The 208531-nt window shown below is 40.5% G+C and overlaps 2 protein-coding genes across 12 annotated transcripts; one reads left to right on the top strand and one right to left on the bottom strand.

Moving 5' to 3' along the window:
• Positions 1 to 318: 318 nt before the first annotated feature.
• cadpsa (Ca2+-dependent activator protein for secretion a) lies at positions 319 to 167053 on the bottom strand. Of its 11 annotated transcripts, XM_041946607.1 has the most exons (30): positions 166703 to 167053; positions 134838 to 134951; positions 131370 to 131702; positions 109618 to 109698; positions 109281 to 109517; positions 102842 to 102963; positions 94122 to 94233; positions 93885 to 94024; positions 88729 to 88795; positions 82142 to 82250; positions 81570 to 81782; positions 70736 to 70872; positions 70085 to 70272; positions 62310 to 62411; positions 62161 to 62224; positions 61837 to 61960; positions 58335 to 58403; positions 54721 to 54827; positions 52405 to 52413; positions 49764 to 49920; positions 46138 to 46279; positions 44493 to 44627; positions 41568 to 41723; positions 40627 to 40774; positions 37501 to 37575; positions 35598 to 35681; positions 34969 to 35001; positions 31333 to 31440; positions 2866 to 2970; positions 319 to 1002 (listed from the first exon to the last, which is right to left on the bottom strand). In XM_041946607.1, exons 1-30 carry the CDS (start codon positions 167051 to 167053, stop codon positions 829 to 831), a joined length of 3996 nt encoding a protein of 1331 aa, XP_041802541.1. In that variant the 3' UTR covers positions 319 to 828. The 11 variants fall into 11 exon arrangements, with proteins under 11 accessions (XP_041802541.1, XP_041802558.1, XP_041802534.1 ...); XM_041946624.1 differs by lacking the exon at positions 58335 to 58403 and having other exon boundaries at positions 54721 to 54818; positions 61810 to 61960; XM_041946600.1 differs by lacking the exon at positions 52405 to 52413.
• Positions 167054 to 179773: 12720 nt separating this feature from the next.
• nampt2 (nicotinamide phosphoribosyltransferase 2) lies at positions 179774 to 202464 on the top strand. Its single transcript, XM_041952125.1, has 11 exons — positions 179774 to 180033; positions 188450 to 188585; positions 189104 to 189207; positions 189311 to 189439; positions 189639 to 189797; positions 190429 to 190559; positions 190900 to 191125; positions 194077 to 194196; positions 195856 to 195996; positions 196456 to 196581; positions 199219 to 202464. Exons 1-11 carry the CDS (start codon positions 179986 to 179988, stop codon positions 199378 to 199380), a joined length of 1482 nt encoding a protein of 493 aa, XP_041808059.1. The 5' UTR covers positions 179774 to 179985; the 3' UTR covers positions 199381 to 202464.
• The last annotated feature ends 6067 nt before the right edge of the window (positions 202465 to 208531 follow it).

The raw sequence follows: 208531 nt of genomic DNA, 5'->3' as shown, positions 1-208531 counted from the left end.
GAACATACAGGAGTCATTTTAGAAATATCTCATGAGTGTTTTAGTTTCAACTGTTGTTTTAGACTGGACAGTCTGACCTTAAATCAACAAGAAACAATCAGTTCTGATGCCATTTGGATCAACCACAATATGACCTCAACAGTGAAAGCTGATCATGCATAAGTTGACAGGCTGAAAAAAAAGCATATGTGCCAATTTCATTACACCACTGGGAACCACAGTACAGTGGCCTGGATCACTGGAGTGTTTCACCAGTTCTTTTCCAGCAGAACTGCCTGACGTAAAGAGAGTGCTCCATACATTGTGAAAGAGACATCTTCGTGGCAAGCAACACGAAAGTTCTCATACAAAGATTGTAGACATTTTAGGCAGCACGACATGAAGATACAACATAATGTTTTTCTTGCCTTCAAAAGATGTTAGAAGCAATTTCCTGCCTTTCTTAATCATGGTGCGTGTTCATGGTCACATATGTGCTTGTCTCACAGTCCTGTGTGTTTGGGCCTCTTTTGGATATTCTGGACATTCATTTGACACACATTTCAAGGGAAATCGATGGAACATTTGGGGAACATGGAGAATTTCAGAAGCAAGAGCATTGATAGGACAGATTTGCATCATGCAAGTGTGACACAAAAACATTCTTCTTGTATTAATTCAGACAGAAATGTGGAACTGCTACAGGAATGAAAACGAAGCAAGTAGTGGAGGGAAACAAGTTGGATGGTAGGCCAATCTGTTCTGACCAACGGAATGGTTGCATGTATTCTCAGGCAGTACACTGGTCACCCTCGAAAATACATTCTTGTAGTTTTCGGGGCTTTTGATCTAGTTATCATTGTCCTCTTCGTCACTGTCCTTCATGGAAATGCCTTGCATCCCTCCTTCCCTCACTGATGCAGTGGCTTCTTCCAAGGTCAGCCGGTTTCTCACGGTTTCATACATCTTACTGTTTAATGTGGAGTCCAGTACCCCTTGAAGGCGGAAGTCACGGTACTTTTTCTATCACAAATAAATAAAAGAATGAAAAACAGTCAGCAAAAGGCATTCTAGAAACGATTTTACAGGTCTTGTGTGATAGAGGGTGTTCTTATGTTGATGCCTTTATTCAAAAGGCACTCCTACATTTTGGGAAATGTGCATGCTACTCTGTTTCGTTGGGCTGGTTTACACATACAATGGCAATTTTTTAAAGAACATAAGGAAGTTATTAGTGTGCTACAACACATGCTGCAGTCATGTCATATCAAACAAGTCAGAGCAGGTGAATGGGAAAACCCATGCTAGCCTATCACATAAAATTGGATATCTGAAAATTTTGTATTGGCTATGATATCTCCCACTTGATAAAATATATACAAATATACAAAATACACACCAAAGAATCAGCAAAGTGATGCCAAAGTGGCTGCAAAGCGACCATTTTCAGCAGTTCAATGTAAATAAAGCCCAGTAATGCTAATTAACAAGGAGCTGCGTAGCCTACACAGTCTGTCTGGTCTCTACTGGGAGTGTAAATCTCACAAACACAATGTCTCATTTTAAGGGATATCTCCTTGAAAGGATGTGGCCTGTGAATGTGTGGCTGAACACCTCCTACTCAGACAGTCACACAACATCATTATGAACTCCTGCCCCTGACTTCAGACACAAACACTGGAGATTTTGGAATAGAAAGGCAGTGAAGAACATGATGGGTGTGTCCCCCTGACTGAGATGGTATTTTTTGGCTGCATTCAGAACGGGACAGGCTCATTGACTCATTATGACATGTATGACCTTGGCATGCAAATTTCAAGGCAGGCAAAGCCTGAAGTGTGACAGGCAGAGGAAGAACATACAAATCCCGCACAATATAAAAATGATTGCTTTCAGGAAAAACTGTTAACCAGTGATCCATTATACTTCCCACAAGTTACTTAACTCAACTCACAAGTTCAAAAGATTCAATTTTGGGTCAGATGGATCCTTCTAGACTTCCATGTGGCCTTGAAGCCGTGTGGTTGTCAGCTTTTTGGCATCATGCTACACATATTTTATACTTGGCAGCAATCTTTAGGAAGGATAGGAAATGATTAATCAAGAACGTCTATGACAGTGATTTGAGGTGACCTGTCACGATTCCAATGGTGTCATCATCATGCTGCAATATTATCACCTCACTTTGCATCACTGACTGTATCACATCCAGCTAAGATAAAGTAGGTCATGTTTCCCATTCCTTTAGGTGTACAGCTGAAATTACCTGAATGAGGGAAACATTTACTTTTTGCTCTACAGATTTCATTTTGGTGTCATATTTACTATAATAATAATAATAATAATAATAATAATAATAATAATAATAATAATAATAATTTGTATTGTTATTATTGTTATTATTATCATACTATACTGACTTTCTGAGTCAGTGATGATCCCTAAGACAGGTAGCAAAGTGGGCAGCACAGTGGATCATTGGTTAGCAGTATGGAATCGTTGCAAGAAGGTCACATTTGAGACATGAACGTGGGCAGAAAATGTTAAAAATCACATCATCTTATTTGTTTTATTTCCGGTAGCAAACAATGTGGTGTTAGATATGACGTCAGTGTATTTCTGCCACTCATAAAAGCCTCCACTCTACTAGAAAGGCCAAATAGAAAAAGTGTGACAAGTGAAACTGACAAAAACCCCATGATGTGTGTCAGCAGAGGAGGCAAATCCATTTTTGACAATAACAAAGTTCAAATTTTGTGGGAGGCAGAATTTAAATGCTATAATGCACCAGTGCAAATTAAAAGTCACTCAATTCATTGATTCATTAAAGAATCATATGACAACTTCAAGATGAGGTTTAGAAGTGTAAAAGGTAGCCGTTCTCACCTTGACAACCCTGATGAGAATCTTCAGCTGATAAACGTGGAGCTGCAGGTCCATACGATCAGTTAGCCATGTTCCTACAAGGTTCATTGTGCTCGTGTACCATTGCTGTAACAGACAAAACACACAGTGCATACCATCATCCAGTACTCATCTAATACTCAAAGTCTGTTAACTTCAGAACACACATCAGAAAGCTACTTTTTAACACTCAAAACAACAAACCTACACTGTAGAAATCAGTATCTGTAATGCATCAGCTTTGCTCATGGTGTATTTGGCAGATAAAGCAGATGATGTCATCCTTGCAGTGTATCATCATGACAGTGTTCAAGTCGATCACTGAGAGAGAAGCCGGAGGGATGAAGCTGACAAACAAACCCTCAGCAGAAAGATGTCTCCAATCTGAAGATGTTCATGTCATGTTGGTTGCATTGCCTCATCAAAGCACAAGAAAACAGCACATAGCACAGAGCAAGCACTTCTCTAGAGCAGGGGCTTGTTCTGCTGCAGTTCAGCAATGTCTTCCATGGGACCCAAGCTTAGGAAACACTTTCTCCTCTTGTCATGTGGAGCCCCATCAGATAGTCCCACAGGCTTAGGATCTATTTAAGTCTGGAGTATAGACCCCGGGAAGACCCAGCAGCCAATGAGGTGTCAATTAATGGGGATCCTAATAAAGAGTATGGCTTATGATGCTCTTGGCACACAGCAACATTTTTCTTTCGCCATGGGCACATGTCAAAGTCCGTGAAACAAATCTTTTAGGTGTCAGTTTAGCAGTATGTTCCAGGCTGTATTGCCTTTGACTGTTCTCTGATGATGAACTTATCTTTTCAGTGTTCTTCACAAACATTGTGTAATTCTGGGAAAAGAGGGCTTTCAGTACAAAGCCAGGTCTTCCTTGTTATTCACATTATTATTGATCTTTCACACACTTTGATTGTCACAGTTTGTATTGTGTTCTTACAACCACCTCTTAACAATTTTTCTTTGAACTTAGTGAAAGAGCACCCCTCCGGACTGCACTGTCAGTCTGGTTGGTGGAGCAGGAGAACAGATCTATTGAGGAGACACTAAGTGAAACTGGCATCAAAATAGCAGGTAGGCAAACAAATTAGATGTTGTCACTGTTGACTGTGAAGCCGTGAATGGATGAAAGAAATCGTGAAGAGATGACAGGCATGTGAAATGTTGAAAGAAACAACTGGAAGAGTTAGTTGGTTTCTAGAAATGCTTGTGGTATCAGAAACCTTGGTAAGATGGAGCAATGGATGGTAGAGATCTTGTGGTTTGTTGAAAGCAACTTACCATAACAGCAGTTCGTGAAGTGGTAAATTATTTTACATGAGCTGGTTTTAAGAAACTTTCTCTTCAAATAGCACGACATCTAGCACTCCTGACTATGACGGTTTAATGCACTTATTATGTCACTTTGGACAAAGACTTCTATCAAATGGACATAATGTAATGTAATGTAGTCAAATGCAATTTTACTGATCGTATATAGTCTGGCCAACATTCACATTTGTTTGTAGTCAAGCCACTGATTTAGCCATGTGTGATTTTTCATGTTTGTAGCCTGTTTCAGAAAGCCTGGCACCACAGTGCTTGTTCTATAATAAGAAATACATTTTAAGAATAAGTAATTAGGCTAAAAAAATATATTTAGTACGCCAAATATAGATTTAAAAGGGGTGTGTGAGTGTTAGGCGTGTGTGCCTATGTGTCTTATTGTTATCTATTAAGTTGACAAACTTTTAAATGTCATGTATTTGTGATTGAATGCTGAGTGGTTACAGTATTTATCTATTTGTGATCTCTGCTTTGGATCTGGTTGGCAATAAGTTTTGCAGTGCTGTATTTTTGCTGGAGAGCTTGAGGGGTGTATGTTATTAATCTGTATGACCTTTACTTTGAACATTAATCTGTTGTCTAAATTAAATGTTTTCAATTGACAATACAATGCCTGTCTTTAATTATCCATACCAAAACATGTTTTTTTCAAAACCTTCTGTAAAAAATATTTTATTATTCAACAAAAGAAGCACTACACACACACAGCAGTGTAAGAATTTTGACTAAAATAAATTTGGCTCAATAATTAGTATAATCCGTAAATATTTGATTTAGAAAAAAACAAGAATCCAAGATTATGAATCTGGCCTGGCATTTAACGACTGTTCTTCTGAATATCTTTTATTACAGAGCAGTATGAAGCGAAAGTTAGCTAATATTAACCTTTTTGCTGTGGTGTGAAGTCTAGTGTGTTTCATAATTTGTAAAATTTAATTTATAATTAGAATTAGAATTGTGACCTTGTTTAAGAAAGATGTACAGAGCCCATTTTGTAATAAATATGTTACACAAGCTCATTTTATATCAGCTAATACATGATGAGAGTTACCATCCTAAGAATAAGGAGACAAGACAGAGAATATGACAAAGCACCGAGTGCTGAGTTTCAGTTTTTGTCTTGAGAATCGATAGACACAATTCAGTCAGTGCTCATAAAGTACTGAAGTGCCAGCCCTAGTCCTGCTACCATTTACACAGGTGTTACAAGCTTCAACCTTGAAATTCCCCCACTGCTCTATTTAGACAAGCCTTCTCTAAACAGTGACCTCTGTGAGGCACAGTGGGCTCAGAGCACGGCAGCCATGCAGAAACAGAGCCGAGAGGCTGCAGATGTTTCTCTGTGGGCCCTGGCTGTTGCCAGTCTAATTGATGGATAATGATGAGTGCAGGCTGATACTAATAGAAGCCGACTGACTTTCAACAGTCAGGGTCACAGCGGAAGAGGAAGGGGGTAGCGGTGTGTGTGTGTGTGTGCTAAGGAGAAATGAGATGCCAAGGGGTAATTTCTAAGTTGTACCACATAGATTTTATTCTTGAACGTTCAGCTTTAATTCATAGTGATTCAATATGAGCTCTGTTGTCCATCAAATTTGACAAAGTATAAAGTCAAAAGTATATTCTGTTGATTGACAAATAACAAATATAGCTGAACAGTTTCTTCAACCACAATAATAATGTATTGTATAATAATGTGGGGGGGGGGGGGCAATGCAAATTGGACACAACTTTGATTTTCTGTTAGATTGGTCAGTATTGTGCCCTAGCAGCAATGCTGAGTTTCATGAACAACAAAAGAAAAATAAATAATAATGTTGAGTCATCAACATTACAACGGTGAGGCAAGGAAAGGATGGTGAGTTTGACTAAGTGGCAGTGCACTAATACCTGTTCCTATTATTCATCTTGGCTGTTGTTGTTACGGTGACCTCAGCCTGTGGTTAATACTCTGATAACTCACTCAACAAGATTTGGACTAGTTAGGTTTAGAAATGATGACAAACCTGTGCTAGAGCCAAGCACTCAATCTCATAACAACATCAAACAGACAAAGATTTCATTGGTCAGACGCTCAGTTTAGACACCTACATTTCACATGAAACAACTCAATTTCAAAGATCTTGGTGTGTAAGAGCCAATAGAACCACAAAGACTGAACTATGTCTAGCTTTCGTTCCAGTCTGGAGTACCATGTCTGGATTGAGAGATTTTCCATGCTAGAGATGAACTTGTGGATTACATCTTTGATGCCTTACTTAATCAGCCTGCAACAAAAATCATCATACGGCAACAAAATTACTTTGAATTTTTTCCCAATTTTGATTTGCCAGACCAAACACAAAAGACCAAAATCACCGTTACTGGTCTGAAACCAGTTGGGACCCTAAGAAGAGGAGAGAGCGGGTCCACATGTAGGTCAAGCTTAGTCAGTGGAGCTTGGGTGAAAGAGAAGATGGCTGTGCCGAGGCAGTGCTGGGGTGAATCAGCGAGGCGACCTGGTGCCAGCAGCTTTCTATCTGTCGCTGTGTGCCTGTGAAGGCTTCGGCGTGGCAGCAGGCCTGTGATCTCGCCCCGAGCACAACCCCCTGCCGAGAGGCCAGGCCTGGAGTGACTGATCCACTGACTGGCTGCTCTCCCTCTTTCCATCATCCACTCCTCATTCACTTCTCCTTTTTCTTTAGGCTTTGCACCGTGCCACACAGCTCCCATCTGCAGCCATTTTTGCAGCAGCCATTTTGTGTCCAATTCTGATTAACTCCTCTTCATTTGATATAAAAAGAGGCTTGACAGTTTGGTCACAGGTCTTCTTGTTGCCATGACTGGCATTTTGGAGGTCTGTCAGGGACATCTTGTGTACCACATAATGCGTGTGATTTTCATCAACTTTAAGATATTTTCAATGCCAGTTTGAATGGAATACCAGTTTCATAAAAAAAAAAAACAACAGATATCTGCAAGTTAAAATTTAAATCAAGAGAACAGGACACAAAAACTACTCAAACTGTACTGAAGACAGAAAACTAAGACAGTTTCCCTTGTTCCAGTCTGAGGACAGACTGTGTCTCCTGCGGTAAAAGCCCATTGTGTTTCTTGATTTGTGCTTTTGGTACATTAACTGACTCTTATCAGAAAGGTGCGACACCATCAGTCTGCTCAAGTCGAGCTGGGACAGGCCAGTTCACGCCGCTGCAACATTTCCCTGCAACGGGTTCATCTCATCGTCAGTCTTGTGTCTGAACCAGGTTTTAAATGAAGTCTGGAGTTTAGGATACTGTCACAATTACTGTGACCCCAGCTAGTAGTGGACATTGCTTTCCATAACACCCATATTAGCATTTTTTCAATAGCAATTTTATGGGACATATATGGTCATGTTGGTTTCAACTGTGGGTAGTGTGAAGGTAAATGAAGCGGTTTACCACACCTTTAATACTGGTTCAGAAAAGGGGTTAAACTACTGATCGAGGTTATATTTGATATACAATTTAACACCGCTTCCATCCAATCAGGAAACAGTATTTTCCAAATGCAATGGTCTAAACTCAGAATCCACCAGAAATCCATGATGAAATTGTCCTGAAAAGCCCAGAAATCGCATCAACTGAATTCTGATGCAAGACGCAGTCTCTGATGCAATCAAGGGTGATAATCCAATCCATGAATATGAGGCCAACACTTTTGTCCTTGTGGAGAGCATTATTTTCAAGTTGTCTTGGAGAGAGTCATCTTCTTAGGAAAGTAATCATAGAGATGATTCCATGCAGATGGGCTATGTGCTTGACATTGCATGTACAATCAGGTACACAGCTGTTCATTTCCCCAGCTGTTTCAACTGGCCCAGTGCTGTAGACTACAGCTCATGTGATGCATCATTCAGTTCTGAGCACCATAGTTGCTGAATTCATCCAAAATTGATATCATTCCATTTTTTTCTGGGGCCTTCAAGTCTGTCCCATTCTGCAATACATAGTCTCCACATACCAGACACAAAGTTGACTTAGATGAACAGACTTTGTTGATCACCACTGCTGAGAGGAGGAAAGCCGTACAGTATGTCATGTTAAATATTTGCTAAGTTCCAATACAGGACACTTTGGGATCTTTGTCAACTATAGTTTCTATCCTATAGTTTTAGGATAATTTCTCTCAAAGCCTGCTTTATCCTTCTCCTCTTTGATGTCCAATTCTAGCATCTTTGTAGGAGTATATCATAATTACACACTATCACTTCTAAATGAAAGTATATGTTAAAGTACTTTCCTTTTAAAACATGGAAAGGAGAGAATGTCTTTTCTCCTGAGCACTGTCTACAGGATGCAAAGCTTCCTGCCAGGCTAAATTCAGGCTCTAATATGCTTCACCAATCAGGTGGTTGAGGATGGGACTGGATGATGATGATGACGATGGGATGCAGCTGGAGAGGAAGGGGTTAGAGTTACAGGCAAGAACAATGAGTGCACAGCAACTGTTTAAGGTGGCTCTGATGACTGTATGTGCTCATATCCTCCTCTCACATGGTTTGTAAAATATAATACTCGTTGGAGTCAATTTCAGAAAGTTAGAGAATTGTTGGACAGCCCCCACATTGCTTTCCGCAATGATTATCTGGAGGGATCATTTTCTGTTCTTAAACCTTTTTCTTTGATTTTCTACAGAACAACTGACTGCATGAATTCATTTTAAAGACTTAACACTAGTCTTCCACGAGTCATTGTTTCATCTTTGCATGATTTTGTCATCATCCACACGGTACATTTCTTGGGTTTTCTGCTCATTTTACCAAGTTTCTTTTGCTGATCTGCTTTCAGTCCAATCAGAAAGGCTGGTTGACATTATCCCTCTTCCTCTCCAAATGGTGTTCTCTAGCACCAGTCAACTTCTTTGACACACAGCTATCAAAGCTTTTCAGACCAACTCTTGAAAACAGCCACATATAAAAGCCAGAGTTTGGCTTCAAACACCTGGATGAGGCAGCAGCCCTTCAGGGCAGGATTAAGATGTGGCGTCCACATGTTGATAAACTTGAAAGCTGCTTTGACGCTTTCTGAGCTTGTCAAATGAACAGTGATGGCCCCTCTTGCTTTGTTCCTCTTGGCAGGAACTAACAAAAGAAAATCATCAGAAGAGACAAATTCACCCAAGCTCTCTGTTTTAGACTGCATGGGGATCAGCAGGGGGCTAGCACTTGCTGACAGCCAAAACAAGCGTAATATGGCTCTGAATACATAATGCCATAACCCGACAGGGATCAAATCTGTGACATTCTAACGAGTTCCATCTGAAGGAAGGGTTTCCATTCCTTCAACTGGGTGATCTGTGTGTGTGCACTTGTGTGTTTTGTCACCTCATGACATGCTGGCGAACTCCTACCTATACACAGGCGACATGCACGCCCAGCACAACACAATACACACACTCCCACATACACACATATATACATCTGCTGGTCCATCCCCCTTGAAGCGAGAGCTGGGAGACAGTACGACCTCCTGCCCCCATCTGACACCAATCCCCCCCATCCGCCGAAAACCCCCACCCACCACCACACATGTACACACACACAAACCTCGCCTTGAAGCCAGCGTTCACACCCAAGTCTTCACATGGCGCTTGGCAGGGGGGCCTGCCACCAGCAGGATTTGAAGCAAAAAATGGCACATCTCTCCTTTGCTCCCTCCCCATCCACCTACTCACCTCTTTCATGACCCTTTTGCATTTATTTGCTGTGTAGTGTACTAAGAGGGAACTGACCATTTTAGATCTGAAGGGCAAACAACACGAGAAGCTTTGGTTTCACCAGAGCTGCAATGTGCCTATGTCAGCAAAAAACTTTTACTTCACTCTGAAAGCAATGCAAAGAATGACAAGCAGAAACGTGCATGATGATGTGACATACGTACATATATGTAACATATACTAATGACACTTTTTGACAGTTCAAGGTAGTAAGGAGCCACATGAACTAAAGTCAGAACTAAATCTGAAAGTCCTGCATCTACACGTTAGTTTGGTGATAGATGAAAAGTGACAGCCGCGTTTGAGGTCCACTTGTGTTTCTCTCTTGTGCTGTTTGTTTTCATCATGGTGCAACATTGCTGTACTCTCTTTGTGTTTGATGGTTATTTGTTCCTGCTTTAGAACATAAGCAAACTTATTTGAGTTGTAAACCAGTTTTGTTCACTGTGTTTGACACATCAACATTGGGTTACAGAAGAAAGCATGTGACAGATGGACGGACAACAAAGTCCAGGCCTTCATCACCATCATCTTTGTTGAATGGTCACACACAAAAGTGATGTGCAAGTAACATTTTCATAACTCTGCAGACTAATTTGCCTAATCTTTGCAGGTATTTAGACTGCGGTAGAAAAACAGACAACAAAAAATAGGACAAAGACTCCATTTACATTGTAATTGGAATGTGATCTGCCGGATCACATCTGGAGGGAATCTGGCTCACATTGTGTTCAGATCTCAGGTACTTGAAAACACAATCTGTAACAACGTGCTGGCATCTGTACACTGTTTTTATTTTTTGGTAACATAAAACAAAAGCTAAGTTTAAATTTAGAGAGAAAGCAAACACGGAGGCTGAAAGAGACTAGATCAGATCTAGTTACTGATTACATGTCTATTCTGCGCCATGAAAGCACCAAAAGATGTGTTATTCAAAACAACTGCATAAAAAATTAAATGAGTGAGCAAGCAAATGATTAAGAATTTGTAGTATACAGTGTTTAACGAAGTTTTTTTTAAGTTTTTCCTCATTCAAATACTCACAAAACTCCTCAATGGGGATAATGAGATGGTGTAAACACAAAGGCGAGATTGGATCATTGAATTTCACACATTCACACTCAAACATTCATTTGTTTGAGAATATACAGTTTAAAATATGGCATTCATGCAGGAATCAAACGATTTTAATTCCAATAATCACAAATGGAAGTGGGGTACTTTGAAATTCCTGGCTGGTGGGTGGACGTATGTAGTTAAAGGAAGGCCAACCACCCGTAAGGGCTGTGCTGAGGTCAAAAACAAGTGCCCCTCAACAGTTACACAAACATAGAGAGAAAACAGATTTAACATGCGGGCAGAGAAGGCAGAAGAGTTTGAGAAGGAGCACAGGAAGTTTTCAGCATGGGCTAGATCAAATCTGAGCGAGTAGGGTATACAAGAGTGTGAGAGCAGAGTTTTGAGGGGAACCTAAAAAATGTATAAATATTGGTAAACCCTTGGGTACCTCTGCCTGCTCTAAAGTTAAAAGACAATGCTGTCGATTAGAGGTATGATAGCATTGCCATCAAAGTGCATGTGAGTAAAAAGAGCAAAAAAGACAAGAATATTTCTGTGTACACACACACACACAAACACACACACACACACACACACACACACACACACACACGCACGCACGAACAAAAAAGCCAACTGATTTGTTAGGTCAGAGCCCTCTTTTGTGGGGCCGCTCAGGAGCTTTTGTGCTGCTGAGAGCCAGGAATGTTGGAGCTGAGGAGGGGCCTCACCACAGGGGGTACACAGGGATTACAAGCAACCAGGGACTCTGCCTCTTTCTGCCTCTGCTGCTGCTTCTGGGTGTGCATGCATGGTTGAGTATGCATGCTTCAAAATTTAGGGCTGGTTAAGAAACCATACCCCTTAAGTACTGACTGGATCATGTCAAGAGAATATTGAAAACTGTGAAATACTGAAAGTTGACATTCACTTTAGATTATAACTGTTTATTTTATTGTATATTTTCCTTGACTATTGTTCACCTGTCTGTATAAAGACAACATTAATCAGTATTATTAAAATGTATTAAAACGTTTTGTTTGTGTCTTACCACTGTACAATCTTACAAAGTAGCACTGAAGTAGTGATTCAGTATTGAAATGAAAGATACCATACTGGCACCACTACTGAATTTGAATAGTGCCATTTTTATGAGAAAAATAGTGCTTGCAGTGAAAAAAAAACTGGTGACATTTTGCTGCTCCACACTTCTTTAAGGGCTTATCTGAAGTTAATTTAGGGTGAAAATTAGAATAAAAAGGGATCATGGCTTTGGTGTGGGTAAAGGTTAAGTGTGTAGCTGAAAGGGTTAATATTACAATTCAAGGTTAAATGAAAACAGTAAATGAATGGCTTCACATATTCAAGCACAGGTTGATTTCCTGGTTGACCAAATCACCTTCCATGCTCAGAAGCAGTGGCTAATGAACTGCCCTATTTGTATGCTAATGACTCTGGATATACAGTATTAATCCTTCACTTCACTGTGAGTGGCTATGTCCTCAATGATGAAGATAAATGCAAACACTTGTTTTTCTCCTTCGAACAGCCGCTAAGAAATCGTAGAAAAAAAGACACAGAAATCGCCTGAAAATTATCAGGTTTTAAATTTTTCTTCAGTATTAAAGTAATTCAGTGATTTAGCTCAGTTACTACCTCCACAACTTAAAGCCACCATTCCACATTCATATGTATTATACAGAACGGTGAGGTGGAATAACTGCACAACACTTCCACCCGTCTGTGTAGAAGGGGCAATAGTTTCGTATGCCCGTAATATAAAGAGATTTTCAGATACAACCATTCTGAATAATGTCAACCATTTGGGGTTTTTTTTTTCAATATTTTGAAAAAAAGTATTTTCCATTATCAATACTTGTGTACATACTGATAATACTTCATGCTCCACCACTCTTTAGACCAGTCACTGAGGAAGTGGTGACATTTTTCCAGTCCTGCCACACAGGGAAGTTCTGCATCAATGCCAGGGCAGCACATTATTACTCCACTATCTGTTATGGTTTAACATATGTAGGAGGTGGCAGACACATTTTTGTACGTGCATATAACTTAGAGATCAAAAATGGTCTTGACTACTGTCCTGCATAAAGTCAGTGAAGGTTTGTTCACCATTTTTGTTGCTGAAAGATATGTAGGACAAGAATCCATTGCCTCATCACCTCGATGAATGATCTACTCCCACCAGAGAGTACTGGAATGCCTCAGTAAAGTGTCTGAGCACAGCTTAATGATAAGTAAATGCAAAATGAATAAAAGTTAGGCCCATATTCTAAATGAAGTCATTATCTCTTTCGCGGGTCCATTGCTGGTGACGACAAACAGAACTGATGGCTTTTGATTGGTGGCTTTTTTTTCATGGTCCTGCAGACATTTAGCTGACCACTTGGTGTAGATGTCTGGGCTTCTCCTCTATGCAGAAGAGATTAAAAGTCTGTATTGTCATTGCACTAATCATTACACTAAGGCCATGTATGTAAGCTGTGTGTGTGTTTCAGAGACAGACAAAGAGAGAAAGAGTGTGTGTGAGAGAGAGAAAGAGTGTGTGTGTGAGAGAGAGAGACAGAGAGAGAGAGGGAGAGAGAGAGAGAGCATGTCCTGCTGAGACCCAGCTGTGTCTGCAATTAGCAGGAGGCATGGAATGATGATTGCTGGTGCGGCAACACTAATGCCAAGTGACATGCTTCCTTGGGAAGGAGAAGGAAGGCTGCTGAGTGCCATAAAGCAACACTACTTTTTCTTTCTTTCAAACACACATGCTAACACTGGAATACACACATAGCCCACATACACACACACACAGACAAGGAAACAAATAGGGATAAGGTTGGTGTGGGTGGGGGAGCTTTAAATCTGACTGCCGGACATTATGCACTTTGAACAAAGGGCTTGTCTAATCCTACCTGCTCTGCTTTCCAGAGCACACCGCTGGCCTATTCTCGTTCTACTCACCAGCTCAGCAGAGAGGGCCCATTGATGACAACACTCAATTACCATAGTAACTCACACAGTAGGTAAGGAGCCCCTCCCTCAACCCCAATCTCAGTACCAGCACTACCAGGCCCCCATCCCTCTAAGCTCCATGCTCATGTTGTCACCCAACAGCAGGACTAAACCTGACCCTCAGAAAATACAGGAAGTTAATGGAACTCTGCATCTTGCAGTGGATGGCGTCATCCCTGAGACCAAGCCCAGATCATGTGGATAGATGCATCTTTCCTCCCTGACCTCCTATCCATACTGAGCTGACATATACAATTCTTCTGCTTACTTTACTGCCTAAATGTGACATCGCTCAAGCACAGTTAAAATGACAAGCACCAGTTTGTAAGTAGCATTTATGATCCCGAGTCAAGTCACAACTATACTAGTGCAGATGTCTGACAACAGCCAGAACGGTATCACCATCAGCTCTAGAGCACAAATAGCTTTGCAGTATGTTTATAGAAACATGTGGCAACACAACACCAGCAATAAACCAACACACAACTTTAGAATGTAGTTATGCAAAGTATTAGGATTGTGGATTTTTGCTCCTATTTGTCGAAGTGTCGTCTGACGGGAAAAGAAATGCATATTCATATTTCAAATGAGCACACTGAAAAACTTCTTGCTGCTCTTGGCTGCATCCCACTGTGGCTTTCACATGTCTGCACATCTGGCCATTCACTGTGAAAAGAGGGATTAAGTGTCTAATTTGTGCGTTCTCTTGAGCATTTTCCTATTGTTTGGTCATTGGTGTGTGGATGGCAGACATTTGGAAAATTATGGCAAAGCGTGTGTGAACTCTGTTCAAATGTATGTGTGTGTGGACAGACAAGAAAAGGGCTTTTCACTGAAGCTCACTGGTGCTCAACATCTTGTACTGGTTATTGTCATCCTCTGACTCTCTCTTTCTCTTTCTGTCCCTCGCTTTTCAATCTGTTAGAGGGGGAGGAAGGAGCAGAGGGACTCTGAAAGTAGGCCTAAAGTAAAGTTTTGGGCTCAACAAGCTCACAAGTCTCAAACTGTTTTGATTGTGCAGGTGGCACAAAAGGCGAACCACGGCTGACCATTGACCACAGTCTGAGCACAGCTGGGGCACCAACAAAACGGACTCAGTGGGCATTTCAGCCAGGCAGTTAGTTAAAAAGGAGTACTGAGGAACGGGATGGCAGTCGACCCTGGGCGTAGAATCACAGGAGAAAGGTAAATGTTTATCTCAGGTCTGAGTTTCCTTTCAGGCTGGCAATCTGGGTCCCTTACAAAACACCCGTCTCCTTCTTCCTGCAAGTGTCAGTTCAACGGACAAGAGAGACTAAATAAGGAGCAACTTCATAAAAACACAGTGGCTTGGAGAAGGGATGGGTGTATATTTGGGGCAGTGGGTGGAGGGGGTTAGGGGGCCATGTTGTGAGGAACTAAACAGTTGGAATTATGGTCAGCGACCAGTCATTGAGTAAACATACAATGAACGACAGAAAAGCTCTGTGGTGGACAATAAAAAAAGAAAAAAAGCCGCCAGCTTCAGGCCCTGAGAAAAGTGAGCCATTCTACTTACAAAGAGCCGCTTAGGGGTGGATTGAGGGAAGGAAAAAGAGGGCTAAAACACTTGTGGGCTCAGGGAACTCTATAGGGGGAGTGAAAATGGAATAAGCCAGCAAGCACTTGAGGGTCCCGCCGAGCACCTGAATGAGATAGAGGGGCGGAGAGCCAGAGGGGGGTCTGGGGAAGGTGAATGGCCTTCTTTTTGGGTCCAATTTGTCTCTTTTCACCCTGCTCGCCCTGCTCCGGCTCTGACAGATGTACAAAGAGGGAGCGGCGCTGGGCCACTCATCCACATACGCCCATGAGCAGCTGTCACTTTTGTCAGACAAGTTAATCAAACAAATGCCACCGTACCTCCCTTTTTAACAAGACGGAGGGAAAGAGGGATAGAAGGGGGCTGTAAAAGGGTGATAGAGACCCGAGAGATGACATGTGTGTCCTCGATCAATTCACCCTGCCGGCCCTCATCAATAAACCAGCAGGACCGGACAAAGGAGAAGTCTCCATTAAACTTGTATTTCCCTCCTCTCAGGATGATCATGGCTTTAGTGTCCTTAGCTGTTTCCTCCTGGCAACACAGTGCTGGGAATGCTCACAGAGGATTTAGACCCGAGGACACGGAGCAGGGAAACAAAATGCTCTCTCTCAGTAATTATTAAGGACTCTAAGCTGCTTACAGACTTCATTAAACAGAAGTGAAACCTTTTCAGAGCATGTTTTGAATAGTCACACACAGTCAATTTAACCTATACTGCTTGGCTGGCCTTTTTTTATTGTGACCTACAACTATTATTTTCTCCCTATTGGTTGTGTAATCACTTTACAGTTATTTTACTTCAACCTAAAAGAGATTATGGACTGGCATGAAAAACAACAAGACGACATCAATGCAGTATTGCAGTCATATTGTTGTGGGTGAAGGCTAAAGCTCATTTGGTCACTGTCTCTCAAAAACAGCAAACTTATCTAAAAAAAAAAAGCAGATGGCCCCCACCCAGAGCCTGGTTCTGCTCGAGGTTTCTGCCTCCTAAAAGGAAGTTCTTCCTCACCACTGTCACCAAGTGCTTGTTCATGAGGGAATTGTTGGGTTTCTGTGGATAAAGAGTTTGGTCTGTACCTGCTCTATATGGAAAGTGTCCTGAGACAACCTTAGTTGTGATTTGGCGTTATATAAATAATTAAAAAATAAAATTCAATTGAATTGAATAAAACTGAATTGAATTAAATCAAACCACTGCGAGACAAACTGCAGCTATGATGATGGCTTCTTATCAGGTATCAGCAAGACCAGTGAGAAAATGATCAGTTCATACTTTTCAGGATATTATATCAATTCAGAGTTCATCTTAATATCATGTTTTATGTCATTTATGTCAGAATTCTGTTGTGAAATCTTAATTCAAAGCAAATTCCAATAGAAAACTAATAAGATTAAAGTTTTTGAGTTTTGTCTGACACCACTTTATTTTACAGGTAGTCATGGATTTCCTGTTAGTTAGTTTATCATTGAATCAACTGACTTTTGAGCTCTAATCAAGATATACATGATATATCGTTATCAGATTCAATATCAGATTCTTCTGAAATCTTATATCATCAGATTTCAGCATTGTCACCCAGCCATTAAAACGATTATGAGCAATTTGACCATAAAAACTACTATCAGATTTACTACTGCTACATCTAATGAAATTGTGTCAATTATAATTCCATATTCTCAGTCACGTCTCAAAACACTAGCCACTACTTTTTTCATGATGGTACAACTTTATTGTATCCTCACATAAAAGAGTCATATGAGTAGATTAGAACAAGTGACAGGCTGAGGGAGTTAAGTTTGCGTGTTGCCTGAGCTCAGCGTTGATTAAACTGTTCACTTGGCGTGGCTGTGGTGCCGGAAGTTCATGACCGAAGCTTGCAAAGTGGTGAAGTGTCCTCGGACAGCAAAGTGGTATGACGGCAGCTCTATCAACTAGTCTGCTGGCATTCTCCGTCACCACAACCCCACCCCAACACACACACGTTCTCTGTCGCCACACTACCAACCCACCCACCCCACCCAACAATCTCAGATACTCCAATCTGCAGCTCAATCTGACCCCAGCCATCAGTCTGCTCTGTCAGAGCCGAACAGCAGTTGGTGAACAGAGCGAGATGGGAGCAGCAGCAGCGATTAAAAAGCGCTTTAACTTTCGTCACACAGAAGTGCAATTTTGCCACGCTTGACAATCTGATAACTACCCAAGGTCAACGGAAATACTTCAAATCAATCAATGAGCCGCACTTCTAATCCCCTCCGGGCAAAGGCAGATTAAGTGTATAATTGACCTGTGTAATCCCAGTATCCGCAACTCCAGCCCCGCAGGGGAGGGATGGGGAAAAGGGGCGGTGGCTCCAACACTCACTGGTTTTACAGCACTATCTCTGTCTTCCTCTCTCTTCCTGCTCTCCTTTCCCTGCTTCCCCCCAGACCGGCTGGCATGTTGGTTGCCTGGGCTGGGTAGAGGGGTAGTGTAATGGGGCAGGAAGCTGTGGTATATCAGTGCAGGGCTGGATTTGGCTCAGGCTAAAGACATGGCTTTTTTTAATCAATGATCCCCAGGCTGCGCCACACTAAGTCCCCCCTTCAGTATCATTTAAGCACATCTGTCTTAATCCAGGCCTCTTCAGCCACTGAAGTAAATCACAGAGGGGAGGGGGGAAGGGTGCAGAGGGACCAAATTAATTCTTCACTATTTGCTTAACACACACACACAAACACACACATCTCAAGATACCTGACAAAACATCAAACTACAGTAACAATTTTTAATGTCATTTTAAACTAATTTCACAGCCACCACACGGCTGTTAGACTGAAGTGCTCCGAAACATAATACAATTTTGCCTCAGGAGTTTAAAGTCATTGACTATTGAGTGTTTTAATACACCATATCAAAGGTGTTATCACTGACATGCCTGTCTCTTGTCATCTGACTGCATTATAGGATATAAATTACTGACTTGACAGAAGTCTATAAATGCAACTGGTTCACCAAAGTACAGAATGCAGGAGAGAAAATTCATTCTGATCACTTGTATACAGTAGACCAACCAGTTATTTGAGAGCTTCACCTTCAGACGAGGTTCCCTCTTCACCACCATCTGTTGATTTTGTGTTCCATCTTATCCTCAATCAAGAACAAGATACTTGGAAACTCAGTACTTTTTTGGTTTGAGTTACTCAGGCAGTAACTCAAACCACTGTATTCTGGCAGAACACAATGGTGTCTGACGAAGGTAACACAACCACATCATTCACAAAATCCATACTCAATCCTGAAGCTTCCATACTGGACACTCTGTCCACTCTGGCTGTGCCTTGAGATTGGGTCCATGAAAATTACAAACACAACTGGTAAAGATACACAGCCCTGCATGGTGGATCCTAATGCCCACTGAGTGACAGGAGAGAGAAGGAGTAAATTAATGGCAGCACCTGTAATCTGTTCTCAGCAAAACCTAAAACAGCCGATCAAGCAGAATGTTGTGAGCACATTAATTGTCTGCCCAATTTGTCCTGTCTACACTATAATGTAAAAAGCATTTTAAAATACACCCACTCTGGAGAATGTTTCTGAAGAAGCTCTGTTTTAATCGGGAGAGAATATGGTCTTAGTGTCGACTCAAAATGTTTTTGAACTTAATTGTTTAATATGGACGTGAGCCACATGCCAGAAAAATAAAGGCAACTTCACAACAGCAGAGGGTTTCCATGCAAGTTTAGTCATGATACCACACACACCTGCCTTCAGAGCAATTTCACAACGGCAGAAAATATAATATTAATACATTTCCATGATTGGATTACTAGTCAGGATTGTGGTTAGGAAAATAGCATAAAGTAAATCTGATTTAAACACCTAAAAGTAATACGTTCGATGCTTATGAAGGAGCAAAAATAACAAGTGGAAAGGTTTCCCACTACACTGTACGATTGGTCAGAGAAGTGGGTCAAATATCAATTAAAAATGTCCTCGGCTAGCAACCCCCCCCACTCACGAGTCTATGTCAGAACATGGGTATTAGCACTTTAATATGTCTCAGATTATTATTAATTTCTTGAGACGCTGTTGTTTGTTTAACTTTATCAGCATTAGACCATATATGGGCCTGTCGCTGTCACTCTAGACATCGAATTATCAGTGGTTTAGAAATTATGAGGCCACAGTCAAATAATCTGCTTACTCTGGCAGATATTAGAAGGCATGGCATAAATGTATGTATGTCATAGCCCCAATTAAAATGACATATAACCTTTGGCTTATTGTCTCTGGAAGAAATCCAAGTGAGATGTGTTTAAGAAACCTAAATTAACGTTCAGGCACTAAGCCTGCGTTCCATCTCCTACCTTTAACTTTCAATTTCATATTCTCTTCTAGTCAGCTGTATTCAGCTGGATGCAGCCAGACCAGACACTCTCTGTTGTTCTTTAGATGTGGCAGGGATGTGTGAAATGAAACATGCTTAAAGGACTTGATGTGTTGATGTGATTTGTAATATAATCTTCTTTATAGTCAACTATTATGGTATTGGGATACTTGATGGGGCTCTTTCATTCGACATTATGGCCCACTGAAAGATTTAAAGACTTTAATCTTGTCAACTGGCATAAAAAAAATGCGTCCAGGCAAAACATCATACAATGTCTTTCTAGACTTGAAGTAGCAAATGGATTATCTACTGTATAGACGGGTGAAAATTGTTTCCTAAGCACTTTATTGCCTTTGCGGCTGTTTATTTTTGCTAGTCTTTCATTCTTGTTTACACTTTTTTCATTGTCAGTTTTCATTTTTTTAAATCTTTTTATCATTTGTAAAATGACTGATATGAAAATTGATAAACTTGTATTGTAAACAGGTGAAAGAAGTTCAAGTTCAGGTCAATGTCATTCTTTTGTAATATTAAGTAAAATGCCTTGCTAAGAAATTGCAAACTTTACAAAAACTAATCTAAACCAACAAATCACAAGAAAATATTTCTATGTAACAAGCTGCCTTATTGTGAGCATGCATGTCTGGGACATAGGTTGTAATCCTCGCCAGGAGAAAAGGACAAAACAGATAAATAAATGAAGTCAGCAGCCCACCAAGGAAGGGGAGGGGTCGCCTAACAAAGCAAAGATTAAGAGGAGTCCATCCTGACCTTATTATAAGAATAAACCCAACACACGCACTGCCACACACACAAACTTTTCCCCCTTCAATGACAATACATACAACACTTATTCCCCAACAGGAGTTTTCAGAAGGTTCCACCAAGATTTTTTTTTCCAACTTTGTGTATCAACAAAAGATAAATTGCTAATTATTTTTTATCTTCAACATCACAATGGTATAAAATACCTGCAAGTTACATTTCAGTTAATTTTAAAGAATATATATGAACTGAGGGTATTTCAATTATACATGTTTCAGCAATTATATTTGTAAACAGGAACTTAAACACCAGTTAGTGCATTAAGTCAACACGACTGCTGTGCTGCATCACGACCCTTATGCAAGACAGATGAACAGCATTTTCTGGAGGTCCTTTTTTTACTACATCAATATAACCGTGTTCACAGAACAATTATTTTTATGATTTTCAAGATAGCTAGTCATAGTTTGGCAGGACCACATTAAAAATTCATAATCTAACAAACAAGCATGTCCAAGGCACCCTCAAAGCCTCAACGTCATCAGCCAGCATGAAACTCATGTTGCTCATTAGCGAAAAATTTAGTTTCAGATGTAAGCACCTCTACATGTCAAAGCAGGATTGACTGCATAATTTAATGATTTATCAGCCACAGTAGCACACACACACACACACACACACACACACACACACACACACACACACACACTGATGGCAAGCCATAAGCCATATCAAGGTTCAGGGAAATCTCTGCACATAAGAAGCAAGGCTGAAAGCCAACAATGAATGACAATGACCTTTGACCCTCAGGCTGCACAGCATTAAAAACCAGCAAGACTGACATGCTGACAGAGTGTTGGTGATGGGGATGTAACACAGTGGGAAACATGGCCCTGTCCAAATATTTTTTGTTTGTCATGTTTCAGTCATCAAATTCAGAGTGATTATATGTTTACAAAAAAACCAAACAATTATTTACAAAACAATCAGTCTGAACGTTAAATGTCTTATCTTTGTGCTGTAACCAATTGAATATAGGCTGGAAAGAATCTGCTAGTCAAGGCATTCTGTTTTTTCTGCTTTACAAACCATCCCAACGTTTTTTGCAATTAGACTTATATTAAAGAAACTAATTTAGGGTTCCTAGCAGTACTCTACTTTTATGGTAAAGTTTTTCTTCCTTGTGAAATATTGTATTTATTAATGTGTATACTAAACTCCATCCATCCATCCATCATGGATACTTATGTTGATGACAACATAAGTATCCACTCTAGTTTGGTTTTATAGAATAAAATGGGGACACAATGCAGGACTAAAGGCATGCAACTGAAATGAGAGATTAGTGGATGAAAAGGGTAAACTGACAAGAAAAGCACAACAGAGCTACAGAGAGCAGCCAGAGACACCTTCATCGGCCTTGGTGATGCTGCAGGGAGAACTGATACGGAATGACAACAAAGAGAAGCCAGGATGAGACAAATCCCGGTCGAAATACTCTTGTAGAGGAAAGGAGGATACATGGTAAAGCAAGGGGTCAAGATGTAGCAACATACAGCAAACATCCAGCATTGGACACCTCTCTGTCACCCTCTGTCAGGATAAACAGAGAGGAAGACAACAGGAGACGGATTACACCTCAAGGCCTCAATTCAACACAATGGTACGGACAGATAGAGGCAACTGTATACATGCCTACACTGTTCAGTCTGCAGAGTCAACCATGAACACACACAGTCAGGATGCAGAGGTGACAGCTGCATCAGTTGCAGAGGATTACACAACCTGGATGATGTCCCTGTCCCTTTCAGGGTTCTCTAGTGTACCGCACTGTTACCTGGATCTTTTTAATCTCATGGAAATGATTAAAGCTGCAGCTCATTCATTAAGCTAATTATTCCATTAATCATTTAAAGGATAATCCTGGTATAACTTAGGTTAAACCAGAACCAACTTAGGTCATATTTCTACAGTTTTAGCCATACTTTTTATGATCAATTCATAATCCCTAGATAAGTCAGGCATGACAGAGGGAAGCACCTCACTTTGAACATGGAGACCTGGGCCACCTCCTGCCAAATCTTGGGGGAAAGCTCGTGGTGAGTGTCTGGTGGGCAGGCCTTGACCTATTGGGCCTGGTCAGGCACAGCCCTGAAACAGCTATAGAGAGCCAAGGCTTTGTGAACCCACCACCAACAAGGATAGGCATTGGGGTTGGGTAGAACACCATTCAAGCAGGAGGCAAATGCAGGGACCTTGGCATGCTGAGCCTTAGCATTGTAGTCTGGTTATAGGGATGTGGAAGGTCACCTCTTTGTCATGGGTGGAACCTGAACTAGAGTTGTGGTGAAGTGGTTCCGACTAGTTGGCACTGGGTCTAAAATCAAACTCCTGGAGAGGGGCTGGACTCTCTCCTTCTCTGACATTGCCCAAGCACAACTGCATTGGAGTTCGCCTCAGAGAACTAGAGATTCAGGTATGACTATTATTTGCCTATGTACTGAACAGTAGTTTAGAGTATGAAGCCTTCTTGGAGTCTCTGGGCTGGGTCTTGGAAAGGGCACCACCCAGAACACTGCTGGGGGACTGGGGAATGCCCACATGGGCAACATTAGAGAAACCAAGAGGGGCTGACAGAAGTGATGACCTGCCCAATCTAAATCTGAGTGCTTTGTTATTGGACCATATTCAAGCACAGGATGATTCATAAGGGTAGCAAAACACCTTCGGCCAAAGATCAATGACTGACTCTGTGACTGGGGCTATGAGTCATTGGGTCGTTATATAACCAGAGTGTGTGCTGTCTCCATATTCCCAGCACACTGTCAAACATGTTTTTAGTGGGTGTTAGACTCCACCAGGGTTGCCCTGCATCCTTGATTCTGTTTGTATTCTCCGCAGAAGGAGCTGTACAATGCTGCTAGAGAGAGGGATGTTTGAACTATTTTGTGTAGACTGCTGCCATAGCGACCCAGGCCCAGGACAGCTGCAGAAAATGGATGGATGGTTGCATGGATGGATGGATGAGTGTTGTCTTCCCAGATATTAGCAATGAACATGGTATGTTATCACAACAGATAGAACCAATGGTAAACCCTCCAATATAAGATCTTTTCATTAATGCGTATAAGATAAAATTACAATAGCAGTAAGGAATTAAGGAACAAATTACTGAAAACACAGTGCCACAACAGAACAGCGTTTGGATTACTTGAAAGAGGAGACTGGATTCTGTCTGAGCCCAGCATAAAGGAAATTCCAACAAGAAGCTAAGGGCATAGACGTTTCATGATCTGTAAAGTTTAGAAAGGACTTGACTTTGGCCAGGGTTCTGAGTCAAAGAAAACATGTTTGTGCATTTCAGTTCACTTGGAGACTCAGACTCAAAGATTACCCAGAGTAATCTTTGATCTTTCCAGATTACCGTACAGACAGTATTCTTAGAGCATATAATGGGAAATTATTTACCTCAGGGGATTAGCCAGATACACCCTGATATATCCCTTCTCTTGATCAATGTAAGTACTAGATGATGGCCTAATCACTTCAGGAATTTTGGACCTATGAAGTACTTCTGCTAGTGATACATCTGACAAGAGAATGAAGCAGTGGGCACTGTGTTACGGATTGTTACAAGATGTGATGGCATACGGTATTTGAAAGTTTAGTTTTATGTACTGTGACTCAGTTTTACCTGACTGGCTGGCTGGACAGGCGTCAAAACACAGGCACCAATTGTTTTCTATATAGACCACAAGCCACACACCTTTGTGTGCATCCTATTTCACAGCGCCAACTAGTCCCAAGTCTCTAAAAAAGGAGCAATTTCGTCACTTTTGTCCCCGGAGTGACACATTTCAACAGTTGTAGCTTCTCTCCAACCACTACTTCTTCTCTTCGTTTGATGTGTCCAGTGTGTGTTATAGGCAGTGTGTTGCACTTTTATCTCTACTGTTACGACAAGAAGATTGAGCTATCATTGAGCTGTTGTTTCACAGAGCAATTCACAAGTCAGTAACTTCAGAGTTTTAATGCGTCTTTTAGAAGTAGCTGGTGAGACGAACGGTTTCTAAGTCCTGACAAAGAAAATGTGTACAGAAGCTGTGGTGGCTGTAAACATGCAAACATGGAGCCTTTTTCAATTGGGTGACTCGCTGCTAACAGCTGCTTATGATAATCCCTCCTGAAGATCAGTGCATTCAAAACCATGATACAAAGTGGTAAACGTTAAGGAACAGAGTGGACAGCGGTGTAGAAAAATAAGTCTACTGTGTGCTGTGGCGCCATGTGTAACTCATCCCACTGCAGGGATTGTTTTAGCACAGTTTGGGGAGAAATCCTCCAGTTTGACTTAAGAGGAGGCTCAGCACAGAGGCTTAGAGATTTACTGATTGTTTTGGTGTTATTTGACCTCATCTCACATAATGGAGGCAAACAGTGTCATGGGATTGTTTTACAAGTTGATTAAAGCATGAGTTGATTACAGTTTGTCAGCAATGGACAAGGAGCTTCAGGCAGCTTCACAAAGTGACTCACAAAGATGCAAAAAGACATGAATCTCCATGAGATGTTGGTAGAACAACATACACGAAATACAGGAGAAATGTAGTAATGAGTCATGTAGTTAAAACAGCATTAATATTTTTAATATTTCAATGTCTAGATACCAAATATATAAGAATACACTTAGAAAATATACAAATAATTTCCATTTGGTTAACATGATGTAGCTAGAGCAAAAATCAGGGCAACTTCTATAAATTTGCCTGCGCTATATACAAAAGTCTTCACCGTCTTGCCCCTCCACCTCTAAATGAATTTATAAAAAACAGGACTGTCAGGGGTATGAACACCAGGGCCTGCGACAGAGGAGACGTAGAGATCCCTTCCAGACGTACCACTTTTGGTAGAAATGTGTTGTCTGTCCTGGGGGGGGGACATCTGGAACAGTCTTCCCTCCACAGTAAGGGAATGTCTTACATATTCCTCTTTTAAAGGAAAGCTTAAAGACTGGTTAAAGGATGCCCAGAAGTGTGTCCATTAAGTAGACTGAGTCCACTGGATCTGGTTAAGTTGGACTGTATTAAATTGCGTGCTTGTGAATGTAATTTTGAAATGTGTATTTTGTAATTGTATTTTTATGTAATGTGTACTTCCATGTTTTTAATGTGTACTTCCATGCTGTTTTATTAGGCAACTAACATTCTGCCCAAGGACTACAGTTGCAAATAAGCTAATCAGCTATAAACTGGCACAAATGCAGCAATGTTCATCAATGTGAACTGTCCTAAATTTAAAAAATAAATAAATAAATAAAAAAGCCTTCTTTTTGGAATATTTTGTTTTACTGTTAATGTGGAATTAATGTGTAAAAATGTGAGACATTTAAGATGAAAATAAGGGGCCACAAAGTTTAACAATTCCATAGTGACTGATGCCCATGTCTGTGTTCACATCACTTTAGACCAGGGGAGGGGAACGTCTGGCCTCCGGGCTGAGACCATTTGATCCAGCCGCAAGGCAATTCATTTCTATAACTATTCAGCGAGAAAGAAAATAACATAAAATAGTAGACTAACACATTCTTTCTAGTGGTCCCTGAATGGAACACACGCGTAGTGTTGATATCAAGTTAATGCATTATGGCGATCATCAACTGGCACCCCCCCCGGGCCAAATTCAGCCCACCGAACCGTCCATAGCAGGTAAATACTGACTGGGTGTCAGAACAAAGAACAGGTCACAGATAATGTTCTGTACATCAAATAAAACATTAAGTAGGCTGTAGTGATTTCAAATCACCAACTTCTTCACATCAGGCTGGCATAGAAATGAAGGAAAACCTGACGTGGAAACTCAGTGATAGCAAGTGTCTGTGTGATTTGGCCTTCATGGTGACATCACCAAGAACCTCTGAGGAAGCTCAAGCTCCAGCCAGCTTCTCAGATCTTTGCTTTCAAATGTGAATTTGCTCAGTTCTGTTTAAGATTGACTGACCCAAACCTGGAAAACCAGCTGCGAGTAGCATCTTCATCATCACTACCATCTGACATCAGACACCTCGCCAAAGACAAGCAGTTCCAGTCAATGTAGAGTCTGATACATCTTAAAATAATTTTGTATGGCCAGGAGCGCCAAGGAGGAGCAAGGGAGGGCAAGGCCACCCTCATAAAATTGCTGGGCCCCGTCCCCCAAGTGAGCATCCCCCTCCCCCTGTTGCATGTAAGCTTCTCAGGTGCTACCAATCACCAGTAAACCCCCTGCCCTCGCAGTTCATATCTCATACGTATTTCTATCAGTCATCACACTGTAATCATTTCATTGGTTCACTCCAGCACTGCAGAAAAAGAGAGTTGCAGCACTTGATGTTGCTGCTGCACAGTCAGGTGGTTCATGTTGCTCTCAATAGCTCCAAACAAATCAGTGCTGTCAACCTGTTTGAATGGCTTCAGGCAGGACAAACAGCACATTGATTACTACATGTTATTTGACTGCACTTATATTCAATATAGCATTTTTTTCTGGGGAGTGGTGGAGAAACAGCATTAATCAGTTTTTCTGTGTTCATTTAGAGGAAAGGGAGACTGCTCCCATAATGTAGAATACATTAACAATAGTGGGAAGTAAATTATCAAGTGCTGTACTTAAATATAGCTATTTGAGTAATGTATATTAATACATCAATAGCTAAAATTCAATAATATACATTATTCTGCAATGGGTCTGCACAATGAGGACTTTTTGTATTGTAAATATGTTTTGATTTTAATACTTTTGTAATTTTACTTCAGTAAAATTTTGGGTGCAGGACTTTTACTGGTCCTCTACTTTTTCCACCACTGATTCACAGCAAGTATGTCTTAATATTTTTCTCATGCTTCTATGGTGTCAATTAGTCACAGCCAAATGTTAAGAGAGATTTACATAAACATGCACAACAGTTAATTTAAAACAAGATACTTGTGCTCAAAAAGAGGATTCATTCTCAGTGAAGAACCTTGGACCCCTAATCTGCCTCTATACATGCCAAAGAGCAGTGATTCCTAACACGTCTCTGGGGGTCATCAGGTGGATACCTCCCTTCAACAGTGTTCCCACTACTTAGTCCCACTACACCTCCAGGAGGCTAGGCGGTGAACCCGCCGTCCCAGAGTCACCCCCCCTAGTGCCAGTTCACACGGCTCACATCCATCTCCTGCTCCACTTCCCCTAATGGTGGCATGTCAGGTGGAAGACCTATGTTCCTATTCTCCTTTGAATCTGAATACGTCAACTTTAAATACTGTTCAATCTCTGATTTCGTTGCCTTAAGTTGCCCTCCTTTTTCTTGATTAAACAAAATTAAAGGGGTTCCTAAAAAATGCTGACCTTGCACATTCCTTCTTCTTTCTCTTCTCCCTAAGGCGTTCTGCCCTTCTGAGTACAGCTAACCTGCTTCTCAGTTCCTCCTGCATCATATTGATTCCCTCCCTTTCTTCTTCTGATGCCTTCTGCCACTGCTTTCTTAACTGCCTCCTTTCCTTTACTAACTTCTCTATTTCTCTTTGCCGCCTAGACTTGCCGACCTGCACCCTCTCGCCTTTCCTTTTGACAAGCACCCCAAATCTCTCTAGACCATAGGAGTCGATCACATCTCCAATTTTATCTCTCTACTACTACTACATCTCCTCTAAGCCTGCTTTATATGACTGATAAATCTCTATTAACTGCCTCCCACTCTTTACTATCATTTGCCCTCGGCCACCTAACTCTAGCTTTCTGCTCCATGCTTCTCTCCTTGGCTGGCCTGTTGACCTCAACACCAACTGCATCCCCTCTCCGTACCTCCTCCTCCCCAGTGATAGTGTTACTGATATCCTGCAAACTGTGGTTTTCTACCTGTCGCTGGACTTCATCTGACTGACTCGACTGACTTCTCAAGAAATACTGGTCGATGCGGCCACTCTGCCTTTCCACCGCTAAACACTTCCTCTTTCCCTGATGAGTTCTAAGGCCTCGGATTGATGTTATTTTCTGCCAGCCACATGGGCAAACTTTTTATCCTCTGCTGCACAACTTTTGCTCTCCTTAGTTGCCTTCACTGTCACCTGAGTACTGCTACCTCTGGCCCTAAGAGATGGGTCCGTGCCCCCATCCCTCACTGAGTCATGTATCCAAGGCATAGTCATATCCGTTATCCTGTTCATTACCATGCAATCCACCTGTGAGTCATCTTCCACCCCTGCTCTTGCTGACTCTTGGGGTATTTTCCTTATATTGGTTGTAGCTAAGTCTGGTTGTAGCAAGGCTAAGTCTTGCCACTGCTGCCATGGGTTGCTAGCCCATACCAGCACCGTGGGGTCTTTTCCCTCCTGTCAGCTGTCTTTCCAAGCAGTCACATGGTCTTTCCCTTGTTGTCAGCTGCTCTATTCACAACAGTCACTAGCCAAGCTAGTTGTGAGTTAATTTAAACACAAGATACTTGTGCTCAAAAAGAGGATCCATTCTCAGTGAAGAACCTTGGACCCCTAATTGATGTCAGCAACTGCTCAAATGAAGCTCATAAAGAAATTCAAAGAAGGTCAAAAGTGCAAAATGAAGAAGGCAACCAATTGCATTCAACAAAAGATTTTATTATATGATATATCCAGGGAGACGGTTGACAAGTGTTTTCCATGAATGGGCTGTCTTAAAGCAAACTCATTCAACCTTCTACAGTGAGAGAAAGATGGCAGAAAGCAAGCCAGGAAAAGCATACAAGTGTTTGAAATAGCCATTGTATTCTTGCACCACAACAGTGAGGACATCTGGGAACCCTGGCTGTGAGCACCAAATGAACTTTACTGCATGATGACAGCTCAAAACATCTCCCGACACAGACACATGAATCTCAGACTCAACTGCTGATCCATACAATGACCAGCAAAAACATTCAAACTACACAACCCAAGTAAGGCTACAGTTAGTTAAATTTTCTGGTGAAAGGGTTCCACTCAGAGATCCAGAGGAGACTGAGTCCTGAATCAAGTCAAGACAACTGAGAGAGATAAAGAAAGATGAAACAGTGTTAAGGTTAATACGTCTAGGACATATATTAAATACACATTAAAACTAGTGTTTGCCAAACATTTTCATGCCTGCAGTGAGGGCCATATGTATTTGGACTTCTGTTTGTGTTATTTTATCTCTGTAGTCTGTACTCCAATACAGAATCTGAAATTAAACAATGACTATAGGCTTCAAGTACAAACTCTAATCGTACATTTGTGGGTCTTTTCAGATGCATCAAGTGAATCATTTAGTAATTCTAGCTATTTAAGAGACTGCCAGTTTCAATAAATTCCTATACACTGACATAAAATGGTCAAATTTAGGACAGATTTCTTTCTTTTTTATTTTTTACAATTTGATGTCTAAATAATAACTATCCTCATACTGAAGCTGAAAGTCTACACATTAAACACATAATCTTTGTTTCATTTCAAATCCAATGTGATGAAGGACAGAGCTAAAATAACCAAAAATTGTCATTGGGCTCAGACATTGTGGACATGAGGTGTGGTTCTCAACATCAGGAACCAGAGGTCAATCCCAGGCAACATTTCAGCAGGTCCCTCTATGCATGATCACCTCTAGGCAACACCATGAGGATGGGTTTATCTCTCTAACACAGAAACAAACCATTCTGCATTTTGAGGCTCCATCACTGTGAAGATTTGCTGTAATTGAGGTGACAGGTTATCCCAGTGCTTTGAGTGACCCCACTCTACCACACATCCCAGGGGAGCATACAGGGGAATCCTTGACTTGAGTCTGCAGGGAAATACACTCATGACCACTTTATTAGGTACCCCTGTATAATCTAATGTAACCCAACACTCCAGCTCAGCCATAAAATCAGCTTCATGTTGCCTAGAATGCTCCGTTTTTTTTAAGCTGTCATAGAGGTGTTAATTCATCGTTGGTGGTTGTGTACAGAGCTGCATTATATTCAGAGGTGTTTTTAAAATTCTGCCCCCTCATGTATGTAAATATGGAGGGCAAAAAATAATTTTGTGTCCATCATCATAGCATTCATTTTAACAACAAATCTATTAACCAAAGATAAACTTTATATGCCAACAAACACCAACAACTGCAATTAGTTTGCGATAGATGTAGGCTAACTGACATCTAGTTATGGTCGCTAGTAAAGCGAAGCTCACACTAGCTAACTGCAATGACAATATATCTAGCTATTATCTTAAAATAAACATTAATTAAAGCCAACAAAAGAAAATAACATCACTGACTAGACCCACGAGAGGTCAACCAATGCATTAAAATTTCAAAAATGCAGTCATTTCATGAACTTACCAGTGAACGTGCTTGGAAAACACTGAAAATGAATGGGGCTCAGTGCTGGAACTACTCGCTGACCCACGACGAGTTACTTTCTCATTCCACAATTCCAACAGAAGTGATGCACCGCTCTTTTTCTATGGCACTGGGTACTACTGATAGGAGTGACTTGGATTTTTAAATCTTCTCCTACAGGTGATCATAGGTGGAGTGAATGAAATCTTGTCATAACTGAGCCTCCCTTTGATGGAGGAAGAGGTGCTGTGGCTTACTTACATCAAATAATCTCTCTATGTACACCTCCTCGTTGACCTTCTCCCGCAGCATGTCCTGGGAATGGCGAACAAATGTCACATAACCGTCAGCAACGTCCATCCCTGGCTTCTGCAAGGAAGGAAAAATAGGAAATGGCACTTGCTCAGCCAACTGGTGATGTGCAAAAATATTTTAATGTCCCATCCAAGGGAAACCAAATTTTCTAAATACATACAAAAACATACATTTTCCTTTGGACGATAACAATGAAAAACTACAGCAATTCAGTTCATTCACTTTGAGTATTGGGTTGAATATTTAACTCAGTGTAAACACTGTATAGCTTCAATTAAGAGCTGGAACAAACAAGATTTATTCCAGCCTTTAAATTATTTAACTAAATGATCAGTTAATATTGGTTAATGCAATATTTCAAGGAGGAATTTGCAATTTGCTTGTTTGAATTTGTTTTCACATTTTCAAATAACAGTGAAAATGCTTTGTGAACTACTGTCACAGCTGTTGATTTTTAGATGCTGTCGGAGGTGGTGGCCATATTAAAATGTTGAGAATATTGTTTTTGCATTCAAATATTATCTTGAGGATATGTAGAGACACATTTTTGGGACTATAGAGGTTATTTGTCTTTTTGGCACACTCAATGCAACAGATATAACAAGACTTAAGGGTACAATATATGTAAGAACTTGACAAAGCTTGCATTTACAGTTTACAATACAGTTTGTATTTCCAATGTGGGACTGGACTGTAACACAACTTTACAAATGAGACTATCCCAGCTTTCTCCAATGCCTGTAACAGCCTATAGACTGATTTCTACATAAAGGACCCAAAGGATGTGACATTTATGCACATGAGCACTGCCTCTCTTCTGCACCCCTACAGGGCCAACAGTGAGCAACACTAGCTAACGTTAGCTTGGAAATGGAATCAGCTAATGTCTTCAAACAACCAGCACCTACCACAACACCGAGTCCAACAAAAAAAATCCAAAGTCAAAGCTAACATTAATGCATGGTATGTGACATATTGTGATATTGTGGTTTTAGCTGGATAATTTTAGCTATCATTAGCATGCTTGCTAATTTCTGAGCTAGCTGACAGCAAAATACTGCCTTGAATGGATAACATCAATCAGTAATTTGGTAAGCTTGTGGTTTTCAAATTACTTGAGGTAACATTACTGACTAACCAGCTGATCCATGCAGCATAGCTAAATCTCAGTTAGCTGGCTATCGGTAACTTGCTTGCTTGCTAATGTTATCACTAGCAAAGGCGAGAGAATAAACAACAAGAGCTCAGAGTTTATTGTTTAAACTTTTGGGATTAAAAAAAATCCAGTTTCTCAACCTGCCTGCAGTAGTAAAGTATCTCTTTATCTACCTGATAGATTGGCACAGGATTTTGTATGGACATTCATGGTTCCCAGACAGTTAATGACTATGGTGATCCCTGATTTTTTTCTCTAGTGCCACACTGAGGATGACATTTATGGTTTTCAGTGAAATGTTTTGACAACAACTGTGTAACAGTTATACTACTAACCATTGGACGAATTGCCATGATAATTTAATATAGCGGACAAAGCATACACAATACACAATACTGCCAATTGGGAGCAACTCAAGACCTGTTCAAGGACACCTCAACACAGGGACAGGAGGAGCTGGGGACTGAGCCACAATTGATCAAAATTTTTTTCAGTTTTCATCTGGCATAATCGTCAGGTCAAAATTAATGATGTTCCTTTTGTAAAATACCTGCAAAACGGATGGCAACCCATTAGCTGTACTTTGTGTTTAGTGCTAGTGGGCAGATGTACAGTATATGCACATGCTGGAGTAAGATGGTGACAAAGGTTAACATTTGCATCAGCATGTTTGTGTTGATGCTGTGCCTAAGAAGCTGTACAGCTTCACAGAGCTACCAGCATGGCTATAGACTCTTACTCTTGTTAAGTTACATTAGGACACGAAGGTATTTATATCATTTAAGCGGAAGTCAATAAAATTAACATTCAAATTGAGATAGCTCTCTAACATACTCAGTTATTATTTGGAGAAGAGGAACGCTTGAACCTCCAAAGAAGTGTTTCATTTACAAGCATGCAGACTCAACTACAGGGCAGTTGTGCTCTTCAGTCAGCTCTTGTGGGAGAGCTGAGCTCGGCTGGGAACCAGCCCTCACAGTCTGGGCATGTGAAAGTGAACAGGGGCACTGGAGACACTCAGTTGGGCTTGAGGGAGAGAGCAGATTGTTAGGAGGCCTGCCACTCTGACATCTAAAATATTCACTGAGGACAATGCATTTGTAAACAGCACCTTAGTTCTCTTCTGTCTTCCATCAACTTATCTTACCATGTTCAAGATAACAAACGCTTTCCTTTTGATCTCAGTTTCTCAGGTTTCTCCAATTACGGATTCCTAAAGTCACTAAAGAACTCATCCTTAACTGCTACCAAACTTAGTTAACACATCTGCAACGACACTTACAATGTGTAAATGAGTGTCTTTTTTACCAGTGAATGTCTAATTTTGTACATTAAGGACACAATTAGCGTTCTGGGCTGGAAACTGCGACCCCTGCCAGTGTACACAGTGCCTCGTCACATTCACTGACAAGGCATTAATTTGAAATTTGGCATGCTGCTACGGCCGAAGTGTTGGCAGCTTATACAGATCTGATGTGTACACACACACAGATACACACACACACACAACACCACCACCACCACCACTGCCACCCTGACAGCAGAATGGGCATGTGTTGTAAAACATGGACTCACAACGTGGACTGCACAGAGCGAGGCACGAGGCATGGCTGCTTGGCCACATGCATATGTGGGGGGAGGAAACACGGGTTGGTGGAAATATGACAACTAATACCATCTGGATTATGATTCTACATGTGAAAGCATGGTCAAATATTTGTATGTGCCCAAGAAACACACACAAACACATGCATCACTAGGGAAATATAGTCATTAAAAGCAATTCAGCATCATTTTTAAATGTAAAATAGACATCTCAAATTTACTGTCAATTTCAGCCATGACACCTTTTCAACTGCAAATCACAAGAATTATTATTACTGTGTACTGACTGAACTAATACTAATCGGCTGTTCTGGTTTTCCTCCGGGTTAGTCAACTCAGAGTTCATGGTTAAACCCAGAATTTGTTAAACCTGCCGTCTGAAACAGGACCCTGGTGTTTATCATGTAAAAAAATCTCACAAACAATGCTGTTTACGTTTAGTGTTTTTAACTAAATAAACTGAGATTTGAGGATTTACAAATGTGTGTGAATACATGTCCTTCCTCATTAAACATTTAGGCCAATTTTGAAGAATATTTCAAAACCTGTATGGTTTCTTTCCATGTTTACATTGGCTAGCAGTCTTCTTTTCTGTTTTTTACTGGTACATAGCTATGTTTCTATGAGAGTTTGTGCTAGAGACCAACAAAAAAAATCAGCCAGTATTATCTTATCTAAGATATGCTAGGATTATATATATATATATATGGTTACTTTACAGTTTTTGTAGGAGACAGGGATGAATAATAATACGGTTAAGACATTCAATGAGGTGAACTTCAATAAGTATACACACAGACGAATGAATAAGTCTCACTTACAGGGACGTCCACATACTTTGAGGCAGCTTTCACCTTGACATAAAGGAAAGAGAGAAGAGAGTGAAAAAACAGCTGTAGCACCACTTTTCAGAACACACACTGCCGTGGAGGTACTGTACAGCCTAAATTAGTGCCTACTGAGCTGGCAAAAGTGCACTCATAGATTCAATAACCTGGCTTTTGTAATGTTTTGGGAAACTAGCGTAGCTATTAAGACATTTCATGAAGAATTAAAAAATGTCAAACTGTATGGAAATTAGCATTGTTTTTGTTAGATGGTGATAGAACAACTAAATCCATCCTCTAAATTCAGTCATCTTAACATGGTATCCCAAGAAGTGCCGTGAAAATGAACAATATCATCGTTTATTTAAAAAAGAAACCCAGAAGTGAAAGTGAAAACATTCAAACGTCTGTTATGATTGTTCACTACATTGTGAAACTTATTTAAAGAGGCGCAACTAATACAAGTATGGATGGTCAAATTTAAACTTGGAATATTTACAGCAGTTAAAATTTCTGGTGCACTGCTCTGGAAAATTCTCACCAACAATGAAGCTGATGAGTAATCTTCTGGAAGGTGTTGGAATAGTACTGTTGGAAGCATGTATTGTAAATATGATACTTACTGTGAAAGAAAGGAAGGAAGAGAAGAGTGTTCCCTCATCATATCTGGAGAGTTTGGCTAGCACGCTCTCTAAAATGACCACGAACTGAGAAAGAGAGAAGACAAAAGCAGCAGGGGGATTACTTTACTTATGCAAAGGGAGGCAGTGTCACAAAGTACAAATACTCCATTACACTCAAAAGTCTTGTAGTTCCTTTCTGTTGTGAGCAGTATTACTTTAATGTGTTAAATTATTGAAACATTAAAGTGTAAGCAGTATCCTGTTTTAGTGGTCATCTCTCAGTAGTTATTTTGAGTCTGAGTTATTTTGTCTCAAGAGTCTCCTTGAGTGATTTTTTTGTTGTTTTGTCTCCCTTTGTGATCATTTTGAGTGCCTTTGCAATTGTTTTGAGTCTGTTTGTGGTTGTTTTCAGCCTCTTTGAGTCCACACTTACAGATAATCTGTGTGTGAATCTTGAAGCCTCACTACTGGTGTCCCTCAGGGTTCTGTTCTGGGTCCCCACCTCTTTTTCTTCTTGCAAATCACTTGGCTCTGTTATTCACTCACATGCCTTTTCCTGTCTCAGCTATGCACATGACACTCAATTCAGTCTTTTCCCTGGTCTGAAACCCATGTGGCAGTATGAATCTCTGTATGCCTGGTTACACCACCTGAAGGTCAACTTTGACAAGACTAGCTGCTCTCTCTTCCAGGGATGGCACCTCAAGTCAATGACCTCTCCACTACCACAGCCAGGTGTCCTTCATTGCCAACATGGCGACAAGAACCCTGCAGAAACAGTCTCCACAATGTCAGAAGGATATGTTTGTCCATTCTTCACCAAGAAAGAGCTAGTAGGATCTGGTGCAGCCTTTTGTTATCTTGCACCTTCACTCCTGCAGCTTGCCCCTGGCTGGTGTGCGTGTGGTTTCCTGATATCGAGCAGTAGGTTGTTCTCTGTGGATCACTCTGCAAGATTGTTGATTTCCTCCCAAGATCAATTCTCATTGCTGTTTGTATTCTGGCTAATGATGGTCTGCAAACTTCACAACAGAGTTCTCTCCATGTTGCAGTCGAGGGTGTGCAGCATGAACAGAGTTGGAGTGAACTAAGCAAAAAGCCCTTGGCTCTGACGTTCAACACTAGGGTGGAGGAGGCATGACTGCCAATCCTGGGGTCAGTTTGCAAGGAGGTCCAGTGGCCACAGTGTTGGTAGTAGTGGCGTAGTGAAGGTCTGTGAGGACTGAGTGGAGGGCAGTGGATTTCTTTTTTATTTTTGATGTTTTTGTCCGTTCTTGATGTGCTGGAGAACCAGTTTCAAAAGCCACTTCATCAGAGTGGGGGTGAGTGCCACACAACATTAAACACTGCAGTTTAATAATGGATTATACTGGATTACATTTATATGACACTTTAGCATGATACTTGACACCTCAACCACCACCAATGTGTAGCAGTCATCTGGGTGGTGAATGGCAGCCATTTTGTACCAGAACACTCACCACACATCAGCTTTAGGTGGAGAGGGGGAGAAACATTGAGCCAGTCACACAGTGGGATAATTAGGCAGGCAGGTGGAGAGAGCCAGGTTGGAAATTTTGCCAGGACACTGTGGAACCAGCCAATAAGTGCCATGGGATCGTTTGCCACATATATTCGGTGTTGGTGGTGTTGAGGTCTCTCTCCATTCTCTCCTGATGTCTTTGCTTTGCCTCCTAGATAACAGCTTTAAGTCTCACTTTGACGCCGTAGTATGCTTCCTTGTCACCAGCTTGTGGTAGTTTTGAGTCTCTTTATAGTTGTATTGTGTCTATTTTTGGTCAGTTTGCATCTCTTTGTACTCGTTTGATTGAATTTCCAACAACAAGTGGTCATAATCGCTGCATTGTAAAAGCATTCAAATTTATATTCTACTGTTTTCTACCTTAGCAACCAGCAGAGTTGTCATCTCCTTCACCGTTTCTTCAATAAGATTGTCAATTTGGGAATGGTATTGTCTCTACAGAGGAAGAAAGAAAACATGTTACTCTTCTCATCCACACTTAATAACCCCATCACGAAGTGACATTAAAGGCAAACACTGGATTTTTTTATATTAATGTACACTACCTGCAAGAGTCAGATTTGACTATCATACTTATGATATCGCAATAACATGTTACTGATGAGCTGCAGTTATCCAAGATTTTGGAACAACATACTGTTACAAATGCTGATCATTTCACACATTATTATTTACTTGAACCTGAAACACCTAAACCAATTGGAAGATCAAGAATGTAATAAGACACACAGAGAATGTCTGTCATGATTTGAGCAGACCAGTGGTTTTCTTGTCACCATAATATGCTGACACTATCATAGGAGGAGAGCCTGAGTGCTACCAAATAGGCCAGCTAGTGCAAGAGAGAGTTCACAGAGGATGGAATGGAGGATTTACTTTGGAGTAAAAAGGACAGGGTTATGGCTTGTGTTACTTGCCCTATTGGATCCATTTCCCTGTGTTTGAAATCTTTCAGTGGCTAGTAACATGTTATCTGTTATGTCTCGTCAAATCCGTTAATGTGTTTTGTTGACAAGCGTCATGTCTTGTCTTGCACTTCCTGTTTTATTGTGAAACCTAACTCTCCTCTCGTTTCAGGCCCTTGACTTCCCAGTGTGTTTCCCGCCTGTCTGATTGTCTACCCCGCCCTAATTGTCTCCACCTGTTCATTGTTACCTCGTGTATATATAGTCCGCGTCTCCCTTTGTCCTGTGCCAGATTGTCTCGTGCCATGTCTTGTACTGCCTTGCTGTCTAGCTTTCATGATCCTTGTCTCCTGATTACCTTGTAAGTCTTGTCTGTAGTATAGAGTTATATCTTTTGTTTGATACTTTGCCTTAGTGTTTAGTCTTGCCTTGCGCCTTTTGTTTGTACTTTGTTTATCAGCCATAGTGCCTAGTTTTTCCTTGAGCCTTTTGTTTGTTACTTTTATAAATTATTCTTATTTTGAAAATCTCGCTGCTGTGTGGGTCTGCGTTCTTGAGTCCAGAAACCTTGTGCCTCCGGGCCTGTCATTATCATAACTGACAGGACGAATGGTCATAACTTGAAAGTTATTGTATAGGTAAAAATAGTTTTTAAAAAATGTCCCATGTTCCTTTTAAAGCAGGCATGCCCCAAACTAACCCTAAGGGTTGGCGTTTAGGCCAATTCATCCATATTTTAATGGATCAGTATTGGCTTAAATATATCTGAAAAGTTGGTCTCAACTTTACCATATGTACCATATTCAACAGTGTGCTGTCCACCTCAGCCTGCTACTGTTACCAAGCTGCTCTCAACAGAGCAGCATCCAGTCTCTTTAGTGTAGCATTTTGCTACATTTTATTTCATATTGTAGCAATAATTTTCGTCTAATCAGCTTAAAGGTTTTGAAACCAGACCTGCAGTATCTTGGTGAAGCAGTTTGTGAAGAATAAAGTGTGTCTAATCTTATAGCTACAGCTGATATTACAATTTGCCAGTTACATGTTAATCAGCATCACATACTGAGCATCTTTGGCACGAACATTTCTTTCTGGATGAAATTAATCTTATCTGTATACTAGGCCTAGTGTACACTGGGCAGCTGTAATTTAAGTAAATATAAGAATTGGATCAGACTAGAACATCTTCTCTGCAATGGGAGTGAATGGTGATGTGGTCCTAATTTTTATTTATTATCTTTTATGTTTGCATTGCTTTGTTTGTTTTTTCATTAGTTGACATATTTGTTTTGCAAGATATTCAACCCTTTTTGGCAAAAACGTAGTATAGTGGGCATTTATTTGCATTGCATACTACATAAATACTGTATGTAACGAATCCAACTACATTTGAACAAAGCAACGAGATCCCTCTTGTGATCAAAAGTCAGTCAAACCCCCAAATTAAATGTTCAAGGATTTCAGCAGTGTACTGTCAGGATGTGAGGGTTGGAGAGTTAGAGGGAGAGATGTTAAGGTTAACAAACACACATGTCAGCTAAGCACAACACTCATTGCTATTAGACAATTGCAACTGCTAAATGGACATGCAGATTGAATAATGTATCCATCTTTTATTTCCAGGTTTTTCTTTTTAAACACAGTTAAACATTAAACAAGTCAATTTATATGTTAGTGTGCACTGGACACACTGGTTTTTAATCTAAATGTCAGCAATTTGCTTGAAAATGTAATTGTATGAATAGACATTTTATTTTGGCCTACTTCTTGATGAATTAAATTATTAACATGATAAATACTTTTTTGTTTGTTGGTTTTAGTTGCATGTAAATTAATGCTTTATAACCATTTCCAAGACCTCCAAGGTTCATCTCTAAAGAAAGGATGGTCCAGTGAAGGCCTTTGGAACAGTTAGACCTGCTAAAGAGCTGCTGTCATAGACACTCAGAGGCAGTATTACTGCGAGGAACCCTTTTGTTTAGCCTTGTAGCACCAACAGAACAGAGAAGGACTTTGCAATAATTAATTCATCGTCAGTAATTGGCATCAGCCTTGAGATTCTGTGAAATATGAGATTTCTCACTTCTACCCCATGTATATTCAATACTATCTACACATATGCTGATGAAATCCAAACAATTCAAGTGGAGGGAGACACACAGGGAAAACTGATGACTAATTATACATTTGGGAATTGGAGGGTGAGATTTCAATTGAATTCATAGCCACACTTACCCAGTCTCTAAAAAACTTTCATAAGACAGAGAGGAGAAAAAAAAAGCAGCAGAAAAGGAGAAAGACAGAGGTGACATGGCTCATGTAAAATAATGTGTAAGTCAGAAAGATGGATTCAAGTAACAGAGAGGGGAAAAAATAACTGAAAGACTTTCCCACATTTATCTGCCAAGGCCATTCACAATAGAAACAGAAATCATTTGTTTTCATTCACATCCAACTTTTATGAGATTTAAGAGATATTGTATAATATTGAGCAGTCTATGCAGATACAGACTTTCTCCAAAACGGTGCTCCCACTCTTTTAAAGAAAATGAGTTTCAAGGACATGTTTACTGTCTTCTACCTCCTGTCCCAGGTCCATGGCACACAGCTTGGCGGACTGGGCCTTGGCATCCACCATGACATTGAACATGGTGCAGATGGACTGCGGCACGCGGAAGTCTGTGGCCCGGCTGCTCTTCTGAAGCTTGGCCTCGAATGCTGCCCGTGTCCTTTAGACAAGAAAAGGAATGTTCAGAGTTAGAGCGAGGATTTAAAAAATACTGAGTACTAGTCCCTCAACTCACCCCACTGACTGAATATAATAATAATAATAATAATAATAATAATAATAACAATAACAATAACAATAACAATAATAATAATAATAATAATAACAATAAACATTTTTATAGCGCCTTTCACACAAGAAATGAAAAACATGCTCAAAGTGCTTGCCAACAAAGAGAATAAAAAAATTGAAACCCTGAGTACTGAGAAAACAGAGACCCCACCCAGGCAAATGTTAAAAACAACAACAGCATAAACAATCTTAACATCATCAATGGTAGCTATGGACAGAAGTAGAGTAACTAAATGTACTTCAGTACACATCAGAGGAAAACAACATTTATTTGACAACTGTAGTCGTGCGTCCTTACTTTTTGAAATTTTGCATTAAAAACTATAATATGTATCTCTCTCTCTCTCTCTCTCTCTCTCTCTATATATATATATATATATATATATATATATATATATATATATATATATATATATATATATATATACGCTTCCATAATAACATTGCAGAGTTGTCCCATCCTGTCTCAAAGTGAAATATAAATCACTGGGTTCTGTTTTGCCATCTGATCATCCTCGAAATTCATGGATCTGACTCAAAGTAGACTTCCTCTATAGTATTTCATGTCTGGCATATCCATGTTGCTACTACAATTTCTACAAATGATTAGTTACTGCTATTTGCTTGCAATCGGACCCTTACATATGTAAACAGTATATTACCGTTTTACACAGGATTCGATCATGTCACTGGACATCAGCTTCAGTCGAGTCTCTAGGTGTTTGCAGAACTCCTCCTCTGGCCAGTGGAGATCTCTGATGAAGGTCTGCAGAGCATCCAGCTTCCAGAAGAGATCCTCAGATGTCCCTGAGCCATTGCTGCAGGGCCACAGGGCAGAATTTAGCATTTTGAAAACAAGAGCTCTGAAAAAGGGAAAACTGTTGGTTGTACATGAAATGCTTGAATGGCTACTTTGAATTCATGCACCAGGTAACAAAACCAACTTTTTCACTACTTTTCACTTACTGAAATGATAAAACATAATAAAAGTTATTTGGATACTCTCCTCAGATTGACCTTTGCGGACCGTGTACCATGTTCAGTGTGTAGACTGTCTGCACTTCAGCATAGTTTGTGCTGAGGGGAGGCAGGATCCTTGCTAATCCTGTTTTACACACTACACACTGAGTAAAGGTGAAAATTTATGCACCTTCCATTTTGTCATTTACATACCAAGCAATATTAGAGAGTTAGTGTGAATGTGTGGGTGCAGGATACTCATCTTTCTACAGTAGAGTGACAATTAAAGAAAACAGTACTAGAATAAAGCAGGAAAGACAAAACACTGAGTGTGCGCTCAGAAACAAATCAATGTATTTCATTTAAAATGAATAAAAACAGAAAGGAGGAAAGACAAATGATAAATGTCTAGCCATATTTCTGGCTATCTATATGGATAGATTCAGGGTTGCCACTCATTTTAAGAAATCCTTTTTCAGGATATTTTCAAACTGAAGAGGCATGTTGGTGAACGGCACTGTAGTACATTACAAAATGTTTTTATCTGCAAATAAATTCAATTCACTAATTTCCAAGAGATTTCTACTGTTTGTTTAATTCCTGCATTAAAACAACAGGTTTGTGTGGATGTGTGGAAACCCTCAGTTTGTTAATGTCAGCTGGGAAAAGTGGCTACATGTTTGGGTGAAGTGGAGGAATGCTAGGACCAGGATTAACAACAGGACTGCAGCTGCTGGGATTCTGTTACCACTGACAACATTATTAAGGCCCTTACTTCCTTCAGTAGCTCTAAACTCCACTCAGTCCCAGCAGACTGAAGCACAGTGCAGGGACAAATCCAGACACAATGGGCCCCTCCTCAACCATCCACCCCCTAAAAGTGCAAGGGCCAGGGTGCTACAACATCAGGTAACTGTGGGAAAGGCTTTGGAATGGAAACATATGAAAAGATGCAAGGTCACAACTGGAACCATCATGTCTGATGTCACGTCTCTGTATTTACAGAGTGTAAATACTTTTAGTTCTGGTGGCTGATGAAACATGTTTCCAGAGTAATTATCAGAGAATATATTAATTTAGATCTTGAGATGATTCTGAAAAGACTTGTGTCATATCCTGTGGGGTTTATGGACAGCTATAGCATTGCGACTGAGGAATCTCGATTCTGATGACATGTGTGGATTAACTTCTGGTAACCAGACAGTATATTTGGAAACAAAATAAACAGGGAGTTTTTTTATCAGTTCTAAATTACTGAACTAGTATAACTAGTAACAGCTACGGCTACAGCAACAGTGAGACAGTCACCATGTGAGAACCGTGCAAATTTATTTTCAATTGTTTTTGATGTTTGTGTGAATGAGGATATTCACTTACAGTAGGAGAAGGACGAATGCCTTGAAATCAAATTAGCTGTGGTGAAGCTGGTGGCCTGTAAAAAAGAATTGCCAGGATTTCCTTGCCAAGCGTTGTGAAGCGTACCCTGTTCTAGGTGCTGCCTTGCAAAGGGAGCAGCAGCAGGAATTCTAAGGTACAGGAATTATATTCCATAATATCTGAAGCAGAAAATCAATTTCATGAATTTGAATCTTCAAAGTCAGAATAAGTAATGTAAGGTATCATTTATTTAAAAATGTGCCATCATCAGATCCAAGTAAAAAAAGAAATAGTACTTTACAATGAGTATATATTAGCATGGTGATGTTGCATAGTAGCATTTAGCTACACACAGAAGCTAGCATGGCTGTAGACTGTTGTTTATATCTCTACAACATTAATCCACTCATGAAAAAAAAAAAAAAGATGTGTGTAGAAATTATGAAATAGTAAAGTTGCATGGCTGCTCGTCTGTAACTTCACCAAGGCAGCATGCAGAGCATATATCCTCAGTGTTAATGAAAGGTGTGATTATCTTTTAGTGGCTTGTTGGTTAGTACTTTCTGTCTCCTTGTTATGCTTTTGCATCTTTTCAGTCCATGTATAAAAATACAGATGTGGGGGTGAAAATGGTGGGGTTCAATTTCCAAGTCACTGCCTTCTCCATCGATCCACACACACCATGCCGTGACGTTGGCATAAACGTGGCTTTGTAAAACGCAACATTGGCAATAGACTACCGCAGCTATGTAGGTTGTTTAGTAATCTTTATGCATTCCTAAACCTGCCTCCACTGCTCCTGATCTTGGAAAGTGCAAATGAAACAAGTCTACCATCTCACTGATATTTTTGTCTGTGTATCCACAAGATTCCAGATGAGGGAATAGGGATGGATGTGCTGCAGTGACAGCGTCACACTCTGCAGGATGCTGCAGCGTATGAAGGAATATTACACCTTTGAGCCCTGTTGATGGTGCAGACAATGTTTCGCTTGTTTTCAAAGTGCTATAGATGATCTATCAAGTGTTTATTCAGATATTCAGAGTGGTTTTAGTGATATCACTCACATAAGCCCCACTGTCCAATGGAAGCACTGTATGTAATTCTTTAAAAAAAGCAAACAGTTTTGGATGTAGACATACAGGTAAATGACAGGTAATTCTGCTGCTTTGGGGACATATTGCCTTAGATGCCACGTTCATGCCAAGGACATGTGTGCATGTCTCAAGCTGTACAAGGCAGATACACACTCTGAATCATAATTATCTGTCATCCAGTTGGGTGGAGAAAAGCTGGGCATTTGTGGGATGTTAACACTTGGCACTGTTAGATTTGGTACTTTAGGCATTTGGAGGTTAACATTGGGCAGAGGGCTTGTTAGACTCCTGTGGAGAGAAACACAATAACAGAAGAAAAAAAAAACAGAGATTCTACGTCAAATCTGATGCAAACGAGTTAAAAAAGCAACAAACTGAACATAAGTTAAAGTCACACTTTACTAGAGATACTACTACAGATACACTCTTTGGTGTTGTTATACTCCCATTAGCACTCCTATATCCAAACTAGCTCACTGCAATTTTGAAACCCAACCATGAGAGTCCCAAATGTACATTATTTGCTTTTACTATTCTGTGACATGTAGTATATGGTTGACTGGAAAAATACTAACAGGAAGTGTGTTGATGTACACCAGAATCCAGTGCTCAGTATCGTCACTGACTAAATTAAGTCTGCTGTCTCAAACACGTACGAGAGGGACATCTGAAAAATATATCTAAAGACTCAAAAACTCAGTCAGTTGTAGAGAAGTATGGCATATTAATCATGGTGTTATTACTTGTTTGGACATATACTTTCATTCCCCTTTGGTACTTTATCAGTTTTTAAATTGTCAATTGCCTTTTCTGTGTACACTTCCAAAATATCCACCGTCCACATTAGACAGTACTGCTAGTGTCTATTACAGACCTGGAATTACAGTACAAAAGTGTAACAGCACTGTTGAAACAGCACATTGACTCTGGGGACCTGAACACACTGCAAACAATATGTTAGTATGTTCAGTTGCAGCAGAAATGAATAATGATAGAATACAAAAACAGAACAACAAAAAGACTTTTTACGACGTTTTACATGTCATGACGTGTGAAAAACCCTCAGTTTTTGTGTCCAAATTCCCAATCAACTGTCACCTGTGTTGAGTTTCTCAATTCAACCAGGTGCAGAGAGGAAATACAGGGATTGGGGGTCGATGATTGGTTTATTCCAATATTAATGTATTGCATATATTAATGTATAACAACTCTAATACAGTTTCTTCTAAAAACAATTAGATTTTTTTTCTAAATAAGTGTTGATATCTTAAAATGAGTTAAATGCTAATTCAATAAGATATTCCAATAATAAGAGTTGTGAGTCTCGGGAGCTCAGAAGGTTGATTGGTCCTCCGCCAATCAGAAGGTCAGTGGTTTGAGCCCTGGCTCCTCCAGTCTGCAGTATCTTGGGCAAGATACTGAACCCATATTGTTCCCAATGCTGTGTCATCGGTGTGTGTGTGTGTGTGTGTGTGTGTGTGTGTGTGTGTGTGTGAATGTGGCACGTGTTGTAAAGTGTCAAAGTAGAGTAGAAAAGCACTACATAAATGTAGCTCATTTACCATTCCCACCCCTTTTTTTATCCGTTTCTACAAATGCAGAATTTAAGCAGCTTTAGAGAGAAAACAGGGTCGTACCCAGTTCAGTGCAGGTTTACTTAACAAAGTGGTCAATAAGGAGGAAAACCAAAGCTAAATCTGTGCACAGATCTGCAATGAAAAAATTGCTTCATCCTACAAGAAAACACATCCCTAAAGCAGCTGAAGATGATTGGTCAAGTAAATTAAGGCATCCTTACTTGACAGGTTCCCAGGATTCCCTTTCAAAGCCTCTGTGAATGGACTGAGCAATGGAGGACTCCATCAGGTCCACATATCGCACCACCAGGGGGGCGTACAGGTCCTGCAGGTGTTTATGGAACTTCCCATTGCACAGGTTATCTGAGGGAGGGATGAGAAGGAAGAAAAAAGACATGGAGGTGACCTAAGCACATAAAAGGCTGCACCGTGCAGTTTCAGTGTTCATCAGTGTGCATCATAGACACATGTTGATGCCAACATACATAAAGAGGGTAAAGGTCAGTCTACACAGGAGGTGTTTTAGCAAAGTTTTTCACTCTGCTGTCTCTCGCAAATGTCACTGAACAGATATGTTTTTTTCTTTAATCATTATAAAGGTAGGCAGAGACAGCACATGTTTCACTCATGTTTATATGTGTAACTGTGACTCAAAGGGTTTTTTCACGGTCCTATGTGTTTACATGCATGCCGGGTTGCAAAATAAATCTGATGGGCGGTGAGACAAGCAAGAGAAAAGCCCTGTCCTAGACAGTGATAATGAATAATAGCAGGGATGTCGATCAGTGGCTCTTCATTAACAGGTATGACAAAGCAAATCCCGTTTTCAATCTTCCAATCTAAACAAAAGGTCGGAGTCTCGGGGTATTTCTAAATCTAGTCCGTCAAACACATTTCCCCCAGTCTCCCCCGGCTCCCAACTGGTAAAAAGGCAACACTGACAAAGACCACAGGAGATAAAATGGAGGCCAGTGTGTGCTAATGTGATGCCTCACGGCTCCATGCAGTGTGTCTGCTTTTCCTCTCCCTCTCTCTCTCTTTGTTTTTCTCTCCCCCTCTGAGCATGTGTGTGTTTGTGTTTGTGTGTGTTGGCATTGGAGTCAAGGTCGATGATACACAGTAGGTGCAATGTTTGTTGTGTTCCCTGATTGCCACTATCCCAATTAGCCACTTGAGCGGCTGCTGTCCACTTGGATGTGTTGTGTCCAGGAGTGTGTTCGCAGGGCTCGCCTTGGCCCAGCTACCACTGCTTTAGACCTCATTAACTCCTCGAATGGCAGTCCAACTTTGGCGCCTGTCTAGTGCTAAGGCTATTTACTGCTACATAAGTGCACCGCTGTGGGGCAACAGAGCAGATGACCTTCTGTGGAAAAGATGTCCCCATGATGATATGCTTTAGTAAAGTGCTGGTGCTTGTTACACTGTGTGAGCAGTGGGGGCTCTGCTGAGTCTGATGTTGGTATTAAAGAGGTTTTGCTAGGTGCAATGCACTCCTGCAGGGACTGCTGACATCACTGTGCTACAGAGCGCTGTGGGCTGACGCTTTGTTGGAGGATAGTCGGCACACTGGCCTGATGAGCTCCAATGTTCGTCACCTTGCGTTGGGGCACTCCACTGACTTACACATACACACAAGATGTTTACTAGTCATGAGGACTACAACTCCGCCTCTGGAAACAGTTTTATAATGTCTGCTGTGACTCTGGAGGAGCTTCGTCAAGTAATATGATGTCATGATGAGACTACAAATGTATAGCAGAGAAATGTGTTACAAACAGGAGTGGAGTTTACAAGACATGGGAGTTTACCAAGAAGTGAGGGTTTCATAAAAAAAAGCCAACCGTGCATTATGGGGAATGTAGGACGCAGTAGTTTTGAAGACTGACTGATGTCAAACTAGACTAAAAGTGAGGATATCTCAACCTCTTCTGCCGTAGTTTCAGTTCAAATACAGCAACTTCATGATGTGGGGGCAAAGGTTAACCAAACACACAAATGTATAAAGAATATTGCTACATGGTGGTACATACTTGGTGAAACTGTCAGGAAACACCATTTCTTTGCAAATGATTGCATTCTGTTTTTATTATGTTTAACACAGATTTTTCAAATCGGGTTTGTAGTCACTAGAGTGCCAAATGTTGTATGTACTCATACAATGATAATGAATGAAAAGAGTTTCCAGCAAATATTTATACCATTTTCTCCTGTTTGAGTACAGTGACCAGCTCTTGAGGAGCTTAGAATAATAATAATTTTGTCATTTGTCTTCTAAGTTTTAACATGTTGCTCTGAAATATCTGACGTCCAGCTGAATGAATGAGGCATTAGGGGCCTGTTTTTTATAGCCATTCCATTATTGCCAGCATTGTATAATTTCCTTTCCCCTGCTAACTGCTGGCTGGTGTAGCTACTTTCATTGGTATGCATTTCAATTGCCATTTTCACATAACTGACACTATGTAACAAATGAGAAGGTGACCAATTTGATGACACTAACAAGTGAGCATAACAAGCTATTTACGGTCATCTCTGTTCAGCTGAATGAGTGGACCACGCTCTGCCTTCTCCTTGACTCCCGACTGACACACTGAAAGGGGGAAGCATTCCCCGGGGACCATTAGCGCCCCGCAGACTGAGCCTGCATTGTGAGCAGTGAAGTGTTTCCTTTGCAGGACCAGGGACAGCTCCACAGTGTTCCTGCAGGCAAGTGCATGCAGTTCATTAGAGGGATTGTTGGCCGGCAGCAACCAGCATCAAGACCTGACTATTATCTTCAGTCAGACACTCTCGGCCCTGTAATCACACACACGCAGTTCAGTATGTAAAGCGCTCCAGGCCAGAAGGAGACATCTCACATTAACAGGAATGATTTCAGAGACATTTGAGAGGTGATTTAGGAAGACTGGAGAGCACAGGCAACAGCAGCTGTAAACTTTCATTATTATCATGTGGACGTCATTTAGAAACATCCAACTTTCCAAAATCGTCAAGTAGGATTGGTGGAGTTAGGGAAACACATCTCATGATGATGTTTTGGTATTAAAACTTGGATGGAAAAGCCTTCAACAGAAACTTTAGGAGTTACAACAACCTTGAACACAAAGAGCTCTTATGGAGAAACAAGGAAACATAACATTTTTTGGCTCTTTGAAATGGAGAAAGACATGTTGGGGATTAAACCCGGCTTTGTGGCAAGACCTTCCTGCTTATACTGACACATTGCATTATTCAAACTTCATGTCAGGAAAGAGAAGAGGAAGTAAGAGAACACGCTCCGGTATGTGTTGAGATCAGCCAGCTGTCAAACAAGCACACACACACACCAACACTCCACACACACATGATTGGCATGTATGTTTGCAGTTAGCTAGCAGCTACAGTATGGAGAGTCTGTAAATTAGATGTTTGTGGTAAATAAACACAGCAGTCACATTGTCACAAATGATGTGAGGTGAAAATAATTGCATTTGTGTAAACAGTACATATGTCAGTGTGTCTTTTTTAATCCTGATGCACACAGTGAGAAGATATGTTTTCATTGATGCCATGTTATGCTAATCTGACTTTCCATTCCATTCTACCCTTCATCAGGCCTACATCCTGAGTGTCTGACCGTTTCTTCACTGACAAGGCCTCTACTGGGCTTGGGGAACCTCCAGCCCCCGGCCACTGACAGTTTGATGAGGCAATTCAGAATTACAAAAAAGCAATTATTTTTTTCAGCACAAAAGAAAATATCATAAAATAGTCTGTTATTTTCTTTATCGCCCTGCCCACCCACAAGGCACAACTAAAAGGCACGTTCAGCTTCTTTGGTGAATGCTTTTGATAGCTCTTTACTCACAGTCCATTCTCAGGAAGTCATTGAGTAGCTGGAAGAGGGGGAAACTGTCCCAGCTGTCGGGCGGCTGAACTTCAAGAGCCGCATCCATGTCAGCTGAGTAGAGACACAGGAAGGTTTCTGCATGCTCCACCATCAGGTCTGACCACCACGCAAAGGCCTTCACATGGAGTATAGGAGAGACAAAGAGAGAAGACAGAATACAGAGAGTGGAAAAAAATCAAGAAGTTGAGAGTGAAAGAAAGCAGACAAATTAGAAAAAGAGAGGGTGCTTATAAGTGCTCCCAACTGGGCATGTCTTAAAGAATTTACAGTTAACAGTCTGAATCTCATTTAGCATAAAGGCTGAAGACATAATGAAACTCCACTGATCTATTGTAAAGGCTCTTGACTAGCTCTCTCAGTTTTCACCGTATGAAATCAAGTTGTTGCCTCAACGACTTCACTGCGTGATCTCCAGGGAAGGATTCTTCACAACTCACAGCAGAAAAAAGAGTGCTTGGACACGGAAAATCACACGCTCTTCTGTTGGCCCACAGCGGAAACTGCAGCAGCTCCTTGACAGGCATGGCAGGGAGGTACTTAAACACTCACCCACTGCTCCTTAACCAAGTCAATCAGAAGAAAGGAGGTGGCGAGCTGCACTGCGCTCATATCTTCCCATAAAACAGACGCAGTGGAGTGATTGTTAGGGACCAGGCTACTCTCATGCACACTGAAAACACTTGCTTTCCTCCATGCACCCCTCTTGCTGGGCCTCTTGAAAGGGACCCCTGAGGATCCATGGTGTTTGCTCATTCACATCAAGCTGTCAACACTGTAATGTGAATGTACCCATGGGCTTACGTGGTGGTGGAGGTTGGGGGATGGGGGGTGGAGGGGTGGGGGGCATGCACTTGCTGTGGGAGCTCTTAGCATTGGATAGTCGGTGTGGGATAGTTGGCAAGAAGGTACATCCAGTCAGTGCCACTCATGTAGCCATCATTTTTACATTCGAGACTTTTGAAATAGTGTTTAAAGTATATTCAAATCACAGAAATAATCCAAAATTAAATAGAAGTAAAACTTTTTCAAAAATGCATCAGGCAGTAGGTATTTCAAAAACATGTCACGAAAGAACTCTTCTTTTAACACCATCCTGACGGTACAAATTCATTCTCAAGAATTTACAGTTTGAACTTCGTCTCCTTCGTTGCACCTCCATTTATCAACCCGAACAAAGATGGCAACCAGAAAAGATAGCTGGTTATCACACCCCATGAACCTGGTCGGCTGTGCAGCTGTAAAACTGTGAGGAAAATGAAACGCTAAAGCCGTCGAACAGAGTCTGTGTGCCAAAATTTTGATGCAAAAATGAGAAAAACTGTAGCGGTGATAATGATATTTGCTTTAATGCTACTTCACAAAAGAAAAAAAAGTACTGAGTTCACTCAATCTTGGCAAGGCGACGAGAGGATAGTGAGATTCACCCGCTTCAGACTGCTTAGCCTGGGTCAAGACTATGGAAGCCTAAAGAACTTTTTTTTGTGTGCCATAGGCAGCTTAGCGTTTGGTTTGAATGTGGCAGCTATAACTTTCCTGTCACCATTTTGCTTGGAGGTGCCACATATGAAAGTCCCTAAATTTGACTTCAGCATACAGCAATAGGAACATTTTTGTAGTGGCAGGACAGAAGAGTTGTAGAAGATTATGAACATGTCAAACCTGCTGCAACTTTACTCCTCATTTTTGATAAAACTGTGGGTCATTTCTATAAGTTGAATGCAGTAATCAGCATGAAAGTCTTCAAGTTAAAATTGGTGACTATATGAGAGTCACAAAATGGAGCTAGTATATAGGATGTGATACAACCAGCATTAGAGCCACATAAGTGAAAATGAACTGCATTGTATTCTAATAATCTTGCCTCCTGAATGTGTTTTTATTGGGAGTTGATCAAAACAAAAATGGAACTGATACCATTTGCCAGAGCGGGAGTCTAACGCTGGTTAGGTTGGTTCACCGGTGTGCTCAGATCATTTGAGCAGCAACGTAGTGCATTTCATTGAAATGCAAGAGGGGTGATGTCATCTATGATCACAAAAAGCATGCCTCGCATTTCCTCCATTGTGTGTGCTGAAGAATCCAATGGAGAGGAATGGGTTCCTTTAAGGGAAGGAAAGGTGACACAACACCTTCCCCAGGCTTACTTACTGGACTTGGTAGAATAAATGACACATGGCTAAACACAGGAAACAGGTTAGCATTTTCACAGATGATTTGGGGTAGACTCCTAGAAAACAAGGTACAGAGTTGTATTCTTTGAGACAAAATGTTAGACATTTAGCATTAAAACTCACAACTCTGCATTTTGTTTCCTCCGAGCGTAGGTCAATGAGTTCAACAAGTAAAACACATTGCCTAAGTGCTTGTCTCTGTTCTTCATCACCAAAGGCAAAACTGGTGCTAGTTTAGAAGCTACCAAGCACTGCCACAAGCACTTGATTAGCAGTGACCACAAGCTGAAAGGGGTTCTGGGTCATTGTTGAGCAGGGAAACATTAATGATCCTCTACAACAATAGTTGTATCATTAAGTGCATGCACAGGATTTAGAGTAAGGGTAGGGTAGGAGACAGGGCATACGGCACTAAGACAATCACATACCTCTTTTCCCTGTTCAAACATTTCCCCGCAAACCAAATAAATCATTGAAATAAAAAGCAGAGAGGGAATAAGTCAATTTTGATTTGGTTAAATAATGAAATGACAAAAATAATGTGATTCACAGTAAAGTAAACAGCACAGAATTCACAGGAAGAAAGGCAGAAAGACTGGATAGAATACGGAATATTTCAATCAAACAAAACTTCAAAACTGATGTGAAATTCATGTTTTCTTCATTGATGCATTGTTTTTCCCTTAGCCTTTATGGTTTTTGTTCTTATCATTCAATATCTTTTCAGTTCAGTGCTTGCTGCAACAGAGAAGCTACTCTGCTGTGATATAAGGACAGAGCTGATTGATAATTCTCCAATGCTACAAACTTCCCTACACTTTGCAGTGTGTACTTTGTGTCAGCTATCACCCACTGTGCAGGTACAACACAGTATGATGATTCAAAGTAGCATGTGGTCACTGGCGAAGGACTTTGTATTTACCATTTGGAATCTGAATGAACACGAAACTTTGAGCTCTCCAGTCAGGAGGAATACAAAATAACTTGCTCAATTTATCTTCGAAACTAATCTTGAGATTCCCCGTAGCTATTGTGATTCTTTTAAAAACTGTACTGGAAAACAAAGGTAAACATATTCAACGGAAAGTCTACTAATCTGATTTCTGAAGTCAATCAATATCCCGAACATAAACCAAACTCTGTGACTGATAAATCCGATTTAACAAATTGGGAAACAACAGCTGAAAACACTCCTGATGGCTGACAGAACAGTCCACACTAAATGGCATATCTACACAGGTTTCCAACCAAATAAAGATTTAGTAAAAGTGCAGCATAATGCTGTCACTACACTGATGAGGAGAACTTCTCAAACACTGTGCCACCTACATCACCTCCAACAGGTCAACAAATGTCACAAGACTGGTTGTGGCCCATGTGTTGTCAGTTTAAGTCAATTGAAATGATCTAGTTTCAGGATAACTGTGTTTGTCATATAGCTTGGGTGTTATCAAAGAAAATTTGTATTTTATTTGCAGTGTACTGCCAGACAAAGCCTACAGAGGGTTTACTGACTCTGTGGCCATAGTGGACATTAGCTCTTATAGAGGGCTGGTTGTATTTCTGCATTAGCATGGTTATCTCAGTGGTTTAAGATTTACATAATCAACTTCTAAATTGTTATTGCTATCAGCAGTGATAATTTAGGCCAGCCTGTGAGCCATCTTTTCAATAACCATCAATATGTTGCATTTATCATCTGATTAGTACACTAGACAGCATGTCTTTTACAGGCCATTGTTCGTGCTGTTCTGTCTCCAGAAGTGTTTGCTGTGTGGTCTGAACAGTCATTTTCCAGGTGGGTGAAGGTGGAAATGGAAATGTTGTGAAACAGTTGCACTTTGCTTAGATTTAGGCACCTAAACGACTAAGTTAGCTTTAGGCATAGAATATCAGAGAAACTATCATGGGAATATTTTCCAATAATTTTGATGTATAACTTTGATGTTTTTACTTACACAAAAGGACGTCAAGCATTAAGACCCTCATAAAACCAACAAATCTACCAGTTTTGTAAGGCGCTATGGAGATATTATGGGAATATTAGACAATGCTTTAAATGCTGGTAAGCACTTTGATTTGATTTGATTTGATTCACTGCTTGCAAACAGTGTTTCCTATCTGCATACATTTTGAACGCTGTCTGGGTCAGTAATGTAACACTGTTTCTCAAGCCTGGTCCTGGAGTACCACTGCCCTGCATGTCTTAGATGTATCCCTGCTCCAGCACACCTGATTCAAATGAATGGCTCGTTATCAGGCCTCAGCAGAGCCCAGTAACGAGCTGAGCATTTGAATCAGGTGTGTTGGAGCACGGAAACATCTAAAACATGCAGGGCAGTGGTACTCCAGGACCAGGATTGAGAAACACTGATGTAAAACACCCTGCCACTTTGAAGACAGAAAACAACTAATTTCATGTTAAGGCTAATTGGTATTTGTATGCAGATGGACATTAAATTGCTTAAATAAATCCCTTTCAAACAAACATTTAACTGACAATAAGAGACACATTTCCTCCGTTTTAAGATGATGGAAGGAGAAAATATGATCAGGTTGTGTGGAAGCTGATGGATCTCACCAAAGTTCAGTTAGAGAGTAATGAAGCTGATAATATAATTAGCTGAAATTGCTGGTAGAGGGGCAACCCATGCATCTTATTTTTTTGCCCATACAATCCCTGTGTGTGTATCTGTAACTGAGCACAGATGCATGCATGTATGCATGTGTGTTTGCACACTCACCTCCGCATGGTGTTCCTCATTCTGCTGAAGCACCTCAATCACCAACTCGGCCAGGCGAATGGTGTCCTCCAGTTTTTTGGCAGGGGTGACTAACCGCCCTACATTCTCTGCAGCACAAAGGTCAAGGGTCAGTGTGGGCAGCCTCTGAGTCTGATCAGCATTTATTCTGAACAAAGGCTATTGTTGCGACTGTATTCTTACAACAAATGTGTAGAAGAACATGCCTAGTCTGAGAAATAAAAGTGTATCTTTTTTATACAGTATCTAGTTTGTACAAAAGTACATGTAGTATGTTTTACCCATACTGTAATTCCAGGATCGTTACATTCTGTTAAAGCCCTCTTGATACCAAGACTACCCCCACGAGTGAATGGGTGGCTGGAAGTAGTGGCGGCCTGTGGTATGTAGTGAACGAGTCACATCTCTGTCACTGTGACAGAATAGTTATCTGGAGAAAACATGGATGTGATGAGGGGCGTAAACAGCATGTACATTAAACACTCATGCAGTAGTGTGGTGCTTGTGATGTGTTTATCTCCACATTATCTGACTTTGCTGTTTGATTGTTTTGGGTGGTGAAGATGCATCTCACTCTACTTGTGTTAAGAGTAACATACAGACTGCACTGAATGTGACTCTGACTTCCATACAATGCCCTTCAGTATGTTCAGTGAGAGGGCTGAGTTTATACCACAGCAAGATAATGTGCTTGTTTCCAATTGGTTGATAGAAGCCTGCTGGCATTACCTTATAGTGGGTTCAAATGAATAGCGATTGTAATGTACAACCCCAATTGCTAAAGTGAAACTTAAACAGAATGTGATCATTTGCTGATGCTTTTTAAAGTATACTCGATTGAAAAGAGTACAAAGACAATATATTTTATGTTTGACCTCATCAGCTTCATTGATTTTTTCTCAATATCTGTTTATTCTGAGTTTAATGCAGCAACACATTTCATACAAGGAGCAACAAAAGACTGGGAAAGATGTGGAACGCTCCAAAAACACCTGTTTGGAACATTCCACAGGTAAACAGGTGGATAGTATTATGATCGGATATGAAAGGAGCATCCTCGAAAGGCTTAGTTGTTCACAAGCAAGGAAGAAGTGAGGTTCACGACTTTGTGAACACATGATTGGTTAAAGGGTGTTACTACATGGGCTCAGGAACACTTTGTGAAACTGTTGTTGGTAAAGTTCTCACAGTTCTTTTGCAAATGACTGGATTTGAGGATGTACTACACTTTAACTTGCTTGGTAAGAGGACACATTGTTGTGCTTCATCACTTACAATAGAGTAGTGAAGTTAGTGGGGTTAAAGTCAATGGCCAGGGTTCTAAAAGTTAAAACCATATTGTTGGAGGTTTGAGCATTCCCTATATTTGAAAGGAAATGAAAGTTATCTGGTACTCAACACTTACATAACAACAAGACAGAGTTGAGTGGGAGACATCCAATCAGCAAGCTTGTATTCTGTTGTATTGTCACTAGTGGCAGGGAAAAGCTAGAGACTGAGCTTTGAAGAAGACGGCTGATAAATTCAGCCCTGAATTCAACTTTTGGATCTTAAATCAGTTTTAGATGGATTTAGGTGCTATGATACAGTGCTGTGTTTCCCTTTGTAATTCTGAATATGCTACAAAGTAATCAAGTAAACTCTGTAGCTTTGGGGAATTGATTCATGCTTTTTTCGTGTCACATCTCAACTCCTTTAACTCTTGTCTTGATGTGTGGTCACACATCACACTAATTTTAGCCTTTCTTCTTTTACCTTCTTAAACATTGTTTTTGCCTTTGAAGACATTCTTCTGTACTGATGAAATGCTGTCTTTTTTTTTAACCTCACAGAACCTCTAGAACCCTGACCCCATGCACCTTACTACTGTATAGCATGACTCTTTGGTGACTGTCTCCATGCTACACAGTTGGAGCAGTTCAATGGGTCAAATAATGAAAAAAAAAGGTTAGAATATTGGGAAAAAGCAACACTACAAACACCTAAGTGTGTTTGTTATGATCTGATTTATGTCTGTACCATCATCCTGCTGGATAAGAACAGACACACACACACACAGTGCTTTACATGGGTTGATTTGACCATGTCAGAGTCATGACTGTGTTCACACCACTGACAGAGCTCTGGTGGCTCAGTGATGTTGTGGAAAACACAGCATGGTGATGGGTGATTGTCTGCTGGAGCTTAAGTCACACTAACATGGCTGAAAGCTCCCACAGAATTAGACTTCTGTACTGGTTCAAAGGGGGATTGTTGGGATCTCGTGATGTCTGTCAAGTTTGGAAGTGTGCTTTTGCCAATTCTTTTCTATAGAGTTACATATTTCTATATACTTCGATTTTTTAGAATGGACTTCAGCATCATCAGGTCTAAGCAAGTTGACAGCTTCAGTATGTTAATAGCCCGGGTTTTGATGTTCTCACCTCTAAATGCTTCAATGGGATGTTTGACATTGTATGACCAATACAGATATTTCTGACATGTTAGAAGTTTGATGGTCTTCTTTAACTTAATTGGGGTTAAAATGCATTCAGTGCCATCAAAACATTCCTGAAACATATTCTGTGAAGTTCATTGTCCTTTGCTGAACAATTAACAGGTGCAGTATCAGGAAGGTTGTGACAGAGACCATGGCGGTCTGGTTTAAAGTAGACTGGATGTTTTCTGGTTAGGAATGAATACAGTACAACTTCACCTGGGTCCTTCGCTAAGTAAGAGTTACATTAAAAAAAAAACAGGTTGAAAGGATGGAGAGGTGGTGGTGACAGGTGGGAAAATGTCAGGTAGAGGGGGAGAGAGAAGACATTATTCAGTACAGGTAGGAGGAAGTAATGGAAGACAGGAGTCAGACAAAGAGCTAAAGATTAGATTGACTATTCAATAGCAATGCATTGCACACATATATGCAGCCTCTGAGCCAAAGGATTTTTCTTTAAGTGCATTTTGTGATGTAGAAGACTTCAGATGAAGCCAGAAAAAAGGACACAGAACACAAACGGTCTTCGCTTTGACCTGAAATCTTGCAAAATCTGACAAAAGCATTAAATTCTGTTAAAATTCTTGCGATATAAGCCATGAGTATCAGCATTTAATGGTGGTTTCATTCAAAGACAGAAGCATGTTCACAATAGGAATGTGTGGCCTTTGCTTTGACAGCTCGTCTAACCTGGATCCAAAGATGTTTCACTCCAAGCATTGAGAACTGAATAACATGCGTTAATAACTGCAGGATGTAGGTGTCCTCTTTGGATATACCACGATCTTAAACAATCAAGAGGATTTACACACAAGCAACGTAAAAATGCATTCAAATCGCAGACAGACAAAGAACAGGTGGTTTGGGCAGGACTAAAATCAAGCTCACGAAAAGATCAGAATGTGTTTGGAGTGTCTAAGAGACAAATTGAGCTCAAAACATATCAAGACAGTGCAACGAGAAGACTTTACAGACTAAAACAACAGATAGAAACAAAACAAAAGACACCAGGGATGACAAGAACGTGTCACTGGTTGTGGTTGGCCTGCATACTGGTCGTAAGAGAAAAATGAAAGGTGCAGAGGTGGGGGTGATGCTGGGGAATGAGGAAGGTACTCACGAATGGTTAAATCCATCACTTGAGACGCCAAGCAGAAGACAGGATGCTCATACATCTCTCTCTTTTTCCCTATAGAGAAAGAGGGAGGATACCGAGGCATGCGAGAGGCCAGGGTCAGAGAGGACGAGCACAGAGGTCACTAGGATTCGACCAGTATGAGCGTTTCGAGGCCCATACCTGCATCTTACTATTTAACGCCATAAAAGCATGTTACTGTATTATGCATCCAGTGAATTAAAATCTATAAGGTGCAATATGTATCATTTTGAAATGTCTTAATGTTATTAGCACATTAATCCGAATCATGTGGGATAATTAGAAAGTGACCATACTGCAGGCTCTTTGTCACACCTGTGGTTGACTGAAGAGCATGTTGCTTTTCTACAGACCTCGCACTCCTCCCCTGATATGGCATTGCTAGAAACTCCAGCTATGTTTGCACTGAGACAGCAGCATTGTCTTCTGTCAATAAATTATCTTGCAATAATAAAATAAATTTCTCAAAAAACAATTATTCCAAATCAAATACAAAAGCCCAGTTTGTTTTTCATTTTCAACTTTCTCCATTTTTTCAAATGTTCAGCGCTCTATCACAACTTTACATTGTGATTTTTAACACCAAACAGCTTGATTGATGTCATCTTTCTGCTACTCATTTCCTTGCATAGTTCGATTATAAAGATGAACCGAATAAGCAATTTTAAATGATGTGTTTCACTTTCATTTTTGTCACAATGGATAAAAAAGGATTTTATATTTTGAAACTGAAATGTATTTTGTCTTGAAGCACATTAGAAAACAACACAAACCACAGCTCAGAGTTTTTGACATTTCCTCTTGGTTTGAGACTTTCACATAGTTTAGTTTCCAGTTCTTATAACTCATTTAAAATATATCAAAATGATCAATATATCAAAATAAACAAATCCTGTTCTGATTTCTGAGCTATAGACAATCCAGCACTACATAAAATGCCATGTAACAACTGACAGAGGTTAATAGATCATCTTCTTTGTTTACTATAATTACTGATGTATTCAAATGAATTGAGGAATGCTATAGCAATTAGTTAATTAACATGCTACACTAAGCACCTTGGAGATGTCCTTAAACTAGATTTGACCTGATATGCCAAAGTCAGCAAAACAACTTCTCAGTCTAACCTTCAAGTTTCCAGTTTCCAGGATGTCTTTAGCTGAGTGGGGGCAGGGGGCTAAGATTCTGCTAGTTGACAGAATGAGGAAGACGGTGTCACTCCTCTTACTCTGAGAGAGCACCAGAGTACAAGCACACTGTATCCATGGGTGTGTGCCTGGGGTTCAAATATTATGGGCTGTCTACTTTGGATTAACCATTCGTTCCGCCAAGCAGAGGTAAAATGTGAAATATCAGTTTTTTCCCAAAGGTCACAAAGCACACCAGTATGAAGGAGAAGGGTTTTGGGGATAATCAACAATCACAACTGAGATACTAAGGTTCATCTTCCTTAGTGTCCTCAGGGAGGTGATGCTTTCTTTACAGACATCGTCTTAAATTGGCCGTTTAAAGCAGCTAATTGAACTGCTTAATTGAACAACAACATTTTGGGAAATGTGCTTGTTTGCAGGCCTGTGCTATCAGTGTGCATTATCTGACCTAGCTAGGCAACCTCCTCCTACTCTATTATAATTGATACAGAAGACAGTTAACGACAGAAAGAGAGTGCATAAGTGGTCAAGTCTAACAGAGAAATTACATCTTGGTGCTCTCTTTTCTAATATTTTTCTTTGTAATTCTATAACTTTTAGTGAATAACCTGCGACAGCCATCTCATGTAAATGTAACCAAAACATGTTTGGTAGTGTGGCATATGTGTCTCGTGTATGAAAGGAATATTACTTCCGACCTGTTGCGTTTATATATTTTGTCTGGATATTTATAACACAAAGAACCAGACATGTTTAGGCTGAGGCACAGTTAGCCTTCAAGCTGCTTGTGACTACCTTGCAAATTAACGACATGCAACATGTAAAACGGACAGCTTGGGAGATGTCGACTGGTGTATTTTTCACTTTCAACTGAGCTTTGTGCTGAGCTAGGTTAACTCTGCACTGGACACACGAGGATGAAAATGACGTCAGTCTGTTTATCTCATTCTGGCTGAGACAGCAAATAAGCATATTTCCCAAATGTCAGTGTTCCTGTGCCAGTTTAGAGCCACAGGTACAGTTGGTTAAGTGAAGTGAATTTTGAAGAATTATCACATTTATGCAAACAACAACAAAAAGAATCTGGCTTAATGTAGGCACCAGATAGGTGTTCTGACTGTTTTAGATGAAATGTTTCAAAGGTCTGCAAAATTATCATGATGCCTACTAAAGAAAACCTGGATCATGCAACAGGAAAAAACACTGAACTGCCACAAGGGCCAGTCCCATCATGTCTTGTTTATTGGCCTTCCTGTTTTCCACCAAAAGCTAATGAGAAGCAGCAAAAGCCAATAGACAAGGAAGGAGAGGAGTGAGCATGACAATCGTCAGAGAACAAGGAAGAGGAAGGCAGAGGAACAGAAAAGAAGGAGCACCACTTCAGCTACCAGGCAGGCCAAAGTGGGAGGCAGAGGCAGGAGGACTCGGCTGAAAAAGAAGCTGAGGCATGGTGGACAAAGTCAGCATATACACTGAATTGAATGCATTTTTACTTACTGTACATTTAAGACTAAAATAAGTGGAAGATAAGGCAAAATATACATAGCATTTATCACTGAAAACAACCATCATGCCATTAAGAATTACATTATGAAAGAAGATTAGAGAGGCCTTTTCTATGGCTGTGAAGAAAAATGTAGAAGTTAGACTTTGTTTCGAAATTCATCATTGAAATTTATTGCAATGAAATATACTATATTACTGCACAGCTGCTTCACTCAAAGCATCCCCATTGACAACGCACATCTGTGGAAACTAGCTTTATGTACTACAGTATATATAAGTTTTAAGTTATAGAAGTCAATCCCAAACCAGGAAACCAGAGACTACCCTAAATGTGCTAATATCAATTTTTCCACAAGCTTAGTGAAAATTTTCTTTGGTGTTTCTAAAATGTCGTGCACAGTAGTGCCACCTGGCTAATTTTAAGTGCTCATTCCAACAGTTGGAAGACAATGAAGTTATAAATACACATAATATACACCTTGGTTAAAAAAAAAAAACACCACTATCAGTGTTTGACAATGTAATTTAATAACATCCTTGCTTGGTCAAATCTGGAGAACATGGTTACTGATTTTGACTGGCTCTCCCACAGTGTTGGACAAGCTTTCCAATAACAACTACATAACATAACCACATTTTGCACGCACTGCCCCGCTGAGTTCACATATCCTCTCAACACGGCGTTTAGAATCTGAATGCTTGTGTGACAGGAAACTCTCAGCGTTACACTTATTGACTCAGCACGGTCAGAGTTTTTACATTAACAGAAAATATCAAGACACAGGAGCAGCAATGAAGCAGCAATTTACCTTCTAGTTTGGCATACTCTGACAGGCGTTGATAATTGACCAGGGCTGCCTGCTCCAGGCACTTACGGATCACAGCCTTGACTTCCTCTTGTGGAACCGGAGTAACAATATCTTTCATCAGAACCTGAAAGGAAAGGTGGCAACAGTGACACCTCATCATGACAAGACAAATGATGAGAAATGGAAAAGAGAGATGGTCAAAGGTGACAAAAAACTGTCTCCACACACACACACACACACACACACACACACACACACACACACACACTGAACTGACCTGCCGTACTTCACAAAGGAATGCTAAAAGATAAAAAAAAGACTTACCCTTTCGAGTAAGGACAGAGTTGCTTTCAGCGCTCCCTCTGGCCGTCCAAATGGAAAACAGTACCTGTGGAAGCAACAGATTTTCATTTAAACCCTTAGCTTTCCAGTTTAGTGTGAGTTTAACACATGGTTGCAATAGTTGTTCGCACCTGAAGTGTGTAATCTGGTTTTCCAGAAGCACTCGTAGCCGCTCCTTGATCTCCTCAAAGCGCTCTTTCTCTTCCACGGTCACTGTGCCAATACCATCAGGCCTGAAAGACACCATTTACAAGCAATAAAAGGTTTTACTCCCCAGGTAGCCTGTGTTTCAGTGCTGGGGAAGTGAGTAGAGCACTACCATATTCTAACACCACTGGATTAGAATACATTATCAGTCATGGATAATATTATATGTGATATATAATATTTATACCACAAAAAAGAATGCACAGCACTGAACATGAAGTTCTTGCAGTAATATGTAGTAGAAAATGCAGGAATAAGAGTGAAGATCTTGGTCCCTCACAATTGTGACTGTATTTGTTGCACCTCAAGGGACCAATCGCAAATTATCATCCCCAATATATCATTGCTGTAGGCATACTATTTTAATGAATTCCAAGTAAATCTGCTTCACAGCATCAATAAGTGACTATCTATACACGATCCCTGAAAAGTAATCTTGTAACTTTCTAAAACTGACAAACCAACAAGCACTTCATGTAATTGGTCAAGCATGCAGTGGTGTGACAGTATGCAGAATCTGACCCCCTCATCGAACTCTTTTATTATTCTTCATACACCTACTTCTGTCACTTTTTGTGTGTGTACCAGAGTGGTAAAACAAGTACACACAAAAGGCACACAGTTCTGGTAGAGAGACCAGGGAGGTGATGGGATGCAGGTTATTACAGCAGGTTTTCGAGTATGGACATTCAAGACGTGCAGACACTTAGACATAACCAGCCAACACTTGTACACTATAACCTAGTTTGTTTCAACCGTACTCAACCCTTCATTTTGGCCACTTGTATGAATGATCTGATCTGCAATTTCTGCCTTTAACGAAAGCTTGTGACCATGGGTGGGGGCCTAAGCTGTAGATTGTGGTGTAGCTATGAAGCCTACTGTACACATGTTGGTACATGCCACAGCTGATGATGCTTCCTCAAAAGTATCCCAACACATAGGTCTATGGCAGCTACAGAGATACCGCATAGGGACTCTAAGAACTGTGATTGGCTGCTTGTTTTCTCCTACAAGTTTCTAATGCTGGTGACAATTGTTGAAAGCTGAAGACAGAGTCAGTAGTGGAGCAATCTCTTATTTAACAATGACACAAGGAAAACAGAAGCAACCCAGATGTAACTCCACTTGAGCACATGCAAAGTGCACCATCACTCCATTGACTGAAACGTTTTTTATAGGGAGTATAATGAAATGGCCTGATCACATTCTGTCCTATGTTGTGGTGATACCATCAACGGATGAACTCTGACAATAAGATGTAGTAAATGTTTGTAAATGTTTGTGTTGTACAGCACCTCAAAACTCTGGTTTTATGAAAAAAACTTGACTTACTTTCTAAACTATAAATCAAAACCTCTGCTGTAGGTATCTTTGACAGGACCAGTGAACTGAGAGCTTCACATTTAGGTTCAGCTCTTCAGTTTAAATCACAACCACCTAGTAAACACATTAAAGCTGACACAACACCAATCTGTTTGGGTTCCATCTCCCCAAGTCACAAACAGCACCCCGTAGGTGCCCACTCTCATCATTAATGATGCCAAAGCCAATTAAAAGGCAGTGCACTTTATTACAAGCACAATCTGGGAAAAACTATACATGTCTGGCTTTTTCTCTGCTACATCCCTGCACACACATTGCTAGCAGTTAAATATTTCCACACACCCACAGTTACACACTGTTTATTCTCTGTAAAAGACGTCATTAGTTAATTAAACCTAGTTTATTAGAAATAACAAGCCTGCCAGGTTTCATGATGCAAAATTATAGTTAATATTACATGCTACAGGCAATGCCTAGCTGAAAACTGAACACATGAAGACACCTTGAAAAATTTTGAGATTCTCGCCAGTCTTCTTCACCATATTCTTCTTATTACTTCAATAGACGCATGGCAATTACAGCTTTACAAGTTGTGTGTGTGTGTATCCAATGTGTTTATCCTTTGTGACATGGTTGGGTCTGGGTGGAGTGTGAGCAGAGTGCATGTGACAGAAGAGCGCTGGACTGGTGGCCATGACAGCATGATGAGAAGCAGGAGACATGACACTCTCCCTCTCTCTCTCTCCACCCCCCTCCGTCCCCCACCCCACTTGACATGTCATTTCAACAGACAGTGAGAAACTGTCTGTGTGTGAGTGTGAGTGTGTATGTGAGTTTGTGTGTGTGTGTGGTGGTGACAGGATATACTTGCTGCACTGCTCCATGAGTGCTGTGTGTGTTACATTTCAAGGAGTACCAGTTTTGTTAGCATCAGCGATCACCTCATACAGACTCCCCTCAGTTTAACGGACGTTTGAGCAGACAGTCAGTGCCTCACAGCCACCTGTAGGCCTTGACTGCTGAAACTCCTGAAGCCGAGGAAGACTGCATTGAGCTGAGGTTTTTTAATCTGTTTACTCGTTGCTTTGACATCACCAGCAGTTAACAGGCAAGATTTATTCTTTTTTTTTCATCATATTTGTTTTTTTTTCTAAAGCAGACAAGAGGTGCCTACTTAAATTTCAAAAAGCAGACTGTAGAAGTAAATGCTACAAATAATGAATGCAGCCTGAAACGGCATCACGGCTAACTGGTGTTCTTTTTTTTTTCGTATTAGTGAAATAAAAACAAATGATTGTGAGTTTTTGGTCCAAGGAGTGACAATTCTTTGTTCCGATAATCAGGAGCTTTGAGTTAACACGTGTACTCGCCTTTTTGATGTTTTTCTGCGCCCTTTGTTTTGTGGCTGGTGATTCTATGCAATGCATATAGATATTGGTACATACAAGCCTGACACAAAAATTGGAGAGGAATTGTCATAAAAATGACAGTAAAAAGCCCTCTCACCTTTCACATTGTGACAGAAAATGAAAGAGGAAAATTTCACACTAATTAAGTCCTGCAGGGCTCTCTCTCTCTCTCTCTCTCTCTCTCTTTTTTTTTTCTTTACTTCCAGCCGCGTGTTGTTTCTTGGCAGCTTCCTCATGCTTGCTTGACCTCATGACCTCACAGCTCGGATGACGACAACAAGCAAATGAGCCATCAATGACAGACAGACGGCCAGCCAGCAACACTTTCACGTCTCCTGCTCTACGCAGCGGACAACCTCATCAAGTCCTTAAGGTAGACTGCTGTGTAACATGTTGGCTTTAGAAATCTCCTGCAATTTCAGTTTGAAAAAAATCCCAAAATGCAGCTTGGACTGGAAATTACTGTACGCCATTGCTACTGTAGCATACTGCTCTCCTTTGTCATTTTCAGAATGCATTCTTTATTCATACACTTTCATTTCCAGAATCAATCAGTCTAGAGTTGAAATGAATAAATGATTAATCAGTTACTTGATTGACAGAAAATGAATCAACTATTCTGATAACCGATTAATCATTTAGTCATTTTAAAATGCAAAAATAAATAAACAAATAAATAATAAAAATCTCTGGTTCCAATTTCACACATGTAAATAATTGCTGCCTGTCTTTATTTTCAATGACATTAAGTGAATAGCTTTGAGGTTTGGACTATTAATCAACAATTTTCAACAGTCAACAGACATCTTATGGCCGATTGAGAAAATAATTGTCAAATTACTTCTAATTTTATTTTATTTTTTTAAAGGGGGTGGTTAGCAGCTGCCATAAATCATCCTGAAAATATTTGAGGAGCAAAATTATTTTCTAAAAAATAAAACACTTAAATTGGGATATAAGCTGACTCTCTCATGATTGCTAGTTTATTATGGATCTTGTTTACATATCCCAACCTTGCTTCATCATGTATCATAAATCTGTCTTTAAATATATATTTCAAAAGCACTGCACCTCAGCACAACCCTGCATGCGTGTCTGGAAGATATAGCATGCATTAAAAGCAATGTAAATGTTACATATAAGACAACATGAGCCCATCCTTTGACATTAAGTAAGGAGAGTTTTGGCAATCTACAGACTTCTTCCTAGTTGTTCACTCACTTCAAAAAATTAACACATAATACATACATGTTTGTAGCTGTACAAGCTGTCATATGTCTCAGGTAAATTTAAATACACATGGTGTTTGATAAGAAATTTAAGTTTTTTCTATTTGACATTTTGTTTCTTTCAAAGCCATTTCCTAACAAACAGAGGATCTAAAAGGAGGCGACATTTAGCTGGACAGGAGTCAAATCCTGACACTTGAGCAGGCGACCGGGCAACTGAGTCCAACTTGGTCCACCAACACCTCCAGGCCAGCAGGCTATTAGGAGGCAGGGGTGGGGGTGGGGTGTTTGTGTGTGTGTTTGTTTGGGTGGGGGGGTGGTCTGGATGAGGTGTGTGCACTGGGGCACATGCAGCAGCGTTGGCAGCGGAGACATTCGGCCGTCACACATGACAACCTGTCAGCCTGTCATGCCTTGACCTCCAGGCACAGAGGCTGGACTGGCAGGACAGGTCTTTGTTTGATGTGTGTGGATGTGGATGTGTAGATATGCAGCATTTATTATTTTGGGATTTTATGACAAGAAAATGTACATTTGGATGTGAATTTACACGTATGTGGTATCCATCTTCAATATTAACAACAAACTGTGCTGAACTCTGTCCTCTGCAGCAGGAAGCAGCCATTCGGGTTTGAAGCAAACTACTCCTCGCGTATGTCCATTTATTTTTGTGAAAAAATGAGTGCTAAGCCTCCACATGTCTCTCTCCACAGATCTCAGTCCTTTTCTCATCATATTTGTCTTCTACAGTGTTTTTCTCTCTTTCTTTTTTTCTCTGTTTCTCTTGGTGCGAGTGCTGTCCATCTGTCCATGCTGATCAGAAAAGGCCTCAGTCCTCAGTCACTGTCAGCAGGACAGAGGGAAGGAGGGATGGATGGATGGGGGGAGGTGGAGGGGTTGCACAGACAGACAGCCCTCCCCGACCTTTGCCCTCAGCGCCGGAGTGGCCCTCGTCTATCTTTGTTAAGCTTCATGCACAGACGGCTGACTGTGATGTTGACAGATTGGATGTCCACAGACATCATAGCAGATTAGACAAGAGGTAAATACTGCAACTTAGATAACAGGGTACATACTGGAATAAAGACCAGATGACTCCTCTGTCACTTACCACAGAATCGTCAAGAAATTCCACCATTTGATCTCTAACTGAGGATTGCTCCTCAAAAAGCAGAGAATATTTCGGAACATGCTACTGTTCCTCATTTAGTTTATACAGAGCCACAGAAAAGACTGAGTTGGCTTCAATGGATGTCTCTTCCTCCTTTCAGCGGCTGCTTTGACAGACAGTGTGCTCATGTTCAAGTTTGCTCTCTGCTGTAGTGTAAAACATTCTCAAACTGATGCTAATAACTATTATATTTAAATTATCTTGGCCATTCAAGTTAATAGAGATTGAGGATTAATGTTGTAGTAAAGAGCCAGGCCCTTCTGGGTTGTTAATGTTAAGGTGTTGTGTGTGAGTGCAGACATTAAATGGGGTAAAGTATGATGCAATATTAGTCTTATCTAACAACTTGGATAAATTAGGATTAAGATTAATTGAGATATCTTTTTACTTTTCTTTTCAGAGAATGCAAAGGTTTCATCTCCAGCGATGCCTTGCGATGATAGCAGCTGTCCAGAGTCCAGTGACAGTACTTCAACCAGCAAGCAGCAAAAAACAGACTGAAAAACTTTATTGTCCAGGGTTGGCACCTGTATTGTATGAGTCAGAGGGACAACCTTAGTTCAGGCTTAGGTCAGAACATCTGCTTCTCAACCTCCACTGAGAGATGGAAGGGGAGATATGAAGCCCGTCCTCAAAAAGATCTCCTGCCCTGTGCTCCTCTCAGCCACTGAAGCATGACACATTCGTCCATGCTCATCCCTGCGAGGGGGGCACTAGACCATTCCAGAACTGTTCAGCCTGTGTGCACAGGCTACTACAAGCACTACTACAACTACTACTGTTCAGCCCCTGAATCTCAACCAGAGAGATCTGTGGCATGTCATGCACACGTCCACAGTGCTAGCTTAGTCTTGCCTTCAACGTTCAAAATGCAATTCCTATTAGGAACACTAGGTGTTACTATCAATATACACTTGGTCAATTTTCACTAGACTGGCCTAACTTACCAATTAACACAGTCTCTTAAACTAAACGATTGATGGCCCAGGTCACCTTTTTTTTCTCCATGAGGCCTCTGGTAGGCAAAGTTTGGACACCCCTGACCTTAAGACCCTGTCCACTAGATTTTACACAGCTACTTCCTGTGACCCTGTACTTACTGTAGTCGTGTGTGCGGGACTATTCTGACAATTGGAGCGACAACTTTGTTCACTTTAGTTTTAACAACTACAAGGAGCTTTTTCATTTTGTGTTGATTTTGGCAGCCCCTATGGACGAAAGTGGAAGTGTTTTCACCACCTTGTGAAGGTAAAGATCTGGATCTGGAGTAAGATCGGGTGAAAGACAACTTAATACTATTTTTTTAAACAGCAATGTGAGATTAATAACTGTAATATGACAAAGATGAAACAAAGTGAACTTTGTTGTTGTACCGTTTATACACCTACATAGGTTACACGTAAGCCTACAACTAACAGATCTGGTTGCTCGATAGTAATAGTAATTTGTTGAGAAACCTTTAGTTATCAGCATTCTTCCAATCCATACCTGTCTAGGAGGAAGAGGGCTGATTCAGGATCAGTTTTGAAACCTTTCAAATCCTGCAGTTCTGTCCATCTGTTGAACGATTTTTTGTTTTTCTTCGGTCAACTCTTCTTTTTCTCCTTGCTGATCCTACCGCAGTATCAGCCATGACCACAAAGTATAATGTCAAAATAAAATGATCTGAAGAAAAATCTTGTCCTGTGCCTTTTAACGGGTTAGGCTCTTCCGGTCTGCAAGCCGTAAATTGTTTCATCTGATTTGCAGGGAACATGACCTATGACCATTAAGAGTAATTACATTGAAATAGCCAAAATTGATGATGTAGGTCATACAGAGGTATCGGTATAAAATTGAGACTGTTTCATAACCAGTGAAAACTTGTCTGACTGTCTAATGATGGTGATTTTGGATAGTTAACACTAAGAATGATGGCTAAAATCTTTTAAAGAAGATGTTTATAGCTCCTCCTTGGTTAGACTATACAACACAGACTAGAGGTGACTTACCTTCTAATTCCTGAGAAAATTGGGGATCTGGGATCCTTTTTCCTCATGAACTCAATGATTTTGAGTTCTCTCTTAGTAGTTTGGGCAGGGAGCTCAGGGACAGAGGGGAACAGTGCTTGTTCAAGTTCGGCCTCAGATACCGGCCAGTTTAACAACTTAGACAAATGTTGACTAGGCGTGGTTTTGTGGAATTGCAGGGTTTGGGGAACAGTGGAGGAGGGTCATTTTTGTGGAAATGAACAAGGTAAAGGGGTTATCCAGGAAAAAAGAAAAAAGAAAGATAAAAAGTGAGCATGCACAGTGAAAACCAATAGACATGCAAGAGAAAACAAGTCGAAGGATACAATTGAAAAGCATAAAAAGGGGGGTTGAGGTGTCATACTTGCATCATATATGTTCCCATATGTGTGGACTGGCTTGTTGGTCACTAGCTTGTCATCATTTGCCAGCTCCAACTTCAGTTTTTATAATACCAAATGATGTTTTGACCTTCTTTAATTTTAGCATCCAGGGATAGTTTTGTACGTGGGGGAAAGAGATTGACATGGGACAGGCCAGCAGTGTGATTTGCACCTGTTTCCATGGACATGGGAGGCACAGAAGGCAAAGCTGTAGTGCAGCAAGGTAGGGTCAATCATGGCTCCATTCTCCGCCCTCTCCAGAAGATCGCTCAGGTAACATAAATGCCGATGGCAACCTCGAACGCCGTAGCGGGCACAGTACTCGTCCAAGACAAACACTTGACCGGGACTGAACCAGCCCTGGGGGTAACACAAAAACACTGCTCTGTGACAAGGTGATGAGTTAAACAGATGTTAATGCACACACATAGGCAGCTTGCTACACAACACTGATATCTTTGCCTGATTAGGTGAACATATGGCTCTGTGATGGACTGATTGTGACCTGAGTGACTGTTAGTGCATCCTCAGCGTGTCTTAAGGTGTGCTCAGAACATGAAGTGAATCTGTGTCAGATGGTCCAAAGAATGCTGAAACCCCTCCCAAACACCTTTCTGATAGTGTAATCAAGCATGCCAGCAGCAATTTTCCAAGTTCCCAAAATGACAAACCAATCACGCCCTCTTTATGCAGTATTTAGTCAGGTACGTGGTGGTGGAAGATTAGGCCCTCTCTTTTACACACTGTGTTTTTCAGTCTTCACTCAACTATTTCTACACAATCTTACACAGTGACAGTTACATTGATATAAGCCTTCCCTTACCAGGCAGGAGTAGGAGTCGTTGAGTCTGTGGTCCAGAGTGAGGCGCTGTACCAACTCAAACAGCGAGCCATGGTCAAAGTTACAGGGGTTGGCTGAAATAAATTCATCCATGCCATGCTTCTGGGCTCGATCAGCATCTGTGCACAACCATGTACCCGTCAAATGAGGAGGCAGACAGAAACAGAGAGAGAAACAGAAGGCAAATATCAGACCTTGGTTAAAAAAAAAAAAAAACAAGAATAAATTGAGCCAAATAATCTTATGAAGAGCCAACAATAAAGCAATACTGTACACACGTTTATTACAAGGGTTAGAGTTAACTGCAAATTTAAATTAAATAGAGTACGTATTACAACTCTGCAAAATGTAGGAAGACACCAAAGTCATAATTTATAATGGGTACAGGTTTTGTAAAACTGTTCATAAAAGTCTTTTTTGATGCAATAGCACTCTATTATCTAAATACGGGACCGTACTTTTACACATGTTTAATCAGCCAATAGGTTATGTATCCAGCATTGACTCCATTATGGCCCCTTCATGAGGGTTGCAAGTTTTGACTCAATACGCAGGAAAAAGTTCAGGTAGACGGGAAAGTTTTCCAGGCAGCTTCCAGGAAGTGACTGCTCATGTAGAGGTTGAGGGTTAGTTCTGAGATCATGTTCATGTTGTGTTCATGCATATTCATTCGCTCATCAATTTGAATGTATGCAAAAGTCAAAGTCAAAGTCAGCTTTATTGTCAATTCTGCAGTATGTACAGGACAAACAGAGAATCGAAACTGCGTTACTCTTCAACCCTTTGTGACAGGACATATATTAGAAAAGAGATAAATAAAAACTGTACAATCTAAATAAAAACTGTACAAACTAGGTAAGTAAAAACTGTACAATCTAAATAAAAACTGTACAAATTAAGTAAGTAAAAACTGTACAATCTAGATAAAAACTGTACAAACTAAGTAAAAATTGTACAAACTAAACAATGAAACATTGAGAATGTAATAGTGCAAATGTAAACGGTAGTGCAAAAAGAATTAGCTTAACAACTGGTGGTGAATAAAGTGACAGTGTGTTGTTTTCCTGAGGGGAGGGGTTCACATCAGTGAGAGTTTGTAGAGTCCAGGGTGTATACGTGTGTGTGTGTGTGAGTGTGTGTGGTGGGGGCATATTAGAGCGGCAGCGGGGTGTATTTCAGTGTCCAGCCAGGGAGTGTGTGTGTGTGTGTGTGTGTGTGTGTGTGTGTTGGGGGGGAAGTTATAGTCCAGGTTGAGTGTTTGTGTGGAGGAGGGGGAGGGCAGGGAGAGAGTTCAGCATCCTGACAGCCTGGTGGACGAAGCTGTCCCGCAGTCTGCTGGTCTTGGCCCGCAGACTCTGCAGTCTCCTCCCTGATGGCAGCAGGCTGAAGAGGCTGTGTGACGGGTGGGTGGGGTCACTCGCAATGCAGAGGGCTTTGCGAGTGAGGCGGGAGGTGTAGAGGTCATGGAGGGAGGGGAGAGAAGCACCGACGATCTTCTCAGCTGCTCTCACGATGCGCTGGAGGTTCTTCCTGCAGGACGTGGAGCAGGCGCCATACCACACGGTGATGCTGCTGGTCAGGACGCTCTCAATGGTGCCTCTGTAGAAGGTGTGCATGATGGGGGCCGGGGCTCTAGCTTTCCTCAGTTTGCGGAGGAAGTAGAGGCGCTGGTTCGCTTTCTTGGCCAGCGATGTGGTGTTGGTGGTCCAGGAGAAGTCCTCAGTGACGTGCACACCCAGGAATTTGGTGCTGCTTACCCTCTCCACCGTAGCACCATTGATGGTAAGGGGGGCATACTGGGGGCGTCTTCTCCTGAAGTCCACAACAATCTCCTTCGTCTTCTCCACATTCAGAGAGAGATTGTTGTGTTTACACCACGAGGCCAGGCGGCTCACCTCGCTCCTGTAGTCCGCCTCATCGTCGTTGCCGATGAGACCCACCACAGTTGTGTCATCGCCGAACTTGACGAGGAGGTTGGAGCTGTGGGACGGTGTGCAGTCGTGGGTCAGCAGGGTGAAGAGGAGGGGGCTCAGCACACATCCTTGGGGGGCCCCCGTGTTCAGTGTGGTGGTGCTGGATGTGTTCCTGCCGACACGAACTGCCTGAGGTCTCCCAGTCAGGAAGTCCAGCAGCCAGTTGCACAGGGAGGTGTTTAGTCCCAGCTGGTCCAGTTTTGTGATGAGCTGTTGTGGGATGATTGTGTTGAATGCTGAGCTGAAGTCTATGAGCAGCATTCTGACGTAAGAGTCTTTTTTGTCCAGATGTGTGAGGGCTGAGTGGAGGGCAGTGGAGATGGCGTCATCGGTCGAGCGGTTGGGCCGATAAGCAAACTGTAAGGGGTCCAGGGAGGGTGAGAGGACAGTCTTGATGTGTTTCAACACTAGCCGTTCGAAGCACTTCATGAGGATGGGGGTGAGTGCTACCGGACGGTAGTCGTTGAAACAGGAGGGCGACGACTTCTTCGGGACAGGGATGATGGTGGTGGTTTTGAAGCATGTGGGGACAACAGCTTGGCTCAGCGAGATGTTGAAGATGTCTGTGAAGACATCCGTGAGCTCTCCGGCACAGTCCCTCAGCACGCGACCAAAACACATCAGCACATCCTTTTAGTTTCCAGTTTATTTCCTTCCATGCAACTACATTGATTTTGTATTGATTTTGGTGTGAGTGCTACCAAAACACATGGAAGGAGGACTGCAAACAATAAAGGCAGTGCAACCACAGCATTTTACTGCTAGCAGCTGCATAGGTGTGCTCATGAACATAAGAGTTAATTGCCTTGCTAAGGGTACGTCATCAATACTTAGTGAAAAAGGAAAGTGAACTCAGTGGCCCCTTCGGATCCCACTAACTTGAACTTGAATTCTTCCACTTTCTAAATGCTAGTGTGTGTGTGTGTGTGTGTGTGCGTGTGTGTGTGTGTGCGTGTGTGTGTGTGTGTGTATGCTGTAGAAAACGCTTGGGTCACATCACGCCTTGCAATCCTGGCAGGCATCCCTAACAAACTGATCCACTGACTTCAACTCATCCACAGCTCTGCAGCACAGATTACTGCATTTTCAACATGTGACTCCCCTGGTGATTCAACTACACTGACTCCCTCTGTCACAACGGATTACCTTTAAAATCTTATTATTATTACATCTCAAACTTTCCATGATCTATCCCCTGCTTATCTCCTTCAGACTTACACTCCCTCCCACTCCCTGTGGTCTTCATCAGCAGGTCTACTGGCACTAACAGCCATCAAAGTTGGCACCATGCCCACCAGGGTCTTCTCCTATGTTACACCCAAACTTTCGAACTTATTTCTCTCTCATACCTGCATACTAAATTACTAAACTTAACTGTACTCTTAAAGCCATCTTTGTAAACTAGCTGACTCATTTTAACTGCAAAAACTACATCTTCATACTGCATCTTTCATACAACAAACAAGATTTGAACACATTACTGAGATATGCTCTGTTTGTTATTGCATGTTTTATTGCTGATCTTATATGATATGAGATGACCTTGAGTGCCTTAAAAAACTGAATGGAATATAACAAATTATTATTATTATTATTGTTATTATTATTATTATTATTATGCAAGATTGCTAGGGGCTGTACATCCATCCAAACCTGCAGGCTGGCTCCATCAGGCTTTGCTGGGGTACAAAGGGGAGGGGGCACCTGCTCTGTTTCTTTCTTGCATTTATGTCAGCAATTTAACAAATCATTCTACTATGCTGAGCCAATGTTGCACCAACTCAAACAGTGTTTTGGATTAGATGCTAACTAAAGACAATGGTTTTTATTTGTCACAACAAGATAACCTTATACTATCGACTATTCTGCCAGTTGGTCAATAAAATTATATTAACTTTCATTGGACCACTAGCATTAGGACAGCTCTATTGATGAGCCTCAGAGTGAAAAATACAATCCAGGTACAACGCATGGATATAACTGTCTCTCAGGGTATGCAAGTAAAACAGCAATGAAATCCTTAGTCGAGATTACTAGAACATATACAACACATGAATTCATCTATGACTACACTCCATTAAGCTTTATATGTTGTCAAAATCATCATCGCTTTCCTGTCTGTTCCAAAGATCAAAGGCATGCATTCAACGTGCCATGAAAGCACTTGTTTGCTTTCGGACCCTGCTGTGTCCAAGTTTTCCTCAAGTCTAGTGAACACTGCGCAGTATGTGCAGTATGTTTGACACCTAGACACCAACCAATACTCCACACTATCTGAGTCACATTAAGCATGACCATGTAAGCATAATCAAGGTTTTAGAAAGACTTTTGACCAAAATTAGGTCACCGGATTATGTAATACAGTAATCCCTCGCTATATCGCGCTTCACTTATCGCGGCTTCGCTGCTTCGCGGATTTTTTTTACAGTGTTTTTTTTTTTTACAGCGCTTTGAAGGTGACATGTCCGTTTATAAAAATCTTCTTGCTCAGAAAAAGAAAGAGTGCCGACAACTACCCATAACTATGTTCTTCTCTCGGGCAAAGACTCCTGCGCAGCCTTCAGTAGAAAAAGACGCTACAGCGCAGCGGAGTCAGGACGAAGAGGCACAGCTGGATGGACTGTGAAATACGCGAGTGACAGTATTTCCTGTTTTGTATCATAGTTTTTGTTAAAAAAAACGTTAATATTTGCATTTATTAAACGAATTTTAGGCGTGAAAACAAGTTTTGGCGTTTTGTTTCATTCTATAGTACAATATTGCATTGTAAAATAATAGTAAAAATGAAGATATATCTACTTCGCGGATTTCCCTTATCGCGGGTTATTTTTGGAACGTAACCCCCGCGATAAACGAGGGATTACTGTAATGCAGAATCCATTTAATATTGTGCAAATTCCAAAGCAGCTAATCAAATTACCAAAAACTGGCCGTCATTAAACCCGGGCCTTCGAGGCTCCTTGGGTCTGGGGCCATCATGCATTTCAATGCTTTGACCAGTTGGTAAACCAGCTTTGTGCACTAGCTCACTAACTATTGAACCCAGTCACAGAGAACACTCATTCACTATGTTGAGATGACACACAGCTCATCTATAACACTCTCCGTCATTTCTGCTTACACTTGAGTGTCCGCTTTCTGTCCCATCAGTCAGGACAAACCTGGGAAAAATGTGAATGAAGGTTACACTGAACTACACACCAATCAAGACATTCTCCAGCCAACGTCCTCTTCACTGCCTAACGAAGGCACCCCAGCTGTCAATCAACAAACAAAACAAAGAGCAGGATGCTGGGAGCTGATTGTGTTCCCTCAACAAGTCCCCCCCAACCTCCCCCAAAAATCAAAAAGGTGACATTGTGGTGCCCCTTTGGTCTGTAACTGGTGGCCTGTCAGGTCTGTTTGATGTGAGTGAGCGGGAGTGGAGGCAGGAGTGCTGGACAGTAACATGCAGTGACATTAGTCACCCCCGTCCGTCTGGGCTGAGGAAAGATGGCCCTGACAGTGATTGATGGCTGCTATTCATTTATAGATCCAGAAAAGAGGAACCGGGAGGCAGCGGACACACTGCTGGTCCTGGGTTTGATGGTCAAAAGTATTTGGGGCTATTAACACGTGGCTTTTCTGTGGACTGATAATGAAACCTATCTAGGTCTTTCTGTCACTACACTTGTGAGGATCTTCATCTATGCTCTACCTTTGTCACAGCTTCTGACAGCTAATTTATTTTCAAACTCAAAACAACTGTATTGAAGCACCAACGATGAGTTGGGAGATATGTGTGGGAGTTGGGAATTTCTACAAGCACAGTTTTAATGTCTTTAAATTCAACCATGAACTGAATTGAACTTATCATTAGTGGGTTGTTTCTGTAGAAACTGTGGTGGGATTGCTGAAAAGTTGAGCTGTTTTAGACAGCTGGGAGTTGAAATGCATTGCTTGAAAAGCTGGAAGCTGGGCTGTACTGCTTCATGTATGGCTGGATCTGAACAGCATTGCTTGAAAGATGGCTGAGCTGGCTTAGGTGTATGAAGGAGCAGCTGAAGGAGTACGAGGAGATGGATTGATAGGAAAGGGATAAAGGGGACAAAATATAGTGTAAGCAATGGCAGGTGGTGAAATGAGTTATACTGTATGGACTTATAGGAGCTTAAGTGTACAGAGAGGGAGCTGACGTCTCTCGGGTGGAATACGGGTTAACCATCAACTAAGCCTTTAAAGCACTGCCACACACTAGAAGTCAAGTTGCATTTTGTGTGTGTGTGTGTGTGTGTGTGTGTGTGTGTACATAAATCTGTTTACACAGTCACAGTCATACATTTTAGGGTTAAATTTAGGGTAAATTTAGGGTAAGGTTAGGGTTAGGATTAATTAGTGTTAAGCAATAGCGGTTATGGTTATAGTTAGGGTAAGTCTCCAAGTCTTTGGAATGTCCTTAAAAAGTGTTTTGAAAGGTTTCAGAGCTCATGAAGCCAGTTGTAAGGTCCTGTTGCCTTTGGACTCTTTACTCTTTTGCCTTTGGACTTTTACTTTGAAAATCCTACAAACTCCAGAGCCCCTGTTAAGCACCACTTTTTGAAAATCTGTCTCTGTCTAAGCGGGCACACACACGTATGTTTTCATGACAGAGGGAGAGAAGCTTCCTCTATACTCTGTGGGGACACAAAAAAGTACAGCAGTTGTCACTAAACATTATAAACATTATCTCTGAGATCTGTTCCAAGGTCCATGACTTGCTTTGTCTGTGTGTGTGCGTACATGTCACATCAATTAGCAGTCTTACTTCACTTTTCTGTGTTGAACCAGGGAATAGGGTATTTCTCTAACCTTCACCAAGCACTTTGAATTGTCTAAACAGAACCACAAAAACCTTAATTGACCTTTATCTGCCAGAAGCACATTGGAAGGAAATCTAATGATTATGCTCAATGTTTTGCAGACACAGTAAGGTTAGCATGAACATCTTATTGTTGAAATAAAGGTAATCCATGCGTCATTACCAAGCCTGTAAAACCTGTCTGCGTGCAAATGAATGCGTACGAATGACATTTATAAAAGACAGAGCTGTGGTTTCAGGACTCGAAAATTTCACATTGCTCATGTAAGTTATAGAACCAGGATGTCATAAGTCCATGTGCCTTTTTTCCAAGAAAAGTACCAGATGTGGAGAAATAAAAGAGTTTGCACTTTTTTTGAATAGGACAAAGAGCCTCTAATAATAATTTAAGAATAATTCTAATCTTGTTTTAGGGCACTAAATGTGTCAAAACAAATTAAACTGTCAGTCATCATGAAAAGAAAAAGAGTAAGCTGTGAAGATCAAGTTCACCTCTCAGCAGCTGAAAACAAATCTCTGATCCGTCTTTATTGTTACACTGTTTTAATGTAGTTTATTTTGATTTGGGTTGGCGGGGTGACATGATGTTATATTATTCATTGCACTGATCCAGGTGTGAACTGACAAGAAGCTATTTGGTAACATTGACTGATTGCTGCATGATTTAATTGTGCAGCAAACTCACTGTATTATTCATGGCCTGGCACTTTTAACGTGGTAATTACCAGCTGCTGGGACTCAGTGGGACTCCAGTGGTTGTGTCAAAAACAGCTCACTCAAAAAATTCACTTACACAAACGTAGGCAGGAAGCAGGAAGTTTTTCATTTCTGGGATCGTTGGATGTGTTGCACCCACTTCTCTCTCTAATAGTGTTTTGGTTGGCAATTTTTTTTGTTCAATTTTATGCCTTCCAGCATAGGGTTTTTACAGCGTCCTAAAATTAAGCAATTTGATAATGTCGTCATTAATGAGATAATATGTCCAGTAAATGTAAGAGGTTGATGTTTGCCTAACATGAAATATGGAGGCATCCACATACACACAAAACAATGAGTGGAGTAGCCACTGTAATTGTACGAGCTTTATTGACAGCCAGACACAGGGAATAAGGTTGCTAGCACAGTTAAGATGAAAAGTTTTGTTTTGGCAACTTGTAAATTAACTTGTTAGCAATCAGTTGTATGATTGGTGTGGATCAGGTCTGGATCTCCTAGCCCTGTTCACGTCTGACATCTCTTGGTCGTGCATGGAGCCAGGTCCCAGCTTTCAATTAATAGAAGGGTCAAGTTTGCTTTCCAGGTCTTTTTGGGTTCAAAAATTATGGCAAAGGACCATAATTCTGCTATTTACCGGCCAAAATAAAATCCTGTCAGTACTACAAACCATTGTGCAGAGTTTTGGCATCTAATTAGCCTTTAAACACATTAAAACAAGTTGCTCTAACTGGCCTCATCCCATGACGAACTGATAATCATCACACCAAACCAGCTAAGAAGTACTGTACAGAGGCATTTTAGATTCAACACCATGATGAAAAATGGTGGATAAAGGTAAGGCTGTTTGTTGATGCATGTCGGAGAGGCAGAGGGGCACAAAGAATGAACAGAGTGTTACTTCTTTAACAAGGCTGATTAGGCCACATAATTTGCATTCAAACAAATCCCGACTAACACATAATTCATTTGAGCTTGAGCAAAGGCACAGGCATGCTGTGCAGTAATATAGCGTCATTAGAAGACGGGGCCCCAGCAGCCTGCAGGGCGGTATTTGTTGGTATTTTTTTTTCTTTAACCTTAAACTGCCTTCTTTCAACAAAAACACACACTTTGCACATCAGTAAATGTAATGATAGTAGCGCTATAGCAGCAGTGCAGTGTTTAAAAAATTAGAAGACCATTAAACCATACCAAAAGAGCAAGCCCAACTACCGACAAGCCTATTTCCAAAAATGACTGTGCACCTTCTTGATCTGAACAAGTTCTTCTGTTTGGCTTAAAAATGCACAAAGTGTCAGCCCAAAACAAGCAAAACAGTCTGTCCGCCTCATTAATTTGTCCAATTAATTGTTAGATGACATGGGGTAACTTCCATCCATTTTTGCTGAACATTTAAATTCTTATCATACTTGAAAAGAATATTGGAATTGCAACAAAATGCCAACAATAATAATTTGCATAGGGAGCATTTTCAAAACAAACATTTTCAAAGCTGTTCCAAGCACAAAAGACTTGTTCTTCTTTTGTATATAACCAAAAACATCCTTACCATGAATAAGAATACACCACATTTAAAAAAATGTCTCATCCTAAATTCGGCAGATTTTCTAATGGCGGTGATACAGCAGCCATCACAAATAGTGTTTTAAAAGTAGACGTGCTGTTAGCTTTGCAGCAGTGACAAACATGACATCTTCATGAAAAATGTGAATTTTAACCCTGACCTACAATGCAGTGCTTTAGTTGGCTGATCCATAACACATGAATGTAGTCAGTCCCTGTTGTAAAGATGGCAGACAGGAGCACAGCCAAAGCAAATCAAGTCTGCATGCATGTTAAATTACAAAGAAGTTAGTATGTCCTGCACTTCTGTCCTCCAACAGAAATAGCAAACACAAAGTTAATAAAAGAGGAAGAGCAATGGACAACAAAAGGAGGAAAGAAAGAAAGGGAAAGAAAGCACTTACCCTTTAATCCAGCTACAAGATAGCAGGGTCAGGGTTTAGAAGAAGGAAGACAGAAGAAAAGGAAGAAGGAACAAACAGAGAAACATAAAGACACACAGCAAAGCCACCAACACTTTAACACTAGAGCAGTTCTACAACAAAGAGCGAAGCAGCGCACAGAGAAACAATAACAGTTGAAACATGTACAGACAAAGTAAGGACATCATTGGCAGATGTCAAATGTCGGAGGACAACTAGGAGACAGAGTGAGACATAAAGCACAAGAAGCTATGAGTGATAAAAAGAAGGGCCTTTTCATTCTAGTTCTTGATTTGCTGTCATTTGTATACATATATATGTATATGTGTTTGTGTGTGTGTGTGTATATATATATATATATATATATATATATATATATATACATATACATATACCCAGACCAAGCCCCTCCATGGAATGTATCACCGGTAGATAGAGGAAGTGGCTGACATCAAGAAATCCTTCCAGTGGCCAGAAAAGGCCGGGCTGAAGGACAGCACAGAGACTCAAGAACAGGCTTCAAGCACCACATCCATAGAGGCAGGGGTCTGCCACAGCAGACAGGATCCAAGATGCAGGCTGTGCAAAGATGTCCCTGAGACAGTTCAGCACATAGTAGCACAGTGTAGGATGTAAGCTGGGACATCTCAAAACAGACTTCATGTTCCAGGCTGACAAGCAACTGCTGGCTAGTGTTGACAAGAAGCAGAAGAGGGGGGTTGTAATAGATGTGGCAATCCCAGTTGACAGTAACATTCGAAAGAAGGAGGACGAGAAGATCGAGAAGTACCAGGGACTGAAGGAACAACTAGAACAGATGTGGAAGGTGGAGTCCAAAGTGGTCATTGTGGTGATAGCAGCATTAGCCACTGTGACCAGGTACAACATCTGAGATCTCTGTCCAGGGGAGTGCATTCCTAGAAACAGCTAAGACACTGTGCAGAATCCTGAAACTCCCAGGCCTCTGGTAGTGGACCCAGGGTTAAGGAAGACACACACTACCCCATGTGGGTAATGTGGGGGTGAGAGGGAGATTAATGTACACACACACACTCACACACACACACACTGAGGCTACAGTAGGAATGTCTTCATGTAAAAACATTGAATAGGGATCTAACAGACAAGAGTCTAATAAATTAATGTCGCTTTATGGTGTCATGGGCTGGCATGCCTTCAAATTAAATGCTAAAAATGTAACAATTATGTAAATGCAGGCTCAAATATTTTTTTCTAAAAAATGCGATTAGACCAGCTGGTGTGGCACAAAACAACAAATAAGAATCTGAAACTTTAAAACTTACAAAACTGAGATATGGGTGCATCAAGCTGTGGCGCTGTGCCTCCCCTTGAGTTGAGTTTCTGGACCTGGGTGGGAGGAACTGGCTTGTGTGACTGGCCAGTAGCTCGGTACATGGCCTGCACCCATAGAATCCGGTCCTGCTCATCATCACTGGCAAAGATTACAGTGTCACCCTCTTTCACAGCGTTGAAGAACGTCCGACCGCCATCTAGACCTGAAGGATGGACAGAGCAAGAATTACTCAATTGAACAGGATCATATAGATCAAATAGACAAAAATAACTTTTAGAAATGTCCAGTGGGTCACTTATTGTGTACACAAAGTTGTCCCACTGGAACAGGTGCATCAGAACTAGGAGGACAGCGATGGAGATGTCAATCAAGCAGTTTGTCCACACCCACATCATCCTAACAAGAGATCTAATCATACAACGTGGATGAAAACACCTGAGTGGGTAGACTAAGGGTGTGCAGGGGCTTTAACAACAGATTTGCACTTCAAACTGTAATGCTTGTTCCTCAGCATTGCTTGCCATCATGTACTGCACATCTGTGTCATATGCTTGCTGATACCTGACTGGGGGTCAGTGTAGTCCACAGTGTAGCCATCCAGTTGGAGGAGCTCCACGGGCTCAGCCTTCTTCTCTCTGTAGCTGCACATGGCAAAGGTGTACTGACTCACCTGCACCAATCACAGAGAGAGGAAACGTTCACTCATCAGCCGGCTCAGAAGGGTACAGTTTAAACACTGTGTGCATTTATATGTGCACAGCCGTTAACCACACCACCAACTCATTTCTCACTATCTGTCTCTTTAAATGCCACATTTAGATACAATAAGAGAGGGAGAAGGAGCACTGTTCGTTCTTTTACTGGCCTAGGCACAGTCTGAACAAATAGTTTTTCATTCTGTGACAGAATATGTATAAAGTTTCTGTCTCACTGAGCAGCAGTTAATACAAAAGTCTTTTTTTTACTCGTGTGAATAAAAGCACAAAGTGCAGCTGAGGTTCTGCAGTCAAAAGTCACAAAGTGCTGGACAAATTTAAACATTGACCTGATGATAAAGTGCCACAGTTATTACACTTCATCCTGAGGGAAACATGAAAGTGTGTAACAAATTTCATGGCAAACTGAGCAATAGACTTTCTGGTATCTCAGTCATGGTGTTACGGACCCACAGAAACTGATCCCTGTTTCATATGCAATAGTTGGTGCAAAAGTCATATGAGGGTTTAAAAATATTACGTTTTACAGTACAGCTATAGCTATACCGGTTATCTTGAGCAACTTTTAGCTACAGGAGGTGTCCATGTTTGTTTGGCTTTCAGGCACTGGCATATTTGTACAGGTGAAGTCAGATATATCAGAGCTATTAAAAAACATGGTTCTCTTTTCATAATAACAACTTGCATGTTGACTTGAATTTTAATTAAAGGTCAGGAAAACTTACACTAACTTCAACTTGACACGAATGCAGCATTAAACTCCTTGACTCAGTAGCAGAATGAGGCCTCTTGGATGAGTTTAATTTAAACTAAGATTTGATAAAAAAGAAACAAATCAACTCCATTGTTTCTGAATCTTCAACAGGTCCAGGTCTATTGGTGAATTAAAGATGATTTAAAAAACTTTATTGGTGTGAGATTGCAGGTATTATCCCCAGTGAAATAATAACAACGTATTTAGCGACTGCTTGGCATTTCCTCTAGTGTCATCATCCAAAACTCAACTGTCACACGGAAAATATCACATTACTTAAAGAACTCTGGTCACACTGGTCACATTTGTGCACCCTTTTTATTTTGCACACTCGCATGAGCTTTCATCTAGCACCTCTCTTAGACTGACACGTGTATCTCATTTGCCACATGCGTTCATGCTCCCAGAGGATGGACTTTTGATATTAATGACTAAATGGGCTTTCCATTAGTGAGGATAAGCATAATGAGTTGGTTGTTGTAGCCATCACTCTTATTTAGTGTGCTGTAATGTAACCTGCACTGAAAGATAGCAGGGCTTTACACTTTCAGTCGTGTCAATAAATAGTCCAATATAGAGCCATGTATCAGTGTCACCCTGGTTTAGGTTTGTGGTTGTGGTCATGTGACTGCTCCCTGCGATGGTAACGGGAAGTGTAGTGACAGTCTATCACTAGCTGTAGCTGGCCTGCTGCTACTGTAGCTGCCAGTCATACCATACTGTCGTCACAAATCAAAAGGCCTGGCCAATCCACCGCTGTTGCCACCTCTGCCACTGCAAGTGGCAGCTCTCACTCTCGCTGCATTCTGTGTGTGTGTGTGTGTGTGTGTGTGAGTGTGAGAGAGAGAGAGAGAGACAAATGAGATTCCCCACAACAACACTGATGAGACCTGAGGCCAAGTAAAGGATGGAGGGAACCAGACAACTCTCCAGCAGCAGCTCCCTGGCCTCCAGGGCACCACAATGGCAAATCTAGTCTAAACTACTGACTCCACTCCACCCATATTCCAAAACCAACTCTCTCTCTCTATCATGTCAGATTTATCTTTCAATTATTCTTTTAAAATTGGGTAATATAGAACTGGATCAAAATAGTTTGAAACAATGACAATGACAATGAATTGAAATGAAATGAATTGAGGCTAATTAAATTAAATGAAACTTACTTAGCTGAATTGAAAGTTACATGAACTAAATGAAATTGCTTGAATTAAACTGAATTAAACAGAAATAAGTTGAACTAGCTGATCTGAGCTAAAGTGAAATGAAATTCATAGAAATGCATTGAATCAAAGTTGAGCTAGACTGAAGTAAAATGAGCTGAATTTAAGTTAACTAAAATCAACCAAACTAACATGAACTGAACATGAACTGAACTTCATTTCGGTGAAGTGCACCGAAATGAAGTTACGTGAATTGAAGCAAATTTAAGTGAATCGAAGTGAAGTGAAAGACAGATGTGGACATATGTGCAGTTAAATTTGGCACACGCAAGGTTTATCTGATCTGTAATCTGCCTTTGATGCTTTGTGGAGGGGAGACTCAGACCACAGCAACTATACTGATTATTAACTGATGGAGGAGGGGGGAAAAGGGGGTGATTTAAGGACAGAGAGGAAGAGTGGAGGATGGGGAAGAAAGAGATGACAGGCAAGTGATAAACAGCTGGGAGAAGAAAGAAGAGGATGGGGAGGCAAAGAGAGAGAAATGGATGAAGGGGTGAATGGCAGAAGACAGGGGATGAACAGTGGGAAAAAGGAGTGTAGCTGAGATAGACAAAGATTAAATACCAACATGTATACATACAACACAACCAACAAGCGACAACACGCTACTACAGATTCATTTTCCGCAACATTAGGAGGACAAGGCCATTCCTAATCCAGGAGGCAGCGCACGTTCTGGTAGTAATATGTAGAACATTACCTTCTAGTGACTCGAATGGCAGGCACGAATAAAACAAGAAGAAGAAGAAGAACGAACATAAACGTAATGGGGATGAAACCACGCCCACAAAGAAGCTGGATTTATGAGTAGCTCTGGTTTTTTCTGTTTTTCTTGCAGTTGGTCTGTAAAACAAACAGCTGATGTGGATGATGCTAGCATACCTGTTGCTAGTTTACAGCGATTGGGGGCACTGATTCCCTCCCCTCGTGGCTAATCCCATGTAGGTTGCACCAAGGGATGTCAGGCCTTCTGGGGTTGAATAACCATTTCTTTCCCTCATCCATGGTTGTGACGAAGAACCAGTCTGGGTAGTGAACAGCAGGTTTAAGGCTGAAGCTATGAAGCTCTCTCATTATGTCTCAGTATGCGGTCGCTGCTCCAGGACGTCAGGGTTGCAATTTTCATAAATGTATATTGAATTGCCTTGGTAGTGAAATTTCCCCCCTGTCTTGCATGATTCACAGAGGGTTTCTAATCGGGTTTTCGACTTGGAGGAGATGGAGCAATGGGCGTGGTCTAATTCTGGAAGCCACGAAAGCCCCTGTTCATCCAACAGGAGGATGAGGAGCCCGGACAGGAATTCTGTGTCTGTGGCATTCAATGCTTTTAGGTAAGCCTACGGTGCAGATGCTGTTCTTATGACTTCGTCCCCCCAGGTCCAAAGACTTAGCCTTTAGTGGAGCACTGTTGTTAGCTAGGACTGAGCAGGTCACCTCCAAAACCTCAATGCATTTGCTGTCTGAACTGGTGCTTGATTCAAGGGATGGATTTGTGGTGCACGGTCCACTTTAGAGTGAATTGTGTCCAGCTTCGTTTTGAGGGTCAAGAATGCCGATCCGAGCTTAGATGACAGGGACTCTCTGTGAGACCTCAGAATGCGGATCCGAGCTCAGATGACAGGGACTCTCTGTGAGACCTCAGAATGTGGATCCTCAGGGCCTCTTAGTGCTACATTAGGGGATCCATGTTGGCATTGCTGGAAAGTGTGCTGTCTTCTTTGGCATTGTCCTTTCTTAGATTTTTGTTGGATTTCAAATCAAGTTTGAGGTGGAGGTTGATCCTCGAGATTAACTGGTCAAGACTGATGTGGTTAGAAGCCTGAAAGTTGGGGTAAATTGGTTGAAATGTTACAAAATAAATCGGAGCGCAGCGTGTATGTGGGTATTCCATGGTAGTCGCAACAGGAAGTCTCACAGTTCTGCATTCTACAAGTTGATGTACTTGCAAGATTTTTGTGATTTCTGGGTTCTTGTAGCACTTTTGTATACAGATGTTGTAACACTGCACCTACCTTACTTATCTATTCCTTACTACTTATACAAAAAACAAAAAGAGTCATCCAGAGAACTTTAACTGTAGACAAATCTTTCTCAAACAGGCATCGGTTTTCAAGAGAGGGTGCAAATACACTCCTCATGACAACTTTTACTTTTAATCTTTTTAATTGTTGAAAGAAATCATATTAAAGTCAAATAATTACGATGCATGACTTCAAAGGTGTTTCATTTTCACATTTAAACTGAAAATACATTATACTGCAGTTTCAATGCCCCCTTCCTGTGGTATCGATGAAATATTATTATTATTATATATTATTCCTAAAGAGACTTTCACATTCATTTACATAATTCAGTATAATTAATAAAACACTGACACCTCTGTTGTTAGCTAGTTTAATTACAATAGTTCTGTTTTTGATCAAGGTAGGCCAATCCTAAAATGCATTTTTTGTAAATGTTGTGGATTTTGTCCCTCATCTCTTACATTCCGGTTGCGCAGGAAGTGATCCTCCTTCAACTCCTTCAACATACATATGGGAATGGGAATATTGTATTACAATATGAACCTGCAACAGTCTCTTTCATTAAAAGACAGGCATATTCAAAATTAGCAGGTTTTAATATAACACCAGGGGTTTTGCAGCCAAAGTGATGAGCCAAAGTTAATGAATATTTTTAACAAAATTAAGGAAAATGGATCCAAATCAAAGGATGTAGTCGTAAAGACAGACACGGGTAACAAAACAGCTGCCAGTCAGTATGACTTGAGCAAAACAGACAGTGAGCAAAGAAAAAAAAAGCACCATCTCTAAAACAGCAACAAAAAGTACATGTGTACTCAAACACACACTGCAATAACAGATAATGTCTGTGCTCCTCAAGACAAACATCCATGCACATTCACAGACAGACATAAAAACAAACACACACACACACACACACACGCACGAGTGTGCAGTCTATTGACCAGTATTTGTCACTTGCTATATATTTAGCTGGGAGCAAGTGAGAGGCTTCAAGTTGGCGGCGCTCAGGCTTTTCTAGCTGCAAGTGTTAGGCCAGCTAGTGTTCACTCGACTTTGTCAATCCCCTGTCAACTTGTAGCTCAGAGACATATCCCCCCCACCCCACGCCCCCGACAAACACATACACACACACAGACACACACACATACAGCTGCCCACCTCCCAATGCAGAGCCACCAGGAAATGGCCGCTACTGCACCCCACACCCCCACCACCCCATCTCCTGACAAAAGCCTGCTTGGCCTCTCCATCATTCGTCTGACAGCCGAGGGAAGACAGCTTGGCTGCATCTCTCTTTCTCACAGCACACACAACACGAGGCCAGTGAAAATATCACAGCCATAAAGCAGAGCTGATGTTGAGGCTGCTCACGGTTCTCTCTTGGGTGTGATAAGATTTTGGAGCTCTCCATGAATTCTCTTCAGTCCAAGTTTGACTTTGCGGTTTTGAAAGTATGATAGAGAGCACAGATCAAGAAAGATTTGTTCAGAGGCTTTCTCCGATCTGCTGCTCAGTGGAGCTATGACTATGACTTTATCACCTGAGCCAGTCCATCACTGACGCACCTTCTCCAGTTTTTATAGATGTAAAAGCTGTACAGTCATAGATGTATTTATATTGTAGTTCTCTAAGCAAAAGCTCTTTCAAGTTTAGAAGGCTTCATGACTGGTGAGGACACAAACCGTGACCCTGTGAACTTGGTTGAACCTCTGTCAGCATTTACCTGGCCACAGCTGCTAACCAGCGTAATGTTTCTAACACAACATATAACAAAATATTACATAAATCACCAATTTGCCTTAACTTAACCGTAAATATTTTGGCTGAACATATATGTTGACTGTGTAATTTTACATGTAAGCTGCAACTAAAAATATTTTCACTAGGGATTTATCTGTCAAATATGTTCTTGTGTGAAAAAGTGAATCTTTGGGTTGTTAAAATGGTGAAAAGAGTGCAAACTGATGTATTCACAGTCACTGTTTTGTCAAAGCAGCAGTCTAAAACCCAGAGACATTCTGTTTAACATTACAGGGAAAGCAAGAAAAGCAGCAATTCATTTATATTTACAAAAATTATATCAAGGAAATATCAAGATATCTGTCCTGTAAATCTCCAGCATCCCCATTTACAGAGGAAGTGACAGCACATGGGATCCTGGTCCTCAGGTGGAGAATCTGAGTGCACTAAAGAGTGCAGCTGGACACAACTGCATTGACTGCAAGTTCATACGAAACACATTCCTTTCATGAAAGACTTTAGTGTGATGCTACTGCTCATTCAAACACCCAACCCACCTAAAACCATCAAATAGTGTACCATTTGTTTTTCAGTTCACTGTCTTACTGACTTGTAGTTTGTGGGAACCAAAACAATAGAATAAAATAAAATTCAGTGAAAGAATGGCTGTATTATCTGTGCTTACCTGAACCAGCACAAAGAATCTTTTCTTCCATCTTTTCCACACATTTTTGCCAATGGCCCAAAGGTACCTGTGGAATCAAAAAGACATTTGACACAGATTTCTCAGTATGGCCTTTATGCAGATGTTGTAAACTGACTGAACTGTATTTGCTTCCTTCTGCACTGCCATGATTCTGATATGACAGGAGTCTGATGCACCAGCTGAACAGAAAGGGTACATAGAGTGGTAGCCTAGTGCATCTACTAACCTCTCCTGGTAAAAAACCACTACTGCAACCAGATACTTCACAATTTCAAAAATCCCCCCGCACTACACGTCACCACACTTCATTCCTCTGTTCTTTGGTGTTTTGTCTTACTTGACAGAAATTTCTTGGAAATTCACAGTGAACTAATGTCACCAGCCATGCCACTTTTCCATTTAAGTGTGCCTGTAAAGTGTCTGAGAGGCAGCATGCACAGAACCAGAGCCTTGGAACTGGAACATGCAGCCATCATCAGTTTTAGGAGTAACACCTGTGTAAGAAAACTGTGTTACAAGAAAGAGAGCTGTGCTTAATAAGAGCAATAATGACAAATAATATGCTTGATTTAGGTGAACTGATGAAAGAGCAAAGACATCAGTTAGTATGACTGTCGCTGCTTCCTTACTTTCATATCTAGAACTGGGTAATATCAAAATCATTCACAGTAATTTAGACCAAATACATTGACAATGAGCAGCATCATTGTCATTTTAGGGACAATTATGAAGGGCTTTCAGAGGCTATTCACAACCAAGACATTTCAGTAATTAGATGATTATTAATGTGCATATGAGGAATTGACAGATTAATCCATTCATTCATTTAGTGAGACCAGTGAGATAATATTAAAATGTCGATACAGGCTGTGTGACGCAAGTTTACATTTACATTGTTTTTGTTTGTTTGTTTTCAGTTTGTGTGATATGTCTACAGGGTTTGCTGGAAGTGCAAGGAAAGCAGACATTTAGCGACCACGATCCCTGATCTAGAAAATACAGAGTGCGTATCGAACATGTTTCTGCCATAGAGGCTGATGAAGACCTCCATGTGATCAGCTCATGGGCCTACACAGTTGTTTTTGCTTAGGCAACAAATTACAGGCTGTGGCAAAGCAACATACACAGGGAGATGATCAGGGAGATAATAGTGCTAAATGTAAGCCATGAATCATCATGCTGACACATCGTCTAATCAGGGTCAAGTGGCTGGTCATCTTGCTTCATGCTCCATGAATGAAACTCCCCATCTCAAATCACTTTGCTAATGATGTTTCTGTTAAATCTCCCCTTTAAAGTGTCCCACCGTTCAATTAAGTATTTTCACTCACTTCTACTGTACATCTGTCCCATGCAGTATGCTGTATATCTACCTCTGGAACTTGCACATATGTGACTTATTCTAATGCAAAACAAAACTGTTACTGTGCATCAGATGGAAAATACTACATATTTTTCCAATGAAATTCAGCATGTCATATTTGGTGTCTCTAGAAAGCTTGAGAGCCAGACTAGCTAAAGTAAAGGGTACAATTACAATTTGGAGGCACAACATTAAGTAGAGTCAGTGAGCTAAAAGACTGACATTGAAAAGAATTCATGCCAACTACAACCCTGAACCCAAAAAAGTTGGGACACTCTGTCCCAATCTGTTTATTCTGAATCTGATGCAGCAACACGTTTCAAACAAGTTGTGACAGGAGCAACTAAAGACTGGGAAAGATGTGGAACGCTCCAAAAACACCTGTTTGGATCATTCCACAGGTAAACAGGTTGATTGGTAACAGGTGATAGTATCATGATTGGGTATGAAAGGAGCATCCTGGAACGACTCAGTGGTTCACAGTGAGGATGGAGCGAGGTTCACCACTTTGAGATCACATGATTGGATAAAGTGTGTTACAACATGGGCTCAGGAGCTCTTTGTTAAACTGTCGTCAGTAAACAGTTTGTTTACAAATGATTACCTTTTTATATTTTACACAGCATCCCAACTTTTTGGGCTCAGTACAGAGCACTACATTATTCCTTTGTTAGCAATATTTTCCAAAACGTGACATTGTCAGCTCAGAGCCTGTCATTGAAAGAAAATCACCCTAAAGATTATTTCATGGAGAAATACAGTACAGTGTAGGAGTTACCATGCTATATTTAGTCTTTTCTTCTCAAAAAGTACTAAGGCTTGTTGTGTTGAGTTTTCATATAGCTTTGACTTGAAAACATGATGTAGAAGGAGAAGGACGGGATCAGGGCTTTTGTTGTAAAAGAACATCTGAGGGTGAGGACCCCAGTTTGATGTGTCTCTGTTGCTCCCAGCCTAACTGTCGGTCTCCCTGGGGAGCCCACCTCAGCTCGCCTCAGCGTGCCTTTCCCCCTGGTGGCTCCCAGAGCTACTTCTGCCTGTCGTCCTGAATAAACCAGCATCCATGAGGTCACACATGAGGGCCCTGCCTGTGTGCTGTGCAGAGAGTGGGACCAGTAACATGGTACAGGGAGGCTGTGTGCATGTCTTACAGGGCAGCCCAGCAGCCTTCTCCAAGGCTCCCAAAAGAAAGCATATGGAGGGGAGGGAGGGGGGAAGGCAAACCAGCAGCTCCTCACAGCTACAGAAAGAAGAGCAATGCTTTGAAACAGGAAGTGTGTGTGCCACTGTGTACAAAAAAAGACCACCACTGTTCGTTTACAGTCATTAATGTCACTCGTGATGGAGAGTTGGTGCTGTCCAATCACATGCCTCAATGCAAACTATAATTGCTGCTTGTTCAATTGTGTCTTTGCATCTTAGACTATAGGCACCCCTAGACTTTGTTACAGACAAGGGCATCTCATTAACTCAACAGTAATCTCTGTCTTGAAGTTGGCAGCAGACCACTCCCCACATAATGCCAATGGCACCCGAGACGACTGAGAGAGTATAGTAAGTCAGTGGTAGATAGACCCCCAGTTAGCAGAGCACCATAATGACCCTGACACTATAACCTTGTCAGATAGGTGTGTCCCAGCACCTGGCCAGTATTTCTTTTGCTCAGTGGTGGTGCCTGAGCTCGACTGAGTGATGGCTTCTTAACAAGATATGTGTCAGCTCTGATAAACTCCCATACGCTGACAGTCTTAATGGACACTAGAGTACTTCACCACTCCCAGTTACCACACTCTGTACAGCCTCAACAAGCTCCACCAATCACATGGTGAGAGGAGCCTGTATGTCACCTAAGGGGGAAACCCAGGGTCAAAAACTCCACAAAGCACTCATGCTTCTTGTGCTTTGTTTTACTTTAGGTGACTTTTTTTTCTACCACATTGTCTTGCACAGGTAATTCTGCAGAACCCAGAACCCAAGACATTAGAGATGTATGACACAACTGTGAAGGCTGTATAATGATGAAGTTTAGCTGAGTAACCTCAGTGTTGGTGTAAAAAGTTTTTGTTAAACTTGTGTAATCCTTAAAAGAAAAACAACCTTTATGAACATGAACATAGGCATTCCAGCACTGTAAACTACATCTTGACTGAGCAAATCAAAGGGCATATACTGTCTTATTTCATTTTGGCATCTGACATCTCTGACATTGTCTCGTGGGGTAACGCAGTTGCAAAGTGCAGACTCACTTATTGATGATGACAGGCTCTGAAATCTGAGACACGCTGAGCACAAAGGAACACACAATGAGTGCTTCAGTCTAAAGAAAAGGGAAAACCCACCTCCAGTTGTTATTCTCAGGCTTTAGTTTACAAGTTTGTAAATATGTGCAGACTCACCCAGGTGTTCTCAGTTATTCTGGCTGATTAGACCTCACAGCTGATATTTTGATATGTCACAGATGAAGTTACTGAAAATATAAATGGCTAAATTATATGAAATGTGCAATGAGCCATTCCATTGAGCAGTTGTAGTTGATACAATTTCGTATTGTGAGTGTAAGTGAAATGCAGCTATTAGCAGTGTTGTCAAATACACCTGTGCCTTCCTGCTGTGCCTTTTTGCTGTATGTCAAAATGTCTGCTGTGAAAAAGGTCAATGAAGTGAGGCGCAATCACCAAACCTCATGAATGGACAGACACAGATGATATCTGGACTTGTTGCATCAGGCACAAAAACACAGGTGTATTTAATAACAAATAACGACTGCATCCCATGCAGCTTGACCATTTCCATCCCAAGTGTTTTGCAAGATGGCTGACTTGGAAGGCTTCTTAGAAAATGTCAATGGAACAGATCTATTAGAAAGACATGTGTGAGGTATCCTAACTAGCACCTTGGAAGGACCTTTTCACAGCCCAGTTTTTCTTGCTATACAAATGATAATATTAACAATGGCTTCATTCCATGCACAATTCCAGAGCTCTGAAAATGAAATGTAGTCCTTATTAATTCCTGCTTTGACAATTTAAAATGTCCACTGTGAAAAGGGTCCATTTTCATGAACATCTCATAATTTCATCATATGTAAGAATGATTGTGTCAGTATTATATTTTACTGCCTCACAATGTAAATAATTAAAAATCTTATTAAATGTCATCCTTGGTCTTATATTGGTATGCTGTGGGTCCATCAATATAAAATGTTGCATAGGCCATGTCCCAGAAAAGCTATCATGTCACATCTTTTACCGTAGTGGAAGTGTAGTAACAATTGCTACCACAAGAGGGAAGCAAAACATTATCTTATGGACAAAACAACCCCAGTGAAAGACCTATTACATAGTGTACATTGAAGATTAAAGATGAAGTGATAGAGTAGCACACAGCAAATAAGACACTTTCACATCTACCTTAAGCCTGTATCTGACTTACCCCCGCCAACATAAAACATATATGGACATATACCAAGATGAACTTGTGGGCAAGTCAAAGATTTAACCTTCTTTAGTTGATAACCAAAATGTTATATTTGTATTGTTCAAGGATCCTTACAGTCCATCTTCACACAGAAGAAATAACAACTTTTGTTGCTTAACACCCAGCAGTATCTTTTTAGTACTTTCCCACAGAGACACAAGGATCATGAACTAAGAAAAAGCTAAACTTGCAGAAGTTTCTTTCTTTCTTAGTTCATGATCCTTGTCATGGCCTGGAGGCTACTTGTTCCAGAATCATTGGGGCCACAAGAATGCAGACTGTCACCGTCACTTACCCACAATGCTTCATGTTCTGTGGTTTGTCCATGCGAATGGCCAGTTTGATCCTAAGGTCATTGTCTGGACAGCCTTTCGACACTGTCATCTTGTGGAGCTCAGACTGCTTGGGACTGTTGGGAGTCGGGTGGAGCACAACCTGGAGTATAATAATATATGTGTGCTTTACACTACATACTGAACAAATGTTGTACCAACTGAAATGACCAAAATTTAGCAGATTTGTCATTTCTTACCTTCCCCAGCTCCTTATCTTCCAGAGCCAGCACTCCTGTGCTCTCTGTAAACAGCTTCACCTTCACAGCAGGCAACGGCTGCGTGGTGGTAAAGTCACCCTGGGTACCCCAACTACACACACACACACACACCAGCACACATACAAACACCCGGGTACAATAAGAAGAAAAGAAACGCTGTGTTAAGATGATGTAACTTTGCATGTGACCATCTGCTTTCACAGCAGGTCCAGCTAAATCAGATGTTGCAGGGATTTAAAATGCAGTTCTGTGCTGATTGCTCCATCACAACGAGCACTGGTTCAGCTGTGTTACACTTAGAGGGGCCCCTGGCACCTGGTTAATGTTATTAACTACACCAGTGATGTTCCTGCTATGACAAGTCAAAACGTTACTGTGAAAACGGATTTTAGTCTGACTTCCCTTGGTAGTTCAAAAAAGGCTCATTTTCATTTTTTTTCATTTTGATGTTTGATTACAGGCTATGTCACCAAAAACCAAAATGATATGCAGTCCTTCAGACATCATTTTGGACACTTAGCTTTCTTGACACTGATTCACAGAAATAAATTTTTTTTCTGATAATACGTCCTGTCAGAGGCTGTTGTTTGTGTGATTATCTGCCAAGATTATTGCAGTTAATTATTTTCCTGTCCATGGTCTCCAAAACAAGTCCTCTAAACCATATCAGAATAAGGTTTAAAGTTAAACCTCTGATGACCTCTAATGGTTTTTAGGCCATTTCAGACCGTACATCCAGCTCAGACCTCTGAGGGCACAGCAACAGTTTAAGAGACCATGCAATTTTATTCCAGATTACACAGGTTTAAACCCATCCCCAATCTTAAACTGCAGTTTACTTACATGTTTGCAAATGTGTATTTGTGTGTACTGTATGTGTACCTCAGTGCACATCATGGTATTCATCACATTTAATCAAAATAATGTCATCTTAATGTTTCAAACTGTTATATGTCCAAAGGGCTTGAAATGGGACATTTGACATCACCCTAACTGCTGCCACTGAATGTGTGCCCAAGTGAAGAGATGTCAGATTCCACAAGGTTTTGTCTGGCTTTGATCCAGCAGTAGAAAACAGATCTCTTGCAGTGTTTCACCTGGATGACTTCCACAGGCTTCTAATGAAGAAAAGGATTAATCATGCAGCTTGAGGAGAGGAGCCCTGGGGAATCACACCAAAGGTGATTAAAGACAACATGACGCAGTGAAAGGCAGCCAGCTGAAGATCCTGCACATGTGTCAGTGTTTGTCATGAGGAAAGAAAGAAAGAAAGAAAGAAAGAAAGAAAGAAAGAAAGAAAGAAAGATTTTTAGCTTCTCTAAAAATACGATGAGCAGAGGTTTTCTTTCACTCTCAGAGCTGCTATGGGGCATCTTATGAATCACTCCTCATTTTTATTGTTACAAGTGTGCTGTTGTAGTGGTTAAAGCCCAGTCTTCATGACCAGGGAACTGTTTTCACTCACAAAGCTTAATACTAGGCTTTTCTTTTCTTCTGTAACATTACGAGTTAAATAAAGTTTCAAATGCATAAGCATGATAAGACAGATGACACGGCACAGCCACTGACAAGCCCACTGCTGCTGATTGTAGCTGTGAGGACACATTTGTTGTCTCAGACAAAATCAAATTTGTTCTTTTCATTTCTTATTCATTGCAATCTATCTGATTGTGTGTGCATCTGAAAAACATCTGGGTTTCTCAACTAGCAGTGAACAAAACAAGGATGTGTTTGGGTAGGCAGGGTAGCGAGGTAGAGAAAACCTCAAATTCCTAATATAATTACTTTACAAATTACTTCATATACAAGTAATTAGTTACTGTGGAAAATAACTGGATTACTTTCATTATTTCAGTGTTGCTGTGGCACAGTGTGGGACAAACTGTGAAATACTATCTATCATTGTATCCATTATCACTCAAATCAATCTGCGCTATTAATACTCCTGACCACCAGAGGGCAGCAATGTTCCTACCTGAAAGCTATTTGGTAACATTTTGGTTATACAGTAGGATTTGGTAGAAGAAAACCCACCAGATGCTGGATGTACATGTTAGCCTAGCTTTGTTGCAGTAGGTAATAAATAATTAGATTTGATAAACCCAAGTTTCTTCCATTTTTGAAACATTGCAATGACTCTGATGAAGAGCAAGCCCAGATCACCTGAATTGTCACACCACTGGATGGTCGAGTATCTTTAGATCATTAACCGGAAAATCTGGAGAATAGGCTGTGTTTGTCTGTTGTTCTCTGCAGTTTTCTGCTATTTTCATGGAGGACAAAAGTTACGAGAAATGAACCAATTTAAATTCAAACAACTGCAATTTTCTGTGAAAGGGCCGGCTGACTGATCCCTGTGAATGCCTACAACATGCTTAAGGTGGTCCAAAAGGATGAAATGATCGACTGTGCAGAAGGCAGCTGAGAGAACTAAAATAATTAAAATGGTGTCATTTCCTGAATCTAAAGACAAGAACAAATCATCTGTCACCCTCAGGAGAACAGACTCTGCACTGTGTGTGCATCCTAAAACCAGACTGAATTAGTCTAGGAAGGAGATGAGTTGACAGAAAACTACTTTTTCAAGAATTTTTTATATGAAGGAGAGCTTACAGATTCGTTAATCATCATTACGATCAGATGGATATAAATTACAGTTTTGAATGAGGTTTAAAGCATGACCAGAGAGCTACTAATTATTGACAAAATATGAGCCCCAACAGTGTCCTTAAGTAGTGTGATGGAATACTGTCTAAGGGACATGTACTAAGATTCATATGTGAGATAATATCTGTTATCTTAGGAGAGAGAAATTGGGTCCAAGTTGGTAAGGACTGAGGGCCATAAGATTAACTCTGAGAATATATGGTGTCAATGTTGCTGATAACAAATCTTAGGGAATATTCACAGGTTTCTGGTGTTGCTTCACAACATTTTGTGTCTACTGTTTAGACACTTGAAGTTTATCTTTTTCGATTTACACTCCTTTCATTCCTTTCTGCCTAGCCACAAAAGTTTTGTTTTATATGGTGCAAGTGTAATTGAATTTTGAAACCAGATCTCCTGTGCTCAGAGCAGCGTGAGGAACATTAATGAGAGCAGAAAACAAGGTGAGAGGCTGCTTGGCAGTAAGAGGGGTAATAGACCTGGAATAATTTCTTGACAGACTGTACAAGTCTAAGAGGGGAGATGGAAAACAGAATGTGCCAATGATAAGACAAACTGACATAATTTATCTGGACACTGGGGACCGGAGTGTCAAAGGTTATGTATGTGACTAGGACCCATGACTGAAACCATAGCCAGGCCTCCACCAAGGCCACTGAGCCATGGTGAGTAAATAAATTAGCATTTTGGAGGACACCTGAGAAAAAGAGTTAATTTCCCCAGGTTGAGAAATAAAAAGTCTAATTTTTGGGTCAAAATAAAATACTTTAAAATAAAGTACTTGTTGGACAGTGATCTAACATTTAAAAGCACCATTTTTGTGAAAGGTGCTGCCTGGGGAACGGTTTTCCTGTGACTGGATGCAATACAGATCGGATTACATGTGTTGGCAACAGAGGAATGACTGTACTGACGGGAAGAAGGACTGGCATTGTTTCTACTAGTTATTTGTTCTGGTATACTGGCATGTGTATGGTGAGTGGAGCTTGAAGAACACAGCCCAGATCCTTTGGTGACATAACCCCTGTGTCTCTCTGTAAAGGTTCAGTATAACGCAGGGGTGGGGAACGTCTGACCTCCTGGCTGGATGCTAATGTGTCTGAGTTAGTTCAATGATGAAAAGGACAATCTTGAGCATCATTACAGCTTGAAACATGTGTAACTGGATAAGCTGTAAGGAGAAATGTGCTTGGACAAAGTTTATGTTCTTTGGTGGAGTTTGAATGTCCAACAGGCAGCTTTCACAAGACCACATTCTGACAGTGTTGTGCAGGCAAGTTTTATGGTGAGTGATCTAATACCTAAGTAGCTGAAACCTCATTCAGAAGGACAGTTTGTGAGGGAGAGCTGTGTTGCTGCTGGAGGGCTGCAAGCACCACTAACAAAAGAGGTAACACTGTGCATTTTCCTACTCTGCAGGAACAGAAAAGCCTGCTCTGACATCTGAATATGCTGCTGAGTGTGAAAACTCCTTCAGGCTTTTGGTGAGATGTTTCAGGACATGAAAAGTAGACAGAGGGAACTGAGCATATTTGCTATGCTGTCCAATGTTGAACCAGCTGATGTGCCTGCCAACCTGCAACATAAACTGATCGCTCAGCTGCAAAGCAATGACGAGCTTAAAGCTAAGTATAACAACATCTCTCCCCATTCTGATGAGACATACACTAGAGTTTGCATCTGTTTACTACTGAACACTTAAGCCTGACTGACCCAAACCGGAAAAAACAGCTGCAAGTAGCGTTGTCATCACCATCATCATCATTACTACATTCTGAAATCAGACGCCTTATCAAAAAGAAGCAGTTCCAGCCATCGCATTAGAAATAACTGTGATTTATGCATTCAATTATCTAGTACGGCCTTGAATAATATCATTAGAATTTAAAAGGCCTTGATAGAGAAAGGTTCCCCACCCCTGGCATAAAGTATGAAGCTACTTAGCTAGCCATCATGCTAAGCAGAATTGAAGCCTGGAGGCCATGCTGTAATTGTTTTTAGAAATCAATTTCTTGTTAAACACATATTCTATTTTGTCATCTCAGCATTGTCTCTGTTTTCTCATGTGGTCATGAGATAATTCTCAAACGATCTCAACACAACAAGCTTTGCTGTCTCATACCTGACATAACCCAAACTGTCTTCTGCTAAATGCGAAATAAAATCACACGCTGTCTTGCCGATCATTACGGATTCTAATGTGGTAATCGTTTGTACATTAGCAGACAGAAGGCAGTCACTGCCAATTATGTTGCCACTCACATTTGCCATGAGCAGATAACAGTTATTATAATACTGTAGCCTCCTGAAAAAAATGTCCCTCTAATGTTCCCACAGGGACTGATTAGACAGATTAACAGTTTACAGTAGCCGTCAGTGAGTTGACAAAATCGCTGCAATATTCTTGCAATATTCCTATAGAGACTAATAATATGCCTTCACCTGTCATCTGTCTGCTTAATACAGAGACAAACAGTACAGAGCACTACTGTATGTTTATTGTTTATAATTTTGTTGATTATTACCCATCAGGATGATTTTTATCTAATGGTCATGAGAACACTGTTTGGGTTCTATCAAGATCACAAAATAATTTTGAGGAGGAAATCCTGACATGTTTCTGAGGTCCAGTTTATCGTTCATGAGGTGCAGAAATTCTGAGAGATTATGTACATTTTTGTTCAAAATAAAACAACATAGCATGCCATAGTAAAACTAATTTTACATTTCTGTACCACCCCATTTCCAATAAATTGTGACGCTGTGTAAAACATTAATAAAAACAGAAGGTTATCATTTGTAAATGAACTGTTTACTGATGGCAGTTTAACAAAGTGTTCCTGAGCCCATGTAGTAACATCCTTCCATCCTAATCATGTGATCTCAAAGTGGTGAACCTCGCTCCATCCTCACTGTGAACCACTGAGTCTTTCCAGGATGCTCCTTTCATACCCAATCATGATACCATCACCTGTTACCAATCAACCTGTTTACCTGTGGAATGTCCAAACAGGTGTTTTTGGAGCGTTCCACAACTTTCCCAGTCTTTTGTTGCTCCTGTCCCAACTAGTTTGAAACATGTAGCTGCATCAAATACAGAACAAGCAGATAATTGCAAAAATCAATGAAGCTGATGAGTTCAAACTTTAAATATATTGTCTTTGAACTGCTTTTTTTTTAATTGAGTAGGTGTCAAAAAGGATCAGCAGCTTGGCACATTCTGTTTTACAGAGTGTCCCAACTTTTTTGGGTTCAGGGTTGTAGTTGGCATGAATTCCTTTCAAATGTCAGTCTTTTACCTCACTGGCTCTACTTAATGTTGTGCCTCCAAATTGTAATTGTGCCCTTAACTTTAGCTAGTCTGGCTCTCAAGCTTTCCAGAGACACCAAATATGACATGCTGAATTTCATTGGAAAAATATGTAGTATTTTCCATCTGATGCACAGTAACAGTTTTGTTTTGCATTAGAATAAGTCACATATGTGCAAGTTCCAGAGGTAGATATACAGCATACTGTATGGGACAGATGTACAGTAGAAGTGAGTGAGTCAGTTTCACCGTGGAGACCAAAGATTAGTATCACCAATTCACTTTCTGACCAAATGTGAAATATGGTCACAGTCTCCCCTTCTGTTGATGAGTGTTGAATAGTGAGCAGAAAAGTGTTTCTGCAGAACATTATGATGTCACAGTGAAATTGACCTTTGACCTTTTGGATATAAAACGTTATCATTTCATCATTTTATTCTTTGAGACATTTGTATGAATGTTGTCATAATGAACATATGAATTCTTTAGTTACAGTCAAAAATGTGTTTTGTGAGGTCACAGTGTCCAAATCTGATCAGGCTGTATGAAGCTTTTTAGAAGGCCTGTAAATGCATTTTCCCCTTATGAAATATTTGGCTGAACTTTGCTGCATTTCAGTGTTTCAAATGAGGTGTTTCTCCAAATTACTGTAAAGCCCCTGAATTCCCACAAAGCTGCAGCGGTTATTACGCAGTCCTCATATCTGCCAGAATACAAAGCCAGGCTAGAATTTTGTGAAGTGTCTGCAGGATTAAAACAGGCCAGTTGACAGACATGAGCAGTGTTTCCAGCTAGGATCTGTGGTCTCTGTGTCGGCCATTTTCCCATCACACACTCCTACTGTACTAATATAACAGCTTGAACTATTAAGCAGTAACAAACAAGACTTAATCCAGAAAACACAGCAAGTGTAAGTCATGAGACAATGAATGAGTTGCTACCATAAAGAAGTGTGAACTGTGGTATTACATATGACATTGAAGCATTGTCACTGGTGCTTAACTATGCAAATAATAATGTTAATGATGAATAGGACATCTTTTGTTACCTTGGTGAATCATGAGTGGAAAACACTCTTTCTTACTAACAGTACTGTATATTTACAAACATATACTTACACAAAAATATTTAGTCCAAATCATGATAATAAATGATGAAAGAATGTTTTCTTCTTTCAAATTAGCAGGCAATATGCTCTTCTTCCATTTGTCTTCTGTGTTTTTGCTGTTACAACTTCCCGATACGGACACTGCCAGGTGCCATCTTGTCTCCAGTCACTCTGTGGAGTCTCACCTTTCAAAGGGCACCTCACTTGACCAATCATGATCTGCCATATGAAACCTAGCCACCAGAGAAGCCAATAACTGTCTGAGTTGAGGAGGAGGGCCTCCTTCATTCTTCTGTGTGAAGATGGTGCCAATCTCAGCTTCCAATAGCCAATGAAATTCTGAACATGGCGATATGCCACTTCAGTGGGCTATTTGCAGCTCCAGAAACAAATAGGGATATTACACACAATTGGAAGTGATAAATATAGTATATGTAGTATTATACTCAAAATATAGTTATAGATACCTTAAATGTCAATATAGATGGGCAAGATGTAGATAAATACATAGTAAATGGCCTTTTTTTTTCAGTGGTAATGGTATGAGTTTTTATTAAACTTGGACTAGGGTAAGGCTTCATGCTGTGGTTCCATTGTATTTTACAGCTTTTTTTTGCAAAAAAAATATTCACCTATCCAATACACACCCAATGAGTTTTTATTGGATGGGTGATTTGGTAACAAATAAATCAATATGAAAATCGTTAAGACTTTTTATTTTCTCTGCTTTTTTTGAAGTACACAATGTGCTTGAACATAGCCATGTTGCCAACTTGCAAAATATATTCAATGATGTGTGTCTTTTCTTAAAGTTTGTCATGTCCAAGAAATCTTGTTAGGTTATGTTTTAGTTTTTGTCCTGTGTCCATGTTGTCTTGTGACTTCCTGTTTTATTGTGAAACCTAACTCTCCTCTTGTTTCAGGCCCTTGACTTCCTGGTGTCTTCACGCCTGTCTGATTGTCTACCCCGCCCTGATTGTTTCCACCTCTTCCCTGTTACCTCATGTGTATATATTGTCTGCGTTTCCCTTTGTCCTGCCAGTTCGTCTTGTCTCGTGCAGTCTGAACTTGTGCTAGTCCATGCCACGTTGTGTATTGAGGTTTTGTATTCTTTTGATATTCTTTTGTCTTGTTTTTTGCCATGGCCTTGCCTTGTGTTATATTGATGCCTTACCTTTTTCCTTGTCACAGTTGTCTTCCTCAAAAGAGTGGTTTTGGTTGCAGTTTTTTCCTCCTTGAGAGCGATCCTTGTTTATTAGTATAGTTTGATTTTCCTCTGTAAGAGTGACTTTGATTTGATACTTTGTCATTAAAGATTGTTTATTTGAACTTTGTCACCTGAATCGTGCATTTGGGTTCAAGTCCTAGTTCGGTTGTGACAAAGTTATGCCAGAGTCACAGGCAAACAAGAAACGACTGGTGCAATGTACACCTCACTGAGTAAGGAACTCTGCATGGATGTGGCACATATACTTGGCCCCTCTACATAAAACTATGGGGCCTGATTTTGAAAAATCCTGGCTGTGTGTGAAGGCTTTGTGTCATAAGCCCACCAAAGAACAAGTGGCAGGGGATTTGCTTTGCAGTGTGTGTATGTGTGTGCGCTGTACATACGTTGGTTTCGAGGCCTCAGCCTGGTCCGTCTGCAGTTTATGTCCTCCCTCCACCTCCATGGTGCAGTAAACAATCCTGTTTGGAGCCAGTGACTTCAAACCCTGTACCTCCATGATCACCACCTGCAACACACACACACACACACACACAGATGTTTCATACACAAAAAGATCAGTGGGATAAGGGAGTAGTTCACGTAGCCATTGTCTAACTGTAGGAACATTATAAGATATGCCAATGACTGTATTATGTGTGACTGTACTGAAAGACTAAGTCTGGATTTGGAGGGGACAGACTGAAGCTTTACCCTGCTGAGATCAAACAGTGTATTTACAAGCTCAACCAAACTATTTACCGGATGGTGGCATTATCGGATAACTTCGATGTTTTCTAACTGAAAAGGGGTAAAAAGGAAGAAGAGATTTCACTTTTTCTGTGTATTTGTTCTCTCTCTCTTTGTTTTGGAATTTCAACATGAACAACAAGCTTATGAATGAAAACACCCGTGTGTGAAAACCCTGCTTGAAAACACTGATTTTAATTCAGTATCAAGCTCAAGTTCTTTACTGTCATATGCAGAACAGTTACAACGCAGTAGGTGGTTGGTGGAAATAGAAATCCAACAACTTGTTCCTTTACTTACACTTTTGATTATTTTCCATAAAATAGCAAACCTGAAATATCATAGAAGTTTTCTCTTACATATATTTGACACATTTTTTGCTTGTGTTGTTCTTGGGTCTGAATGAAAATACTTGGAATCAACTGAGCCTGACCCATGTGTCAACCTTTAATAAGGGGATGAAGATGGTGATGAAGTCACAGGGCATCTTGAATCTCCTGAATTTGTGAGAAACTATTTAAACTATGGTGTTGTAAATGTAGAATGACAAATAATTCTGCAGAGGATCCGGGCCTATTTACCCCAGATTTTGAGACTTAATTTGGGGAAGAAACACGTTAAAATATCCACAAAAGCTACATTTTTTGCATTGTATATTAGTTTGAAGACCAGAAGTAAAGAAAACAGATGGTCCAATATTTATGCTGTCACAAAACAATTGTGGAGAGCAAGCAAGGACAGAGTGATGAGTATAACCACTGTTTTCAGCCTCCAGAGCAATCATTTCTTTAAATCTGAGCCTGAAGATGTGGAGATCGGCAGTCCCTCCTCCTCCTCTCCTGTTTTTGCTCCCATGTTTTTCCCTCCCGCGTGTCTCCTGTTTGTCTCTCCCTTGTCTATCTAGTGAGTGGCATCGCTCTTCTTTATCTCCTCTGTCTGGACTCCCTGTGGAGACTTTGGATCATCCATCTCCACCCATTGGCCTCATCTGGACCTGTTCTGCTGCTAACCCTGAAGACTCAGATCAGGAGCTTCTGGGACTGTGCACCATTGACATCTGTTCATCTTGGGAACTCTCTCTGTTGGTTTTGCTGAACATTGATTAAAACATAACTTTACTCACGTCTGCCTCCTCTGTCAGAATCTGGCGTGAGAGTCTGTTAAACCTCGTAATTCATAACAAAAGAAGGATTTTATTTGTTTGCTACCTTCAAAGCTCCTGATCCCAGTTTTGGAAGTAGCCCATGCTGTGCAAGCTGAGAACAGAGTAAAGTCCACTGTGGGAACAGTGGGAATACATTTTTTTAACTGACTGATGAAAAACCTTTGAAAATCTCAACCTGCTCACTTTCAGATCTTGTAGATTGATTAACACTTCATACTGTCTCAGTAGTTTTGTCATTTGTAAACTTCCATATATTCATCCAGTGGGGTGTAGGATGGTTTTATGTTGATATGTGAAGTAGAGATTTGTCTACGCATATGGAAGCTGAAGCCCATCTTGAGTAAATGTTTACTGAGCCTGGCTAGACCCCAATAAGAGAAGAACAAATTGTGGGCAGGTGCTACCAGTCTGAAGAAAACATACATTGTGCAAAAGATAGAATTTCTCCCACCTCACCCACATTGTATGTTTTATACTACAGAAGAGATGGAAAAGTGCCCCTTTTATCTGAGCAGGGAGGCAGTGAAATAATGATGTGTCTGCTGGGACTGTTGTGCATCATGGGTCCTTGTGGAGGATAAACACCCACAGAAGGTGGACACAGATACCGGACAGGTGATTTATCATGTGAATAGTAAGAAGAAACTCCATTCGTCTTCTCCTTTGCAACATAGAAATGGACATACCTGTCAACCAATTAAGGGTAGGTTCAAAAAGTCTGTCAGTCAGTAGAAATCCTTGGAGACATTTCCTCTCATTAGCAAGTCCAGACACTAATCCTGAGAATCCATCCATGGTTCGTGGGGGAAAATGCTGTAAAGTGGATTCATGCGAGAGTAGCTGGGCTGATTTCAATCAAAGAAAGAGCTTTATGTGCCAATTTATTCCAGGCAACAAGAACACAACACTTTATGTCTAAACCTTTCAGCTCCCCTGCACCAACTTAATAGCCAGTGCCTTGATTAAGGGCCTTTGTGTTACCTAATTGTGTGTAGAAGTGTGTTATGTGTAACACATTTCTATAGAAGTAAAAATAGCAGAAATGTGTGACTCTTTGAAGCTGTCAGGAGGGCATGTTGTTTGTGAAATGTCAGTCCATGGAGTCTGTGCAGCACATCCATCAGGGTAAAGTGTTCCTACTTCCTATCTAATTATATATATATATATACACACACACATATGTGTGTGTAGATATATATATATATATATAAGAAGAAGTTGAACTTTACTAATAGTTGTTTTAGGTAAGCCAGAAAAAAGTGTATTACAGTAGTCACACCTAGATGAGAGTGAAAGCTGAGTGTTTCAGCATCAGCCATGGAAAGAATGGGACAAATCTTGGCAATGTTTCATACGTGGAAATATGCAGTCTTTGCAATATTGTTGATATATCCTTCAAATGAGGGATAGAGATTAAACAGGACACCAAGATTTCTAATACAAGGGCTTTGTGAAATTGTGAAACTAGTTTTGCTCAGAGGGAGAACATAGAATTTATCTCTTATCTGCTTTGGACCAAGAACTAGCATTTAGTTTTCTTAGCATTGAGATGGCAGAAGTTAGATAATACCCATCATTTGATTCCTTATATGCATTTTTCCAGTTCCGCCAGCTGATGACAGGTGAGTATCATCTGCATAGAAAAGGGAACTGAGTTTGCAACAATTGATTAATGTACCAACAGGCAACATGTAAATAGAAAAAGAATAGGACTGAACACAGATCCCTGTGAAACACCACAACTGACCTTTTCGTGGTCTGATGAACAGTTGTTGTATAAAACAAAGTGAGATCTGTAAGATAAATATGATTTAAACCATAAGAGAGCAGTACCAGTGAGACCAGAACAACTTTCCAGGCCGTGTAATAGAATGTGGTGATCAATCAAATTGAAAGCTGCGCTGAGATCTATAAACACCAAAATTTAAACTGAGCTAGAGTCTAAAGCAAATAGCAAATAGCTTACCACGAAGTGGTTTCTGTGCTGTGACATTTCCTAAAACCAGATTAAGTTCATACAGGTTGTTGGATGAAAGGTGATCTATGACTTACTGAATCATAGATTAAGGAGGAGTTTATGATGGTATGACAGTACCAGTTTAGAAAGTGTATTCTAGCGCCAGATTTTCTGTTCAGATTCGCTCTGTCCAGGGTGGGCAGTGAGAGAGTGGAGGATATAATTTTTTTGATTTCAGGTGCTACATGTAGGGGGTGGTTTACAAGTGAGCTTAGTGACAGTGTCAAAGGTTTTTTTAAAAAATTATTATTCTTATTTTATATCAGGCCAGAGAAACAAGCCATTCTAGCAGCACAAAGAGCATTTTTATATTCGTGCAAGCAAAAAGTTTCTTGCTCGATTGTTCTCTATTAAGTTTTCCACAATTTTGTTTTAGAGACAAGGTGTCTCGATTTTACCAGGGGGACTGATTCTGTCTACAGGGGGCTACTGAATCGAACACTGTGGTAGTGGGGTGTGGTTTGGGCTCAGCTGCAGGGAAGACATGAGGGAGGGGCTCGTGGGTGCAGTGCAAGGGGTTTAACTGACCCGGGACATACATGCTGGAGTAAAGGAGCACAGTTGTCCTGCTTTTTATGATGTTTTTGATTTGAATGGCAGAGGTAATTTTATCATGTCATGAATATGCAGCGATTTAGTAGAAAGTGATCTAATGTTAATAAAACCAATATTTAACACTTAGCAATGGCAGAGGTTAAAGACAAGGGAGGTTGATGCTATTGTGGTTTCTAAAATTGTAGCTCTTGTATTTAGCACCCCAGTTTTCACTAATTATGACAGGGATATAGCTGCAGGTGTAGAGTAGATGCTTATTCATACTGTGGGGACCACTGGCGTAAATTAGTAACGACGGGCCCCAGTGCAGGCTTTCATAATGGGCCCTTGAACTCCTCAGTTAAGAAGCAAATACACACACACATACATACACTTGACACATGATGAGAGCCAACCCACCTGCCTGACCAACAATATATATGATAATCAACACCTGCACCCAATCCCACCTGCAAATCACCAACTTTATGCATTATAGCAGCATGAATATCAGCACAGCTGTCAGGATCACTCTGTGATCCAACAGGCTGATCCTGCTGTTTCTCCCCCACACACAGTAATGGGAAGGTGTGAATTTGATATGTTCAAATTGTTACCAATGTGCTCTTGATTGCTGAACAACGGCCAAACATCAGAGATACAGATCTCGCCATTTCTTCCTCATTCTCTCCCTCTTTTCCCTTCATATCGTAACAGTGGATTTAAACAGAACATCGGTCCACATGCGGATGTTACCCAGCAATCATCATTGCATCTGTATATGACATGAACGCCAGAGAAAATAAGATTTTTTCTTCACAGTTATTATGGTATATGTAGAATAAGCCAATAATTTTGTTTTACTTTGCTTGCTACACAGGTTTTTTTCAATAATGATACTGACACCATGACAGGGGTGGGTGTGCACATTTGAGGATGTATACCAACTGACCTCTTACTGGTAAAGGTTGGGTTGGGAGATAGTGAATGTGAGAACTGCTTTGAAGCATTTTCACCACAGCTCTGCTAAAGGCCCACTTGCTATCAGTTGGGGCCCATGATACGTCCCTGGTAGGGATGTTCTGGGACTTTGCTGCTTTCGTTTGGGGTCTCGTCAATTAAAGGAGTGGGTGTGTTCAAAATCAAGGTAAGGTTGTTAGGGTAATGCTGGGACGTGCTTCAGTAAGGGTTAAAAGCTATATAGTTGATCAAATTTAACCAGTTTCTTGGTCCCTTTCCAGTTTGGGTGTAATCTATCACCTTTACACAGGTCATGCTAAGTCCAGAAAGAGTCGAAATGTCTGCTGTTTTGCGACCACTGATGGAGGCTAAAAAACACAGCTGAAGTGTTCAGACCTCGCGCTGGAGCTTCACTGATCACCTGGACAGTCAGTCATTTGTTCCTGCATCGGGTGGTACTCTACTCCCAGAAAGGCAGTAGGTTATGGCATTGGGAAGATCCACAAATCTGATTAATGGAGTCACCTAGAACCAAAACTTTGGGGTTATTACAGTTTCCGATGCTCCTGTATACAGAGAGTTTGGGTGGGAGCTGGTGATTTGTAATGGCAACGCTTGCTGTGTTAGCCGTATTAGCTGGAGGAAGTGGATTCATGGTAAGACAGTTGTGTGAAAAAGCGGGTGTCGGCCATAGTGGAGGCGTTACCGTGTGCATGAGTGGCATTATCTCTGGGACTAAAACTACACATGGACACTGAGGCTGATAGTCGGGGGATGTTTACTAACGGGAGAGCAATCATGGGAGGGAGAAGCTGGGCGAATGGTGCCTCTTGGATGATACCGTAATTCGTTTGGCCTTGAGTGAGAGAAAATGGAGAACCTGGGTCATCACTGACCTTAACCTGAGGGGCAAATTAGTTGAAGAGCAGACGAGAGTTTTCTTCTCCATGGGGATCATGAAGAGGAGAAAGCTTTCTCCTGCCACACCGTTGCTCAGATGGAGCAACGAGCAGTTGCAGCAATTGCAGCAGCAAATTTGTTGTCTGTTACTACAGTATTTTGTAGGTAGTCAGGTTGAGCAGCAGTGTAGACCTGAGTGAAATCGCTATGTCATTTACGGCTGTCAGAAACATTTGCTCAGCACATATCACTGAAAACGTTTAAAATCCAGATGAATGGTGACATTAGAAGTGCATCTTAAAAATGGGATTTAAGACTGGCTAAAAAGTCAATTTATGGCAGCGGTTTGGACAGGCGACCTTCATGCACAGTACTCTTCCAGACCACGTGAATAAACACATGATGATTGTTAATGCCAGCCATCTTCTCTCACTCATATCCTTTATCCTTACAGTGTTTTATGCATTCTGGTAAAATACTTAAATCAGCATCATTCATAAAGTCATCTCAGTCCACCAACCTCCAGGGTGAAGGACAGCACCACATCAGATTTGGACAGCGTGTTCTCGTCCTCCTGGCCCATGTCCATGATGGAGGTGTTGTGGCCTCGTTTCAGCTTCTGCAGCTTGAACTCTCCTCCCTTGGACACTGGCATGCTCTCCAGGTTGGCCATCAGCAGGTTGACCGAGGATCGCAGCTCCTCGATGTACATGGCCTCCATCTCTCTAGATGCAAACCTGGGAAACCTTCCACCGTGCTGACCAATACAGGAAGGCAAGCAATCAATTAATGGGCATGATGCACTGAACCTTATCAGAACAATAGCCCTGTTAAGTGCATCCATCCATGTTCCTTACCCGAGCGATCTGGTCTGCCATTTGCAGTCGTCCATCCAGCTCTCTTCTGATCTGAGCTGCCTGCTCATCTGGGTTGTCCAGCTGGGAAAACAAAGACAAACACACAAACAGAATCACACCAATGTGTGTTTACTACAATGAAAATAATGGCAAAAACTGAACTTAATAAGTAAACGTGTCTTTACGCTGTGCCAAAATTGGACTACTGGCACATCTCTGACTAAAAATTTAACCAAAGCCAAAATTGTCCATGTTTACAATTATTGAGAACAATAAAAAAACACAGGACAGTGCATCATCATCCATCATTCAGCCGCTGCTGTGGGAATACTGGCAGCCTTTTGTTCCAATTCAAGTGCTGTCTTTATTAACATATTTTGTATTAGCTAAATATATTTTGAAGAAATGACTCATCCTGCAAACATTTTTTATTAACCAATCAACTAAGCACTCACAAATTACACCATCAACATTTTTTGCAAAAACATATGCATCACCGCCCATCACTGCTGAGAGGACCTAAAAGAAACACACCCGTCGTCAGTGTCACTGATCGATGACATGCATCAGCATCAGAGAACAAACAAACTCAACCCTGCAGAACACAAACTTTACCAGTCTGGGGTCTGCACCAACCTATTTCCTTTACCAACTTAATTCTAGCTGCCAGTGGCTGCAGGGAATTGATACAAGAATACATTTGGGAGTCTTGTGATGCCCATCACATATCAATCAAACTGATCAAATACAGAACCTGGTGATTCTATTCAATTAGCTGAGCATTAAAATGTTTTTGCTTTTTGTTATTGTTTTCAGATATTCTGTGCAATTATGCAATTTTTCCAGGAGCTTTCAGGATTTGGCTGGAAAGTTTGTTGTTTTTTTCAAAACTACACAAAGAAATCTGTATTCATACTTCTACTTCATGTTCATCTACACAGTATATGGACTTTGTCCTTATCTGTCTCAAGTAAAATGCTGGTTGTCAGGAGGAAGACAGGTGAGATGGAAAGTTTATAAGTCAACATTTGTCACTTCCTGTCTGATTAGGTTTTCCCACCAATGACCACACTGATACAAGTCCAATATCATTTGGACAGGCAGGATGGATTTACTGTTCAGCAGCTCACGTTAAATGTGAGTTCAAAGCATTTACTGTTTATTAGGTGTGTTAAAAGCCTTCTGTAGTAAAGTGTTAATTTATGATTTTTTTTTCTCATTCAAGCCCACTTGCCCACAAGAATGCCCTCTGGTGGATATTATTGCTACCATCTGTCAATACTGTTCTTTTCCAGCTGGCCAAAGGCAGCCTTGCTGCTTGCAGAGGCCAGTGCTACAGTGGAGGAATCAATGTGATGGCCATGTGGAATTCACCAGCCGCTCTACCCTCCGACTGCAGGGCGTCTCTGCCATCTGCAGACGAGCTCAAAGATGTGTTTCTGCCCTAAGTGACGTCACACGCACACAAATGTGTGCACACAACACAGCAAGATACCTGTGGTGTAGGTTAGCAGTTGTATATTCACAGTACTGCCCTTTGTCATATGACAGTAGAATGAATATCTTATAAAAAAGCAATATGAATAAGCCCTCATGCTGTGGGAAATAAACAGCATTTATCTCTATTTTCTGATGTTTCATGGACAAAATAACTGATTGAGAAACTATTCAGCAGAGTAAATGATAAGGAAAAAAATGATAGTTGCAGACCCAGTCACACTAGACTAAACTAAAAAAGACTAAAAATCTCTGTGAAATGAGATTGGGATTAGGTTTTAATTTGCTGTGGGTTTGTCACCACCAGGGTTAGGGTTATAGGGTTAGGGGCTCACCCTTTTTAATATAAAACATTGATTTGTTTAGGTTTAAGGCTGGGGACAGATTGTGGCCATGGTTAAAACAAAGCAATGTTTAATGTTAGAAGAAGAAGGGATGCGAGCAGAAGTCTGTGGTGTGAAAGTTACTTTGTACACTCAACTACCCAACCTGACGTCCTGCTAAGAGGCTTGGCAGCAGTATGACAAGATCACGGTACATCCACAGTCATGATTCACATGATCACAGGATCTTACTGGTAGGGAACACATAAACACAGGTCGTTTTAGATGTTTGATCAAACAGCTGCTGTAGTTTTTCTGCTGAGGAAAATCTACAAAATATACTGTATGTGATGGTGCCAGTTTGGGAAAAAGCAAACATGAAAGGGTTCATTTAAGAACAGAATCAGGGATTGGTGGTTTAATAAACTCCTTCTTAGATAAAACCAGTATGCACTCTCAGGTTGACATGGTGTAGAATGCTGCTGCAGCTCTTGGAATAAGGCCAATCATTGGACAAACAAAATATACTGTCTTTAAACCAAATTAGACTGGAATTGGGTTCCCCCTGGCCATTGTCAGTGCAATAGGCTGCTGCCCTCCCCCTGCTTCCTATAAACTGTGTTTCCAAGGAATGCCTCATGTCTTCACAGGGGGCAGATGGTAGAGGAAGCGTGGGCAGACAGGGATGCTTGGAGCAGGGAGATGAAACAGGCTGCTGCAGGGGGAAGCTGGGAACTGTTTTAACTGACGGACGAGGAGGCAAACTCTCATTAACCTCATTAAACCTGGGCAAAAATATTCATATACTTACATATATATCCTGATCTCCATTGAAATTATGGGATTTACAGTTCAAGCTAAATGATCAAATGATTAGTTTCATTCATGATTTGTCACTACGCTGGTGATAAACCACCATTTTTATTTTGTTTTCACAAGCATTACAGAACATTTCTCCTCCACAGTACAGCGAACAGACCTGTTCCTTTGTGTGCAGCATAAGCAGTGCTCACTCCTGGCAGACCCCTTACATTAAAACTGGGTCAACATCTGCATTGCTGCAGCAGCAATGCAGATGGAAAGTCATCGACAAACAGCAGGATTTGGGCTTGATTTTTTGTAGTACAGATTGTTTGAAAACACGCTAAAATCAATGTGGCATGTTCAATGTGAAAGGTGTCACAGAGAAATATCTGCCCATCTGTCTGAGGGTCATAAACCCCGCCCACCTCCATGTCAGTGGACGGAACAGCAGTCAAACTAAAAAAATCAAAGAACACATCATATTCATTTTTCTCAAAGATGGGTTCGGTCAGTGTAGGTGGTGCTTATTTTGCTGACGTACATCCAAGTGTTAATTTTTCCGTTAAGTTTGGTTTTAAATAGTTATTTCATGCTATAGAAAGGAGGTGTAACTTCATGATTGACAGCTAACCCTAGAATGGAATTGAGTTGGACCGGTGTACGAGTGGACCCTCAGTACCACAGCTCCATCCCCCAATCACTACTGTAGAGACATTAAAAGCACTCCAACAGTGAACCAATGGGGGGGGGGGCAGTGCTACTGTTAATATAGAACTGTCCACACAACATGATATGGACATATTTAGTGCTTTCTGGGTAGTGGATTCAGTTCAAATAATGCAGGGGGAAACACATCATCAGAGTAGACTTCTGTATCATAGCTCCTGATGCTGTATGGAAAACCATTTGCAATGAGTCATCATGGCTTGAATGGTGATCAGCAGATCAGTGTAAGTATTCAGACCCCGACTGAAAACTTAGTGGCCTTCCATGCCAATGCCCATCTCAGTTTTTAAGGACAGCTGACTCTCGACAGATTTATAATTGTACCATTTACATTTAATTTCTTTATGACTGACCTTACTGGACTCCTAAGCTCATCTGTTGCCTTGGAAATTGTCTTGTATCCTTTCCCTGATTGGTACTTTTCTTCAAGGAATCTACTTTTCAGCTGTGGTGTAGCGACAGACAGGCAGGTACAGGAGGCTGATGGGATTGTTCTCGCACTGTGTCTCTCTCACTCTCTCTCAAATCCTCTCTCTCTGTCTCTTTCTCAGCCTCTCACCCTACACCCATCTGTCCTTGCCATTGATTTTCTCCCACTGTCTGCATTAACATCTTGCCAGAACACCCACCCCTGCTGTTACCACTGACTGAGGAACACGTTTGAATTACTGATGTCTCCCAGGCATGCAGGGCACACACACACACACACAAAAACACACACACACACCTCCATGTGCTGCACAGAATATGTTTAGCAAAAAGTGTGCAGAGAAATAGTGAATGCACCCTCATATTGTTCATCTCTTCCTCTGGTATCCGTAGAGAAAGCGACATGCACACATCACACTGAAGACAGTGAGCCTGGTGTCAAATGGAAGTCATCTGACACCACATTTTGTTCTCACAGAGTTAAAAAATACTGATTCATTGCCAATCTCAGCCTCCATTGACCAACCTGAGTGTTCACTTGTCTCTCTGGCAGGCTGTCCTTTACTAAAATAATGAATGAATTGATGCAAACACTCTCTGATTTGCTGTCTGCTTTGTTGTGAGTTCCTCACTTGCAGTAGCTTTGGTTTGGTCATGCATTTGACATTTGACTCTTACGTTTAGGGCATCTTCACAGATTTGTTGGAAGTTAAGTTTTGTTCAAACAGATTTGTGTGCAGACAGTGGACATGCTCTCTTCAGTATATGCTACAATAGAGGGTCTGCAAATGCAGACACGTTCCACACATCTGCATCGCTTAACAACAACAGTGTGTGTGACTGCTTACCGAGAATAGGACCAACACATGAAACAGGCAGCTTCACCAGTTTGCTTTTCTAGCACATGCACAGTAGCCATGCTTGTGGTGAGTATAGTCTGATCAGTCACAAATTTAGGGGGACAAGCAGAAGCAACTACAGGAAAGGGACAGATAAAATCATGTGAAGTATAACAGGCTGTTATTTTGTCTCATGTTGTGGTGGAGTGTTCTAGTAACGTAACTTACAACCTGACTAGTTTCTCACACTTCATGTGTGTCAGTTGTCATACTGCACAATAAACAAATCAGTCAGTTACAAAGAACACAACAACGTCTACTTCCTCTCTGATGATGACTGCACTGTTATTGTCTAAACACCACCATGGTGGAAACTCACGAAGCAGTGCTCGGTAGAACATGTTTAAGTCCCTGCAGTTCCTGGGATGATTCAATGAAAAAGGGCATACATAGTACATACATAACACCTGCTATTTTCCCCAATAAAGTCTGAGATCGGTTAGGCAGCATGAAGCTCACATTGTACAGCCACCCATCTTGAGACTGTTTGGGTTTAGTCAGCTGTGTTAGTTTGTTAGTCAGTTTCTAAGTAGTTGATTTTGAGAACCACTTCCTTGAAAGGAGTAAATGTTCATCTCTTCATGTTTTAGACTTTTGTATGTTTCGCTGACCTGCTGTGTACTGACAGAAACACTGTAACATAGATTGCACTAGAAATTAATTGGACTTAATTACAACACTGTCTCTACTTGTAATTTGTAACAGATTACATCATTCACATAACATACATACATATCAAAGAACCTCCCTGTGAAAGATATATTAGCTATTAATATAGCTGTTATACATTAGCTAATTTTTAGTGAATTATAACTGAAGTATTGGACCCATAAAATAAACTGTTACCAAAGTTGCTACAATAATGTCCAATGGCTTAAGTGGCTGCACTTTGGGAACAGGATTGGCTTTACTCCTGATGGTGGTCCCAAGTGAGGTGTAGTGAACCCATCCACAGAACATTAAGCTCCCCGCTGAGTCTTGATCAGCAGGGAACAAAAAGGGATTGCCTGCCAAACAACAGAGCAGTTTATTCTGCCATCCCTCATGTAACGTTATATATATATATATATATATATATATAAATATGTTCCCTTGAATTCTAGCAGGTTATGTTTTTATTGACTGAGCTCAGCTCCTCTGCCACTCTTAAATACTTATAGAGAGAAATAGAGACTTTCTGTTCAAGCATCGACTTCTAAATGACTCATTGGAGGACACTCTGATCATGAAAGGAGGGACCACTGCTAACAGCAGTTTACTCCTCTGTAAGTTGAGTGTGACCTAAGGTGTCAGCAGACAGAAATTGCTTGGATGATTTGGTAATGGAAGACTTAGGCTTAGCCAGGCTAAGGTGAGCTTCTTTTCCTTCTCAGTGCACCCTTTACAAGCAGGTGCAATGCTCAGACTGTCCTCCCAAGAAAAACGCCAGCATCAGTCGTTTCAGTAAGTCTGCATCTTCAAGTGACAAAACCCTTTAGGGCCATTTTCCATATGTTTACTGTTTGCTGTTGTAAACATGTGTTTACTATTGTAACCATGACAACAAAGGTCCGTAACTTACCCTGACATATTTTGTAATTTTCTGAAAGAAAATCTAGAAATCACACCAACTTTGTGTAATGACTGGTCAGGTGTGTGTAGGAGTGTGAATGTAGGCAAGGTTTCAGCTCCTCTCTCACTCTTCTTTCATTCTTCTCTCAATTACTTCTGTCACTTTTCAGCTAAGAGATCATATCTATTCACAAAACTTCCCTTTTTTCTGAGCTACTGGTGTCTGTTTTATGTCAATGCCACGTTTGACAAGCAGGTGAGGATACTGTGGCTGCAGGTGATGATGAGGACAGCCACAGTGATTGGGTCAGTGAGCTGAGCCGGGTCCTCGACTGAGGAACTCTGGCTCATGGAGTTTCTGCTTCAATAAACAACAGAGAGCCTAAACCTGTTGTCATGACTCCTGGTCCCCCAGTTGGTTTCTTAAAGGTCATTTCTGATGCACACACACACACACACATGCACGCACACAAACACACACACACACACACACACACACACACACACACACACACACACACACGCACACACACACACAATCATGTTTCCATCACTTTTTGGGGACATTAAATAGCTTTAAATAGCTAAAAACTACCTGCCTCCCTCCTTCAGCCCCTCAGCAGAGCCATTGCACCTGGCCTCTTCACCCAGTGAATAACAACCCCTCCAAGCTGTTGATCCCTTGTCTTTTGTTTGTTTTTTGTTGTTGTTGTTTTTTGGGGACACTTCAGGAAACAAGTTGTAAACACAGCACTAACAAACTATCACCTTATAACATTAACCTGGCAAACATGTTCACAGTTGCCTATTTACACATGTCAACATTAGAATTCATTTAGAGTTGTGTTTCTACAATAATATGTATTCATCTATTCTGGATTGCTCTCCACCAAGTCCTGTGTCCAGCCCTTTAGCAGATAAATGATTCTATGTTCACCACCTTGTCTTTGTGTCTGTCTGCTGTTTGGTGCTAGACAGGCACTGCACTGCAGTTTTACTAAAGCTCTCGCTGAAAACAGCTTCCTGCCGCTGCTGGAAATGTGGTTGTTGAGAGTGGTGGGCCTGAAAGATGCTGAAAAGCATGTAGAGTTAAGGTCAGAGGGCAGCAAAGTAGATGATAATTCTCTGAGGGTTTAGCAGTATACAGGACACTTTGAACACTGCAACATTATTTTATGTAGAAACAACAATGTTTTATGCAATGGTACATTCATGATTTAGCATACATACCATACTCTGTTATTAGATATGCTAAACTTATCAACAAGTGGAGTTTGCTGTGCACATTGTTCTTGTCAGATCTTTACACTCTACATTGCAGGCAAAGCACAGGGGAAACAAATGACATTAATAATGGCTTCTTTCCATTTCAAGTAAGACATGGTAATGACTCAACATGCTCAATTCTCAGAACCAAAATGTTAAGTCTACATGGAATGCAGCCATCATTATTATTATTAGTCACGTGTGCTTTTCCTGCAATGATGTCTCAAAATGTGTGCTGTGAAATAAAAGACTCTTGCAGCTACTAATTTATCATGTTTTGCCAGCTTGTTGACTACTCCTTCAGGGACCAACTAGTATATTAAAACAGAGGGATAATACTGCTTAATTATTGGCAGCTGAACAGATTATATTCCTATACAGCAACTGCTTTTTCACTGAGTAAAGAAGCTGAAGTTAACCCGGTGCTATACCAGAAAAAGCACAGGTGGAACTAATGATATTAGATATTAGACTTCCAGTAAGCCATGCCAGTGAGACAGCATGAGCAATACCAGAGCCCTGAACTGCAACACATAAATGTAATGAAAACATAATCACTCCTCTGCTTGACAACTCAATTTCCGCTAAGAAATTACTAGCGATACCAATAACAAATTGTGCTTTGTCTGTTTTTCAGAGTCAACGACAGAATCTCCCTAAAACGTTTTGTCAAAATGACATTTCTAAAAGACGAATCTCCAGTTGTTGATCAAAAAACATAGTTCTGAACCAAACTGTAGAGGCAAATTCATAAATATCAATTTAGCAGCCAAAAAACAATTTGCCAAATTTCATGTAAAAGTTCTCTCTGTACTTCTGGGTCTCCAGTGTGTGTGTGTATGTGCACGCACGTGTGTGTGAGTGTGTGTTTGTGTGTGTAGCCCTTCCCTCTTCTGCAAAGAAACCAGTCTCAGACAGTCTGAAAAAGCTTCATATGGAGAAAAATACCACACTCTACTCTCTAACATTGCCTTAAAATCAAAACAACTGTACACAACATGCACATTGCACACAACCTTTTAAAGGTGTACACCACAGAATTATTGTTGCACTTTCACAAAGCTGGGGTCTTGCAAGAGTGAAAAGTAAGTCTGAGCTGTCTCAGACTTTATTAAATCAGATGACAACTGCATTGTGTGCAGTTGTAAGTTTGTTTGTAAAGTTGTAAATTCATCAGACCATGCACCATGGCTGTCCAAAAACAATCCCTGTGTGCTATCTAGTTCACTGTATTTACTTTCCAACATTTCAATTCAGGGTCTAAATTCTGAGTGTAAAATTAATACACTATATAATCCCCCTGTGGAAAAATATACTATGTAAGGAGTGGTAAATCAGCGAATGTGGTAGCAATGACACAGCACATGTATCTACATACTTCATCAGATGGTCAGAAAGTCATATTGATTCTAAACATAAAAATCATGACTTCATCCAGCATCTGTTTGAATATATAATGTATCTCATCTAATTTCTGTGAAGTCAAAATGACAACTAAATCCACAAATGTGAAAGTGGAGTACAGTGACTTTAGGTTTAAATAGACTATTTGCTTGCCAGTTTGGTGGGTTCAAAGGGATGTTACTATTACCTCTACTACTACTACTACTACTACTACTGCTACTACTACTACTACTACTACATTTCTCATTTAACCAAGAATACTTCATCAGCATTAGCAGCAGATTGATAATCTCACTGCTTCCTCATCCTTCCTTTCACAGTCCCCCCTCCTTCCTAATCCTCTCCTCCTCTCCGCCATTGAATTGCACAAGTTGCTACCTCCTCTGGATGGATTAACGGGCCCAAGCCTGATAGTGATTAAAAGGAAAGCAATCACTCCCCCTTAATACAGATAAGCGGACAAGGGTTGGTATGGCAAGGAAGGGGGATAAGCGGTAGTCTCTGTGTACAGTTGTCATGGCGACCACATACAAGAGGATAAAGGGCACTGGGGAGTCTTTGTGTGTGTCTGTGCAGTGCTCATGTGCATACAGCCATTTAAATGTTTCAGGAATGTGTTTGAGGTACATGTCATCATCAGTACACATTTTATAGCTCTCTCTCTCACTCACACAGCCACACTCACACACACAGAGCTGAGGCCTAATGTTGACCTTAACCATGGAGATGTATTTCAAAGTGTTCAGGGTCTCTGTTTGACCAGGACAGCAGCAGGTATTTGATGAAACACAGTTGTAGGTTATTTGGTCTCGCCTCCATCATTTGTGTCAGAGCAAATGTGCACAGAGAGGGTTTCACAGCAATGCTGTGCGCTTGTACAGGATTATGAACCACAGTACATGTCTGACCTGTCTTGTTTACCTTTCATGAACAGCTAGCTGGGAGAGGCTGTGCAGTGGCAGAATGAGAAAAAAACCCTGAGCTTACAAAGTGGAGAAAGCTGTGGAAAATTGCAGGTAATGGCAGGCTCACGTTGCAATTGCATTTGTGTCATCAAATAAATCGGCTGTCTGTTGAACATTGTAGACAAAAGGGCAAATCCTTTGCAACTGCATCATGACTCTAAATTCCATTTAGCAAAAGTTCACAGAGTCCTGTCTCCTCCTCAGAACAGTTGCACTGGGTGTGTAATATTATTGCAATGTAATGTAATTAAATGTATAAAACTCTTGTTCAGACATGTTGCATTACATGAATAAATGTATTGTCCAAAAAGCCTTGATTTTAAATACGAGTGCACCATAGTAGTGCATTGTCACTAGACTTGTGCATTTGAACTTCGTGTTTAATATTTCTGTATCATGTCATATACATCATGATGTGATTGGAGAATGATGCTCATTAAATTTAGCCTATTACTTTAATTATATTATCACTTGGTATAAGGTGGAAATGCTGTCGTTACACTGTCTTTCTGTAGATACAGTATGTCTCAGTTATTCGCCTAAATTTGTTCTCAGCCGCAGAATATAGGTTTACATAAAGATGGATGTCTCCATTTCCTCCACTGTAGAAAATGCAGACAAAGTATCCCGAAAACAGGGGCTGCTATGTTGTGCTTATGTCATAATTTGGCCCCAGAGTCTGCGCAGCAGTGATCAGGTGGTCAGGGTGAATCGTGAGTTCATACGAGCCATAATCATGACGTCACACCTCAGGCCTCCAAAACATCTCAGGCCACAGCACTGACAGCCGACCAGGCATTGGTGTGGAAGACGCTGTCATCTACCTGCTCCATCGCTCTCTTTCCCACCTGGACATCACTGGAAACAGTGAGGGTCATGTTTTTTGACTTCTCCAGTCCTTTCAAAGCAATCAAACCATTACTGCTGGAGGGGACCTGGCTGCATGGACCATGGACCATGGACCTCACCAACAGACCACAGTATGTGAGGCTTCAGGACTGTGTGTCTGATGTGGCAGTTTGCAGCACCGGGGCTCCACAGTACTGGGCTCTCTCCTTTCCTCTTCACCCTCTACACATCAGACTTCAGACATAACACAACCAGCTGCCACCTCCAGGTGTTCTCTGATGATACAGCCATCGTTGGATGTGTATCAGAGGGGAACGATTTGGAATACAGGGAAGTTATCACTAACTTTGTCGACTGGTGTGGACTATACCACCTGTACATCAATGCCAGCAAGACCAAGGAGATGGTGATTGACTTTCACAGGAGGTGTCACACCTGTGAGCATCCAGGGTTTTGACATTGAGAGCGTGGGTACAAATAGCTGGGTGTTCAACTCAACAAAAAACTGGACTGGACCACCAACACAGATGCCCTGTACAGGAAGGGCCAAAGTCACCTCCATCTGCTGAGAAGACTGAGGTCCTTGCTGCAATCAAAATTCAGAAAATTCATCAGCAACATGTCCTTCACAGTTACTGCTGGGGTTTTCATAGGGACGAAGTACTTCCTTATGAAAATAATCTATTGTGGATGATCCAAAGTAACAGACACCATTTCTGAAGAGACAAAGGCGTTGAAGCAAATAATTGTTGAGCTAATTTGAGTGAACTGACCCTTTTATTGATTATTGAAATCATCATTGATTATTCTGCCATTGATTCATGGCCTGACTGTTTCTGCAGTCACCATGATTTCCAGTGTATTGTCTCCAGTCCTTTGTGACCAGTTAGAGGCTTTCAGTGGCTGCTGACTCCACCCAGCCCTAATGGCTAAAACCCATCTGATTAAAAGGAAAGAACACCCACTCTCTTCTTCCCTCACTACATATCCGCTGCGATGGCCTGCAATTCAATTTGTCTCCCGGCCTCAGCCATCATTACTGCCAAAGGCACATTCATCAAAAGAGATGTGCCTCGCTTTTTGACCCTGCTGCTCTTTATATGATGTGTGCAGTTTGTTAGAAAACAGTCGTCTCATTTGCTGCTCTGAGGCATTCACTGGCCTGTTTGAACATATCGTACAACCAACATGGCTTCAACATGCAGGTAGGTTGCTCACACACAACCACTTAACAGACACATTGATGTATGTGTGAATGTGCATATACAGTGCACTGCAATGTTTTTAATCTCGTCTTGTCTTTTTATCTGCCATTGCCACTGTTTACTATTATTCCATTTTCTTAGCTAAGGTAAACAGGCAGCGGAATGATTGCATCCTGTTAGTCATAAGAACAAATTTGGTTTTGAATTTCCCTGCAGGTCCAAGTCGCTGTCAGGATTCAGGATAACAAAAAAGCTCCTTGCCTTCCACGTAGCTTTACGGCTACAGTCTAAGTTTGATGATAAAAACATCAGGACATAAGTTTCTATTCACCTGTTGTTATACACCTTTTTAACACACTTGGCTGAGCAGGAAAAGTTGGCATATCATAAATGGGAGAACGTGGAAATCAAGTTTTCTAACAGATCCTTCGTCTTATTCCTCTGCTGTAGACAGAGCATTCATGTCATTCTACCACTCATTGTTACAGGCCTCCAGTCCACCCAAAAGGAAGGAGGAAAGAATAAAGAATGAAAAAGTCCACATCCGGATTGAAGAGCATGTCAATCCGGGTCTAGCCCACATTGTCAACTGGTGGCATGCAGATCACATCTGGCCCACCAAAGCTTCTCATCCAGCCTGCAGAATATTAGCCAATTCAGAAAATGCGTGCATCTAACATTAATCACCAGCGGAAGAGGCCCAGTCCATCCCTGAGTGATCACTGATTAGCTCGCCAACCCCTGGCAATGAGCCAGAAAGTCAGTACTTCATAGTTCACAGTTGGCCCTTGTGCAAATCTAGTTGAGGACCCCTGGCACCTCATGTTATGAAAGAAAAATGATATTGATCAATAAATTGTTGTTGACATTTAATATTCAATGTAGCTGAAAATGATTCACAGCGACCCTGTCCCTAGATCAATGTGGTTTTTATGCAGCTAATTTCCCTATTGTTGACATGGATGTCATGGCGATGTTAACTGCTATACAGAGTGTTGTGTGTTGTCGCTACAGAGTTCACACATTACATCACATAAGAATATGTCTGGGAACTAAATATGGACAAACTCTCTGAGCCTTTTCTGTCTTTGTTTTGTGCTGGTCCAGTCACAAGAGATGTGACTTTAATGAACTGAATAAATGTTGTTTTGTTATTGCCAACCACTCTTGACCTCTGACCTTGAATAATGCGGTCGATGCGGTGAGTGATGAGTTTGAGAACCTCACCTTAGTTGAGAAAAAAGCATTGTTGTGATGATGTTACAATTGTACAAGTTCTCCCTCAAAACCACCATTCCATAAAGAGTGCTTTCCTTATGATATTGACCAACTGCGTCTATCAGCTATCTCAGAGGATTGTGGATTGTGATATGAAGTCATAGCTCTACAAATGAGAATGTTTTATCAGTGTTGAACTTTACCATGTACTGTTTATATGACCTTTATTCTACCAGGGCTAAATGCCCTGTCTCCCAAGGTCAACGAAAGTGGAAAATAATCTGTGTATCCACCCCTTGATTGAGATCTGTGCCAAAATTAATAGGTTCCTTCTTGGCTGATGCTACATGCTTCAACCAGGTTTCATGAAAACTGGGCCCATAGTGTTTCTGTAATCCTGCTGACAAAATGACAAACAAACAGAACCAAAAACATAACAAAGAACTTTGTCTCCTGTCCCATGCTCTACAGATAAAATCACACACAAAGAAGGTTTCCTACCTTCAAAAACCATAACTCATTTTGTTTTTTTAAACCATCCATCCAAGAGAACTCATCAAACATTCTGGACATTTCACAGTAAGTCCTTAGTAGTACTACTATTCCTCATTATATAACAAGCAAGAAAATGAATGTGAACCAGTGAACTTTGTCATAAAAACAGCTGCCTACTCCTGCTGGTAACAGGGGTGATGATGCTAAACAGCTCCACAGAGCTGGGAAGAGCTGCAGGACTGTAGGTGTGTCACTGAGAGCGACACCTTTCACAATACACATAGTAATTCATTTAATCCCTTGTTGTCATAAATATTTTGATTAGTGCTGCTTTAAGTACTTCAAATCTTAGCCATGGGCATTAAAGACATGAAAACAGAGGCACGCTTTTGATGAAGGGGTGAGATGCAACCACGAAGGGCAACATGGTTCAAATCCAGGCGGGGATCTCTGCTGCATCTCTTTCTCTCTTTCCCTCATTTCCTGTCATATCTTTACTTTAAAAACTAAAACAAACAAATAAAGACACAAATTTTAATTTGCTTCAGAGAACAAACTAGAAGGAAACAGCACAGCTTAAGCCATTTTGTACTCAATAACTAGCAAATGGGCTGAATAATACAAAACATGACTTGTTAAGACAAATAATTTTTGCACCCTCTGCATGTAGGAGAAAATAAACTGACACGATGCTCGGCCATATTTGCATGTCTCTTGGGTTGAGCTATAGAGACGTTAAGCATCTGGCCCATTCTGCATGGGCCAGACAGCAGACTACTAATAAGGCCAGCAACATGTTGCTTTGAAACACGCTGGAAGGGGGAGTGCACTGTCTGGCTCTTCAAAAGCATCCGACCCCAGCCACAGGCAGCAAAAGATGACAGCAGGGAACAAATCCCATTCCAGCTGCCATAACCTGCATCTGTGCTTAACTGGGTCCAACCGGGGTTATCTCAAGGTTCCACTTAGCATTAGCCTGCTGTGTGGCGCCAAAAGTCAAGACATAAGGTTGTGTGGTGTTTCAACATCTCGTTAAGTGGAGGGATTTCCAAGATCACAATGTGGATTAAGGGATTACCTCATACACTATGCTGTGGGTTTGGATTTAGAGCCTGTTCAAATGATGTGCATGTGTTAGATGCACATAAAAAATACTTGTTCAGAAGTTACTCACCATCATATCATCTCTTAACAAAGCTAGCCATCTGTCAGTACTTTCTGAAGGCTTTGTATCTTGTTGAACTGAAGCCTCAACAACCATTTCCACTCCCACTGTCAGTGAATGCACTCTTTGCCTTATGTGAGATGAGTTATTTAACAGTGGCTTGTGACTGGCGGATTTTAATTGGCAGTTATTAGCCACAGGGAGCAGCTCCCGCACCAAGAAGCCAATATTTACTCTCAGCACAGATAACTGGAAAACAAAGGGCTCATTTGGTGGAAATGTCTTTGTTTCTTGTAATGCCTGGGCCTCCCTTCCTGTACGCCTCCTTCTAATCACCACCCCTGTTTAAACAGTTCAACTCTCTCATCTTCTCTATTTCCATTTTACACACCCCCATCCTTTTCTTTTCTGTCCTCTCTCAGTCCTCTTTACTGCAGGGACCCGAGAGGCACTCACTGAGCCTTACCACACTGAAAATACAGTTACATATCCATATTTTACTGCTTTTTTGACTCCATACTTGAAGTGTAGGCGTAGGCCATGGTTGTCACCAGTGCAGAGTCATGAAAGCGCTGCACTCAAAAGCTGCTTTTCAAGCCGGACAAAGGTGAGAGATATTCTTTACCAGGACTATTTTCCAACATTACATTTTGGTTTTACAGGACAGAGCTTCAAGAATGAAGACTAACTGGTCCGTTTGGCACAATCCAAATCTGGTTAACTTTCCCAGTTCTGATAAAAAGCAACACACTAAGTTTTTCTATGGGAAGCTCCTGCGTAGGGGATGAGACAGTCCAAAGTCTGAAATCTCTCTCTATATATATATATGTTACTGCAACTGCTGGGCCCTCTGCAGTCCACTCAGTGGTTAGACTGAAGAGGTTAAACTGTGATTTATCAGTCCACACTGTGTTCGGATGACATTCTGTGACATGCTAACCCTAGCCTAACTTTCTATTTCTATTTTGAAGTTTTAAGAATAGCTTTGCTAAAGCAACATGCCTGTTAAGTCCTGTTTGTTATGGGCTTTATTGTGGACCTGATTTCTTATTTAACTGTTCCTCACAACAGCATCTTAAATAAAAAAACAACCGAGTGCTGTGTGACTGACTGGCCCAGGCAAGTGGGCTGCCTGTGGTTGGGTATCACATCTGTCAGTCTCTCTCTCCCAGCCATTTACTTTTGGTCCAGTCCAATCTAACTTCCTTTTCCCATCTCTGACAGGAAGACAAATTTAAAACATTTGGATAAATAGTCGAGGATGGACAAACAAAAAGAGAAAAAATATATGAGGATGGTGCTGTAAAGCAGATAAAGAAGACTTTGAGGTAGATTGCTGTTAATGAAGGTCCTTTCAAAGTAAAGGCTGGGGGAAAATGATGTATGAAATGTAAGGGTCCCTGTATGGCTCACAGAGGAAATTCAGTCTATACATTTCCACAGCACTAATCCCATCAGTTCTAGACTATATCCATCAGACAAAGTTGCCCCTGTTGTGCTGACTTTTTAACAGAACTACTGTTTCCCTGCTTTCACATTGTAAAATAAACTTCACACCTCCTGCAGGTGTTTCATAATAAAAGTCTTTCAGTGGAGGGTATATGGGGAATATGTTCTGTGTTTAAACTGGAAAAGTGACAAGTCACAAACATAAGCATACTCTTATGTTTCAAGATGCATTGATCAAGTGCACTTTTGATATACAGTATATCTAAAGCAGATAGCTGCAATAACAATGGCAAATAAGAATCAGATCATAAAACAGGAGGCTTCTCTTTCTAAAAATATCATCAAAATACTTAGAAAAGAGGGGAAATTAGAAGGTCTTGAGGACAGGTTCATATGGCAGGAATAACAGGAACATGAGAACCTTTCACACAGCCATATGTGTCAGCACTTACAAATGAAAACAGCAAACATTAAACTGAAAATGAAGACCTCCTATTATCCCTTCCCCCACTTCTCCTTTCAGAGCTGTATTGCAACAGACAGCAGCAGATTTCTCAGCTTGCAGCTCATTAATTCGGAGTGGTTACTCCAGAAATGGCAATTGTCCATGACAAGAGGAGAAAAGAAAACATATTCAATTTTTTTTCTCAGTCTGACATGGAACGAGGTTTTTAGGATTTATTAGGATACCCTGAGTGCCAGGAAATAGCACCTGTTGGATGTTCAGTAGGATTCCAGTGAAAAATGCTACTGTGCCTTGTGCCTCTGCTCTTCTGGAAACAGAGCGGCCATTAACTAATGGTTCCAAAGTTTTGGATTTCATTACATTCCAGTTGTTAAATTTTGTTTCCTAGTTTCTTACTTATCATAACAACATAGACTCAGTGGTCACTTTATTAGGTAGGCTCATGAATTCATTTAAATACCTTAAATACTAGTTACAACAAAAATGTAAACACTTGTGTTAAATTACATTTTATAAGTGTGCCTAATGGATTGGCCTGGGAGAATAAATTTGAATAACTTTCCTTTGACTCATCAATTGCAATTATAAATTATTTAATGGATTGTTAATTCAAAAGGTAAGCTATGATGTTCTGTTTTTTAATGTGAAGAATTCCAATAAAGTGCCTCAGTGTTTTGTGTCATTATTTATATCATTGCAAATCGATGCGCCTTCAAACAAACCAGTGGCTACTTTCGTAACAAACCCCTTTGGCTCACAATGTAATAAACACTGTATCTAAATTTTAGAAATTACAAAAGCCTTGTAGCTGAGTCAAGTGAAGTTACATAGCAAAAGAAAATCTGGCATTCCTGAATTAAGTGTGTAACAGTTTCTAGTATTAAAAAGAAAGCATATATTTAAGCCTTGGATTCTCTTGCCAGATTTCTAGAGTTGTTTTTACTCCCACAAGCTCTTCAATATATGCCTACGAACATTTCACAGTTCATTGTGTCATATTATTTATACAACAAGCCTGAATGTTGAAGCCATACAAATTCCTCTTCTGTATCTGTTTTATTACATTTATTGTGTATGTGACTCAAAGAAGTGGTGATTTTCAGATTGTCTTGTTGATCAATTATAATTTTAATTCACTACATGGACCTGTTACTCCACTACAGGTCCCAACAGTTTCAGGAAACCATCTGTATGACAATGGCACGATGGCATACCTTTGTATTTCATTTTCAATAATACAGCAGGTCATTAATTAAAAATGACTGACAATATAATGATAATGATAATTTAATAATCAACTAACTTGTAATTATTTCAATCATTAGCTGGTCCCAGCTTCTCAAATGTGAGGATTTACTGCTTCTTTCAAAAAACAATCAATACATTTAAAATAATCTTTTGTTCTGTTTCAAACCTTTTCAATTCTGAGTGTATCATAAGGTTAGACTGTATGCCAGTTCCAGAAGAGACTGTAAAAGCTGCCTAGCTGACAGAAATAGAAATACACGTGTGTGAAAACTACAGGCATGTTATATGGATGGCTGTCAGATTACCCAATATATGTGACTTTTGTGCAGTAAAGGCCTACGAGCCTTTATTTTATCTTATGAACATACCAGTTTGTTTAAGAACATAGTCTGCATACTGCCAACCTATGACGTCATGATGGGCAGAATCCTGCGTCAGTGGAGAATTAGAAGCTAATACTAAAAAATTACCTAAAATGGATGAAGAGGTGTGGTACCCTGAATAGAGACCCCGCAATGGGAGGCGCTAACCAGGAGATATAAGGTGATGCTTTCTGATTTAGTCTACGTGTCTGTGCTCATGAACCTGCCTCTGTGTTTCTGCATTTTGTTGAATTTACAGTAATTTATAGTAAAACCTAAGAATTGTATCTGACTCTTCATCCTAACTTCTTAATTTTTTGCACTTTTCTAAGACAGGAATTAAGTGTAAAATTCACTGATTTACAAGATTCACTGGTCCATCTTTCCAGGACATTAAGGAAAGGATGTCATCTGACTTGGGAATGCTTTGGGATCCTCCAGCAGGGGCTGACAGAGGCGTATTAGCCTGGTGCTAGCACAACCTGGCCTGAATCAGTGGCAGAAAATAAATGAATGCATTTCTGAAAATGATGGTTGTAGAATACAAAAAAGGCTAAATCGCTTTGCCTTTGTCATCTGTGAGGTTTTCAGATTTGGGTATGACTGGCTCAGTCTGGGCACAGGATGTAAAAACCTAGAGTAAAACATGTGTTTTCAGATGTAGCCATCCAAAAGTGCACATATTGTATTCTAAGCCCCCCTCAGCCAATGCTGGAAAGAAACAGTACAGGGAATAGAAAAGATAAAAGGATACAGGAACCTTGACAGTAAACACCCCCCATCCCCCCACAGTCTTCCCAGTTATAGACGGAGCTTTGACAAAAGACTGGCTGAGTACCTGTCGGCCAGCCTCCATCTGCCGATGACTGGACATATTATTACCACATCAATCTGCCTTTACAGCCCAGCTCTCTACCCCGTTATCATCATTACAATCTGCATATATTAATAACTCATTTTCCATCCAGGAGCACATTTTCCGTTAATGCAATACTTGGCTTTTAAATAGTGGATCATCTATGCGTACAAGCCTGTCTTATTGTTCCTCCTCCATGGTCAGACTTCCTCTCTGCTTTCAGTTTGCCACAAAACATGAACATGCCTCCACACACATCTGATTGAATTGTATTCTGCACATGAAGTCATTGAAGTCATCAACACTGCAATATTTTTGCATTGTTTCATTTTATGTTTATATTCCTTTCTGAAAGCTTCAAATAATCCATCCATCCATTATCTATACACCGCTGAATCCTTTGCAGGGTCACGGGGGGGGGCTGGAGCGAAGGCAGGGGACACCCTGGGCAGGTCGCCAGCCTACCACAGGGCTACATATACAGACAAACAACCACGCACACGCTCATTCACACCTATGGACAATTTAGAATCATCAATTAACCTCAGCATGTTTTTGGACTGTGGGAGGAAGCCGGAGAACCCGGTGAAAACCCACGCTGCACAGGGAGAACATGCAAACTGCTTCAAATAATAGTAATAATAATAATAATAATATGTCCATATAGCCACAAAGTGCTTTACAGGGTAAAGAACAACACCAACAGAAATCACAAAAGAAAAAAAAAATGTAACAACAATAGTGCCATCAGAGACTTCAAGAGAACGACTACAGCAAACGCTCTGTCCCCTTTGTTTTTTAGTCTGGATTCAGGAACCACCTGGCTTGCGGCATTTCAGGACCTCAGGGTCCGTGACAGCACATGGCAAGTTTAAAGGTCTTAAAATAGCTTAGGCTTTAAAATTCAAAAATCAACTCTTAAACTAACAGACTGCTCATGCAAAGATGAAAGGATCCGTGTACCGAGCTCTTTTTTTCTGGTACCTTAAATCCTGGCAGCTGCATTTTGCATTAGTTGTAGAGCGGAGAGAGATTTTTTGCTGCCAACAGACAAAAGGGAGTTGTAATAATCTAAGTCGTAATGAGATAAAAGTACAAATAACTGTGTCAAGGTTTTTGTTTCTTTCTTCTTCTTCTTTCTTTAAAATTTTCCAAAGTTGAACAAAGCTACTGTATGTCAGATTACGGCTGTTCAATTAAAACACCCAGTTTTCAACACTGCGGAATAATAAGACGGTAATGAACCTTTTTTTTTGTCATTTTAGTGTTAAAGGAGTCAGCGCCACATAGAAGTATCTCAGTCTTGTTTGAGTTGAGCTGATCACCTAAAAGTTCACATGCAGAGATGATGCGGTGGGGACAATAAAAAGCAAAGATGGATGCTACATGATGCAAAACATCTTGGGGAGGAAGTGGAGGTAAACGCTTTGGTGCACACAGCCCCCCTCTGTTTCCTGCCACTCAGTGCTAGTGTTTTTAAATCATGACTGACTAACATAATCAAGTTGTTTTTATAAGCCTTGATTATAGAGGAGACAGAGCAGAAATAGAAGTTGTATGAGTTGTTTCTGTAATAGCCATACTTTGTTGTTTTGCTAACGGATTTCAGTCAATAATAATCCTTCAAGTAGCACTGCTAAACTTCAATATTTCACGAGTTTGTTAAAGTAGTAACTGCTGTATACAAACAAAATGGCCAAGAGAGTCATCGCAGGCATAAGCGCACAATGTAAACGAGAATGTAGATGATAAAAGAAAAATGCTTTTTAGCATCATTTCAGGTCACATCACCAAACTGTTCAAGTCTTTTTTCTTTTTTTCTTTGGTAATCTCCACAGACAGCTGTTTAAATCACACAAATCTGTTTATTCTGACTGGTCGAGGCCTCCAGCAACACTGACTTTTCTGCTTTCACTGTTGACAGGTTCTCCCTGTCCACTACAATGAATAGGGAAATAAATGAATCAACAAACAGAAATAAGACCTTTCCCTCCTGTACACGCCTTTTATAACCTTCTTTCTACTAAATATTTCTGCGGTAAATTTCTGATATCAATGAGCCTGGCGAGGCTTGACCACTGTCCTTTCACATTCTCAGAAGATGCTGCTAACTGACAGCTGCTTCTGAGGGCAGAGATGGCCGAGTGGAAGTCGGACACGTTGTAGTTGTATGGACGCAGCACTTCATTGGCACCACTTGTGTAATGTAAGGCTCTCAATACTGAAGTCATTTACAGTGGAGAACAGACTGGTTCTTTTGGCTTTCTGTTATGTGGAGTCATTTGCTTAATCATCAAAAAGTTTAGATTGGTCGCTCTGAAAAAACAACAAGCTATCTGGCAGTGTTTCACAAAACAAAAAAAGAAAGAAAAAAAAGCTTTTTGAACAAACCCAATAAAAGTCCATCTGAATCTTTCTCTACTTGGAAGAACTGACTTTTCCAGCTGTTTAATGATAATGATAAAATCAACAATGTTGATTCAAAATTTTCATTCATTCTAAGTCGTCTCTAAAATGTATGGCAAAGTAGAGCAATATGCCTCTGACTGTTAAACACCCTCCGGTTTGGACTGACCTGGCAGGCATTATAGAGGAGCTGGTGCTCAAACTTCTTGATGCCCAAGATCTGCTGGAACATCTCGTACAGCTGGTCCTTGCTGAGGATGAGCTCGGAGGCGGCGCTGGCCGTCATCCTCTGCTGGTGCTTCCTGGGGTCTTCTTCACCTCGGTAGATAGTGTCAAACTTGGCCATCCAGGAGCTCAGCACCGTCTCTTTGCTCAGGCCGTCGATCTCAGGCAGGCTGCGCACCCGCTTCTCGATGTGCTTCTTAAAAACCTCGCGAGAGTCACTGGCCGAGCAGCCGCCGCTCTGCACCATCCGGGACACTCGGTCACTTTTCAGGAAGACCTGCAATCAGTTTGTGAATTGACACATCAGTTGTCGTTGTTGTTGTTGTTTGAAGGATGCTACTAAAGCTGCGGCATCATGGACAAATACTGCATGACAGGGGTGCACTCTCACCCCTTCAGCTACTGACATACCACCAAGGTACACCACTGAATGACTCTGATCCCCTCAGAGATCATCAGCCTGCCCATCTCCACTCTCACTGACAAGAATTATCAATCTGCTGCTAATCCTTCTCTTTGTATCCTGCTCTTACTCCTACTTGCAGTGCAATGCACCCCTTAAGACACAGGTTTTTTTCTCTTCCATTCATACTTGAAATTCAAACATTTTTAGTTTGTACCCTTTGTAACAGAGTGACACTGATGCCCCTTGCTGCAATTACTCATTCGTTGTGATATACTGATCCACCTTTTTATGCATTCCAATATCCATCATCTGCACCTCCCTTTAATGCATGTATATGTTTTTGATTTTACTATATATCTCTATGCAATACAGTATATATGTAGCATATCAATTCAATTCAATTCAATATTTTGAATTTTTGAATTATATATATATATATATAGAGAGAGAGAGAGAAGGCATATGATGGAGGGATCGAGGAGTGGACAGAGTAACAGTAACTCTACTCAGCTCTGATAATAGACATACTGTATATCAAATGATTTTTCTAAAATGAGTTTATTAACAGTAAAAGTTGTTGCAGATGTTGTTGTTTTACATTGAATTGTCTGAAAAAACAGACTTTCTGTTTTGATTATTGATAAAACTTCAAATATAAAAACAATCGGGGCCAGTTTAGAGGCCTGGGTCATACAGGGTGTTGTGGATAATGCACAGAACACAGTGTCAACAGTTTGTACAGGGATCTTTCAGTGTTGTGAAAAGCACAAATTAGATTCTATTCACCTTCATTCTGCCAATTAAGAGAAACAAAGAAGAAGTTCAACAATAAACCAAAGGGTTTTTTTAGTTTGTTTGTTTTTTGCGTTCAGTGAAAGCTGACTCATATATGAAAAACTCTTTCCAAGCCTGTGATTGATGGGTGGTAAATTCTTGTCACCTGCTGTCCAATCTGCCACCCTCTTTATAACCTTTCATCCATGTTTTCCTCTCTTTCTATTTCTGTCTGTCCCCTATCTCTCTCTGTGTGTCTGCCTCCGTCAATTTTAGCCTGAAGCTAAAGCCAAGCTGAGAGCTTTAGGTTTTAATTGAATTGGATAACCTGTGCCACCAGCTTCATCTGTTAAATATCACACCGTTCTCATTTAACTTGCTTGTGCTGCCACATTAACTGATAAGGAAGTGCCAGTCAATGTGTCAGCGCCACCAACCCAGCACAGATGCTTGTTTTGTTCTCAACCCAATCACCAGTATAAGTGTTGGCATTGTACGTTTCTGCAAACCACCAATATGCTGAAACTTTGCATTTCTTTACCTTCAAAACGTACGCTTCTGTACGCTTCAGTTTTAAGTTTACGTGTGGTTGAGGTCTGGTTCAGTTGAGGCACAAAACCCCACTTGGTTAGGGTTCAAGTTCATGTTTTGTCTTAAAATACAGGTTTTCTCGGCACAAACATGTCTGGAAAATGTCTCGAACTCTCATTAAAGATTCCTGGTTTTGCTTGGCAGTCATCTCGCTTGGCACAACACCACTATCCCCTCTTCCTCCTGATGAAACTCAGCTCATATACATGTATTGGTACTGGTAGTCACTTTGATACCTGTCGTAGAACCATTGATTTGAAATTGAACATATTTGTGGTTTGTAGAAACATATACTTACGATAATTTACTCTGACAACTGTTCTAGCTCACAACACCACTACACACCAAATGAGTTCTACACTTACTTGGCAGTTTATTAGGCACTTATAGTGAAAATGAATGTCCTCCAGTAGATCCTTCTTTCATGAAGGTCATAATGTTCAGTTTGTGTTGAAACTGTTTTAGAGAGGTGTTGATTCAGCTGTCGGGTCATTTTGGTGGAAGCAGTTATAGTGACAGGTGTCCATTATGTGCCTGTTCATATCAATGAGGGTAGGTTCAATAACTGACGCACCTCTCCGTGTTTCCTATTTATATCAGGCTAAATATTAGAAAGACCTTAAAGTTCTGAATAACATAATACTACGACACAATGGCCATAACTTTGACTCTCTAAACAACCCTGTCTCCTGGAGAAAACATGAATAACACCTGGTCCTCTCTGAATGCACTGTTCCCTGGCAGCTTTTCTCCATTCCATTAAGTGCTACGTTCTCGTGGTGGATGGAGGTGGTCGGATAGTGGTAAGTGTGCCAGACATTGACACCAGATACCAAGGGCTCCATCCACACAAGAGATGGCAGTATTCAGGCTACAACAATACTTGGTTAATGTTTGGGAAAGATCACAGTTTGGTTTGATATACAACAAAGCAAACACATTCTGTCTCTCTTATTACTCTCTGTTCACAGGCCTTGACCTTTGACTTGTAACTATTGGCATCTATGAGCAGCTCTAGATGTTTTATGTCAGATGTGAAGTTGTAAATGAACAGTGTTGTCCAGACCGTTAAGAAACGTGAGATGCAGAGAAGACTGTGGCTGTTCTTTCTTCACATTTTATTTCCCTCTTCTATTCTGGGTGGATCAAGCCCACTGAATCCTGGCCGTCTGGGAGCACATTATTAAGACTGCCCTGAGGAGCTCAGTGCACTCTCTGCATCATTTATCAGAGCCAAGACAAGTTATCTCTGCTGAGGTTTGGATACTTTTTACCACATTATTACTTTTCCTGCTTGGGCAGATTCATTTTAAACCAGAGGAGCTTTGCTAGGGGAACTTTACAGCTAGCAGTTTAGACCCCTGAAATGGCATAAAGGTTGAAAACATTAGTGATTTGAAATCATCAAATAGAATTAACATATAGTATTAAATAGATTCTACAGAGAAACTGCCTTTTTTCTTCAACAGAGGGGACAGACACAGATACAAAAGGCAGGGCTAACGGCCGGGCAAACACAGCAGTGTATGACACACATATGTTAATATACATGCAATGAATCAATCAAATGTCACAGTTGAAATGGATACCAGGGTACTGTGGCAGAGTGAAATATCCATGAAACAGATCATACAGACTCACGTCATAGTAGCTCTGGACAGCATTGATGAAAGCCTCATCAGCCACAATCTGGGTTTCTCCATTGAGGAATGCCTGGAAACGCTCTTTGACTGTCTGCAGCTGCTGCTTACTGATCTGAAGGCGGCATTAACAGACAGGAGACAAACAGGTTATTATAGTTTATGAAAACCACAAAATGAAACTTAACATTTCTGCTGAACAATTCAAATAAAAACAAAATTATACCTGTTTTCCAAAACTATGCAAAAAATTATATGAGCTCACCAAACATTTCGTGAAATACTGTTAAGATGGTCTCCAACTGAATACAGACAGTATGGATACAATCCAATTTGAATATGTGATATTCCCATTAGAAATTGTTAGCCCTGTCAATCATCATAAATCATCATAAAGCAGCCTCCAGATCAAAATAAAAGGGAAAGAGAGAGAATGAATTACTTTTAACATTAATTGATCCCAAACTCAATATTTTCCAGTGACACTTTATTTGCAACTTTTTTGCCATGGTGATTATATTCATATGACTCACCATGAGCCCTGTAAAGTATGCTTATGATCATCTTTGGACACCAACAGCAAATAAACAAAAATGCACATTTGGTCATACAGTGTACATATGTTGGGTTTTAGTGTGTTTCTCCATGCATCCCTCGCAGGCTTCGACAGAACTGGCACCAAGTAGAGCATTAGCATGCTGGTGTTATGATGCAATGACCCTTCCTTCTTGAATAGTTTTCTTGACACAGTAACAACTGACACGCTTACTGTGTGTTCATGGTGGTTTAATGAGAAGTGCAAAACAGGCTCTGTGATCAATACTTTGGTGATCAGTTTGATGTTTAAGGTTGGACTTGGTGTCAGGTGATACGGGATGACTCATGGCTTTAGATATAAAAGTTGTTGTGCTTTTCAGACAAACAATGAAACAAAACATGTTTATTAACTTTACATTAATATTTTATATGAAAGCTGTGTTGACACTTGTAAAGTGTTTTTCAGTATGCCGCATTAAACAGGCAGATTTTTGGTTAAGACCTCCTCTGTACAAGCTTCAGTAGGGTCCTTAGAAGCACTTCTTCTGTTTATGGACCATATGATGTCACTCATGTCCATTTTGGGGCATTCCCCTTGCCTTTCTGCCAAGTTTACAAATGTGATTGGCCTTCTGCCATGTTAATCAGACAATAAAGTAATTCTTTATATTACAAGTTTTGCTGGAGTTCGGACTTCTTCGGACCTTTTCCCTTCTCCATGCATCTTGGAAATAGTTAAGGTGGTGCCAGAAATTCTACTCTACATCTATAGACTGTCTAAAGACCTGAAGGCAAGATAAGATAAGATAAGACAAGATAAGATAAGATAAGATAAGATAAGATAGACTTTATTAATCCCCAGCAAAATTTCACAGATTTTACACAAATTGCACAACAGTGGATAAGGCGACTACAGCGTTTATGCTATTGCACAGTAATAAATATATAAATGTGTCACAGTAGAATACCAGTATGTACTGATAGGTACAGAGAGTAGAGTACTCAATGAGAGTGAATTAAGAAAATAATTATTGCAAGGTAATTTGTGTATGATCACACATCAGTGCATAAACAGTCTGAATATGGACCCAGTGCTACATCAAGCAACGCTGGAGTTGAACAAGCTGGCAGCTGTTGGAATGAAGGACCTGTGGTAGCGGTCCTTCTTACAGAGTGGATGCTGCAGCAATATAAAGAAAACACACCATAAACGTCTCCGCAGAGATTCATTTAAAGATGTTACGGTTCCAGAGATGCCTGAGAGATAACCAGAGCTAGCATTAACTGTGAAACAGGCTGTGGCGTCATGCCTCAATAAAGCTGCTGTAGTGAGAGCAGTCTGCAGAGGACAAGAAGAGCGAGGAAGCACTGCTGACAGTATCTGTTCAATGAGAAACCCTACAGGAGTAAACTAAGTAGTACTAGTATCGAGAAACACTCACTGAGTAATGCCTAATCACACCTAAAATCACCAGATTACCACACACTAACACACTGTTGGGAGCACAAGGTGCAACTGTGCCGCATGAACACATGAAAAGTTAAAGCAAATGTGACAGAAAAATAAATACAGTCACAAAGGAGATGGCAGTATTCAGTATGTAGGTCTGTAGAGTGTTCTCATTTGTGTGGTTTTGACGGCAGCAATGCTGAACAGTATTTCCAATCGTGACACAGTCGGTAGTGGTGTGGGTATGAGCAACATGCAGCATGGCTTGTTTATGTATGTATAGAGACTGTTTCCTGAGTTGGACACTGTTTTGCTGCTGAGTCAGACACATGCAGCCTCATGTGTTTTGCAGTCTTAACTCAGGCATTGTTTTTGGTGATCTCCACCAAACTGTATGTAATTTGCACTTGTTTAATCTACGTGTCAAATTTCATATGTGCATCAGATGGAATTCTGGAGGACACCTTGTTCAGCTTATTTGCAGTGTGACCGGTTTAACAGTTTGATTTTTCACACAGCTGCAAAGATCTGTTATAAACTGCAGTGAGCTTTTAATATCATTGGAGTAGTATTTTACATGCTTGCCTAAAATTGTTGGCTTGAGACTGCAGTGATAGAAAAGCTGAACTTCACAGCAGAACAGACACCATATTATTTGCATCCTCCAGACATCTGCAGCTCCATATTCTTCTTTTTTTATTCATCTTATATTCTGTGCAAAATAGAAATACACAAAGTATTGCTCCATTTTTTTTTATATACATTGTTGAGAACACAGTTGCCTTGCTTGAATAAACTTTATTGGAAAATGCAGAGTATCTGTCAAACTTAAGTGAGCTCAGCCCATTGTTGGTTCCAACTTTTCTGGTCAATTCGGTGCAAATCAAGGCCCCTGAGATGTTAATTGTTCATAAAACGTTAATTGTTCAGCAACCATCTAAATACAAGTGAGACATTACAGAATAAAAGAAAATGCTTTAAATACACCATCTAAACTTGATAGCAGTAAGATGGAAGTAAAGATTTAAAGGCCAATATCGCTGGAGGAGACAGATTTTAACTAGTGCTGTAACATTTTAAATAAAACCTGCATTGTGCTTTTAACTTTTATTTTGAAAAGTCTATTTTGGAGCTACTGTGTCCTTAGGGGTTGACCATCTGTGTGTCTATACACTTCATTACCCTACTGGCTTTCTACTGGTGATGATGATGAGGATTGCACTGTGTGACGGTCCTCCAGGTACAATCTAACAATGCATACAGAGACATAATGAGACATTAGCAGTGCAACGAAATGGCCAATAAGAGCCTCCCTCTCTGCTACAAGAGTCCACACCCATTGGCTAGTTCACAGTCCACAGCCCTGGTAACCGTTACCATGGCTACTGCAGCAGAGGAAGTGGTATGAGATAACAGCTTCATTGATGGGGGTCAAAGTTGAGATGAAGTATAGCAGAGCCAGCTGTGTGCTGCTGTTTATCCATAATACATCAGTGCATGAGTAAATATTGTTAAAGAGGAGGTCAGAAGGAAGTGTGTGCAGCTGGTGAGTAGACTGCAGGTCAGTGTGCTGTGACACTTGCCTCAGTTAATCCTTCACATCTGTCTTTAACTAAAACAAATCATATGTCCTAAAAACTCTGGCAGCTTAACACAGATGCAGATATTCTGTGACATGACTGGCATAGAGACACCAACATACTGTACTACATGGTACAAGGCTCCCAAAATACTCACTTTCAAAATTAATGGGGAAGCAACCTGTTGCCATTTCTGACGGTGAATATAAGCATGATGTACTTTATTTTCCTCCTCTGTCTTTCCTGCCTTAGTTTGACATTATTTAATTGGAACTATTTAAATGTTGTAACTGCAAGGGTTCTGACTAAAATTGCTTCTGGCATCGAAACAGGGAAAGACACCTGATCACCACCAATTGAAATTCCAGCCTCAATTGGATTAGATAAGACTTTATTGATCTCACAATGGAGAAATTCACTTCATTGGTGTAGCATCTCTAATTCAGTTTCCAGCGTCCATATGGTAACTCATGTTTAGGATCACTGAGACATTTTGGAAACCTCTGTGGTTATCTCTGAAAGATCATGGTCATGGTCAAAGAAACCAACACTGACTGTCGGTTGGAGAAAGGATGCCGAACCCTGTCCCAGGTGTTTAAGCCCAAAGATGTGCACGAGGCCGGGTTGCCAGAGAAACAGCCCATTTGCTCTCTTTGGGTGAGCTGCCCTCTCATAAAACAAGACTTGTTTCATTTTTGCCCACACAAAGGTGAGGAGCTGACAACTGATGTAGTCAAACTTACATTTTTGATGGGCGAGCCTCTGCTGGACGCAGAGACAGAGTAGACCACAGCCACAAAAAAATAAAAATAAAAAATGGCATTACTGTTTACTCCTGTAGGGTTTCTCATTGATGGCCGGCTAACCCCAGAAGCTCCAATTCAGGAAGTATTGAAAAGTCTGTTGATCAACTAAAATACTTATTACTGAAGGCCAGAGAATATGTTCATGAGATCCTGTGTGACATTTTGAAATTTGTATTCTAGTACATATTTTTACATTCAAAACTAGATATAGCCTACTCCACTCTAATTTCTTAGCTTGGCTACAGAGCTTTTTGCATTTTTGCAGTGAGAGATGAAAGTTGACGATTTAGTCTGACAAGTAGAATTGAAATAATTAAATACAACAACTACAACTGTCAGGACAACATCATTATGAATAAATAACTGCTAATAATTATGGATAATTTCTAGGAGATCGGGTTGGTTAATACTACCCGGTTTTGTTGTAGGAACTCAAACAGTGGTCTGCTGCTGGCAGTCGTAGTCGTCACACCACCACTGTCCCCTCTTTCTGATGAGAAATTCAGCTGAAACACATCTACTGGTAATCTAAACTATGTCACTTCGATACCAATTCGAGAAACACTGATATGACACATATGAAATATACAAATTTGACATGTTCCTGGCTTGCAGAGACGTTCAATGCCAACATTTTAATCTGGCAACTGGGCTGACCTATCAGAGCAAACCAAATTATAACAGAATGTGAAGAAATCTATTTGGAACATTGGAAAGAAAAAAAAAGCCAAAGTAGATTAGAATGTTACGTGGCTCTGAAAAGAGATTATGAATTGGCAGATTATCTCTCTGCTGTCAGAGACAGAAAGCAGAGACAGATCCTAACCAAGAACAGGCTCAGTGACCACACACTGGCAATCCAAAAAGACTGAGCAAACAAAAGCAAACAGAATGTGTGGTCACTGTTCCACAGCGGATGCTAAGACAGAGATACACTTCCTCTTAAGATGTAAAGCCTTCAATGAAATAAGACTATAACATCTCTGTTGAAGACTGCGTCACCCCATCATGATACATTAAAATATGTCTAATCATTTCTAGAATCCATTTGGAGCTTCCTCCATGCGTCTGAAAATAAATGACTACAGTATGTGTTGCTCAGACTAACATGACAGCTTGACTGCTCCATAACTGCTGGGACCAAACCAAGGGTGTGGAGACAGAGGATGTCTGATGGTACACATTACTGTAAATTAAAAACAGGATAAGGTTGACTAAATATGATGAAAACTAGAGAGGACAGTTGACATAGGTCTAAGACTAAATTGAAAAAAAGAACAGACAAAATTTACATTTTCACCAATTTTTCTGCTCTGATCTTCATTTACAGCAGTGACAGGCAGCTGTTTGTCGTATGGTGCCTGCTCAGCACCGAGCCACAGACAGAAAAAGTTAACGATTAGCTGGTGAACATAGTGAAGTATTTAACACATATTTCTGGAGTTGGTGGAGACCAAAACAGAGCTACAAGGAGAGTCAACATTGGACTCACATTTCTCGGGTGGCCAGAAACATAAGTCCAAATAATTACTAGCAGCTGCTAACAGCTGTTGATCGATTGATCTAGTATCAGCCCTGATATTTTGTTGAATTAGGTTTGGTTAGTAAGCCATTATCTGCAGACAGTGCTTTGATCCATTGTATTACCGAACTTATTATTTATTAAACTTATAAGAGCTAATGAGTTTTCCGGTCATCAAACATGCAGACTGAAGGGATGTTATATGTTTTATGTGTTTGTACTCTCAACATGTGCATATCTTGAGTTTATGTTTCATATTACAATGGCAAAAGAACCATTTTCCCCTCAGGTCTGCCTCTCTTGGGCTCTTTTCCTGAAGATATTGTTCCACTCTAGTTGTGCATGTTAAGAGGCATCTGTTATAATGTAACGCTCTGTTACCACTGCCACCCCAGGGAGAACATGACAGACAGAGAAGACGAGGAGAGAGACAGGAGGAAGAGGAAGGACAGGAGCATTCCCTGGATAACAGAGGGGGGAGAGGGGAACACCAAAAGGAAAGAGAGTAGAGAAGTAGACAGGAGTGAGTAATAGAGAATTGAAGGTAAAACATTGGAAAATGAATAGGAAAGATAAGAAAGCTTGAAAGATAGAGAAGGAAAATGCATATTGTAAATATAGAGGATGAAGGTGCCTTGTATAAGTAGCACTGAAGCACATTTAAGTTCACCAGCTTGACAGAGGTCAGTGGAATGGTGAGCTATTAGAAGTAGAGTGAGGGCCAAACGGCAAAGACAGCAAAGACTACAGCTAGAAAACTAAGCAGTGATGCCAATGTCACAGGTAACACCTGACTCTGCAGTTCCCCCTAGCTCTGTGGAGCTCTTTAGCTTCTTTCAACTTATCATTAGTGGCACGGGGCAACGCAAGAGCCACTCTATACCTTCTAAAGCTCAAAGAGTGGCTCAAGCCACTATTAATATCTGTTTATTATTGGCGTTAGTATTACTATTAATTAGTATTAATTGCGTTTTTTCTTCCCATTTTTCATCTTCCGCCAGAATTTCGGCGCATAACTAGTCCCGCAGCTTTGAGAAAACCCTTGCAAACTATATATCAAAACGTGCGGCTCGATCGGGAATGGTGTGCTACGACTTTTATAGCTCTTTCGTCAATAATTCGCAAAGTTATACGCACAAAACTTTGAAGAACTTCTCATAAGAAATGAATGGGAAATTTCCTCAAATTTCAGCCTTTTTCAATTGTCCGCTGCTTCGCCATACTTTCTCCTAGAGACTTCAGTCAAACTTTAAAACGTAGATAATTTTGTCGGCTCAAAATGAACCTCGGCACATTTTTTGATATCTCTTACGGTTTTCGAGCTATGACCATCTCAAGACCATAAAGTTTCTCAAAAAATGCTCAGAATTTCTCCCCCTAGAGTGGATGACATCATGAATTAGAGTGAAAGAGCCAGTGAGAAATCGCCTGAAATTTTTTTTCTAAAATTGCCGTAAAATCCAAACGGTGAATAGGAGACATATAATTTTGGATCTTTTTGTAGACAAACCTTTCTTCTCTCGTCAAAGTTCAATTTTAAAGGGTCAGCCCCCACCAAATTGAAATAAAGAGGGATCTTGCACCAGCTGCCCCGCTCTGCTGCTCCATGTAAGGTGTGCTCCAACACACCTGATTCAAATGCTCAGCTCGTTACTGGGCTCTGCTGAGGCCTGATAACGAGCCATTCATTTGAATCAGGTGTGAGGCAGGGATACATCTAAAACATGCAGGGCAGTGGTACTCCAGGACCAGGCTTGAGAAACAGTGCTATAGATAACACCAGCAGCCCCCTCGTGCCACTGTCAAAATTTCGGCAGCGCCGGAATTGTCTAGTTCATCATGTTATTTTATTTTCAGTGTTTGGTTTCAGGCTTACTATACTCTTGTCAACCTCATTTCCAGATGCAGCTGTTTTCAGTAAAAAAAATAAAAAAAATAACCAATAGTAAAGACAATGTAGGCCAGGAATACGTTTTTCAGACAGACTCCCAGTGAGACACTGCATTAAGTCCAACCTCCCAGTGACGGCTTTGGAGAGACAGCGAGATCCTCCGAGTGGCACTGGCAGGTAGTGGCACTGCAGTAGCAGGCAGGATTTGTTCTTCATTATTGTAATTGACTGTTATAAATGATTAGAAAATTACTTAAAGAGTGTATTTTTGTCCTGTTCATTTAGCTAATGAATAACAAAAAAACAGAAACACATCATGGGAATGGGACACAATTGGGATGGGAGAAGATTTTTTTTTTTTTTACTCTGTCAGGGGATTGTGACAGAATGTTTTCGTGGGAGTGGGATGGAACAGGAGTGAAAATCCACACCTGTGTCACTCTATGGTACAGAGCAGAGCAAGGGGCAAGAGAGGGGGTAGCTAAATATTGACTAGTGCACTAAAACTTATCTAATAAGGCATTTCACTTTGGATATTTAAGGTCAAACATGTTAGCGCTTTAACACCATCTACTGAGCTCCTTCTTCTTTTCTTCCTACAGGAAATGTTTGAAGGTCTAAGACTCCACTTTGCTACACAGACAGACAGCTGCAGGAGCAGAAAGCAGTGCACAGCGGCAGCAGAGTGTCTGATGTGAGTGGAAGACTACCAGTCACTACGGCTGCCACCTGAGAGCTACAAAACTGAGATAACACTGCTGTGTGTGTGTAGGTATGCAGACACACACCACAGTGCATATGCCAGTTTCTGTGTGTGTGTGTGTGTGTGTGTGTGTGCGTGCGTGTGTGCGTGCGTGCGTGTGTGTGTGTGTGTGTGTGTGTGTGTGTGTGTGTGTGTGTGTCACATGCCTCTCTGGTGCTATCCACCTGTCAGTAATTGCTCCTGCCCGTGTGGCTGCTAGGGTGGTGCTGGATCAGGCTGTGATGACAGCTGAGATCACAGACTGAAAGCTGTGGATGTTTTACGAGTAAATTCACTTTGTTAGACAACATTGCCAATACAGCAGTCTGACAGTTGTCTTTCACTGAAAATCTGGGCCTCATTGCCCCTGTGCGTCTTAGGGCTATGATGATTGTTTCTGAAAGGCATCTTTTCATTGGAAATGAATGCACTGCCTGGCCTGCCACTCAGTGGTCTGTGTGAGTCAAGTGCCTCTTTTAAAGCAACTCTTTAAACACTCGTTTGTGAATGAGGTGATACTTGAAAATGGCCTTCCATCGGCCGATCAGTCACTGAGAAACAGCTGGTTTTAAGGTGTTGTTGTTTTGCTCTGCTCAAACAGGGCCATAATATCAAAGGTCAGCAAGGTTACACCCTGCTGTTAAGTCTACAGCAGAAATGCATACTATCATGATATGGTTCACTCTGGGTGTCATATTGGGATTATGAGTCCTTACTCCACCTCCTCTTCCTCGCTGACTAATCAGCATCCACATAAAAACATTTTCAGCTCTTTTTTGATGAATGTTACAGGAAAGGAGGAAGGAGGGGTAAGCATAAAGGTACACTGTATATGTATATACAATTTATTCATTTCCTTTGAGGCAATATTAAAACAAGCGCTCAGCCATTGTCTAGAATCAGGAATTGCCTCAGAATTAAACAGCTAAGTCAGTGTAGAAATCCTTTTGACTATTTTACTTATTTCATATTGGCCCTGAATCCTTGAGGTTTGTGTTCAGTTAGAAAATATTAGAAAGTCTTCAGCTGACAGAGTGTAAAATAAGGGAATCTGTTCAGCAAAACAGTGCTGAAGCCAAATGATGACAAACTGAAAGGCTGTACTAATTGCTTGTACAAAGCATAGAACCAGTAAAGATTTCCATCTGTGATCACAAAGAGAAAAAAGCTACAGGAGAATGAAGGGCTATTAAAATATGAGCTTAGTTTTAGTGTCCATGTCAGTGAGCCTTTCACAGTTCAGCAAGTCAGGGTGTATTTCAGGCCACAGACAGCTTGATCAAAGTTCTGCAGGGTGTAAACTTTGTAAAACTGCACTCAATGACAAGCCCGGAGGCACAAGGTTTCTGGACTCAAAAACGCAGACCCACACAGCAGCGAGAATTTTCTAAATAAGAATAATTTATTAACTTAAATCGCTCAGGATGATACAACAAAATAAGGCAAGATAATCAAAGTACAACAAAAAGCGCTAAGGATAAAAATGGAGAAAAATAGCAAACTAACTTGGCACTGAACTAAGAGAAAAGTAACAAACAAAAGGCGCAAGGCAAAACTAAACTCTGAGGTAAAGTAACAAACAAAAGATATAACTCTATACTACAAACGAGACTTACTAGATAATCAGGAGACAAGGATCATGAAAGCTAGACCGCAAGGCAGTACAAGACATGGCACGAGACAATCTGGCACAGGACAAAGGGAGACGCGGACTATATATACACGAGGTAACAATGAACAGGTGGAGACACGGGAAACACACTGGGAAGTCAAGGGCCTGAAACGAGAGGAGAGTTAGGTTTCACAATAAAACAGGAAGTGCAAGACAAGACATGACGCTCGTGAACAAAACACATTAACAGACTTGACGAGACATGACACTCAAGTACTGCAGGATCATCTGCTAACCTCTGTAGGGAGATGTAACAATGCTCTCTTGAACTGTTCAAGTGAAGTGAGTTTTGGTAACTTTCACATTAATGTTCATAACAGTTTCATTCAGACATGACAGCCACTGCTGGAAAACAGCTGTGAGTTAGAAAAGTTTAATAATATGAAGGAAGAAGAATGTTTTCAATTCTATCATTCAACATTACAGTTTTTCTCAATCACTTTGGTGCTTTTCTCACATCACTCTTTACATTTGCACAACAGTGCATTTCTCAATGCAAGTAGTGCAAATTGCAAAACCTAGTGGCTAACCTGCAAAAGCAAAGTTTCACATTTTTACTGTATATGTGCTTTGCAATTCTACATCATTGTGCAAAAGAAAAATACACTGCAGTCGCTTATTTCGAACAAACATAAGAAACACCCTTTGGTAGAGCTGTTCACAAATGTGAACAATATAACAGTACATATTGTAACTGAAAATAGGTAAATCATCCTGGCACATCCAGATGTTCCTGTCTGTCTGGCCACATAGTTTCATCTACATCACAACGGATATCAGCCCTTACCATGCAGAGAGGAAACTATCTCCTGGAGAGGCGAATCCACCCTCTGCATGACTCTGCTGTGATGTCGTCACATGCTGCATCCATGGCTGCTAGCAGGGCCATTTGCACATGTGGACGCCCGTCATAAACCTTCCACCTCCAGGCATAGAAAAACTCCTCTATCAGATTAAGGAATGGGGAGTAGGGAGGGAGATATTCGACCAGCATCCTGTCATGTGCTGCAAACCACTGTCTGACCAGATGTGAGTGGTGCAAACGGACATTATCCCACACAACAACATACTTGTTGAGTTGGCCTCCACCCCTCTCATTCTCAGGGACTATGTCCCTGTAAAGAGTGTCTAAAAAAGTCAGCAGATGTTGTGTATTATATGGACCAAGAAGGGGGATATGGGTGAGGACGCCATTGTCTGAGATGGCTGCACAGATTGTAACATTCCCTCCTGACCTAGGACATCAGTGGTTGCTCTCTGTCCAATGCAATTTCTTCCACGTCTTCTACCTTTGGCCAGATTGAAACCCGCCTCATCAAGGTATATGAATGTGTGCAGTGGTTCCCTGGCTTCCAGCTCCAGTACAAGCTTTAGAGAGTGGTGCCTGTGTGGTGCAGAGTAAAATTACAGCAATGTAAAGTAAACACAAGATATTATGAGATGTTGGATTACTGATACCTGTTCTCCCTAAGAAATGTCTGAATGATTGAATCCACAGTGGATGCTACACCCTCCAACCAGCCTCTGTGAGGCTGTGATTGATAACTTGGTCCACAACTGTAGCCCTAATTTCATTAGGAATCTGCCTATGTATCTGGCCTCTTTTCCCTCTTCCCCTGTTTTGTCCCCTTCCCCTTCCTGCCCCCATCCTCACTCCTCTTCCACGATGCTGACCTTCCATTTCTGTATCACAGGATTGTAGAAATGGTACACACTCTGTCCTGCTCGGTTCATATATGCTTGCCAAGTGAGGGTTCCTGGGATTCATCCCTGAGTGACTGTGGCTTGTCATTGGTTACAACTAATACTTCACACACCACCTCGTGAGTGAAAGCTGAAGTTCACCTCTGAGCAATTGTTCAATTTAGGAGACATTCACAGGAAAAAAATATAAAGAAATTTATAAAATTTGCTTGGCAAAATTTGATAACTAGTTCAACAATTTTGTATGTAATGACTCAAGCAATAAAATGAAGAATATTAGTTTTATTGGGAACAACTATTCAGCATCCATGAGTATAGTTCATTTTGACTGACATGACATAAGCAAATGATAATGTTTAAAACAGCAGAGAATTGTATGAAAGCAACTGAAACATGTCCAAAAACATTTGCAATTGTTTCAGAGGAAGGAGAAATTGCTACTATGATGTGCACAAATGACTAAATGTTGTGGAGGTTGAGCTAAGAGTTATGAGAATTGTCATTCTGATCTGAGAAAAGCACCAAAGCGACTACTGTAATATCAATTTCTTAAAGCATGAGAGATGATACATTATATATATGTTTTATGTTGTTATATGTTATATACATGAGAAATTCTCAGTGCTCTGAATTTAGCAAACAAAATGTACTACTGTGTTACATTAACCTGACAGCATTCAATTCACACTTGAAAAGCCTTGCCAGTCATGTTGAAAGGTCCAACCTGGAAGAATTGTTGCCATGAATTTAACAAGTGACTTTGGTGCTTGCGTGAATGTGTGGAGGGGGGTTTCATTTAAGCACCAGCTGAAGCAATGCAGCACTGAATAAGCCATCTCACACTTGTAATGTTCCAGTTTTGGTTATCTCAGACTCCACCAAGTAAATAAATATGTATTATGCATGCAACATGTGCAGTATTTGAGCAAAATGAATAAAAGCACAATTTACAAAGTGAATGTTAAAGGAAATCAGTGATCACTCTTAAACTGAATTGTAAACCATGGAAACCGTGAATTGATATGAACCACTGCTGAACCATTTTCAGCCCCCTGTGAAGTGTTTTTAACCCTCAGAATTTGATCAAATTTGAAAACAACTTCAGAAGACCAGACAAGGTATGGATGGAAGAAAAGCACACATTTCACTTTCAGACTAGATGACCGAGATAAATGTCCTCTACCCTGTCACAAACACGCAGGGATATACACTGACCTACACATTAATACCAGTGAAGTGTGACCACACACGCATACATTTGTGCTGTCTCAGACAATAATACTGACATTAACCCTTTCTCCCTCCTGCAGCAGGGAACATGCTCAAACCCCCTGGTGATGACATAACATCAAATGGATGTGTAATCCCAGATTACACATTGCACAGCACACCAACAAAGGATTGAGAAAGTGCTCATCAGGGCCAGAGCTGCTGTTCACACATGGCACACAGGCTTTCACATGAATACAGGGTAGTGACAAATGCTTACAGTGCACACACAGACACACACACACTCTTGAAGAAAATTAAAAATAAAGAGAAACAGCAAAACCACAAGGATGCTTTTAAATCTTTCATGTGAAACTTAATATCCAGACTTGTCCAAAATCTCTTCACAGAGCAATGACATTGTGATTGAGAGTGTATTCAGACAGCTTCAAAACACACCACCTACTCATTCCTGGCACAGGATCAGCTTGGTAAGTCATACTGTTAAAAGTTGAACTGCAGCCAACTTCTCCTCACTGGCCAACAAGCATTTAGTGCCAACAGATACTGTACTTCTCCCATTCAGTGGTATTAAATTGAGGACAACCGATTATGGACAACCCTAAATAGTCCAAAATATGTCCAAAGTTGGCTAGTGTTCATTGCTTGATTAAATGGTTGGTTAGATGGTTAGGGTTAGAAAAGAAAATGTCGAGGCGGAGCTATCCAGGGCAGGGTCTTTGCAGAGTATGGGTGGGAAAAAAATGCAGGGCATCAGAATAATGGGCCTTCACAACAATGGCATGGTGGTTAGCTTCTAGCACTGCTCATGTCATAGACAAAGCATAGTGCTTTCGATTTAGACAAATTTCATTAATCTAGCCCCGCAGATCAGGGATTATTACAAAGAGTCATCAGTACATAGAGGCACAGACAGCTTGGAAATCGGCCTCTGTGTCCATTAGTCTTCTGCTTTCTGGACTCCTGACCACCCTGCTCCATGGTCTTTGGTTCAGTTAATCCAAAGCAGTTTTAAAGGGTTGTATTTCTACACAAACAATGCACCTTTTCTAGAACGTTTTTTACATGTTAAAATCAGTCGACTAGTCACAGAGAGTGCACACAGTTGTGGATGTCTTCTGTTTACCTAATGAAACTATGTCATATCTGAAAAAAAAAATAACATACTGACCCGAAAAGCATGTTACAAACTCGGGACATGGCTCTTAAAAGACACTTGGTACACACAATAAAGAAGTAAATGAAGTTTTACTTAGATACCAAGCAGGGAGGGTCTAACAAACAATGCTGTACTAAGTTGTATTGCGGGAAGTAAGATCCAGGGTACTTGAAGCTTGAGCCACATCATGTACTAAACGTCAGGATATCTCTGTTTGTTTTTCACAATTCCCTTTATTTTTTGGAAGCTCAGTATTAAATTGCTTGAAATATAAATCATGTAACTATGACATTTCACAAAGAGAGGTTACATTTATATACAGGTTTAGATTTCCGTTGATCATTTGACATATGCTTTTGTCCAAAAGTCACATACAAATGTGCTACAATCCAAGCCCCAACAGATCAGAGAGACGCTTTCGTGAAAAAGTGCCTCAACTATCAATCTACCTGAGAAAAGTTGCAGTTGGAGATTTTCTTTCCCTTTTAAGGCAGAGAGACAGAGAGAAAGCATGCACGCACTTAATTCAGGTACTCTGTTAGGTCTCCGAGTGCTTTTTAAGACAGAGAGGGATTCTGCTGAGCAACTCTATTCAGATGACTCATTCCACCACTGAGGGAGCACACAGGAGATCAAACAAGATCGTTGTTTGAGAATTTCTGCCTCGCAGTGATTTAAGGGCTAGTCATCATTCATTGACTGTAGTGAACGAGAAGGCTCGTAAACCTGAATGGGGGAGTTCAAGTAGGTGGTAGCTGTGCTAGTGGCCACTCTATGGGCTAGTATTAGTGACTTCAACTTAATGCAAGCAGCAACAGGAGCCTTTGGAAGGTAGGAGAGCGACATTGTTAATGGTTGGTTGAAGACCAGAAGAGACGCCCATGACCTGGGCAGACAAATGATGAGGAAATGGAAGGATCATATTTTCTCCTCATTTAGAAGAAGCATTTGCAGATGTTTTACTGTGCATGCTGGCTGCCCTGCCAGAAGGGCTTCAAAGTAGTCAAGCATGAGATGACCATTACCTGAACTGAATAAAATCCCCCAAAATTCATGGCACACTGCTTCCCTGTCATGACCATATTTTTTGGCTTTTGTTAACACGGCGGCTTAATTAAAATTAAGAGCAACACCCAGTTTTAGCATACTCAGTCTTCATTTGAGGACTGCTGTGTGCACATGTAGCCATGTGAATAAGTTTATTTACTGAAATATGGGGGGATTACATTCCTCTCTATTTGACATTATTCATCCTTTTTTATTTTTCAGCAGTCACAGCAGATTAAGGTAAAAGAGAAGATACACAAACTTAAATACTAAACAATCTCACATGCACAGCAGTGTATCACTTCATTGTATTAACATAAACTGTATGTAAGACAAATTAAAAACAGGGGATAGTGTGTACCATGCAAGAGCTGGGTAGCTTTAGATTTATTTCTTATTTGGCTTTAAAGCTACTGATAGAACTACTACTCCCATCCGGAAGAGAAAGGCTTCCTCTGAGTTGTTGCTGCATCAAGAACTTGTATTTTTTCATGACCAAACAGCACTACTTTATTGTGTTTGATGTGAATGTATGGACGGATTTCAGAGCCTCCCTGTAAATGACTGCTGTACCAAGTGGAACAAAGAGCCATGTTGTTATATCAGTAAATAACACACAATGTGGATGCTAATTAGGCTTTCTTCTCAACTCCAACAAGATGAGTACAATTTACTTCGTGAGTACAGCTGCTGTTTTTAATGGTATACTGTATTACATGAATATGAATTACATACATGTTATAGAATATATAAAGAAGTGATGTATGTAGGCTGAATGTAATGTTCTGGTCAAGTCGCAACCTCTATGGCTAAAAGTAAAAGCCAGTGCAGAAGTGCCAGAAAATGGCCATTTGAGATTGGCTCCAAAAGCAAACATACATTTGTTTACAGCCTGGTGCAAAAAATGGTTTTGGTCTCTAGAGCCAATTTCCCCGTTCATGACATCAACTGTACGGGGTGAATCTTTATATAACTCACTAGTTTAAATTATATCAAGGCTTAAAGTTCTGCATAATTACCAGCATGGCCTCTCTGAGTGACAACTAGCTGCTGGGTTTTCTGCAACCGGGCCTCATTCAGCCTCAGCTCCACCCACGCTCCAACTCTTTGCCCGTCTTTGGTTTAGCCAGGAGATTAGCAGAGTCAGGCACTGCAGCCGGCCACCGCCACATCCACTGTCACCGAGATTCACGGTGGCTCTTCAGAAAGCTGTGAGTTTGTTTAATACCCATAGTCCATGTTTTGCACGGTCTATGGTTCTGGTATGCCAATTTCTCTAGTCTCTTTCTTCATGTGACATCGCTGGTGATGAGAGGCTCGTGGGGAAAGTTCTGGTTTGCTGTCTAAAAAGCCATGGTCTCGTCATGCTAATTGCCCTGTGGCCCTACATACAGTGATGATGAGTATCATATTAGTCTCAATAGATTAGATTGGTATGATGAGTCACCTCCAGCCTAATTACACCGCACTCACTGCTTTCTATAAGTGGATGTGTCAAAGGACCTCTGTACACTGAAGCATGTGGATTACATGTGTGTGTATAGCTGTGTGGGTGTGCGTTTGTACATGAACACAACAGGCCAACCGACAAGGCTTTCATCATCATTAGCAGCCTACATGCTGTCTTCATGAATTATGCAGACACTATTGATCTGTTTCTACATCAGGCACACACACACACACAAATGTGCCTTTGATGACAAAATTCGAAAAGATTTTCCTTTTTAAAAGCCTGGATTTATGTTGCCAGGCACACGGATACTGAAAGCAGTATAGTGTTAGGGGAAAAGTCTATTCACAGCTTAAGTCCAGGGGTGCTATATTTATTGTTTAAGGTGTGCTTTTATGACCTTTTCCACATGACTAGACAGAGGTGAGTTCAAAGTTCTCTAATAATGATTTGTAAAAGGTCTTTCATAAATCCAGAGCCAAAATCAGTTTGTATTAGTTTTAGTAGGTTCTACATCATTGAACATCACTGAAAATGAATGGGTCCCTTCAAGAGACAATTCGGGGTAAGTCACCAGATCACCGTAAAATATCATCATTTCACAAGCATGCAGATGCCTACAAAAGATCTGACAATCTGACTGAGAAATCTGAAGTGATCTGCACTTCAGAAAGCACCATAAACTCCTCCAGTGTAAGTAGAAACCAAATATGTCTAATAATCTCATGTATAGGCAAAATCTTGTTCGTATGACGTACTGTACATATGTACGTACTGATTAAATTAGTCCACCTATTTAGAATCGCACTCCTATAATATTGTTGGACTCATAATAGACATAACATATTTCTTATCCCATGCATTCTCCTTCATTAAAAACCCTCATACACAAACTGTCAGTTGTAGATTTGGGTCTGTTATGCTAGGAGTGGCTAATGTAGCCTCGACCCTCTGCTCTCAAGCAGAGATGAAGAGCTGGCTACAGAGGTCTGGTAAGTTAACTTCTCTCTAACTCTACACCCCCAGATTAGTTTCATTTTCAAACTTAGACTTTTCAGACTCAACCGACACTTAATCACGTAACATCACTTGATGCAACCAATCAGACTTCATACGGCTTCCCCAAGAGCCACAAATGGATTTCTACAATTTTTTACCCATTAGCAGTAGTACTCCCCAACACGTGTAAACAGACTTTGATGTGTAATATTGGTGAAGTGCCCCTTTAAGGCCATGCTGGTTTGGAAAAATGAAAAAAACAAAATGCGACAAAAGTGAGGTAAGAAGAGGTGTTGAGCAGCAGAAAGAGAAGAAAGAGGAGTGAATTCATAAGAGCCCCTATTGTGATACAGAAAATAAGCAGGCAGATGGCCTGATTGTTTCAGTGCGTAGAGCATCTCACCTGGGCACACTCATCCCGCTGGCCTGATTAGGAGAGAAAAGCAACGTAAATAAAAAACAAAAGAGAACAAGTGAGCATTAAACTACAGATCTTTACTCCAATTAGGAACTGGTTTTATTCCTCTGCCTATACTTCAAAAGAAAACAGGTAGTGTGATATGTGTGATTATGTAATCTCAGACATGACAGATTAAAATGGGACTTTTCTAACATAAAAAAATAATTAATTGTTGGTTAGTATATATGTATGATGGCACATTACTCTAAAGTTTATCTACAGCATCATCATCATCATCATGTTCACAGGTCTTACATAATTGTTAAGGCAAATACAATCAGCAGTGCTGAAGGTAGTTTATTACACAGTGAACCGCTGGCCTCCTGGGGGCAATTTAATTAAAGGAGACGTTTTCATCAGACAGAATGTCAAGTAGGAGTATCAATAAAGCTTCACTCGAGCTCAAAAAGGAACTATCATTGCTATTTGATACGACATTTGAAAACCTTTGATCCTTTATCAGGATATGTAACAGCACAGAAAGCCTATAGTAGCTCCTGACATCATCCCTGAGTTAGCTGCTGCACCACTTGCTGTTGTGATTCAGTGAAACTGCTCCTTTTGAACGGGTGAAACATGTTCAGTGGGTTTACTATCCATTTCTCTATCAAGGTTTATTGACTACAGACAGCACTTGCTATTTTAAATTGAACCTTTCATGACTTTAACAAAGTGAAACGTGCCTTAATTATAATATCTCTGGGTACTTGGAGACTGCAAACAGCAACATTCATTCTCCTTGTAGGTCTAGATTGATCTCCACCAACTGCTGAGAAAAATATATTTTTTAAGATGCTAAATGCTCCACTATGTTCACCAGCTAAGCACAAATTGTGCCTGTCTGCTGTCTGATGCTACACAGTGTACAGTGGGTTTAGCAGAGCTGTTTCATTAAACATTAGTGTTATGCACCCTAAAACCAAAACAATGAGCTGAAAGACAGCGGCTCTGAAAGTAAACACGTATGTTGCATAGCAACCGCCTCTCACTGTGCGCGGGCCGGCAGGCAGGAAAACTTATTTCTTTACAGTTATTCAGAGAAATCTTGTCAAATGTGGAGAAGTGACGGGATATCCGTAGCTGAGAGAGACGTAGCTGGAGACAGAGTTTGGTTTACCGCTGTTATTTCTACTGATGGATAAAAGTCCCGCAGCATCTGATTTCTGTGTTTAGCATCAGACATTAAAAATCTGTCTCCAGGTTTGTCTCCACTAACAGTCTTTTAGCAGGTCGATCGCTGTGTTTTTCTTGGTGTTTTTTTCGTGTCTGAAGGCTTCAACCTGGTCAGTCTCTGTGTCCTCAAGTCTCTTGTGCCTTCATATCACTTCTCCTGTCGGTCCAGCTTTGTTCTTTACTTTTCGTGTCTTTGTTGCTGGGGACATGTCATTCTCCAGCCACACGTCAAGTGTTTTGTCCTCTCCAAACAAATTAAAAGTAATGTCTGGAAAATGCTCCATATTTTGACACTCAAATCAGCTGGGGACTTGTCATTGAGCTTGGTACATTAAGGGATTGCTCCTTTAGCCAATGACAGTTAGGAATTCCTGAGCAGGCAGTCGTCTGTTGAGAAATAAACACTGCTGAATTTTGGCCAATCAGAATCGAGTATTAAAGAGTGCCGTGTTCTAAATAGGATGTAATCACCTGATTTACCTCCACATCTGTGTTGCACACAGCAGGCTCAACAAAGACTGCATAATCTTCTCTTTCACTGAATCATGACGCACTCATGATCACAATCATGATGCATGGTTTGTTTTGTGGGCGGTCCATTTTGATCCCATGGGGGAAGTGATCAGCTCCCAGAACTTTAGACAATAGGTCTGACACAAATGCAGAGAATCCCTCTCCATCTTCTCGGGCAGGCCCGTAATTTTGGTATTTTGTCCCCTTGACCGGCCCTTGCCGAAATTGGTCGCCCAGTTTAGCTTTCAGTAGTTTCTTGGGCACACAGTTCATCGCAAGTGTTGTCCAAGCTTGGCGATGCACATTTCATGATCCCCTCACGTTTGTTCAAGCTGGTGATTCGGGAAGAATTTGCAGCTAGGGCAGTTTTCACCCCAGAGAAAGATGTCTCAAAGTTATCAAACCTGGCATCCACTGACTTTTCCATTTGTCCAATGGCATCCAGGATTTCTCTGTTGGGTCTTCTGCATAGGCTTTAGTGGGGTTAGCTGAACCTGGTGAGTAATCATCTTCACTCCCTGGGAGAGTATCTTGCGCCCTTTAGATCTTTTTCTTGATTTTATCCATCATTCAGACTTTTCAATATGATTTAAAGACGTGCCTTTATTGTTCTCTTGGATAATTCCTTGATTAAGCCCCCTTGCTGGAAATTCATTTTAACACTGTGATTACTACTTTATTACACACAGAGAAACCTATACATGAAACTGATGTGGAGAGATGTAAGAGTGATGGGTAACCACGGCCACAGATGAACTGGCACCTGTCCATCTACAAGACCACCTCCATATCATCTTGTCCATGCTGGACTCCAACCAGCCACCCTCCAGTCTCCAATCCAAGTCTTTATGGACTGAACTAATGCTGCCCCAGAGGTGTATGTTTCCAGGTCTTACTCTGGAAGAGTAAGACTGAAACCATAAGGAGTACAATTGACCTCAGACCTGACACAGTATCTTTGCATCGCCTTCAACTCTCTTGCAGCCCCCTCAGAAGGCTTTTTCTTTAGGCTTTGTCCTGCTGAATGTTCAGGTCTCATATGGAGTGATGAGTTACTGTAAATTACACAGGAGCACAGTAAACATTTCATTTCCCTCCTCCCCCTGACATATTAATCCTGTCTGAAAAGGGCTTAAGACAGCACAGTAGAGGTCATGCATATAATCTCTCTTTCCATTTTAAGTGCAAACTTTGTAAAAGACAGATTAATATAGCTTCAATCAATAATATAGCTTCAATTAATAATATAGCTTCAATCGATAATCATTAATGTTACAGTAAAGGAGAAATACAGTAAATGGAAGCTGAATGGGTTAAACAGAGGAACCTACAAACTATAAACATGTGATGATTTGACTCCTGATGTAAGGATCTAGACCCAGTTCCCATTGGATCGAAGGACATAAGAATGAATGCTGAATATCAGCACGGTTTCATGGAGTGTGTCACACTTCATCCAACCTGTGGACATCAGTTCAAAGCTGTTCAGCTCTCAGCAGATACAGATATAGATACGAGGATTTAGGGAAAAAGCTCTCACAATGGTTGAAAATGGATTGTGTCAAGAAACAGGATTAGAAGTAATCGAGGTCCCAAAGCTGCCTGCCTGAGGTTCCTGACTCGGCTCCTGTCCAGCCCCCCAGGCCACCTGCCAGATTGTGAATCTACAGCTTATGTGCTATTGTTCTGTTTATCTGTATCTGGAACCTGTTTCTGCCTGCCTATTTTGTGTGTTTGACCTGTTTGCCTGTTTACTGGATTTTGGATTCCTGCCTGCTCCTTATTTGATTTGTTTGCTGGTATTAGACTGCTTTCTGGTTTTGACCCTTGCCTGCCTCACTTACTCTGTAAGCCTATGTACCTCAGTTTATATTAACTGTATTAAATCACTGAACTGAACCAGATCTGCCTCTGTTGTTTGCATTTGGGTCTTTTCACTGTATTCCTGTTACACTGCTTGCACAAGTCATGATATCTGGGGCCTGCAGGGCGAACCCAGAAATATATGCTTTATATTATTATATATTATTATTTATATACATCTTTAAGTATTTATTTGTAACATGAGCATGATGTTTGATGTAAAAGAATGATCAAGAATAAAAACTAAAGAATAAAATCAGACACTCAAATTAATTCAACAAGTGTCAATATCCTCCTTCTCCCTCTCACCTGAAATATTCATCATTTATGGCTGAAATGCCAATTTCCTGATGTCATATTCTCTGTTTCTTTTTTTTTTTTTATGATGTGTATGTTGTTTGCCACACTCTTATATACTCTTACATACAGTAAGCAGATGACAGCACCACAATGAGTTCTTAAAATAATTATTATTATCGTTATTTTTAAATATAATATATTAATATAATAAAAACTGTGTCATTGGGTGGAAGGAACCCCATGCCCCCTGCTCTCTCTTCATGTCCATGTTTATTAGTTGCAAACAGGTATGTTCAGTTTACTATTCACTAAAAACAAAAGTACGATCAGTGATTGTTTAGCACCTTCATGCACTACACAGGTCACCACAGAGGAAAACATAATTATGATTTTTTTTTTTTTCGGCCAATAGATCCTCCTAAAACCTACACGCTGGACCTTTTAAAAACTTGCTGGCAGAGTGGCTTAACCAACATTGTGCGAACTCATTTGGCAAGGGCTTGAATGTAACAGACGTTCATTTATATGTAAAAGTCCCACACTCCAACTTCAAAGCTTTAGTTACTAGTTATATTGCAGTTTCTTCTTATTTTTTTTATTAATAAATTATGATGTATTATCATGGATTAAGTTACCTGGCAGTACATAAAGCAGCTGAAATTACCTCTACTTTTAAACAGGTGTAACATTAGGCATGGTTACACATTAAAATGTTATTATAATTAAGTGGTAGTATATAAAATATTCAGAAAATGTCCATTCTACATGAGCTCTTTTATATTGATGCTAATACTTTTGTGCTTTGACTTAAGAATTTGAAGGCAGGACTTGTAGCTACTCTCTCTCTCCCACCACCAGTGGCCACAAAGACAACTCAAAATGCTGTTCTGAGTCTCCTGGATACATCTGTAAACAGGAAATGGTTTGCTAACGGAACAACTTTATGTGGCGATAATATGTCAGTGTTGTGTTTATTGCCGTTTGGTTAAGTTTAACTGGACACTGAGAACATTTCTGCCTGCAACGACATTTTGAAGACCTAAAACTGCTATTTGCAAAGTCTTCATAAGACAGGTTGGAACATTAAAGAAACCATTCACACAGGGAACAGCCATGGTTTTATCTCTTTTCAGCCCACAGCATCTCAAGCCCAGTGCAGTACCACCCACTTCCCAGCTGACTGGCAAATGTGTTTGAGAAGGCGTATGAGCGCCAGAGTGTGCTCTAAACGCAGAATGTCAAATAAGACTTTCATTCTGCGTCTACCTCTACATATCCACTTGTAACACACAGACTGATTGTGACAAATTGTCTGACCCGTGATGCTGACGTGTTTTTGAATGGCTTGCTTTTAAGAGCCTATTAAGCGTTCTCTGCACTCATAGTATTTGTTTGACACGATGAGAAAATGTTTTTGTCCTTTCATCCTCTCTCTCCTGCTACAATCAGGATCAGTTGGTTTCTTCTTTTGTTAGTGATGAATGAACTGAAAGCTACTGATGTGCAATATTTGTAGATTCATTTCTCTATGAATTAGTGAGGGTATTTACACCTCAGCTTTGCTAACGTTTTTCATCGTAGTGAGTTCAGTGTGACAGCAAAATGATTAATTATGATAAAAACAAATCACAGTGGAATGGAACATTGCGTTTAGATTGCACAGTTGGGGTTGGGCTTAATGAAAACAACACAAGAGACAGCTTTTATGATTGGGAACTCAAATATTGTTCGTGAAATAGAAACAGTAATTTACTGATGTAACGCATGTAAGTTGCACTGTGTTTGTATGTCCTCCCTCTACTTTAATGATTGCAGACATACCCACACATTTATGTGGACACTAAACATTACCTTGTTGACTTTAAAACTTATGATGCTAGTGACTGTATTGTTTTTCCTCTTGGCTGCAAAGTTGGTGTTTCAATGAACAGAAGGTGCAAAAATCATTTCTGACTAAATATGACGTGCTTCTGTTTGTTGTGTGTCTGTGTCTGTTAAATGAAGCAGCCTTACTTCAGGAACTACCAGAATATACGGCAAATAAACTGTGATGATGTACAGAGGACACAGGATCATTTGTGAACACACATATATGTCATGTTACATGTGAAGAAGCAATGAAATGCCATGATGTTCCAGGAATAAAGAAGAGTTGGAATATGCCAAGGCTGACATGAGTGCGTGCACACACACACGCCCGCACGTGCGCACACACACACACTAAATAGATCAGAAGTACAAAGCAAAAACTATTTGAAATAAGTGAAGAACAAGTACTTCAAAAGAGTATTTATGCACAGTACCTGAGTAAATATTACATTGCTATGCATTGCTATTTGTGTCAACAAGTATGGTAGCAACCCAGACCTGTCAACGTATGGGGATCGGCAGTCTTTTTTCTTTTGTGTCCTTGTGTTTCCCTGTTCCTCTGTCCCCCGTCTGTCTCTCCTCTGTCTGTCGTGTATGTGTATGTGTCACTGCAGGGCGTGGCTTACAGGTCTGGTCCGGTAATCATTAAAACCCATTGACTTGTTACTGAACTCCTGTCTCCCTCTAGCATTTGGGTTAACACAACCCTCTGTTTCTCCCGGGATTCTCTCGTATTTCACCCTTCTCTCCAGCTGTCCTCCCTTTTAAATGTCTTTCTGTAAATCTCCCATATTTTTAACTTTTCTTTAAAATAGAAAAAAAGGTTAAAGTTTGTACCACCAAATGAGGGGTTGTACCTGTACTTAAGTCGTCATGAAAGAAAGTCATGCTTTTTGTAAAATATGCCACACAGATTTTTGTGTGTCACATGGAGGGAAAAGCGACGTGAGACAATCTGCCAAGCATAAGCTTACCCAAGAGGTGCAGAAACATGCTCCACCAGTGACTGCATTTCTACTATCTCTGCCATCTATTTTCATATTCACCCTCTTCTACCAATTGTCTCACCTGGCAGCAACTTCTCTCAAAATCACAACTGAAGCATGATGTGCACATATACAGTAATACAGAAATAAAATGAGTGCTGAATTTATATGCCCTTTAGTATTTTCATTGATATAATGATGATTCTGACCACCTAATGTAGGAACTATAACTCAGTCCTTGTTGCTCTGATATTTCAAGGCCTGGTTGCCTGGTGGTGATTTTAGGATTCACTGTGTAGCCTCCTGTATTTTCAAATTCTAATGTTGACACAAGCTCAGTAAGTTCGTACACTATTCCAGAAATCATACATGAAGACGGTGAAGTGAAAGCTCCTCAGTTCCGATGAAGCCAGTGTCTTTCATCATGCACTCCCCAGAGTGCAGGAGAATCTCATGAGGACAGTGAAGTAGCATGACACCAAAATAACATGTTGACACTGACAGAAAATAACAAGACCTTTAGTGAGCACTGCAGGGGTGATCTGCTCTCACCAGTGCCCAGTGTGTGAAATATGGAGCTAACATGACCATACAGTATATTGTGTACTGTACAGCTGAGGCTTTGTTTGTTCCAGTTCAGCTCTCTAGGCTGCATGTTTTTATGTTTCTTCATTATATTTGTTCATAAATGTGCTACCACTATTTTTAAAAGACAGTATACACAAGAAAGAACATAATATGTGTTTAAGTGCAAAGAGTTGTATGTGAATATATATATATTTATATATACATACACATAATGTATATATACGTGTGCGTGTGTGTATATACATATAACCCTGTATAACTTTGTGAGCAGCTGCCATGAAAAAACTACAACTAGTAATTTTCAGCTGTCTAGTTACATCTATCTGCACTGTTTGCTCTTCTCTGCACTGCTGTTACAGTTTTTTACGATTGCTTACACACTGAAATTAAAAGTAACACACAGTTAATGAGACCTGACACTCAAGGAGCAAAACCTCAGCCCAGATCTGCACAACTATAAGCACATTCTCAGCCTCACACTTTTTGCAAAACACTGCACTCACTTCTCTACATTAGATGCAGAAACCTAACATGAAGTCACACATTTCAAGGCACTGCCTTTCAAAATACCACACCTGTGAACCGGCTGATCAAACACAGCTGTCAGGTGTAGGGACACTTAGGTGCTTAATTGTAAACACACCAACCAGGCGTAAGCACTATCCAGAGGTAACAGGTGAGTGTACCTGTCTCTCAAAAACAATGGAAGGCAACATTGCAGTCAGAGGGAGAAACACAGAGCTATTTTCATTCATTCTGTCTCCACAAATGTTTTTGCTGTGTTTGTGTAATATATTCTACTGTATTTAGAATCTGTTCTTTTCTGATTTTGAGTGCAAACTGCATGGATGTAGTGACTGATTTTATAATGTGGAAAGAATAACAGTTTTCATCAGTGTGTAGTACTGGACATCTGTGTTGTGTTTGGTCAATATATTCATGTACTTTACTCTCTGAAAACAAGTCAAACCCAGACTATATTATTAGAAAAGTGTTTTAGAGCACAGCAGTGTGTAACTGGTTCAAACAGAATCTGATCATATGTGTGCGCCATATGGTGACAAATTGGGTTTTTATAAATTATTGTATAGTTTTCATTTGTGTTGTATAGTGTTTCATTTTGCTAAAGATCTGAGCTGTTTTGCTACTTGTATGTGTGGCTGTGTTTTGACAAAATGAGCCATGTTTTCAAAATCGTGCTTTAGCAATTGTAAAAAACTGTAACACAGACATGTCAGAGCTGACACTTCAGTTCACTCATGGACCTGCCTCCTCTGTCAAACCACTGCATTTAGCCTGAACATCTAGGGCTTTGGGAAATGGTGTTCATTGAGCAGCTGAAAATCAGAAATACTGAATAAACAATGATCTTAGATCACTTTTTCTGTATGCACACAAAGTGAGCCACATGACATCACATTGAGCTGTTCCATGGCTGGATGTTTAGTTACCATCAAAGGTCAGTGGGACATCTGAGGCAGTGAGCAGAAGGTTTCCAGTGGAGATGGTTTTGCCTGATCAGTGCTCTTGAAAGGGGGCAGATTACTTCAACTTGCTTTTAAACTTGCTTAATGTTGTCTTCTCTCTCAGCAACCACTTACATCTGAAACTTGTAGGAGAAAACTTGAATGAGAAAACACACGTAACTCAAGCTGATCAATATTCACGTTTCTGTCCAAATGTTTCAACTAAAATTCCAGAAAAGAAAAGAAAATGTGGATTAATGTGTGTTTCAGTTCGCTACTGTTATGCAAATATTAGATGTTGGATGCATAGCTCTGATATGTAGTACAGCACAATCAGGTACATCATAGCCTTCTGCATTGCTGCAGTGGCTGTGTGTGTGTGTAGCTGGGTTCAGCATGGTGTTAAAGACTGCTCCTTTATGAACTTATCCTCCTGAACTGCAGTAGAACCACACAAGGCAGTTTTGAACAAAGTAATCCACAATACCGCACGACTCACTGCTTAGCTGTTTTTCTCATAATACAATTAAATAAATGAAGCCAAGTGATGACACTGTCAGGTTGGCTCTATTTTATTCAAATATACCAATACAGCATTAGATACTTGAATGAGTTTTAGTCTAAAACACTGTCCCCTCCATTGCTCCAGATGAGCCAGTTTCTTGGACATGAAGTGTTTTTACCCAAGAGATGGAACAACATAACCAGCAGGGACTGTGTGCTGACCTCTGACTGAGACACAGCAGTCTGTTCATGGCCAGTCACAGATATGTCTCTCTATCTTAACAGCTGCTGCCTGTTCTCTCCATTGATGGTAGAGTCACAAGTCAGGATGACATCTCAGTTTGTGTGATTTACACCAGCACCTCGCTCACTGCCCGCATCTATACCACAGCACACCACAGGAAGCTCAGTCAGAGTGTTCCATTAACCATCTATCATATTGTGATATGCTTTAGGAAGCACACTTTCATTACATACTGATAGAAATAATGGATCATTCTGCAAACAAACAAGTGCTGGGGTCAGAAAGTTATTTATAATACAAACCAATCAGTTAGTAAATCCATATACAATGGTGATCAAACAGCTGACTGACTATCATTTCCATCATCATGCCCCATAGCTACCAGGACACAAACAGGTAGGAACAGTAGTTAGTCAGTTGAACATTTGTTTTTTAAAGATTGTTCTGACAATGAAACACGTATTTTGGGAAATATGTCTATTTACTTACTTGCCAAGAGTAAGAGGATAAGATCATACCACTCTCATGTCTGTTTGTCGGGGCTGGAGCCAGAAATCAATAAGCTAAGCTTATCTTAGCTTATTTTAGTTTCACGTAAAGCCTGGATGCAAGAGGAACCAGCTAACCTGACTCCGTCAAAAGTTCAAAATTACACCTACCAACACCTTTAAAAGGTACCAGTCAGGATACTGTATCTCATTTGTTACGTTCAAACACACAAAATACAAGAGTGACGAGTGGCTGGTTTACAGAGAGTTACTGTATGTACTGGAAGTACTTCTTGGCAAACAGCGACCAGACATAGTGATTTCCTGGAGTCTTATCAGGTTGCCTGGCAACCTCACAATGACATCGAGGTTCTGATAACTCTCTTTGCCATTTCATCACTAAATTCCCTTCTGAGAATTTCTGATGTGAGAAATCAATCTGTGTAGATTTCAAATATTTGCAGTTTTACTAAAATTGATGGCGAATTGAAAAAGTGCTGCAATGTTTTTGGAGTTGAGAAGCTCCATAAGTGCCTGCGGAGACATCTAGCCAGCCAGCCAGTCACACTCACAGACCCTGCTTACCCAACAGTCACACAGACCACTGCAGCCAACACAGCAGACTTCAGCAACAACAGCAGAGGAAAGCCAGGCCCACAACTCAAAGATATTCTTCACTTTTGTGCTGAAATTAATGACTGTAGTGAAATATTGCAGCGACTGCCACGGGGGGAAATGTTCACAATATGACCAAACCAGCATGGGCATGAACATGAACAAAAATACCATCAATCAATAAGTTTTATGAAACACAGCCAGTTTGACTGAATACCAGGAGCACAAGCTCCAACTCATATAATATTCAGTGAGGTACTGCGACAAAACACTGTCAATCTGTCTCCTTCTAATCTTCTGATAGGTGTAACTCATCTCACAGGTAAATGCTCATCTTTCAGAAATTATTTTTTTTACAGCATAAGGGGAAGCGACACAGTAGTGGTGGTAGCAGCCTTGTTACTGCCACTCTCCAAAACCAAAAAAGCGGCTAAGCCTGGCCTAGCAGACTTCAAGATAAATCATTTCAGCAGTTTCATGCTGCTTACTCCTATAAAACACAGGCTGGAGTATATAGTACAGTACGTACTGTATGCAGGAGGGTGTAGCACATACTGCATACGCTGATAGTACGTGGTAGATGGTTCCAAATACACCCCTAGCCTTGCTTTCAGTTTTACATTTTTGCCTTAAATTGTTAGAATGATATGCAACAAATGTCTCCAGCCAGATCTGAGCCAGGGTTCACAGTTCAGTGGTCTGTAATCATGCAGCTATCAGGACGCCCCAATGATTACTCTTTATATCATGACCACGAAGGCACTAACGCACATGATCAGTGACATCGTCCTCAACGAAGACGTTTATGGGCTCTGCAAGCAGTTTTCATTTGAATCAATGGCCTTGGATGAAGATCAGGAAGGATGAACGATTGCAATGAGACACTGTGGTTACTTCAAACTGTGCGTACATTTCTCTGTTTAGTTTCAAAATGTGGTTGAATGATAAAATGTCTGATGTCACAGCTCCTTCATTATAAACAAAATAGAATTTTACACTGTGGTATTATATTCTGCATGCTTTCACAAACAGAAGTTGCTACTTGCTATCTCAACAGCACTGTCACTGTGTGCCAAATGATCCTCGTGCATGAATTACAATACTGTGGTTACTTACAACTACATGCTAGCCAGCATAAACTCTATGGTGACTGTATTTGTCCAAATGTTTTGATGTGTTTCTTTTCTCTATTGGCCAAAAAGGTAAGTGATGGAGTTTTAATATGTTCGAAAAGAAATATTTTAAGTTTCTACATAGTGAATTTGTAGCTTCTACTTTAAGAGACTAGGAGAGCTGGGAGAGTACGCTGCTTTTTAAATTTTACCAAATCATTCACTGTGGAGCTGAGAAACTGATGTAACTATGAATTACACTTTAAAGTTTAATAGCAGAATCAATAAAAAGTTGTTTGAGTTAACTCTATGAATGACACACAGGTACAAACACTGATTTTGACTGCCACAGTAATGAATCCCGGTCTTGGGTCTGTGTCATGGGAATGTGCACATATGTTCATTGCCAATTGATCAACTTCCTCAAACAGATATGCATGTGTTAACAGATATGCTTCCAGAGCACAGTGGCACCATGCTGGAGATGCGACAGAGCCACACTGCAGTCAGAGCTCAATGCAACCACATCCAGTGGACATACCAAACATGTTTGAGTCCTGCCTTTCAAATATATATATCCCACTATCTCATGCACATCTGGCCGGTAAGATACTTTATCTGTCTGCACCTACCTGGTGTGGCTCACCGTTTGCAACTTCCATACGCAATTACTATGTATTGGGCTGAGTACTGCCAAAACTTCAAACTTAGTACTACAGAGCAATACAGCTGAAGCGATCCCTGGGTGTAGACACAGATGGAGGACTGCAGCTGACATGCTACGTAACACTACGTAACTGGTGTAGACAGGGTGTAGGCTCAGAGCCACACTGTCACTGACTGCCTGCAGCTCCAGCACAGGTAGCTCCTCCTGCTCAGAAACAATGTGAACGTATCTTCAGCTCTTTTTCATTCTTCTGCTTCCTTCACTTTTCATGTGTACAACAAAGTGCAACATGTGACACCTGAGAATTATCTGATTGTCTCTGTCGTGATCTGCAAATCATTCACATAGGGTTATCACATATACAGGTACAACCAAGCCAATACAATTGTCTCATATACCTCAGGTTATATTCTGTATAATGACACTTTCTTCATAAAGATCACGTCAAAGCAGATATACTCTATAAAGACACATTCCTCCCAGATGGAGGATCATTCAGTGGCACTGGTGAGTGGTGTGAAGGGGCTGTTTCTCCAGTGCAATAGATTGTTCTAATAAGAGCTCGGCCTGAGACTAGCAGAAGGAGGGGACAGCCCTGATGCTTCTGCACCCTGAGGCTATTCACATATGCAGGAGTACAATGGGTGGAAAGAGCATGGGTACACATGCTCTCTCTCTCTCTCCTCTTCAGCCTCTCCTAGTGCTGCCAACCCTGTCTGTCGTTACTTTGAATTAACACATTTCATCGCAGCTTAGCTCTGTGCTAATCATTCCAGGATGTGAGTGGCAGCAGGAAACAAAGTGTTTTCGATCAAAAAGCGATGTAAAGTGGCTGTTTGGTCTGGTGGAGTTGCTGTCATGCCTCTGGTGGATGCTCTGTGCGCAGTGAGGTAGTGTCACTGCCGCCTCAGACTGCGCTTCATCCATCACGGTCGATCAGCTACCTTTTCAGATAAAAGTAGGCTATGAAGGTTTGGATCCTGGTGTGATGTGCACTAAATGTATGCTTTTTGAACAAGATGTCTCAGATTACAAGGCTGGGGGAACGGAGTTACATGTGTACTTTCTTGAATATTCGACTAAAAAGCAGGGAGCAACATTGTGCGACTACGGAAGCAACAGTTGGTGTCATGTATCTTAGTGATTCCTTCCAGAAGTGACTGTTGGATTTAAAACACAGCTTTTGAAGTTGAATCTGGCTTTTGGCTGCTTTTTCACTCTGATCTTACCTTCTGCTGCCTTCTGGCCATATCCGTAGGCTGCTTTGCGTTGAACGGATAGGCGATGCAGCGCATCACAAACACATACAGCTGGAGTCTCTTTTTCTTCTCCTCCTCCTCTCTCTGCATCTTCTCCAGGTCCTCCTTCTCCTTGTCGCTGCCCACCGACGGGCTGGGGCTGGAGGGTCGGCCGCCGCCGCACCCGCGGCCGCGGGGCTGGAGCCCTCCGCCGCCGTGGCCGTCGGCGGCTCGGCCCGGGGACAGACGGGCTCCTCCGAGGCTCTTCGGGGCCGCCACCTCTTTGTGCTCCACCTCCAGGATCTCATCCCCTTCCTCCTCGCTGGAAGACGGGTCCAACATGCTAAGCAAAGGTAAAACTGGAAAAGTAGAAAAGAGATGCCGATCAGCTCCTGGCAGCCACAGAGATCCAGAGAAGCAGCTGTGGAAGCCTAACCCTGACCGAGGAGCGGATCACACTGTTGCTCTGCAAGAAGAAAAAACTGCCGTCAGACGAGTCAGTCTCCAGAAGGAACACGAAGGTGCTGTGGAGTCTGGTTGGATGCGTGATTTCGCAGCCTTTCAAGTCGCCAGTCAGTAGCACACAGGAGGGATTTGTCATGAGAGCACATATAAAGGGGGAGGGGTCGCTGGGAGAGACAACAGGAGGAAACGCTGATCTGCTGCCTGCGGGAGGAAGAGGCTGGGCTCGGAACTGACCGCGGTGCTGAAACCTGATCCCCGGCTGCTCTGGGATCAGTTTGATTAGGCTTAGAACACAATAGATGAGCGGCCACCTGATGATCCAGCTCAGTCAAAAGAAGACAGGAGATAGCATCAGATCGGAATTAAAGCGGCTTGGCTTTCACAATAAAAGCTTCACTACTGCTTTATAGTGAAGAATCAATTGAATGATGACCAAATTATTTAGGCTGTTTAATGAATTAAAACCTACCTAAATCCACCTTCCTAATCTATCTGCTTACCTATAGCCTATACTTCATACAGATTGTAGGGATATTGGGATCTACACCTTGCTGTCATTTTTGTACACAGACATATAATAAAAGGCCTCCAAAAATATGTACAGCTATGATGTTTCAACAGACATCAGGTAAGCAGGTGTGAGTGTGATATCAAGGTCTACCATTAATTATGGCTGGACGGTGGCTAATATTAACATTAGCAATTAGTATAAGTGATTAGTGTCATAATCTGGAACAAGGGGGAAACCCTTTTGACTGAAAGCTTGGAGGCTGGAACCAACTAGGTACGAAAAGGTTAGCCCAAATGGTGAAAAAGAACATCACAAAACCAAACATCACAAAACCAAACAAAAAAGTTACTGTGTTTACCAACACACACACACACACACACACACACACACACACACAAATGTAACACCAAGACCCAACACAAATGAACTGCCACTACCACAGCGCAAAGTGGACACCATGTGGTCTTCAACCACATACACAAGTGAAACACAAACTGGCATGATGACCTGTGAGGCCACACCCACCACTCTAAAATCCAATGATCTGTAGTGTGACCACATGTCTTCCACAAAAAAGGTCTCATCACAAGTAATCTAATACATTTAAATACACAACAGCAGTAACACATACGTGACCACACCAAAAAGTTGACCGCAACAACAACACACAAAGTGGCCACACTGTGGTCAACCACAACACCAACTAAGACCTGAGGAGCAACCCATAAGTGACCTAACAAATGTGGAGTGCAGTTACCAGAGCAAAGATCACAAACTACAGGTCACTGCGCACAAACAGAGAGAGAGGCACCCAACCTGCACAACCAAGAACTAGCTAGTCTTCAGTGGCTTGAAGAGCTTGAGGCACCTTTAAACTCTAAGCTCAGTGCATCACTGAACACCAAGGATGTAGTCAAATGCAATACACTGAAGTGTGCACCCACTCAGGAATACTACCAAAAATAAGAAAGGCAGCAAAGAATCAGAATCTTCTTGATTGTTTGCACATACAAGGAACTCCGGTTTAAACACTGCACTCAATGTAGTTGTATAGGAAAAAAACAGCTCATATACAGCTCAATGCGGACAAAAGATGCATAAATATGAAATAAACAACATATACAATGAAATTTACAATGTGCAGATATTCATGTTGATATATGTTGATACAGGAACAGCCAGTGGCTCTTTTGATGTCAGAGGGTTAGTGACACTGTATGACTAGCTACCTGTTCATCAGGGTGATGGCTTGTGTGAAGAAACTGGTTTGTGTCTGGTTGCCCTTCCAACCTGCTGGTTGTCTTACCAGTCAGAGTGCTGAAATAAGCAAGCAGTAACAACCACAAATGATCTGACAAAAGAGATGACCACAGCACTCAAATCAATTAGATACACACAAAAACTCACACACATTTAACCCATCAATGTTCATACCTAGACAAGAGCCCATATCATGCTATGACCTAGCCTCTGGGAAACCCTAGCACAACATGAAAAATGAGACTCTGTCTTCCCAGCTCTCAAGAACCACCAACAACAAAGACTTTGCAGCCATTTAAAGGTTTATTTAAAATACAGAAAGATTTTGACTTGAAGTGGAGACAGGAGAGGCTGCAGGAGCTGAGAGAAGCCGTCTGGAGGCTGGAACCAATCAGCTCCCTGGAACAACCTACACACTCAAACTTTCAATCATTCACTCAATCAATCAGCCAAGCTCACCTACAGCCCATCACATCCACACACACATCCACACACACACACACACACGCAGGTACCACAGCAAAGAGAGGCCACACACATGCATAGGAGATTAAAGCCCTCTCTAGAGCCAGTGGACAGAAACATTGCGGTACAACACATGACTCTATGGAAGAGAAACTGCTTCCTCTGTAGATATAAAGAGCTCATGTAATGAGTGTGTTGCACCGGTCTGAGAGTGTTTCATTCTGAGAGCACTAAACAGAAAACAAAGTTGTTTCTAACAAAGGGCTTATATGTAATTGTGGCTCCTTGTCATGTGTCAGATGTCTATGAGAAAAGATACTTCCCCTCTAAACCTCTCACATGGTTTCATTTAAATAACTGAGATAAATGAAAAAAAACAATAAATTAAAACAGATGTGTGTGTCACAGCTTTGTTTTTTCTTCCTTCTTCTCCCATTAATCATCTCAGATTTATCTGGTGATCTTTTGGATGTGCCCCACCCCTAGGTTTGGAACCACTGGACTGAACTACTGAACTCTATTTATAAACTAGGTCCACCTCAACCAGCTACGACAGTAAAATACTGATTACACATTGATACGTCAGTCTCAACAATAATATAATATATGCCATTATACTGTATATTAACAAATGTCCTGAATTGTGAGTACCATTACTTTTTATAGTCTAAGTAAATTTGAGCGCTAATAATAGTTTTACTTAAGTGGTATTTTGAATGAAGGACTTTTACTTGTAATGGAGTATTTTTATATTCTTCCACTAGTATTCACACAACAGCAGTTCCCAAAAAGTTGTGACACTGTGTAAAATGTGCAGTAAATAGCAACAGAATGAAGTCATTTGCCACCAAGCTGTGTTTACGGTTTTACAAAGTGTTCCCAGTACCATGTAGTAATATCCTGTATACAATCGTGTTCACAAAGTGGTGAACCACCCAGGATGCTCCTTTCACACCCAATCATACTATCACCTGTTACCAATCAACCTGTTTACCTGTGGAATGATCCAAACAGGTGTTTTTGGAGCGTTCCACAACTTTCCCAGTCTTTTGTTGCTCCTGTCCCGACTTGTTTTGAATATATCAAAGCAGCAGCATCAACTTACAGAACAATGGTGATGCAGAAGCAGCATTGGCAGCGCAGAGGAGGAGCTGGACATTAGCCCATTTATCCGTAAACAGGCTGCCAGTAAGACAGTAAGAGTGCTTTGGATAGGTAATGCAGAGAGTAGGGCATGTCATAAATTAATCCAGCACTGCAGAGAGAGACTGCCTGCCTTTGCTCCATTGTAGAGATGCAAAGAACGTGATACAGCTTCCAAAGAAAATACCTGCTAGGAAGAAAAATATTCACTACTGTATATTGGTGAGAGAACAGGTATGAGAGAAAAGTCCACTCACTGCATGAAAAAAAAATAGTCTGGGGATGGGGATGCAGGTAGACACATCAACCACAACCTCCTGGATTACTTTACAGTATCCTCCTGCTACTACTGAAATGAAACAAGTTGGTGTTGAATGTCTGAAGAGGCAAAACAGAACACTGGGACATCTGAGAGTGAGGTCACATCAGTGGCAGCGAGGCATCAACCGCAACACAGATGTCACACACATAGGAAGCAGTGGTAGAATTACAATATGCAGAAACAGAATGACAATATTAAGTAAATAAAGTACCGTTATATAAAATTAAGTAAATATAAAGTGTAATAAGTTACAGTTTCAGACAGGAGTGTAAAGGTGTTTGGAGTTAAATAAAGAAATGTCACTCAGAGAAGACATTAAGTAAATTCCGGGTCAATCACTCGTCGAACCAGAACTACAAAACTTCCTCTATACCATGAAGACCTGGAATAACAATAGATTACACTTCTACACAAGAGGAAAACCTCAAGAGTACCATTCAGGGACAAGCAACAAGACATGCTAAAAGAGGATGCAAGTAATCATAGACAAAGCATGATGAAAGAACACTTATGAACAAAGATGGGGAAACATTGGCAAAGACCTGCATAAGAGACAGATGGATGAGCACATACAAGAGAAGAGAAGAGATTAAGCAACAAACCAACTGAATCAATAAAAAGGCCTGGATTTTTACCACGTTAACATGTAAATTAAGCACTGTGGTGCACTTTAAGATGAAAAGAGTTGATGAAAACAGTCTTCAACTTGTTTTGTCAAGTAGCAAGTGCAACTTTTCAGCTTGACTAGCTTGTTCATTAGCAGTAGCTTGAGCCATATTCATGTGCTCCTTACTTCTTCCATGTTTATCAAGTGACTGAGGATCAAAATTCTTTGAGCCTGTGCAAAACACACCTGTTTTGTCTGCTCGATGTCGATGTGAACGACATATCTCGTACCACATTTCGCTGCATTTATCATTAGCAACACATCTCAGAGCCACTTTTGAAAGAAAAGTCTTTTCCTCTGCTCAATTTCAGTTTGACATTTATTTGTAGGTTGCAGAATGCCAGAGTAGCTGCTTTATGGACAACAAATATTGTTTTTTGGACTCCTCTCATAGTGGGTTATTTCATTGTGTTGACAAGAAATGTAGGTAGATGAGAAATGTATACTGATGACCAGTGACAGTTGCTGCCTTCTTGTTCTGTTGAGCTTTATGATGATTGGTAGCCTTATCTGTTGCATTACCACCATTGTCACATTTTCTCATTGTCATTGTCTTCATCATTGTCACAGTGCAAAGGCAATCCCATTCATAACAATATCCATTCTATAACCCAGACCCAATTCAGTGGCACATTTTGAAACCAGTGGACGTTAAGCATTTCTGTTTTTTGCCACACATGCATACCTGTTATACCATGTTATACAATATCAATACATTTACCTAATCCTGTAGCTCATACCCTGCAGTGTATTATACAGTACTATATCATCAGTAGGCGAGGGGGGATGAGGGGGATGCCATCCCCCTTGTTGGCAAAATGCAAGTTAGAATCTATGGTCCCAACCATGGCTCAGAATTGCCATTAGCCTAACTGTGCTGTATGATAAGTCTATGTTTCCATGGAAATGAAATGACATGTAGCAAATGTGAATACTGTTGCAAAACATTTTAAGAAAGGACGCCAGTGGATGTTTGGGTCAACAAAGCATGTGACTTTGACAAGGGAGACTGCAATTCACAATCTGTCACACACCATCAGTCAGCATTGTTTCTCTTGGCCTGTTGTTTAAAACTAACTACAGTAAGTAGTTGTAGTTGCCTAAACAAACATATATGAATACTGCAGCTAGCGGATCATGAGTCATTTTTGGAACAGGATTGGGAGGGATAAGTAGGCATCACGCCTTCTTGGTGGAGTTCTTTGTTCGTAGGTTAACAGCAGGTGGTGACTCCATTTTGTCTCCACGCTCTCCAGGCTACCAGTGGGAGTTACAAAACATGGGACTGCAGTGCAGGCAGAACCCATTCTAAATTTGGAGAAGAGGAAAAGTTGTTGTTTTTCATTCAACAAGTTTACAAAAGCATGCACATCCAAATGTGATAACTACTAGGTGCTGGACGTTCTCTGCTCAGGACGCCATTACTCCACTTTAACCTTGCATAGCAAAATAGTTGCTTCTTGCTATATTAATTTTCAAAATCTCATAAACAAAACCTTTAAACCTTTGCAGACAAAACAAGCCAGCAAACATGTCAACTTTAGCAACTGAACCAAACATGCTAACCAATTCAACATTAATCAGATTTTTAAAAACAAATTGAGAAGAAAGCAACATTGATCTATAAACTACCACAGGTAATGTTACCAGCCAGCAGTGACTAACACTTAGGCCTACACTGTAACAATAATGTAACTGACATTATTCAGAGTTTTAGCCGCTTAACCTGCATGTGCTGCATGTGACATGACTTAGGGGTGTGTGCAGGATTCTCAGGATTGGGTTTCATAAGTTACATAACTCGTCAAAGACACTGCCCAAATAAATGCAGAGTGCTTCTAATTTACCACTCGTACATCATTTGATTATCACTTTTTTTTCACCTTTGCATGTTTTACTGTGCTCCTTCACGCAAAATCTGCAAATGCAGGAAGCCCATCACTTGTAAAATGTCACTTGACTCTTGTCTTGTAACACAATTTGCAAATAAATACAGACTGATTTGTATCTGTAAATCTGGATCTGTGCTTCTAAGTTACCACTCATATCCCCGTTGTACATCAACTTAGCATTTTTCAATGGCAACATATTAATGAATCTCAACAGATTTGTATGGATCATTTTGAGAACAATTACACAAAAGCAGTGAAGGCAAGGGCTTTCCAGTAGATGGCGGTAATGCAACACTTAAGGATGCCAGCCACTATTAAAGGATAACTTTTGTTTTTTTCAACCTGGTCTTTTTTTGTAGCATTAAATACGACCATTTAGACACCCAGACAACTTTGGTGGCATTTGGAGTCGTTTTGAAGAAATTAGCCACAGAAGAGCGGCACGTATATCCGTATAATGCGAGTAATTGGGGCACCCGTGCGTAGCCTCTATAAACGCATAATCTGCGGCGAAACTCGTTCATATTCCAATATTTTGTTATGATATGCTGGCGCTATTCCCCTCTGAGCCCGTGGTGGCATGTTATCAACATCCAGCATCTCTAGACAACTACTTCTGACGTGGATGACGTCATTTTCGAGCGACGCGCGCTGCGAGCAACCAGCCACCACACGGCTAACTCTGCGGCGGTCGGCTAGTTTAGCTGTAGTTTGCGACTGTTATTTTTCACAAAATGGATGAATATTTTTCCGACTCTGAGGTGGTGGACGATGACTTTTTTACCGTTTGAGCCAGAGTGCACGGACAAGGAGCTCGTTGAAAGGAGGACGCGGAGGCAGAGAGAGGAACAGCTGGTCAAACAACAACAAACGGCTGCGCGTCCACGAGACGGTAGCTGGTGGTGTTCTTGTGGACAATGTTCATCGATGACAACAGAGGAGGATATGTTAATCGATGACAACCTGACCTGACCTGCTACAAAACAAAGTTAACAAGATAATCATTATCAGCATAGCAATAGCTGCCTAATTTGCTTAGCTCATAGCTTGTTGGCTGGTTAACCTAAAAGGGTCTTTCTGTGAAAAGTTAGCAACCTTTGTTGGGATTCAATCACAATTCCAATGTTTCTCCATCATCTTTGTCACTTGATACATAGTATTTCAAGAGATATGTTTTAGCTTTATCAGGCTTATGTCAGTCTCCATGGCCTGTGAAGCATTCAGGCTCTGTACGAGAAAAAGGGATGTTCTCTAGCAATGACCACAACACATGCAGTGAAGTGCTACATTTGTTTGCTACACTGTTAGCCTTAAAGGGAAATCCACTGCAAAGCAACAATTTTGTTTACTTTAGATTTGTTCTTTTTCACTGAACTCATGAAACTTACTGAATGTTCTCATTTAATCAACAATGTAACATTTACTTAGATAAACAGGTCTCTCTAATCTGTCATGTTAGGTTTGTTGCAATAGATACACGCCTCAATGACAACATTCACTTGTGTTTTATATCACTTTTCAGTAAGTTCCCGTGAACAGTGGTTGGCCTGTTCATGTCAGAGATAACTGGCCAATGAGATTCAGTCCATGCGGGTCCAACCTCTGTACAGGTCAGTCCCAGCCCAAGAAGATAACTGTGAACCCCACCCAGAAATCAGTGCTCCTTCTGACAGAGATCCTGCGAGAGCTCTGTCACTCTGAGCCCAGCACTGCCTTGCTTTACCTGTGACCTAAATAAATTCTACATCTGAAGATGTCTTCGGCTTGTTCTTTGGCTTCCATCTAAAGAATCGGGTTAACACTGGTGGTGCTAAGTTCACTTTCGTCAAAATAGAGCTGCCAATAATCAGAGTTGGTTTCTCAACAGGTGTGGCACTGAGGGGGAGAGACTGGTAGAAAGTTGAACTGGTTGGTGGTGAACCATGGGATTCAGCTTAGGGCTATGCTTCCTTTGGACAGTCTTCAGACTGCTGGGCAGAAGCTGCAGTTGGTTGGTCAGCACATGCTACTGGGGCCTGGCTAACTACAGCAGCTAACAATTGAGTTTCCATGGTGAAGAGCAGAGCTTCCAATTCACAAAGCATTCAATGTATTCAATGTACCAGTATTACTAAAGATGGCAGAGAAATATCTTAACATCTGACACATCTAGCAAGAGAGAGACAGATTAAGAGGGAGAGAGAGAAGCCATTGCTAATTGCTAAGCTAAGGTGGATAGCATAACAGACAATCCCATAAACAGCAGTGGGATTCGTGAGGAAGTCACTAAAAGAGGGATCGCTATGAGTGCTTGAGCAGACCTAATATAAGTTTAAATGTGTAGCGGTTGATTATCCACTGTAGCATAGAGTAAAGCAATTTTAAAGCTAGAGCAGCAGAAGTATACCACCACTAATACAGCAACCGGACACAAGATAATACGTTTACCTCGGCACATCAGCAACAACTATTCACACTATTGAAATGACAAATCTATGGAAGCATAATGCATTGACTTAAGAATTGTTTTACTGAATTAACAACATTATTATGTCAGGACTCTGAGAAAGTTTTTAATCAAAAAAATCTGCTCTTTTTGTCTGAATTAACAAGATTATTATCTCAGAATTTACAGGTTACAAGAGTGCTGAGTAATGGAAAAGGTTAATGATGGACTATATGAATTAGTTTGAGTCAAGCGTAGAGGCTGTATTATATGTAGCTCTAGTTGTGTCTGTGTTTTGTGTCTGTGCTGACACAGCGGATTGCGAGCTGTAGTTTCTCCAGTAAACATTAGTTCCTCCTGCCTGGCCTGCTGCTCATTGTCTTGGTTAATTCATCTTTCTGCTTCCTGCCTGGTCCACCTCCACAGTCTGTGGCCTCTTCTTCAAAAAAGGGGAATATTAATATTATTTACAATGATTATCAATGAGTGTGAGTACAGTATGTGTGACCTGTCCTTATTTCATTTACAAGTGTTTTGCTGTAATGGAAAAACATTTTCATCATAATCTGTCTGCTGTATACTATGATCAAAGTTTTATCATCTGTTCTGGTGTCAGTCTCTCGGGTGTTAACCTCGCCTGCTCATGAAACACTAACCGAGGCACACAATTCAAGGAAAATGACATGGCTACTAAAGTGAAAGCTACTGTATACATCCATGTGAAAGGTCATTCAGTAGGGATATGACACAATAGTTGAACGATTGTAGCAGTTCTGGGATTAGACCAAATTTCTAGCTAGTTTTTGTGCTGCTTCTCAGGGGACACATCTGGCTACAAAAAGCCCACAAAGCTCCTCTAGGCAATGAGAGATGATCCCAAACGCTGACTAAAGATTGATTTCATTTTCAAAATGAATTATTCTGAAAACAGTATTGGTCTTAGTTAAGATAGTTGGTTGGTTGTAGCTCACTAAATTTATTAGGTGGCAAAGATGACAGAGAAATTGCTATTGCTATGCTTACCTAACTCATGAGACTTATTTAACTCCATCTGAGTCATATTCCAAGTCAGTGGTCGATATATATGTATACATATACAGTATATTATATGTATTTTTAATTTATGAATTCTTTTACAAATAAATGGTTTGGATGATTTATTAATACATGTTTGGATAGGTATTTCACCTCAGTGCTATATATACCAATGTCTCCATTGTTCACATAGAAAAGACAGAATGAACATAAAAATAGGGGAAAAAAATGAATTCAAAATAAGATGGAGAATGAAACCCACTTGATAATGATGGTAAAAGTGAGACAGAATAAGGATGAAAATAAAAATAAAGACAATGCATAACATGAGATGGAAAATAAAACCACAGAATAAAATAATACAGGTAAAAATAGAATACAACAAATACAAAATACAACAATTTTAAAGAAGTGCAGCAGTGCAGAAGCACGAGGCAAAGCACAAAAGTTTATTCGGCCTATATCAGTAAGTCATAGCTTGTTAAAAGCTTAAAGCCAAAAAAGATAAGTGTTAAGCTTAGGTTTTAGAATATTAGAACAAGTACAATCAGCTCTGAGAATTCCTGCATAAACAACAATCACTATCTTGGGGGACCGATAAAATGTAATGATGAGCACTGATAATTCTGCTCTGAGCTCAAGAGCAAGAGATTCAAATCATGTAAATTCAACCAGGGCAATGTCATTACACACAAATTGTTTAAAAAAAATAGCTGCAGTCCCTCCTCCTTTTCTGTTTTGTCTGACTGACTAATAAAAATTATAATTTGGAGAACAAGACCAGCGTTGCCACACCAGTAATGCTGTTTAGCCCCGACAGAGACATCCTCTAAATGTCTTGGGCAATGTTAAACAGTGGGTCTGGCGAGGCCTTCTGACTGTGCAGGCTGACCTTGGCGCCTATCTGTGCATTCTTGCTTTAGTACAGCATGCCAAGAGCATGTTGCAGGTTGGTGCCGAGCAGTATGCAACCAGTGATGTTTTGGATGTAACCCACCCAGTCTTTGCCATTCTTACATACTTGGTTAATGAGTCCCCAGTAAAAATAATCTCTTGCTTATCAGGTGTGGGTTTACCATCGGTTTGGTGCCAGTGCTGTGCCAGTAAGAAACATCATTAACGAAGGTTAGTTTGGCAGCCTCAACAGCTGATCCACTGGCGTTAGAACACGTCCAGGTGAGTGTGTCAGCCAAATCTGTGCCAGGGTGCTCCATAGCTGAAGTAGTCATGTCTATAAAAGTATGTATAGAGGCTGCTAAAGAGTCAATGAAATACTCATTTTGATTATGAGGCAGCGTTTCAATCTTTTTGTCAAGCTGTGCAATCAGTCTCTGTTCTCTACCAAGCTCTCAGTCAGTCTCTGTTCTCTACCAAAAAATAAAAATTTGGTGGTAGCCTTCTGTTTCTTTCATTTAAGACCCTAAGGATATCAGCAAAATGCGCAATATTACATAGCATTTAGTGTTTTGTATATTTTATTCTTCTGTGCAATAGTAGTAACACTGTTTATTGTTATTTTTAATTGAAAGGCAGCTTACATTGTTTTGTTTTTTTTTCCATAGCTACTGGGCCAATACACACTTTTTACATATTTCATATGTACTTACATATATCTTTTTTCTACATATTTTATTTTTCTTTTATATAGTCAAATTCCATTTTGCTTGTATAATATGTACATATACTGTACATAGTCTACTTTTTATTTTGTATTCTGTTTTTTTTTTTTTTGGAATGTTCTCTACCTCTGCTGTTATTTATTTCTTCCCACTGCTGGGATAAATAAAGTTTTATCTTATCTTATCTTAAAATAATTTCAGTAAAGCAAGGAGCAAGCAGGAGAAGCCTCTGCTCTGCAGGAGAGCAGAAAGTACTTTTAGACTCTCCCTCTGTCGTAGTCTACAGGATCCCACTCAAACCTTTTTCTTTTTGGAAGCAGTGCTTTCCTTTACCATGTCATTTTTATTGTGCTCACACCTCCTAGAGGTTTCTCAGTTTATCTGGATCTGTGAAGTCACCAGACAGTTCTGGCTCGTGATATCTCCACTCATACTTGAGTTGGCAGGGGAATATCTGCCAATATCTGCCATCTTGGTTGAGTTTCGTGGACACTTCCTGGATTGTTAAAGCCGTCAAATCAAATGGGTATTTGTTGAGTATGTGAATGTATCATTGTGTTTACTGATGACTAGGCCTTTGATGATCCTGAGACTGCAATAGATTCTTTTAACCAGCATGTAATCAATGAGCTTCATGGTAGAATATTGTATTTTTCCATTTGGAATATCTGTCGCTCTCATGGAAACTCCAGACTTTGCTTCCACAGTACTGCAGAAGAGTGACTCTTTCAGAATAATCCGTGAGTTTTCCACTTGGTAAACTCAAAAGTTTTAGTGCCATTTGGTTCCATTGTAGTGACATATGTGTGTGAGCGGAGTGGCCCTCCCTCTAAAAGAGCGTGCTGCGCCAATCAAAAGTCATGCAAAAAAATAATAATAATAATAAAATACATGAGAAAAACTGAAAAATAGCCTTCAGTAAACACACAAAGTAATGGAGTCCGCACACTAGATAGTGCTCCCATTCTTTACCAAACTCCAATCCAATGGAATTCCAATAATTATAATTGAATTTAAGAAAGCAATTTTAAATTTACATGAAATGCAAGATAAGCCAAAACAAACTATAGACAAATCTGATGCTTAGATCAAGCGTACTGTCCAAAATACTGGAGTGTCATTTTAACTTCTTTCCAAAAAAATCCTATATGTACCTGAACGCAGCATGACGTACCAGGTCATAAAGGCGGTGGGAGACGTGCGCGTGGCCATGCGTACCGAAACCCGCCCCTTTACAACAACCCCCCAACCGACCGAGTGTCTGCTATTGGATCGTTTCAGCAGTGCCGTAACGTCCGAATTTGAGTTCACTGGATAAATACAGCTGTAAAAATCACAATTTCACGTCGAGGCTGTATTTCCTCTGCTGCCTGGTCCGGCTTCTGCGCCGCTCTCTTGTTAACTTGCTGCGAGGAGACGGAGACCGAAGTGACATTTAACGTTACCTGAATTCATTCATCCACAGCGACAATGGCAGCACAGGATTTTAATTTCTTGCTTGCGACGGATTCTTACAAGGTGAGTGGACCGCTTCTTCTTTCCTTTTGCGGCATCTGTTCCCAAATGTAAATACATTACATTTATTTTGACATACGGATAGCTACATATTCGGTTCGGTGTTTCACCAACCTAAGTTAGATACCACTGCACATCACCAGAGACGTTAGCCGTTGCATTTTTGTTTTGACTGTACTACAACGTTGTAATAGATGACTGTATAAACTCAAAGTGAGACACCAGCGGTACCGTAAGTTATCTACACCGTATGGTGTGTATTGTTGTTATTAGTAGACCCTCCACTTCGTTAAAACTACGAGCAGGGGTTACAGGGGGTAGAGTCCCAATCGCATTTAATCAAAGTTTACTCCACGAAACTGTATCTGAGAAGATATGTCTTGGAAGGAACGGCTATCTATAGACATCTTTACTGACGCCAATGTAACTTAAGTCCCCGATTGCGTTACCACAATACGAAAAGTATTCTTCACATCTTACTTTACTGAGTTTAAACGCAAGTTTTGTTTTATATGCATTGAACGTGTCTCTCGAATTGTAATTGCTGTTCCACGGCTGTTTTGTTTTAATAGTAAATGACAATTCAGTAAATTTGTATCTGTGTATTTATTCTTCCACACAGTGAAGCATACAGCTTATTCATTAAAAACTGGTATCAGATCAGTACTTGGTGTTGGCAGATATAAATTCAGGTATCAAACAGGATCAGAACTGACAAAATTGGTTCGGTATATCCCTAAAAGTAATACTGGAGTACTCCGTGAAAGTCAACAGCAGAAGAGCCTACTTCTTCTATGTGTGTGTGTGTAGAAATCCAGAGAAATGCCAGAGAATCTTCATAGATATAAGAAAATGGTGTTAAAGGTTAAAACAATCAAATTTGTCTCAAAGTGCTAACCTGAAGCGAATAATGTGACAGAAAGTGTTTTGTTGAGTTGTTTTGGCTGGATACCATGGAAGCCCTGTCTGAGTACCTAGACTTCAGTTTGATGAATCCAGACATTAGTTCTGAATTGCAAGTCATGGTGATATATTCTGTTTAAATGCATAGTATGAACAGTTCCTAGTCTACAGTACAGACAGCTGAGTGGATCACAGAGCCCAACCTTTCATTGACTGTTCCACTTTCAGTTTCATTTCAGTCAAATTGTAACCTGAATACAGCTGTGAGTCAGTCCACTGCTCAGGCGGGCTGTGCTGGTATATATAGTAGCATATGCTCAGCTCAGTTAAATGTTAGATGTCACTGTTAGATGTCATTCAGAGGTTTGTACTGCAGCCAAATGGCAAAGGTCTGCATGATCACCAACCAGCCTTTTTATTAGCTCCAACGACCCCTGAAAACAAGTCCAAAGCAGCAGCACAGCCAAGAGGATTCCTCCAATGTGTCTGTCATCACAATCACATAATGGAAACTGATTTGGTACACAGTGATGAGCTCATCTGAATGTCCACTGGGGTTACTGGGTTTATAGCACAGTACTTCACATGATTTTTTAAAAAGTACTACTGAAACACTGTCCTCACATAACAAGACCCAATTTGCCTCCCATGTAGTTCATCATTTTAACTTTTTTTATACTTCAGTCTTGCTAGGTTTTGCATTGACGATTGCATTTTAGTCACTCAAATGAGACACTGTGGTCAACTATAATGACATGTAGTGTTGGTATTTATGGTGCATGATAACAGACAAAATTAAAACCATTGAGAAATCGGTGGAGGCTATCTGCCGATGCCAGCTACAGATCTGGCCAGTGATAAGTTTGGCCAGGTACCTAAGAGGCCGGCAGTCATTTCAACTTTCAGCTTTTTGAAGCTGGTGACTAGCATGGCGAGACCGGTAACTAGCATATTTAGGCTAGCAATATTAGCCAGTGGCTGGTAATTTTCTGTTGGTGTATATATGTCACACTAATCTCTGTGATAGCTGGAACTGCTGCTCTTTGGCCAGGTGTCTGATTTCAGATGATAGTGATGATGATGATGCTACTCACAGCTGGTTTTGCAGCTTTGGGTCAGTCAGTCTTGAGCAGAACCGAGTCTTTGAAAACCAAGTCAGTTTTGTAAAGAGCTTCTTACAGAAGAAGGTCGAGGCTTTGCAGCTCACTGATTTCCTGTCATAGGTTGTCAGACACAGAGTAAATATGTTCACTTCCTCTTGTTTACTTTTCATGTCCTGAAACATCTCACCAAAAGCCTGAAGGAGTTTTCACACTCAGCAGCATATTCAGATGTCAGAGCAGGCTTTTGTTCCTGCAGAGTTGCCTGAGAGTATTTTTAAAACACAAAAGCATAACATTAAAAAAAAGTATTGATTTGTATCCCTTTAATTAGGCTCATAAAGAGTTTGAAATTGTGACTGTGATCAAATAAAAAAAGACATATCAACGTCAGTATGGCCCACAAAAATCCAGTGTCAGTATCTGGACAAATATCGACAGGCTCCCATGTAATTTGATACAGATATTCATGGGATAAATCCTAGTGACTTTGTTGATTCTCTTACGTTTCATCTCTGGAAAAAAAATCCAGTATCCTGTGAAATGTCTCAACATCTACTGAATGGCTTGGCACAAAATTTGGGAAGAACTTTGGTGATCCTATGACTTTTCATTTAGTGTCCAGCTTAGAATTGTAGTTTGCAATATACATTGGTTTATTACCAAATATCTGTTGAAATACTGAATTTCCCATGAGCCTCAGCTGCAAGGCAGCAAAGGAAGAGGAGGAGCAGTTTCCCTTATGCCTTGGATACTCCACCTTTTCTGTACTCCTGACATATATGACTGTCTTGTGTTTGATGTGAATGCATTCTACAATCTCGAGGCCCAGCTTTCATCACCCATGCTTGCATAGTTGGTTTCTCTCAGCAGTGATGATGTTGATTATGATGTTGCTGACAACATCATAATCAACCAATGGTCTACATGTGTCTTGACTTGTTCTTTTCAGCTGAAATGTCTTACCTAACTTAATAATACTATTACGTAATAATTAACAACTATATCCAGTATGAACCCACAGCACGGTCTTAGAAGACTGTGAGCTTTAGCTTTCACTACTTAGTTATCTGAGGAATTCACTGAGGTCTGATATGGCCTCGTGCCTTGCTACTTTCAGCTCTAAATACTTTACTACACCCTGGATTTGGTTTCTTAACAGCATGCTAATACCATAATACCATGCTGGTGTGTGCACATACCTCCTTCTTGCTGATGTTTTATTCTTCAGTCATGTTTTGTCTCTGATGTTTTCCTACCCCCACCACCCCTCATCAAGTTTTGGGATAAGGTTTTCAGGATACTGACAGAACACAAAAAACATAAAGATTATACTGAAGGATGGCACTTCCACTGACCAACAAAGGATGGAAATGAAAGTTTTTGTGACTCACTCTGCTCTTTTTTTGGAATTAATTATAATAGGAACTGTACTGTTGACATCATTCACACTGTGGTGTTGGGATGCTCGTGCCAATTTGAAATTTTAAACACTCTGGTTAATTAACACCAGATGTTTAGTAATTTTAAGGTGCATTCTGCATTTTTATCATGTTTGGAGTGTGAATGTACTATTTTTAAAACATGTTGCATAAATTGTATGACAGCAAGTTAAAGCTAAATAATAACTGGGTAGTGTGGAGAAGAGTGAAAATGGTTGTTCCTAATGTTACTACCATGTCATAGAGACAGATCTTTTAGGGTGTCGTCAATTTCCATGGAGTTTTTACTACATTTGTTTGCCACAGTCTGGCTGGGCACAGCTGTTTCTGATTTTGCCTAAGGGAAGACCCTACTGCTGAAATTAATATTTTTTCTTTTTATTATCCGGTCAATTTTGTGAGTTTGGGCATTTTTACATTTATTTATTGACATTATTTTATTTATTTCTGTCAGACTAGTGGAAAGACACCCAATGTGTCCAAAATACATACATAGCCATTTATTTTAGGTCAAATTTTCCGTTCTGGACATTTATGTTAATTATCACGTATTTAATAGATAGTGCCTCATTTCCACATTCAAACACTGGATTGCAACTTGTACTACAAACGTGTAGTGTAAGTAATTAACTAAGGACATTTATGGTGATATCTATTTTTACCCTATTCCCCTGATCATGTCTTATTTCTTGTCTAAAAATGTATGGAACATACACCAAACTTTCCAATTTTATTCATATATATTCTGAATTTCTTACAGAGGGGTTTGTTCATATATAAAATTTTATTCTGAAAAAACATGCGAAGTGATAAAAAGAGATATCCAGAATTCCCTCTGTAAAAGCCTTTGACTTAAGTATGTCAATAAAATGAAACAATAATTATGAAGCTGACTTTATCCCACATTCAGATCTCTGTTTTAGAAATGTATGGAAATAAGCACATAGTTAATTAGCTACTACCTAAATTGCATACTTAAATATACACTTCAGAAAACTTGTAATACAAAAATGTTCCAACCTCCAAGACTGTTTGATCCTACCTTTGAGGCAATTCATAAATTCCAAATACTTTTCTTCAGCAATAAAGAAAATAAAATAAAATGGTAGTAGAAGCAGTTCAGTCCCTGAAGGCACCACACACAGAACAGCTGATGTCATCAATGCTTTGTGGCGGCTCTCAACAAAAAGAATGTTGATGCAGAGTGTTGCACTTTCCAAGAGAATCAAGAAAAACATTTTTTTTTTTTTTAAGTAAAGGGCAAGCCTGTGTGTCTAAGTTAGTTTGTGGATATGCAGTCGCTGTGATGAAAAAGGCCAGTCTCAAGAGTCATTACAGCTACAAACATGCTAACCTGGATGAGATGCAACGACCAATGTGCTTAGAAAAAGTTAACGCTCTTCGTTGGAGTTAGGGTGCGCAAAAAGCAGCTTTCACAAGACTGCAGTCTGACAAAGTGTCAGTTCAAAGTGTTAGTTTGTCTGGATTGATTCATGGAGAAGAAGGGAAAAACTGTCATGGAAACTCAGTGATAACAAGTGTCTGTGTGGCCATCCTGGTGGACATTACCAAGAACCTCTCAGAGCTGAACCTCAAACTCCAGCCAGCTTCTCAGCTCTCTGCTGTCAAATGTCAAATCGAGTGAAATTAAAGCTGCGGCAAGTGCAACTGGAAAAGGTAGCTGTGCGTTTTCCTACTCTGCAGGAACAAAAGCCTGCTCTGACATCTGAATATGCTGCTGAGTGTGAAAACTCCTTCAGGCTTGAACTGAACATATTTACTCTGTGTCTGACAACCTACAACAGGAAATCATTGAGCTGCAAAGCCTCGACCTACTACTGTAAGAAGCTCTTTACAAAACTGACTTGGTTTTCAAAGACTCAGTTCTGCTCAAGACTGACTGACCCAAAGCTGCAAAACCAGCTGTGAGTAGCATCATCATCATTACAGCCATCAGTTCCAGAGATTGCAGGAGGTTACTGTGATATATGTATGGCCCTCAAAGGATGTTATAAAAATTGAAATGACCCTTAATTGGAAAAAGGGTCCCCACCCTTGCCTAATATGAACTGTGAAAATGAGGTTCTTCTGGCAACCAAATTCCCCTTTGACTGGCTAGTTCATAACAATTCAATTCAATTTCATTTCATTTTTTTTATATAGCGCCAAATCACAACAGAAGACAGAGAGAGCAAGAAGGCAACAGCTACAACTCTAATAATAGACTTTATGTGTAGTATATGTAGCATTGTATATACATATATGATGTACATATATGATACATTTATGTATGTGATATATGTACATATTAGTAACAGACAGTATGTGTACAATACAACACTATGTTATATTGACTTTATTTATAGAGCACTTTTCTAGTCAGCATTTTAACAACACAAGACTGCATTCACCCAGTCACACAATGGTAGCCAGACTCATTAACACAAATAAAAGAAGAAGATGAAAGAAAAGAGGTATCAAGTTGTGAGCGGTTGTTTCAGTGATAAAAATGCAACAAACAAACACTTTGTTTTATCCTAATGGCAAAAACCAAAAATACATATAGTTCAAAGAAAAACAAAATCAGTTGAAATGAAGTTCTTATTGTTTTAGAAGACCAGTGCATTTTTGACAGCAGCAAGTTCAGGATGTTCCATCACCATGGTCCAGCTGCTCCTGAGGGTTCCCAAAACAAGGCGGAAGCTCGGAGGGGACCGAGCGTTTTCTGTTGCCGCCCCTAAACTTTGGAATGAACTGCCGATGCACATCAGGCAGTCCCCTTCCGTGGCCACTTTTAAATCTCTTCTTAAAACGCACCTCTTTTCCTTGGCTTTTATCACCTCTTAGATTGTTTATTTTATGTGCACAGGTATTTTACCCTTTATGTAGTATGTTTCTATTTTATTATCTGTTTTTACTGCCTATTTTTTTATTTTATTTTTGATGTACAGCACTTTGGAAACCTTGAGTTTTATTTAAACTGTGCTTTATAAATAAAGATGGATTGGATTGGATTCTTACATCCCTGGACCACTGTGAGCATACAGGCAAACCCACTTCACAGAACTTGTCACAAAACATAATAATAATCTTGCTCTTAATATAAAATAAAATATTCTCTTGAAGTTAGACAAGGGGGAAAGGATTGGGAACTTTCAATAGCAGGCAGGATGAGGCAGAAGAATATAGAGTGAATGAAGCTATTTCTTCCAGTGACTCAGTGGTTGTTGCTGTTTATTGTTTCATTAGTGCCATCCAGTAAACATCTTTACTTAATACGCAAGCATCACTTTGAGCAGAGAATCCTCCTTTTTTTATCTTATCATTAGTGTGCTAATTGTGTTTTTATTTTATTTTATTTTTTTCAAAGCACTGCACAACAGACAGAAGTCACAAAAACTATTGTTGCCCAGTTATTACTGTTTTGTTCTTCTGTGGGGAATATCTGTTGAAGTCCAACATAATTGAGCCAGAAATTCTGTGAATGAAGTCTGGTGATGTAACAGCTGTTTGAAGTTAACAGAGCAGATACTGCTCTTTGACAAAAAGGCCTATCACCGCAGGGATCCTTTCCATAATTTTGTCAGACAACAACCCGAGGCTGTCTATGGCAAAAACACTTTTATTGTACAAACATTGATGGTGTGCTAACACCCAGGGGGATTACATTGCAGTCTTTCTTGTGGCTGTGGCCGTTTGTCTGGGACATTGAAATCTTCCAGGATACATGAATCAGCAGCAACTATAACTATTTGACAATACAACCTGGGGCTGTCGACAGATAATCTAAATTTGAATTTATATTAAAATTGTAAAAAAATCAACATTAGATTCTGAAAGTTACTTAACATTAGATTGTGGAAAAAAATAAAAAACACCATCACAGATGCACTGAAAGCACTGCATGATCGATAGAAGTCATAAAAACAATTTGTTTGTTTGTCCATTAACTACTGTTTTGCTTTTTTACCAAGAAAGTCTGTTGAAGTCCAACATATTTCAGCCTCCCAGATCATAATGTCTGCTGAAAATAAGATAGATGTGAAAATAAACCAGACTAGAGTTAGTGATGGTTGTTGGAACAGTGAAAGATGACCCACAACATTTTTGGTGTTTTATTTTGTCTTTGTTGCGTTTGAATGAAGTGATAAAATTCTTCCATCCATCCATCCATTTTCTTCCATTTCTCCGGGGCCGGGTTGCGGGGGCAGCAGTCTAAGCAGGGAAGCCCAGACTTCCCTCTCCCCAGACACTTCCTCCAGCTCTTCCTGGGGGACCCTGAGGCATCCACTCTTTGATAAAATTCTTGTTTCTGTGAATGGAGTTTGGTGACTTTGATGTTTCTGGCTAAACAGAACAGTTCTTACTCTTTAACAAAAAGGTTTGTCACCTCAGGGATCCTTTCCTGTAAGACATTAGAATAACTATCCTGTCAGTGGCAAAAACAAACAGTTTTAGTGGGCCTACATTAATGTGCAAACGCTCAGAGGGTTTACATTGCAGCCTGTTTTGTGGCTGCCAGCTGCTGCCGTTTATTTGTGACCTTGAAGTCTGCCAGGATATGTAAACCAGCACTAACTGAAGCTCCACACAATGTGACTTTCATCGATTGAAAATAAAATATAGTTCATGAAACAAGCGAACAATTCAACAACACCGTATGGGGCATCATTTTATTTTTTAACTGTAGGTATGTAGATGTTTTAAAAGACAAGTAGTACGTCTCTAGTTGTATTTGTTTTCCCTCTTATAGACATAATATGCAAAACAGATATTTGAGCCTATGTGGGGTTTTTTTAGGATTATTTAAGCATCATTTTTGGCCAATTTTGACAGCCCTAGTACAAATCAGTCTGAGATTAGAATGTGACAAATTAACACTGTCATACTAAGGGGGGTTATTAGAATTACATTGTAACATGTTTAAAGTTTTCGGAACCTATGATTGACTTCTGCCTGTTTCTTGTCTTTCAGATCACACACTACAAACAATATCCCCCAAACGTCAGCAAAATCTACTCCTACTTTGAATGCCGACGCAAGAAAGGCTCCCAGTTCAATGAGGTGGTGTTCTTTGGTCTTCAGTATCTGCTGAAGAAGTACCTCACAGGTACATTCACATCCTCTCCTCTGACCTGAAAAATTAATTGACAGAAACATATAAGAAGAAAAGAGTAAAATATTGGGCTTATGGGCACTTTGCTGTTAAAGAGAATATTAGGGAAGGGAGTATGTTCTAATAAAACTGCTACCCAGCAACATTCCTGTGTATACCTTGAGGAATTATTGAATTATTGATTATAATTGCCCATTCAAATTATAAAAACACACAGTGTAAGTAAAGAAATTGAGGGCACAGGCCAAAGGCAGAAAAAACAAATCATGATTTACAACATGGCAAAGCAACAGGGCTTCCTCATTCAACAGTAGCCAGTAGTACACAATATATTTATGAGAGTTCACACCTCAAAAGACAGAGTTAAAATGATCTGGTGAATCCAGCACCATGTAGAAACAGAAAAACTTTTGGTGACTATTAATGATGATGTGGTTTGATGGAAGTGCAGGCTAGGCATGCTCTGTATGATTTTCTGCATATGTGGTTGTAACTTGGTGTGTTCTGTAAAGGCCCAGTGGTCACAGAGGAGAAAATTCAGGAAGCCAAGCTCTTCTACCAGATGCATTTCAAGCAGGCTGTGTTCGATGAGGAAGGCTGGAGGAAAGTCCTTGAGGTATACAAAGAGTCAACTGTCAGTCTGTCTAGACAGATTCACAGAGAGAGGCATTCGTCATCATGTAACTAACCTGAAGTCAATGTGTTTGTTCCTGTGTCAGAAACACGACGGCCGTCTTCCTATTCGGATTAAAGCTATCCCTGAGGGCAGGATAATACCGAGAGGCAATGTGCTCTTCACTGTGGAAAACACAGATCCAAACTTCTACTGGCTGACCAACTACATTGAGGTAAACCCAGAAATGTTGTTTTAGTGTTACACATGGAGACAAGTGGTCTGGAGTTTTCAGTCTTCTTTCCCACCTCTGCATGTCTCCTTTGCACCCATTCACTACAACCACCAAAACATCAGTTGTGCAGCAGTATACAAAGAACAACAGGGCGATATTATTGTTTCCTTGTTTAACTGCCCCTTTCTGCTGGCTGTAGACTATGCTGGTCCAAATGTGGTATCCCATAACAGTAGCCACCATATCCAGAGAGTTTAAGAAGATCCTGGCCAAGCATCTGAAGGCCACCTCAGGGAGCCTGGAGGGCCTGGACCTGAAACTGCATGACTTTGGCTACAGAGGAGTCTCTTCACAGGAGGTCAGGAAGACTTTCTGTCTTTGTCTTTATTTAGTGAGAAACCAGCAGTGAGGTTGGGAAAATCTTTGAAAGCAAAACCAATGGAGTTATTGTTTTGCTTGTGTCTCTTGCAACTTGCTGCTATTGGTGTTCTGTTTAACACAGGAATTTCTACATAATCAATGTCACTCTGGCTAAGGGTAAGAGAATCAGCGAAATTCCTTAAAAGTCTGTCTGTTTTCATAGAAAATCCAAATGTACATGCACTGGTCACAAAGTTTAGATTGAAAGAACTTACTGATTAGTCACTTATAAGCATAACAAGTCATGTCAGGTAATAACAGCTTTCTACAACTTAGTGTGGATGATTGACTCCAAAGAAGATATTCTCTGACATCTGTGATTTTACATGGGTTGTTTTGATTGTAATTGAAGTCAGACCCTCTCTGTCAGAGTAAAGCACATTTCAGTTCAGTTGTCAACATGTTAGTACCTGCTTATAAGCTCACTGAAAAAAACAAAAGTCACAGATACAATCAGGATAATAATGGCTGTTACAGATTGGTGGTTGCTGAATTCTACTTACCCTAAACATTAACTCAAAGAAACTGAAACATCAAAGTGAGTCATAATTTCCATCTCTAATCTCCAGTCCGCAGCATTAGGTGGAGCAGCTCACCTGGTTAATTTCTGCAGCACAGACACAGTAGCTGGGCTGTTGATGGCTCAGCGATACTATGGCTGCCCAATGGCTGGCTTCTCCATTCCAGCAGCAGAGCACAGGTATAACACACGCATGCACGTAAGCAGCACACACACACACACACACACACACACAGACACACACACACACACACACACACACACACACACACACACACCATCAATAAAGGAAGTCTGTGGCAACATCATAATCAATTTAAACAAAAAATTCTGCTTGCAAGTTTTCAGTTTATTTTGGCTTTAAATACAGAACGAGTGTCACTTATCTGCACAGTTGAGTTGTCAGTAACCTCTGAGCAAACTGTAACAGCATCAGGGGTTGCATCTTCAAATGTTAGAAACAGTATTAGTATCTCCAGCACCACAAGACTGAGTTCATTACTCCCTTCCTGTCATCCAGTACCATCATCTCCTGGGGGAGGAGCAGGGAGAAGGAGGCGTTTGAGCGAGTCTTGGACCAGTTCTCCTCAGGGCCGGTGTCAGTGGTCAGTGACAGTTACGACATCTTTAATGCCTGTAAACACATCTGGGGAGACAAGCTGAAAGAGCAAGTTATGGAGCGCAGCCAGGACTCATGTCTAGTCATCCGGCCAGACTCTGGAGACCCTGCAGAGACTCTTATTGAGGTAAGCTAGTGCAGCGCCCGCTCTAAAGGTGTCTGATTGCTTAGCAGCTTTCTCAATATCATCAACCAGCAGAGCCGGAGAGCCCCTCCAGTTAGACGCCAGCTAGATGCAGCACTTCAAGACACACAGTTTTAGACGTACACATGTGCAGTCTGTTTTTTTCTTTCTTTTTTAAATGTATTAACAACACAATAATATTACAATATGCCACAAGTTTATTGAGGTGTTCCCAAAACTTGAGCCACACCTAAATTATTAATCCTGATTATCATTATTTTTACTCATGCTTCCTTGTTAAATTACATTTAATTGACTGAATGTAGGCCAAGACACACTGCACACTTGAAATGCAAAATTTTTTTGTACTAAAATAAATACACATATTATTTGATTATAGACATTATCGACATTTGTGGGAGATACTGAAATCACTGAAATCTAACTAAGACATTTTTCATCCAGACCTAACAGTGGATGAATGAAATATTTGCTACTATATCATTAAGTCAATATTATATAACATTATTAGTTGATTAATCAGTTTGAGTAAGTTTTTAAGGAAAAAAAGTTAAAATTCTCTGCTTCATGACATTTTGAAGACATCAGCTTGGGCTTTGGGAAACACTGATCTACAGGGGATGAATCTAGGGCAATTGGACTTGGTTGTAGATATTACAAAACAAGAAATCATCTCTGAACAGAGGAGGAGGTCTACGACACCACTTTAACAACCATTCACATTTGGCCTCAAATGACTGCCTTTTCACAGCCAGGAGCACTAATGGAGCAGGTGGTATGAATGACCGTGATAACAACCCCACAGATGTTAAATACCTGAGACCCCCCAACAGTCAGTTAGAACTGAAGACGCCCCTGTAGTGAGAGGCGAAATGTTTTCTACTATCACAACCAAATACAGTGGCCCTAGATCCAGTCCTCCTTGGACAGGCAGTATTTTGGTTTTACAAACAAGAGGAAGCAAACTTGTAACTGTTCTCCCTCAGGTTCCACTCTTCATACACAATTTATACATCAAAATGTTCTTTCAAACTAAACTGTAGACATACTGGATACTTTTTTAGCTATGACCATGGATGCAGAGACTCTCAGTCCTACTAGTCACTCCCATTAGATTCAAGATTCAATGCTTTATTGCCTTTTCAACATAGACAGTAAGAATTAGGTTTGTATGCTCACAGAGAACAAAAACAGCTGGAAGCCCACCTCACACACAGTGATCGCCATAGAACATAAAAGTACATTTAAAAAGTCATAATAAAAAAAATAATACTAATACAATTATTATTAAAACAAGCTACTATGGAGAGTCTATCACATTGCATGCATACCCTTATAGTGTCTTACAGACAGGAATTAAAGCAGTTTCGTCTTTTAAAAGAAAGAAGGAAATTAAAATGATGGTTTACAGGGTGAAAGGGGTCATGAAGAATATTGTGTCCATTTTTCCATAGTCGTGTATAGTCGGTGTAGATTTCAGGAAGGGAAATGGTGATTTTTTGATGTCGTCCATACCAGCTTGTCCAGACGTTTCCTGTCTCGTGCTGAGGTGTTTCCAGACCACAGTTATTCCAAAGGTGAAACTTAAACAGCTTGACAGACTGAGAGTGGCAAATACAGTCATTCATTGCAACAGAACGCCTCCCTGTGGGGCACCAGTGTTAATAACCAGAGACTCTGAGAACTTGTTGTTAGCTCTGACCTCATGCCTCCTGCAACAAGTCCAAGGTCCACAGTCATGTTTGGACTCCCAGTTGGAGAACTATACAGTGTGGGAGATAGAATCGTATGAAACACTGAGCTGTAATCAATAGACACAAGCCATACATGTGTGGCAAGTGGTGTTGAAGAACTGAGTGCAAACATAATGACACTGCATCATCCACAGACCTATTTACCCTTTACAGAAACTGATAAAGTGATTACAAAGCAGGTGCTCAAAAACTGATAGTTTGTGCTCTGCATCATCTGTGTTTGCCCTTCAGGTGAATAATATGCTCCTCTGACATTCACTCCTAGCAGCTGCAGTAAAGCAAAACCCTCAGCATAGAGTCTTATGTCTGATAAGACGTGCATGAAACGCTAATAGAAAAACACTACATAGAGCTTGCTGTTGTTCTTCATTCAAATTGTTTCACCATGTAGCAAGTGGGCGAGATTAGATTAGATTAGATTAATATCTTGTGCCACTTTCATGTACTCTTTTTGCGGTTGTCAATTAATGGATGATTGAAATTCTTTGAGTCTGTATAAAAAGCACCTGTTTGGGTATCTCTCATTGGGTCAAATGTGTTGAGCTCTTCTGTTGAGTTTTATAGCAGTCGGCACCCATAAGTGTTGCATTACCACCGTCTGTTACAAGTGATCCCATGTATGACATTGTCCATTCTATGACTGGGACCCAATTTAGTTGCTGACTGGAACACAAATGTGTGTTTTGAAACCACTGGACGTACCACATTTCTAATTTTTGTCACGCATGCGTACCTGCAGACCAGTGAAGTGCACCCCTGTCCATGACTCTTATTGTTTATAGTGTGTTTTGTCAGAGTGATAGTTATTATGCAGCGTTAACTGTGCGCTTTCTCTTACTCCTGTTGGCACATGGAGGGCTGTTTTCTCTCTGACTCTGCTCACTGCTGGACCTCCTTTTATGTTGTTTTCCTGTTTCATTGCCTTGTGTTGAATATCAGGTATTGTGACATCTGTGCACATACGATGAACTGTGATGTGTCATTGTGCTTCGACACATGGCGAGGTATGGACAGGTTATTGACATCTTGTTAGCCTTAGAGTGCGATGCGTATACGAACATAAACAATGAACATAAACTGAGGTTGTAAAATGTTCAGACTGCTCCATTTTAACATGGCTAATACCTACATGAATGAATCCAACTATATATTATAAAATAACTGAAATCCCTTTTGTAGGTCATCAAGATTTTGGAGGAGTGTTTCGGCTGTTCTCTGAACTCTGTGGGCTACAAGGTGTTGCCTTCTTACCTGCGAATTATTCAAGGAGACGGCATTGACCTTAAGTCAGTGGAAGAGGTAAGAAAAAGTTTGGTTGTTGTAATAGTCTGGGTTAATCCTGCTCTTCTTTACACATCTTATTGAATACATATATATATTTTAGTTTTCCTTCCTGTTGCATATTCAGTTTTTATTTTTTAAATGACTGCTTGAGCTATTAGACACACCTTTACTCTGTCTTTCTGTCACCAAGCTTCAGCCTATATTCTTACCCAACCCAAAATAAAAGGGAAATTTAAGTCCCTATTGTGTGTGGAAGAGTTTCAGTGACGATGTGAGAAACGAACACTGTTGCTGACTGCACAGCAGGCAACACGCACACTAACTTCCACTGGGATTTTCCTAAATAATATACTGTATATCCATTGAAAAGTTTTGAAATGCTACTATTTCAGCAATTCTTCATAGTTTTTACTACCTGGGTCATGTTTTGTAGTTTTATTTTAGTTATGATCACATTTTACTTGTTTCATTGCTGAGATTTGGCAGTTCCACAACTTTGGGAACACAGCTTTACAGTCCAGAAGAGCGAGTTTGTTTACATTTCCAAATAAATGCCACAGAGTACTCGGTTAAACTGTGGACCTGTTAAAACCTGTCTGTTCTCTTAAAGGTGGGGTGAGTCTTTCCAGAGAAATATTGTTGATATTATCATCTATTCACAAAGCGATTACACGTTAGCATGCCAGGTTTACCATCCTGCATGCTCCCCCCATCTTTCCTCCCCTTCCCCCTGTCCTGTGCAGTGTGCACGAGCATGAATGCCATCTGTTGCTGAAAAAGTGTTGTGTGGCTCAGTCTGAGCCACTTTGTCTGTATTCACACAGACTGTGTACAGAAACTGCATTTTTTTTCAGCACACAACAAGAACAAACTACTAGCGTACTATGAGCAGTCAGTCAATCAATCAATCAATCAATAATCTTTGTCCAGAATGACTCACCCCACCTTTAACGTGACGTGTAACTGACAGAGTCTCTGTTTCCCCATATCTAAGTCAAGTAAAATCAACATCTATGTCCATTATGCCATTCATTATCTATGACAGCTTATCCTTTGGCCAGCTGGCATTGGGCAAGATGCACCAGCATTTCATTGTTAATGAGGAGAAGATGTAAAGTCAGTGCTAGCCACTGCTCTATCAACCCGTGTTTCCCTTTAACGATGCATTAAAGTGGTCTGCATTGATAGAACTCTCTACTCTGCTGAGAGCCACTATGTGTGTTTGTTGTGGTCAAAACAGTTATTTAGAATTATTAGTTTGGTTTCCTATAAAGTGCTCTGAAATGCTCCTACTGTGTATTTATTCCTTTTCTAGTACTGCCAGTACGAGAACACTGGAGCTCTTATACACATGCACTAAAGCTTGTACCCTTGAGCTGAAAGGAAGCAAAGCTTATTACCCTGGTCAACATAAAATATAAATCATGTTGATGTCTCTTATTATTATTACTGTAAACTTTTGCTTGATAATATGTACACACACACACATATATATATATATATTCCACTTTTTATTTTGTATTTTGTTTTTAGAATCTCTGTTGCTATTTTTCTTTCCAACTGCTATTACATGCTGCTGTAATACCCAAATTTCCCCGGCTGGGGATAAATAAAGAGTTTATCTTACCTTATCTTATATTGTGTTTGAAGCTTTCCTTTCTATGTTTTCTGTAGATTCTTGAGAAGCTGAGCGATGAAGGCTGGAGTGCTGAGAACGTCTTCTTCGGTTGTGGTAGCTCTCTGCTTCAGAAACTCAACAGAGATACACTCAGCTGTGCCTTCAAGTGCAGCTATGTGGAGACTAACGGCAAGGGTGTAAGTGGAAGGGTGAAACAGTTTTCTGCAAGAGATTGATTATCAACAGGTTGTTTATATGACCTTCTTTGTGAAACAATTAACCACACCACTTCATAGACAAAATGAAGGCAGTACCTTGTTTCATCTCGGCCCTGTTTTATAGTTCCAACCATTATTCTGAACAACAACATTTTATTGTTCATGTGGGTATTGTTTTAAGAAATAGTTGAAAACGTTGAATTTCCTTTAATCTCATGCAGCCAATATGGTTCTCTGAATGCAGAATTGACTGTTTGGATGATGGGTGAAGTTTTGTTGAATAACAGTGGTCATCATCAGCTAAAGGTGCACTTTAGCACTAAAAAAATAAAATTTTGCAGATTTTAGGTTTGGTCCTGAGTCAGACTGAAGGAAGTAACCTTTGCAGAGCTACGTCCTGGTTCAGGTTTCATCTTTTGTTTGTATGTGTTCTTCCAGATGGATGTGTACAAGCAGCCAGTGACTGACCCTTCCAAGGGGTCAAAAAGGGGTCGATTATCACTGAGGAGAAACTCTGATGGATTCTTAGAGACAGTAGAGAGAGGGGCAGGCAAGCCTGAAGAGGTCAGTCCCAGCATGTCATTGTTACTCTTGCCGACATTAAATATTACTGTATTATAACTCATACTAAGTGTTTGAATATAATCAAAGTAAAACATGAAGACTAATAAACAGATGACAGGCTCTTTAAGAGTCCAGAGTAATTAGCCTGTTTTTCTATACTGGTCAAATTGCTTACTAACAAAACATGACCATGCTTTCTGTCTGCTTGTTTTGTCTGACTGACAGTTCAGGACCTCATGCTATTCAATTGACTCTTGTACATGAATTAAAATAGAAAATCCTCACAGTTAGAAGCTGTAATTTAATGTTGGCATTTTTGCTTATAAATGTGCTCTAAACTATTGATCAGTTACAGGGAGGTCAAAATTGGCCAAAAATGATGTTCAAATATTCCTCCTAAAAAAACACAAATGTTTGAACATTTAATTATTTTCTCTGCGTATTATGTCCATAAGAGGGACAACCAATACGACGAGAGATGTACAACATCTACATTTACACATTAAACCTAAATCCTACAACGTGTTTGTAAGGAAGGGGGGATTTACGGGGAACTGTGAGGGATAGAACCCAGATGCAGACACAACGGGGAACATAGACAAAGACAAGACTAGATAACAATTACATAAAACGTGGCATGGACATGAACAAAGACATGATATGAAAAACTAGCAACTCAAAATACACTCCTAAAAACAGAGGACCCAGAATCAAAATAACAAAAGTAATCAAACAGAAAATCACTCTTAAAAGAGGAAAACAATTCAGCACAGCTATGAACTAGAAAAAGAAAACAGAAACTAAATAATTAATGTTCCAAACAAATAACACGCACGACAGAACTATGGCCTGGGAAACTCAAAAACAGCTAGGGAATAGCAGACAACATTAAGGACGGGGACACTACATAAAACAAGACATGAACATGAACAAAGACAAGAACAAGACGATAAACTAAACTAGCACTGTGGCAAATTATAGACAGAGACGAACAAAGGAACAACTCAGACCTGAACAGAAACACGGACATGAACAAAGGCAATGCAACAAGACACACTTACATGAAACATGACAAACATTCACTATGGGGACTAAGGCTTGAACTGTGACACGGACTATGTCTATGACTTTGATGAGGAGCGCATACAGCGAAGTAACACAGACAACGACCCGACAAGGACAAGGGGGAAGACACGGACTTAAATACACAAGGAGGAAACACTAATGACAAACAGGTGAAACACATCAGACAATCACACGGGAGGGAAAACACAGGAAGTAAATCAACACAAAGACACATAACAAGAACCTTCAAAATAAAACAGGATGTAACAAAAACCAGGCAAAGACAACACACAATGGGAAACTTACCAAAACACAAACACGATGGTGCAAGGGTAGAGACTAAGACAATACAAAAACTCTCTTACATAAAACATGGCATGACTGAGAAGACATTAGGAATACACTTACAAGGAACAAGGCACGGCTGAGACAACACTAGGAATACACTAACATGAAACGGGACCTGGATGTGAACAAAGACAGCACATGGACAAACACTTAATAACTGAATGGGGCAACGGCAGAGATCAATAAGAGAAAACTAAACAAAAAAACGGCGTGCATGGCACGGGTCATGACAGTGTTGTTGAATTCTTCACTTGTTTTACCATTCAGCAAACAATTTACAAGATATTTTATCTAACTACTATCTAACTTGGGAATTATTTTCACTGGACATATGTTCAATATGTTCAACTTCAACAGAATTTTCCTGGTGAAAAAGGAAAAAAATAATAAAGTAAAATAAAACAACAACAGAACAACAGAAACTCTGGTTTCGTGACTGCTCTCCATCATTCATCCGCCGTGTTCTGCCTGCTTTTTGTTTCAAAATCGAATATTAATTTTCACAGTCAAATGTGTGGCTTTATTTATAATTACAATATAAATATATGTAATAATATATGTATAATATAAAAACATACAAAAACAAAGTCATTCAATAGAGGCTTGTGGACTGCAGTGAGAGACAGGAAACATGGTGAATGTGAGTGGAGAATGACATAAAACAACAGGTTATGGTTGGAATGGATCGGAGCATGATGTGGATGTGTGGTACGCACCTTGAACATCAGGCTACCTGGGTGCTCCATCCTCGCCTTGTAACCATTCTCCCTTACCTGAACTCCTCTCAATGATATTACTCATTTTTGATTGCCCAGCAATACTTCTCTATTTCCAGGTGTCTGTACATCAAGCATTTGGTTTGTCTAATTTATACTTGAAGTATTTACAGATGTTGAGCCACAGAACACATTATACTATGCTATATTTCAATTATATATATATATATATATATATATATATATATATATATATATATATATATATATATATATATATATATATATACATATATTTCAATCAAGATTACAGTACAGTAGCTGGGGACAATGATGAGGCACATTTTAAACCAAATGCAAAACCAGGATTTGTTTCTGCCCCTATGTGCTGTCAACTCTTGCCTTTTAAATCAGATATAGCTTAAATGCATTTGGTGGTTTGTTTTTCTGAATAAACTTCATCCTTCTGTACCTGATGATTTCTCTGTGTGTGCTCTGTGCTCCTCAGGACCTGCTGGTGACTGTTTTTGAGAATGGCAGCCTGGTGAAGGACTACTCCCTGGAGGAGATCAGGAAGAACGCTCGGCTGAGGGACGAGGAAGTGAACCCCACCCTGCACAACCACGAACAGGAGATGCTGCACAATCACATCATCAATGGGATTCATTAGATCGACCACAATGCACAATCTCTCACAATGCATAAGTTACTTCAGTGTTTAATAGTTGCACTGGAATGAAGACTGCAGTGTGTTTGAAAGGCACCCATCTAAGTATAATCTCAACATGTTGAACTGGAGTGAAAGGTTGTTTCTCACAGCAGTCACCACCAGGCATTTCTGCCCACACATCATTCTGAGGAGGCTAGTGATAGCATCGCTTTCAGGTTGGTCAGCTTCTTTCACTTCATTCAGTACACTGTGTGTGCAGAAGGTTACACTGCCCTGTCATGGCCATGACCAGGACTGAAGCTCAGGGTCAAATACGTTAAGCTAAGTATAGTTCAATTTTTAAGATGCACTTCCTTATTTTGAGGTTTATACTTAACACTTGAAGAAAACAAGGGTGTGTATCTTTAACTATATTTTCCATGATATGCAGTAACTGAGCATTTTCAGGCCAAAAATGACAGAAACTTCCAAATATTCCGAGCTTCCATTGGATTTCTTTTTCTTAGCATTCTTGGTAGAGGGGAAATGCCTTTGAAGCATTAGTTTGGACCACAAGACACTAACATTAACACTGTAATAAAATATGAATGGTAACGCTATTATTGATCATGGTAATGGTGCTACATTACAGGTATGGGTTACACTGAGTGTGTGATGTAGAATATTTAATTTAAGGTCATTGTCAGCCTCATATATCAGCTGAACAATATATTGCTTCAGTCCTACTTTCTGTCCTTTGGTTTGTAGGAAATGCAAACCATGTACAGTATATAAATGAAGACATCACAACACTGACCAGTAGTGCAAAATACATGAAGCACGTAGTGCTGCACTGTCACAGTTTGGGAAAACAAACAAAGTCAATGAAGCCATATGCATTGTTTCTGTTTCATGATTTCTGATTCCACTGGCCCACAAAGCACACTGTACAGAACCCCAGTGTTCAATGTTAAATGAATTAAAAAAGGCATTATGAAAGAAATAATCATATGAGCAAATATGATTATATATGTATTTGTGTGTGTGTGTGTTAAAATATATAAATGAACCAACCATTTCTGAATTATGATAATAATAACAATAATAATAATGATCATGAGAGCTGGAGAGAGAGAGAAGGCAGGGAGAAGAGAGGGTGATGTGCAGGAAGTAGCCCAGGCGGGACTCAATCGCAGGCCAATGCAGTTTCATTTCATTTCATTTTAGCAAGCTCAACAACTGCTAACAAATTTAGCCACTTTGCTACTTCTGGCCAGAGCAACTACAATGCCAACGTTATCCTGAATACACAAACTAGATGCTGTTGTAACCAAACACAGACACAGTAGCTAATCTGTAGCTTGTAAGCTTCACAGAACTGTTGGTGCCACCTTCCTGTCCAGCAGGGCTCATCTGTGGGTTGTTACTCAGCACCACAGTGAGGGCCCAGCGTTGGTGTGTTTTCATAGGGTATATTCAACAATCACAATCAAGGACTGGAACCATGAGTTTGAATCATTTCATGAATTATTTTAAGAATTATAGTTTCATTTATTTATCTATCACACATATGACTGTTGATTTTACTTATTTATTTGTTTATTTAATATTGAACACTCTGGGGCTCCGTACATTCCAAGCATTTTGGATCGTGACCTTGAAATGAAGCATTGCCCACTTGTGACTCTTCATCATAAGTTCTGTGCCTATGAGCAGTGAGCAATTCATCCATCGAAAAGAGTCAATTCTAATCTCAGAATGGAGCCTTTGACATTACAAGCATGTCGACAGAGTGCAATTACTTTTAATGCCTGAAGGGGGAGACAAAAGTCCCTCACTGCAGGTTTAAATTTCCATAAACTTAAGAAAATAGTGGCTTGGCAGTATTCTCTTGACAGAAAGGGGTGGTGGGAAAGACATATTTTCCTTTTCTGTTTCCATTTAATCATTTAAACTGCCAAATTTATTAATGTCTTCTGTTCAGTAGCAGTTAACAGCATTTTGTTTTGAAAGTTTGGGATTTTGATCAGAAGACAGACTGGAAATGTAGCTGCTTTTACTTAAGTCAATTTTTCCTCTTATTGTGCATGGCTAAAATGACTGCATTATGCAGTAAAATAACTGGATGTCTGGATGGTTTGGTAGTAGCAAACTGGATTGGTAAACTGGAAAACACCTACGTGAGGTGGATGGAATGATACAAATAGATAGTTGTAAAGTGAAGCTGGGCTAAAGCTTTTTGTTGAAAGTCAGGTTCTGATTAGCAAATGAACTGTGCACTGAGTTTTGGACATAAAAGGAAAAATTAAATCAGATATTCTCCTTCAGATACAGTCAGTCTCCGATGTCCACCAGTTATTGTACGATGACGTCTTAATTCATCAACCTGCCTAGTCTACTTTAGTCAGAAATATTTTATTTCCCAGAATGCCTTTTAAGAGCCTCTATACAAGGGGGATTATTACTTCAGATCAAAGGCAGAAATAGTTTTGCAGACCCATATAAATCTGTGTATCTTCATGTCAACGCTGTTTTAGAGTTCCTGTACTAAATGTATCATCTGATTACCTGCCTTTACCAACATACTGCATAATGTAAAACACACTAAATGTTTTAGTGGTTCCTTCTTTTTGTTTTTGGCAGGCAGCAATATAGAAAATGCTTCTGACAAATGCAAACACCAGCCAGTCATTTTTGAGGGGTTGAACTGTTCAGGAACCTGCAGGCCCACCTTCAAGATGGATTTCATCTGCTTTTCTCTTGATTTTACTCTCTCTTCATGCCCTTTGCTTGTTTGTGTTTTTTAATATTCAGCAAAAAAACAATCTGCAATAATCTGGTATGTTAATGTTTCATACAGCAGACCTGAGCCTGTTTGCGTTTCATTTTCTTGCTGATGACTGGTCTGTGCAGATCAGTCATGACAATTTGCCACAAACATTGGACGACACATGGTTTCCCTCTTGTGTAGCACCAGCATGAATTATATTTTGTTAAAATACTCATTTTCTTCTAGTTGAACTGTATCTTTTAAATGTTCTCTATCATTGAATTTGTTTGTTTTAAAAACTGGATTTTTGTAAGATTAAAAAAACTTACACACTTTCATACTGGGGTGAGTTATTTTGCAAACTAAAAACTTGACTTCAGTGCAGTCAATGATTGCACCCCAACTCTTAGCAATGACTCTCAAGGATAAGAGGGTTGGCAGTCCCCCTAACAAGTTGGGGGTACTGCCCGTAGGAGGTGTGGCTGTATAGTGTATGACACAGGAGGTCGGGGGTCCACTCAGTGTAGCATGGACGATGTGGAGCCGGGAGTCGGAGCTACCCAACCACGAGAAGCAACTGTGAGACTCTCACTGCAAGGTCCAGTGGTGTTGTGTTTACAGCCACTGAAGAGGAATCAATCCCGTTTTCCAACTGGTGCTGATCAGGCCTGCCAATGCTGTGAGTGAGGGGCACAGACAGTGGTACTTGGAGAACAGTCAACATAAGATACACGACTCAAGAGTCCCACCTATGTCACAGTTCGGGAGGAGCCAGAAAATTCGACAAGCAGACACATACAAGCTAATTTTGAGCAGGAAAAGCTATTTTTACACCCAATGTGGCTTTGTTGGAAAAAACAACATGAATCTGTGTGGGTACTTGTACAGTGTAACAATTTAAATATAAATAATTTTGTGTGGAGTTCCTCTTCAATGAGTCACTGAACAAAAGTGTTTCACTTATTTATCCTTCTTTATTTATGTAGCGTCAAATCACGACAGAAGTTGTATCAGGACACTTTCCATACAGAGCATTACAGGACCAAACTGTTCACCTACAGAGACCCAACAGTTCCCTCATGAGCAAGCACTTGGCGACAGTGCAGAGGAAAAACTGTATGCCATCAGAATGATCTGAAAGATTCTATAATCTTAATTTTGAGCACAAAGACTTCTAGTTAAAGTGAAGCGTCCAGTGTTCTTGTTCACCTTGATAAATGAGTGAGTTCCTACACTGAGGAACTGGTGGTCTCAGGGGTAGAGATCAAAAGCTGAGAGACCCGTGTGTCTTTGTAATGTTTCCGTCTCTACAGCACAGAACGAAAGCAGACATGACATCAGAAATTGTTTGACTTTTATTTTATTTCTGCTGAAACCAAAATTGAACTTATTTCAGGCTTCAGGTTGTAGTCTGAAGCTGCAGCTTATCACTTCTACCCGTCTGACATTACATAATTTATTTTCATCAAGAGTCACAGGAAACAAAATCATAGCTGTTTGAATTATACAGTTCCATAAACTCAGCCCCATTACCTGAAACACAATCATGATATGAAATGAGTTCTCTCTCTTTGTCTGTCAACCACACACATTCCCCTCAAGTCATGTTGGGTCTCTTGTTTTTAAAGAACTTTTAAACACCAACAAAGTCATTTATTTTTAATGTTGTCCAACTGTACTGTTCTTTTACTTAATAAAGAGTGGCTTTGTTGGTTTTTGTTGCGAGTTGGTTTTGTTTAGAGGTCTTAAGTCTATCTTGTTTACAAAGTGAACTTGTTTTAGATGAATTTCTACATGCCTCCACACACTAACACTAAGTAAACTGACGTGTAAAGTGAAGAAATTAAAGCAGGGAATTGAGACCAAGGACATCAGGAAATGACTGCTGTGCTTTGCTCTTTTCAACCACAAGGGGGAAGCAGCAAACAGAGCTTGGATATGTGCACAGAGACAGTGACACCTGGATACACAAAGCCTTCTGAAGCAGAACTCAGCATTGCAGGAGCAGCTGAGTGAGGTTTTCCTCCAGGTGCGGGTGGAGAGAACGACTGCATTAGAAAAGGAGTGAGGGTACCTGCACTTGGCTTAAAGTGTCCACCTAAATTACCAGAAAATGATCCAACTGGACATTCTTATAGTCCCTGGAGGTGTTCCCTGTGAGGTCACTAGAGGGTCCAGATCTAAAAGTCTAGCCGTCAACAAATTTTAACTGATTTTTACCATCATCTGCAAAGTTTGCCTACCAACCAGGAAAAGAGGGCGAATGCTCCAGAAGCTCCACGCTGTCTGTGTGTCAGCTGCTTTGTATGACTTGTATTCACAATTTGCTTAATAAGCACCACTACTCGGCTATGAAGCTCTTAGGTGGTCACTGCCGTTGTTAAGAGGGTCCCTGTGTCAAAATCATGTTTTAAGACCTTCATTATTTTCGTTTGGTGGCACACTACTAAATCATGTGTGAATAAATGTGTTAAATGCAATCACCACACAGCAAATATGAGGCCAGGTCATGTTAAGTCATTAAAATGTATTGGCACATTTAAAACACCACGAGCTGACCAAAGGGTTTAAAGAAGACAAGATCAACAAAGCAGGCAACCAAATCATGCATGTACCCAAGCAGAGATCAGGATCAAATCAGTGAGTGAAGTAGAAACTAATGAAACAACCATTATAGACATCATGGACCTGATGGACATATAAACTGACAGGGAGCCAGTGGAGGAAGACAAGCACAGGGGAACCAGGCTCCCAACCCATTGTTCAAGTCTGGTGATAAGCGGCTTCTGATCGACCATATCAAATACCACGCTGAGGTCTCAAAGTATTAAACAGGACAGTCCCCACTGACTGCTGCTGGTAGCAAATCATTGTGAAATTTTAAAGGAGCAGGTTCAGTGCTAAGCTGACAGGCAAAGAGTGAACAGTGACATCCAGCTGAATCTTCATTAAATAGATTCAGCTTCAAGCGTAGGGTCCACATCCTGCACATCTTCCATTATTATTCCTGACTTTTCCAGAGCAGACGCAGTCATGCGTTCTCTGCAGGACATTGACTCTTCTAGTTGAATTTGTTCATAGGAATGCCGCACTAACCCCTGTGTTGGAGTGCATCTTTGTATGTGGGGCATCTTTCAGAGGAAGACAGATGGTCAGATGTGAGCTTGTGGTCGTCTGAACATTCACTCCCTCTTATCATCAGTGCCTCACTTCAAATTCAAGGCTAAAGTTTCAAAATTCAACTGCATTTTGATATCAGTCCTCTTGCCTCCCACTATTGGACCGTGGCATTCTTGCATTTATTAAAGATTATTTTACACATAAACAGTTTCCATCATTGTTTCAGTCATCTGTTAGACACAAACTTGAGTTGTTTCCGGTTTCCCTCCAAATCTGACCGAAATGCAGTGGAGAGGCCTCACAAAGCCAGCTGCAGTCTCTCAAGTGCAGAGGTTTTAGTTTTGAAAATAACAAATCAGCATGACTTAAATGGTAATAACTGAATAATCTATGCTTTTCTAATTGTTAACACATCCCATAAAAAGACCAAAACAATGAATGAATGACATAAAACAAAGAAAAGCATAGAAACCGTGAAAACAGGGTGGGATGTGTCAGCATCATATCACAAATGACAGACAGACCGTCACCTGGTGCTGGAGGGTTCCTGGACTGGAGCCTGCAGCCACTCCTGCAGCACGGCCATCTGATGGCTGCTGATGCTGGAAAGGTTTGTTCGTACACAGTTTTAGCTTTGAATATGTTCAGCTTACTTCCATGGAGTCTTTTTAAAGAGCAGCAGCTAGAAAGAGAAAACAAAGGAAGAAGCAGCAGAGTTGACAGAAGCTGACTTGACCTGGAAAAGTTGTAAAAGTCTACATCAGGAGCGTTTTCCTCCCTGGCTTGACATCTGATTGGTTGGACGTTGTCATGGTGATGACGGGACACGTGAACGGACGGGCCCGGGAGGAGGTTCGCCTGGAATAAAAAGCGGAGTGTTTATGATGAAAAGCAGAGTGGAGGTGACGCCGGCTGGCTCCAGCTGAAGCTTTCTCTCCAGTGACCGCACATGATGGCTGATGGGATGTCTCCTCTGTGAGCTGACCGGACAGGACTCTTCCTCTCAGCCTGGATGATGGAGGTGGAGGTGGAGAGCTGCTGGCAGCGTCTGCTCAGGCTGCTCCTCCTGCTCCACTTCATGACTCTGCGCTGCTCGGCCATCGAGACCGGTAAGACATGAAGCACCGGACACTTCTCACACTGATCGATGGCGTGTGGATCGTGATGAAAGAGACGCACCAGTGAGGGAGTCATTGTTTCAGAGCCAGACAACAGCAGCACAGAGTGTTTGTGCCAAAAACTAAACCTAAATAACACCAGAATGGAGTCAAGTGCGAACAAGGTGTTTGACAAAGTTCCTGAGCCCATGTCGTAAAATCCTTCATGCAGCCATGTGTTCACACAGTGGTGAGCCTCGCACCATCCTCACTTATACCCAATCATGATGCTATCACCTGTTACCAATCAGCCTGTTTACCTGTGGAATGGTCCAAACAGGTGTTTTTGGAGTTTTTTGTTGCTCCTGTTACAACTTATTTCAAACGTGTTGCTGCCTCCAGAATAAGCAGATATTTACAAAAATCTATCAGGTTGATGAGGCAAATATTAAATATATAGTGTTTGCAGTGTTTTCATTGAGTGGATGTCTAAAAGGATCAGCACCGATGACCACACTCTGTTTTCTGTTTCACTTTTGGGATCCAGGCTGTAGTTTTAGAATAACAGCAACATTAGTAGCCACAGCATGTGTTCGCCTATGTTGACTAAAAGTCAATCTAATTAATTATCAAGTCCATAAGGATTTTATCTGAATCTGTCATTGTGAGTTCTTCTGTCAGTGCACATGCTTTGTGGAGAATAGCAGTAAAAAGTCATTTTATTCTAGTAAAACTCGAAATACGTTTGATACATTGGGCTGTATATGAGTTGAACTTTTTACAATTCATATTGAACACTGAATGAATATTTGCATACTGTGATATTGCAACATGATCATTTCTGCACCCACCTAGTAGTGAATGTAGAAGTAGTACAATTGTGGTAATGAGGAAAGCAAAAACAAGAAATACACATTAAAATGCTTGTTATCAGTTTTATTGTCCACATCATACACATTACTGTGTGACTTGCTCTACTGTACTGTGCTGACGTGTAGCTGCTGCCGTCTTTTGTTTAAAGGGCCGTACTAGTGTGTTCACCAGAAATCATGTATGCTTCACATTTTTGCTGGCCGTTTTGAATGCACGGTCTCTTTGATGTATTTTTCTGTAGTTCCACACAGCCACTGGCTCCTGTTCTTTTTCTGTGTGACATAAAAATCAGTTTACTTACTTCAACTTGCGTGAGTGGTCCATCCCGTTAAGTCTGCATTAATGTCACATTAGGTCATGGGACTCTAATGCAGTTCTTCTCTGCATTGGAAAAAAAGAAAGCAGGCTCGGCGCTCACTATGATGGATCACACAACTACGTTCTTATATTCATATTCATATCAAACAAATTCATAGAAACCAAAGGACTCTTGGAAGAGCAGATGAAATACATGTGAATTTGTAAAACAGCATGGTTTGCAAAGCTGTGATACAGCTCAGTGATCTGTAGTAAAGGAGCTGAAACATGCAAAACCAATGGTATAGTCCTTTAAACCTCTGCTGAAATGAACTCTTCTTTTAGTTGTTTAATAAAAGATAAAGCAATTATTATTATTATTATTATTATTACATAATCCAGTGGATCCACCTAGGTAATCGACACAGTGAGATCATAGAAACTCGTCAGCCATCACAGTGTTTCTGTGGTGTTTATATTGAGGTAGGCCTCACTTGATGTCTGTCTTGTGTGAGACCATCGAGAGTGATGTTGCAAATCAGTGAAAAGTACTGTGTAGTAAATTTTTTAAAATGCTGCATCCCTGTGATGATGTTAGTTATTTTTTTAGGGATTTGTCATTTTTAATTTGTTTTTTGTTGATATACAATTTCAAAAATGTTCAGAAAACATACATAACATGATACGCGTTGCTATAGTGATGTTGTGTATGATGTGATACAAGATTTTTTTCCACATCCCACCCCTGCTGTTGCCCCTTCAGAACAATTTATTCATTTGCATTCTGAAGGACTGAAGTGATTAAATGGAAGCCGTGTTGAGTCACCAGTGTTAGGATAACGCATGGATGGACAGTGAGGCTGCTGCCCATTCACACAGTGCTGTCTCAGAGACATTTCCCACTACAGTGTGTCACCTTGGCCCTCACCTGCCCTCTGGATCTGCGTTCTTAAATAGGCTTCATTTACAACAATAGTATATAAAAAGATTTTCAGCCTGCAAAATCTTTACTGGG

Source organism: Chelmon rostratus, chromosome 2, assembly GCF_017976325.1.
Source record: "Chelmon rostratus isolate fCheRos1 chromosome 2, fCheRos1.pri, whole genome shotgun sequence".
Taxonomy (NCBI): domain Eukaryota; kingdom Metazoa; phylum Chordata; class Actinopteri; order Chaetodontiformes; family Chaetodontidae; genus Chelmon; species Chelmon rostratus.
Note: the sequence above shows the minus strand (reverse complement) of the source record. Positions and strands in the feature narration are given on the sequence as shown.

What these genes read in the sequence shown, in the direction of transcription:
- cadpsa (XM_041946607.1), bottom strand. Translation starts at nt 167,053, where the DNA reads ATGTTGGACCCGTCTTCCAGCGAGGAGGAAGGGGATGAGATCCTGGAG. An exon ending in ATCGAATCCTGTGTAAAACG is followed by an intron (nt 40,775 to 41,567) that starts GTAATATACTGT and finishes TCTTGTCTAAAG; the next exon opens with GACACGGGCAGCATTCGAGG. An exon ending in CAACTCTGCTGGTTGCTAAG is followed by an intron (nt 35,682 to 37,500) that starts GTAGAAAACAGT and finishes TCTCTTTCTCAG; the next exon opens with TTCGTGGTCATTTTAGAGAG.
- nampt2 (XM_041952125.1), top strand. Translation starts at nt 179,986, where the DNA reads ATGGCAGCACAGGATTTTAATTTCTTGCTTGCGACGGATTCTTACAAG. An exon ending in ATTCCAGCAGCAGAGCACAG is followed by an intron (nt 190,560 to 190,899) that starts GTATAACACACG and finishes CCTGTCATCCAG; the next exon opens with TACCATCATCTCCTGGGGGA. An exon ending in GGGCAGGCAAGCCTGAAGAG is followed by an intron (nt 196,582 to 199,218) that starts GTCAGTCCCAGC and finishes TGTGCTCCTCAG; the next exon opens with GACCTGCTGGTGACTGTTTT.